This window comes from Onychostoma macrolepis, chromosome 20 (genome assembly GCF_012432095.1).
Source record: "Onychostoma macrolepis isolate SWU-2019 chromosome 20, ASM1243209v1, whole genome shotgun sequence".
Taxonomy (NCBI): Eukaryota; Metazoa; Chordata; class Actinopteri; order Cypriniformes; family Cyprinidae; genus Onychostoma; species Onychostoma macrolepis.
In genome coordinates this window covers 11,013,259-11,301,616 of record NC_081174.1, presented here as the reverse complement: position 1 = coordinate 11,301,616, position 288,358 = coordinate 11,013,259, and the positions used below count along the sequence as shown (strand labels likewise).

The following is a 288,358-nucleotide window of genomic DNA, read 5'->3' as shown; positions in this document are numbered from 1 at the left end:
TTGCCCCCGTGCCAACTCGTGAGACCTGTAGCAGGCATCAAATTTGAAATGAGCTCATTTAGTGGATAAAACTGTAAAATATCTCTGTTTAAACATTTATGTTGTCTGTGTTCTATTGTGAATAAAATATTGGTTCATGTGATTTGAAAGTCTTTTAGTTTTCATTTTATTCAAATTTAAAAAACATCCCAACATTTCCAGAATTTAGGTTGTATCCAAAGCAGATGAAGATGAATCTGGCAACATTTTATTAAATTGGTTATTGTAGATAAAAACGGCAGTCTGGAAATTAAATGTCCAGTGAGTAATGCTAAAATCTTAATGTTCTATGGTGTTTGAAAATAATGCACCACCTACACTAAACCCTAAACTTAACCGATAGTGTTAAGTTACAATTACAATGGTATTTAAAAAAAGAAAAAGAAAGATGATACTGCAGATTGAGAATCAACAATTCTGTTTCACATGATTGTGTGACATGATAAACTGCACCTCTATCTGTTCTATATATAGTATTCCATGTGCACTCTACCGGAGAGGTTAAGTAAGGTAATGTGAGTGAAAACATTTTTCCCATTCCTGCTCTTTAAAAGCATGATTGTGGAATGTTCTTAAGGGTCAGGCATGGCTAGGGATGATAATCTAGTGCATCTTAAATCCTTCCAGATGTCTGTGCAACACACATATGAAGAGATCTATCAGTTTAGTACAGTACGTACCAGCCAAACTGAAATGTGAGATGAAAGAAGTGACACACATACTCAAGCTCACGTGTACACACACACACAGTCCGTCACACACTTGCCACCTTTCACCCACACACTGCAAAAAATTGCTTATTTTAGTATTTTTGTCTTGTTTCTAGACAAAACTGTTTCTTTAAAATTCTTAAATCAAGATATTTTTACTAGATAAGCAAAATGACGTAAGATATTTAGTCTTGTTTCCGGAACTAAATTAAGTGCATTTTGCTTAAAACAAGTAAAATATAAGAGTAATTTAGTTTTTTTCCCCCTGGAAACAAAACTAATTATCTTAAGTCATTTTGCTTATCTAGGAAAAGTATTTTGATTAAAGAATTTTTAGATATTTTCACTAGAAACAAGACAAAAATACTAAGTAAGATAAGCCATTTTTTGCAGTGCATTGTCCACCAAGAGTTGAACGAAATGTTTGCTGGTTATGAATACATGACTTTGGATCAGAAATATCATAGATGATTGTGGGTGTGACACACATGTTTGTTATTTAAAAGAAGCAGCTTCTCCGGTGCCAGATCTCCTGTCACAGCGTGCATTTCCATCAATTCTCATGCAAGCCTTTATTCCCGAGATGTACACACACATATAGGATGACTCTTGCCTTACTGGACCCGAAGAATTTTCTTTCTTTCTCAGTGGTTAATGTTACATACACCATGTACTTGAGGAAGTCGTTGTGATCTGTAAGTGAACGGCAGTTTGACTCCATTATCAGCTTGGATGTAGTGTGTGTTTGTGGTTATGTGTGCATAATGCATAGAAGTCAAAGTGTCAAAATGATTTTATATGTGTGTGTGTGGGAAAACTTTCTCGTATGTGCTCTCATGCGCAGGCCTCCATTGTGTGTGGCTTCCTCTGGCTCGTCTCTCCAGCCAGCATGGAAATGGCCAAATGAGAGGTGTTTATTTGGTCAACGGTAAAGTCCAGGCATATCTAACACTCATTTATATACATACACTCACACACAAAGTCTCTTCGTCTGTGTCAATTCTAGCTGGGCCATCCCACATTTCTTGGATTGTTTTCCATCTGTTACAGATCACTTGTTAAACCTGACACAATTTAAGTAACCTGCAGTACAGTACAATGATGTTGCCACGTCAGACTCGTGCCAATCTTGCAAGATGCAAGTTTCATGACGCAGGCCAAACGTAATCTGCAGATATACAGTTTGGGGTTGGTAAGATTTTTTTGATGTTTATAAAAGAAGTCTAATGATCATCAGGGCTGCATTTATTTGACAAATACAAAAATATACACTGTAAAAAGTGATAAGTTGACAACTTAAAAACATTGAGGAAACCCGTTGCCTTAAAATTATTAAGTAAATAATAATAAAAAAAATAATTTAAGTGAATTGTCAAGTTCACTTAACTTTTTATTATTATTAATATTTACTTAATAATTTTAAGGCAACGGGTTTCCTCAATTTTTTAAGTTAAGTCAACTTATCACTTTTTACAGTGTAGGAAAATATTTCCTATAATCAATGTTGAAAAAAAAATATTCAAGTTTTTGAACATTTTTAGCATTTCTGCAGCATTTTTTTTTTTTTTTTTTGAGAAAATCTGAGAATTTCTGTGACTATTAAATTAATAGCAAGAAAAAGTTGAGTAGTAAAGATTTACTTCAAATAAATATAATAAATAAATAATAATTTAATGCATGTTCTCAACAACAGTGACTTTATTAAATTAGCCAAAATATTCAATTTTTATTTGTTTATTTATTTATTTATTTTAGAAATCTGTGGTGTTTATTGGAATTTAATACCATGTCAGTCTGCTAATTTTATTACATATCTTTCCCACATTTTACAGTCTTTCACTATTATTGTTTGTATTAAAAGGCATAATAAGACCAATTAAATTAAAAACGTAACCTTTCAACAAAGTAATTTTTGACACTAATTTAACCACTTATAAAAATACCTCCCTCCTTTTAGAAAGCTCTGACTACAGCATAAAGAATGCCATTTCTTCACATTTACTGCCGTGATCCTCATAAAACATTCCATTTTAATGACAATGACCTCTTGTGCCACATAGTTCTTTGATTATTCTTGATCACCTGCCTCAGTAAAATCTTACAACTAAAAGTCTTATAGCTAATACTTAAATGTAATTATTATACTGGTGAGTCATGCGTTTTGTTGGTGGCAGTAAAGTGGATTGATGATCTGCCAAAAGCCCATTACATTGCGACCTGCTGTGCAGAACTCATCGTATTCTGAAATGAATGGTGGAGTCTGTTTCGCTGCTATTTTGGTGTCTTTCATGTTGCCAAGTTTGAGCCTGTTAATCCGTGCAACTGAGTTTCATTGTTTGAGAGTGTGATTGATGATGCAGATTTCACTTTCTATCAAGGAGACATCGCCGAAAACCTTCATTGAATTTTTGAGGGCAAACTGGAACATGTGGCACGTTTCATAAAAAGAGTACAAGGCTCATGAAAAATTAAAAGAAGTGAATGAAAAGACAAATGGTCTGTGAAAAGAGGTGTGTGTGTGTGAGAGAGAGAGAGAGAGAGAGAGAGAGAGAGATTTTCTATTTTTTCTTGGTTATGCAAATATTAAGGGAACATTCAGTTGTATTATTTTGCAAACATTATGGGAATGTTACTTTAATTATTACTTTTAGTTTTCTCTGAACATTCTGAAACAAGTAGTAACAAGTTAGACAAACAACCAACTAACATTTATGGGGGGAAAAAAGGTTCTATGAATGTTTAAATAATGTTTTTGTGATAATATTTTGAAAACTTTATTAGACCAGATAACCTTTAATAAACTTTCTATAAATTTTACTATGGAAGAAGGGTTGTTAATAACTTTCATAGAACTTGCCAGAATGTAAGTCAAAGTTCCGAGTTACAAAAATTTGCAATAATTCGTCCAAAACCCTGATTTGTGATTTTTATTTTTATTTTTTTCAAAATAAAATAAAATAAAATAGTTTCGAGATATCGAGCTTCAAAGTGTTTGCATTCCATATACTTTTTACATAGAACCTTTTTGTTTTCTATATAAGAATTCCCAAAATGTACATAACTTAAAAATTTTTTAAAAATCAGATAATGTAAATAAGTCACAGAATAAGAATATGTGAATAACTCAATTTTGACAAAAAATTTCAGATAGAACCTTATGACGATTAAATGTAATCAAAAAACTATGATAGATTAGTAACAGGTTTGCAAAATTTTGTCTAACTTGAGCTTTGGACGTTTGAACTTATGTTCTTTCTTATTGACAAACTTTAAGTTTTCCATATATTTAAGAAAAACATTTGTTTGAATATCAGTAACTTTTCTAGCAGGGTTGAAGTGTTTAAAATGTTTCAAACTAGCTACTTTTCATGGCTGAGTTAATTTTATATTTGGTAAAAGTTTATCAACATATCAAATAGCAACATATGAAACTCATGTATTATGCAAAGAACGTGTGTTCAGCATTTCAACAGTGATTTATCTGAACCCTAATTACACAATCAGTGCTTGACAATTTTATTTGTGTTTTATGATCTTAAAATAGAGCATGCCGTACCTTGCGTAAACTCAAAATACAACACACTTTCATCAGTGCACACAAACCATCACAAATCCACTCTTTGAGACCACCGCTGGATCCTCTTATCAGATATGCTGTCTGCGCTGATAGCCTTGTACTGTATGCCTGAAAGCTGTTGTGAAAGTGTTTTGTCGCGATTGTTCAGTTGGCTAAATCAAAGTGGAAATTGATCATTAGCCCCACACTGATCTGAGGCCATCCTATCCAATCAAGTAGCTGCATCGTCGTGATCTCAACAGCAGATGGGTTTGAAGTGTGCAAGCTGATGACCTGTTACTGCTGCTGTTTATCTTGGTATGTCAGCCATAAAAAAAGTCATGAGTCATTTCCTCCCCGCAGGTAATAAACACTCCTACGCCTTACTCATCAGCATGTACACAGAATACACACACATCTTCATTTAGCAGGAAACGTTTACAGTTTCCAGTAAGAGGGGACCGACGGTTAAAAAGGGGGAAAAGACAAGTTCTGGCAAGGCGCTTGATGGGAGGGAAAATGGGAGTGAGCGAGAGCATCTTCGTATGAAAGTCATTGTGAGCGCTGATGTGCTGGAGGGCAGAGATTATCATTTGAGAGATGAGGAAAGGAATGGGCTTGGTTAAGAACTGGTAAAGCAAGCCCAGGCCTGATCTGACACCGCTACAGTATGTGAGCTACAGGACAGGCTGGAGATTTTCCATAAGCAAAGCTCCTTGTTAACTCACAATGGGTTCAGTAGGCTGGGCTGTTTATTCCGTTGCGTTCACTCCTGCGTAGGGGCGCAGGTAATTCAACAGGGATAGTTTGCACACACACACACACACAAAGATACTCTGTCATCATTTTCTCACCCTCATTCAGTTTCAAACCTGTATCAGTTTCTTTCTTCCACGGAACACTCATCAAGATGTTCTTATATGTATAAGCGAGAGAAGACATGACCGAAAGAAAAATAAACACTTTCTAATAATAGAATTGTTTATACAAGTGTAAAATGTGTTAGTCTACAGTCATGGCCAAACGTTTTGGCAGTGACATCAATTTTGTGTTTTGCAAAGTTTGCTGCTTCAGTATTTGTAGATTATTTTTCCACGTTTCTATGGTTTACTGAAAAACAATGATAAGCATATATAATGAGTCAATATTTACAGTGTTGACCCTTGTTCTTCATAACCTCTGCAGCCTCTGGGAGTTGCCTGGCCACGGATCCAAAATTTCTATGTAATGATCTTCGAGCCACTTCTCTATCATCATGCTGGAAAATGCACAGATCATCACTAAATTGCTCATGGATCGTTGGAAGAAGTCGCTCTTGCGGGACGTTTTGAAACCATTCTTTATTTATGGCAATGTTTTTGGGCAGAATTATGAGAAAGCCCACTCCCTTGGTTGAAAAGCAACCCCACACATGGATGATCTCAGGATGCTTCACTGTTGGCACAACGCAGGACTCATGGTAGCTTTCAGCTGTTCTTCTCCGAACAATCCATTTTCCAGATGTCCCAAACAATCAGAAGGGAGCTTCATCAGAGAAAATTCAATCCTTGTACTTCCTGCAGAATTTCAGTCTGTCCTTGACATTTTCTTGGAGAGAAGTGGCTTCTTTCCTGCCCTTCTTGACACCAGGCCGTTGTCCAAATGTCTTGGCCTCACTGCTCTCACACCAACCTGCTGCCGTTCCTGAGCAAGCTCTGCTCTGGTGGTGACACGATTCCATAGCTGACTCCTCAGGAGGAGACGTCCTGGTGCTTGCTGGACACTCTGGGACGTCCTGAAGACTTCTTCACTGCAGTCAAACCTCTCTCCTTGAAGTTCTGGATGATCCGGTAAATGGTTCTTTCAGGTGCAATATTCTTTGTTGCAATTTCCTTGCATGTGAGGCCATTTTGATGCAAAGTGATGATGGCTGCACATGTTTCTTTGGAGGTAACCATTGCTAACAAGATCACAATGATTGGAAGCGCTTCTTCCCTCCTAGGCTCCTTTTATAGCAATCAATCTGCTCTTGCAATCTAATTAGTATGATAGTGATTTTACCTGACTAGTACTCATTCACACTTTCACATGTGCTGCTGATATGTCAATTAATGTTAGCTGGTCATTTTGTGTCAGGATTAAAAAAAAAAGAGATTTTTTTTGTGTGTTTGTGTGTGAAAAGTTTTTTTTTTTTTTTTGGCCTATTGAGCTTTTAGCAATTATTTAAAATGCATCTGATCACTCTACACAATAATCTAGAAACAATGTGAATGAACACCACAACAGCTTAAGCAGCAAACTTTGCAAAACACAAAATGTATGTCACTGTCAAAACATTTGGCCATGACTGTAGTGCTTTAAGGGATAGTTCAGTCAAAAATGAAAATTCTCTCATCATTTACTCACCCTCAAGTTGTTCCAAACCTGCATGAGTTTCTTTCTTCTCTTGAGAATAAAAGATATATTGAAGAATAATCAAAAAGTTGACGGTAGCCATTGCTTTCCGCGTTGTGGAAGAAAATTCTATGACAGTCAATGGCTACCGTCAACTTACACACACTATTCAAAATATCTTCTTTTGTGTTCAACAGAAGAACAACTCATGAAGGTTTAGAACAACTTGAAGGTGAGTAAATTATAAAATTTTCATTTTGTGAGAACTATTCTTTTATGTTGTGCAATTTAACTTATATTCAAATCCTGGGACCTCATTTATAAAAACGTTCAGGTTTATAAAAACAGTCTTTGTCTTGGAAAAGTGCTTAGTGCTGCGTCAGGTTCTAAGCAGGCAGACACACTTCTCCTCGTGGCAGAGTCTGTGGGAATGAGGAAGTCAAACAATTCTCGTCGCTCGCCATTCTCAAGTAAAGGATTTGAACATTGACAGGTGTCTTATTATATGCTAATTATATTAATTGCTGATGACATTTACAAGGCGGAGATCTGACACCATTCACCTGCGCACAATTCAAGGTCATTTGTGATTTATAGATTTTACATCTGGAAGAGAGGCATTGCATGTTTTTTGTGCATACATTAATTTCTCTGAATCACATGTATGCACATTTGAGAAATGATCTTAGATCAAATGTAGGAAGGTTTATCATTTGACCCCTGGTATGTACACAACCAATCACATTTTCAGATTTTTTTTAATAAATTAAAACTTTTATCCAGCAAGGATGCATTACATTGAACAAAATTTATAATGCTACAAATGTTTGTTTTTTTTTTACGACTGAAAAAATGTATTACAGTTGCCACAAAAAAATATTAAGCAACACAGTTGTTTTCATGTGACAATGAAGACTGGTGTAATGGCTGCTTAAAATTCAGCCATCACAGGATTCAGTTACATTTCAATATACATTCATATATTAAATCACATTAAAATATATTAAAAGAAAAAAACAGTTACTTTGCATTGTTATAATATTTGTTTTTACAATATTTGTAATAAAATAAATGCAGCCTTGCATGGTGAGCATAAGAGACTTCTTTCAAAAACATTTAAAAATCTTACCAAACCCAAACTTTTAATTAAGCAAAATGTGAAACTTGACAGATGTGAGCATCATGCAAATTTATTGTATGAAAAAGAGACATTTTGTTCGACTGAATAAGTTATACAATTTTAGAGTGACGTGAGGGTGGTAGATAATGACTAGACTTTTCATTTACATACAACCGAATAGGTATTCTGTATCCATATAAACCTTTATGTGACAAACAGACCAAAAAGTAATTTCTTGCTGGAAATCTTTCAAATCTCATTCATGTTCATTCAAATATAGCATGTCAGGATTGCATTAGGTGGTGTGACTTACTTTTGGTGTAGAACAACATGAGGTTGTGTAAATAATTACAAAACTATCATTTCCAAAGGAATAATTCACACAAAAATGAAAATTCTGTCATTAATTACTGACCCTCATGTCGTTCCAAACCCGTAAGACCTGCGTTCATCTTCGGAACACAAATTACGATATTTTTTATGAAATCCCTGCATAGACAGCAATGGAACTATCACATTCAAAGCCATTTGAGTAGTAAAGACATTGTTAAAATAGTCCATGTGATATCAGTGGTTCAAATGTAATGTTACGAAAATACTTTTGGTGCACAAATAACACTTTATTCAACAATTTCTTCTCTTCCGTGTCAGTCTTCACGTTCACAAGAGTACCATGGCGCATGCATTCCTCTGCTTGTAAACAAGGTGCAGCGCATCCGGGTTCTACGTCAGAACGCCGGCTCCTGCGTCAGCAGCACCACATGCATGCATCGTCGTACTTTTGTGAACAGGCATCGAAGACTGACAGGGAAGAGAAGAAATAGTTCAATAAAGTTTTCTTTGCACACAAAAAGTATTCTCGTAGCTTTATAACATTGCGGTTGAACCACTGATGTCACATGGAGTATTTTAACAATGTCTTTACTACTTTTCTGGGCCTTGAACGTGTCAGTTACGTTGCTGTCTGTGCAGGGTCAGAAAGGTCTCGGATTTCATCAAAAATATCTGAATTTGTGTTTAGAAGATGAACGAAGGTCTTACGGTTTTGGAACGACATGAGGGTGAGTAATTAATGACAGAATTTTCATTTTTGTGTGAACTATCCCTTAAAGGTGAAATTCATTTTGCAGTCATATTATGTCTATTTAGGCAAGGCAGAATCAAGTTGACACTATGTAAAGTTAAGAGTGACATTTGAGTGTGGGTCATGCTGAAAGGTCCATCCATCCTGACACGCTGATGTGATTGTTTATATGTAAGTTTCTCTCATAAATAGCATTTGCAAGTTGTATCCGGCAGTACGATGTGTCACATCCTGTCTATTTGCTGCTTACACATGCCAACCTGATAAGACTTCTTTGTTTTCCCCTGCTCCCCAAAATGCTTCGGAACGGGCACATCCTGTATATGAAAAAATGCAGCTCCCGGTCGGAAAGCTGTGGAAGTATGCAGAAAAGAGAAGTGGGACAATAGGCCGGATCTACGGCAGTTCCTAAAGCCTCGATGTTCTGAAGCACTGCTGTTTATTTCACACATTACTCTAATGCAAATACCCAGGCAGGAAAACACAGTCTTTTGTGGGAGAGGAAACTGGTTCATCAGAAACATCAGTCTTCATATGCTCAACTCAACAAAATAAAAATAAGATAAAATATAAAATAAAAAGACATGGACTTTTGTGGAACAGAAAACATTTCCATAAGTTTCTGTAAAATAAATGAAAAATAAAATAAAATATTATTAGATTAAATAATTTAAAAAACACGTACTTTTGTGGGAGAGGAAACTAATTTTCAATCAGTCTAATCTCAACTCATCTCAATAAAATAAAATAAAAAAATAAGATAAAATAAAATAGAAAGACATGGACTCTTCTGGAAGAGGAAACTGGTTTTCCATCAGTCTCTGTAAAATAAAATGAATGAAAAATAAAATAAAATCTTAAAAAGTTCATTTAAATAATAAAAAGGAGACGTGTATTTTTTGTGGTAGAGGAAACTGGAACGGTCTCAACTCAAAAAAAAAAAAAAAAAAAATAGATTAAAAAAATTAAAATAAAAAACACATGAGAGGGTCTGAATCTTCCTTGTTTGCCCCATTTGTTTTTCTCGAGTTATACAATGTCAGAACTCCCAGGTCATTCACTCTCACAATCAATCCATAGATTGACGTCTCCTTATTCAAGGTCAAGGCCACGGCCACGACAACATAACCACTGCAAACATCACACAGAAGCCTCGCGTCATCTCTCATTGTTATTTTATTCTCGAACAGTGCAAACACAAGTATAAAAGATCTCAATATGAAATTTACATTCACATAGAACCATCGCAATAAATACATTGCAACCCCAAAAATAGCACAAATATTACAAATCATCAATAAAATACTCTTTTCGTTTACTCTACAATATATTTAATACGTACAATAATTTTGACCCGTATCAAATATGAAAATATCTAATTGACATGAAAATCTATTCTATGATTTTACTGTGCACACTTTATGCATTAAAGTTAATATATCAGTAATGTTCATAACAGCAGTAAGTTAGGCCACTGTAGTCAAAATAGATCATATTAAGCCATATCAAATAGAACCATTTAGCTGTTTGGCTACATTTGTTGGATCATAGAATCTGAAATATTCAGTGATACGATAAGCATTTTGGCATTTGGCATTCATATTCATTAAAGAAAAAACAAAAATCTACATATATGAAACTTGAATGAACAGCTCCTTACTTTACGTTAATAAATATGCGGAATTCCGTACATGGCAAATGAAGCTAAATGCAGCGAAAAATAGAATCAGAGAAAGCATTCCTGAATACATAGCTTAACATGAATTAAACGTTGAAAAATAAAAAGGAATAGCCCATTTGCGAGTCGGTATTGAGCCCCACGTGGTTCGATCAGTCCATATGAGAGTAAAGTTTGAAACGGAACCGAATGCACACAATGTCGCAATGTTGCGCTAGAAAATAACACAGTTTGATATGTTGGTAACCGTATGTGTTGGCACATATTCAAAGAAATACACTTTCTCCAACAGACCCTGGATAAAAAGGCAGTCACTTCAAGAGCTCGACAAGGCGCCAATGCTACAAAACTCCCAGAAAGCTTTCCCCACAGCACCACGCACGGACCAGGTAAGCGGATACGCCGTCGGATAACAAAAAAAAAAAAGATGGTTCGTTTCATCAAGGCCATTATTCTGGGCTCATGCAGTGCTACTAAAGCATGTTTCGCAACATATCTTCGACACTTTTCACCCTCGTTGTGTTTTTGCAGTAGGCATGCATTAGAGACACAAATCAGTTATCAAATAGAGCGACTTGACAGAATTACGGCATGCTGAGAGGGACATGCAGAACGGCATGCTTGAAGCCAAACTTCTTTTGCTAGGCATCATGGGAAATCTATCAAAGATACAGTAATAGCACAGAAAGAAAACCAAAACATCGTTCTGAAATCCGAAATGAGGCTCGTGAGGCTTTCCAAACCGAGAGCAGGTTTGAGACGTTCGCATGCTCTGAAACAGATGCACTAAAATCCAGATGTTTAACCTAAGATCGAGAGAGCACATGACACATCCAGTACTAAAATATCATGCGTGTTTAACCGCGTGGTAAAGATCGTTCCGCAAGCACAGTGAGAGATGCTACCGCTGATAGGAGAATCTGAAAGCGAAGTGCCACCACCAACAAAATAGATGTGGAATAAATGTATATTAAGCCATTTGATCACATAATTTGGTTGCTTTTTGTGAATAGTATTATCAGTGACAGCCTCGATTGTGCTGGCTTCTCAGTTGTATCGATATTTCACATCCTCGACGCTTATTAAATGCAATGGGATCAGTTGTCGTGTTATTACTGGAAAGGATATCCCAGAGGGCAAAGGGCAGCAGCAAGTGCATACAGATGTTTTGTCCAAGCACCAAATGCGTACACACATCACATACAGGAAAACTGTGCTGATTCAACCCACGCAAAGTTAAACATTTACCCACGTCACAGACCCGACCGACTTTCTGTAAATGATTACAAAACAGGATAGCGTTAGCATTCGCTAGTAAATCATTGCAGTCTCTGATTCACTGCGGTTGTTTAGCATTTCTGCCTCTCTCTCTCTCTCTGCAACCGCAGACGAGTGCTTGAAACCCCGAAGAGCTGGGAATAACTTTGCTATCAGGTCTGTAAACCAGTGACGTGTTCTTCATGTAAACAATTTATCTGAAGCAAATCTCAATATGAGCAACCAGCTTTTCCTTGGTCCTGGTGGGAAAAACCCAACACGTGTTCCGTCGTCTCAGAAACTGGCCTGACTCAGTCTCATACAAAATACAGCGCTGTTTTAAACGAAACGTTTGGTCCTCACCGCTCACATGTTCAAAATATTCATCGCCGTGGCATCTCTTGACATTTTCAGATGCAAGATAACACAGACGCACACACACACACACACACACACACACGGTGGGTACGTATCTCCACGGCTGGTGTGAAGCTGCCTTTTGCAGTAGATCGCATGCTCCCGTTTAGGAGACCCTGATATCCTGTTGGTCGGGGAAGACTCATTAAAACACACGCATACGTGCACACGGAAAGACATACATGCATGCGTGACGGGGGAGGGCCTTTCTCGGTTTGGCACGTTTGAATGTGCAAAGACTGTCTCGTCTCTCCTCGTTTTTCATCTTGCTTCCTACCTTGTGCTCGGTTTCCCTCCCTGCCTCTGAATTACTAATGCGTCGATTGATCACCGTAGAACCCGTCTTCTTGGCGATCACACCTCCATCTCCATGTTGACGGATACAGAGGGCAGGTACAGAATGCTGTTGTTTGGGGTGCTAACGTGCCCTACGGTGTGACTTTTCACCCCGTAGGTGCTGACAGCGGGCGCTGATCCTAGTTTGGTCCGGATGCAGGGACTCGACCCGTCCTTGGGGCTCTTGGATCGCGTGTGCTGCGTGCCTTGTGCAGTTCGGCCTTCCAGAAAGTAGGTGAGCATTTGACCTTTGCCCTTCACGCTGACCTGGCCGCGACACTGGAAGTGATAATAACTGGAGAGTAGGCGGAAGACGTCCTCGGTCACCTGGGATGAAGAGGCCAATGATGTAAGATTTGTTTGGAGTGGTGTGCTGGTTTGTTTAAACGATGGTTTGTTTGTTTTACCTGTATTTTTCCCTGAACTCCAGTGCTGTCCATTCTGCTGGCGACGTTGACTGTGTTTCCCCAGATGTCGTACTGAGGCCTGCGAGCCCCTATTACACCAGCAACTACTGGACCCATGTTGATACCTGATCAACAAAAATGATTAAGTAATCAGATTTAACGTCCCTGCATCTGCCATTTTTACAAGTAAAACAGACTCTGTTTAAAAATTAGGGTTGGTAAGATTTTTAAGTGTTTTTTTGCTCACCAAGGCTGTATTTAAAAAAAAAATACAGGTAAAACCATAATATTGTGAAATATTACAGAATTCTTCTTGGTCTGTAGGTGTCAAAAATCATTTCTAGATGCTATATGTATATATATACAGTCATGGCCAAAAATATCGGCACTTCTGTCAGAAAATGCAACTCTTCTCTCAGAAAATTGTTGCAGTTGCAAATGTTAGCAAATATTGCAAATGCTGCAAAATGTTGTTTATCATGAATGAGTTTCTTACACCTCTCTACTGGAATTTTGGACCACTCTTCTTTTGCAAACTGCTCCAGGTCATTCAGATTTGAAGGATGCCTTCTCCCAACTGCTGTTTTGAGATCTCTCCACAGGTGTTTTATGGGATTCAGATCTGGACTCATTGCTGGCCATTTCAGAAATCTCCAGCGCTTTGTTTGTAACCATTTCTGAGTGCTTTTTGAAGTGTGTTTCGGGTCATTGTCCTGCTGGAAGACCCATGACCTCTGGTGGAGACGCAGCTTTCTGACACTGGCCACTACGTTGCGCCCCCAAAATTCTTTGGTAATCATAAGATTTCATGATACCGTTGACACAGCCAAGGCATCCAATGCCAGAAGCAGCAAAGCAACCCCAAAACATCTTTGAACCTCCACCATGTTTGACTGTAGGGACTGTGTTCTTTTCTTTGAAGGCCTCATTTCTTTTTCTGTAAACAGTGCCATGATGTCCTTTACCAAAAAGCTCTACTTTTGTCTCATCTGTCCACAGTACGTTCTCCCAGAAGAATCGTGGTTTTGTCACATAAGTTTTGGCAAACTCCAGTCTTGCTTTTTTCAGTCTTGCTTGCCTTTGTGTCAGCAGTGGTGTCCTCCTGGGTCTCCTACCATAGCGTCCCTTTTCATTCAGATGGCGACGGATAGTGCAAGCTGACACTGTTGTACCCTGTGTCTGCAGATCAGCTTGAAGTTAATCGGGTTCTTTATCCACCATTCGAACAATCCTTCGTTGTAATTTTTCATTAATTTTGCTCTTCCGTCCACGTCCAGGGAGGTTAGCTACAGTGCCTTGGGCTGTAAACCTCTTGATGATATTGCACACAGTGGACACAGGAACATTAAGATCTCTGGAGATGGACTTGTAGCCTTGAGATTGTCCATGTTTTTCCACAATTTTTGTGTTGCATTTTCTGACAAAATTGCAAGGGTGCCGATATTTTTGGCCATGACTGTATATATATATATATATATATATATATATATATATACACACACAAGACACACACACAGTTTAAACCAAAATTTATTCAGACACCTTCAACATTTCTCACATTATCACTGTTTATTCACTATAGTTTAGAAAATGGTAATAAGATATGACAAGGACTCAGACTTAAACTGTGTCAGCACAAATTCATCTTGATACACTGTAAAAAGTGATGTTAACTTAACTTAAAAAAATTGAGGAAACCTGTTGCCTTAATATTTTTAAGTAAATGATAATTAAAAAAAAAATAAGTTAAGTGAATTGTCAAGTTCACTTAACTTTTTTTAAATTATTAGTTACTTAATCATTTTAAGGCAACGGGTTTCCTCAATTTTTTCAAGTTAAGTCAACTTATCACTTTTTACAGTGTAATGTCAGATAACGATAACTTTGATAGAAAGGTATGTATTGTTGAATAGCTGTCAGCTGTTAAATTTAAGTACACAATTACGTAATACCAATTTAGTTCAACCAATTACTAAGCAATGCTTAATTTTGTTCAGTCTGTGGTGTAAAAAGGTAACACTAGCAATTAAAAAACACAATCTGTCACTAAAATCAGGTAGTGTTGCCTTGAAAGAGGCCAGTAGTTGTTAAAAAAAAAGAAATAAATACTAACATAAATTGCAGAATTTCATCTTATTATTTTTTCTTACCATGTGGCCTTGGTTACATCAGCAGAAAAATGTGTTTCAGAGGTGGAGAAAGCTATTACGTTTTGTCATTAGTATATTGCAAAATTCCTTCTCATAACTGCAATTTAAAATTTTGAAAATGCGACTTGTCAAGTGGTTTAAAAATGTAATTACAGATTGCTCATTTGGGCCAGTTTTACAAGATTGCACCAGTTCTCTCACCTTCTCATTAAAAATGATTTGTAGCAGGTATGTTTTTCTGAGCAGCTCCCTGTGCTAAACCTTCACTTTCTGCCATCTGTCTGCTTAAGAAAAATAAATCTACTCAGCAACTAGAGGCCATCAGAGCTGAAGGGATGGATATTGTGTTAACAGCAGCATACCACTAATGCGTTAATAGTGAGGTGTTTAAATTCATGACATTTTGTTAAGAAGTGTGTATGTAGTGTAGCTTGTTCATGCATGTGTGTAACTGTGTGTTTGTTATATGTAATCTGTTCCTTACAAAACATGTTACACTCAGGACATCCTACTGGATGTGGGATGTCCGGCACAATGTCCACACTTACTGACGTATTTCCTCCACTTATGCAGAAGCACACACACTCATTTACACACACACGGTTTACACCTCGCTTTAACAAGGTCACTCACCAACTCGAAGCACAAAGTCATTATAAGACTGGTAGTTGATCGCATCCAGTACGTCAAACATCTCGATGGCGAAATCAGCCACTGTGCACAGGTGCTCAGAAATGGACTTCTTTACCTATTCAGAGAGAAAACAGAAGGACATTATTCATATACTACCACCTCTGCACTTGTAATAAGATAATGAACAGAGTAATTGTTGGATGATTTTATGATCAGAATACGGGAGTATTTCTGGGGAAAAAAAAAAAAGGTTCTGTTATCATTAACTAAACCATTTGAAGGTTTTGTGAAACACAAAAGATGATATTTTGAAGAATGTTCATGCTGCTCTTTTTCCCCTCCAAACAACAAAGCATACTGACCAGAAGTTTTCTGAAGTCATATGATAGCTTTGTGTCAAAACAGACTGATACAGTTACTCTCTCAAAATCTTGATGTCAATCTGGTTATCATGTGTCTGAATATGAGGAAGTTCAAATATGATTTCAGGTTCACTTGCTTTTGGTGCATGGAAAATGTAATCTTGAACATTCTGAACATTTTCTTTTGTGTTCAATGGAGGACTTCTACAGGTTTAGAGTGACACGAGGATGAATACATTATGACAGTTTTTAATTTCATATTACTAACATATTCATAATTTTCATATCACTGATCTGAGGTGTAAAGGGATAGGTCATCTAAAAATTGTCATCATTTACTCACCCTCATGTTGTTCCAAACATGCATGACCGTCTTTTTCTGTGGAACTTAAAAGACGATATTTTGAGAAATGTATTTTTTTGTCCATACAATGGAAGTCAATGGGCTCCAAAATGGTTTGTTTCCCAACAGAAGAAAGAATTGCATACAGATTCAGAACAACATGAGGGTGAGTATATGATGACAGAATTTTCATTTTCATGTAAACTATCCCTTTAATTAAGCCGTGCACTGTGTTTATGTTAGCTTTAGGGTTAGGAGAAAATATCATTAGCTTGGTATAAAAATAACTGAAGTCAATGGAAAGTCTCCACTATGACAGAAAAACAAACACACAAGTGCGTTTGCATTTGACATTAGTTTTGCTTTCAAAGCAGCGGCAGGTTTGAGTGGTGCCATGACATGATTTTCATCTTTCAAGGCCAAATGCAAATACACCCAAGCTGAGATTAGCTTGAAAACACACACACGCCCGCACACACACAAGTTCTCTCTTAATGCTCTCACTTTTCAAGACCTCACAAGCACAATTACACACACACAAGGGCTCAGACTAATTTGATTAATTTTTAAAGTTTACTTTAAAAGATATTTAAACATCCTTAAAATAAATTAATTTGAAAAACACAGTTGCATATGTACTTAAAACAAACAAAAAATATACAACTCAATTGAAGACACTACCATTCAAAAGTGTTTTTCAGCAACGGTGCATTAAATTGATAAAAAGTGACAGTAAATTCATTCTTCTAAAAAAAAAAAAAGAAAGAAAGAAAAAGAAAAAGAAAAAGCTGTTATTTTAACTTTCTATTCATCAAAGAATCCTGAAAAAGATGGATCACAGTTTCCACAACTGTTTTCAACACTGATAATACTAAAAATCAGGATATTAGAATGATTTCTGAAGGATCTTGTGACACTGAATGACTGCAGAAAATTCAGCTTTGCATCACAGGAATTAATTACATTTGAAAATATATTCAAAAAGAAAACAGTTATTTTACATTATAATAATATTCCACAATATTACAGATTTTTTACTGTATTTTTTTAAATCAAATAAATGCGGCTCTGGTAGACATAACAAAAAATCTTACAGACCCCAAACTTGAGAACAGTGCATTCTCTAAAAACTTTTTTTTTTTTGCTTCTCAAATAATATATCTTGTTTTAAAGTCATTTAGATCATTTTACTGGAAAACAAGGCAAAAATTCTGATTGGGAAAATGATTTTTGCTGTGTTTGTACACATACACACTCTGTGTACCTTGGATTCCGCAGTGGGGACGAGTCCGACCGCAGCCATGTAAGTACTGCCAATCGTTTTGATCTTCTCAATGTCTCTGTAGCATTCCTTGTCCATCAGCTACGGACAGAGAAAGAGAGAGATGATGTGATGGAGAAATAAATTAAGCCTAGAGTGGGATTAAGGTAACTCACACACTGAGCCAAAACATACATATCTCAGGCTGGGAGACAAGAAATTCTCACCGCATCAAAGTCAGCGATGATCTCGTTCAGCAGCCGGAGGCATTCCACACCCATGTTGTTTCCATCCAGCTCAATGTAGAAGTCATTAAAGTTGGGGATGGAGGCGAACAGGACGCCCACCTGAGAGTAAGACTGATAATACAGGTCCTGGAACAGTGAAAGAGCAGGAAAGGAAAGAGCCTTGAGACCCTCAGGGGACGATACCACTGATCCAGACTGAGCTGGAATATAACAGCGGTTAGAGATGTTAAGTCTATGGTAGTTAGTCACGACACGCATGAATTGTACAAGTTGATTTCGGTCAAAGCTAAACTTGCTTTCGATATTAAAAGGTAGAGTGCATTAGATTGCCCCGTCCATCTCAAATCAAAGATTCAACCACATCACAGTTGTTTATGCACATAAATAGGGGGTTTTCTTGCTCTTCTGAAATAGAAGGATTTGATTTACTATGTAGAAATATCGGCCACGTGTACGCTGCAAAGTTTTGGGAGTGACAACCACATTTAAATACAGAAATGACTCCCTTTAATTATCATTCTACAGTATATGTATGGAGTATAGGAGTCACTCCCAAAATTATGATTTTGGACATAACCGTAGCAACAATTTGGTGTCTTATGGCTGTAAACAAGAAACATGGCACCAAAAGATTAATATAACACAGACTATATACAGACTAATTTGTCAATAAAAAGCAATAATCTGTCTTTTTAAGTGTCACATAAATGCTTTCGTCTGGCTTAAATCATATACAGAGGTTAGTCATTTTACACTACCATTCAAAGGCTTGGGGTCAGTAGAATTTTTGAAAGTCGTCAAAATTTAAATTAAGTCAAAATTTTATCAAAAATACAGAAATTGTATTACAATTTAAAATAAAATGTAAAACTTATTTTAAAAATGCTAATTAAATAAAATTTTAAACTTTTCTATTTTAATATAATTGAAAAAATAAATTACTTTTGTTGTGCAACTGTATTCTTATTATCAGTGTTGAACATTGTGCATTTTGTGCATCTTATTTTTTATTTATGTTTTCTATCACTTAAAACTGCATTTAAAGGGTTATTAGAGCATTATAAATTATATTATATATAATATAATGCATTTAAATTATTCATAATGTGCGTTGTAACACATTATATCTTGTCGTAAATCATTATAACTTTTAAAGAATTAAAAATGCATAGTGTAACTATAAATTGATGTGTTAGATTGTATTAATTGTGGTTACAATAATTCATGAAATTGTAATGCATTATAAAGTGCATTACAAGGTATAATTAATGCATTAAAGTGCCCCTATTATGGATTTTAGAAAATTACCTTTCATGCAGTGTGTAACAGCTCTAAGTGAATGAAAACACCCTGCAAAGTTTTAAATCTGAAAGTGCACCTTGTATAAAGTTATTGGGCCTCATTCATGAAACATTCGTAAATATAGGAGTAAATTCTGAGTAATTTGTGCGTAAAACGGACCTTCCCGAAAATTCTCCTCCGGATTCACAAACGCTTCGTAAACTTCTGATTTGATAGTTAAACATGCATGTTAATGAATTCCAATCATTCATAAATAGGGCACTCGTCCACCGGGCCCCGTGTCAGCCAGGGACAGCCCTGCGTGTGTCCACCAAAGCGTTTTTAGCCAGCTGAAAAATGTCAGGCGCTCTTCTTAAAACAACCAGCTGGTGGCGCTTGAAAACGCTGGTGGCACAGCGTTTTTCCAGCTGAGACGCTTTGGTTGTTAAGATGTGGAATATCCATGGTACATCCAGTAATGTATTACTAGTATTTTGAAGAATATTACTGAATATAAAAATGCAGTAACCAGCAATATTAACTTCTCTATTGTTGTTCACTTGTTGTGCAATTAGGATGACTGGTAAGTGTAGTAGGGTATTTGTCCCGCCCCTTCTCCATTGATTGGACGGCTGGGTAAAAAGTGACAGTGACAAGCGCTGCGTTTACCCAAAGCTAAACAGTTTATCAACTATCAGCTACAAAAAAAAAAAAAGAGCAAACGAAAATTTACGTCAGAACAGCTTTACGAAAGATTTACACAAAAATGTATTCTGCTGGTGTTTCATGAATGAGGCCCATTGTCTCTCAAAAGAAAGAGTCGACTTTGAATCATTGATGTCAACATGAAACATCAGCATATTGCCCGCCTACTTGTTGGTCTTTTCGCTTTGGTCAGAATAAAAATGCTAATTCATTCTTTGCCACTAGGTGCCGCTTTTGGAGCAGTAAAAATAGCGGTTTCCCCGGTAACGGCTGCACACAAAGAAGCACTGCACTCACAAAGGCTGCTTTATCAGGCATGATGAAATAAAAATGAGAACAATTACCGCAGATTAGCATCACGCAAAGGAGAGGTTTGGAAAAAAGAATCATTGAGCGAATCGTTTAGGAGTCGTTGAACAAGTACGGTAAAAATAAATGCATATTATAAGACAATGAAAGTGTTTTTTGACCTTGCATGCACGTCAACCTGTCGTTGGGGACTCCCAAAACCAAAATATGAACCTTAATAGGGGCACTTTAAAGCAGCCTTGCTGATTAAAAGTATTAATTTCTTGAAAAAAAAAAAAAAACGCGAGTCAGAGAGGGGGGAAAAATTGGTCATGTAAAATGAAATTAAAATGTTTTGGTGCAAGAAAATATGACTAACACCATAAGTGGACTTGACAAAACAGTTGTACACTTTTTCCAATCTATCATTATAGTTAAAAGAAGATTCATCAAGAAAACATTCCAGTGATGTTTGCATCTTGTGTGTACTTTTCCATATGTGTCCAAGATTTTCACTTCCTGTTGCCACTGTTTACAATAATTCCATGCTCAGGACTAGAGAGGATGCTTGCTTCAGAGCTTGTGCAACAGATTTCAGGATGTCTGATTGCATCAATTCCTGTGAAGGATCTTGGACAGGAAAAGAGGCGAGCAGCATGCGTTGAGCATGCAGCAAACATAAAAAAAAAAAAGAAGAAAAAAAAACCATAACAAAACGCATAACGGGAGTTTAGGCCTAATCACACATTCATTGTGTTCATGAGGCCACACAATGAAGTCTGACAGTAAGATCACAAAGCCAGACAGAGCGGCTGAGCATTTACACTACACACAATCACAATGTTATCTCATTTGCATGATCAAAACACAGGCTATCATCAAAGCATCTGCACTGACCTCTCACCTAATTAGCAGCTGGATCGTAACAACATTGCCGTGAAGTGGTGACTTTGGGAACTACAACCTCTGACTAACCCCAACAAACCCCACTTCATTGTGCTATTTTGCTTAGAAATATGTCACATTATTGGAAGTTAACTGGTATCTCATGTTGGCTTTAAGGTTATTCTTTGTGATCTGTAAATGAAATCTGACCATGTTTCGTGGGTTGGACAGCAGGAAGTGTTGAGCTACATGTGCAGGCAGAAGGTTGAACAGAATCCTCTTATTGTCCAGCTTCACTCTCTCCATGTCATCTCTCTCCTCCTCAGCCTGTGGGCAAAACACACAAACTGACATGTTAACAATTAACTGTATACTCATACTAGCTGTATTACTGCTACAGTCACTGGCTATTTTAAAGGGTAGTAATAAAAATAATTTGGGTTAATATAGAATTGTATTCTGAAAATAAAACATCCACTGGAGGGCACTGTTACTGTTGAAATAGCTTGCTATCACATGCTGATGATATTCCACTATTTAGTGTTTTCTGTTCAAAATATACACTGCTGTTCAGAAGTTTGGGGACTTTTTATAAAAGAAATTAAACTTTTATTCAGCATGGTAAAGTCAGCACATTAAATTCACACTATGTTACAAAATCTTTCTATATCAGACAAATGATTTTCTTTTGAACTTCCTAAGAATCTTGAAAAAATTGTACCACAGTTTCCACAAAAATATTCATCAGCAGAACTGTTTTCAACATTGATAATAATAAGAAAAGTCTCTTTAACACCAAATCAACATTTTATGTAACATATTCAAATAGAAATTAATTGAATTTATATTTAAAAGTATATATATATATATATATATATATATATATATATATATATATATATATATATATATAATATTATTTTACAATAATGTTGCAACTGTGTTTTTGAATAAATAAATTCAGCCGAAATTCAGTGAGCAGAAGAGACTTCAATCAAAAACATTAAAATTCTTACCGACCCCTAACCTTTGAACAGTTTGTGTTTGTGTGTGTGTGTATGTGCTATTTTGCTGTATTTTTTTTACATTATTATTAATATTATTTCCGGTCAAAATCATTTCAGTCAAATTATTCCCCCACTTGCCATTTTTGAGTGTAACATTCAACAGACAGTCAATGTGGGCGATTCTGTGGACATGTGGCCTGAGACTAAGACCACTCATATGCAGGCACAGACTAAATCTGTGGACTGTTTTGCATGTTCATATAACTGAAATTTGGGGAACAATTCTGTCAAATGTACTTAAAAGTTTGCAAAGAACTGTGTGAAATCCATATCAAGTTTTGCACATACAGAAAATGTGCAAGCTCGTTCATACTGTATGACCTAAGTGACAAATATATGTACTAAAATATACTTGGAATACTTTTAATTTATGCTAAGTATACTACAAATACATTTACATATTTATGTACTTAAAAAATACCCTGCAATTGTACTTTTAGTATACTACACAGATATACTTAAAGTCTGCTAATTTGGAACAATTTAATTTTGTACTTAATGCACTTTAATTGTGCTGAAGTCCAACTAAAGTATATCTGATTGTGCTAAAGTGGAACTATTGCAATACATCACATGCATTTTAAATATCTTGCATTTAAAGACTGATATCATCATACAATCCTCATCAATAGTGACATTAAAACAGGCTTAATATTAAGATATGTGCATTGTGCACAAATATTACTCCAAATAAAATTTAATTATCATTTCTATGTCACTAAATCTCAAACAAGATGTCAGGAAAATGTTAACAGATTTGAACTATACTTGGTATGACATAAATGTATTTATATTACTTTTTAATAAGTGATGCATTTACACACACACACACACACACACACAAATCCTATTGTTTGCACATAGACACAGGTGCACTTACCTGGGTGGCCCAGAGGTAGTCCAGTCTGAGTTTGAGATCCAGCTGTCTGCAGTGAAGCACCAGAGCTCCAGAAAACAGCAGCATTGCCAGAACCGGGTCATAGCTGTATGTGTGAAAGAATCCACCTCTACACACACAAAAACAAAGACACCCATCAGATTATCAGATAAAACAGGGATTCAGCCTTTTAGCTGAAAACAATTATTTTAAATTTGCTCCTTAGTTATTAAATTAACATTTCAGTAATTTAATAACACATTTACATGGTCACAGTTCTCTGGTGTCAGTTAATGGAGACATTACTTGCAGGTAAACACAATTTTTCTCACAAATCCCAGTTTGGGTAACCCTGAGATAATTAAACAAATATGAACTACAAACACTCCTATAACCTTTGCGTTTAGCTCAACTCACCCTATGGCCTTCCGATAGCCGCTAGTCTCCATGACGACAGTGTGGAGGATGTTGAGAAGGAGAAGCAGGAGGATCTTGGGTAGTGATGACACACGGAGGTACAGAGCCACAGATAGCGAAGCCATCACACATGATAAAAATACGTACGGAGTGTATTTGCACACCCCGTAGCCCACACTGGTCCGGTTGACTGTGACAATTGTCACCATAGAGACATTGGAATTCCCCTCCAGTGACCACGGTACACATTCCACCTGTGTAGGTACAGCATCACGTACACATTCAACATCAGAAAGAAACTAATAGATGAACACATATTTGGAAGTTAAATAATGGAATTATATATATATATTTCATATATTTTTACCAGTGTATATTCTATAAGCAACACCCTCAGTCATACAGTTGTCACTCTCTTCTACTGTACACACACACTCACCACACACCCCTGGGTCACGGAGTACATCAGCAGCACCAGAAACCCACACACAACCGTTCTGATCTGCAGGGTCAGACAGTCAGGAGAGCACTGAGAACACAAAGATAGGAAAGAGTAATCAGAAAACCTGCAGAACAAATGCACACAAACAACTAGAGTTTGATATTTCCCGAAGAAAATTACTTCCATGATTCTAGAGCACTGTGGATGGCTGCTAGGTGGAGCTATGCTGTTCTTTATGGTTGTTAAGGTGCTATGTGGTTGCTAGGTGGTGCTACGGTGTTATGTGTGGTTGTTAGGTGGTGCTATAGTGTTCTGGATGGTTGTTAAGGTGCTATGTGGTTGCTAAGTGGTGCTACGGTGTTCTGTGTGGTTGTTAGGTGGTGCTATAGTGTTCTGAATGGTTGTTAAGGTGCTATGTGGCTGCTAGGTGTTGCAAGGTTGCTCTGGGTGGTTGTAAGGTGTTGCTATGTGGCTACTATGTGGTGCTAGAATGTTCAGAATTGGTGTTAGGTGGTGCTAGGTTGCTCTGGGAGGTTGTTAAAGTGTTGCTATGTGGCTGTTAGGTAGTGCTAGGGTGTTCTGGATGGTTGTTAGGTGGCGCTATAGTGTTCTGGGTGGTTTTTAAGGTGCTACGTGGCTGCTAGGTGGTGCTAGGTTGCTCTGGGTGGTTGTTAAGGTGTTTCTATGTGCCTACTATGTGGTGCTAGGATAATCTGGATGGTTGTTAGGTGGTGCTAGGTCACTCTGGGCGGTTGTTAAGGTGTTGCTATGTGGCCACTAGGTAGTGCTAGGGTGTTCTGGATGGTTGCTAGGGAACTCGGTGTGGTTATTAGTGTGTTGCTATATGGTTGCTTTGATGTTGCTAGGATGTTATGAATGGTTCCAAGGTGGTGCTAAGGAGCACTGGGTGGTCATTGGGATGTTTCTATGTGATTGCTACAATGTTGCTAGGGTGATCTGAACCATTGCTAGGGTATTTCTAGAGTGTTCTGGATGGCTGCTAGAGAAATCTGGGTGGTTGGTAGGGTATTGCTATGTGGTTGCTTTGATGTTGGTAGGATGCTCTGTATGTTTCCAAGGTGGTGCCATGGTGCTCTTTTTTTAAGATATTCTAGATGATTGCTAGGTGGTGCTAGAGTCTACTAGGACTAGAGGATACTAGGGTGTTGCCATGTGGTTGCTGTTGTATTCTGGGTGTTTGCTTACTGGTCCAAGTTATTATCATTATTATTTATTTATTTATTTTAGGTGTCATTCATGTCCACATATGCATTTACATTGTACTTATAATAAAAAAAAAAGAAAAATGCCTGCATGTAATTAATTTCTGTAACTACATTTATAATTACACTTAACCCACCCTTACACCTTAACCCACCCTTACACCTACCCATGCCACCAAACCTGTCCCTAACCTTACCCGTATCCCACTTCAATAGCAGCAAAAGTGTTTTTCAATAAAATATAAACACAATAAGTACATAGTAGTTAAGGCCACCTAATATAAAGTGGGAATAAATGATCTTTTTTGAAAATCTAAAAATGCAGAAAGTTTTGAATGAGGGATAAGTTTACGGGTAGGGGATAGAAAATACAGTTTGTACAGTATAAAAATCATCATTATGACTATGGAGAGTCCCCATAAAACCTGGAAACCAATGTTACCTGCACATGAGTGATGTGAAGGTACATCACACTTGCCATGTGGAAACACAAACAGAGAACCAGCAGAATCACAACCAGAAGACCTCTGCAGCAAGAGAAAGAGAGAAAGAGAGAGGATGTTATATGCATGTGTGTTATGTGATGCAGTGACCTGAGCATGTAAAATGTGTGATCAATTTAGTGTGTCTGGCAAATAAAGAAAAGGTGTGTTATGTTGATGTGTCAGGTATTGTGTGTGTGATTTACATACTGAGGAATGATGAGAAAATAGACCACTGCAAAAAATGAAGTGAGGACAAGCGAGATAACCACCGCACTGATGAAGGCATCGTCATACACTTGCTGATACTGTGTGACAGAGAGAGACAGAGACAATTTGAGAGGTTGTAGCAATTATGCAACCAGTTTTTCTACAGTACATGTGTGTAAAGGTGTTTCTTCAACTACTGTATGGGCACGTTTGGAAAATAAACTCCTAAAACAGGTTCCCTATCTGTCGGTCACTACGAGTTATGTTGTGACGACATTAGGGGATTCACCTCTGACTTTAAGAGAAAATGCCAATGAATATTGGCTAGTGGATTTTGCATACCTGAGCCACTTCCCGTGCATACGGGTATAAATAAGCAACAGGTGCACACACTCTTCAGATTTCTGCTTCGGAGCCGAGTGGAATGAGGAGTGCTGACCTCCACAAAGCCCTTTCATCCCTCTGGATGATTGTTCGAGTTGGCGGTACGGTGCAAACAGCGGTGTCCCTGTCAGCAGTGATTCCCCTGGGCATTTCAACTGAAAGAGCAAATTTCCTAAAACAGCAAATCATAGACATCAACAAACAGGTCCGTGTGTGGCTCCTGGACGGGACGCGGCGGACTTGAGTGGCCTGCCACAAGTTGTGGTGGACACCATCACTCATGCTAGAGCTCCCTCGACGAGGCAAGCCTACACTCTAAAAAATGTTGGGTTATTGTTTTAACCCAAATGCTGGGTTCAGCCTTTTGGGTCATTTTATTGGGTTATTTTGAATATTTTTTTACCCAGGTGCTGTTTTTTTTTTTTTAACCCAAACGCTGGGTTCAGCATGTTGGGCCATTTTATTGGGTTATTTTTTTCTACCTAACCGCTGGGTTGAGCTTGTCTTGTAATTTAATTTGATGTTAAAATATGTTCTCTAATTTCAGTACTGTTTGTTTTTGGGCAGGTTTTAGAGTCAGTCACACCATCTCTCAGCTACGAGTGAAACGCGAGGCCGCAGTCTAAAGTTCGCAGTTCCCCTGCGAACAGCAGCCCTTCACCGGCTCAGATTTCGGCGACACACCGGCATGAGAATTAGCACTATTTCGTTAAAAAGCAATTGCAGAGAATGGTTAAATACACTTAAATTAAAATGCTACTTCTATATGCCTTTTTTATTTTAAAATGCTTGTTAAACGAGTTTAAATGTATGTAATATTGTAAACCATGTTATATTCACCCAAATATATTCAATTTACCCATGGGTGTTCTTGCTTAATAATAAATGTTAATCTTTTGATTATTGCTGTTGCCTATAGTAATTCTGTGTGTGGAATTTTATTTTTTATTTTTTAATTTCCAGACATTTTAAACCAGCACTATAATAATTTTTAAACTGTAAATTAAATAACCCAAGCAATATTTACCCAGCGCTGGGTTGCCAAATAACCCAAGTTGGGATGTTTTTAACCCAGCATTTTTTAGAGTGTATGCACTGAAGTGGAGTCTGTTCGCAAATTGGTGTTCTTCTCGCTGAGAAGCCCTCTGAAAATGCACGATTGGATTAGGGCTTTCTTTCCTGCAGGAAAGTTTGGAGCGTAGGCTGTCACCCTCCACCTTGAAAGTGTATGTGGCTGCTATCGCAGCACATCACGATGAGTGGACGGCTGGTCCCTGGGAAAGCACGATCTCATCGTCAGGTTCCCGAGGGGTGCCAGAAGGTTGAATCCTCCTAGGGCACCCCTGGTGCTCTCCTGGGATCTCTCTATTGTCCTGGATGGACTTCAGAGGGGTCCCTTTGAGCCGCTGGATTCAGTCAAGCTGAAGTTCCTGTCTGCTAAGACAGCGTTCCTGACCGTGCTCACTTCCATCAAGAGGGTCGGGGACCTTCAAGCATTTTCGAGCAAATATTGCCTTGTGTTCGGGCCAGCCTACTTTCACGTTGTCCTGAGACCCTGGCCTGGATACGTGCCCAAGGTTCCCACCATGCCCTTTCAAGATCAGATGGTGAACCTGCAAGCACTGCCCTCGGAGAAGGCAGATCCAGCCTTGGCATTGCTGTGTCCTGTAAGAGCGCTGCACATATACGTGGACCGCACCCGGAGCTTCAGTAGCTCTGAGCAGCTCTTTGTCTGCTATGGAGGTCAGCAGAAAGAGAAGGCTGTCTCCAAGCAGAGGTTGGCTCACTGGATAGTGGATACCATCGCCTTGGTGTACCAATCCCATGGCGAGCCGTGCCCCCTGGGGGTGAGGGCTCACTCCACACGGAGTGGTGCCTCCTCATATGCGTTGGCGCACGGCACCTCTCTGGCAGACATCTGTAGAGCTGCGAGCTGGGCGACACCGAACACCTTCACGAGATTTTACAGTCTCCGCGTTGAGCCAGTTTCTTCCCATGTGTTTAGTAATAGGTAACTGGTGGGAAGAGCTGGCCGGTGTCGCGCTTGCTGCGCCATTCCCCCTCACCCGGGGATGCGAGTGCCTTTTTCCTCCTCCAGTAAGTTCCCAGGACGGCGAAGCCTGGTGGAGTTCCTCCAGCACCCCCAGATTTGGTGTTAGCTTGCCCGGGGTTCCGGTCAGCCCCTGTACTGGGCTAGGTGTCCATATGGCTTGATTCCCTGCGGGCAATCCCATATGTGTATTCTTCCATGGTAGGTTCCCCTCTCGGTAATCCCCTGTCTTCCCTTTGACAGATCATTCTGTCAGTCTCTGCTGGCAGTCGTTCCATCCCTACTCTCAGGTGGGACCTACCTCAGAAACCTATTCCATATGTAGTACTGCCCCATGATGGAGGGAACGGAGACGTTATGTCCCCATGTCACAACCTCGAACCATCGCTGGCGGCCAGGGACAAGTTATCTGCTCCTCAGCGTAAAACCTGAAGAGTGGATGCACCTGTCGCTTATTTATACCCGTATGCACGGGGAGTGGCTCAGGTATGCAAAATCCACTGGCCAATATTCATTGGCATTTTCTCTTAAAGTCAGAGGTGATTGGGGCTCCCAAGTGAATCCCTTAATGTCGTCACAACATAACGTCTCTGTTCCCTCCATCAGGGAACGAGGGTTACGTACGTAACCGAGATGTTTTTCTTGCACCATTATTATACAAATGTAATTTCCACCATATTTATTCCACAATTTACTTTGTGATGGAAATGACAACAATGGAATGGCTTAGTTATTTTTTTTTTTTTTTTTTTTTTAAATGAAAGCGGGACTCTTTTGTCTTGTTGTGGCTAATTTTACAACTAGCAATTAATTCTAAACACACAATTACGTATTTTCACAAGATTCGATAAAATTACAGCTTGATTGAAAATAAAAGCACACAAAAATATTCTGTTCTGTTCAAATGATTTTTTTTTTTTCCTTTTGTGTTTTACATCTCTTATTACTGTGCTCTTCACCAACCCTGTTGTCTCCTTATAACAAATAACACTTTAACAAACTTCATGAAGTGCAAAACTGTTGGCTGTGATGAAAATGACGCCATAACTGATAGACAGTTTGAGTAAAAAAAAAAAAAAAAACTAGAATTGTTAAATATATATTCATTCAGTGTCAGTAAGTAGTTACATGTAACTAAATTACGTAGTCTAATTTCAGAATACATGTGATTGTAATCAGTTACAGTTACTGAGAAAAATGTGTAATTAACTTACAGTTATTTATGGAAATGTTAACGATTAGAAAGGGGGTTACATCTAAACATTTTCACACCCACATACAGTTTTCATTGATTTCTTTGATAAATTGCAGTGACTGCTTTAAAGATACCAATGTTTCAGGAGTTTAGGACACAGAATAGGAGACATGCTTATTTGATAATTGTTTTAATTCCTATTGGGTTTATGCATATACTTTATTTTTTAAGATGAACGTTTTGTTTTGTTTTTCAAGATGCCAGTGTTTCCTGTCATAGTTATGCAAAGATTTGATTTCAAAAACAGCATCAGAGCCACTAAACTATTTCTTATTATGGTTTTAAATTTAACCTCAGAATGATCTCAAAGTAAAAAGAGGTCCTAAAGTCTGATTTGGTGGTGGTTGTGCTTTAAAAATAAATTATTATAATCTTAATTCAAGTGATGAAGGATTATGAAAGTAACAGTAATCAGTGTTGAATTCTGCTGTAAGGTTGCCTGGTTTACATGTTTAAAAATTATTAACAGTTGAAAACATTATAAATTTAGAAAAGTAATCAGTTACATTACTTTAATAAAATATTTGAAATAGTTCCACTACTTATTTGTAATCTGTAACCTATTACATTTCCAAAGTAACCTTCTCAACACTGTTATCATTTCACTCTCAGTTGCATTATCAGAATTTGTCAAATTTAACAATTTTTTTAAAGATGTTTATATTTTAATATTGTAAGTCTGGGACATAAGAAAAACAGTTAAATCTACAGGCATTTTAAAAAGTAGCAAAGATAAACAATGAGACATGGTAAAGTTTCTAAGAAATTGTATTAAAAAAACATTTAAATAGTTCAATTCTCATAAAAATCAATACATAAAAGTGCTCAAAGTTGAAGAAAGACCTGTGTGTTTTCATGTAAGCATATGCTTTGTTGTATCTCTTGTAAGTGTCACAAGTAACATGTATTCTTGTCATTTCAGTGCAGCCTGCATGAGATCAATGCAACACGCTGCTTTGTGCGTCAGCTTCATTAGAGTATAAAAACCAGCATCGCCCTCTTCATAAGAGCCAGATGCAATGTCATTATACTCCCAGAGAGAGCAGGGAAAGCCACTGTGCTCCTGCACGCATGAGTGTGTGTGTGTGTGTGTGTGTGTGTGTGAGAGAGAGAGAGAGAGAAAGAGAATATATGTCATGAATCTGACAGATTTTCCCAAATCATTACTGTTGCCCCCATTCTGTTAGGGTGGGCGGACGTCTTACATGAATCGAAGATGGGAGGGATTGGAGAGGACTGAATATAGGCAAAGAAATAGAGAATAGAGCAATGGAGAGAGCTAGTGAGAAAGGAGAGCACGAGAGAGATGAGGGGGAGAGAGGATGTTGAAAGTGAGAGGAGACAGGGAGTCACGAAGCACAACAGAACAATGCGGGGGATGCGGCGTGTGTCTGAGGAAATTCTTCAATCCATCTCTCTCACATTTCGCCAAGTCACTCCTGCCAATGTCCTGGATTGGTTACTGCTGTATTAGGGACACCGGGGCACGTTGTCACACGTTGGCAAATATTTCCTAGAGTAGGTTTATTTTGTTCAAGTTTCTGCATAGCCATACACCACCATTCAAAAGTTTGGGGTCAGTACGATTTCTTTTAAAGAAATCGATACTTTTAGACTGAAAGGAGTCTTAAGTGGATCTTTAGTGACATTAAAGGCATTTATACTGTTACAAAAGATTTCTAATTCAAATAAATGCTGTTCATTCAGCAAAGAATCCCAAAAAAATGTGACGGGGTCAGATGTATGTCTTTGTGGTTTAGAGTCAGAATCTAAGAAATCTAAGAAAATATTTTAAAAGGTTCAAACCCTCTCTGTGACAACTGCCCCCATGTAACAACTAGTCCAGCTCTCACCTACATGTTTACCCTTCTTGCATCTATGTGTACTCACTCTCTGCTCTCTCTCGCTGCTCCTGTACGTGAGGGTAAAGAAGTTGAGGTCTGCCGTCTCTGACTCCGTCTGTCGTGCTTCTATCAGACGGCCAATGTAACGGTTCACTCTGGTCCCGGGAGAGTTCTGCACCATGCCTGCCGAAAATGACGTCCGATTGCGCAGCTTCTCAGAAGCTGTTCGTAGCGCTCGTCTCTGGAAACCCAGGGAAAATTTCCATTGAATTACAGTATCGCAGATTCCAAATTTGAAAATTCAAGTTTAGATACAAATAACTTCCAGTTCAGCTGAAATGAAGCTTTTCAGTAATTAGTGTCATAAATTTTGGTCTTTTCTATATGCAAAGATATGAATTCAAAAGATTTAAAATAAAGTGCAGTGGTCATATGGACCTCTTTTATGGTGCTTTTTTTTACATTACAAAATGACTTTATTTTTGTACATACAGGTTTATAATGACACGAGGATGAGTAAATGATTACAAATGTTTATTCTTAGGTAAACTATCCCATTACAATTATGTAAAAAGAAAGAACAACACTCACATGTACTTTTAAACTCATCTATACACACATCAACAGTACATGGTGACAGATGGGTGTTCAACACATCTCAGCATATTTTCTCACACATGCAATGGTGATAAGATGTTTAATTATGCACTGATACAAGTCAAAACACACACACACAGAGAGTCAGACATAATGAGAACAGTAAATCTGCAGTAGTGATTGGATCTGTGTGCAATCACCCACTCATCTGAAGGAGTGGCATTAGAGAGTGCGCTGGATTAACACAGTGAATGTGATTTGTGTGGGTGTGAAAGGTGACTCGGGTGATTTTGGGATCTAAGATTAATAAATGTTGGAGGATTTAAAAAAACAGCAATCACAATATATCAGCAGCAATGGAACTTTTCACTGACTGGTTGTGAAGTGATGATGTCTTAGCTCATAAATATTAATTGCGTTATCAATATTCATGAGCCAAACCTTTGAAAATTTGGTTGTTGTGCAGATACACTTGACTGCATTAGGGCAGACCATTCTGGTATGCCAATTCGATTGAACATCAGACCAAAATTCATTTTACATCATAAACTCAGTAACCTTAAACTGTAACAGGAGTCGTTTTATGCTTAAATCTGTTTATGTTTGGACAACATAAAACCCAATGACTTTCATAGCCAGGTTTATTCATTTTTATAAATGTGCTGGTGTTGATGCAGAGATTTTGTGGGTCAGGGTATATGCTTGGTTCAGACATGTGTCTTATTTTCTTTTTTAAATAGTTAATTCTGAAATAATATCAGATGCTACAACTGTAAGGCTGGAATACATTACATGACTTTTAAAATCAAAAAGATTTTAAAACAAAAGGCATCACACACTTGTGTTGTTCTGAACACAACAGACTCACACATGACAAATGAAAACAATGTGTTTTAAATGTCTCATGTTTAATATCCTCTAAGCTAAAAAAAATCGGAGTCTGTGACTACTGCAATAATCACACACCTTGTCATCATCCTCACAGGTCATGACGTTGGAGAAAGGGATCTCAGCCTTGAACATCTTTCTGCAGTGCATGAGCTGCACCAGCAGGTAACAGACTGTCTTAAACTTCATCCTTTTCGCTGGCTTTATGTCTGATAGGATCAGCCCAGGAAAAATCTGCAGAGAGAGAGAAAAAGAGGGGGTGGGAAGAAATGTGGAATGAGGAAAGAGAAGAGATTAACTGAATGTGAGAAAATGGCTGCGGTGACTGTTGGTTGAAAAAAAAAACTGACTTAAAAAATTGATAGAAAGAAGACGCTTCTAATCCATTTGTAAAGAACTCCAGATGGACAAGGATGTTTGTAAGGCTTTTGATTGTGCATCTGTGGATCATTTTATTGCATTGCACTCATCTCTCAGATCTGGAAGATACAGTTAAGATAGAAACTCAAACCTTTAACAGAAATAAACAGCTCATGGGTGTTAAGGTTATCAGACCTGAGAGAGACTTGTGTATAAACAACCATTTAAACATTTGGGGTTGGTAAGATTTTTTCATGTTTTTTAAAAATGTCTCTTTTCATTTACAGTATTTGATGAAAAAATGCATCAAAACCCTAAATTGTTAAATATTATTAAAATTTTAAATATCTGTTTTTCTATTTTAATATATAATTTAAAATGCAATTTATTTCTGTGATATCAAAGCTGAATTTTTTCAGCATCATTACTTCAGTCTTCAGTGTCACGTGATCCTTCAGAAATCATTCTAATTCACTGATTTGCTACTCAAGGACTGTTTATAATTATTATTATCATCAATTTTGTTGTGCTGCTTAATATTTGATGAATACAAATTTCAAAGTTCACAACAAATGTTTGTCCAGTTGCATGCTGAGAATGTCTTTAAGAATGAATACTTCCCTATTACTACTACAGCAATAACTTTAGCAATAAAAATAGCAATAACAAGAAGCAAATGGTTCATGGCTGTATGTAAAATTAGTCTATTCACTATTTAAATGCCCCACTTCCTATTTCAACAGGAAATATGCCAATAGAGGAAAGACAGCTGCTCATCAACCGATTTCAGAGGTGCTTTAACAAAGCTAAATGGGCTCTGTTTTATTCTAAATAATTGTTAATTAAATGCAGTCATTCTCTCATGCAGTAAAATTACCAAATCTTTACTGCCAATGTAGTCGTGTAGGAAGAGAAATATAATACTAGCCAATTATATTACTGCCTAAAATATTCACAATCCAGTCAAATTCTGGATTAAAACAAGTTTCCCTTGTACTTTATTTACAGTTTAGTTTAATAAAAAACACCACGTTCCAAAAGTGAAATGCTTTAGTGTGGTTTCACATTGTCTATGATGATGATGATGATGATGTGTTTGTACCTTGCGTCTATGTGAGGGCACGATGAAGAACGTCTCGATGGCGTGTTTGCTAAGGAAAGCGTGTCTCTCGTGGCCAAGTCCTGGCTCCACCTCGTAATCTCCATTCAGACATTCCAGCGTTGCCTTGGTGATATGAACCTTCCTGTTGGGGGAGGGGCAAACAATCACACTCTCACCTTTCTGCTCATATGTGACCCTGGACCACAAAACCAGTCTTAAGTCGCTGGGGTATATTTGTAGCAATAGCCAAAAATACATTGTATGGGTCAAAATGATCGATTTTTCTTTTATGCCAAAAATCAGGATATTAAGTAAAGATCATGTTCCATGAAGATATTTTGTAAATTTCTTACCGTAAATATATCAAAACTTCATTTCTGATTAGTAATATGCATTACTAAGAACTTCATTTGGACAACTTTAAAGGCGATTTTCTCAATATTTTGATTTTTTTGCACCCTCAGATTCCAGATTTTCAAATAGTTGTATCTCGGCCAAATATTGTCCAATCCTAACAAACCATACATCAATGGAAAGCTTAATTCTCAATCTCAATTTCGAAAAATTTACACGTAAGACTAGTTTTGTGGTCCAGGGTGACATATAGTCCTCGCTATATGAAGGTTAGGAAGAAATGGCATAAATATCTGAATATGTTGTTAAATGTGATGACTGACTGACCCAGGCAATCCTCCTGCCTCCATCATGTTGGCCAGTGTCACATCATTGGACCAGACGTCATACTGCCACTTGCGGAGCCCCAGAACACCGCAGAGCACACGGCCCGTGTGCAAACCCACACGCATGTTTAGGTTCACCTCAGTCGCTTCCGCAACAGACCTGATTACATATATTCACAAAAAAGGTAAACTTTTCATTTTCAATATATGAGTGGTCTTTATGCTGACACCTACTGGTGTGGATGAACCATCAAAAAAGCAGAAGTTTTCAGTGACAAATTCAGTTTTAGAAATGGGTTCGCCACACATTTGACACTAATTTACTAATTTAGGTAATTAATTATGACAGATTTAGGTTTATCTCAAAATTCGGGCAACCAATAGAGCTTTTTATAAACAACTGATAACCTTTGGCTGGAACTTTTATTTCATGTGAGCGCACATAATTTCAAATATTCATCAAAAGAACAATTTATTTAAAGGGGTCGGATGCAAAATTCACTTTTACATGTTGTTTGAACTGAAATGTGTGTTGGCGGTGTTTGTAGACATCCACCCTATAATTATAAAAATCCACTCAGTGTTTTTTTTTAAATCCCTGTAAATAATATCCCCTTTCTCATATCAAGCTGTTCTCAGATGCCTCTCTGTGTGACGTCACACAGACACAGGACGCTCCCACGATTGTTGATTGACACTGTTTTACCTTAGACCCGCCCTGAGTGAGCTGTCATCAGTCCGCGATTGTTTCGACGCCGGAGTGGTTGTAGACAAGAATGTCTGAGGTGTTTTGTTGTTGGATGTAATAATGAACATAGCAGTCGTCATTTACTCCCGGCATCTGAGCTGCTAAAGACGCAGTGGATCACTTTTTTTTTTTTTTTTTTTGAAGGGAATGCGTCTACACATCATCATCAGGTCTACCTAAATGCGTTTATGTTTGCGCAAATCATTCGTGATCCAGCTTCACCTACAGAAGCAACGATTACAAGTTTTTTTTTTTTTTATGAATCTTTGCAAATTGCCTTTCCTAAAAATGTGCTAGTTAGCAAGTTTTACGATTAAATGCGGCTCGTCACCACACAGAAGAGAGGGGTGGGGTGAGCAGTGCTCAATAGCATTTAAAAAAAACATGCAATAAAACGGGCTGCTGTGTGCAGAGCTGTTTCTGAAAGGGTAAAAATGGTGTTTGTTTAACCCTTCCACTGAGAAATTTTAACCAAAGTATGTTATACACTTTTCATTAAGACCCTAAAGAATCATATCAACTTGTGTAAAATGGGCATCCGATGACCCCTTTAAGTGCTAAATAAATAAATAAATGTCCAATTAAAGCAAACTTTAAAAATTTTAATTAAAAAAAAAGTAAATTTACTAATTTACAAGAAAATGTGCAAAATTTCAGGAAATTGTTCCAATCCAGGGAACTGGAAAGGTCATTGAAATAGTGAAATTTCAGTTATAATTGAGTTATAATCTGCTGTACAATATCTCATTGTCTAAATATTACTTAAAAATAAAATTTGCTTTGCAAACTACAGTGATGTCCAAATTGTGAACAAACTGTTCTCTTTTTTAAGTTCTCTGTTTTTGATTAATTTGTTAAACCTGTTCACAAACCATTGTAAATCATTAATTAGTAGATTAACAATTAACAATTAACAAAAGATTAAACTGATTTGACCATTTTTTTTAGTTGTGATGAAACGGAAATAATGACAGATTTTTTCTTCCATACTATGACATAAATCTGAGTGAAATATATTATGAAAAAGTTACAAAAAAAAAAAAAAAGTAGGGTGGAACTTTTTTAGTCTATAAAGTTTGGATGAGGGTTATTATAACTGAAAATAAAAATAAAACCATGAAAAAACATTCTCATTACTTAAAATAAAACATTAAAGTGCCCCTATAATGGATTTTTGAAAATTACCTTACATGCAGTGTATAACACTACATAGCCCCTTAAGGGACATGGTGGTGGAAAAAATTTGGGGTGAGTGGATAAAATTCAGGGTGGGAATTCACCATTCCCTCGCAAAACTTTTGCGTTCTCTCACAAAGATATTTGCATTCCCTCGCCAAACTTTTGCATTCTCTCACAAAGATATTTGCGTTCTCTCGCAAAACCAGTTGAGTTCTGACAAACTCTTCCTGTTTACTTTACAGCTTGCAATGGTTCATACAGTTAAAAGAAGAAAAAGCTTAACGTGCAGGGCGTTCATATTCTGGGCTATTCTGCTTTATTAATAGTAGGCTAATATTATTAATAAGGTTATTAATATTAGTCTAATAATTTGATCAGCATTTATTATTATCGAATTTGGTACTTCAATGTCACGGTTTTAAAACATTAAGCCACATTAAGCATTTTAGATTGTCCCAAAACCATGCCTTGAACTAAGCACTGACTGTATTTCTTTAGACTTGAGTCCAAGTTCAAAATAAAACTCTATGAACCGCTCCATTGTGAACATACGGAGCTGTAACCACTGCAAGCTGTAAAGTACACAGGAAGAGTTTGTCTGAACTCAACTGGTTTTGCAAGAGAAATATCTTTGCGAGAGAACGCAAAAGTTTTGCGAGGGAATGCAAATATCTTTGCGAGAGAAAGCAAAAGTTTTATGAGAATGCAAAAGTTTTGCGAGAGAACGCAAAACATTTGAAAAATATTTTTTCCTCGCACCCCGAATTTCTTGTCCCTTAAGGGGCTCCGTATAACACAGCTCTAAGTGAATGAAAACATCCTGCAAAGTTTTAAATCTGAAAGTACACTGTGTATAAAGTTATTGTTCCTCAAAAGTCACGAGTTCATCAGGGGTTCAACCGAGTCACGAGTCATTTTTAAAACGAATCCCAAGCCGTTTCATGTTGACGTCAACATGAAACATTAGCATATTGCCCGCCCACTTGTTGGTCTTTTCGCATTGGTCTGAATGAAAATGCAAATTCATTCTTTGCCACTAGGTTCCGCTTTTGGAGTGTTAAAAATAGCTGTTTCCCCAGTAACGGCTGTACACAAAGCAGCACTGCACCCTCAAACACTGCTTTAAATTAAATCGACCAATCGGACCAATCACCGCAGATTAGCGTCATGCAAAGGAGGGGTTTGGAAAAGGAAATCGTTGAGTGAATCGTTTTGGAGTCGTTGAGCTAATAAGGTAAAAATAAATGCATATTTTAAGAAAATGAATATGTTTTTTGACCTTGCATGCATGTCAATCTGTTGTTGGGGACTCCCAAAACCAAAATATGAACCTTCATAACAACCTTCAGGTTACAAGCCCGACTCCCTAACCATTAGGCCACGACTACCCCGATCATTAGGCCACGAATTACCACGATCAAGGTCAAGAAACATAGCAAGGACATCGGTAAAATAATCCATGTGACATCAGGGGTTCAACCGTAATTTTATGAAGCTACAAGATTACTGTCACGGTTGTGGTGCAGGAAGGATAATGATGATGATCTTTGTTTATTAACAATAACAGTAACACCACGGAAATAGACGAGTGAACGGACCAAGACTCAAGGAGAACTCAGGACTAATAAACACACAGGAAGTAATCAGGGAGAACAGAATCAGGTGAGGAGTAATCAAGGAATAAATCAAATTAACTTAACAAGAACAGGAAAATAACCAAATAAGGAAACTCAGGAAGGAGGAAGGGGAAAAACAAACAACAAAGAGTCCAGAACCTTGACATTATCCCCCCCTCCCAATAGGCGCAACCCGTGCCGTAACATATCCACCGGAGAGGGGGGGTGGGCGCCCAGGAGGCTAGACCAGGATGGAGACACGGGAGGCCTCCAGGGCGAAGCAGGGAGCTCGGGAGACCATGCCGTACCTTCCGTGGCCTTACCCGCCTTGGCCACGGACATATGGCCCCCCCAAAAAAAATTTATTGGGGAAGTTTAAGAAGTCTGGGGGGCGCTCTGGAAGCACGGACTCTGGGGGGCGCTCTGGAAGCACGGAGCTGGACGGAACCAGCGGGGACAAAGGAGGGCTCTTGCGCTTGCGAGGAGCTGGCACTGGAAGGAAATCCTTCACATACCGCTCCAACCTCTGACCAGCCTGCCGCAAACCCCACAGCGCGTCCTCAGCTGCAGTCATCCTTCTGCGAAGGGGTCCGTTCATCCGTCACGGTTGTGGTGCGGGAAGGATGCAGGAGACTCGAGGTAGGTGAATACTTCTTTGTTTATTAACATAAACTTCTAAATAAAGCCAGACGGGTAACACCACGGAAATAGACGAGTGAATGGACCAAGACTCAGGGAGAACTCTGGACTAATAAACACACAGGAAGTAATCAGGGAGAACAGAATCAGGTGAGGAGTAATCAAGGAATAAATCAAATGAACTTAACAAGAACAGGAAAATAACCAAATAAAGAAACTCAGGAAGGACAGGGGAAAAACAAACAACAAAGAGTCCAGAACCCTGACAATTACATTTTGTGCGCAAAAAAAAACAAAAAAAAAAACACAGACACAGAATAGCATGCTGTTTATGTTCAGTGGATACTTTCCAAAATGGAGCCAGAATGACGCGGAGGTGACGAAATTTTCAATAAAGTCATTATTTTTGTTTTCTTTTGCGTACAAAAAGTATTCTCATAGCTTCGTAAAATTACGGTTACACCCCTGATGTCACATTAATTATTTTACCGATCTCCTTGCTACGTTTCTGGACCTTGATCGTGTAAGGACACTTGCTGTCTATGGGTGGGTCAGAGTGCTCACGGGATGCATCAAAAATATCTTAATTTGTGTTCTGAAGATGAATGGAGGTCTTATGGGTTTGGAAGGACATGAGGGGGAGTAATTAATGACAGAATTTTCATTTTTGGGTGAACTATCCCTTTAAGTAAACATTTCTAAAAACTATATGGACTAAATGATTGGAGATGTCCAGCAATGCCGCCAGAAAGAAATCTGTCATATATCACCAAAAAACTGAGTTTTGAAATTTTGATAAAAATTAAGGTAAAAAAAAAATAAATTAAACACATGCATGATGAATCATATACAATCAGTTCTATAGCAACCAGATCTTAAATGTATTTTAAATGATCACGTAAAATAATCATAACAAACAAAATCACAAACAAAGGTCCTAGAAAAATTCATTGGTGAAAAACTGTGGGAACCCTGAACACTATATATTCCCATCTAGAAAACTAGAGTCAGGTTTTTCGCCTCTTTTTCAAAAGCTCCTTATTCTCTCCTCATCCCTCGCTATAATGCCGGATCTGATGATTGAAGAGAGAGAGAGCTTTGGCAGGAGAAATTTCTTCTCTGTTTGCTACCAGCACAAAGCAGGAGATCTACACTAATGTGAGACAGAAAGTATGTGTGTGTGTGTGTGTGTGTGTGTGTGTGAGAGAGAGAGAGAGAGAAGAGAGATGTTTCTGTGTGAGTTCTGGTCCGTGTATGCATGTGTGTGTGTGTGCATATTCTAACACCTGTGTGAGGTGATAAGAGACTGCAGCAGTGAAAGCTGCCTTAGAATTCAGAGCAGAGAAATTAATATAGTGGTGCAGGTCTCACACACACATACACACACAAATAAAATCACTATAGCTTTCAAATACAGTCTGTCAGGTGAACGTAGCTGCTGCTGCTGCTGGCCGGCTCAGTGACTGCTGTTAAAACAAAATGAGATTTGGCCACAAACACTCACGTGATGGTGTCGATCATGTCCAGACCCATCTCCACACAGCAGTGAGCGTGGTCCGCTTTGGGCTGGGTCAGGCCAGACACACAGTAATAACAGTCTCCCAAGATCTTAATCCTCCTGCAATGGTTTTCCTGCCAATCAGACACACAAAAGCACGATGGGAGATTTTTAAGAAACACACAAAGCCAATAAATTGGATGTGTAGTTGAAAGCAAGTCTGATGATTAATGTCACTTATCCTCCAGGTTATACAGAATCTGATTTCTTACATATGTACACAGTTTATGAGTGAATGAAAGAATGATTATAGCACTGCTGAAACAAACTATTAGGATCTTTCCCTATTTTGACAGTTAATAAATGAGCAGATGAGAGTTTACTTATCAAAATGAAGAAATATTATATACACTTCTGTTTTTGTGCTTGTCACTTTATTTAGCATTAAGTCACAAAATGCCAAAATGATGTATTGATAAACAGGTTTATAGTGAATTTTCAATGTGTTCTCTGTTGAGGAAACAAAAAAAAAAAAAAAAAAAAACTGCAGCACTGCTGTTAAAATGGTCACTGACTTGCTTATGTAGCCAAACTAAACTTTCTACACTTTTAAAATAAAAATGTTTGGGCTCAGTAAGATTTTTTTATTTTTATTTTTTTTAATGAAATACCTTTATTCAGCAAGAATGCATTAAATTAATCAAAAGTGACTGTCAAGATATTTATAATGTTACAAAAGATCTAATGCAGTTCTTTTAAATGTTCTATTCATCAAAGAATCCTGAATAAAATCACAAAAAATCAGTTTCCACAAAAATATCAAGTAGCACAAATGTATTCAATATTGATAATAATAAGAAATGCTTCTTGAACACCAAATCAGCATGTTAGACTAATTTTTGAAGGATCATGTGACCAAAGGGACCAAAAGAGACACTTCGTCAGATTTAGACATTTTTTCCCTAAACTATAGAGTGTACATACACACCAGATATAACCTTTTGCAAATATATTATCAGGATTAGACTCTCCACATTGATTAAACAGAACAATAAAACGCTTTACACTAAAGAGAGCAAGACAAACAGAAAGACAGAAAAGAAGAAACTCTACAGATCGATTGCTCTATTTCATTAGAAATGCACCATCTGGCACCACAGGGCAGGAGGAGACTGTGGGAAACCCCGTCACAGCACACACACACACACACACACACATGCACGCACACACACACACACACACACACACACACACACACACACACACACACACACACACACACACCATCTGTGTCAGTCATTTCCAACTGTTGTCTGAATTTCAAGCTAATGTCAAACTCGTAAAAAGTTTTAGCTTTTGTGACTGAGAGAGCTGCATTTCACAGAAAGCTTTACTTTTCTCTGGAACAGACTGTATTTAGCCAAAGATTTACACTTGCTGATTAGGGGATACAGAAAGACAAAGTTAGCTGTGAAAGTGTTGGAAGAAAGGAAAATTACGAAGGCAAAAATTTGAAGCTAATCTGCTTTTATCTCTTTCTGATACACAAGAAACCACAGTTTTACTTATTGGAGGATTGATAATTACAATGCATGACAAAGATCCAAATAAAGCAAAAACCTCTAGTAAAAGCTGCAGTTGTAATTTGCAGTTATTCAACATCAAAGACACTCATGTAGGATCTCAGACAGCACCTTTGAAAAGTGCAAACACAATCATAGCTGTCAGGACGGCAGTTTAGCATTTACTGTCAGGGGCTGCTGAAATATTTACTAGTGTTTGCTAAGACAAGTATCTCTATTACTATTGTTAGGGATCAGAACAAACTCTTAAGCTTTTATTATACTTCTGTGAATAACCTGTCTCACACAGTTTGTTCTGTGAACATTAAAGACACCAGATGCTGTTTGTTCAGGATAAGGTGTGATAACATTTTTCTAAATGATCAAACTTATGATTTGTATGTGGCGGACAATAAAATGAATAAGAGACTGTACGTACATACGTGTGTGTGTGTGTGTGTGTGTGCAGAGTGTAGAGTGGTTGTAGAGTGGTTTCTACTAAATCATTTTCTGCTCAAGAGACATATTATTATCAATGTTGAAAACAGTTGTGCTGCTTAATATTTTTGTGGAATTCTGTGATGAACAGTGAGTTTAAAAGATCAGCATTTCACTGTGAAATAGAAATCTTTTTTAACATTATACTGTAAATGTTTTGACTGTTACTCATGAACAGTATTGTATGTAAATTCACGTTGAGTTTTTCTCAGTCAGAAGTCTTGAGTCCACTGTGATTTTTATGATGCTATAGTATAATACATCTCAAGTGCTTCCTCTCTCCCACAGTGCACAGAGGGACTCTATAAGAAGCTGTGGCCACTAATGGGGATTATAATTATAATGCTAATTAGCATACTGCAGTCAGACTGTGAGCAATCATATAAGTTACCGCATATGCCCAGTGATTTAAGATTCTCTCCACACATACGTGTCAATAGCATTACTTACTGTAGCGAGTTCATCAAACTTCCCGAAGAGTTCGTTCAGCAGTTTGACCAGCTCCTGGGCCGTGCACTGTGAAGCTAGACTGGTAAAGCCCACAATGTCTGCAAACAGGATGCTGCACAGAACGAGAGGACAACAGGTTATGGTGATTCACACGAGACCTTACACAGTTACACCTACACTGTTCTTTGTAACGGCATGTGAATGACTCAAAAACTGTTTTATCAAAAACATTTTGAATGAACATGCAGTATATAGGGTCTACTGAATCTGTTGGATTTTTTTCATGAAAACATTAAAGTCAGTCAGATTAGCCCAGGCCAGGGGTCCATGGGGTACTTAGCTCACTCAGTCGTGAGTTTGACCCAACTGAGGGGCCAAGGTTTGGCTGGTAAGTATAGTCCAATTAACCACTCAGCATTGTATCATTCGATTATCATGTTGGTAGTGTTATTATTATTAACAAAAACTAATTAAAAATGCAATGACAGAAGTAGCGACTTTTAAACTGTATTGTGATGAACATTTGAGTGAAACAGTTTCTCGAAAAAAAAAGTACAGTAGGGCGATGACTTGGTTCTACATTGTTAGTTGATTAGATGGAGGCAGATCTGAATGGGAGTTTCCCCCTCACAGAAAAGTGTGAGGTTTAAGCAGACAAATAATTTAGAGAAGTTGGTATATACTGTAAAAAAATAAAAATAAATAAAAAAAAATTAAGATTTTTCAAAGTTGTAAAATAAAATAAAGATTATTGGAGGAGTTTTTAGAAGAAAATACTATTTCAGTCTTTTAAATTTTTATGTTTATTTCAGCGTGTTATTTGTCATTTCTTTGTAATTATTTATGAAATTTACTTGCAATTTCTGAGTGAAAATAGTGTCTACACTTTTTACTACACTGGTACGCCACCAGAGAGAAGTATTGTTTCACCAGAAGATTGAATTATGGGCTCTTGATTAAAAATTACAAGGTCAAAAAGCAAAAAAGAAATACAGATTACATGAATTTAGAAAATATGGTGCATTTTAGTTTTATGCTGACTTCAATTAAAATGAAATTTTAAATGATCACAAATTATTTTTTGTTTTACTCTTAGATTACGTATTACTGAATATAAAGAATTCAAACTTTATAACGGACTTCATTAACATGAAAATGCAATGCTGTGATTTAAATAACATCTAAATATAAACTAAACTATATATACAGTATTAAAAAAAATCACTAATATCAGCTAAATTGAAAGGAATCAAAATAAACATGAAAGAAAACAAAAATCTAAATTCAAAACTACAGTAATATACTAATGACTCCAGAGTCTTTAGTTAAATGGCATTCTGATTCAGGTTATGGTCTCAATAAAACCTATATCTCGAAACTAAGCAAACATGGCAGCAAGATATGAATGAGAGTACAAACATATAGCTTTTATAGCGCTCACAGATAAAGCCCTCTCTTCGTCTCTGATCTGGAGCTGGGCCTGCATTAACCTAATCTTTTAGACAGTCAGTTAGTCATGGAAAAGTTACTTGTATGCATCATCTTTCACTCACCAATCTCTTGGCTGGAATGGGTCTTTGAAATGGCATATGTGTGTATGGGCTATTGTGTGAATTTGCCCCCCAGCACTGCCTTGTTCCATCTCTCGCTCTCCGTCTCTCCACGTGTGTGGGCAGTGTGGGTTAATTGAGCAGCTCTTGAGTTGATAGCACTAGCGCTGTGGGCGCCGTACATGCTGTGCGAGCTTTGGTTGGCAGCCAGACTCAGGAACTTAGACGACTGTGCGTGAGTGGAGAGTTGTTGACTCTTATTGACTCACTGATTCAGTATTCGCAATCACAATTTAAGTACAATGAAACTGACAATGTCTGTCTAGTCTGGAAAAAAAAAACTATGTGTAATGCTCTCATCTTTCATTCATGGAATAAGTGTGGGTTTTCGACATAAATGGCTTGATTGTTGAAACACACTCTCTCTTGTTCTTTCTGTACCTGACGTTGTCATGTCGTTGGATGTATATCTTATGGAAGATTCTTTCTGGTGGCTTCAGGAAGTCCTCCTTCATCTCCATGGCAACATTTCTGGGCAGCAGGCTCATGAGAAGGCGTTCCTGTAATGTTTCCATTACATTTTAGGATAAACAGCAAGTTTCTGAATGTCTTCAGTCATTCCCCGCCAGCATTTTTAAAAAGGTTGCCAGCCAACCACCAACATTTTTGATCGTTTTCACAAAATTTTCATGGCTCCCAGAATATTATGCTGTATTAATATCTGAACAACCAATGTCAACAGAAAATACACAAAAAAGTTTTATTCTAGCTTAAAGGATAGTTCTAGGGTGGCTGAGAGAGCTCAGCACGCTGCAAATAGAAAAAAAACACCTGCAAATTAAGACAACAACTTCATCAATTTGACAACACATGCGCTGCAAATGCTCACAACACAACCAAACAAAGAAACGCGCTGCACATAAAATTCTTTAGTTGGTTGTGTTGTGAGCATTTGCAGCACCTGCTGTCAAATTGATGAAGATGTTTTCTTGATTTGCTGGTGCTTTTTCTATTTGCATGTGTTTCCTGAAGTTGCAGTGCGTTGAGCTCTCTCGGCCACCATATATATAGTTCACCAAAAATGAAAATTATGTCATTAATTATTCACCCTCCTTTCATTCCAAACCCATAATACATTACAATAGAGTTTTCTGACCCTCCATAGACATCAACGCAACTACCATGTTCAAGGCCCAGAAAGATAGTAAGGACATTGTTAAAATAGTTCATGTGACATCAGTGATTCACCTTAATCTTATGAAGCTATGAGAATATTTTTTGTATATGCAAATAAAACAAAAATAACTTTATTCAATGATTTCTTCTCTTCCGAGACAGTCTTCGATGTCACATGGACCTTTCTGGGCCTGGGCAGTTGTGTTGCTGTCTATGCAGGGTCAGAGAGCTCTCAGATTTCATCAAACATATCTTAATTAGTCTTCAATAACTTCATTAGTCTTATGGGTTTGGAACAACATGAGGGTGAGTAATTAATGACGGAATATTCATTTTTAAGTGAACTATCCCTTTGGGGGTGTTTTTGGAAGCGAACTACTCCATCTATGCTTTGATGTTTGTTCTGAATCCCTTTCGGGCTTAGTCTGAAAAATACAAATTTTTTTTTTTAATCATGTTATTTTACATATGCATCTGTTTACATATGCGATTGCTTGTTTCTGCTTCTTCTTCATCTGTGTTTTGATCCAGAGATTCAGTACTCTTTCAGAAGATGTCTAATAGCGCCCCCTACTGTATAACCATATTCTGTCTATGGTGGGGAAAGAGTTAAATTTAACAAAAAAATAAACTAACAAATTATTCTAGTACTCGGCAAAATTACTTTACTCATTCTTTAACATGACTATTTCCACATAGTTTAAAACAATATCGTTAAAAATATGGATCACACTTTATTATAAGTTCCAATTCTCGCTATTAACAAACCACTAACTATGACTTTTGCCTTAATAAACTCCTAATTTTCTGCTTATTAATAGTTAGTAAGGTAGTTGTTGGGTTTGATTAGGGAAATAGAATATGGTCATGCAGAATATGTGCTTTATAAGTACTAATAAACAGCCAATATGTTAAGCATGCTAATAAGCAGTTAATAGTGAGAATTGGTACCTATATTAAAGAGTTACCAAACTATGAAATAACACAAATGTGATTAGGAGAATTCTGCATTGACCAAAAATGGCCAACAAATTAACTCTCTCTCATATTTTAGACATTTGCTCAACCAACTTGACCTGGAACTGTTTCTTTTCCAACAAATCAGACTATTGTTGTGTATGTAAACATGCAAATATGTAATTTATGTTACATAACAAATGTGAAAGTCTCTTTAAGTAATGTTCACCACAAACATTTCTAAGGAAAGCCATGGCCTTCCGGTTGGTCTTCAGATTGACGTCACGACTTAACAGCTCCATAAAAAACCCATTAAAATGATTGTGATGGCCATTGTATTATGGTTACTGTTAGTTTAAAACCGGCCACTTCTGTTATCTGTATGCATTTTAACTAATGAACTCGCTGATAGCTGTAAAGTGGCCAATCTCTGTGAGAGATCACAGTTCGAGCGTTGGAGTTGGTTGGCATGGCAAAGGTAAGTTTCCGTGGAAACGCATATAGTTCATTGCCAAACCATGCGTTACTAAAAGCAGGTGATAAATGCCTTCTCGATGAGCAAACCCCAGCGAGCCATGCCACCTGTGTTAGAAACCCAATGGGTTGATTTGTCACTCGCCTGCACTCAAAAGTTGAGCTGAGAGTTGGGTTGAGAGTTTGAAGCAGCATGACTATGATTGTCTAAGGATTTTGAAACTTAAAATCAACGAACATTAGTGTCTGTTTCATATACACATTACACGTTTTTCCTTGCTGACCAAATCATAGTTGTATGGAACTGGATATCTATGTGCTGCATATATAATCATTATAAAATGTTAATTAGTTTCTCAAGAAAACATTATCACTGTTGTGAAAATTTTTAGGGAAACCGCGATACACTCTTTGAAGATTCCTTGAATAATAGTTCAAAGTTCAAAATAACAGCAATTTTGTAACATTGTACATAGCTTTATTGTTACTTTTAATTAATTAAATTATCCTTGCTGAATAAAAATATTAATTTATTTAATAAAAAATATTTTATTGTACATTTTACTGGAATGTACATACAGTATCTCACAAAAGTGAGTACACCCCTCACATTTCGGCAACCATTTTAGAATATCTTCTCAAGGGACAATACTATAGAAATGAAACTTGGATATATTTTAGACTAGTCAATGTGCAGCTTGTATAGCAGTAAAGTTTTACTGTAAATTAACTCAACATACAGCCATTATTGTCAAAAAAGCTGGCAACAAAAGTGAGTGATAACAGCTATACGTCGTTTAACCATGCAAGGCCACATGTCCTATTCATCATGTTCATGTTTTTTTTTTCTGCTTGACAGGACCATACAAATTTTTGTATCTTGTATTAGAGCAGTTAAAATTTGGTGCTTTGAGTACAATTCTCTCATACTGACCACTGGATGTTCAACATGGCACCTCAAGGATTTGAGAATTAGAATTGTTGCTCTCCACAAAGATGGCCGAGGCTATAAGAAGTTCGGTAACACCCTGGGACTGAGTTACAGTACAGTGGCCAATGTCATACAGAGGTTGTCCAAGACGGGTTCCACTTGGAACAGGACTCGCAAAGGTCGATCAAAGAAGTTAGGTCCTTGTGCTGTGCGTCAGGTGCAGAAGCTGGCTTCAAAAAACAGACGTATGAGTGCTGCCAGAATTGCTTCAGAGGTCGCAGAAGTGGAAGGTCAGCTTGTCAGTGCTCAGACCATACGCCGCACACTGCAACAAGTCAGTTTGCATGGCCGTCGTCCCAGAAGGAAGAATCTTCTGAAGCTGGCTCACAAAAAAGCCTGCACACAGTTTGCTGAAGACAACCTGTCCAAGAGCATGAATTACTAGAACCATGTCCTGTGGTCTGGTGAGACTAAGATAAACTTGTAAGGCTCAAATGGTGTCCAGCATGTGTGGTGACGCCCTGGTGAGGAGTACCAAGAAAATTGTGTCTTCCCTACAGTCAAGCATGGTGGTGGTAGCAACATGGTCTGGGGCTGCATGAGTGCTGCTGGTACTGGGGAGCTGCGGTTCATTGAGGGAAACATGGATTCCAACATGTACTGAGACATTCTGAAGCAGAAGATGATGCCCTCCCTTCAGAAACTGGGCCGAACGGCAGCCCAAACACGGCCCAAACACACCGCCAAGATGACAACTGCCTTGCTGATGAAGCTGAAGGTGATGGAGTGGCCAAGTATGTCTCCAGACCTGAACCCTACTGAGCACATGTGGGGCATCCTCAAATGGAAGGTTGAGAAGCACCATGTGTCTAACATCCAGCAGCTCCGTGATGTCATTATGGTGGAGTGGAGTGGAAGAGGATGCCAGCAACAACCTGAGCAGCTCTGGTGAACTCCAAGCCCAGGAGGATTAAGGCAGTGCTAGATAACAATGGTGCCCCTACAAAATATTGACACTTTGGACACAGTTTTGACATGTTCATTTAGGGTACTCATTTTTGTTGCCAGTTATTTGGACAATAATGGCTATATGTTGAGTTATTTTTAGAGGACAGTAAATTTGTACTTATATACAAGCTGCACATTGACTACTCTAAAATATATGCAAGTTTCATTTGTGTAGTATTGTCCCTTGAAAAGATATACTTAAATTGTTGCTGAAATGTGAAGGGTGTACTCACTTTTGTGAGATACTGTATATACTGTGTGTGTATATATATATATATATATATATATATATATACACATACACATATAGTACATACGTACATACAGTATATTTGTCAGACTCTGTATCGGAAGGAACGACTGAGTCATGGATCAACGAACAGTCTTTAATATGATCCAAAAACAGGGTAAATCCACACAAGGAGTGGCTGGTGACACACGAACATGACGATTGAGACCCAACAAAGACAGACAGCACAGACTGGGACTTAAATACATGGGGAAATGAGGACAATTGACATGACACACCTGAACCAAATGACATGATCAACCATGGGAGAAACCGGGTCACGGGGAGCACATGGGGAGAAAAAAAACACACAACAGTCCAGAGGCATGATATATCACCCCCCTCCCGGAAGGTGCGTCCTCGCACCGCAGGAACAACATAGGGAGGTATGGGTGGGAACAACATAGGGAGGAGGCTCGGGAGGAGGACGTACACCCGGGAGGGGCCGGCAGACAGAGTCCATGGTGGAGACGATGGTGGGAGGAGCTAGGGAGGAGACAGGAGGAGCCAGGGTGGATCAGACAGTGGAAGGAGCCAGGGAGGTGACCGGAGGGACTTGGAGCAGTAGGAGCCAAGTGGGACCCAGGCCACAGCCATAACAGCGACCCACGGTGGACCTGACAGAGGGAGGAGCCATGGTGGAGGAAGGGCTGATGACCCCAGGGGCCGACCGACAGCGGCGGAGCAGGTGGTGGAGGAGCCCGAGACGGAGAGCCGAAGAGCCAGGGTAACGAGTAGGATCCAGGAGCTATGGTGGAGCCGCTGGGTCAACGGGCCGAGGCAGAGTCCGGGACTCAGAGGCTGGAGGTGGAGGCAAGGGGTTCTCCAGCCACGCTGACGATGGATATTGGCAGACCCGCGGTGCTCGCCCAGAACAGATGGTGGGCTGAGGGTGAGCAGAGGGGCTGCCAGACAACAATGGTGGAGTAAGCAGGAGCAGAAGGGTGGGTGTTCATTTTTGAGCCTCTGGGCTCTTGAGCCTGCAATCAGGAGCAAAAGCACTTCCTTGGCCAAACTTGGGAACGGAAGCCCTCCCTGTGTTGGACTCGGGGACACAAGCCCTCTCGGGGCTGGACTCGGGAATGGGAGCCCTCTCTGGCCCAAACTCAGGAACAGAAGCCCTCACTGGGCCTAATTTAGGAACAGGAGCCCTCTCTGGGCTGGACGTCGAGGCAGGAGCCTTCTTAGGGCTTGATGTGGGGGCAGGAGCCCTCTCTGGGCGGAACGTGGGAACAGAAGCCTTCTCAGGGATTTACGTGGGAGCAGGAGACTTATCTGGGTGAGACTCGGGAACTGAGGCCCTCCCTGGGCCATACGTGGGAACCGAAGCCCTCTCTGGGCTGGACGTGGAAACAGGAGCCCTCCTTGGGCTAGACTCGGGCTCTGAGGTCCTCCCTGGGCAAGACGCGGGAACAGCAGCCCTCTCAGGGCTGAACTCGGGAACTGAGGCCCTCCCTGGGCCAGACGTGAGAACAGGACTGACAGAGGGCTCTGACGAAGGAGGGAAGAGAGAGGGAAGGTCAGCCCATAAATCCACATTCCCAGATCCACAATAAGCTCACCCTCAGCCATGGTGCAGTGGGCGGAGCTCCTCTCCATGCTCTCGCTGTTCACGGCTTTTCCCCTCGTGGTGGGCGTTGTCCGCGGGCTGGGCTCTGGGTCCGGAGTGGAACTGGTGAGATCATCCTCAGAACAGACGGTGAATGGATTTCTTGCCAGTATCCACTCCACAAAGACGGCAAAATCTGCTCGAGGGCCATCTTTGGATGACGGCGCTCTGCATGCGGGGTTCAGGTTGCCCTCATAGAACATGCAGAGCGCGTCGTCCGGGTAGCTGGTAAGTGAAGCAATGGCCAGGAACAGTCTGGTATGGCCCTCGAGCAATCTTTCCCCCTGCTCCAGTGGGATAAGGGGTTGAAGGGATCCATAGGAAAAACGGGGGAAAGAACACTGAACAAACCATGGAAAACAAACAGAGGGGAACACACAAATACATTTCTTTTCAGGTCACACTCTGTACCAGAAGGAACGACGGAGACATGGATCTGTTTTTAATATAATCCAAACACAGGGTAAATCCACACAAGGAATGGCTGGTGACACACGAACATGACGATTGAGACCCGATAAAGACAGACAGCACATACTGGGACTTAAATACATGGGGAAATGAGGTCAATTGACACGACACACCTGAACCAAATGATATGATCAACCATGGGAGAAACTGGGTCACGGGGAGCACATGGGGAGAAAAACACACACAAACAGTCCAGAGGCATGACAATATCTATCTATCTATCTATCTGGCCAAAATTATTAAAACACCTGACAGATCTGAAAATATTAACCTTGTTTGCCTCCAAAACATGATTTAATTTCATAATGTTCATTATAACATTAAGCTCTACGCTCTTCATTATAACTCTAAGCACAACAAATATCAGATGAAGTGAGTTGTACTGTTTTTTTATCCACTTTTAACTTTAATATTTGGTATGTCCACCTTTTGCAACAATTACAGCAGCACATCTCTCTGGCTTAGTGTCAATATATTTCCTGAGAGCTGACAACACTAATGTTATCCAGTGCCTTCTGAAACTCAAGCCAAAGGCATTTCCTTTGAATGTGCAATAGATCTGTCCAGTTTATTTTCCAACTCGCCCCAAATTTGCTCAATGGGGTTGAGGTCCGGACTTTGAGGAGGCTAGTCCATCATTTTCAGTGTTCCAGCAGATTACTTCCATTGTAGGTAGTTCCAGCAATAGTTCGTTTTATGGGTATTGTAAAACAACTGAAACCTCTTAAATATGCCAAGTGTTCCAATAATTTTGGCCACCACTGTATATTATTATAGTAGTAGTTGTAGTAATAATAGTATTAGCATTGTTAGTATTATAAATAATACTTACTATTATTCAAAGCACAAAAAAAGTTATAGAGGTTGTTTCTCTAGCTTCCCCTTTTCCATTTAAAATTTCCATTTAATCAAAAAAATTTTTTTTTTTACTGAAATATTCTCCCTCCTTGTGATTTAATTAATCTTTGCAAGAAACTCTCAAACTTTTGAAATCAATACATATGCCATTCTTGCTGAATGCGCACTTTAGTGCACATAAATGACAGATCATCTGTATGTCCAAATGGAAAGATGACAGACCGGTCCATAACTCTGCAATGAGTGCACATGCATGTGTGAGAGTTTGTGTGTCAGAGAGAGAGTTGTGCCGTACAGCTTGGTGTGATGTATAGAGTGGGTGGTGTTACCTTCTATTCAGGGAGTTTGTTGGGTAGGAGGTGGATGAGTCATGTGCAAACAATTATAACCAATTTTCAGTCGCTAAGGAACAAGGGGAAAGTGTCCTCTTCGCTTTAGTTTGTATGAGTGTGTTTTGCATCTTTCCATCTTATGCCCCTCTCCACTTCATTTATAAATCATTCAGTAATTATCCACTGCAATCTACCCAGAGCTCAGCGAGGGAGATAAGTTATGCTAATGTTGCTATTTGATTCACATTCTTTATCATTGATATAATCCACAATGACAGCGAAAGATGAAGCAGTCTCACTGAGAAATAAAGTGGGATGGTGGATCTGGCTTGTTCCGGTAGGTTGCCGCTGCAAAATAATCTTTGAATAAGTGCACCACAATCTGCTGTGTGTGCAATTTTTTTCCAAAAATGTCCATCCCGCAAATACGCCAACAGATATGGCAAAGAGTTTGCTCTAAGTATTGAAAGTCCTGTTTCATTCAGGATTGGGCTTATACAGTAGAGGTGCTGCTGTGTATTTAGACGGAGGCATGGAAGTTGTTTAATATATTCAGACTTTGGCTTAACTGTTTGTTATGCTGCCCTAAAATTTATGCTGCCAGAAAAACAAATACCATTTTTTTTTACCAATTTTATTAATTAACCTTTTTTAGAAGGCTGCTTTAAATCCAAAAAAGGGGAAAGAAAAAAAAAAAAAAAAAAAACATTTGTTTGACTTTAAATTCAACATGAATTTCATTCGCAACTCATTTTACTCTAGAACAAATTTCCAAAAAATTAAATGTGAGGTGGAAATTGAATCAAATTGGTTTGCTGTAGATTGTGTAAAACAATGGTCTGCATCATTCAGAAATGAACTGAAAAAATGCTTTTAAAATTCTAATTCAATTACTGATATTAATTAAAATTTTATCTGAGATAGCAAGAACAATTTGGAATTTATCAACATTGAAAACAGTTGTGCTTCTCAACATTTTTGAGGTATAGAAAGTTCAAAAACATTTATTTTATTTTTTGTATCAATGTCTTTACTGTCACCTTTTATCAATTTAATGCATCCTTGCTGAATAAAGTATATAATAAAAACAAAAAATACTTAAAAAAAAAATTACTGACCCCAAATTTTGCACTGTACTGTAGGTCTTTAAGACCAAACAAAAGAACACTTGATTTCCAGAAAGCCATTACCTGTTTAATTGCAATTCATTGAATTCCAGTTCCTGTCATTCCAATTTAAATTCCAATTCAACTTTGAGTCAAGCTGTATTTTTCTTTTGCAAAAACATGTACTGTAAAAATTATACACAATAAAGCATACAGCAAACTAAAAAGGATCTATAATGATTTCATGTTGACTTCATGAAGTTTACATTTGCAGCTAGTATGCCGAATTAAAATGCTAAGCCATTACTCACACTCAGTAGCATCGAGAGCCTCTTCCGAGATGCTTTTGGTGGGCTGTAATGGCATTAAAGTTGCATACAGCCTGAATACCAACTAAGTCAAGCACCTGACCTTAGACCCGATCTCACAACTGTTTTGTGTGTCTTAGCATACATGCATCTGTGTGTGCGTGTGGTAGTACATGTTTGCATAGAAAGCTTGACCTTTAAGCTAGTCGGGGGGGGGCTTGTGAAAGCAATCTTGCAAGGTAAATTACCTGTCAAAACGGCAACTTTAACTTGAAACAGCTGATCATTTCATCGAAAGCATGCAGCTGTTCGTTTGCGTGTATGCCAGTGCACGTGTCGTGAAAGTCTGACCTGTTTCTCATTCTCGTCCTCTAGTTGCAGGCGCTGTTGGATGCAGTTTCTGGCCTGTAGGAAGGCCTTCCTCTGGGCGCGCTCAGTAAGGACTCGCACAAACACACCCGACAGATTCACGCCGACCAACAACACTGCATTTGCTACCAGCTACGGACACAGAGAGAGAGAAAAATAACAGGGTTTGTGTGACCATCTCTGTTTATCAGACCATGCTGAAGGATTTTGACATTTAAACAACAGTCGGCGACTGAATACGAACTTTCAGTGATTAGGAATGGCGTTCTGGTAAGTAAGTGTGTGTGCGTGTGTGTGTGTGTGTGTGTGAACGAGAATGAAAAACGGGGGCAAAGAGTGAAACTATCAAACTGAAAGAATCAGCAATTGCCTGGCTTTTGAGACACGTCACTTCAAACGGGAACCTATTAAAGGCTTTGTTTTGTTCATTCATAAAGCAACAGAAAATTAGATTACCCAGAATCCCTTCAACTGGTCTATGTATTCTTTTAACAGGCCCTTTGTAAATGAAAGTAAAGGCCATTTGCTAAATAGCGCAAAGCAGTGACATTATTGCAAATCCTTAGCAAGGTTATGAGGTTTACAAATTAGCTAACAAGGCTAATAAGCAATGTAGCCTATGGAAGCCTGTTTCTGCCAGGCAATTCTGAGAAAAAAAGAAATATGAGTTGAAATATGAGGAATATAAACTCAGAATTTAAGCTTCCTTCCTTCTTTTTTTCCCCCTCAGAATTCTGAGCTTACATTTTGCAGCTCAGGCCTTGTTTCCACTAGTGTGTTTTTGTTCTAAAACAGCGTTTTAAAATGAAAATGATCCTCGTCTACACTAACGTTTTCACTGCTTTCACACTACACAACCGAAAACGCATGTCACATGACCATTCGTGCCAGTAAAACAATGAGCATGGTGTTATTGTTTACACGGTCGTCAAGGACATGCAAAACGAATGTGGGCAGCCATGCCATCGGTTTCAAAATTCTCCGTTTTGGTCCGTTTACACGGAAATGCAACCCCAGAGTTTTCAAACTAAAACAGGGTCTGCAGCATTTTAAAAGTCTCCGTTTTCGAGGGTAAACGACAGGCATAACCGTAGCAAAAGTTATGTGTTTTAAAAATAAAATGCACTAGTGTAAACATCCTCAGTGTTGTTGTTGTTGTTTTAAAAAAAAAAAGATAATTGCAAATATTTTATCTCACAATCCTGACAATTGCGAAATTTATATCTTTAATGAAGACTTTTCTTCTCAAAATTGAGAATTCTGAGTTTATACCTCGCAATTCTCCAATTATATCTTGCCATTCTGAGTTTATTTCACAATTCAGACTTTTTTTCCTTGCAATTCTGAGAAAAGGGAATTCAGAGATATAAAACTTGCAATTTTGACTTTTTCTATAATAATTGCTGGTTTTAGAAGTCTGAATTTCAAGATATAAACACAGAATTCCAACTTTCTCACATTTTTTTTCTCAGAATTCTGAGTTTACATCTTGCAATTCAGTTTTTTGTTGTTGCTTCTGCTACAGATTAAAAAATAAAAAAGGTAATGGTGACTTTTTATCTCACAATTCAGACTTTTATTCCCAGAATTGTGTGTTTATATCTTACAGTTCTGAGACTATATCTGGCAATTATGAGTTTATATCTCACATTTCTGCATTTATATCTTGCAATTCTGAGTTTATATCTCATATTTCTGCATTTATTTCTCACAATTCTGTTTTGCAATTCTGAGTTTATATCTCAAAATTCTGTTTTGCAATTCTGAGTTTATATCTGACCATTTTGTTTATATCTTGCAATTCTGAGTTTATATCTGACCATTTTGTTTATATCTTACAATTCTGAGTTTATATCTGACAATTTTGTTTATATCTTGCAATTCTGAGTTTATATCTTACAATTCTGCATTTATATCTTGCAATTCTGAGTTTATATCTCACAATTTTGTTTATATCTTGCAATTCTGAGTTTATATCTGACCATTTTGTTTATATCTTGCAATTCTGAGTTTATATCTGACAATTCTGCATTTATATCTTGCAATTCTGAGTTTATATCTGACAATTTTGTTTATATCTTGCAATTCTGAGTTTATATCTCACAATTTTGTTTATATCTTACAATTCTGAGTTTATATCTGACAATTTTGTTTATATCTTGCAATTCTGAGTTTATATCTGACCATTTTGTTTATATCTTGCAATTCTGAGTTTATATCTGACAATTCTGAATTTATATCTTGCAATTCTGAGTTTATATCTCACAATTTTGTTTATATCTTGCAATTCTGAGTTTATATCTGACAATTCTGTTTATATCTTGCAATTCTGAGTTTATATCTCACAATTCTGTATTTATATCTGAGTTTATATCTCACAATTCTGTATTTATATCTTGCAATTCTGAGTTTATATCTCACAATTCTGTATTTATATCTTGCAATTCTGAGTTTATATCTGACAATTTTGTTTATATCTTGCAATTCTGAGTTTATATCTCACAATTCTGTATTTATATCTGAGTTTATATCTCACAATTCTGTATTTATATCTTGCAATTCTGAGTTTATATCTCACAATTCTGTATTTATATCTTGCAATTCTGAGTTTATATCTCACAATTCTGTATTTATATCTTACAATTCTGAGTTTATATCTGACAATTTTGTTTATATCTTACAATTCTGAGTTTATATCTCACAATTCTGTTTATATCTTGCAATTCTGAGTTTATATCTGACAATTCTGCATTTATATCTTGCAATTCTGAGTTTATATCTGACAATTTTGTTTATATCTTACAATTCTGAGTTTATATCTGACAATTCTGCATTTATATCTTGCAATTCTGAGTTTATATCTCACAATTTTGTTTATATCTTGCAATTCTGAGTTTATATCTGACAATTTTGTTTATATCTTGCAATTCTGAGTTTATATCTGACAATTCTGCATTTATATCTTGCAATTCTGAGTTTATATCTGACAATTTTGTTTATATCTTGCAATTCTGAGTTTATATCTGACAATTTTGTTTATATCTTGCAATTCTGAGTTTATATCTGACAATTTTGTTTATATCTTACAATTCTGAGTTTATATCTGACAATTTTGTTTATATCTTGCAATTCTGAGTTTATATCTGACAATTTTGTTTATATCTTACAATTCTGAGTTTATATCTGACAATTTTGTTTATATCTTGCAATTCTGAGTTTATATCTGACAATTCTGCATTTATATCTTGCAATTCTGAGTTTATATCTGACAATTCTGCATTTATATCTTGCAATTCTGAGTTTATATCTGACAATTCTGCATTTATATCTTGCAATTCTGAGTTTATATCTGACAATTCTGCATTTATATCTTGCAATTCTGAGTTTATATCTGACAATTCTGCATTTATATCTTGCAATTCTGAGTTTATATCTGACAATTCTGTATTTATATCTTGCAATTCTGAGTTTATATCTGACAATTTTGTTTATATCTTACAATTCTGAGTTTATATCTGACAATTCTGCATTTATATCTTGCAATTCTGAGTTTATATCTGACAATTCTGCATTTATATCTTGCAATTCTGAGTTTATATCTCACAATTCTGCATTTATATCTTGCAATTCTGAGTTTATATCTGACAATTTTGTTTATATCTTGCAATTCTGAGTTTATATCTGACAATTCTGCATTTATATCTTGCAATTCTGAGTTTATATCTGACAATTTTGTTTATATCTTACAATTCTGAGTTTATATCTGACAATTTTGTTTATATCTTGCAATTCTGAGTTTATATCTGACAATTTTGTTTATATCTTGCAATTCTGAGTTTATATCTGACAATTTTGTTTATATCTTACAATTCTGAGTTTATATCTCACAATTTTGTTTATATCTTGCAGTTCTGAGTTTATATCTCACAATTTTGTTTATATCTTGCAGTTCTGAGTTTATATCTGACAATTCTGCATTTATATCTTGCAATTCTGAGTTTATATCTGACAATTTTGTTTATATCTTGCAATTCTGAGTTTATATCTGACAATTCTGCATTTATATCTTGCAATTCTGAGTTTATATCTCACAATTCTGTTTTGCAATTCTGAGTTTATATCTCACAATTCATTTTGCAATTCTGAGTTTATATCTGACAATTTTGTTTATATCTTGCAATTCTGCATTTATATTTCACAATTCTAAGTTTATATCTCACAATACTCCTCAGATTTGAGTCAGAACTGTGAGCTAAAAAGTCACACAATTACCGTTTTTATTTATTTATTTTTTATCCAGTGGTGGAAAAAATCTTCCATAGTGGCCAGTTTGATAATTGGTTTCCGCTATCGATTGGTTATCATTGATCAAGGATTTAAAGTCATGTTATTGACTTATAGATGGCTGACCGTCCTGTATATAATGTGTGATGTGTATCAAGGTTACGCTGTGACAGTCTGAGTGAGTGGTTGTAGAAAGAAACCTCATTAACTCAGCGTGTGGACAGTGACACTTGTGTCTAGATGTGAAGTGCTCTTGAAGTTTGGAGAGCAATAATGAAATACTGTATATACTGTGTGCTGTGCGATGCTGCTGTTTTAATGTGAAGTGGCATGCTGATATTTTTAGATCAGGTGTTTTTAATGAGTTTATGTCGATCCTCTTTGCTTAAGGTTTTTGGAGCGTTTTGATTGGATTTTAGGCACTCTACCAGTCTTTTTAATGAAATCAAGGCTTAGTAGGTCACCAAATCTAGTCCCTGTTCTCACAGGTTTGGTTTTTGATGACGGAAGCTGCAATTCCTGTGTGAGCGTTTGTCACAAACATCATTTAGCATCCAGCGAGGATGTAGCGAGACATGTGAAACTGTCACGGCGTTCAGTAAATCAGAGGTGTAGAGGTTACAAACTGAACTGATATGTGTCATTTCCAGATTAAATGAAAGGTCACTCTCCATATTAATATCTTGCTCTGTTTACAGCCTCACTCTTTTCATTTGATCTTTCTTGTTCTGTTTAGATTTACGCTGTTTAATGTCTCAGAGACACCACTGATGTATGTATAACAATAACAGTAGTGAAATTGAAATTAGCCTCTTATTTTCATGTCAATTTCTTTAATTATGTTTCTCTAACCTAATCATATCTCGCTTCTGTTAGTGGAGCCTTAGCCCTCTGTGATTGGTATCTATTTCAGTAATGTTGTTTCTGTTTTGAATCAGTTTCACTTCAGCAAAAACACATAGCAAACATAATCAGCTGACAGAAGAGTGTCAAAAATTGAGGTTCTGTCATTATTTACTCTCATGTTATCCCGAACCTGTGTCACTTTATTTGTTCTGTGGAACACAGAAGAAGATACAGTATTTTGAAGAATGTAGATAATCAAATAGTTTTGGTTACCATTGACTTCCATTGTACAGACATTTTCTAAAATATATTTTATCTTCCATAGAAGAAAAAAGTCAATGTTTTGGAACGACATATGGATGAATGATGACAGGATTTTTTTTTTTTTTTTGTGAACCTTCTCTTTAAATATCAGCCTGATGCTTAAATGTGGGGTATTTTTTGAGCTATGAAAATGACCTAGATGGAAACTAAAAAGAAGCGGTTTTCCAGGTCTGTCTGAAAGGTCTGCATGAAGACGTTAAACCCCAAACAGTACATTAATGTTAAATGTAAAACAACATTTATTTTGTGGTAAAGGTAAATCTCTGTAACACTCATGTATTCTGTTCCTGACCAATTTTAGTCTGAAACATACTGAACTGTTTAAAACAGTTGTGCTGTAGTATTGAATATCAGACCTGCAGCCTTGTGTTTATGGCCAAAGCTGTCCTGACATTTAGCACAACAGCACTCTTGCGCATGTGATTCTGCTTAATTGTATCACTGTTATGCTGGCTGGAAGAAAATTAATTTAAGGGGAAAAGGAATATAGTCCCAGTTAGAGGAAAACTTTAAATGAAAACAATTTCAAGCTTTATCATTGAAGCTCTATTTATTTTGAAAATAATTTGTCATAAATCTCCAACTGGCCAAGCATGTAATTAATAAATAAATAAGTAATTCAAAGGTTATTCCACTATTGGGTATTAGAGTCATTTGTTGTGTCAGGACAGAAAATAAAATAGCAGGTCATCTCACAGTAAAATACTGACTGCTAAAGCTGATGATAAAACACATTTTTAGTTTATAGTATTATTACTCTAATTTTGAAACAGACGCTGTGCAAGCTATTGAAACATGCAAATAATTTCAGTTCTGATATTCTTAATAAAATTAATATATATATATATATATATATATATATATATATCATTTGTTGTTGTTTTTGGTTTTTTAAATCAATGTTGGAAGTAATTCAAAATGGGCATTTAAAATGCACACAATTCAGATAATTATTTAATGTTTTGTTGGCTAAACTACAATGATTAAATTGTAAACGTACACGTATTTTTGAATTAACCACTAACTGACTTTCTGTTTGATTTTTGTGGTTTATTTTTCATAAAATAAGTTCTGATAGGTTTCTGACTGACTGCTCTCTCTAGGAGCTGTCCATCCTCAGTGGTGCTGAAGTCAGACTGGGTTTTGCGCGCTCTTCACGCCACCTGTGTGCACGTGCAGTGCGTGCGCACACAGCCCTCATGCTCCACCGAGCGCGCTAATCGCTAGTGCATAGGACACGCCAAAAGCAATAAATGCGATTTTTTTTTTAGGGATGGAACGTGCAATGATACAACTTACCGGTGTCCACACGCGAGGTCCACGCGCCGTTACCGATGTCGCCGTCACAATGAAATGCGAAGCAGCCACCAAGATGCCAAACAAAACCGCCAAGAGCGTCCTGACCGGTAGCAGAGAGTAGGCAACGAACGTAACGAGCATCAGCTGCCAGACACCTTGCTCAGGTGTAGCGCTCGGTGCGTCAGGCCCCTGCGCGCCCTGCGTCCCGTGACCCAGCACCAGAGGAAACGGGCAACAGAGCAACGCGAACGTGAAGCTGAAGAGCAGCGCGAGCCGCGCGATCTGCTGCAGCTGCGTGACCTGCAGATATTTGACGTTGGTGACGATGAAGAGTGAGGTGAAGATGACGCAGTGGACCGGGTGCGAGCCCTTGGACACGGTGAAGCGCGAGCCGGCGGAGAGCAGCTCCACGAGCGCCAGCGCGGACGCGGCGAGGATGAGGATGGCCAGTGCTTTGAGCGTCGCGGTCTGCTCGAGCTTCAGGTTGTACTTCTGGAAGAGAGTCTCGAGCTCCTTGCAGTCAAACTCGCGCTCGCACGCGCCGGCCAGGCAGCGACTTTTCCTCCGCCGCGTGCAGACTCTGGGAAACGGAACTTCTTCCATAGCGGGGCCATTCATACAGCCAGAGCTCTTCTTCACAAGCAGCGCATGTCTGGCACTTGTGTTCGCGGTCCTGGCAGCAACCGTCGCGCCTCGAGACGGCTCGCGCGCACTGACCCCAGCGCGAGACTGTCTCTAATCCGCAGCACGCGCCGCCACCATCCACAGGTTGGTGACTGTTGTAACGAGCGCCTCCTCTTTTCTCTCCCTCGCTCTCTCTCCTCCCTCCTCAAGGCGGTCTCCAGGGAACAGACCACCCGCTGCGTTTGCTCGGACCCAGAAAGAGGTTAACATCGACCGCGCAGAGTCGGGACTCCCCTCTCCGCATCCCACAGCTGCATCTCGGCGCCGCGGCCGGATCACGCATGCGCAATGTCAGCGCGAGATTGAGAACCCAGGCACGTCTCCCAGTCCTCAAAAAAGATAAGACAAGACAGCAGCGCAGCTCTGACAGGGCTCGTCTTAAATGGGGAAACGGCGAGCAGTAGGGCAGCCTCCGTGTTTATGAAACGAGCGAACGATGTTTTCCTTCGACTCGCTAAAACCGAAATAACCTAGGAGAGTCTCCCCGCCGTGCGCCTATAAATAGCGCACTGATCAGTGGCCTTTTAATTAAGCACTTTAATTCCAGCTCGAGCCTTTGTTTGGAGTGCCGTTACCGATCCGGCGGCGGAGCAGGTGTTGCGGATTACAGATCGCATTCATCTTTTATTCTCGCGCATCTGCGGCTAAATTGATTACCGCCGGGTGCCTAAGTGGATTTTTACGTTGGGACAATGGGGTTGAGGAGGTGTGCCCGCTTCTCCATTCATGATGAGCTTCTTGTGTTCACTTGGCTGCTGTTAAATGGCCCGTCAAGAGAGCCTCGAGTGCCGCTCGGACCCTAAACCCAGAATAGAAGCAGACTTTGGATGCTGTTAGGGCCCCTGACAACTTTCAAAACACATAAACATAAAGTTATTGCTATTTATTTAGTTTCATTTATCTCATTGCTAGGATTGGTCACACCAAAAACAATACATTTCCCAATAAAGTTTTAAAAATTGATCTCAGTCTAAGAAAATTGTGCATTCACACCACAGCTAATAACAATACAGAAAAGTAATATCATTGGAAACACTTTCAGAGAGATTTTTTCAGTCTGATGGAAGATTAACACATTGACAGCCAATCTAAATATGTCCAAATTTAAAGTGTGGACTGTTAAAATAATTATAACGTTATCACCCGTTGGTGTGGATGTTCCATTTCTCGCTTCTCAGGAGAAACCCTACTCTGAGTTCACTGTATGAATTTGTTAAATTTGATGTGAAATCACATTTAAACTATTTCCATAGAGTTTTCTCAACGCATATTTTTGGCAAATTTGTACTTCACTTAATTCACTATATATATATATATATATATATACATGTGTGTGGGTGTGGGTGTGGGTGTGTGTACACAGTATTTATGTGTTTAAATGCACAAACATATACGGATACCGATTATGACCCAACACATAAGATGTAAACAGCTATATACATACATACATCATATATATATATATATATATATATATATATATATATATATGTGTGTGTGTGTGTGTGTGTGTGTGTGTGACCCTGGATGACAAAACCAGTCTTAAGTGTCAATTTTTCGAAATTGAGATTTATATATCATCCGAAAGCTGAATAAATAAGCTTTCCATTGATGTATGGTTTCTTAGGATCGGACAATATTTGGCCGAGATATAACTGTTTGAAAATCTGGAATCTGAGGGTGCAAAAAAATCTAAATATTGAGAAAAACGCCTTTAAAGTTGTACAAATGAAGTGCTTAGCAATGCATATTACTAATCAAAAATTAAGTTTTGATACATTTACGGTAAGAAATTTACAAAATATCTTCATGGAACATGATCTTTACTTAATATCCTAATGATTTTTGGCATAAAAGAAAAATCAATAATTTTGACCCATACAATGTATTTTTGGCTGTTGCTACAAATATACCCCAGCGACTTAAGACTGGTTTTGTGGTCCAGGGTCACATATATATATATATATATATATACATACACACACACACACACACACAGTATTTATGTGTTTAAATGCACAAACATATACTGATACCAAAAAGTTTCACAATTTCAAAATCACAGGAACGTGGTTTAATTTGTATGATCGGATTTCCAAAAGGCCAGTTAAATCATGCAAAAAGTCAGTGGTTCTGCTGTCTGTTCAGGGCCCTGAAATGTGTCCCGAAGCATCAGAATCCCCTGAAGCAGACAAATAACCCAGAATCATCTTGTTTTAGTAGCTCAGGATCAGTAGGCATCAAAAAGACATCATTCAATCAAACCGTGACACCAAAGAGGAGGTTAGATGCGTTAAAATACTGAATTGTGTGTGGGTTGTGTGGCAAGGGAGCATGCTTGTATTATTTAAGAGCGCTTGATTAAACACAACTGCAGCTTGTGCTATAGTGAGTATGATCTGTAACTTTATATCCATCTGGCTGCTCCCCAGATTTATTGTGAAGAAGCTGTTTATGCTCAGTAAATACATTTCAGATAAGCCGAGCTGGCACTCAACAGAACGGCAACTGTCATAACTATCACAATACATAACCGTTAGCACCTCTGAGGGATCCATGAATCTCATAAATGCGATAATTAAAGGCTGACATCAAATCAAGCTTTCAAGAGTCTTCCAAATGAAATACTCTTACAATTTATGACATGAGGCCTCCTTCATTGGCATCGACTTGCAGACTGACAGCGCGGTTAGAAGTTATTTTAGTCACTTCCTCAAAAACGCTTTCAGTTCATGTGTATTTTTGGAGCATCTTGCTTGTATGGCCTGCTTTTGATCGCACAGCATGCAGCAGATGCCCTTGATGGCTGCTAGAGTTGTCCCAGCACTTATCCTCATGAAAATTCTGTCAACATTATGAATTAAATCTAAACCCCTACTGTGCCTTTTCAGCTTATCAGGTATCGCTGATTTGTTCGTCTAATCTATTTTAGACTGCTTTCATTTACTGTTGCAAAAACATATTCACTATCTCTCAGTTTATTTTCACCTGACTACTTTTAAACTTGTTAATTTAATGGAATCTATATATTGATCTGTACTTGAGATTGATTTATTTTGTTCACTATATTGCACCTTTTTATTTTTTGTTTGCTAGAGGAGTTTGAGTGATTGATTTTTTGAAAGTTTTATTGATCCTCTGTCCATGTCTCACACAAATTCATCTGATGAAAAATGTTTCCAACTAAATCTGAATAGTGCAATTATGGTGAACCAACAGTGTGAACCTGCGTTTTAATTTTCAAAGTACTCTCTACCGTACAATGAAATTAACATAAAACATGCATACGATAAAATAGCAATTAATTGGGGGCAACAGGTCAGGCACATTTGGCTCTTTCTGTTTTTTATCCATTGATTTACTCATCAATCCAGGTCTGTTGACATGGGGGGATAATCGGAAACATTGTCTCAAGGGGTTCCAAAAACATGGTTTTACATAATGGGTCCAGCCTCGTAATTATTCTGGGGCCTGTGAATTCAAGCGACTGTGTCAGACACTGTCAAATCTTTTGCATGTATCTAAAACAGAACTAGGTTTCACAATGTTGTTGCATTACTGTTGCAATGTAGTGTACTCAATAAACATTTCACAGTTCAAAAGTTTTTTTATTACTTAAATTAATACTTTTATTGTTCTTTTGAACTTTCTATTCATCAAAAAATCCGGAATATTCTATTGGAATTATTTCTGAAGGATCATGTGACACTGAAGACCAGAGTAATGCCTGCTGAAAATTCAGCTTTGCCATTACAGGAATAAAATATATTTTCAAATGTATTAAAATATAAAACATTTAAAATTGTAAGAATATTTTGCGATATTACTGTTTTAACTGTATTTTTTATCAAATAAATGCAGCGTCGGCAAGCATAAAAAATATATTTTTAAATTCTTTCAAAAAAAGAAAAAAGTAAAACATTAAAATATCTTACCAACTCCAAGCTTTTGTAATTTTATAATTGTACTTTAGTAATGTTATTTCAGGCTATCAGAACAGTAATTTTTGTTGATACATGTTTAAATTGGGGGCAGTCGTGACCTAATGGTTAGAGAGTCGGGCTTGCAGGTTCGAGTTTCAGGTCCGGCAGGGATTGTAGGTGGGGTGAGTGAATGTCCAGTGCTCTCTCCACCCTTGATACCACAACTGAGCAAGGCACCGAAGCCCCAACTGCTCCCCGGGCACCGCAGCATTGGCTGCCCACTGCTCTGGGTGTGTGTGCAATTGGATGGGTGAAATGCAGAGCACAAATTCCAAGTATGGGTCACCACACTTGGCCACAAATCACCTCCTCCTAAATTAATGAAATTTTTGAATATTCAATTTCAATTAGCATTTTTTATCAAGTAATATTCTAATTTTGTAAAATTAGGATGTGCTCTTGTCAAAAGGCAAAAATCATGACTTGCTAACACTGCTCTCAATGTGGCTTGACTGAATGCAGATTGCATTTGAAAAATTAACTAAGCATTTACCTCAAAGAGACAGTCCACAAATAGAACATATGATAGATGACATTTTATATTAGACGACAATTACCCATTTTGCAGAACAGATGTTTCGGGGGGCCATGGTTTCCATGGCCATATGAAATTTTCTCTATCACATTTGTCATATTTATTGTCCCTGACTAGACAAACGACACTGCATGTTTGCGAGACCTTTGTTGGCGATGTTACACCACTTCGTCCTCTTGTACGAGCGAGTAAGACTCAGCTAATGCTCGTGTCACCGTGCCAGTCTTAGACGCAGCAGGAGCTAAAAATGGACAGATAAGCAAGGGGGTGGGGAAAGACGCAACAAAAAAAGAGAAGCTAGAGAGAGGTCCCCTGCTTCTACACCATCCTGTTTTCACAGATTAGCTTTTTATTGATCTACCTCTCACCTGCTCCCTCTCTCAATTTCTCCCGTACACGCAGACACGCTCTCTTTGAGTGCAGCTACCTACTGGTGGCAGCGGCCCTGCATTTTTAACACCTACACGCACTCACACACACATATGCTAACACATTTTTCCTTTTCATCTGTGTGTATTACTCTCTGCCAGGGCCTTTGTGAGTAGAGAGACTCTAAGAATAGCAGTCAGTCAGATGAACACCTCAGAATGTCTGCTTCCAAAGGAGTTCCGCCGCGCGTGTTTGTGTGTGTGCGCGTGTCTCGGGAGTAAGAGAGACAGCAGAGAAATGAGAACAGACAGCTTTACACGCACCAGTCTCCTTGCATTATATTTGGATAGTAACAACACACATACATGCGCACATGTACGTTCAAACAAAACAGATATGCACATGAAATGACAGCTTGCAGTTTGGAACCTCCGTTCCACCTCCTGGTTGGTGGGCAGGGGTTGCGTTTCCATAGTAACAGAAAAAGGGAGCTTCCCAGGCCCCTCCTATGTGCACAAGTGCTGTAAGTTCACCACGGATGCAAACTTATAAATATTTTCTCGCACTGGTGAGACGTTTTTTGTTAATAACCTGAAAAAGACAAATAATATGCTGTGAATTACAAAACTGCAATTACGATATGACATTTATGTGGGTATTGCGAAGTATACACAAACGCTAAAGCGAACCAGTCGCAATTTTCCAAAATGTCAAAAAGAACTTTTAAAGCACCTTAATAAAAGGGTCAGATGACCCAGAAAATTCCTGCTGGTTTCCTGTGACCAGACATGGGTCACTTCCTGTTCTGAAGCTGGGTGAAAATGTCTGATTCGGGGATGAGTCACGCAGTGCTTGCCCTTTATAGAACATACGCACACCAACTCATAAACTCACAGCTTATGAGTTACCTAGCGAAGATGTGATATTTTGTGTGTTGATAACCCTAAGCTGATTTGCTGGCCTAGGGCATTGCTAGGATGTTGGTGGTTGTTAGGGTATTTCTACGATGTTGGTTAGTATTAAGGCATCACTAGGGGTTTACAACTGTGATCTGGGTGGTTGCTATAGCAATTATAGGGTGCTGGTGGTTGTTAAGGCATTGCTAGGGGTTTGGTAGTGTGTTTTGGGTGGTTGTTAGGGCTTTTATAGGGTGCTGGTGAATGTTAAGGCATTGCTAGGGGTATGGTAGTGTGTTTTGGGTGGTTGTTAGGGCATTTATAGGGTGCTGGTGAATGTTAAGGCATTGCTAGGGGTATGGTAGTGTTTTGGGTGGTTGTTAGGGCTTTTATAGGGTGCTGGTGAATGTTAAGGCATTGCTAGGGGTATGGTAGTGTGTTTTGGGTGGTTGTTAGGACATTTATAGCGTGCTGATGGTTGTTAAGGCATTGCTAGGGGTATGGTAGTGTGTTTTGGGTGGTTGATAGGGCATTTATAGGGTGCTGGTGGTTGTTAAGGCATTGCTAGGGGTATGGTAGTGTGTTTTGGGTGGTTGATAGGGCATTTATAGCGTGCTGATGGTTGTTAAGGCATTGCTAGGGGTATGGTAGTGTGTTTTGGGTGGTTGATAGGGCATTTATAGGGTGCTGGTGGTTGTTAAGGCATTGCTAGGGGTATGGTAGTGTGTTTTGGGTGGTTGATATAGCATTTATAGGGTGCTGGTGGTTATTAAGGCATTGCTAGGGGTATGGTAGTGTGTTTTAGGTGGTTGTTAGGACATTTATTGCATGCTGATGGCTGTTAAGGCATTGCTAGGGGTTTGGTAGTATGTTTTGGGTGGTTGTTAGGGCATTGCTACAGTGTTGGTTATTATTAGGTGTTACATGCCCCACTCTAGGGTCAGGGAGGTTGTAACAAGGAAATTTAAAATGGACGTTCGAATTTGCATAATTATAACAGATGGACGAGCCCCCAATTGTTACATGCCATTACTTGGGGTTTGTAAGTGTGTTCTGGATGGTTGCTAGGGGTTGGTAGTGTGTTGGTGGTTGCTAGGGCATTGCTTGGGGTTTGATAGTATGTTTCGGTTAGTTGTTAGGGCATTTGTACGATGTTGGTTATTATTATGGCATCTCTAGGGGTTTGCAACAGTGTTCTGGGTGGTTACTATGCCATATGGTGTTGGTGGCTGTTAGGGCATTGCTTGGGGTTTGGTAGAATGTTTTAGGTGGTTGCTAGGGCATTTCTACGGTGTTGGTTGTTATAAGACCATCACTCTGGGTTTACTAGTGTGTTCTTGGTGGTTGCTATGGCATTTATAGAGTGTCAGTGATTATAAGGGCATTACTCGAGGATTAGTAGTGCATTTGGGTGGTTGCTATGGTGTTTCTAGAGTGTTGGTTGTTCTTTTAGTGTGTCTGTGATTATTAGGGCATTGTATAGGTTTTGCTTATATATTCTGGGTGGTCACTAGGCCATTGATATGTGGTTCCTAGGGTTTCTGGGTGGTTGCTAGGGCATTGCTAGGGTGTTTGGGGTGGTTGCAAGGGGCATTTCTATTGTGTTTTTGGTTATCAGGGTATTGTTACAGGTTTGCTAGTGTGTTCATGTGGTTGCTAGGCCATTGATAGGTGGTTGTTATGCAATTATTAGGGCATTACTAGGATGTTGGTGGTATTAGGGCATTGCATTTGCTAATGTTTTCTAGGGGGTCACAAGGCCATTGTTAGCTGATTCATATGGTTTCTGAATGGTTGTTAGGGCATTACTAGGGGGTTGTAGTGGGTTTTGGGTGGTTTCTAGGGTGTTGGTGGTTATTAGGGCAGGGTAGCTGACTGGACTCTCAGCCTGACTAGCCGAAAAGTGCCCAAAACCGCTCTGAAACCAGCTAACAGACAAACCCGATCAGGCTGGGAGACCATCAAACCAGCAAACCATCTTAGGCTGATGTTGTTCATTACATAGAGAAAGTAAAATCTGTGGGTGAATTAGCTTCCTCAGCTCTTATTTGCATGTGAGCACTTAGGAGCTGGTGGGTTTGTTCTCCAGGGACATATTTCACTGTGAGTGTTGATTTGTGTTATAACGTGTTTGCAGCCCCACAAGAGACATCAGCTAATCCTAGCTGAGAACATCAGAAACACGACCCATAATCTCGCACTTTAGCCACCTACAAGCCACGGCTAAGACAAACACTCCACCCACACAACAAGGACATTTATCACTCCACAACTTTTCCACAACAAGGGACGATGAATAGATTTAATCTTTGTATATTCACCATTTGCTAATTCCCTTGTTCTACACTGAGTCACTGTACACTCGCTATAATGATTTTTCTTTATTAGCATCCAGCTTGTACGCCACCTCCACTTTAGTGAATCTCACAAGGGTACTTTGAGACAAATTGCCAGACATCAAACAGCAATTAAAAGTTTTTATTAAGTTCATCATTTTGTGTTGATGGGAAATGTAGGACGTTTATTATTGCTGCGTTCCGTTCAATTCAGATGTGGGATATTTGTACTTGAGATCGCTGACTTACAAGCATAAAAAGAAACAACATGGTTATGCTAGCATTTGTTTTGCAGGTAGTTATCAGCAGGAAGGACCATGTTCGTGTTTTACACACCTGTCTCTGTAAACACTGGCTAAAAAGGTTTTTATTATCTTGAAATCTAGGAACTTTGACTCATTGATGCATTTTATTTGTTTAAAGGTTAATGATTATCAGTAACTGTGTACATCCTGGATGCCACTTTCTTTAATGTGACAATACAGAGAAACTAGATGAGAAACTTGGACCAAGTTGGAAATGCAACTATCACTATCTTGTATTTCAGCTTTATTTTAAGTATCAAAAATTATTTTAGTTTTAGTTGAAGTTAAAAATAATAACATTGAAGATTCCAACTTTGCTAGCTTAGGTTTTTCAGTTTAAAAAAGCATTATTTGTAGATAATTTTGTCAATGTTTACTCAAAAACTGAATTGCATTGGCTCAGATCAATGGGGCCTACAACAATCAATTTAAAAAAGAAATACAAAACTTTTGCTAATTGAAAGAAAACAAGTTAATACAAAGACTAAATCCAATACAGAGTGGTCTAGATAGGGTATAGAACTCGGAAGACTCTTCTAGGTTCTGATATCATACATGCACCACTCTAATTGTTATTTTTTAGTTGGCTCAACCTTTACTGAAATTTTATAGTGCATGTGCACGTGTTTTTATTAGTTGAGTCAACATTAGCGTAGCTAATTGTTGACTGGATTTGAAAATAACCATTCATTCAATGTTTTTCAAATATATTTGTGTAGACTTAATATAATATGTCCTCTCAACTAAGGCCAAGCAATAAAATTAGCTCAACTTAAATATTTTTGCCCTTCCAACATTTTGTTAATTTGATCTTTTACAGTGTAATGTTTTCAACTTTTATTCATTTTCAAACATTTAAACCCAGGCAGGGTTACCTTTACTCAACACTGATTACTGTCAGACTTTCGAAATCCCTCATCACTTGAATTAAGATTAATTAATAATGAATAATTTCATTTTAGCCACCACAAAATCAGACTTGAGCACCTCTTTTTACTTTGAGATCATTCTGAGGTTAAATACAGATTTAAAATCATAACATGAAATAGTACATATTTATACAAGAAAAATTCAGATGTAACCCCCTTTGTAATCGTAGTAGTAAACAACTAATTTAATTACAAATTTTTTTCTCAGTAACTGTTACAGATTACAGTACATTTATTTTGTAATTAAATTACTTAATGTCGTTAGCAACACTGGTAATAATATAACATAATGCGAATCCACTCCGGGTCAAAATGACTGGAACACAACATAAGGTTAAGGTTAAGAAATGTACAAAAAGACAAAAGTAAAGTTATTACCTGCAGTGTTGCTCGCAATTTCAAAAGCATTTAGTAGAGCTGCTTGTGCTGTTGATTTTGACACATTTATTAGCGTGCAGTGCTAACAGGCCTGAAGCGCTTCACTGACCTGTTCTCCATAACACTCAGCAGTAGCCAGCAGCATTGGCGGCACAGATAAAAAGGCATAGTCTGGATAACCGCCTGTACCTTTTAGTCCAGTAACTGAACTATTTTTAAACTTTCTACTAGTATCTACTGGCAGCATTTTCTGTACTCCTTTTAACATTCAAAAGGAATCTTATAGCGTTGAGTGTATATCACTTAAGGAAGACACAGTGAGTATCCATGTTTACTTTTGTACTCGTATTCAGCTGCATTCCAGGAAGTAATTTAATTCAGACAGGTGAACAAATGCTGGAAAAGCCTTCTTTCGAAAGGCAAAAATACAGAAAGAAAGAACAGAGGTGAATTGAAAATGTAATCCCCAAAGAAATGGAAATTAATTTAATTTTTAGATCCTTTAGGTTTTCAATAAACAGACAAATGAAAACCTGTCTGTGGTGGGATTTGGGATTAGAGACACCCTAATGGAGTGGTTGCTTCAAGCAGGAGGAAATCGTTGACTCCAGGTTTATCTTCAATAAGAGACCTTAGCCACACATCACTGAGATGATAATGAAAGGAGCACCTGAGATGAAGATCTGTGAAAGGGCACTTTGTCTAAACAATTTCTTTTATGGATTTAACTTCACGAATAGCTTTACCGCACTGATGCTTGAAGACAAAGCAGATGCTGCTGAAGTTATTCATTGTACTGAGCAAATGTGTTGAAACTAACTAGACTAATTAGATTAATAAACAAACCTATGAACAAAATGTGAGCGGTGCTTCTGGTGCAAAAAGTGCTACCACAGTGTAAAGAAATCACATCTCCTGATATTCTGGAGACAAGAGCTGGGCCAGTTTGTTATGAGTTTTTTAGGTGGTTGATAGGGTGTTGGTGGGGATTCGTATGGGTTTGCTAGTGTGTTCAGGTGGTTGTTAGTCTGTTAAGACATGGTTGCTATGGAATTATATGGTTGCTAGGGTGTTTCTAAGGTATTGATCATTGTTAAAGCATTACTAGGGGCTTGGTAGTGTGTTTTGTGTGGTTACTAGGGTGTTTCTAAGGTATTGATAGTTGTTAAGGCATTACTAGGGGTTTTGTAGTGTGTTTGGGATGGTTGAAGATGGAGCTCATAGAGCGTGGGAGTATTGAACATTGAGTTCTTTTTGCTGCTTTATAGGCATTGAACGGTTAAATATACACACTTGTATGTGTCAAAATGCCCATTTTTGCAAGTATCCATGTAAACACAGTAATTCAGGTCTTAAGTGAAAGCAAACAGCTGCGAAAGAGCTGTACAGTATATTGGATTCCGGCAGCTCTTAAAGTGACAGCAGTCTAATATTCCTGCTGTCTACCATTCATCAAGCAACAAAAGAGAGAAAATTGCTCACTGCTCCTGAATAAATCACTTTTGTAACTTTAATAAGAAGAAACACTGTATATATTTAATTTACACAATAACTATATCGTGATATATATCGTTACCGTGAAATAAAATTAATCGTGTAAATAAGATTTTGGTCATATCACCCCTAGTTAGGGCTTCGCTAGTGTGCTCTAGTGGTTGCACTGCCATCATCAGGCAATTGCTATGATCTGGGTGGTTGCCAAGCTATTGATAGGTGTTTGTTAGAATATTGCTAGGGCTTTGGTAATGTGTTTTGATTGGTTGCTAGGGCTTTGATGGTCATTAGGACATCACTAGGGATTTGCTAATGTATCTTGGGTTCAACTCTGCCCGATCTGTGCAGGATATCAAATCAGCATTTTGGGCATAGGAGGTTTGCGCGCTAACAAGGACACTAAAGGCCACAGCCTCTAGTGCGCCTCTTGAGATCAGGGGAGTGAGGTTTCCCTGCACAGCTGTTACAAGCTGGCCTTGTTACACTCACCCCCTACTTGCCCCGCTCCGAGCAGGATTTGAACCAGCGTGGGGAGGAGGGCACACAAACAAGGAAGCTAAAGACTTCTGCCTGCAGCGTCAGTCACTAGTGCACCTTTTGAGATCTGGGAGTGAGGTTTAACTGCACAGCCCTTACTTGCTGGCCTCCATTAAACTAGTGTCACTAGGATGTTGTTAGGCAAGGTCCCTAGATATTTGTAGGGAGCGTTTTCAATGGAAGTGGAAACAATGTTATTAGTAAGCACCACTAATAAATCCTTCTTATATTTTCTTTTCCTCTGCAGTATTTACAGTGGCATTCCCTGTGGTGCTGTGCTCCCTGCAGGGCTCTCGGAACTGATGAAGGGGTATTAGCATAATTAGCTAAATGTTAGCTGCTAGTCAGAATGATTGTCCCCCGGTTTGGCCGACCAACAGCACCAGTCTCATCCAGGCCAAAGGAAGGATGAGACAATCTAGTGGAGATGCCGGGAGAGGGGAAGAAGGGGAAAGGAGAGTTTGGCTATGGAAGAGCTATGAAGGAATTGCTGGAAAGAAAATAAAAACAGATAGATTAATCGAGCAAGCAAGGAGGACAGTGGTAAGGAGTGATAGCAGAGATAGAGAGAGAGATTAAGACAGTCAACAAGGGAGAGGCCATCTGTACTCCGAATATCTGGAATTGGTTTTGGGTCTGGAATGTCAGAATAAAGTGTGGATATGGAATGCCTCTGTTTGTACAGAGCTCGAGGGTTCGTGTAAATGTGTGTGTGTGTGTGTGTGTGTGTGTGTGTGTGTCAGCTTGGGTTTTGGTTCAAAATCCCACAGGGATGCAGTAATCCGAGCATGGCTCCGAGATTTGAGTCTCTAAGCAAAGCTTTTTTCTCTCTATTTATAAATCTCTTAATCTGCACAAAGGGCCCTGTGAGACACACACAAACCGGAGCAGACATGTGTGTGATTCTAATACAAGTTTGTGAATAGAGCAGTGTGTTAGCTCAACATACACGCACAGGACATTTGTGGTACATGCCACCTGGATTCAATAAGAAATGAGGGTCATTTGAGTCACAGGCCCTGCTCAAAAGTGGGATCAATAATTTTGTGCGTGTGCTTCCGCTTGATGCTCAGAGACAGAAGCTGATACATAAAAGTAGAATCAAGGTGACCTTTAGAGAAGCCTTGACCTTTTGACCTGACCTAAAGCATTAAAGAGAGAAGCAATCTGAAGCCATAATTTATAAAATTACAGAACTTTTTGAGATGTAGGTGAAAAACGTAATTATCTACAATTCAGTTGAAATTAATAAAGTAATATTTTGTATTTTATATGTAAAATTTTCTGTTGAAAATGAATTTTCCTCAGGATTAAACAATAAAAAAGGCAAGTGTAAGATCATTTAAAATAAGAAATGTTATAAAGAGCTGCAAATACGAGAAATTAAGCCATAATTGCAATAAAGTCGCAATTATGATAAATATCACAATTATGAGAAGTAAAGTCACAGCTGTGAAATATATAGATGTTAATTTATTAATCCACAGTTCAAAGAAATAAATATACAAATTACGAAAAATCCCAATTACAATTATGATTAAAAAAATTCACAATTCTGAAAAATAAGACTAATTGCGAGAAATAAAGTCTCAATTACAAGAAATGTATTAATGATTATGATAAATACATTTTCAGTTGTAAGACATAAAATTGCAATTATGAAAATAGTTGCAATTATGAGACGTAATCATATTGTGCAATATCAAGTCAAATTTTGCGATATAAACGCCACAGTTATGGTATTTTCATAATTATGCGAGTCGCAATTGCAAAATATATAGACATAATTATGATAAATACACCTACAATCCCAAGAAATAAAGACAAATTTATGAAAAATAAAGTTGCAAGATTACAAGATATAAAGGTGCAAATATGATATATAAATTCACAATTACTGGATATAATGTAATTACAAGAAATATATTCATAATTACAAGAAATAAGGTATAGTATATTGTATTGTAAGATATAGTCACAATTATGAAAAATAATGTTGCAATTACAAGATATATTCATTGAGATATATAAACTCACACTGTGAGATTTAAAGATTTAAAGATATAAAGGTGCAATTACGAGAAACAAATGAATGATTATGAGAAATATATTTAAAATGACGAGAAATAACGTTGCAATTGTAAGGTATAAAGCATTTGCAAGGCATACAAACTTGCAATAATGTGGCATAGCCATTATTGCAGTCTTAGCTACATGTGACATGCATTTTCTTGCAAATCAGTTCTGTAAAGAAATGCAAATTTAAATGTAATATAGGGTGACACTCTGTCCATGGCTCATTGGAAGTGTTGCCAGTGGGCTGGGTTTCTCTGTCAGTTTGCTAAGCCTGAACGAGCTGTTGCATTTTTTTCTCCCCCAGACTAAGATCAGGACACATTTTGATCATTCTAGGCTAAAAATATCCATTTTTTTTCCAACCCTTTGCGCATATTAGCTTATGCTATCAGCTCAATATGCGATTTGACTGTCTGACTGAACAGATTACTCATTTTATATAACCATGTCAGAAGTAGTGAGATCAGTCTCATTGTCTAAGTAGCAAACAAGAGGAGGTAATACGCAGGCTTTTATTTACATGCACATATAAACATATGCTATGATCATAAATGGTGCAAAAACAGTCATGTCCTACTATGTTGCAACTTGTCAGTTCTAAAATGCGAACAAATTGCTCAATCATCCAGTTTTCGCAAACGTCATCGTGCTTTTTTCTGTCTGTCAATTCTCTGCTACACAGAAAGCTGCCAAAAATCTTGACCTTGTGTTTACTAGAAGCTGCCTCTCCCCTCCAGTCAATGTGACCCTTCTTCATTTCGGCAATGTTTTATCTCAGTCCCACACTCTCTCCTGCCCACTCACCACCTGCCCTTTCCCTCCAGAGCCGTGAGAGAATTTCACATGCTCTCTTCATTTCTTCAACCATAACCTCACTTCTCTTTTATGACTGTGTAGGATTATGGTTTATACAAGGACTGGATTGTCCCTGTTTAGTTCTTCCAAAGACTTACTTCCTCACTCAAATGTAAGTATATTCTGTCTCTATTATAGGAATGAAGTGGTAATGAGAGACTCTTTGTTAGAATGCATGTGCTAACTCCCCAAAAAACATCACAGGATGAACTTAAAAGAGCAGATAATAAAGTGAAGAACTTCTGATAACCTGTACTGTAGAAACCTATTTTGACTTCCATTTCAAGTAGTATAAAAAAGTTTTTTTTTGTTTTTTTTTGGAATATTTTATTTAAATGTTTTTTGCCCTAACCACACAAACACACACACATACATACATACACACAATAAATAAATAAATAAATAAATAAATTTAGATCCTTTGGTTTCTATATCAGATTCACAGATTCACATTGTATATTAAATATAAAAAATGTACAAGGAAAGATTAACTGTCAAAGTTTAGAACCAGAAATGATCTGATTTAGACAAATTCAACAAAAATCTATTAAAAGCATCTGATCTGGTGAAGCATTACAGAATTTGTGAAAACACAAGATATGTGTTCTTATAGCTTTACATTTTTGGTGGGTTTGAGAGTTTGAGAGAGAAATGCTCAGATTGGCTTTTTTTGTGATGAATTGTCAGGTCAACCTCTATCTTAAGTGTGAATAGACAAATTTCTTGTCACGTTGTGTCTGATTAGGTTTGGTCCTAAATGTATTTTTGTCCTACTTTCTCTGGTACTTAATATTCAATACTTAATATCATTATGTAATATACAATATTGGCAATATCTTGTGCTACTTTGATTTTACTGTCTATGCTAGTAATTACTATTATTTGTACTATCCCGCTACTTCTTTATTTATTTATTTTATCGTTGACACTGAAGAAAAAAAGAACCTTAGTAAAACAATCCATCAGAATGGCACCACTGAAAAAGGGTAACTGAGAGATTTGTTCAATTTCCAGGCTGACAAATCACTGCATGTTTCACCAACCCCTAGCTGAGAATCACAGTAAAGTGTTGAGACTCCCTCCTGCTATAATACAGAAGCCACATGCACCAGACTGCCCTTGGTGAAAGCCAAAAAAAAAAAATTTCCATTTCAGTGCAAGTTAGTGCTCAGAATTCCAAATATTCCAAAAATCAATTCCATTTACTTCCTACACTGCAAATTTTCTTAAAGCATAAGTTATCTTTCTCAAAAGTACATCAGTACATTACTTTTTTATTTATGAACACATTGGCCAACTGACATCTCTACTTGGAAATTTGAGGATGTATTAATAATTTGTATCCAGGTTTGAACAACACTGCATTCTGTCAGGCTGAAATGAGGGCAAGATTTTATACTTTAAACTAAAAATGGTCTCTTTTATATTTAGTCATGTTCAGGCATGGTGAGAGCAGTAGGTGGTTCCCCCCAAGAAGATTGATGGAGTTGACACACTCCCACCCCCTCACAGGACAACTTAAAGCATGCAACACTGTAGATGCCAAGGATTGCAATGGTGAGGACTAGAAGCTTCAATAAGACAATTTCTGCACCCTTGGTTGCACTACTCGTCATGAATGTGCCCTTCCAGTATACTGGGTTGGATCCATGTAGGTCTGCAATTAAAGTATACCCAGGGTTATGAATATACTGCGGTTCTCCTTGATTATGCCACCCTCAATCCAGAACTAATTCCTCTCCGGAAGCAACTTCTAAAAATACTGCAAAGGACCAGAGCCTGAAGGGGATGCTGTCAAAGGTGATGGGCATTCGTAAGTGAAATCTCATGATCCTGTATGTCCTACTTGGCATTAAAATGATATGGCCCAGATGGCCAGCTTCTCTTTTGGTGCAACTATTACGAAATCCCCCTGTAGGACTATCAGCAACTTTTGCAAACAACTTGGTGATATAATAAATAAAAACAAAAAAGGGTTCTGACTCTGTTACCCAACATTCCCTGACAAAAGGGAAATATGAACACTGACATTTCTTTGCAAATATTTGCATATCTATTTCAGTGTCAACAAGCAGATCATGCTTTACCTCCAAGTGGCAAGGGGACACCAGTTTTCTGGATGTGTGAAAACTGTACTTGCTTACTGTCCTCTTCTCATCCACCATTGGGGAGCCCCTATCACATTCACTAAATCAGGGTACACACTTTAATGCCAACGTTTTTGGAAGGCATCTTAAGCTAATGGACACTGACTGGTCATTCCTTTCAGGTCAAGTAGAATGAATGGCTTCATTAAATAGAAACTGAAAAGAATCCACAAGGAGGGTATTCCTTGACCTTCTAACAAGCCCATTGTCTTAGACATCATCAGGGTCACTACAGTTAAAGAACCACTAGTTTAATTTTGTGGGCACCAAAAAAGAACCCCTTGGGGGTAGGGGAAGGGGTCAATATTTGGCTGGTTCCCTTCGGTCTTATGCCGGGTTCACACTGCACGATTTTCACTCGCCGACAGTTTTGTGGACATCGATGACAAATACCCAAAATTGAAGGCAAATTGGTGCTTGTTCACACAAGTGACAATCGAATAGTGTGTTATCAAAGACACGATCTGAGAAAATCACCGAAGCGTTACCGATGCCCATGAGATATTTGGCATGCTAAGGCCTGGGACACACTAGATTTTCAAATCTTAACCGATTTTAAAACTATGGGAGACCACAGACATGAAGATCAAATGTGACTAGAGAAGAAAAACATATGGAGCATTGTCAACTATTTATCCTAGCACATATTCTGTTAAACAAAATAGAAAAAAGAATATGGGTGATGTTCTTTCTCAGCACTCTACGTTCGTAACATGTTTGTGGCTGCCAAGTTTCAGCTATAAAAGCATGGGACATCCAGTAGGTGACACTTGCTCACTCTCATTGGCTATCGTGGGTATCACATCAGAGGCAACCCGATCTAGAGGCGTAAATATCAAACATGTTTGATACTTACGATTTGAGTACGGGGACGCTCCGTCTTGATCGGGAGCAGTTAAATAATCATAATAGAGACACCACACAATAGAGGATTTTTGGACAAAAAAAAAGTTGGCGACAAGTCTTGAATCTCGAATATTCGGGAGTGCAAATTGGGCTTAAAATCGGCCTTAAAATCTTCAAGTGTGTGGCCAGCTTGAAACTTTGAAAATTGTGCAGTGTGAACCTGGCATTACCCTGTTTGCAAACATATAGGGAGGTCTATCTCTGGAGAAAGTTTCATTTGCATTTTCAACAACAATCCCAATCCTCCCCGCCTTCAGTTTTACTCACGGACACTAAGTTCTTGACATTTTTTAACCAACCACTTGAGCCAAGAATGGCATGTGACTAATCATATGATTGTCTAAAGAAATTGTTTCTGGAACTGAGATGATTGCTAACAGATAGCTCCCTCCAGGTTTATTAGACCTCCTTAGTTAAGGGTAACTTCAAGAGCATCAGTCCTGATGCCTGAGGGGACAGTTGCCCAAGACAGATGTTAAAGATAGCCTCACATTTCTTTAGCTAAACCTGAACGCTAAGCTATATCTGTGAAGGGACCTCTGTAATTAACCAAAGCCTCTGGATTGGCGAAACATTGTGAGATTGCGAGAGGTTATGGCTCAGGCCTGGTAACCGGAAGCCCTATTAGAAGTGCGTCATGAGTCATCACAATTGTGCCCTTGAACAAGACACTTAACCCCAAGTTGCTCCAGAGGGACTGTCCCTGTAATATGTTGTGCTGTTTTATGGCCACAGAACGTGACAGTAATGGAAATAAATTCCACTGCTCCTGGTTGTGCTGTGATAAATAAAGATTGTATTTCTTCCTAAATGATGCCCTTGTGGCTAGATAAGCAAAATGCATGTGACACACAGCCTCACAGAGGCATTTAATTTAAATAAAAGGAACATAAAACATTAAATAGATAAAATAAAGTGTCCAGAGAGAATCCCCTAACGCTCCCTTTTTGGATCTGCAAGAACACACAACCTGGACTTTAGGAACATGTGTTGACCTCGACTACACCCTTCTCTGCACTCCCCAACTTTAAATCACTTACTATATATTCCCCATGGATACTTTATTTTAGGGTTTTATGGTTATTTTATTTAAAATAAGAAGCCTCTCTTAGGCCTGACACTGCATCTGTATTTATTTTATTTTTTTCCCTCAGCCAGCCACAGCTCTCTAAAGATCATTAAATTTCACAGCACTTCAGACCTAGAGTTCCCACACCATATTAACAATGAATTTTCATGACTGTACCATGATTTTTTAGCTGCTTGTGATGACTTGGCAAAGATTTTTTTGAAGCTGGCATGAAACCCAACTGCACATCCATATTGTGACTTACGTTTGAGTCAAACAGATTATCAGAAAATAATTTTTATGGAACTATATTTTATCCATCGGGTATTGATTGGAGTGTTAAAAGTGAGCATTACATATCATAATGGAGGCAGATATGAATGCAACTGGCTTAACTATAGCACAGCCTTGCATACGTCAGCAGAGAAGTCGGTTATATCACAAAAATAGTAAGTCATGACATTTATATAAATATCATATAGATATGCATATGGATGGATCTCAACCAGATCATTTACATTTGTGACCCAGGACCACAAAACCAGTCATAAGGGTCAATTTTTCAAAATAAATAAGCCGAGATACAACTATTTGAAAATCTGGAATCTGAGGGTGCAAAAAAATCTAAATATTGAGAAAATCGTCTTTAAAGTTGTCCAAATGAAGTTCTTAGCAATGCATATTACTAATCAAAAATTAAGTTTTGATATATTTACAGTAGGAAATTGACAAAATATTTTCATGGAACATGATCTTTATTTAATGTCCTAATGATTTTTGGCATAAAACAAAAATCAATAATTTTGACCCATGCAATGTATTTTTGGCTATTTGGCTAAAACTTCCTCTCTTATTATAACAACCAACAAATTGTCAAAATATGGAACAAAAAAGTAATTATCATGCAGAAACACAACAAGATCCGTATCACACCATATGTCTCTTCTAAGTGTCCTCCTCCTCTCCATCACTCCATCCCTATCCTCCTGCTCCCTCCTCTGCATCTCTCTATCCCTGTCCTCTGACAAGCCCAGACTGGGGAGACGCTCAGATTGGTGTGAAATCGATATTTAATGGGACCATGCGTGTATGTGTGTGTAGGATTGATGTTGTGTGTCTCAGAGGATTTTAGAGGCTAAGCGTATGTCAGGGGAGATATTTATTGTGCATGCGCGCGCGTACGTCGTTAAGCTCAGATTGGTGTGAAATTGTGGTTTAATGGACAGGAAATGGTGTGTGTTATTTTTGGAGCAGACCTCTCTCATCGCCTCAGAAACTAATGAGCCACAGTCTCTCCAGGAGACCAAATGCACACACACCAACAGAGACCGGTTACACACACCTCAAAACTACACACTCATTTATCATTTACAAACACAGACATACAGCCCCCATCTCGCACATATAAACACCAAAACAGCATTTTAGTAACAGTGTCAGTCTGTGAAGACACATTCAATTTCTTAAACGCAAATGTGCATTCAGTTGTGCATTTGTAAGTCAGATAAGTCAAGTGATTCACACGGCATCATTCCACAATCTCGTGTTAACATGCAACAATGAATCTGTATATATATATATGCAGGTAAGCAGGACACCCGAGTTGGACCAGGAGGTGTCAAACAAAATGTAGCTTTTCTGCTGCTTGGTAGTACAAGTCATGACAGTGAAAGAGAGAGAGAGAGAGAGATTTCCAGCTGGACCGTGGAATCTGGCATCGGACTAGACAGAATCAAGGTGACCCGATGCCACAGGGTGCATGCACACAAACATACACAGAGTCACTCAAACTCGTCTATTGACTTTGACAAAAAAAACAAACACTCATACATATGCCAACATATGCCAACCACTGGCTAAAAATGGCACAATTTAAACAGTAATCTCTGACAAATTTTGCAGTCAACCTTAAACACAAACTAGGGCTAATATATATATATATATATATATATATTAGGGCTGTCAATCGATAAAAAAAAAAATTCATCGCAATTAATCGCATGATTGTCATGAGTTAACTTGTGATTAATCGCAACTTAATCGCACACTTTTATTTGTTCTAAATGTACCTTACATTAGTATTTTTCAAGTTTTTAATACTCTAATCAACATGGGCATGGACAAATATGGATGCTTTATGCAAATGTATGTTTATTATTATTGAAACCATAGTCAACATAGAGCATAAAGAAGCATAAGACATGTTTCAAAGGTCATAGATGTTTTTCAAAAAACTTGTTCATGTCTATTAGACACAGGAAAAAATAAATTCCAGGTTCCCGTTACTTCTCTTTCTTTGCACTGAGCAATTTACTTACACAAACCTGTTCACATTTTTGCAGGACAGGGCAGCTCACTTCCTCTGAACATGCAAAATGCACATTTATTATTTATTATTAGATTTGTTTGCCTCTCTGTGCCATCATACTGTATTTTGATGCAGCTAGATTCTCAATAAACTGTTTTCATTGATATATTTTACTGTTTCTGTTGTCAGACAACGGAATGAATATGAAATATTATATGAAATAACTACACCGCGTAGTTCTAGGAACTAGCCAGCAGGGTAGAGAACCAGTCGCTCCCTCGGGCCGTTTTCCTGGTTGCGTTCGCCCCGGCAGCAGGAACTCTGAAGCGGCCGACAGCGATCTTTTTGCGTGGCTTTAACAAACGTCAAAAACCGGTGAGTAGAGGACGCTGTGATCAGAGCTGTTTTTGTTGATGTGTCGGGATTTCGTGATAACGGAGATGGAATGTCAACGCACAATTTACGCGATTGCAAGAGCAAAAAGTTGGGCTAAGAGAATAAATTCTTTATTACAGCTTCATCGAAGCTGAGAAAAGAGCACAACACTGCAGACAACAGGTAAATGCCGTTATCACTGTTTTCCATGTTCGTGGAGTAGGCTAAATATGTTTACATGACTTTTTAAAAATGCCGGGTAGCCGGTGTTTCCCGTGCGTTTGGCCCATCAGCGTACACTTACATCACTGATAGTTCCTGTAGAACCGTTTTAGACCCTGCTCTGAAGTAGGAGCTAATTTTTAATTCCTCCAAACGGAGTTCCTGCGGTGCGAACACGCCAAAAGTGGGTAGTTCCACAATTAGGGTACCATGAAAAGGTTCCCGCGATGCGAAAGGCCCTAGTGACTGAAACGCGACCCATTAAGACTAGGCTACATAACCAGCTCTATGGAGTGAAAACAGTATCAAAACCTCCTACAAATGCACGCGAGAGATCCACACGCACGCACACGAATCCACAAATGCACGCGCAAGAGATCCATACACACTGCAATCCACACATGCGCGCGAGAGATCCATACACACAGAGATCCACACACACACAGGATGTTTTCACTCCATACAGCTCTCCTTTCCAAGATGTTAATCTGCACAAAAATCCTGATAATCGAGCCGTCGTCTGATAAAATCAATAGCTGACAATAGCTGTGCTGTGATTTCGGCTATACTTGCATGTAAAATTAGAGAAGCATCATAATATTTGTGTTTATCTGAAAGCGCTGCTCATCTCCGCCTCTCGCTGAACAGAGCAGACGCACAGAGAGAGAGAGAGAGAGAGAGAGAGATGTGCGCGCGCTGGGACAGCAAGACTTCGCGCTTGCGCGGCAGTACCAGCAAGTCTCAGAAACTAAATAAGGTTTGGGCAAACCCTAAAGATTTGTCGCTAGGCGCTTTTTTGAAGAGGGGGAAAAAGTCGCTAAAGGGGTCTTCAAAGTCGCTAAGTTGGCAACACTGTGCATCTCCATTTCTCCAACTATGGGCTAGACCACGGGTCAAACAGAAAACGTTAATTGCGCGTTAATAAAATTAGTGCCGTTAAAATTAATTTGCGTTAACTTTGACAGCACTTATATATATTATAATAAAACAATAATAATAATATTATCATATTAAATGTCATATTGTTATATATTCATTTTTTAATTATTGTTGGCCAATTTGTGCAGCCCTGTTACAAAGAAGTAAAGCAAACCTGGAGTTTTTTTTTTGTTTTTGTTTTTCACATTTAATCTCGAAGGGATAGTTCACCCAAAAATGAAAATTCAGTCATTAATTACCCACCCTCATGTCTTTCCAACACAAATTAAGATATTTTTGAGGAAATCTGAGAGCTTTTTGACCCTGCATAGACAGCAACAGAACTACCACGTTTAAGGCCCAGAAACGTAGTAAGGGCATCATTAAAATGGTTCAATGGTTCAACCGTAATTTTATGAAGTTATAAGAATTATTTTTGTGTGCAAAGAAAACAAATAATGACTTCATGCAGCAATTTCTTCTCTTCCGTTTCAGTCTACGAAGTGTGTACACAAGAGTAAAACGACACATGCGTAGTTGCGTTGCTGTCTATGCAGGGTCAGAAAGCTCTCGGATTTCATCAAAAATATCTTAATTTTGGGTGAACTATCCCTTTAATAACCTAACACTAACAATAGAATTTAAAGGTAAACCAGTCATAAATCTTGTTCATGTACTCCTGTGTTTTTAAGTATTCCCGTTGGACACTTTATTCTATGGTTATTTTATTTAAAATAAAACTTCTGCCTCCACATCCATTGTGTCTGTCTGTGCTCATCCTGATACAGCTCATTCAAAATCATTATTGCATTAGTGTCTAGTCCTACATGTACATTCAGAGTACCCAAAACATTTGACCAATCAATTTTCATGATTTTTCCAGCCAGTTATTTTTAGCTGATTAATTATTTCAGAGCTGAACATATTGAAAACTTACTCATGATGGAAATTTCCAGAACTCTTTGAAACTATTATCTTCCTTGACTTTTCTGAGTCTGGAAATTATGATTTTTAAATTCCCAGGTAATCCACATCTGTGGAAACACTGTAGATAATCTAAGAAGTTACCCATGAATCAACTGGAACAAATCTACTAAGATCCAATGCCAGAAATACAACGTGCACAAAATGCTGCTACACAGGCCAAGCAAACACTCAAAAAGACACTATTTAAAATTTAATTTCAGCCTTTGCACTAAATATTCATAGCACACAAACCATAGAAAAACCAATCACATGAAGGCATGAACCAATCCCATGTGCTCTCAGTTAAAGTGCTCTATGCAGTGGGCATGAACGAATGGGTCATGCCTTCTTTCTCCTTAAATGGCCTCGCTCTCGTGGTGTTCCAGGGCGGGAGGCAGTGTGACACCGCAAGGACCCTCAAAGTGATATCTGTTGGTGAGAGACACATCTCAAATAAACCACACGCAGGTGTTCGATTTGTTTTGTGAAATGTACCGTTCAGTGCTCAAATGCGACAGCGAGAGACGTCACTTAGAGTCCGTGCGTATGTGGAGGCTTGTGCGCAATAGAGCAGCTATGCGTTATCCTGTTGAATGGGCTGAGTGAGGGGCATCTCTGTGACTCACGAAAAGAGATAGTTTGTGTATTTGTATGTCTTACTTAAAGCGCATAGTAGCAGGTGTGCACTCCATGTTGAATTCAGCTACAGGCACTCCTCTACCTGCCACCTGAGGAGCGAACATGGCTGCTGGGTAAACTATGGAGGAGGTGCCCACCTAGAGACAAGAAAACAATGTGACAAACACAGAATACAGCTGGAGGTGACACATTTTTTACATAAAGTAGTCAACACAAACGCATCTGTATGAGGGATTGACAATATTGTGTTGTAAATATTTTTGGCAGATATTTATGCAGCTACCTTCTTAGTCACAGACCTCGCAAACCTACATTTGAAACGGTAGAAATATAACCAGTATAATTTTTTAATAATATTGTTTTTGTTGCTGTTATGCCAGGGTTTCCTGCAATGTTGAATCACAGTGTAAAAAACATTTACTCGAATTGTAAATGTAATTTTGCAGTCTCCAGTGAGGTCTGATTCATGAACAAATTACCCATTTGAGCAGCTTCTTTAAGTGATTCATTTTTAACTCATATTACTGATTTGAAGAGCCTTTCGCTGAATTAATTCACTGAATTCCTCAGAGCAGTCAATAAATCAACATCTGACTCACTTAATAAACTGCAAGATAGCTTTCCTTTCGTTTTTTGCATTCGGGAGGCTCGTGAAAATTACTGACTGATCTCTGGTAATTGATTCAAATGGAGTTTGGTGTTAGCCTGTTGCTAAGCTAACATCTCAATACTTTAGTAAGCTAAAAATAAAAACGTAATGTGAATTTTGAATTTCATCAAAATAAGGCATTATAAGTTCTGGAACAGGCCTATTCTTGATGCCTTAAATTCCTTTCTAGGTAGGCAGCTCACGTGGTTCTGTATTAGTGTTTCATGCATTAATTTTCTATCACTCACCACTAAGCAGAGATCACATTTTTCCAGCTCCTGCTCCACAGCGCTGAGAATATCTGAATCCAGAGTCTCTCCGAACCAAACCACATGAGGCCTCAGCAATCCTTTACAGCCACTTCTGTCACACCTATAAACATTAAGTACAAAACTAACATCTTGAACATGAAATATTAAACACGTGGATATAGGCTGCCCACTGCTGGAGAAAAAGTGTTACTATTCTCAAGTTATTTCTGTACTGATTTTTACATCTTTTTTTAATTTTCCCATGAAGTCGGGTTATAATTTCGTATTACCTGGCAAGCCTCCTACCTGTCTAAATTACACAGCCTTGCAGTATGTTTACAGTAAAGCAAACCAGAGGTATGCATTCCAGCAGCATCTGATTAGATTTGTTGCAGCACAGGACATAATTCCTGATTTGTAGGCAGTAGTGGGCGATGTTCAGAAGAGTTTTTGAAAAAAATGTTCACCAAGGCTGTACTTATTTGATATAAAATGCAGTAAATACTGTAATATTGTGAAATAATATTACAATTTAAAATCACTGTTTTATTTTAATATATTTAAAAATGTAATTTATTCCTGTGATGTAAAGCTGAATTTTCAGCTGTCACTACTCCAATCTTCAGTGTCACATGATCCTTCAGAAATCAGTCTGATATGCATACAGTATAACATTGGTGCTCAATAAACATTTCTTTATCAATGTTGAAAACACTTGTGCTGCTTAACATTTTTGTGGAAACAAAAAAGAAATTCTAAAAGAACAGCATTTATTTGAAACTGACTTTTTTTTTCATAACAATGTAAACGTCTTTACTGTCACTTCTGATCAATTTAATGTGTCCTCGCAGAATAGAAGCATTTATTCCTTTTAAAACCTCAAACAGTGTAGTGTAGTTCTCAGTTCCTTGCAAACTGTTAAAATTACAGAACTACAGTATGCAGAACATTTTGCAGATTTGCACACAACTGTGTTTATTAAATATGTTGACAAATTTCGTAACGGAACAGCACCCGGTAAAATAGCTGCATTCAACAAAGTACTGCAATTTCTGACCAATCAGCACAGTCTACTGTTCTGCAGCAAAGCCCAAACTCACAAACCTGGGCAGGTGCTCCACTGGTATTCTGGCATCCTTGGCACTGGGATCAGGCTCTCTGAGAATTGAAAAAAGAAAAAGAAAAGCAAATACAGAGAGTGCAGTCTCTTGTGGTTTAAATATTTGATGAAATAATGGTGATGTGTTTGTATGAGCTTTTACCCTTTCCCCTCCAGAGCAGGACAGATTGGACTCTTGTGGTTGGCTTTGACTTCTCCACAGCTCATGCAGCGGGTTTTAAATAGACTACCTAGAGAGAAAAAAGAGAAGAGAGAGAGATCAGTTGAAGACAATAACCTCAATTTAAAGGTATGATTCTATGGAAAGATGGGACAAAGCCCCACCAACCAGATGCCCTATCATTTTCATTTCTGTTAGTCAGATGTACTATAACGGCGTCCTGGTTTGAGTAGCTGTTGTCTCACCGTGGATTTCATAGACATGTTTGGAACCAGCACGATGGTGCAGTTCATCGATGTTCTGAGTGATGATCACAACAGAGCGCCCCTGCTTGCTCAGACGGGACTCACACTCCGCTATAGCCAGGTGGGCTGGGTTTGGCATCTTACTGCTCATAACCTGCAAAATTAAATACAATTAATTACAATATGAAAAATGAAATAAATTGAGATGTTATAAGGATGCAAGCAAACATTATTTTTTGTTGAATTATTCTTAATTGTTCAACCCCAGTGTTTAAATATATAACGACATGTGATGCTGAAAGTGGCTAGTAAATTTTTCAAAATGTAATAATCTTTATGTAGTAGTTTTTAAAATGATTTTCATTTTTTTTTTTTTTCAGTTAGTGTTAAAATATTTGATTGTATTATTAATAGTATTGTATAGTGTTTTTTTTCTCTCATATTGGTACCTACAACTGAAATTTTGGTATTGTGACAACATTAATAAAGACAATTAAAAAAAATAAAAAAATACTAGCATGCATCACATAACCAGAAATAAACACTGACGTACTTTCAGATTCCTTACTGCAATTCTAAGGATGCAAAACATGCATATAGAAGAAAAAGTAGTAGTCTCATAGCATTCCGGGCATTTATATTATACTATACCAAATTTATAAATATAACAGTGAATTGATCTCTGAAAGAAACAAATGGCATTATGGTATTGGTAACCATTTAGTCAGTAATGTGTGACCCACCTCACGCCTGTAATGGTAAAATTCCCATACTAAAGAAGGATCTCGAGAGAAAGCTTCAGGGGTTGCCAAATCCTGAAAGACATACAAAGAGAAGAAAAGAGAGACTCCTGTTACTGTTCGATAATGCACATGTGGTGAGAAACTAAGAATTTGAAGAATTATGACAGAAAAGTTTTAGAGTACTATTTATAATAAAATTATCTATATATATTCTGTTTTGCAGCACTTAAAAAATAAAACATCAATGTTCTGTTGTAAAATAATTGTTACATTTTCATTTGATTAAACTTTAAAAGGTTGATTAAATTGTCCATTTTAATATTTAATATAAATATATTAAAATTATTATTATTATTATTAATGTTTGCTTGCTTACATGTGGTGTGACTACAGCGTTTATATGCTCTGCTACAGGTAGCCTGACAAATTTGGTCAGGGCTGTCAAATACAGTAGATGTTGAAAGTTTACAGTCATTATTTACAATGCAAAATGTAAACTACAGTATGTATTACAGGCCCATTTGTATATAATTCTGAATCATAAATTAAAGAAAAGTCATGCAGTATAATATACAACTGGTACCCTACTGTAACTTTAACCCTTTTCAAAGTCTCACACAGATTCAATGAGGTGTTTTGCCGAGGAAGACTCGCCTATTCATTTAGAAGTGTATTTAGGCTTTTTATGTTGTCAATTAGAGCATGATATCGCCTTGTAGTCACTGTGCTTACACTGTTATGCACTGCCAAGTACTATATCAGGGGTTTTCAAAGGACCACAGGAGAATGGAAACGGGTCTGTGAAAAATTTGAGATATATATTTTTTTTTTTTTTGAGCCGTCAAAGTTAGCATTAAGATATTAATGAAATCTATTTAATATACATTCACATGTTATTAACCACCCAACCAAATTGAAAAAAACCCGCCAAGTAACTAAAATAAGTTATCAAAATCTTTGAAAAATAAGCAGGCCTCTGCTCTCAAACGCTGGGGGCGTGTCCGCTGTCGGCGCTGAAACCACGCCCACTCGCGGGAAAGCGGCAGTCTCTCTCAACTGTCAAATACCGCTACAACCTGAATGGATGCTACTGATGCTACCTCTAATTAATTGGATTTATACAGCCATACATGTTTGAGCGTGCAAGTTCGTTATTTAATTGTAGACCCGCGGCAAGCGAGCTCAACGCGCGTCAGCGCTGCAGTGAGTTGAAACCGAAACCTTCTAGTCTTTAAGGCGTGCGCGGCACATGGTTGCTTAGCAACAGCAGCGCTTTGAAAGAAGAGAAAGCGGTACAGCTCGCGTTTCCATGCGTTTTTAGATGCGAATTGTGAACGCTCCATGTTTTTAAATTGTATGTATTCTGCCACCTATTGATGTCTCTGGGCTAAGAAATTCACCCTAGAACCGTCCCTGCCTAGAATCTGTATATCTAACATCACACACATTCAAAAAGACAAACTAACAACTTGACCTCTCAACATAGTAATTATAGTGTTAGGGGCGGGGCCACGCTCGGTGGCTCCATTGCGTCATTGAGCCACCGTTTTAGCCCCGCCCAAAAAATCCTGAACACAGATTTGGTGAAAAACTGTTTAACGATTTAACTCCACAATTCAGTACTACATAGATCAGAGTCTTTGTAATGTGTCTCAGCAATACATTTCTAACATTTGTAATGTGTTTAGAAACAATTCTCAGAATTCTCTTTACACGGACTTTAACTATTTGTTTTAGTATATTAACAATGTAAAAGCCAATTATTTAATTTTGGAAAATAATACTACATTTAATATTCTCCTTTAAATATAGCTGCCTTCATTTTATCAACAGAAGGGATCATCACAAAGAGATTGTCATATTTGAGTCCGAGCATTTTGGAAAACCTTGGTATAAGTCCTTTATTGAAACTATATTGAAAAATGTGTGATGTGTATACAATGTGTGTGGGTTACCTGTGCCTGCCATTTCCTCCAGTAGCCCCCCTGTCCTCTAAAAGTTGGTACTCCACTCTCTGCACTCACTCCGGCCCCCGTAATGATAGCAATATGCTTGGCTTTAGCAAAATCCACACGAAACTCTGCTAAATCTGCAAAATGAAACAAATCGCAAACCATTTCATTCACAGGCCATCCGCTGCCATACATACACAGTGAAGACAGTCTTAAGTGTTTTACTTGAGCTTGGTCTAGCCATCTTTGGAGCGCTCCAGTTCAGTCTGACTACCGCACAGAGGTGAGAGGTCAGCCCCCTACACGTCAACTGACGCACAATCATTGAGGGTTAAATGTCACTCTGCACAGAGAGAAATTTAGAAAAATATACATATTTTACAAAATGCAACATACTCACCAGCAGACACACACAGAATCAGAGAATGAGATTAAAGCACTTCCTCTTTCTGTACAGAGCCGTTCCTTTGCTAGAAAAGGGGGCGTGTCCAGGAACTAGTCTGACAGGTTGGGAAATTCTGGAATTATATCCTTCTATTCATAATCTCACAAAGCGTCACAAAACTTTATTAGTTTTACTTTAGTTTAACTTGAAGAAATTATAATGTACATATTACTATTGTGACTTATGAGTTATGAAATAGATTACTATTTATAATAAACATAAAAACCCTATGCTGTGCATGTTTGGACAAAAAAATACAATAAAACAATGTTGTTGTTGTTTTTTTTGCTATTTATAATATATATTATAATATTATAATAACTCCTTTGTGCAGCTTTTTTTGAAAAAAGAAAAGAAATGCTATTTGTGTGTATATATATATATATATATATATATATATATATTTAAATACATTTGAAAAGATTTACTATTTACTACATTGTTAAATTTAACATTTTAAATGAAAAGTTTAATTAACCCATTTAAATGCAATCCAGAAATACGAAAACATAAAACACCAAATTTGGGGGAAAATAAACTGTTACCTAAAATTGAGTTAAAACACTTCTAAAGTGCCTGCTTGACCTGAGCACATTTCTAAATATCTGGTATGGTGGTGTACCCCTTTATTTGACGTAGTTCCTTAATAAAACAGCACAACCATATTCTTTTTTCTTTTTTTTTAAGTTACAGTTGTCACATAAGAGGAATGAGTCTGACCCTCATGCACGAGACTCGTGGCACTATTGCAGGATCACAGGAACATGAAAAGAGGACAGAACTGAAATGGTGCAATAAAGTAAAACTTTAATAAACATATGTGGACCTTGAAGGACCTTGTAAAATGACCACAGCTGTGCAGAGACGCAAGTTCAAGTGCACAATAGTTCCCTGCTCTCAAATAAGCGTATTAACTCGTTTGTAATTTGAAAAACACTTGATATTAGGTCAAACATGGACAACAAAGCAGCAATACATGTGCAATATATTTTGATGCTTTGCCACATGACTATGAACACACAGCTATCTAACAGAATGAAAGGAAAGTAACAGCTACCTGCGTGTGTTGTGCTGACTTCTGTCACAGATTGTGTAGATTTAATCCAGCAGAGCAGAAGATGAAATATGTATTTATTACATCCACTCAGTTGCTGTCATGAGCCAATGAAAGAGGGTGCACTGCCATCGGCTTTGAGACAAAATTGCACGCACAACACGAACCATGAGACGACAAATGTTACTATTAACTTTCATATTAGATACCTCTGAGGGGCGTTTGGTGGCTCAGGAAACTCAAGCGTCCATTGAGTCACATTCAAATCTCTGAACGCATTTTGAGTTATTGATGATATTTGTGCACCATGAAGTATAAAAGATTAAATAAATTCATTTTAAGGATTGTTATCTGAGAAACAAGCAGACTAACTCACCACAGTAATTTCTATAAAATCACATTCGAAAAGCTTCATCCAGTAATCACATGCTACTGTGAATGGTGCATCCTAACTACTGATGAGAAAAGTAACGCGTATCACGCGCCAATGTGCTTCTTCAGCGTCAGCCTGGACATTAATTTGCAACTGAATAATGGCACTAATAAATTTTAATAGCCAATGAGTTGATATTAAAAGGGTGAAGATTTTAATTATGACACTTAATATGACACTTAATACTTGACCAATAAGAGAAAACATCTGAGCCACTAAACCCCGCCCATTTTTCACTTCCATTCTAATGTTTTTGAGAAGAGCACCGCTGATAGTGAAGACTGGTGCAGACAGCCAGTTATGGAAAGAGCGACCTCTAGCGTGGAGAACATAATACTGTCAGTGGCTGTATCACAATTAAAAATACAGCAGAGACACTTGAAATATGTAGAAAAAAGGCTGATTTCATTGATAGCCTGGTAAGTCATTTAAAGTGAACTTGAAATGTAGTGAATAAAATTTTGGATGTACCGTCCTTACTGTACCCATCCGTTATTCATTGCCAATATTGCTTATAATTAGCAAATTATAATCATAACAATTAGCTTTTATATATATATATATATATACACACACACACACACACACACACATATATATATATATATATTAGTGCTGTCAAATGATTAATGAGTTGTATTTAACGATAGCCTTGCTATTTTATTTTAATGTTGCATAATTTATGTACACACACCCTTTATGTTTGTGCACATATTACATTACAAATATCCACACCCTCTTTGTCTCCCAAAGTGCCAAAAATTAATCCAGAAACATCTTATGAAACATGTAATCATGCACGCATTCATCCAGTGGACATGAACAGACATGCACTGGAGCAACCAACATCATCCCTGGGGTTGATCTTTCCAGAAGCTTTACTTGCGCACTCGAAGCTGTGAATCACTTTTCTGAGGTAAAGATGAAAATATTCGTTACAAAACAATAACAACAACAACAACAACACAGATTGAATGACTTCATTAAGCGTGTGACTCCTCTGAAACATGACCAGAGTGAGACAAACTTTACACGACGGACTCCTCCCATTACAACCTCATAAACAGACAATAGTGGGAGGCACAAGCAAACGCCATACTCGCTCCACAAAGCAGCTGTACAGTCTGTCTTTTACCTTAACTGTAAAAGATGGCAGAGGAAGAAGCTGGTATTTTCGTCAACCAGGAGCAGTTCAGCTGTCCCATCTGTATGGACCTTCTGCGGGACCCCGTGACCATTCCTTGTGGACACAACTACTGTATGGTGTGCATTAAGAGCTACTGGGAGAAGAAGAACCAGAAGTCGTGCAGCTGTCCAGAGTGCAGACAGACCTTCTCCCCGAGACCTGCGCTCAACAAAAACACACTGTTTGCTGAAGTTGTTGAGAAACTGAGACAGACCGGAATGCGTTCCCCCACCATCCCTGGAGCGGAGAATAATGAAGTGATTGCAAAAGAAAAGCAGGACCTCGTCGTGTTCTGTCAGGTGTGTCTGACTTCTCTTCTGACTTTAAATGTGATGCTAAAACTTCATAAGAACTCAGCATAGCAAGAGCTTTATATAAATAAGTAATTAAAAGGTCAGTTAGTTTGTGTATGTTGACCCTCAAAACTATTTTAACACTTAATCCTCAAATGTATTCATAAAATTGCGTTATATAACAAAATATCAAACTAAACAGGATTTGTCTTTGCACAAAAATAGCACATGTACAAGTACACATGTCATACATTAAGTTTTAAATGATTAAACATATTAAAATTATTAAATTGATCAAATAAATATAGGCTAGTGTGTGTGTGTTATTATATTACAGTAAAAAAAAAAAAGTCCTTGAATATAATTTTTTTCCAGATTTATAGGCATCATCCACTTTCATTCTTTGAAAGATTGTGTGTCTTATAAGATAATAAATTTTTGAAGGTAAATGTTGTATTGTTTAGGGTTTCTTTTTTTATATAATATGATAAATTATTCATTTCTAAGTATCAGTATTATTTGGGGACGTCACACGATGGCATCGCTGCTTTTTCCCTAATAAATAATAATTATAATATAAAAATGCTGATATATCAGGCTTTTTTGCTTCATTATGATAAAAAGACAGCTTCTGATTTTTACCTTTGTCTCAAAAAATATCAAAATGAATTTTAATCAGAAATTAAAAACATGCTCACCACAGAAGAAATGTTGAAAAAATAAAATAGTACTATTGAAACTGGTATTTTATGGCTCACGAGGGCTGTGGAATAAATAGGAACAAAAAGAGATCTGCTTGTAATGATGGAGAAAAAAAACCTGATAAAGGTTTGAAAGCCAAAACATGTTGGTATGTTTAAGTGTATGATTAAATTTTCATCACATGTGCTGCTTGGATTTCTTTTTGTTGTTTCAAAAAAATAAGTTTCTTCGTGTATTCATCCTCTGGTCTGCAGCAAGAGCTTAGGCAGTCACAGAGGAGATGCCAGCAGGTCATAAAGGAGCGTGAGACAGAGCTACAGGATCTGAGTCACGCCGTACTCTCTCTCAGGGTGAGTCTATTACTGCCAGGAGGTGGAAAATCTTAATGGACAAGTGCAATAGTGTGGGTCAACTCATGATCCGTCATCAGTATGCGCAGAGAGGTTCTTGGACTCATCACTTCTCTGGTTCTGTTGTTGTGTAACAGAGCTCTGCCCAGGCAGCAGTGGAGGATACGGTGAAGATCTTCAGTGAGCTGATTCAGTCCATTGAGGCACTGTGTTTTGAGGTGACAGGGATGATAAAAGCAAAGGAGCAGATGGAATTAGACGAGGCTCATGGATTTATGGAGAAACTAGAGCAGGAGATCGCAGAGTTCAAGAGGAGAGATGCTGAATACGACACGCTTGCACACCTTGATGATAAAACTCAGTTCCTGAAGGTAGGGTCAGTGCTTCTAGACACCAAAGAACTTGTCATTTGTGATTTTGGTCTAAGAGAGTTTATTTCATTATATTCCTCAGAGCTATGAAGCACTGTGTAGTGAGCCGGAGTTGGTGATCTCTCCTGCAGTTCTAGTCAATCCGGATTTCTCTTTTGAGATGGTGTCAAGAAAACTCCCACATCTGTGTGAGGACATTAAAGACCTGTGCCAGAAGAAATTGGAGAAATTGTCAAAAAAAGGTAAGTCGTCATCTGAATATGTTTGGAATAGCATGCTAACTAAACATTTCAATGTAAAATTGCAATTATTCCAGGTTAATAATTGCATTACTTTAATAGTAATTTCACAGTAGGACTTCTCTTGTGTATAATTGGTTAATGACAGCTTTATAATGTGACAAAAATGCTGTTTCACAGTAATTTGGCAGAAAATAACCCAATATGCATTTATTTCACAGTAAATTTTTGACTTAATTCATGCAATACTGTAAATTTGTGGCATCACATTTCAATGTGATTAATGAATCACATTCTGACTTATTATTATTGGATAATATTGCCAGAGGTCTTTTTTTTTTTTTTCTTTTTTAATTTTGCAAAATTAAATCTTAAACCATTGAATTAAACTCAACAATCAATACTTCAATAAAAAAAAAAATCCTTATTTCCAAAATGGAAACCACTCACAAGTGAAGAGGTCATGTGACAATGTTTAATATATCTATATAAATATCTAAAAAATATTTGTTTTAGGTTTTCTAATGTTGCATACTATTGTTTGAAATGGTTACGAAGTGTTTCACTTACTATTTTATTATAGAACTGTCATAATTCATACAGTATTCAATAAATACATGCAAGTAACACGATTAAACATTAAAAGAAATTAAAATAAGTATATTATTTAAAATGCCTGCACTGTTTATATTTTGTTTTATTAGTGACAATCCTGAAGTTTATTCCTACCCCTGAACCTAAAATCAGAGAGCAGTTTTTGGAATGTGAGTAACACACACACACATGCAATCAAATGTGCAACAGAAATCAATACAACCGACAACAGAATTACTGTCTGTTAATCCATGTCTTGTGTCTCTGGATTTCAGATTCAGGTCCCCTGACTCTCGACCTGAACACGGCTCACAGAAACCTCAGCGTTTCCTCGGAGACTGGCGAGGTGACATGCAGCAAAATCTCTCTATCGGTTCCTGACCACCCAGAGAGGTTTGACAGCTATTTCCAGGTCCTGTGCAGGGAGAGCGTGTCCGGCCGATGTTACTTCGAGACAGAGTGGAGCGGGAAGGGTCCCGTGCACATCACCGTGTCCTATGAGGACATCAGCAGGAAAGGAAAGAGCACCCTGTGTGCATTTGGACACAACGCCCAGTCCTGGAGTCTGGTGTGCTCTGAGGATACATATGCATTCTGGCACAATGGACGGGAAACTAAGATTGCCAAAATGCAGTGGGCTCGCAGGACTGGTGTTTATGTTGACTTCTCTGCAGGAATTTTGGCGTTTTACAGCATCACAGACTCAATTAATCTCATCTACAGAATTCGGACCGCATTCACTCAACCGCTCTATCCAGGTTTCAAAATTAACACTGGGTCCAGTATGAGACTTTGTTATCCACTTTAATGGCATGTAATGGAGTTTATTCTGTTCCTGAGCAATTATTCGAAACTTAAGAAATTAAGTATGAGAGGTCAGGCTCCATTGGTTAACATTAGTTAACTAAATTAGTTCACATCAGCTAACAATAAAAAGTGCTTCTAACGCTTATATCAATCTTATTTAATGTTAATTTCATCATTTACTAATATAATACTAAAATCAAAAGTTGTATATGTTAATATTATTTAATGGACCTGAGCTAACATGGACTGACAATGAACATCTGTATTTTTATATTTGTATTTGTAAAGATCTGTATTTTAATGTAATAAATACTGTAACAAACACTTAATGTTAGTTAATAGTTCAAGTTAGTTAACTTGAACTAATGTAACTAATTGTAAAGTTTGACATAAATGACCAACACACTCTCATGGCATTTCGTAACTATTTTACATTTTGGCTAATTTGTGGCTAATTCATATCCTCTCATTTTAATGTTTTCATATGATCTACTTATGTCCCACTGATCGATTGGGTTGGGTTTAAGGTTCTGTACAAATCACATCATACAAATTCATACTAAATTGCCACCACATAAAATAGTTACGTTTTCTCTGCGAATGTTAAAATTGGCAGGTTGTGCGAACTGTAAAAAACTTTCTGTAAAAACTGTAACTGTAGCTAACTGTAAAAAACCAGTTCTCACTATTAACAAACCATTAACTATGACTAGTACGCAACTAATTTGCTGCTTATTAATAGTTAGTGAGGTAGTTGTTAAGTTTAGGTATTGGGTAGAATTAAGCATGCTTTATAAGTACTAATAAACAGCCAATATGTTATTAATAGGCATGCTAATAAGCAAGTTTATAGTGAGAATTGACCCCTATACTGAAGTGTCACCAAAAATGTTTTCTGGAACCTGGTATGCATAAAATGTTTTTCTTTTTTTTTTTTATTCACTGCCATTATCACTCTATATAATAAAAAATATATAATAAATGTTCCAAAAGGGGGTTTTCGCAGCAGTGCCATTAAAGAACCATTTTTGGTTGTCCAAACAACCTTTCAGTGAACAGATAATAATCTGAAAAATAATAATAATAATTCAGTATAAAGAACCTTTAGTTAAATGGAAAGATTCAACGGATGTCAAAGAGTTCTTCATGGAGTCATCAATGCTAATAAAGAATCTTTATTTAAAAGTGTAACCTATAGCCTCGCTGATGGTCATGGTGATAAATATCAGTTTCAGTCACAAACCGATGAATTTAACAATCATTTTCTGGAACCAGAACTCTCCACCTTATAAAATAAGCAAACCTAGATTTACAAAATGCTCTTATTTTTGTGCTTTTGTTGTTTGTGAAAAGGAAAAAAAAAAATATTTGCACTTTTAGACACCAGTAAAATACTAAGTCTCCTTGACATTTAACATTTACAATTATGAGCAAAAAACCTACAAACCCAAACACACTTTTATCAGTTTATTTGGAAAACAAAAAACATTCAACCCATTTCCATACATTACACATCAGAACTGCAACAGCTTTACATTCATCACAGATTCAGACATTATTCTTCATTCTTGAAGGTGATGTGTAATTTCTTCACAAATGGAATTGCAAAAATAATTATTTTCAAACAGATTTCCCAAGCACCCCTAATGTATTACTGGTCAAACAGACAAACAGATAGTCATTCACACAATAGTTCAACCGTGTCAGGCTGGTTGTTTTTCACATTTACTTTCACTGTGCCGTTTAATATCAGAAAATGACACACTTTTTCAGCTTTACATAAAGAGATGCGGTATAAATTGCAGTTAGCTTTTATTCAGGCAGAAAACCTGGTAATGCAACATTTTCTTCATCTACTATTTCATTCACATATGCAGACAGGAATGAAACTTCAGCTAAACACTGATGGAACTTCAATAACAGTATTAAGCACAAATCTATGCATTTAATTATTTTGACCATATGTTTTACGAAGCTGATATTTTAAGTTAAATATAGTAAATATAACCATTAACTGAGAGTCCGGCCGGTTCATTTGCATTGATAAAATATAGTCAATCCCTAATTACAAGGACAAACCCAAAGCCTCACCAGCATCTTACTGGACACGGTCATACAGTACTAAAACTGAAACATATTTCTACGCAAGGCACTGTACTGTTACTGATATGAATATACACAAATATGATGGACAGGCAGCAGAATGTGTAAGGCGACTGAAAACAGAAGCTACATTCCAAAGTAAGGTGTTGCCATTATAATAATGGTGCTTTATATCTGAATAAACAGAATTTTATATGACTAACGCACTAGTTAGGCACATCACATGTGTTTGACAAATAAAATGACTGTGAAGCACGCAATGTGTCATGTACACCCAGGTAGTCAGGTTTGTTGTTGCTTAACATCTGCAAAAGGCACAGTGTGCAAAAGCAGTCAAACAGGACATAAACGTGTTCGTGTTGAATCTGTCACAACAAAGGTCAGTTTGATGGATTCAGATAGAGTACATCTGTAAATGTGTCTTACCAGTATATTTGAATGACATAATGCCAAAATTGAAAATATTGAACATAATTCATGACCCAGGCTGCCATAAATATTCTGTAATATTTTTCATGTTTTTGAAACATCTTTTATTATGATCAATAAGGCTGCATTTATTTGATTTAAAAATGCAATAAAAAACTATTTAAAATAAATATTTTCTATTTTAATATATTCAAAAATGTCATTTATTCCAGTGAAGGCTCACATGATCCTTCAGAAATCATTCTAATATGCTGATTTGAATAATAATAACAAAAAAAAAAATCTTACTGTCAATGTTGAAAGGAATTGTGCCAGTATTTTTGTGGAAACCGTGACTATTTTTCCAGAATTCTTTGATTAATAAAAAGTTCAAAAGAACAGCATTTATTTCACACAGAAATGTTTTGCAACATTATAAATGTGTTTATAGTCATTTTGATCATTTGCGGAATAAAAGCACTGATTTCTTAAAGAATAATAAAAAAATAAAAACTTACTGACCCTAAACTTTTGAACAGAAGTATATATTTGTAGTGTGAACAACAGTAATAGTGAAAATTATATATATATTAAAAAAAAAACACATTTGATATTAATTTTATATTTCATCAAAATTTGAAGGCAACCAGCTTCAGCAGATTTTTGAGTTTGCTCAACTTATTTTTGTGGGAGATTCTCAAATTTTTGTTGTATAAACTTAAAACGACAAGTTGAGAAAACTCAAAAATCTGCTGAAGCTGGTTGCCTTAAAATTTTAAGTTGGCTCAACATCTTTTTTTTTTTTTTTTTTACACCGTGTATACATTGTCAATCAGTATAAAATAAGAATGTGTTTTTGTGAGTCATTAAAAAAAAAATACTTGTATAACATGCACAACCCCATTCTGTGGTGCAACTGGTGCTGTGTGCATTTAATTTAAGCTCCATTTCAACAAACAGCAACAGAATTCTAAACCTACAGCCAGATGAGAGCATAATTTGCATATTAATCCCTGTCCAAATGTGGAAGTGTACTTATAATGAGAGATTGTGCTCGGACATGTTGATATATTCACACCCAATTCAGGAGAACAGGGTGAGGCTGGCCGTTGAAACAGAGAAATCAAATAGTTTGACCACTTTGTGACAGAGTGAAGTTGCCTTCATTGAGAAAACAAAAAATATGTGCCATAATTTCTAGAACGTCAAGAAAAGTTTTGAAAATAACCCTTCCACTTCCCATTTTTGTTCATTTAAACTCGCATATCAGTTTGTTCTCAACCATGCAAAGTGTAACATTGTATCATTTAAATATGCACAGCCATTATCTGTAACATTTACAAAAAATATTCTCTATACATCACATATCTAAACTAAAACTAGCACAACAAAGATTGAAAAAGACAATCCATAACCATAATAACCAGATTTGTCAGGAGGTAATCCAGTACCTGAGAGCAGATCATCGCTGCCGGAGTCACACAGAGGTTAACCAAGGGGTTGCATTGCATTGTGGGAGTATAACTCCAGTATGTTACAGGAAGGTCATCAGAGTGCGGTGAGGTTTTCTGCCAGGTAATATAGGCTGTATCCATTACATATGATACAGCAGAGGTTACAAAGTGAGGACAGCAGGTGATACAGCCACAGCCGACCACTCAGCTTTTTATACTTGGGATCTGTCTCGCAGAGCTTGGCGTACGCTTCCCGATTGGACGAGAGTCCGATGTCCTGACCCAATCCACAGGCCTGCTCAATCAGGTGCATGTCTGCCATGATTTCCGAGGTCATCTGACCAAACCACTGGGCATTCACTGCCGCCACAGTCACACAGACAAAAAAAATGAAGATCTAGGGAAAAAAACAGAAAGCTGGTGGAATCAAGTCTGTCACCTTACATAAAGTACCCCAATATCATAATATTTTCCTCCTTGCGTTGTTCCAAAATGTATGGCTTTCTTTCTTCCATTTAACAAAAAAATAACTAATTTGAAGAATGTGTTGGTCACAACGGTCTGATGAATTTATCACAAACAGGTAGACTTTATTTGATTGACTGGAGTGGTGTGGATTAATTGATGTGTTTATGAGCTGTTTGGACTCTCATTCTGACGGCACCCATTCACTGCAGAGGATCCATTGGTGAGTGAGAGATGTAATGCTAAATTTCTCCCATCTTTTCTCATTAAGAAACAAACCTGCATCTTGGATGGCCTGAGGGGGAGTACATTTTCAGCATATTTTAATTTTTGGGTGAACCATTCCTTCAATATTTGTGCATTCATAAGAGAAGTGGATATGCTCGGTTCATTAATAAATCTTTCTTTTGAATGTGATTTTAGTCAAAGAATCCGTTGATCCAGTTCACACAACCAATGATTTGTTCATAATTCAGACTGATTCCGGACTTAAAAATTCAGGCACTGATTCTCAGTTCACATAAAGCTAAAGAGAAGATTGTCATGAATAGTAAAAAAAAAAAAAAAAAAAGGCATTTTTTTAGTAGTTTGGACCACTTTTATGGAGCTCTAGTGTCCTTTTTGAAGTTTGAACCGATTTTTTCACAATATCTTCTTTTTTTGTTCCACAGAAGAAAGTAAGTTCTAGAGGTTTGAAACGACATGATGGTAATTCTTAATTTTTATAGTGAACTATTCTACATCTTTTATTTTTTTTACTGGGAATATAATGTTCTTAATACCTGGAAGGCCTCTTTGTCATCCAGCATGTTGCTAGGATGGTACATTGCAAAGATGGTGAGGTTGAAGAAAGCACAGGCTGAGCCGATATGCAAGTAAAACGGGAAGAGCCGGCTCTGGATGAAGCCAAACGTGTGTCGGTTTAGATGGTTGTCCATTACAAAGCCTGAAAGATTTTTTAAAAAAAACAATGACTTTGTATATCATAAACCTTGTTTATAACAGAATATTAGTTTAATGTATAAAACTACCCTTGTGAAAAAAGTACAGACTTTTAAAAATAGTGCTTGCTGTAGAAATAATATACTTTAAAAGAATATACTAATATATTAGTGCATTATATATTAGAATATAATTTTTTTTTTCCTTCTTCTTTGAAGCAGCCTACACTACAATCATTCTATTAATGTTCTACCACCAATGAATGCAATGAAAAACAGTAACCACACCTACCTGATATGAAGGTGACCCATATCTGCATTCCCCAGAAGGTGGAGAGAAACATGAGGTGAAGGAGTTTGGCAGTGACGGGAGGCTCTCGGTCTGTAGACATTGTCACAGGCACACTATCGTCTTTCACCTCCCTCACTCACTGTCACTATGCTGTTTAAAGGTATGACACAAAATGACACAAAATGCCTTATTGTTCTTACATCACACAAGATTATGTAAGACTCAGAAGCCATAACAGTTTTAATGTCTTAAATCATGTACTTGATGTGATGCACACTACAAAACACACCCTGCGTTATAAACAAAAGAGGCAGAGGCGATCACCTTTCACCCATATGACTAACAGGGCATACCATAAATGGAACAAACCGTCTTAAATAAGATCTGCCCCCTAATATAAATCATATCAGGCACACTGACTGCAAACTATTGTGTGGGGCTAACAAACCAACAAGACAAATAGGGAATATAATTAAAAATCTGAAAGTCAAACCAGCTTAAAATAATTAAAATTATATCACAATCATGTTGTTCCAAACTAAGAATGGCAACACTAGTTAGGGTTGCCAGGGTTGCCTAATGGCCAATCATAACTAATCCAAAACCAGCCCAATGACCCTAGACCAAACTATGCAAAATATGCAACTTTCATACCTAAAATAGATATTTTACAGTCATTGTTATGCATTACACAAATTACAATGTAATAGGCTGGAAGTAATAATAAAAAGTCTTTCAAAAATAAATAAATAAATAAATTTACTACCAGTGCACCTTCTTCACAACAAATTGGTATTTGTTAGAATACAAAATGGATGAAATATTTCAAGCATTTCAGTCAAACATAATTTAAGACAATGTGTAAAACCTATAACTCACAGGAAAACGCAGACTTGGCAACCCTGACCCCTGTCACTTCCATTGTATGGAGAGAAAAAAAAAATGTACCAAGAAGTGAAATATGACTGTCAAACTAACTAACATGGTTTGTGCTTCACAGAAGAAATAAAGTCATACAAGACATGAAAGTAGGCATAAATGCTAACAAATGTTCATTTTTGTGTGAACTGTCACTTTAAGAATCGTAAGTGTGAGTGCAGGGCTGATTCACTACTAACGCCATGTCCAGAATGTGGACTGTGTCTCAAAACATACTACGCTTCCTACCTAGACTGCATCTTTGGCTCCTTCTGAGTACACACGCGCCTATAATTACGAGTGCTATCTATATAGACAGCTCACTAGTTGTTCACATACAGCCATGGTGTCCAAACCTCTAAAGCTTTGGTTTAAACACCGCGACTCTCTCCAAAAGAGGAAAATTCTTTCCTATTTGAATTGGCACCAACTTACAAGACAGACAAGCTCTCGTAGCACGTCTGTTGCGTCATGTGAAAACTACACCTGGGTTATGAAATACTGGATATCATTACTGCTACATGCTGTCTCCATGATGTCGATCTACTTACCAGACGATCACCCGTGACTATGTAAATCGTCGGTGGCCGGTTGCGCGTCACGGCCAGTAGCAACACCATAAACGTACGATAAAGGAGGAACCGGTATGCAGCCGCAGTAACTCTCGGTCCGGTGGGCGGGGTTTATACGCACTCGGCATTCAAAGCGGTCGGAGTGGTTTGATGGGCGTGGTTTGTGTTTGTTGTCGTTATTGTTGGGCGTGGTTTTGTACACTGGTGGGCGTGCTTTGTGTAGACAGGTTTTCTTGATTATGGTAATTATTGATGAATGTAAAATATGTTTCTTGTACATTTACAAACACACATACATACACACACGCGAGCACACGTTGTTTAACTATTTACAGTCGTTAATAATGGTAATTTTAGATGACCTTTCGACCTTTAGAAATCATAGAAATTAATACTTTTATTTAGCAAGGATGCTTTAAATTTATCAAAAGTGATGATAAAGACATTTATAATGTTACAAAAGATTTCCATTTCAGATAAATTATACTCTGCTGTTTTCAACATAATAATAATAATAATGTTTTTGAGCAGCAAATCAGAATATTAGAATGATTTCTTAAGAATCATGCGAATGGAGTAATGATGCTAAAAACTCCGCTTTGAAATCGAGGAATAAATTACATTTAAAAAATATTCTAATAGAAAGCAGTTATTTTAAATAGTAAAAATATTTCACAATATTTCTGCTTTTGCTGAAGAGACTTCTTTAAAACATTTTTTTTTTAAAAAGCAACTTTTGACTGGTGTACACACACATTTTATTATCATTAATAATTATATTACTACTAGTAGTAGTGGTATTACAATAATTAAAACACTTGATTATTTTTTGATGAATATTTGCATATTTTTTGTACAAAACATTTGATATGCCAGAGGTGTTTACCACAACAAAGGACCAGTTAACTGATAAAGTCCTTAATTATAGCTGTTCTGACTGTAAATATTCACAGAAAATAATCACCGCATTCACTCTCACTTTGGCTTTATAGGGCATGTTCAAACTCGTGGATTAATTAGTGCTCAACATATCATTGGTTTGTATCTAATGGGTGTGAATGAGCAAAGGACAGGCTAATTCTCTTGGGTGCTTTCTTCACTGTTATCTCACTGCTTTGATGAACAATTGTTCAGGGGATAAGTTTACAGCAATTACTATGTGCAACTGAAGGAGAACAACATCAGTGATTCCTAAAAACACCAGGAACTTCAAGCAAATATTTGTGAGTGGGTTTGTAAATGTGCAATAGATAAGAAAACTTTGTATATCTAGGTGATACACAAATCTCTCTGTTGTCTATGGAGAAGCTTTGGCAGGTTTGGGCGCACAAAACAGATATCAGAAACCCAGAGTAACAAATTTCATTTTGTGAAATAATGAAATAACATGTTTTTTTAGACCTAAAATACTAACCTATGTAAGTGATCATACTAATGGCATGTTCATGTTCCTATAAAATAAGATTTTATGCAGAAGAAACCTGTCAATTTCACAGGACCAGAAAGAAGATGTGAAGGTAGAATTCAGTCACTAGAGGGAGACATGGTCAGCGGTCCATTGAGTCTCAATAGTCTGTAAAGCAATGTTCACAAAAGCTTACTAATAGATATTCGTTAATATTTGTATGGTTTAGTTTTTACTGGATATTAATAATATTGCCAAAAAGAGATAAATGTTCTCTTAAAGCAAGGATGTCAATTAATATGACAAGGAGATGACTGCTGAACAAGGTATTATCATAATGTGCTGGCATCACGTTACAGGGAGAGACTGGGAGCCGTTAATGTTCATCTGGAGCAGATGGATGATTGTTTTCTATAGCATATGTTCCACAACCATAAATCCACTCAACCCAAACCAATACACATTAAGCACCACCATAAAAAGCAGGAAAACTTTCCAAAAGCTCCATTATTAGAGCTTCCCTGAATATGATCAAAGCCAAATTCACTGTTATTGACAGCACAGCAGTCTGTAAATGAGTTAAATTATTCATTTTAATGGGTATGTTGAGACTGCTAACAATGTGGCATCCGTACAGTTTCAGTTCACCGAAAATACAAATACAGAAATATATTGTGAACACAGTATAAAAGGGCAAAAACAAGTTTAGAAGGCCACTAATACAGTATTGTTATTGTTGTGTTCATAGACCTAAAATAACCTAATCTATGTAACCAACAATAACAGTAACTGTACTAATGACAAAAGTAAATCCATAATTAGCACAAATACTGTATATGTGCTTTCTGATAAAAAGTGGTACATTATGGGTCTAAAAGAAATACATTCACAAATTGTGCCAGGCTTAGAAGTGTATAAAAGTAGATAAAAGACTAATTTTCTCTATATATCTTTATATCTACACAGATATTTAGTAGATAAAATATCCCTTTGAATACACTTCAAAAATAAATCACTATGTTGGATATTAAGACATTTAGTGTTGAGGTAGGCAACAATCACAATGTAGGAAAATAGAGAATATCTTCTCAAATATTATTTTTTGAAATAATCATTGGTAACTTTTATTTAAAAATTTGTTTTAACTATATATAGTGCTTAACAGATCATTATACAAACTCATTTATAGTTTATTTATTCACATTTGAATGTACACAAACTGTTAAGCATTATATATTGTTTTAATGAATCTAAGCAAGTGTTAAACCTTAGGAATAATAAGGACCTTTTTTGTCTTAAACATAGATATATGACAAGGGGGTTGAAAATGTATCTGGTGCTCCTTCATGAAATAAGAGTATTTGCCCAATGTGTTAATTTACTTCAACAAAAGGGAAGTGCAGTTTTTTCAGTATTTCAGCTGTTCTACTGGTCACACCTTTAAAGTTTGGTTGGATTCAGTGTCTTGCGGTCTTGCAGATTTTGTCATAGACTTCAGGAAATGCATCTTCGCAGTTGAGTTGCTTTCTGAGTTTATGATACAATGTGCCATCGAACATTTCCCAGAATTCCTGTCGTTCCATGTATACATCAGCATACAGCATCTGGAATCTAGAAATGGATGGAAGGACTTGTGTTATACAATACCCTACAGTATTACTTTGGCCTAATCTACCAAACAATGGAAAGATGAAAAGCGCTAACTGACCCATGAACGTCTCTGACAAACTTCTCCAGCTGCCGCGTGGAGGATCTGGCCTCAAAGTGTTTGACTTTGGGCTCCCCATACGCTCCGATATCAACATACAGTTCATCTTCATCTCCTTTAGGATGCACCATTCCTGGCTGGTTGGGCAGCACGAAGGGACAAAGCCACAGAGGATACACCTACAACACACACATAACCATCAACAGTGTAGCACATCCAATCACCTTTTTTAAACAGCAATATAATAAAATAACTGTTTTCTATTTTGATAGACTTAAAAATGTCATTTATTCAAAGCTGAATTATTCCAGTCTTCATTATTACTGTTGTTAAAAACAATTGTATAACTGCTTCGTATTTTTGTAGAAACTGTGTTACATTTTGTCAGGATCTTGAATAGAAAGTTCAAAAGAAGAGCATTTATTTGAAGTAGAAATTGTTTGTAAGATTATTAATGTCTTTTCTGCCACTTTTGATCAATTTAATGCATCCTTGCTGAATAAAACTAATACTTCCTTCCAAAAAAAAAAAAAAAAAGTTTGAATGTTTGATATATTGGTAATACTGGCTCTTTTTCCATCATAGACATTGTTCTGATTTGGCTGCTCTAGAGCTGTTCAATTTGTAGTCATAAAACCTGGAAGAGCGTTAGCTTTTCAAGTCATGCGTTCCCCCAAGAATCTCTAATGGGTTTTCAGAATAGCAGCTTTCGATTTTTGAGTAAAATAAGGTCTGTGGTGAACATTACTGGAACAGACTGACACATTTTGTTCTACAGTAAAAGACATTTTGACGCCTGCTTTCACTTGAAATGAATATACAGTTCCTTATTGAACCTTTAGTATGTTTTGAAATAACAATTTAACATTTACTAGTAATTAAGAAATGCATTAATATATTTTTAAATAAAAATGTATACAAAACTGTATAGCTTTATGGTATTAGCTATCAATTTTCACCTAATGTGTGTATATTTGTGTGTGTGTGTTTGGATGTCTCACATGTATGTCCTCGTGGAAGCGTAGGATGGCAGACTTGATGTGCTTCATAGGGACCAGCATGTCCTGCACCACGTGGTGCTGCTCGTACAGTTTGCGGATGGTCTCTCCCTGAGTGAGCTTCAGTAGAGAGATCTTAGGAGGAACCATCCAGCCGAACACATACCTGAACAATGGGTTATTCCCAAACGGAATGATGTCCTGAAAACAGACAAGAAATGGTGGATGTAAAATAATATGAAATAGATAAGGAGAACAAGATATAGAAAAAGCTGACAGAAAAGAAATGACCAATCAACATGTTCAGTAATTAAGTGCTGTCAGCGAATGGAAGAACTCCATTCTTCATGTTCAGAAAAGTCATGTTTTACAGTCAAAAACACTCCTTCTGACCTTGTCCATCTTAGCTTTCGCTGCATAATTTATTCAATAATGTTAGACTAGTCCTGCCACTCAACAGACAACGCACACTTCCTGTAGCTAATGGACGGCTTTAGTGGATATAATGCATCGAAACTGTGTGCGAGTATGTTTGAGAGTGAAAGAGAAGGGTTAAGAGTGAGAGAGAAAAATGTGGCTTGATTAAGATGGAAGAGAAGGATAATAGTCTTCCCTATAACTATGCATTATGGGACAAGTGAAAAATGCTGTAGCTAATGGAACCATAGAGGAGGAATTGCATGTATAAGTGTCAACCATAGATACACTTTAAGGGTACACCACAAATCCAAAGCCAAATTGAAAGTTAAAACTTGGAACAGGCTTTCTCAATAAGAGTCTGATATTAATAATATAAGATACAATCCCAAGTGATCCAATCATAATACAACACTAATCATACAGCAAAATGTTAGCATAACTGTGGCGATCATAATCGAATATTAAACTCCTCACATTACAGTGGACTAGAATAATTAAAATGGTTGCATTATGGGATACTCGTTGAAAAATACAAAAATGGATAAAGGAATAATAAAGACAATTCTGAAAATTTTGAATAACGAATGCAAAAATGATAATATGTGACCCTGGACCACAAAACCAGTCTTAAAATTGAGATTTATACATCATCTGAAAGCTGAATAAATAAGCTTTCCATTGATGTATGGTTTGTTACGATCGACAATATTTGGCTGAGATACAACTATTCAAATATCTGGAATCTGAGGGTACAAAAAAATCTAAATATTGAGAAAAATGCCTTTAAAGTTGTCTAAATGAAGTTATTAGCAATGCATATTACTAATCAAAAATGAAATTTTTATAAATTTACGGTAAGAAATTTACAAAATATCTTCATGGAACATGATCTTTACTTAATATCCTAATGATTTTTGGCATAAAAGAAAAATTGATAATTTTGACCCATACAATGTATTTTTGGCTATTGCTACAAATATACCCCAGCGACTTAAGACTGGTTTTGTGGTCCAGGGTCACATATATGTACAGGTAGATATAGATAGAGTGCTCCCAAAAGTATTTATGCATTTGAGCTTTACTTATAATGTAATTTCATTATATAAAACAATATCAAACCAAGTGACATTTATCTGAAAGAAATAAAGCAAATATTTTCAAGCAAAACATTTCAAAACAGATGTTTAAATGATAAAACAATAAGATGCACTACCATTCAAAAGTGACCATAAACCCATTTAAAATGTTACAAAGGATTTCTGTTTCAAATAAATGCTGCTTTCTACTCATCAAAGAATAGTGAAAAAAAAGCCTGCCATCACAGCAATTAATTATATTAAATTTGAAATGTACTAAATAAAACAATTTCTCAACATTACTGTATTTTTGATCAAATAAACACAGCACAGCATTAGAGACTTCCAGACTTTCAACAGCAAAAAAAAAAAAAAAATACCCCAATATAACCCCAAATGTTGTGTAAAACAAGGAATTGTTGTGAATCAAGATAATTTGATGCTCTATATCCGTGGATAATCGGCTAGGACAACTACGTGAACTAAAAAATGACACAAAAAGACAAAATATGAAAGAAAGAAGAAGATAATTTGGTAGTTGTGTTGTTGAGTGAAATTTTCCAGAGTAATTTACTTGTAATTCCCAGAAGATGCTGCGGGTGTGTCTGTGGTAATAATGCCGGAGAGGAATGTACTCCACTGCAACACGGTTCTGCTTCAGGAAACCCTCCACATGCCGAAAGAACCACGGCTTGTAATAGAAACCTATACAGTTAGTCTAAAAGACAGAGAAAAACAGAGAGAAAATGAAACACTATGATAACACAGTGGTGTTCAATTGCAGATAAACATGCAGCAGTGCTACTGGGAAAGTTGGCTCCTCGATGGCCGAACTAGTAGCAACTGGGCCATAGAAAAAGTAAAGCAATCAGATTTGCATTACAGATATTCATTATCACCTTGTTAGGCTCTGCATGATCTGTCATGGTGCCCGTCATAATCACAGCCTCGTCCCGAGAGTACTGCAGTCCCTCCACAAACTGGTTCTCCTTATTGGCTGATTCCTCTGCAAACTTCTTGCAGATAGCATCCAGGCCACGTATAGGTTCGTAGTGAAGCTTCACCCATTTGCGAGCTGGGATTATCCGGATCTCTGCCGCAACCAGGAACCCCAAAGTACCGCAGGACCAGGGAACGGCATAGAAGAGGTCAGAGTTTTCTTTCTGTGAGCAAATTTTAAAACATTTGTTTTAACATGTCTATGTTTGTGTTTGTTTTACATCATCTGTAACAACGCCCTCACCTCAGTGCAGCGGACCAGACTACCATCAGCCAACACCAGCTCAAAAGCCACACAAATGTGCTGAAACAGGCCATAGATGTGGGATGAAGACTCAATGCCTGTTCCCATTACCAGCCCACCTGAACACAACACGAGACAGTCGTGAGAGACTGTTTCTTGTTCCTCTATCACAATACATTCATAATATAAACCGAATTAAATATTTCATATTACATTTAATGTTATACTACTGTTCAAATTTGTTTTTGAAAAGTCTCTAATGCTCACCACAGCTGCATTTATTTGATTAAAAAAAGAAAATAATAATAATAATAATATTGTGAAATATTATTACAATTTAAATGAACTGTTTTCTATTATAATGCACTTTAAATAGTGCTGTCAAGCGATTAATCGCATCCAAAATAAAGTTGTTTACATATTATATGTATGTGTACAATGTTTATTTATTTATGTATGTATATATATATATATATATATATATATATATATATATATATATATATATATATATATATATATATATATATATAAATACACACAGTCTATATTTTGAAAATATTTACATGTATATACATTTATATTATTATATTTTATTTATAAATATTTAATATATAAACATTTTTCTTAAATATATACATGCATGTGTTTGTATTTATATATACATAATAAATATACACAGTACACACTCATATATTATGTAAACAAAACTTTATTATGGTTGCGATTAATTGTCTGACAGCACTAATTTTAAAATATAATTTATTCCTATGATGGCAAAGCTGAATTTTCAGCATCATTACTCCAGTCTTCAGAAACATTTATTATTATCAATGATGAAAAAAGTTGTGCTGTGGAACGTTTAACAGAACAGCATTTATTTCAAATTCTTTTTACTATTAGTATCTGTAAATAAATAAATAAATAAATAAATACACACACTTTGACACTTTGCAACTGTACAGTATATTGAACCTGAACTATATATATATATAGATTTTACATATGGTTTATTTTTATTTCTATGCTACCAAAATGTGGGACATATTTCTGTGATTTATGTTTTTATCATTAAACACTGAATAAACCCCAAAACTGGCTAAACTTTCAAAGTGACAAAAATGTACTATGTAATGGGTGATAAATAGGCTACAGTCAACAATTTTTACAAAAATGAAAAATTTAACAAGATTCGAAGTGCACTATATATATATTTTGGCTAATTTTGATGTTTATTAGACATGTCAAATAGAATCCTTCAAATTTCATTCCATTTTCTTCTTTATAAAACACAATACTGTATGTCATGTTCATGTGACCCGCATACCTATTTTTAGCCAAATTACCATGTTCCATCACTATGTGAAAATTATTTTAAATCTATGCACTTTTGTGTGCACATACATCTTTTGTTGTGTTTTGTTTTATTTTTAGTTGGGGACTTGGCTGTGAGTAACATTTTTAATACTAATAGGGTTTTTTATGTTACCGTTACATGAATTAACTTAAGTAGTTCTCTCAACAACAACAAAAATTTGCTTCTAAAGCTTTTTTTAAAAAAAAAAAAAGTAATGAAACATCAAAGTCAATCTTATTTGTTGCCAACTGAGAGATAAAAAGGAAGGGTCAAAAGTACAAATAACTGACCTTTGATTATAGACGCATGACTCTAAATTGCTTTTAGGAATGGTATTATATAAAACGATCGCTTTCAAACAGTGCTTACAGTATCAAAGATATAGGAATCAATGCATGTGGCCAGAAATATCTCCTATCGTTCAACACTTCACAAACACAACACACCTTTCCAATGTCTTATTACTAAGTATGGTGTCTCTACAGAATTACAAATGAATTTGAAGGAGAGTCCGTGTAAAACATTTCTCCGCCGATGAGCGCTCTTTTCTGGGATCTATAAACACTTTCAGCAATAGGACCCGTATCCGCCCTAATCTAATCTGCCTCATTGAAACAGGGACTATGCTCATCCATAACCGAATTATAAGCAGCCTCTGATGCACCACACACGGCATATAATATTGATCAGGAGAGAACGTTATGCTCCATTTAAAGAAAGCGAATATCTGCAAGTGCTCAGAGACATTAAACAAATCCCTTGTGGTGCATGCAGAAAGAAAGAGAGAGATTATACAGGTTAGAGATGATTTACAGTCTTCATCCAAATGGAGAGAAGTGTTACTGTGTGCTGAATAGAAAATGTTCAAATGCATCTAGACGCCACATAAATAAGAGTTTGCTGTAATCTGAGACTTGGTAACAAACAAGCATAACTAGGCTTAATGCACAGATGCAGAAGAAAAAAATATATATGTGAACCCTTAATGTGTATGTGTTACTGAAATTATGCAGGAATCCACAGAATGTCCAAAGGTTCAGATACTTTTACAATAATTCAAATAGTAAGTTAATATTCAAATGCAAAGGAAGTTGTTTTGGACAAAACATCCAGTGAATGATGCAGGAATAATTAAATATTTGGTTATTTTTTTTTCTCTCATAAAACCTACCAACTGTGAGGTCATCGAGTTCAGGCAACACAGGCAGTGTCCAGCCAATAGAGTTGAGCAGAGCGGTCACCTGACCCATGTTAGCTAAGGGTTCCACACGCACCACCTGGAAAAAGTAAAAAAAGTTTGATTTGTTGTTTATGGCAATTGTACATTTCCTCACTTTTCATTGTATGTTTTTATCAGCTGTTTGGACCCTCATTCTGACGGCACCCATTCACTGCAGAGGAACCATTGGTGAGCAAGTGATGTAATGCTAAACTTCTCCAAATCTGTTCACATGAAGAAACAAACTCATCTACATCTTGGATGGCCTGAGTGAGTAAATGTTCAGCAAATGTTCATTTCTGGTGAACTATTCCTTTAACTTTAAATGAAGAGAAGAGATTTAAACAATTTTACTGTCAAAAAAATAATATCTGGCAACAGCCACCTGACGGTTTGTGTCCACCTCCAGGATGTCCATCATGTTAATCATGATGTTCTTGTGTGTCTTCTTGTATTTTCCCACCCTGAGAGATACAGTCAGCCATCCTGGACGACCTGTGCACATATGTTTCTTCCCTCCCTCTTTTTTCCATTCTCGCACCTGAAAAATGTAAATGGTCACATTTTATTAATACCAGATTGAATCAAGGTTTCATCAAATTTATACACTATTTTTTTTTTTTTGATTCAGCAAAACCACAATAAAATTACCGAAAACAATTTTAATTATTTTAGTTAACAATTACTACAAGGATGCACCTGTCATGGTGTGCCGAATGGTAGGGGGCGTGTCAGTAACTTTTCGCCACGCCCCTACTATCACAGGCTGCCTGCTACTTTTTTTGTACCATCAATTTTTTTTTCATCAGCATTTCTTTGAAGAGACACCGCCTACCTTTATACATCAAGCCGTTTCGTGCATTTCATGCATATTCATTAATATTACATGTATTTCTAATTTGTATACATAACGCATTATCATCAATACCAAAGACTAACGTTACATACAAAGACTATAGATATACTTGAAGGGACCTTTGGCAATACTAAAGTATATGAAATGTTAAAGTAAATGAAAGAATGTAACATAAAAGCATTCGGCTAGAAGTTTTGCAGATACCTGTCTCTGAATATCTCTGACTCGCTGGTCGTGCTGCTTGGGTGCTGAGCACATCTTGAAGATGATCCACGCGCGCAGGTAATAGTACACATCAAAGATGACGGATAAAGGGAGCAGAAAGAGGCAAACGAAGATCCATCTCTGGTGTACTATCACGTACTCCAAGCCCTTCGCCTTAATCCACACCAAAAACAAGACAACTAACCCACCCAAATATAACAACGGATCCATTCCGACAGCTTTTTAAATCACTAATCGCCTAAGTTACAATGCAGTTTAAAAGCGCATGGAGCTTGTTGCTGGCTTTTGATTTAACAAGTGCTTTTTATTTGTATTCACAGCGGACGAGCATAAATCTACATGCGTTAACACTGTCTAATAAACTGCTATTTAAAGCGATTTCTCGTGTTCCTTGCGCGCACAGTCTCCCCACTTGCACGCGTACAATTTGTCATCTATATTTTACATGGTGTTTAGGAACTTGCCCAGGTGGCCTAAGCACCGCCCCCAGCATGCGATGATTGGCCAGTAGTGCGTCAAATCAGATGACGCCAGTGGTGGCGTATCATCAGTTCAGCCAATCACAAGAAAGAAACTCCGTCACACCATTGACTCAGTGAGATGTGTTCATTATTATACAGTAGTTGAGAAATGAGGCGACTAGTGATAGCAGTACAGTTATAGGCATACATTTAAGCATAAAAGATGATTCCAATATCACAATTTAAAATATTATTCCAGTACTATAATGTAAAATTAATAGAATATTCTTACCCGGGTTTAGAAAAGGGTTTTATTTAGTGGTTTCTGAGTAAAATAAATTATTTGGTTAAATTTAATGGAAGATTGACACTTTTTGGGTCATGAAACTTGTTAAAACAATCAAACACGAACCATAATAGTCTGCTTAGGTGAAGATCTGTGTTTGCTGGAACATTTTTGTTCTATAACATTAGACACAGTCACACCATAGGTTTAAATGTGAATTTTGAAGCTACTATGTTTATGTAATTGCTAGTAAGCTGCTAAAAAGGAATACAACAACCACAGAGAGTTTACCTGCTTGACTGCTTTTACTTAGTAACAAGTTAGCAATTTCAAATCAAAAGAAAATCCACAAGTCACTGTGCTTAATTTATGTTGTAGAACAAAATGTGAAAATCACTTCAAGCAGGTTCATCACAAACATTAAAGGTATATACACAAACATATATGATTTTAAATCTTCAGCTGAACACAAAAGAAGATATTTTGAAGAACGTGTGTAACCAAACAGTTGCCAGTAGCAATTGACTTTTCATATAGTAGCATTTTTTATTTTTTTTTCAATACTATGGAAGTCAATGGCTTCCAACATTCTTCAAAATATTTTATTTTGTTTTCAACAGAAGAGAGAAACTCATACAGGTTTGGAACAATTTGAGGGTGAGTAAATGATGACAAGCACTTTTTTATCCCTTTAATTTACTAAAAAAAAATATATAATAATAATAATTAAAAAAGCTCTATGAAAATTGTGAGCAATATGCTTTCTACATTTCTGACGTCATGACTGAGCAGCATGAAGGGTTAACCGGCAAACTAATGTTTTTAACAGTTCACACTGATAAAGGCTACTACAAATGTATTTATCAACTGGATTTTCATTCAAACCTGTCCATATCTTGGGGGAAATCTATTTCAAGAGGGTTAGGGATCGCCATGCAGCTACAACAAATATGTCTGCTTCTTGTTGGGATTCATTTTCAAATTCATGCCAATAAGCATCTGGCCTACAGACGGCTCTGGGGTGGGGCATGAACTCTAATGATGCTCTTATAATGATAGAGGAGTTTGACAGCAAAGCAGCTGCGCTCATTTGACAGCATGGACTAAACCTGATGCGCGTGAACAGCAGATCACAGCTACGATCGAGTGCATGTTACATCCCAATGCACATTATGTCCTTTTTTACTGCAAGTGCCTAAATCAAGACATTGGGTAGTGTGAAGGTATTATCATGCCACAGGATATGCAATTTCCTTTAGAAGTGAACCAATGCAGACAAGTCTCCGTTTGAGGAACTTGATTCACTCTGGAGTCTCGGTATCATCTTGAAGCTGGACGATGCGCGCGGAACTTTCCAGATAGATCAATGTTATGAATTTGCATTATGCCTTCACTACATCATGGCGCTATTTTTATTGGAGTATTTTTAATAGTCACCGGTGGCTCCACCGCTTTTCTAACTTCTAATCAAAGTCGACTGCAGGCGTTCAGCATGTGCTGTGTGGTGCTCGGGGCGGTGATGCTAATATTAGGGCTCTTCTGGGCGATGAACGGCAAGAGAAACCCGGTGACTTATAATGAAGAGTACAGCCACGACTACAGTCAAGTCCTGTTCACCCCACCGCCCGGAAACCACTTCCCCGAGTCCCAGTCCGTCTTTCTTCACGGGTAAGTGGGGAATCGCATCATAAATTCACTTAGAAATGTCTGCGCTGATGATTCTGATAAGATGAAATAAAGGTAGACTACAGAAGATAAAACCACTGTCTGAGCAATTTGGAGTTGAGTCGCAGAGAAGTTTCCATTCAAAAGTGCATTAAGCTGTAGCCTATATCAGGATCAATCTAGAGTTGTTAGCAGAGGGACTCGACCCCAAACTCCCCTCAGTAACTCATAAAAAATAACGTTTTGTGTTATTTTAGTAGCCATAAATGGGCACTAACAAATACTCAAGTAACTATAAAATTGCAATTTCGAGATATATTTCATTTACAAGTATAGATGAAATTGCAGTTTTATAGCATACGTAGGCCTAACTTTTACTTTTTATATTGTACATTGTAAATCGTAAATGTATTTTTATGTACTTTAAAGTAATTATATATATAATATGTATATAATTACTTTAAATATTTCATGAGTAATTCTAAGTAATTCTACAATAGCCTATATAGCCTGTCTAAAATTGCAGTTTTATATGTATTTGTACTCTTTATTGCACTTTTTAAATTTTAAATGTATTTCTGTGTAGGCTACTTTAAAGTAGTTTTATATATATATATATATATATATATATATATATATATATATATATATATTTAATGAGTAATTCTACTATATATATAGTAGAATTACTCATGAAATTGCAATTTTGTACTTTTATATTGTACTTTTCAAATTCTATATGTATTCTATATGTAGTTTGTATAGATATAATTACAATTTCATGAGTAATTCTATTATGTAGCCTACACACACACACACACACATACACACACACATATATATATATATATATATTTATGTGTGTGTGTGTGTACTTTGACTCAAAATATCTTATCTTGATGTTGTATATTGTTCTTATTCCAACACCCATAAATCCAACCTAATCTCTCTGAACTCAAACTCCATCTCTCATTTTATCACAGGTAATATAATGCCATGTTATACATTATATTAACAATAATTTTAATAAATATAAACACTTTCAACATATTTTCAACATTAAATAAATGAGTAGACCTGATAAAAAAGAGCAGCCTTGAACATGTGTAAATGCTTCTCTAGTTAATTTACCAAAAAGTGGCCCACATAAAACAGATGCATACATTTTCAAGAAGCTTTTTTATTTGACTGGAATAGATAGGAGCAAACATGGAGATAATTTTACTTTTCCACCCATAACCCAAATCCCTCCGGATTTACGCCATCTCCTTTTCCTTTCCCCCTCTCTCTCACCATCAGATGTCATTAAAAATCACTTAGAGGAGAAGCCTAAGAACCATTGCTGCTCCTCTGCGCTGTTATCTGATCCTGAAAGGCCCTCTAGTGTTGATAAACAGCATATACCACCTTACATTCAGGTTCCGCTGCCCCAGGCCCAGCACACTTATTAAAAATGAATAATTGCATTATTGTGTTTTGAAGGACATTGCAAAGGCGAGGTGTATATGGTGAAGATTTGGACTATCCCCCGATGGAGCCCACCTGTTTTAGCCCTACCAGTCGGGGTCGGCCGCCTCACTGGGACATGGAACCTCCCCCGCCTTATGAGGTGGCCATCAAAACCACTCGGAGCTCCACGCACCTGAGACGCAGCTACTCAGACACACAGCTGCTCACTGAACCTCTGTTTGGACGCTCACGAGAGATCAGTTTCGAAGTGTGACATCTGAGCCACGTTCATCTCTTGAGACCCGAACTAAGGAGCTAAATAGCCACCCTAAAGTATTCGCAAACTAGCGTTCATGAAGCTTCAAAACAGGCATTGACAATCCACAGCTCGTCGAGTCGAGGGGGTGTTTTGTGCCTCTTGAGATAGTTCTCGTCTTGACCATGTGTTTACAGCCTTATTCAGACAGAAGTGTAGAATACTGTGCTTTTTCTCAAATAAAATGCATTATAAGCTGTTGAAAATAAGTGGTTAATATCTCATTAAACATAATGCAATGCATTTTTTAAAAAAAGAGAAGGCTTTAATCTTAGTTAGACGTACCTATTCCCACTGTTTCAAGTCATCTCAATAAATATCTCAAATTCTATATATTCTAGTACACCTGAATGTGAGAAAAGTAGCTTCTGCATATGGGAGTGTATTCAGTTCTGTAATCAAAACTAGTGAATCTGTCAAAGCTATAGTGAATCACAAAGATGTCAAAATAAATTACAATTACATTTATATAGTTTAATTCTTATATTATACAAGTCATTCACAAATATAATTAAATATAATTTAATTAATTACAATGAAATATTCACAATTCATCAATTGTTACATTGTTCCAAAATATTCAAAATCAAAAATACATTTATAGTACCTCCTTTTAACTAGCCATTGCACTTAAATGCATTTGCAGCTAACTTCCTGTCCTGCAACTGAAATTTGCATGATATTCCAACACTTTAAAAAAATATATATATATATATATCAGACAACAGGTTTGATTAATGACAAAGAAAAGTGTTTAATTTGTATATTTATCCATTTGTTAGAGTCTCAGGGTGAAACATTGTGTTTAATGCAAATAATATTTTCATGGCATATGAGCACACAATTTTGACTCAAAAACATGGTCAGGTTGCTGTAGAGATGTGGCCAGAGAAATGATTTATGCATAAAGCACATATTGTGGTGGCTGATAATGGGAGCACATCTCTGTTGAGAAAACCACACAGCATTACTGAGTTTAATGATGAACTAATGCTCTGTTAATATTGTTTGGAACACTATAAACATTACATTCACAGCCACTGCTTCCTCTGACTCATCCATTACAATGATATTCATCTTTTAACAAGGGCACTTCTGGGTATTCGCTATATTTTGTACATATTCTATGTGTTTTCTTTGAACTGCAGTGAATAATACCGAGGGCTATTTGCATCACTTCTGTTTGCATGCTAGACGTTTATTTGAGATGATGTATGTTCTTTTATTATTTCAACAACTAAAGGATAAACCAGACTCGCAATTTTCTTATTCATTTTTTGATGTGCTATGAAAGGAAAACATTATATGATTATAAATCTTTGCACTTGTATGTACCAGGTGGAAATCATCTTACCACAAATGACAGAACATCTCATCAGTGAAGAAATAACTAGTATTTATGTCAGTTTTCAATTCTACAAAATACATGATCTGTAAATGCTACAGCCTGGCTGTATGTTCAGTATGTCAGTATAAAATTTAACCATATACACACCTTACACATAACATATGACTCTTAAAGTAGTAAAGATTCAGATCAATTCCAAGAACTCAACCGAGTTTTAGAATGTAACATCTCATCCATGTACTGCAAGTTGCAACCATGATAAGCAACATGTCACGATAAGCACACAAGGGAAGCGAGGAGACGAGAGGCAAATTTCAAAATAACAGTCTTTAACTAAATCCAAAAAGCGTAACAAGGCAGGGAACACAAGACAGTGGGACTCCGGAGCCATGGCGGGGCAGGGAGCTCAGGAGGCCATGGCAGGAGGTCTTCATGGCCATGGCCTCATCTTTCGCAGCAACAGGAGAAGCAGGTGGCTTGGGAATGGCCTCTGCGGCCATGACTAGAGAAGCTGCCTGCCCCAGACGAGCCTCCATGGACAAGACAAGACACGACAAGACTTTAAAATATGGCTTCAGGGGACATGACTTGACTCTGGTCAGGGGCTGGAGCCTGCATTGGTCTCTTGGTCAGGGGCTGGAGCGAACTTTGGAGCTGAAGTGAGCCGCAGCCGGCGGGCTTGACTTTGAGCGGCAGCCTGCGAACTTGACTTTGACGCAGCAATCCCGTCGAACTACCACGCCGAATTTCAGCAGGCTAGGGTGGGATGACGAGCGGTGATTTCCATGCCGCGGGGAAAAAAGACAGCAAAACAAAACGGGTAGAAAGGGCGCCACTCACTCTTTTTGTATTGGTTTGTGTATTCTGTCACGATAAGGGAAACGAGGAGACGAGAGGTAAACTTCAAAATAACAGTCTTTAATTAAATCCAAAAAAGGGTAACACAAGGCGGGGAACACAAGAAACAGGACATCTACGTTAATACCGGACACTAGACAAGGGATAACACAAGGCTTAAGTAATAAACGTAAACAAGATAATTAAACAAACACAGCAGGAACAGAATGAACATAAATTAATTGAACAGGAACAGGAAAGTAACCAAATATGGGCATACACGAGGGAAAACTAAGTCAAGGGGAGCATGAGACAGAAAACCACAAGACAAGACAGGACACAGGTCTTACACAACACCCATAGCTATTTCCAAATATTTGCTGCACCATGGCACACCATAATCTCTCTATTGAGAAATAGTGGTTGGGAGAAATTCCCGAGTTCCTAAACTATTTCCCATAATATGTCAATCTTTATATTTTATACAGATGTATTAACGAGATGCCTCAAGGTTCGATGTCATGTGACAGTTTTATCTGATCTGCAGAGGCATGTCCCTCTCAGTGTTTGGAATTGAGGGAAGAGCCCCTGATATTATGCAGAAGAATTAATGAGACCTCACAAGTCATGCAAGTGAACTTTTCAATGACTGCTCATCAAAGGGTTAACAGTGAGCAGGACAGGTGCAAAGATTGAAAAAAAAGAAAAAAAAGTTTGTTTTACATTAACTTAATAAACTGTTAAAATGAGACTAACACCGCTGTTCTAAATATTGGCAAATGTTGTGGCAGTAGTGTGACTTTATCAGTTTTATCATAAAAAGAGCTTTTGTTGGCTTGTGTGCATTGAAGGAAGGAAGGAAGCATTTATATAGCGCTTTTATTGTGTATTGCTATACACCCAAAGCGCTTTACAATCATGTGAGGGGTCTCTCCTCAACCACCACCAGTGTGCAGCATCCACTTGGATGATGCGACGGCAGCCACAGGACAACAGCGCCAGTGCGCTCACCACACACCAGCTACAGGTGGAGAGGAGAGAGAGATAGAGATAGAGCCAATCAAGTGGATGGGGATTATTAGGAGGCCGTGATTGACAGGGGCCAGTGGAGGGAATCTGGCCAGGACACCGGGGTTACACCCCTACTCTTTACGATGAGTGTCATGGGATTTTTAATGACCACAGAGAGTCAGGACCTCGGTTTAACATCTCATCCGAAAGACGGTGCTCTTTTTTACAGTATAGTGTCCCCGTCACTATACTGGGGCGTTAGGACCCACACAGACCACAGGGTGAGCACCCCCTGCTGGTCTCACTAACACCTCTACCAACAGCTACCTAGTTTTCCCAGGAGGTCTCCCATCCAGGTACTGACCAGGCTCAGCCCTGCTTAGCTTCCATGGGCAACCGGTCTTGGGCTGCAGGGTGATATGGCTGTGGCTTGAATAAAGCTGTGTATTGTATCAGAAATCTCTCTACGAGAGACCCGAATGGCACTTCCACGCCCAGGATTTCCTTAATGACAAGTAATGGGAAGTTAGACTCATTTCCGCAACTCGGTTCTTTTGAACAGTTGAAAAAAAAAAGAGTAAAAAATAGATTCAGTGGTTCTGAGAAGCAACCCATAACATGTCATACCCACCTATAACACGTCATTGAGTGTTGCTTGACAAAATATGACAACCCCTTTTCGAGGAACAGAACTAATGCATCCATTACAATGAACTAATGCAGCTATATAATTTCATGTGTGAGTAAAATAGCCTATTAAGCACCACCGTAAATGACTAAGTTTCATATTATAGTCAAATTGTGCTAATTAAAGTAGCCTACAAACATTTTTCAAACATTATCTAAATATTTTTCTACACATTAGTAGAGTAGGCTAATGTACAAACCTAATCATATACAACCCGAATTCTGGAAATATTGGGACGTTTTTAAAATTTGAATAAAATGAAAACTAAAAGAATTTCAAATCACATGAGCCAATATTTTATTCACAATGGAACATAGTAATCGTAACAAATGTTTAAGCTGAGAAATTTTACAATTGTATGCACAAAATGAGCTAATTTTCAAATTTGATGCCTGCTAGGTCTCAAAATAGTTGGGATGGGGGCATGTTTACCATGATGTAGCATCTCCTCTTCTTTTCAAAACAGTTTGAAGATGTCTGGGCATCGAGGTTATGAGTTTCTGGAGTTTTGGTGTTGGAATTTGGTCCCATTCTTGCCTGATATAGGTTTCCAGCTGCTGAAGAGTTTGTGGTCATCTTTGATGTATTTTTCGTTTTAATGATGCCCCAAATGTTCTCTATAGGTGAAAGATCTGGACTGCAGGCAGTCCAATTCAGCACCCGGACTCTTCTACTACGAAGCCATGCTGTTGCAGTAGCTGCAGTATTGGTTTTGCATTGTCCTGCTGAAATACACGTCGTCTGGAGGGGAGCATATGTTGCTCTAAACCTTTATATACCTTTCAGCACTCATAGTGCCTTCCAAAACATGCAAGCTGCCCATACCGTATGCACTTATGCACCCCCATACCATCAGAGATGCTGGCTTTTGAACTGAATGCTGATAACATGCTGGAAGGTCTCCCTCCTCTTTAGCCCGGAGGACACGGCGTCCGTGATTTCCAACAAGAATGTCAAATTTGGACTCGTCTGACCATAAAACACTGTTCCACTTTGAAACAGTCCATTTTAAATGAGCCTTGGCCCACAGGACACGAGAGTGCTTCTGGACCATGTTCACATATGGCTTCCTTTTTGCATGATAGAGCTTTAGCAGATGGCACGGCGGATTGTGTTTACCGACAGTGGTTTCTGGAAGTATTCCTGGGCCTATTTAGTAATGTCATTGACAGAATCACGCCGATGAGTGATGCAGTGTCGTTTGAGGGCATCCAACAAAGGTCTTCGGCCTTGTCCCTTACGCACAGAGATTTCTCCAGTTTCTCTGAATCTTTTGATGATGTTATGCACTGTAGATGATGAGATTTGCAAAGCCTTTGCAATTTGACATGTTGAGGAACGTTGTTTTTAAAGTATTCCACAATCTTTTTACGCACTCTTTCACAGATTGGAGAGCCTCTGCCCATCTTTACTTCTGAGAAACTCTGCCTCTATAAGACATCCCTTTTATAGCTAATCATGTTACAGACCTGGTGTCAATTAACTTAATTAGTTGCTAGATGTTCTCCCAGCTGAATATGTTTTAAAAGTTCTTGCTTTTTCAGCCCTTTGTTGCCCCTGTCCCAACTTTTTTGAGACCTGTAGCAGGCATCAAATTTGAAATGAGCTCATTTAGTGGATAAAAGTATACAATTTCTCCATTTAAACATTTGTTATGTTCTCAATGTTCTATTGTGAATAAAATATTGGCTCGTGTGATTTGAAAGTCTTTTAGTTTTCATTTTATTCAAATTTAAAAAACGTCTCAACATTTCCGGAATTCGGGTTGTATATATATATTTTTTCTCTTATGGTTTAATAATGTTTGCCAGTACAATTTTTGTGATTAATTTGTTAATGTTTTTCCACCTGTCGGTAGAAAACAAAAGAATTGTTACTAAATGGCTATATAGAGTGGTGGAACTATGATGTCACTTTGTAGGGAAAAACCCGGAAGCGAGTTAGCATTTTAGCACTTCCGGTTCCATCGTCCCAGAGTCAATGGGTTTTTTGAATTTGTGTTTGGTTAAATCCCCTAAAATAAGGTCTGTGGTTCACACAAGCTCAAGATACTTTCACGTTTTATTCTATGACATAAAACACACCAGTTACACCCCACTCATGATTTTTTTTAAACTGTTACGTTTCTTTAAAAAGACAGTTGCTAAATGGGACTACAGGCGCTGTCGGAGACATTCAACGTCATCACGCCGAACAGTTTATCAATTTACAGTATCGATTTTCTAGAAGCAAGGATAAAATAACATTTTGTGTACACACCTAAAATGATAGCTGAAATGTACTTCATTCACTAAAATAAGTTTAATCTTACCATATCCAAAACCTCACTCACTCTGCTGTTATTTAATAGATTAAATGCACTAGAATTTTATTGAATAGTACGTGGAGACACATTTTTAATTAAAATATTCATATTAATCAAGGATTTATTGACTTTCATGTGTCCTTTAGTTATGATTATTTCATTTATTCACTATACTATTTATTACTAATGTCTCATTTCAGTTTTAGTTTGGCTCTAGTTTTGTATTATAGTTATGTTTATATGAAAAGGTGCATGAAGCGTGGATTAAAATTCATATACAGAGTAAATCCTTTTCACTGAACGTTAAAAATAAGTTTGAAACGTTGTCGGAAGCTGGTGGTGGTGACGCTGAAGGCGAGCGACCGTGGTGCTGTAGTTCGTTAAATAGCCTAAGTTTAGCTTTTAAGTTCTGGCGCTTTTATTTAGGCATCAAAATTCATAAAACTTCTATATTTTTGTGACTGAACTATGATTGAACACAGAGCTTATTTTTTGCGATAATGAAAATCCTATTGGCTTTTTGTCGAGGGAACCAGTTTCGCCTACAAAGTGACGTCATGCATGAAACTGGTTCCCCTATGACGTCACTTTGTAGGCGGATCGGCTGTTAGCATGAAACTGGTTCCCTCGACAAAAAGCCAATAGGATTTTTCCAAATAGGCTTTTGGATTATTATGAAACTTACACATTTTGTCCATCAAGATAATCTTCACAAAATAATATAACTTTGATCAGTGGTGGGCCGTCAGGGCCAGCAAAGCCTTCTCTGCTGGCCTAAACACTATCAGAATCACTGACTTAGTTTTAATTAATTTTTTTTTTTTCCATGAATGTGTTTTCAATTATTTCCAATAGTCTATTCTCTTCATTTCATAGCTTTTCTCTTGGTTGCGCTGCTTCCAGTAGTGTATGTTTATATTAGAGCTTTTATCCAATCATATTTCAGCAATCGTTTTGCCAGGGTCAAAGAAATCTGCCTAAGCCGCGTTCACACTAGCAGTTACTTTGTCGCTGCATGTCTGCCAGGGGCTAGCGATGAGGCTGCTAGTGGGCTGTTCTCACTACTGGTTGCCTTGACAGCGAATCAGGTTTATTGCCGCTAAATACAAACATTTTGGAGGCAAAAGACTAAATATAATATAAATATAAATTAAATCCGTACATACAAAAATGAATGAGAAACAGAGCCTACTTTTTTTCCATTGCATGTGTTTATCTACGGTTGAGAGGAGAATGATCACATGAGGTCAACCGTCTTCTTTCCTATTGGCTGTGGCTCCCGAATTCTCTCTTAATTTGCATAAAGTTGAAGGATTCTGAACTTTGTAGCGTCGCTGGACACGCCCCATCCGGTCGCCAACGGTCGCTCGTGTCGCCGGAAATCGCCAGCTCTCCATTGAAATGAATGGGATCATGTCGCTTTGTGTCGCTTGTAGTGTGAACGGGGCTTTACTGCATTTCTGTGTAATATTTATGGTTTCTATAGCCGTGGAATCATTATGATGGTATTAAGGTGTTCATGTAGGATGCCATTGAAGGCCTAGGTGTAAAATGCACGGCCCGCCACTGACTTGAAGCCTAAATAAAAGCGCCAGCACTTAAAAGCTAAACTATAAACGAACTACAGCACCACGGTCGCTCGCCTTCAACGTCACCACCAGCACGCTCCCGACAACTTTTTCAAACTTATTTTTAACATGTTCAGTGAAAAGGATTTACTCTATATATGAATTTTAATCCACGCTGCATTTCATATAAACTGGGATAAATACAAAACTAGAGCCAAACTAAAGCTGAAATGAGACAGTAGTAATAAATAGTATAGTGAATAAATTAAATAATCTTAACTTGAAACCACGTAGGCTATTTCTGTACATTTTGAAATAAGGTGCATTAAAAGTCAATAAATCCTTGATTAATATGAATATTTTAATTAAAAACTTATCCCCACGTACTATTCAATAAAATTCCAGTGCATTTCATCTATTAAATAACAGCAGAGTGAACGAGTTTTTGGATATGGTAAGATTAAACTTGTTTTAGTGAACAAAGTACCACATTTCAGCTATCATTTTGTTGGGCAAAATGTTATTTTATCCTTGCTTCTAGGAAATCCTCAATCTGCTTTCTAACAGCTTCATGTGGCCTAATTTTAACGTGGCTTTAAGCACTATGCATCGTTAAAGTTTCACTTTCACCATGTAAAGCCGTAAATGTGGTGTTTAAATTACATGGAATAATCGTATGAGTTTTTATGGTCCGAACCCAGAGTCTCTGTATCAGTAAGCGATAAAAAGATGTGTCGCCTTTCGGGGCAAAGTCAAAAAACATTGTCGAACAAATGCGGGAAACTATTTATTGGTTATTCTACAATTAATTGAATTACAAATTATACAACAATTGGAAAATACTGTTTTATGTCGTAGAATAAAACGAAAGTATCTTGAGCCTGTCTGAACCACGGACCTTATTTAAGGGATTTAACCAAAATCCCATTAAAAAAAACCTGGGAAGATGGAACCGGAAGTACTGAAATGCTAACTCGCTTCCGGGTTTTCGCCTACAAAGTGACATCATAGTTCCACCACTCTGTTATAAATCTCTAGCAGCCAAACGATCCGTTCTTGGACTAGTGAACCGGCTCACCTGAATCATTGAAAAGATTCACTTCAAAAGAACGATTCATTAACGGATCGGTCGTCCCTCTGAAGTGGCATCTACCTCCGCCCATAAACTCTGCCACTTCCTTTTCACGTTTAAATGCCAGAGACTCGGATGATATACTGACACCGATGGGTGTGGGAAGAATTTGACTTTCCATAAGGATTCTCTAAGGAAATGACTGGCTGAGTTGCGATTTCCGTGGTAAAGTGAAGAGCTTGCTGGAAATGATTATCCCCGTTGAGTATAATGAAACTAGCGGCGCTAGACGCCTATTCTGTACAGATAGATGTGTTGAAGACCGTTCATTAGAAGAAACGCTTACACTCATCCACTGATGTTCAACTTCATGATCAAAACAAACGCGAGTCGTACTGCGTCAACCCGACAAGGTAATGCATTTAAAAATGACGACATGAATAGCACGATTTTTGTTACATGTGAAAAATGTATATTCAGTCACAATGTTAAATCATAATATTCGACTATAATAATTGTAACGGCATTTGAATAACATTTATTTATTGTATTTAATATGGATAAGACGGTATTAGGTTGATACAGTGTTCATACGTTACATTGTAATAATGCAATTCTTACCTTGGCTTAAAGACATATTTTGCCTCATTTAAACTCTAAACTTACTTTTTTTTTTTTTGTGCAACTAATGTAGGCATTTTGTTTATGTCTGGTTTCTGAACAGTTTATTTAGACGTTACCACATGAAAAACGTGTAACTTAATGCATTCTATGAGCAATTGGATTTATATTGAAGCATGCTGCAGTATGTTCTAATATGTTTTAAGATGTTTTAATATGTAAAAACTATCCTTTTTGTCTTGGGTGCAAGTGTAACGTTAACTCATTTATGCTGCTCTATGTGTAGGATGGTCTGTGATCTCTTTCTTGGATCTGCGAGGATATGAACTGACTCAGGGGCTGGACTGTCCTTTGTGCTCTGCTCTGCGCAACACAACTTGAAGCTCATACTCAGACTATCATACACACATGCACAGTGATATGTGTGGTGTTACAAGGGCAGAAAACAACGTGCCTACTAGTGATTGCATAGCCAGAAGAAACAGCATGTCCTTCCAGCACAGGTGGCAAGTTTCATTGGGGATCTTGCTTGTGGTAGCAGGCCTGGTGCTCTTTATGACTATGTATATGTACGTTGTTCTCATTAGCATCCCTATAGTGTGTTTGGGCCTCTTTATTCTCATCCGTGCCTTCTGCGTGGTCTTTAAATCCAGTCATGTAGCTTTGCCGGGTCACTTCCTTCTACACCCGCGAACGGGCACCCGTTACACCCACCATCAAGCCATTGCGGTGCAAAGGTAAGAAGCGAATGCTGTACTATATTTGTGCATAGATATCATTATGAGGCTAATTTATGAGTGCAATTAAAGAGATCCAAGGGTTTAGCCAGAGTTGTGGCAACTCTACAAACACGACAAGTGTCATGGAGTATGTAAATGTCAAATCAAGTTTCTGGAACACTGTGAATAGATACAAAATAAACAGAGAGACTAAAAGCTGGAATAGACTATGTGACTTTTAAAATCGGAACAGATTTTAATATTTGCACACTGACATTTGGCATCTAGCACTAATCTGTGCAAAAATCATGTAGTGTATTCCAAGTTTTATACATGGACAATATCAAAAACAAAACATAATAAGGAATTTTGAGAGGTCAAGAATCCACAAGGATAAATGACATGGCACTCATTTATTTATTTTTTTTTGTTATATCTATAAATTTATTCAAAAATACATTTAAAATGTGATTCATACATATGTCTTGAACACATTTTCTATTATAATCATGTTTTTCAATCCTGAATTGCAATTAAATTTGTTATTTGGAGGCAAATTTCAAAAATGTCAGGGTGATACAATGATGAAAATTATTGATTCTTTTATTATTGATTCTATGTATATATGTATGTTTTCCAATAAATGACCGTCATGTGGTGCAACCAACACGCAGAACACCCATAAAATGACATCATAATGCACCCCCTGCTGACCCTGACCTAAATAAGTTGCATTGCTAAAAGAGTTTTTTAACATTAGTTAGGATTCATTAAATGATTGGTTTGACTTTAGTATGAGCAATAGTAATAGTTTTCTTTTGCACTCACTAGTACTAGTAACATCAGTTATAAGACATAGAATGCTGAAAAATAATACACTGTTTGGATGTTTTGTATACACTTGTATCTCTGGCTTTCAGTTTATAAAAATATACAAACTAAGAGGGTGCTCTGTCTCTTTTCGGCCCACTCTCAGTTTGAAAGCCAAAGTTAAGCAGAAGTAACAAATGTTCTGATTATAGAAGTAGGTCAGCAGCGAAAACAGTAAGAGTCTGCAGTGTTAAATGGTAGACATGGTGAGTCCATGAACTATTTCATGTCAACACCATTTGCATTTATTTTCATAGTACAAAAGCCCAATGTATTGGTTGGAATATGATAATTTTCCTCTATCCAATATGTCTGTCTATGAGATGCTGGTTTGTGAAAAAAAAAATACTTCCAAACTTCAGCTTTATTTATTTAGTCTGTTTTAATTTATATTTTATTTGGTATTTTTCTTATTCCAGTTTAATATACAAAGACAACTGTGTGTCACTATCAAAATAGCTCATTGTTTGTTAACCACTTCTGCAATTTGTTTGGTGAGTTTAGTGTTTTAGGAATTACACACTTTAGCTTTAAATTAGATGTTAGGAAGTCATTCTGTGATGCCCAGCTCAACACAACAGTGTTTTTATGTCAATTACAGTTATTAGTGTAAGAGTTTGAACTCAGTCAAAGCAGTCCAAAACATTTTTAAATGTTTCAGTGCCTGACAAAATGCAATTGTGTCATGTAATTAATGGAGAAACTGAGAAAAAATGTTAAGGCAATGTTTACAGACAAAGTGAAGACTGAACAGCTGCTGGGTGCCAAATTCTTTCAGTGTTCCATGTCTGAGGGAAAGAGAGAGAGAGAAAGAGAGAGAGAGAGAAAGAGAGAAAGGGCCCATTGACATTTAAATTCTATTAAGGTGCTGGTACTTCATAATGATCTTAGTTTATATTCAAATCTATTTATACTTTTTTTTTTTTTTTTGGAGAATCATGCTGAATCCAAAAATCAAAGGGGGCAAAGCAGTTCATTCTGACCACATGATCAGGAGTATAAATGTTAACAGAAAGCAGTCGGCATTGTACACTAGCCCAGAAAGAATGAGGAGGGAGGAAACAAGAGGAAGAGAGACGAGATTTTTTGTTTCTTGCAACATGCTGAAGCCATCAAATCAGTGCCTAGGGGTCCCCCCTTCTCCCCACCCCTGTCTTTTTGGCAACTGAAGTAAAGTCGTTTTAAGGGGATAATGTTAAACGCTCAAACTCTTTGGTTTAAAAAAAAAAGAACAACCTACCAAGCACACACTAGGTGAAATAAATGTTGTCTCTATATTTCCTTATTAGCTAAAGACCCTGATGTAGTCTGGTGCTCCTTATTTGGGAGTCACACACACATTTATTTTATTTTTTTTTCAAATATGTTCTATTACTTTTCAATTATGGCAGTATTTCATATTAAAAATAGAGACAATACCTTTAAAATCCAGATTCCCATACAGCTCTATATAAATTCTCTAATTGTTTTTAAGACATAAATACTTATTTTTATTAAGTTGTGGGTTTGGATTTAGACATTTTCAAAGACAACTTTTTGTAAAGGTTTAGATTTTTTTTTTTTCAAATGTTGATTTAAAGCGTCAGTTTTTGAATTATTATTACTACAGTCAAACCTGAACACAGATAAAGCATTTTTGTTACACAAAACATTAAAATTCTACAAAAATGAACAAATGTTTTATCAGAGCTTAATCCTTCTGGGTCTGATTAGAATATCTTCAAACTCTTATTTCAGTTTTCTGACTCGTTATGGCTATATGGTAATAGCCATACCAATTAATTTGAATGCGTATAATTGTGTGTTTGTATGTCTGAGTGTGTGTGTATGTGAGTGGATGTGTTGTAGTTGAATTATTGCTTTTATTTTACATATTTGCTGTGTTACAGTCACACCAGTTCATAGGTGTGTGTGCATGTGTGTATAAGTGTGTGTGAGTGGATGTGTTGGTTTTGCACTCATGATGTTTTAGAGTTTCACCCCATCATTGCTGTGTACTTTTTTCTGCATTGTAGCAGATTTGTAGATTGTACCTACAAAAATTTGCTGAATTTTTGTGTTTTTGTCAATTTCCCATTCATTTCCTATAGTCAGTCATTTTTGACCAAAGACCACAAGTGTGACAATTTTTTTTATGACCACTTAGCCTGCTCGAATCAAGCCCTCAATTTTTTTGTGTGTGTTCACATTCCAAATGCCATAAAAGTCACCAAGTTTCGTACCATTCCGATGAAGCTGTGATTTAAAAACATAAAATTTTTCGGTCAAAAGTGACCAAAGAGCACCAGAGGGTTAAGCGAAATCAGAGACTAAACTGGTATGACATCATTTCGAACATAACGACCAAAATAATTTCAGACCAAAACGAAGTTCGCTTGAAGTTTGTTTGGGAAGTTTAAAGCAGTTTTCCAAAGCAAACTTTTCAGAAATCTGGTAAACACCTTCAAACTACCATTGGTCTGTGGCGATTACGTAATAGGTAGATTTAGCTCTGGGGCTCCACAAAAGTCAGCTGAAGTTGTAATTCTAATTGAAAATGAGTGACACTGACACTCACACGGCTCTGGGGGATTTGTAAAGAAAAATGTCAGAGGATTTCGATATACTGTAAGCCAAAAGGAGACTGGTTTTCCTTTGCTTTAAACGAAACTTGGTTCTCACGAGACTAGTATATTCTCACCAGAGCTTACACTACACCTACGTCATCCGCTGGAACGCCACTCTCTAGTGAAAGTGTGTACAACAGTTAGCAGAAGCTAGAGATTACTGTTTATAAAGTTTTAAATATGTATATTTTTCATACACAAACAGATCGCTTTGATTCAGAAGGTCTTTATGTATCCTCCGGATCCACGTGGAGTACTTTTTATGATGGATGGAGGCACTTTTTTGGACTTCAAAATATCAACCACCATTCACATGCCACATATTCAAACTATATGTACGCATATTCACTTCTGTTCCCTTTCCCCAGGAGGCTGGATCGCATCCGGAGGGCTACAGCAGAGGAGCACAGTCCAGTCCAAGTGCCTCCCACCTCAGACATCAGTCCACAGAGTCAACCTGCAACCCCTCCACCCTGGCAAATGGAGCCACCACCGTCCTATGAGACTGTTATGAAGACCACTACAGCTGTAAACCAAGTATAACAACTGGTTTGACTGTAAACACCGACACGTTATGATTGAAAAGTTGGTTTAATTGGGGGTGCACAGATATGAAAAATCTGTCAGTCACAGTTAAGCCAGTAATTATTTTCGTTTTATGGCTGATAACTGATAAATGGCCTTATTAAACTCTATTCTACATAAATAAATACTTTAAATGCTACAACTGAATGTAGGCGTCAAAACAGCGATGGGGTTAAAGATGGATATTTTTTATTTTTTTGCAGTATGAAAGGTGAATATTTATCCATAACTTTCATTTTTAGAACAACAAAAAAAGTTGGTTTGAATGAAAAAACAAAGTAACACTTTTATGCATGAATGCACACAGCTCTGCATGCACTCTACAAGAGATGATGCACTTAAAGGGTTATATCTTTTTATATCTCTATCCCTTAAGTTATTGTATAGATACAGACTGCAAAAGTAATCCGAAATAAAAAGGGAAACAAGTTCACATACGTAATATTTAATGATAAATGGGGAAAAAGACAGAAACCGATATATTGTGCAGCTCTATTTCTCTATCTATGTCTAATCTGTTCAAAAAACTGCTAAAGTGCCTTAAAGGCACAATATGTAAGTTTTCGCTGCTAGAGGTCGCATGTTCAGAACAATAACAAAGGCGAAGCTTGATGACGGAACGATGGGAGACCTCGTTTTCACTATAAAGGGATGTATGTAATTCACGAATCATGTTCACGGATGAGGTAACGAATTTCCTGTACCTTCCACAGTTATTCAAACAGTGAATAAATTACACAGAGAAAGCGAGCAAAGAACATTTACATTGTCAGAGAACATTATGACTGATTTCAGTTTAGCGCGAGATTAAGCACTTTCAAAAAACTCCCCTTGTAATCAGTAAAGTTGTCATTGTTTGATGAATGAATCGTTTAGTTACTTCGTACGTACATCTGCACTTGTTTAAGATGAGAGAATTCGTGAGTTGAATCCAGTCAGCCTGTCAGCGCGCGCGCACACGCTACAACGAAACTGCACCGATTCAGCGACGACTCATCTGAACGCCTCTGATTGGCCATTGGATTCATAAGCTCAACAGACTCGTGTGTGATTGGGTATAGTGCGCAGCACTGTAAAACGCAGAAAAAGAGTCACGATGCAACACTGAGCAGATACCAATTTAATGCTGCAGTCAAGAATTTTCATTTCAGCCGTAGTGCATTTACTTTAACTGTGCAGCGGTATTTTATCCACGCTTGTAGACTTTACAAACGAACACAGCATATATTACGTCATTGATAGGCGACCATGACCATGGAGGAACAGGGACGAGATAATTTTTAAAACTGGAATTTCTCTAGATTTACAAACTTTTGGAATAACGTACGTACACAACTACATGAAATATATAACACTGTGCAAGTGGTTTTGGGATTTTTTTTTATTTTTTATTACAAATATCTTACATATTGTGCCTTTAAGTGACAAGAAACTTCGTAATTTTGTAATAATAAGGACTTCTCAGTCCAAACTCCAACTGAACTCAACCTCCAGTTTCCTATCTTGTTATAGTGGTGTACTGATATATGAAAATTTTGGCTGATGTGTTAATATTTTTTTAGTTTTGAAGCCGATAACTGAAGTCCAGATCTCTGCATGCTACAAATGACACCAAGTGTCATAAACAGTGGAACTGCTTTTAAAATGGGAAGAAAACAATCTTTCTTATTTCTTAATACAAGTACAACTATTTGTAGGCTAATTCTATGAAGTATCACTGATAACTGATAAAATTACTTGCATCACTATAATTTTGTTTCTCACTTTTTTACTTTTCTCACCCAAACTTAAAGCTTATATATCTTCATAAGGTCTGAGAGACCCCAAGGCCATTTCAAGAGTTCAAAAACTAGCATTGAATGTTGATGGTTTTCAAAGTTTTATGCTTAAATTTTTTTTATTTTTTTTTTATTGTATTAATCTACAGTGTTTTACTGGTTTCAAAAACAGAAGCAGTGTTACTAAAATAGATACCAGCCACAGTGATGAAATATGCATTCCTACACTGTGGTAAAAAAAAAAAAGACTGAAAAGGAGAAGTGTCAATATCTGTCTAAAGGGTTTTTCTTAAGTCAGACAAAGGGAATGCACATATTATTTTGAAGGGAAAATAAAAGATTAATTTAAAAACACTCTTATTATTTAATATTACACATACACTACCATTCCAGTTTTGGGTCTGTAAGATTTCAAAAATGGTAAAAACAGTCATAGTATTTAATAATATTACAAATTATAACTGTTTTCTGTTTAAAACAATAATTAATTCCTGCAATGCTAAAGCTGAATTTTTAGCAGCCATTATTCCAGCCTTCAGGGTCACACGATCCTTCAGAAATCGTTCTAATAGGCTGATCTGGTGCTCAAGAAACATTTGGTATTATTATCACTGTTGAAAACAGTCAAGCTGTGTGAATTTTTGTGAAAACCATCAATAAAATACATGTAAATGTCTTTACTGCTTTTATAAATTTAAAGTTCCTGCTGAATAAATGACTTTTTAAAAAAATAAAATAAAATAATAATATTAATAAATCACTCACCCAAAAATTGCATGGTAGTGTTTATTACTGCGTTTGGTGGGACTCCAAACATGAAGTCAATCTGAAAAAAACATGAAGGTTAAAATGCTAGGTTATGATTGTAAATGCCACTGAGTACCTCTTTATTAATAAGCCGTACCAAATATTGAACTGTGCCTTGATTTCTACTCACTCACTTTTTCCCCTAGTGACCAGAACATGTTTTGGGGAAAACTTTAGACATTTCCTAATGTATATTCTTTTATTTGTCTATTTTAATGGTAGGCCTACATTATATTGTAAGAAATGGGATTGAAAAAAATGTGCCTCTCTCCAGATTGCCACTTTCATTGCCCCTTTAACAGGCCTACCAGAAACTATGTCTGTTTCGTGTGTGTGTGTTTTTTATTAAGTCTATATCACACAATGCTGCAAAAGTGTGTGTTCAGTGATGTTTTGTCAACTACGCATTGTTTTGTCAGTATATTTCTATCACCTGTGCATGTAAATACCAATAAACCGTATGATACAAAAACTGTATGGTTGATTTGTATTTGCTAACCAATATTAATATCAAAGCAAAAGTTTTGTGTGTTCTTGTGCTTTATTTCTCTTTACTGTATCATTAAGATGCCAGCATTCCTGGAAATGAATGTAGTAAGATTGCTCAAGCCAATGCAACCTTTACCTGGGGGAAGGTCACCTGACTAAGGCCCATTACAGGTTCAATGATCTGGATCTTGGTTCTCCACTGGCCCTGTGTCCTGTCACTCACTCCTGCCCTTCACCTCTATGGGGACACATTCATAAAGCTCCACACACTCAACGGTACTTTTCTCTGTGAACTTAATAAACCACTGCTGGATTGTATGATTTTTTCCATGGCAGAGAACAAGCCGTACCGCTATGGGCTCATCGTTCTGGGAATGGCGTTCATGGCGTTGGGTCTGTTCATGATTTCCGTAGAGAAGCCACAGGTGTTTGCCACGTTCTGCGCTGCGGGAGTGATAATGGTGATCATTGGGTCTGTCTGGTCAGTGTGTCAGTGTTACCCCAGGGTAAGGAAAGAGGCTGTTCCTTCTGTTCACTAGTAGATCTATTTAATGTTTTATTGTCAAAGCATAATATCAGATCTTGGGTTATTAATACTCAAAGTTAGACTTTGAATTGTGTTACATTCGAGTGTTTCACTCGGCCTACAGGTGACCGTTATACTGCCAGATAAGGAAGAAATCTGTGGGGCTGAAAAACAGGACTTGAGTGCTGGAAGCTCAGATGAAAAAAGGTTAGAGTGATCTAAAAATATATAACATTTCCAGTATATAACATTTTTTGATATATTGCAAATTATATTAACTTACATAAACTTAAAGAAACTAGTGTCTATTTTGTGTGATGTAGTTCTCTAGTAAATTTATGTTGTAGAAAAAAAAACTACAAAAAAATTTGTCTTGGCAATAAGGCATTTACAAAGCTACATAAGGATGCTCTAAATAAACAGAAACACTGCGTTTTTTTAAGATTGAATGGATAATTTACTTAAATAGTAAAAATAATGCAAACGGTCGTCTCCATCACCCTCCATTCATTCATCCAGTCTAATTCAATCTCTTCCTTCTCTTTCTGTCGCTACACTGGGGTCTGTGTGTTTTCTGAGAGCCCATCAAGACTCATTACTTTCCAAGTCTAAATTCACTCCCTGTGTAACTGGGTTCAGCAGTTGGGTAATTGAATCTTACCAGACAGAGAATGTAATTACTCTGAATTTGATGAGATTATTTTTGGTTAAAATCTTTAAGAGACAAGGGTTCAACCTTACAACTCAACAGCCTCTAAGAACACTCTCTCTCTCTCTCTCTCAGCATTATCAACACTATTTGATGTAGATTACACTGATAATAGTGAGTTTTAGAAAGCAGTCACAAAATAATGAAAAAAAGAAGCAACTGGCCTCGCTATATTCAAGATTTCCTCCATCATCAAATCTTTCCACCATGACTGACATTTACACTCGTTTTTTGCCTTTGTTGCAAGGTCACTAGATTTCTGAACACTGGGGACATAATAAAAATATAATTGAAATCTCATTTGTTATTTTCTATTTATTACAAAAAACAACAACAACAAAAAAAAACAGGGACAATACATTTTAAATGTTTTTGTTTTTAATTGTTGTGGGTTAATAATTAATCATTTTTAGCATGTTTTGATTTTTGGTCTCATTTTAATACAACTGACCAAAAAAAAAAAAAATCTGTTAATAGTAACCCTTGTAAATAGCAAGAAGTTCAAAACAATATTATATTATAACAAAATTATGACTTTACAAAAACATATTACAAAAAAATAAGGCAAAATAAATATGAGAAGATCTAATAAATTAAACCTTATTTAACAAATATTTTAACATGCCCCCATATGTTACACTAACGTAACACTTTTTTTTATTTTTATTACATTTTTGTTCCTGAAATCCAACCTTCTGCTAGGATCAGTACAATTCTGTATCAGTATACATTTTTTTTGGATCAAAGGTATCCCGGTCTTACAAAAAAATTTGAACACCACCACAAACTGACAATTTGATCCAGATCAAAACCAAGATTTTATGGTTAATCCAATTTCAAGATCCCTTTTTTTTTTTTTTTTGAACAACCCATAAGATTTGATCAAATCTGATAGATGAAATCCGATCAGATTACTTTTGAACAACTGATTATTAATAGAAAATAACAAATGAGATTTCAATTATATTTTGACTCAAATAAGGAATGCCCCCACAGGGTCAAGCCATTTCAAAGGGGTTTCAGCATTTCAGGTCATGGCAAAGTCGTGGCCTAATGGTTAGAGCGTTGGACTCAAACACCAACTGCTTCCTGAGAATGGGATAAATACTTGGCCTCATGTCACATCACTTAATTTACCCTCAGGTGATGCAATTGACATTTTCTTCAGTAGAACAGCAAAGAAGAGTCAAAAAAAAAAGGAAATCAGGCAACACAAAATTATCTCCTGACAATATAGAGGTCTTAAGTGAAATGTTTAGTCTGTACAGGAAACTGAACATTATTTATTTACAACATTAAAACCAAACACTGCAAATCGAACACAATGGTAACCCATACACAGTGCTGGGTAGTAACTGTTTACATGTAACCATATTACATAATCAGATTCCAAAAAATTTAGTTTTTGTAATTAGATTATAGCTATTACATTTTAAAATGCTTATAATCAAATTACAATTACTTTTTGTATTACATGATTACATATTCACATTTTATTCTGAGCCAAAATATTTACCTGAAATCCTGTGAGACTTCATTTTTAAATAGGCTATTCTAATTTAACAAGACATTTGCATGTACACAGTTATTCTTCAAATCTATGTGATCAAGTTAGGTAAAAAATAATCTAAAAGTAATTAAAAGTAGTCCGATTATGTTACCTAAAATGAGTAATGTAATGGATCGCATTACTGACTACAATTTCCATCATGTAATATGTCAAGTAATCTACTCAGAACTGCCCATACAACCACAAATGGTATTTTTAACTTTTTTAAACTTTAAAACCATAGCTTCTGTCCAACTGTCATAAGTGACCCTGGACCACAAAACCAGTCTTAAGTCGATGGGGTATATTTGTAGCAATAGCCAAAAATACATTGTATGGGTCAAAATTATAGATTTTTCTTTTATGCCAAAAATCATTAGGATATTAAGTAAAGATCATGTTCCATGAAGATATTTTGTAAATTTCCTACCGTAAACATATCAAAACTTCATTTTTGATTAGTAATATGCATTGCTAAGAACTTCATTTGGACAACTTTAAAGGCGATTTTCTCAGTATTTTGATTTTTTTGCACCCTCAGATTCCAGATATTCAAATAGTTGTATCTCGGCCAAATATTGTCCAATCCTAACAAAGCTTATGTATTCAGCTTTCAGATGATGTATAAATCCCAATTTCAAAAAATTGACACTTATGACTGGTTTTGTGGTCCAGGGTCACATGTGCGCATTCACTTGAAACATATAAGCGTGTTGTTGTGTGCTGACATTTACATCAAGCATGCACTCGTAAACCCAGGTTGGATAGTTAGTTGGAATCAATGGTGTACTACTCCAATGAGAGAATTTTCATTTCAGGGATCATTTTTTTTTTTTCCCTTTAATGTGTAAAACCTTTTAAATTAGCATATATATAGACATTGAAATACTGTAGCATAACTCTCACATTTATTTCCGGTCACAGTCCAACGAAACCAATAAGAGCTCCCTTGGCTGGCTTCTGTGACGATGAAGTAGAAATATCGGCAGATCCAAAACACCAATCCGGTGAGCATGTTATCGTCCTCCACACATGTCGAAGTTCTCCCAGTGTTCTGGTCTGCTCCAGCACTCCACTGACGGACAGAAGATCTCCACGACCAGACCCCAACAGAGAGATGTACTATGGGAAAGTGGAGGACTCGTGTTACCACACATCTGAGCTGGAGAGTGAATAGCTACTGCTGATAATGTCCAAATCACCATCTATGTCTGACATAAAATATTTGACACCTATGTAGCTCTAATTTTATTTTTTAAATAACTAGTAAAATAACAAAATGTCTATGCATGTAATTTATGTGCCATCACTTTTTACATTAGGCTGTCAAGCGTTTGAATGTCACAAGGTCTGGCCATGACTTTGTCAAAAGCATATGATAATAGAATCGTTCAACTCTCAGGGAAATAAAGCTGGAAAAGGTTTAAGCATTAGGTGATGAAATACTTGTGCCCTTGACTCACCACACAGACCAGAGGACACTGAAAGAGGAACTGCCTGGTGTGAAGTTTTTATATTTGTTTGTGGTGCTCCTTCCTTTACATTTGAGACAGCACAATAATTATAATTTATATGTTTTTAGATTATTTAAATGTATTATCTGAAAAATTCTATTACTTTAATGTGTAAAAGCGATTACGTTCTAGATATTTTTAGTCATGTAAAAAAAGAAAATGCATGTTGTAATACTGTGAATCATCTTGGCCACAAATTATGTATGCGTACGCACTCCTTTGTTTTTGGGACTTTCCATTTATGAGGTTCCATTTGTGCCAAAAAAAGGAGTCAACTGCTTTGTGCTATACATTTGTCCGTGTCTACATTGTCTATGTGTTAAGATGAACAAAGAACATACTCATCAACATCTACTAATTTGTGTTGGCTTATGTCATCCTCCTTGCCGAGCTAGTTCTGTCATTTATGGAAGGCTGTTTCCAAAAATTATGCTGACCCAATTTATGCGAAAAAGTGTTGACTGCTTTGTACAATACGTTTGTTTATGTCTTTGCTGTTGTTTCATTTGTGTTATCTACTTGTGTCGTCCTCCGTCATAGCCTCAGCTCTGTTTTATTCTTTATACAGTAAGTCACTGCTGTCAGTCAACAATCTGTAGTGCATTTTAGAGTTATCCAGGTAAACAAATAGAATGTTTTGATACTTTTTCCACTGATGAGCTTTTACAATCTTTCTAACACTCTGACAAATTATGACAAAGCATGAAGACTAAAGGACTATACTGTAGATTTGCTCAAGTTTATGAAAACTTGTTATTGAACAAATGTAGGCTACATGTTCTGTTTGTTTACACTCTTAAAAATAAGGGTGCTTCACAATGCCATAGAAGAACCTTTTTGTCTAAATGGTTCCATAAAGAACTTTGTTTCACAAAAGGTTCTTTGTGTTCTTCAGATTATAAAAAGTTAAGATCCTTTGACTGAATAGTTATTTGTGGAACCAAAAATGGTTCTTCTGTGGCATCTCTGTGAAGAACCTTTTTAGGGGTGTACCTGGATATCTGCAAAATGGTCTGCAGAACATTAACTGAGAGCAGTAACTCATTAAGCATAAAATGCTGAACACATGACAGGGAAGACAACAGTAGACATATGCCATATCCGTTGACTTCTGCTTTTATACTGAACTATTGTTATTTTATATCCTCTAAACCTAAATATGAACCATTTTTACAAATGGGGCAGGTCACTCAAAATACATAAATACATTCCTCATGTTTATATGATCCACAGAAGAAAAAAAATCTTAGTTTTTGAACAACATAGGCTGAATAAATGATGACAGAATTTTCATGTTTGTAGCTTCTCTTCTCTTCTCTTCTTCTCTTCTTCTCTTCTCTTCTTCTTCTCTTCTTCTTCTTCTTCTCTTCTTCTTCTTCTTCTCTTCTGAACATGTATAGATTGTATTGTGTTTTGCAGGTTTAATTCGACTGCTGCTCTTTTAGCTGCTCAACAATACCACTATTTGGCCAACAGAGGACGACGTGAACCTGTTTTTGGTCAAAGTGATATACCAGCAGCATCCGCCGTGCACGCGCAACTATTTGGCTCTCGTGGACGCGCGCAGGTGACATGTGAGCTGAAGTTCAGTGTAAAAATATGGGAAGCCAAACAACCCAAAAGTGGGACGAAACAGCGCGGTATTAAAGAGTTCGCGAACATAAGAAGTTCGTGTTTTTCCTGCACGTTAACGTAATGAAGATCAGTATTAAGTCATTACATTTCTTTTGCCTAATATCTCTCATAGTGTTAGCTACTTTGAAGCACGTATAGGCTATATTTAGTAGCCACATGTTCAAAGCAGAAACTTCCATTGTCCTCTTAAAATGTTAATTAAAAAATTAAAATGTTTTATGGTTTCATTCATCAAACCATATTTGAAGTAAATTTAACATTTAAGAATATTTGTGTAACTGTAGCATATGATTAGGCTATACTGAAAAAAAGGAGTAAAATTTACATATATTTTTTGCCAGGACATTATCCATTAATTTTACCTTACGGAAATTAACGATGGTTTTACTATAGTAAAAGTGCAGTAACCAGGGGTGGATTTTGACGGATTGATTGTCATTTGTTTAACCGCAGTTGAACTACAAATATGGTTAAATGGTTCGTGTAATAAAATCATGGTTAATTTTCACGTGTTTTTAAATTAATTAATTACATTTTATTTATTTATTTAATATGGAGTGTAGAGAAAAGAATGAGAAACGTATCCATTATATAAAATCTGACTGTTAAAGTTAAATAACATTACCTTGGATGTTCCCTTGTCTTTAGAGATAAAAAATAATAATTAAAAAAAAAATACATAAAAAAAATCCCATATATGTAACCCTGGACCACAAAAAGCACGGGTATATTTGCAGCAATAGCCAACAATACATTGTATGGGTCAAAATTATATATTTTTTCTTTTATTCCAAAAATCATTAAGTAAAGATCATCCATGAAGATATTTTGTAAATCTCCAACCGTAAATATATCAGAACTTAATTTTTGATTAGTAATATTGCTAAGAACTTCATTTGGACAACTTTAAATGTGATTTTCTCAATATTTTGATTTTTTTTTTTTTTTTTTTTAAATTTGCACCATCAGATTCCAGATTTTCAAATTTGTATCTCGGCCAAATATTGTCATATTCAAACCATACCTCAATTGAAAGCTTGTTTATTCAGCTTTCAGATTATGTATAAATCTCAATAAAAAATAAATAAATTAAAAAAAAGTACCCTTATGACTGGTTTTGTGGTCCAGGGTCACATACCTATATCCTATTTAATAATAGTTCCAATTTAAAATGGTACATAACTGCAATTTTGTGCTAAATGTAGAACTTGACGACAACAACAATAATAACTAGGTACAAAATAAAAATATATGAACTAGAAGCTGGGTGTTCTCCTCCAGAGAACTATGGTATTGTAAATGTATTAAAGTCTTATTATATAGGCTATTAGGCCCTATATATAGGCTAGGCAATGTGTGAAGTTCTTCAAAGTAGCTAAAGCAATTTTTAATGTCTTAATATGAAAGATAATAAGCAAAGGAGAAATGTAATAACTTAATACTGATCTTCATTATGTTAACTTGCAGGGAAAAACACGAACTTCTTATGTTCGCGCCGCGCCGCTCGATCCATTGAGCCGCGCCTATGAACTCTTTTTTCCGCGCTGTTTCGTCCCACTTTTGGGTTGTTTGGCTTCTCATATAAAAACAGTATAAAGGCTTCCTTTTGTCTTGTTTTAAAAAATAAATGAAAACAGTTTTACTACAAATCAATTTAAATATTATTTAGTAGCTATTAATTGTTTCACCCTGTATTTCACTATATATTTACCTCTAACTAATTGACACACACATTTTACAGGTTTCATTTTGGCAAATGTTGCATGTCTGTGCAGGAATAGTAAACGCATAAAATGTGTGTGGGTGGACTGTAATCTGACTCCTCTTCTGCTGTGTTTATTAACGAGACATCGTTCGATATAAGGACAGTGAAACGTCAGCACGCCCCACCTCGCTGCTTCATTCAGTCAGAGAGATTCAAATGACATGTTAAATGACATGAGGACACACTTCTGCTCCAAATCTCTCTGCTTCATACGCCTGCCTTATCATATGACGAACAACAGTGCAAAAAAGGGAATTCTTTGCAATATCACCTAAAACTGCTTATTTTATATTGCTTGGTTTACTGTCCACAGAATGAAAAGCTTCGTGGCGGTGTGCTGTCTGAGTTTTCTGCTGGGTCTTGTGGCTGTAGTTGAGGGTGATGAAGACTACACTGAGGATGAAGAGATGATCCTGTCTTTAATTCTGCAGGATGACACCCAGCCTGAAGCAGAGAGCAGGCCATCCGCCCAGTTTTACAGGTGCACTAAGGTAAGATCGCTAACTGCTAAATCAACTAATGGTGTGGCTATTACCAGATATTAAAAATATTAACAAAAATGCTTAGTTAAGGAAAATACTTTGGGGGAAAAAATAGGTCAGGTGTATCAAATGAAATATAAAAAATATAATTGATAATGCCTATATATAGGCTATAAAAAATTAAAGATGTTTAAAAGAAAACACACTTTTCATCTGGTGTCAGAAACTTTCATGTAACTGCCAATAAACACTCGGAAGTTGTCCTGAGAAAAAACAGTATTGCTGTATTCCAAGAAAGTCTAAAATAAACGCTCTGTACGTGCGGAACTTTTGGAATGAGGAGGTTATCAAAATCAGTGTGAATCAAGTGCCCTACGTCGTGTTTTACGCACAGGACGCGTGGCGCATGCCGGGTCAGTATATCGTGGTGATGCGGAACGGAACGCACGTGAACCAGGTGGAGCGCACAGCGCGCAGACTCCGCGCAAAAGCCGCCAAACGCGGATATCTGATCGAAATACTGCAGACGTATTCAGGAGCTTTCCACGGGTTTCTGGTGAAAATGAGCAGCGATGTTCTTCACATGGTAATTTGCAAACATTATTACATAATGCTCACAATTTCATATTTTATATTTAAGAATGTTTGAGAAGTCTGATGGACTGAAAAAAAAAAGAAAAAAGATGAAAACAAGTATTGGAATTACAATAATTCTTAAACACACACATTTCCTGTCTTCTTCATTCCATTGCCTTTGATTTTGGCAGGCAGTAAAGCTTCCCCATGTGGAATACATTGAAGAGGATTCCTCCATCTTCGCCCAAAGCATCCCATGGAACCTGCAGCGCATCCTTCAAAACAAACATGAGACTGGAAAATACTCACCACCCAGTGAGCTGAAGCTTTCCCCTCTTTCCCAAACACTTTGTTACTTCCAAAAATATGTTCTGAGATCCTGAAGTAAAAGCTTTTCCTATTTTATATGGTAATAAAGTATTATTGAGCTGGAATGTTTGTGTGTATGTAGATGACGGAGCAAAGGTGGGAGTGTATCTTTTGGACACAAGCGTTCAGGTGACTCATCGCGAGATTGAGGACAGGGTGATGGTGACGGACTTCAACAGTGTGCCGGAGGAGGACGGGGTCAGAGTTCACAGACAGGTAGTTGAATGTGATAAAATGTGTTGTATGACAACTGGACAGTTTTAATAGCTAATAAGAAGCGTGTGTCCATCTGCCCACAGGCTAGTCAGTGTGACAGTCATGGCACGCACATAGCAGGTGTGGTCAGTGGACGGGACTCGGGTGTAGCTCGAGGTGCCAGTGTAAACAGCGTCCGCGTGTTGAATTGCCAAGGCAAGGGCACCATGTCAGGAGCTTTGGCAGGTAAACCAAAACATTAATAATAACCTGTATATTAATTTAGAAGAATGTTTTATAAGAAATGTCTTTTTAAAATGATTTAGAAAGTAGATGTTTGCAGAACTTGCATTAATTGACCCAACTCTGTTGCAGGTCTGGAGTATATTCAGTCGTCTCTGATGTCTCAGCCTATCAGACCTGTGATCCTACTGCTGCCATTTGTAGGGGGATTCAGTCGCACCCTCAACGCTGCCTGCAGGAAAATGGTGGAATCTGGCGCAGTGCTTATTGCTGCAGCTGGTAACTACAACGATGATGCTTGTCTGTACTCACCAGCCTCAGAGCCTGAGGTACAATGGATTGAATTCTTCAGAAAAGCAGTTGCTTGTCAATATATTCGGTTTTGACTTCATTTGGTCCTCTGCTGCAGGTGATAACAGTAGGGGCCGTTAATTTTGCTGACCAGCCCTTGAGCACTGGGACGACAGGCACCAACGTGGGCCGCTGCGTGGATGTGTTCGCACCCGGTGATGACATCATCAGCGCGTCCAGCGATTGCTCCACCTGCTTCACCACCAAGAGTGGAACGTCACAAGCAGCGGCACATGTTGCTGGTTAGCACACACATACCAAACCTATGATGTTTTATTTGATCTGATCTGTCCGTATAACAGCTGTGGTCTGTGTGTATTTTCAGGTATAGCGGCAGTGCTCCTAAATTTGAATCCGAACTCGAGTTCTGCTGAGCTTCTGCAACAGCTTCTCCGTCATTCGGTCAAACAGGTCATTAACCCAGAGTCTCTGCCACTGATCCACCGTCTCGCTACACCCAACATGGTGGTCGCCCTGCCTGACCCGACCTCCACACTCACAGGTCAGAGCTCACAAGGAAAACTTTATTTAAATGACTCAACACTGTGGCTTGCTGAGCAATGTCAGTAATAGTCTGGACTGACAATACAGTCTGATGATGACTCTAATACTGTAATCAGCAGACTAATAAATTCATAACAATGAATTATATCATTATATCATTATTAATTATACCTTATTAATATTTAATAATAATATAAATCTTTAATTCAATATAATTAGCAGATTACAATAAATTTTGTATATAATATAATATAATATAATATAATATAATATAATTAGGTCTGTCAGTTTAACATGTTAACTTAATTAATTAGTTATGAAAAAATAACGCGATTAAAATATTTTAACGCAGTTAACACACTGGCCCCGCCCCCAAACCTGTACGTCATCTTACATTTCATACAACATATTGACTGTTGACAAATATGATGCAGGGCAACAACTCCATAAATGCAGTTACGCCCTAAAAATTCAACATATTGGGGCAAAAAATGCCCCTGTGTGAGTTTTTGTCTCATATTTATATCATATGATAAGCGATATCACACGAGTGCTGTTTTTTGTCACGAAGAACACGAGTGCAAATGTGATTTTATACAATAGTTCAGTAAATAAGAAGTTAACATTGTGCAAAATTTAAACACAATATTGTGTTTTGTTCAATTTTGCCAACGAAAATATTACCTATAAAGCCACAGCAGAACTGTTGTGCATCTCTGAGCAACATAGCAGTGTTTAGTTTCTGAATGAATCTGTGCTTTGAACGAATCGTGTGAACCAATGATTCAAAGACCCATTCATAAAGAGAGCCATTTCTTGAATTCCTGAATGAATAAGTCTTTTGAACGAATCGACTCATAAACACATTTACCACCATATGCTGGTAGTTTTGGTTTCTTCTTTAGAGTATCATTTCATTAATTAAAAAAAAAAAACATTTAAGGGATAGTTCACCAAAAATAAATAAATTCTGTCATCATTTACTCACCCTCATGTTGTTTCAAACCTGAATTACTTACTTTCTTTTGCACAACATAAAAGAAGGTATTTTGAATACTGTTGGTAACTAAGCTGTTTTGGGCACTAGTGACTTTCATTGCACGAACAAAAAATACTGAGATGTTTCTCAAATTATCTTCTTTTATTTTCCATACTTTATGTTAGGCCATTAGCCTAAACATTTAACACAAAGAAAGGTTTAAATTCTCTTTTGGGGGTATTTTCAAAAATTTTGTTTGCGATTAATTAGATTAATTAATTGCAGCACCCTGTAATTAATTAGATTAAAAATTTTAATCGACTGACAGCCCTAAATATAATATAATAATATAAAAATCTTCTCTCAGAACCATTGATATATTATAGTTTTTGTTAATATTTTGTAATGAAATCTTACATTTTTTGTAAAAAAATTGAATAAAAATTGTATTTGTTTTTTTTTTTAAATGTCTATATGTGACCACAAAACCAGTCATAAGGTTCAGTTTGAGATTTTGAATAGATAATCTTTCCATTGATGTATGGTTTGTTAGGATCGGACAATATTTGACCGAGATACAACTATTTGAAAATCTGGAATCTGAGGGTGCAAAAAAATCTAAATATTGAGAAAATCGCCTTTAAAGTTGTCCAAATGAAGTTCTTAGCAATGCATATTACTAATCAAAAATTAAGTTTTGATATATTTATGATAGGAAATTAACAAAAAATCTTCACAGAACATGATCTTTACTTCATATCCTAATGATTTTTGGCATAAAAGAAAAATAGATGATTTTGACCCATACAATGATATAATAATAATAATAATAATATAATATATAATATTATATTAACCTTTAATTTATTTATTACTGTAATTAGCAGACTGTAATGAATTTGTAGATAATATAAACCTTATTAATATTTAATAATAATATCATTAGAAGACCTCAGTTTATAATATAATATAATATAAATATTATTTATATGAATTACATATATTGTTTTAGTTTAATATTTAGTACATACTAATTGTGTATTTATTAGTGATTTTTAACATGTAAAACACTGTACATACAATTGCATAATGAATTGCATTTTATTCTTCCCTGGAACAGCTTAACTTCCAAAGTGGTCTCAATTGGTTTTAGGTAGTCTGTTACTGGCCCAAGCTGGTTTCATTATTTTTGCAGGTAGATTTTAAACAGTCCTAACAATGTCCGAAACATATTGGCAAGCATTAAGGTCCGCTACATGTGTGTTTTCTTACAGGAGAGGATCTGCTCTGTAGATCCGTTTGGTCTGAGCGGTCAGCTGTTAAAGGTTTTGCCACAGCTACATCCCGCTGTCGTCACGGTGAAGAGATGCTGAGCTGCTCTAGTTTCTCACAAAACGGAGCAAGAGCTGGAGAAAGAGTGGAGGTGATTAACAAAGAATGTTTGTTTAGATTGCTCAAAAATAAAAAAAGTTATGTTAAAATAATTTTCTTCCTGACAGGAGAGAGATGGGCAGAAAGAGTGTGTTGCTGTCAATGGGAATGGAGGGCAAGGTGTGTTCGCTGTAGCGCGCTGCTGCACAGGCCACAAAGCTCAGTGCCAGATGTTAGAGAGTCCCCAGAGAGGTGCGGATGCAGAGTGTCCTCCAGACCACCAGCTGACAGGTGACAGATGGTTTCACACTGCAGCGTTTTTCATAAACTCAGGAAATTATCATTAATTGATGGAATGTTCTGGGTTCAGGGGAAGTTAAAATCTGTTGGGATTTGGTCAGTTACAAGACAATAATCTGAAAATGTCCATAAAAAAGTTATTTTATAAACAAATATCTGTTATTAATAATAAAAATATGGTTCATAATATGAATATTAATAAAATAACATTTAATAACATTTCAATACCTTTTTTTAATTCTTGTGAACTTTTTATTGAGCTTTTGTTTTGAAATAGTTCACACAGAAATTACAATTTACCCAACCCTCAGGCCATCCAAGATGGGTTTCTTCATCAGAACAATTTTGGAGAAATTTATCATTAAATCATTTGCTCACAAATGGATCCTCTGCAGTGAATGGGTGCCGTCAGAATGAGAGTCCAAACAGCTGATAAAAACATCACAATAATCCTTAAGTAATCCACACGACTCCAGTCCATCAGTTAACATTTTGTGAAGTGAAAAGCTGTGTGTTTGTAAGAGACAAATCTATCATTAGGACATTTTAACTTTAAACCGTCACTTCTGGCCAAAATACTGTATCCATAATGCATACTTCCTTCAGTGAATAAGTCCATTGGTTTTGGACTATTTTCACTACATATTGATTCCAAGACAAATTTTCATTTTAGAAAGCATTATTACTAATTTAAGTTTAAAACATGTTGATGACAGATTTATTTCTTACAAACATACAGCTTTCCACTTCACAAAACGCTAATTGATGGATTTATGTATTATTGTGATATTTTTATCAGCTGTTTGGACTCTCATTCTGACGGCACCCATTCACTGCAGAGGATCCATTGGTGAGCAAGTGATGTAATGCTACATTACTCCAATCGGAAGAAACAAACTCATCTAGATCTCAGATGGGCTGAGGGTGAGTAAATGTTCATTTTTGGATGAACTATTCCTTCACTTAATGAGTGAAGTTTCTGTTGTCGCTGTAGCTGAAAATGAATTGAGTTCTCTATGCTCAACTACATGACAACTTGTTTGTTTCATTGTATATTTATGTACACAGCTGTCATCTTTCCCTGCAGGCTGCAGTTCTTCCTCTTCATCTGGAGATGCATCGGACTCTGATCGACCTCTACATGGCGTCCGCAGGGCATGTCCTGCTAAAAGGGGTGTAACGTCATCATACGCCTCCTGCTGCCACACAACCTCTCTGGAGTGCCGGCTGAAAGAACACGACTCTACGGGTCTCAGCGAGCAGGTGACTTACCCTCAACAAGTTTCCACTGACACAATGAACAGAAAAACTAATGTACGGCTTCTAACATATTTAACAGTTGCAGTTTAAATCCTGAATCTGTTTTGCAACTGTAGAATAATCAAAATGTGATTTGGTGTATCTCAGCAACACAAGCCTGCATCTTTCTTTCAGGTGGAGGTTTCATGTGAAGACTCGTGGACACTGACAGGCTGTCAGGGTCTGTCGCGTGGCTCTGTCGTTCGTGGGGCATTTGCTATGGGAAACAACTGTGTAGTTCATACATCTGGAGGAGATAAAGGAGCTGCTGCCATTGCCACCTGCTGCAGGCACCACCCTTCTTACCAGCCGTCTGACCACTGAGGGATGTGTTCTTTTCTTTTCTCACGTCTCTAAACATGTAACCATGGACATAACTGCTATAACACACATAGTTGGAGGCGTTACACAAGTGAGCTCAGTTCTGTCATTATGCAATGTTACATGACAGAGAAGTGCATTGTAACCAGTTCTGGACATAATCATATTCAATCTAGAAACTCTACAAGGAGCACTAAAACACTTTAAAAGGCCTTTAAACAGCAAAACATTTATACATGCATCATTGCATTAATATTAGAATTCAGACTGATACCGATAATTATTTTCATGTGGCTATACAATTCCTTAAATAATAATAAAACCCCCCACTAAAATTGATAAATTGTTTTAAAATCTAAAAGTGAATTCAGGGATCACTGAAAAATGGGTATTAATTTTGAGATTTTCTAAAAATTACATTTTACAGTGGTATAGCGAGCGTTAGATGACAACTAACTATTAAAATAGAGGAAATAAGCATGTACAATGAAATATAGAATATGTGTCAATATACTTAAAATATGCAGCAATACTGCTTAATTTAAAAAAAACAACAACAATATCAGTAACGGATATTATAGATAATACCACTTTGACTGGATTTAGGACCAGCACTTTTCATTTTTATATTAACAGAATGTATTTAAAATATGTACCAATACTGTTACAAAAACAAACAAAAAAAATCTCCAATATCGGTAACCGATATTATAGATAATACCACTTTGACTTATTCAGGACCAGCACTTGTCATTTTTAAGTTTACACATATTCTGAATTGAAACAGCTCTATTTTCACTATTTCTGGCAAGAGCGTTTTCTCCTATTATGCATGTGCACTGTGTATAAGAGTGTAATTCTTTTTATAAATATATTTTTATATTGCAAACTTTATGACAACTTCATGTAATAGTCTACTTCAGACTTGGCACATACAAAATCACACAGTCTGAAAAGTTGTGCATTCCAGTTTTTCCTTTTTATATCAAATGTTTTCATTGTCAAACTCTGATGTACAAATTAAAATGTGGTTTTAACATGCATTAACAGATTCCTTTACACATCATACACACTCGCAGCAGAAATGAATCAAAGAATCACCAGTTATTAAAAACTCTTCAAGCATCTTTAACTCAGTCCTGACACCCAGCTTAAAAACGCAAGCTTCGTCACAGATCTACCGAGTGGTTGGTACAGCATCTACAGGTGTAGGAAAGGTTAAAAAAGATTGATTGGAGGGAGGAGGATCAGATTTGTGGATAGATTTAATACACCCGGTTCACTCAAGTACACCATATTTCAAAGAAGACTACAGCACTGGGTATAAACTGTAACCCCACAATATCTTACAGGCTCCTTTAGTGAAAACCTAAGCAGGCAGTTGAGCTGAAATTAGTGTGATATCTTTGCAAATGTGCATATTTCAGCAAAATAAGAAAGATGCCTTATGTTTAGGCACTGATCTGATGAATTCTCCCCTCAATTGTAACTGAACCGTGTGCCTTTAGTCCTGAAACGTTTCAAAATAATCCTCCGGTCATCCTAAAGCCTGTGTAACTAATCGTCCCAAACACTTACCACATCTGCTGCAGTGAATTAGCAATGAACCATTTACTGATTCAAATGCATGAAGGCAGTTGTGAGTACTGCAGTGTTTTGCTGACTATTAGAGGCCAAAACCAAGAGAAAGAGACAAAGTCAAAGACCATACTGAAAAAGACTGCTTAAACCAGCCTTAACAGGTTTGCCGGTTTTACCAGGCCTTCGGCCTGATCAATCTTGATTTTAAGTGCCTCGAGGTACTCTAATATCAGCAAACCAGGCTGGCCATGTTGAAAAAACAACAACAACTAAATAACATGTTGAACCAGTTTAAGATGGTCTGCTAGTTTTATCAGGTCTTCCAGCCTGACTAATCTTGAATTTAAGTACCCCAAACCACTCTACAACCAGCAAACCAGGCTGGCCATGAAAAAAAAGAAAAACGTGTTAAACCAGCTCAAGATGGTGTGCTGGTTTGACCTGGTCTTCTAGTCAGGGCAATCTTAAGTGTAAGTGCCCCAAACCACTGTAAAACCAGAAAACCAGGCTGGCCCTTTTGAAAAAAACATGTTAAACCAATTTAAAACAGTGTGCTGGTTTTATCTGGTCTCTCTGCCTAAGCAATCAGTTCCTGGAGGGCCGCAGCCCTGCAGAGTTTAGCTCCAACACACAAACCGTATAATTTTCAGTTGAGCCTGAACAACTTGATTAGTTGGATCAGGTGGGTTTAATTAGGGTTGGAGCAAAACACTGCAGGGCTGAGTTTGACACCCCTGGCCTAAACACAACTTAGCCAGGCTGAGACACCAGCATAAACCAGCAAATTCACTAAAGCTGGATTAAGATTTATTCTATAAACCAGCTTCTTTCAGCCAGTTCTTTTCCAGCAACAAAGTCTCTCACACGTACAAACATGCACAGAAGCGCGTGAAAGTTGCGAAGAGCAGGTGACTGTGAGGTAAAAAGCAGCACTAGCGTTTGTGTGAGGTGGCATTGAGGTCCTTCCGCTGTAAACATTGAAGCAATGTCGCTAAGTGTTCTAGTCTAAATACAAAATGAGCAGCAAACGGCAGCTGAATCACCCTGCAGACTCCCTGAAAGCAGGACATCACAGGCTCGGCTCAAACAAGGGACCGTGACGCACGAGACGCTGCCTGTGTCCTCATGTGGCGCTCTGAGATGAGCGCGGCCGAGCGATCCGAGTATACGTGTGCGCGTTATCGTAATGTCGAGTGGGTTCAGGCATTTGTGTAGCACGTGTCCACTGGTTTGTCTCAAGGCGAGGACGTTAGCGGCGTAAGGGAAGGAGTCGAGTAAAGGCACTTTACTCCTCTGTGAGAACTTTCCGTCCCGCCAACAACCTCCGTCTTTCCTCTTTCCCCTTCCCCTCCACCCCCTTTCCACCCCATCCTCGCCTTGTCATCCGATTTGCATTGCGTAAGGCAGACTGAACGGAAAAGATGCAGGCAAAAAAAAAAAAAAAAAAAAGACAAATTTGGCAAAATAAACCCTGAAAAGTGTCTTCACGTCTCTAGATCTTCATACCTAAGCAGCACGAGACAACATCAAAACAGACGAACAGAAAGAAATGACAAACTCTGCTGATTGTAGCACTCATTGTCTTTCAGGAAGAAGAAAAGCTCGTTGGACAGTAGCGTCTCTGTGTGTTGCATATGTGTCTCCGGACGCATCTGCTAATGCAATGTGTCTTCTGCCGTAAGGTCCGTCCTCAATGTCCACCATCATATTTCTGTCTAGCGCTCGCGTAAACAGCTTGTGTCTTTTGCTGCATGCGGTTCCTATTCAAGAAACTCGATGGACAGAGAGCAGCACGGGACGTCCGTTATTGTCTCCACGTGATGAATTTGTCACAAACTGAATTCAAATATAAAGTGCTTTAAAAAAATACCAGCAAGAAAGAGAAAGGGAAAAAAAAAAACAGTGGGATTATTTGACTCTCAGAGACTTGGCAAGTTCTTCTTTTTTTTTCGAATAAATTTGAGGCACCTCTCAAACAGATCCACAAAAAATAAAGAAAATCAGTAAAGGATTCTTAAAAATATTATTTTACATTTGAAATTACACTTATGGAACACATCTTTACATTTCTCATGAATAGTATCTACTTAATTACATTGGCAAATATACGCTGACTGCTTTTAAAACACCCCGTCTGGCACCATAGTAGTAGTTCGGCGTAAAAACGTCAAGGAAACGAACGCCTCTGTTTTTATTAAGTCCCACTGGTCTGACAGAACTCATCAAGCCAGACAAAACATCTAAATAACTTGCAAGACCTGAACTCTAATTTCATTCAGCCAGGTTTTAACCAACAGAAAAAAAAAAAAAAAAAAAAAAAAAAAGACATTCGCCTCTGTTCACGTTTCGCCTGGAGAGCGAACGCTCCGACGGGCCCTTTGGCTGCTACTGGTCGCTCCATTTCCAGTCTCTAGAAGATCAAATGCAGTTTTCTGATTGTCTGTTTAGAGCCACAACATCTCTCCGTCGGAGGGAAACTTTTTTGTGTTGTTTTGTTGCGCAAAAACAATGAGAAGTGTTATGGATCCACATCTTCTAGATCACTTCGAGAATCGCCTAACATCATGGGGGATTCAGATCCCTGAGAGAAAGAGAGGTGGAAATGGTGAAAGAGTAAACACTAGTGTATTTTATCATATGATGTAACTGATGATGGACTGCTGAATTAATGACAGACAGGGCTCTACCTGTCTGAGGGTTCTGTCTGAGTTCTCATTGGCTGGGCTGCCATCTGATCCATTACTGCTGCCGGACTGCTCCTTCTCATTCAGTAAAGCTGTGGCATAAGCTAGGGTGTCCTAAACACAAAAAGCAGCATTCACTAAACTTCATTCAGCAGTTCACATGCCCTCCTAATGGCTCAGAAAATTGGTGGCTAGCTCTAGGTAAATCTTTATTTAACTTGTACATTTTAAGTTTGACAAATACATAATCATGTATTATTCTGGTTATGTATAAATGTAAAGAATTGTGAGTGCAGTACCTGTGCTGAGATGGTGCGCTGGAAGGTTTTAGCTGTGGACGTTTCGTTCGATACATTACTCTGTGGTGTCCAGTAGTGCTCAGACATCTGAAAGAGGAGAGAAAGGGAATTCAACAATGGATGCTATTTCACAATAAAGAAGTACTGGTGTGTGTGTGTGTGTGTGTGTGTATATCTGTGGTCTCTTGCCTTCTTCTGAAGCCACTGCACTGCCCAACTCCAATGTCCTGAGAGCTCTTTAAAATAGTCCTTAGCTGGAGAACATCTAACAGAAACACATTGTTTACATTTAACATCACTTCTGCCAGAAACATGGATATTGGAAGCAGAGAATATTAGACATTATTTATTCTGATTCAAATAGTTATTTATTAAACCGTACTAAAGTTACCAATCTTTTCTACTGTCCATTAAAATGTTTTTTATACATGTGATTTCACTTCAAGTGGAATTATTGTTTAAAATGAAGAAAAATAGTAGACATTTAATATATCAGGCATGTAATTTCAGGTACTGGCTTATCATTACTCATAATTATTTTTTCATTATGCCCAATAACTGGTAAATGCCTGATATTAAAATTCAATACTATTTTCTCTAAATGAAGGACAAGTAATCTATTTAAAACTAACTGCTATAAATGCAAGTGAATTCGACATCATGATCACAATTATGAAGCATGAAAAATGTAGACTACATTTAATAGTGTTATTAAAGTAACGCTTTTAAAATGTTAAACATTAAAAAGTGTTACATTTTAAATATCCAATATCGACAGATACGAGTTAATTATTAAAGTACCCCTATTATGGATTTTTGAAAATGACCTTTCATGCAGTGTGTAACACAGCTCTAAGTGAATGAAAACATCCTGCAAAGTTTTAAATTTAAATATTGTCTCTCAAAAGAAAGAGTCGACTCTGAATAATTGAAACAAGTCGTTTTTAAAACGAATTCCAAGCCGTTTCATGTTGACGTTACATTAGCATATTGCCCGCCCACTTGTTGGTCTTTTCGCCTTGGTCTGAATGAAAATGCAAATTCATTCTTTGCCACTAGGTGCCGCTTTTGGAGCAGTAAAAATAGCTGTTTCCCTGGTAACGCTGTACACAAAGCAGCACTGCACTCTCAAACGCTCCTTTATCAGGCATTACAGGCATGATGAAATGAAAATTAGACCAATTACCGCAGATTAGCATCACGCAAAGGAGAGGTTTGGAAAAATGAATCGTTGAGCAAATCGTTTAGGAGTCGTTGAGCAAGTACGGTAAAAATAAATGCATATTATAAGACAATGAAAGTGTTTTTTGACCTTGCATGCATGTCAACCTGTTGTTGGGGACTCCCAAAACCAAAATATGAACCTTTCATTACCCATAATAGGGGCACTTTAAAAAATATTGTCTGGTAACCAAAATGGCACTATTATATCATATATCCCTAAAACACAATAATATTATATACAATTACATTCATATATGTTAATACTCATATGAGTATTCCTAAATTGATCCCAGTGCTCTACACTCACTTCTGTGCCAGCGTGACCAGGAACTTCACACACTGATAGCAGCGACTGCTGTCCACATTGTTGCTCTGATGCATCAAAGCTGTGAAAGAACGAGAATCACATATTATCACAAAATATCTGAATCTTACAAACACTCACACTGATAGAGCCAAATTATATAGTTCTTACCCAAAAGGCCCTTTTCAGATTCAAATGCATATTTGAGCCTCTGAGACTGCAGAGGGTCCTCTGTCATCTGACAGGTCAAAGGAAGAACAGCGTTACATCATTATAAACCATATAAACTATAACAATAAACTGTTTTCAAGACAGCACATGGCCATCACTCACCAGGATCTCTAGGAGCATCTGAAAGACATTCTTAAGTTCGTGAGGAGGAGCCGTTTCCAGATGGTTCTACAAGTCACATGTCACAAGTCATAAGAAAGATTGATAGATTTTATTTATTTTTATTAGAATTTAAAATGTCAGGGTACCAACCTTGAGTAAGTGTAGGACTCCCAGTGAGAAAGGTTCATTACAGAATGAGCAATATGTGATCATCTCTATGAGAAACGACAATGGGCCGGACAATTCACGCATGGCAAACATCACCTGAAAGACATGTGACTCAGTCAGTAGTGTGCAGTACAGACACAGAGACAGCAGAGAGGGAATAAGAGGCAGCATTACCTCCATGAGATACACCTGCCCTTCTGCTTTGAAGAGTAACGTGTTGATGTCTGGATGTAGAGTCAGGAGGGGTGAAGATGGAGCTACCAGTCCTGAGGAAGCGTGCTTGAACACTCCTTGAGCTGAACACACGACAACAGTGTTCACATATCACCGTTACCTCATCCCTCGCACAGAGAACCATTAATAACTAAACAAGCAAAAGACTGCACTGATAAATGGATGCTTTGTTGATAAGCTGCATTTATTTGATCAAAAAAACAGTAGAAACAGTAATGCTCTTAGAATTTAAAATAACATGCATTATGTGTCACATGATCCTTCAGAAATCATTCTAATATGCTGATTTGCTGCTCAGGGAACATTCCTGGATATTATAAATACAAAAAAAATAAATAATAATTGCTGCTTAATATTTTTGTTGAAATCATCACACATTTTTATTTCAGTATTCTTTTATGAATATAAAGTGCAGCATTTGTTTGAAATAGAAATCTTTTGTAACCTTCTAAATGTTTTACTGTCACTTTTGATCAAATTAATACATCCTTTCTGAATAAAAGTATTAATTTATTTCAACAAAAAACCCCTCAAAAAAACATCAAAAATAAATTGTATTAAAAAGTATTAGCATTTTTTCCTCATTGTTATTGTTTTGTTTGTTCTGTGAAAAAGCAAAAAATTATTTTTAGTGCACATTAGTATTTTATTTCTTTTGCAAACTACAATTTCCATTTTTTGTTTACTTCTTTGTCATTACATTTTTATGCCCTCAAAATAGTTTCCATTAATGATAATAACTTTGGTGTGTGTCCAGAAATCGTGTGTTCTTACCCTCCGTCCTCTGAGACGTGAGGTCTGTGTGCAGCACGATCAGGGCCAGAGTGTTGTGAAGATGCAGGAACTCTCGAGCCTGTGCCGAACTCCAGCGCCGGTGCTAAAACACAGAACCAGCAGAACGTCATTAACACAGACATTAAACAGTGTAGGTCAACATTAGCACCTAAAGGGACAGTTCACCCAAAAATTTTAAATTCTGTTATCATTTACGCACCCTCATGTCATTCCAAACCTGTATGACTCACTTAGGAAGATAATTTGAAGAATGTTGGACTTTCATTGTATTTTAATCCATACAATGGAAATCCAAGGAACGAAAACTATTTGGTTACCAACAGAGTGCGCGATTTGTGAAAAAACCCGGGGGGGGGGAATACTTTTGAAAACTTTTTATAAGTGTATAAAACTCTATATAGGCGGAGGTTGACCCAACTACACTGTTTTTAATACAATGGAAACTGTTTTAACGTGATCACAGTTTGATTAATTGTAATTATTTCATTTCCACGGTTATTCAAAAACGAATAAATTATATAGAGAAAGAGAAAGAACACCGTATCAACGGAGCTTTTTGAAACTCCAAATCAGTTAAACCACTGTGTCGCAAAATGATTCACTGTTTCGAAGCGTTCCAATCGGATCACGTATCGCAAATCATTTGATTTAGATCGGGACGTCGGAGCAGGTGGGCGGGATGTTTTTATCCCCACGGGAATAAAATATAATTCAGCAGAGGCAGGGGTGCATAGACCAGAGGGGGGGAAATCCCCCCCCAATCCCCCCCGGTTACCAACATCCTTCAAAATATCTTCTATTGTGTTCCACAGACAAACTCATACAGGTTTGGAAGGACATGAGGGTGAGCAAATGGTGACAAAATTTTCATTTTTGGGTGGACTATCTCTTTAAGCAAGCAGTAAACCCCAATATTCAAAAGCCGTAGAACACTGCAGTACCTGGTTGTTTTGCCGGTTGGGTCCCAGAAGGAAGACAAGCATCCGACGATAAGCAGAATGTTTTAGCAGCAGCTGACACGGCCCAAAGCCCTAAAACAAATCCTCAGTGAATAACTTACATTTGTTCCATAGGTTCCTATGTGTGGCTTCAGAAGACAGAATATCAGTTGTATGGGCCACTTTTATGGTACTTGTTTTTTTTGGAGCTTACTATATTATTTCTTAATGAACATCAGTGAGTGACATCATTGTTCTCACCCTCTGAGCAAAGTTACTGAAGAGGCTGAAGTACTGAGAGCAGTTCTTGCAGTTATCTGGGACGTCCTTATCCAATAAAGAGAGCAGCATGTCCAAAAGACAGTCCAACCCAGCGTCCTGGAAGTACAAAGCGCACTCCAGTGTCTTCTCCAGGATGGTGGCCACCACGACACGGACCTCCCGCACACTGCATTCCAACAGACAGATTCTACAGAGAGAGAAAAACATGCTTCATGAGGTTCACCCATTAACAACGTTAATTCAGTTGATTTTCAACCAGTTTTTGCATGAACATGTGGTAGGAGACGCTGGATGTTGGCGTATCTGAGCTGGTTGGGAGGTCTGTGGAAACTTTCCCTGCAGAGCCAGCTCTGTCCAGAGTGAAACGTTTTTTATGAAATTATGGCTCCATGTCTCTATTGATAAGGGAAACTATTTGTTTTGTTGGAAGTGTGTCAGAGCTGGATCATAAAACCATTGGGAACATTCCCTGGCTTCTGCTGAGGTGTTGAATGATAATCGGGGCAGCCCTAACATTCGATACGAACCAGCCAATCGTGTAGCAGGGCACTACGCCCCCTTACTCCCAATCCGGAGAACCTCTAGTCATTCTAGATCGCACTTACATGCTCTACACATAAACATCCCTGTACTGGCCCATATTTCAGGTTGACAGAAAGCAGCTGTGGCCGTACCCCACATGTGCTATTGATTTTCAGCGATACGATTATGACCACACACTTACACTCTCACCAATACAGGGGTTCATGATAGTTGGCTTTGCGGGAACAGGGCACTAGCTAAAACAAAGGTGTCATCTGGGATTTCCATGCATTTGTGTTTAGTTCTTATGGTAGAAACCAGCTGTACAACAGAACATCAGACATAAGTGAAATGTACAGTGGCCTCAAAACATACTTGGATAATTATGGATACTTAAAATAAATGCTACTTGGCTTGATATTTTGCTAATTTAAGTGTGAGATACGTTTTGGTGTCAATCCTTGTTTGTAAAATAATAATAATAATAATTATGTTTTATTTATATAGCGCCTTTCCAGAGCTCAAGGACACTTTACAATAAACATCAGAAATGTTAGGAAAACAGTAATACAGAAAGAAAAAAAGAACATCAGACATCCAGAGAGTAATATACAGCATAAGACAGAATAAATAGAAGTTAACTAAGAAAGATAACATCCTGAAAACAAGTGAGTTTTGAGCAGCGATTTGAATTCAGACAGGCTATTGGCAAGACAGAGTGATCTGGGTAGAGAGTTCCATTATTTAGGGGCAACAACACTGAACGATCTGCCCCCCATGGAAGAGAGGTGATATCGACGGATGGCGAGAAGGTGAGAATCAGAGGACCGCAATGAACGAGGTGGAGAATAGGGGAGGAGCATATTGCAAATATAGCAAGGAGCCAGACCATTCAAAGCATTAAAAGTAAGCAGGATCATCTTAAACTTGATACGATAGGCCACTGGTAGCCAAAGTAGATCAGATAGAATAGGGGTGATGTGGGCTCAACGCTTAGTACGAGTGAGAATACGAGTGGCTGAGTTTTGAATATACTGTAATCTAGCAATAGAGGTAGCATTACAAAAAAGGCATTACAGTAATCGAGACGTGATGAAACAAAAGCATGAATGAGAGTTTCTGCATCATTGGTACTAATGAAAGGACGGAGCTGGACAATTCGTCGTAAGTGAAGAAATGCTAATTTAGAGAGAGAGTTAATATGAGATTGAAATGAAAGAGAGGGGTCAAACATAACACCTAGATTTCTAACGATACTAGATGGAGCAATTAAAGTGCCAGTAATAATCGCAAGTAATGTCCGTGGGAACTTTGGTGGTAAGTGATGGGGTTCCAATAATGATGATCTCAGTTTTTTCCATATTTAATTTCAGAAAATTTGAGTTAAGCCATGTTTTAATATCCTCCACGCAAACAGAAATTTTGTCTATTTGGGTGGATAGGGAAGGCCTGCATGATGTGTAGATTTGAATGTCATCAGCATAAAAATAATAGCTAAAGCCATGACGCTGTAGTATCTGACCAAATGTTCTCATTTGTACGTCGCTTTGGATAAAAGTGTCTGCTAAATTATTAAATGTAAATGCAAATGGTAAAATATAAATAATAAACAACAAAGGCCCAAGAACAGAACCCTGGGGGATGCCTTGTTTCAGGGGGGCAGTAGGGGATCTAAAATCCCGAGCAGAGATATAAAACTGTCTGTCATATAGATATGAAGAGAGCCAGGAAAGAGCAGTACCAGATATACCCACAGCTGAAAGTCAAGAGATGAGTAAATCATGAGAGACAGTGTCAAAGGCAGAACTGAGGTCTAGTAACAGAAGTAAAGATAGAGAGCCAGTGTCGCAAGAGAGTAATAAATCATTAACTACCTTTACAAGGGCATTTTCTGTACTATGTTGTGGACGGAAGCCACACTATAAGCTCATTTACAGATGTGTGGAAAGAGCTGGTATAATTTTAAATAAGGTAAGAATGCTGCAACTGCAGCCACAGTTGCACTTTTCTTCTCCCTCTTTACAATGCACTGCTCCCATTGATAGAAATATAAAATCAAGTTTTTTTTTTTTTTCCTGTCAAAATGATGAAATTTCTTTTAAATTATGAAATATTTTAGCCTTCCATGTGAAATTAAGCCATTAAAGTCCGGGACACACCAAGCCGACTTCAAAGAACTATCAGCGACAAAAGCCAACGGTGTTGTCGCCTTGTGTTGGACCAAAAAGCCATGCTTGAACACAGCACTCAGACTACAGCCGGCTGCAAACTAACATATGTGTTCTGCACCTGCGTGAGAGGAATTAGCTGTCAATATCAGCAGCTACCAATAGTAAATATTAGTCATTTAAAAGGAGAAACCAAAACAAAGATATACGAGATAGACGCAGATATACAAAACGTAAACAAAGCAGCGCTTGCGTACCATTTTGATTATCAGTTATGATGATAACTTTCTTCCTTTTTAAGTGGCTCATGTTGCTATGAAAATATTCGCATATTGGAATGATTGGGAAAGATCACGTAACAATTGAACAGACTTCTGTCTGTGCAGCCTTCATTTACTTAGTTTTCATCAATTTTGCTTTAATTCTCATGCAATGACTCGTTTGCTAAACTGAGCAGCCAATCAGAGTTCTCACTTGCGCGATTCAACATGCTGAAGTGGGCAAACTGCCAACGACGTGAGCCCGACGAGAGCCGATGAGTGGAACACACCAAACAAATTAGCCTGACAGACGCTCACCTTCAGCCCGACATTGGCCAACCATTATTTCATGGTAACGATATATATAATGATATAGTTATTTTCTATATAGGTCTAGGTCTTTATACCTTTTTTTTTAATACCATATAAATTTCATAATTCTTGTCACCAGTGTCAATATCAAAAAAATAATACTAGTTTTAGTAAAGTAAAAAAAGTAAAAAAAACTCAAGCTCACTGAAGACAAGACAGTCAGCAATTAAATAAGAATAAGAAACTAATTACAAGCATTGGGACAAAAAATAACTACAGTAGAACAAATAAATAAGAAATGCTACATACATTGTATAATCAAATGTATAAAAAAATACATATTCTTCACTCTGTAAATTAAACATACATTTCTTCTTATTAAAGTTACAAAAGTGATTTAGTCAAGAGCAATGAGAGATTTTCTCTCTTCTGTTGTTTGATTAATATGAATGACAGACAGCAGGAATATTAGACTGCTGTCAATTTAAGAGCTACCCAGTTAATCGTGTCTACAGGTATATCGCCTGCCCCTAATAGATATAAAGCTGTATAAATATATTTGTGTTTCATGTCTGTGTACCAATAGTCTGGTTAGTTTTACTATTTATAAGCCAGTGGTGATTTTATTGCCAATGTGTGCATGGAGGATTGGATGTGATGCTCACTTGATGATCTCCCGCCCTTCAGGTGTCACCAGGTACTGGACCATCCATTGACAAGCCTCGCTACTCTTGGACAACAAAACCTCCACAGTAGCGATCCACTCCTCTGTGTCCACCCTGAGAGAGAAGACGTCAGAGTTCCCACACTGATTAAATAAACCGATAAAAGCCACAACTGGGAGACTCGTTTAATGAGATATTGACCGGAAAAAGTCATTTTTGTTATTTTAATATTTTTTTTTTTTATTACGATTTTGCTCATATTTTATGCACTTTCACAGTGGATTACAAATGCAGTTTATTTAAATGAACAATTCTAATTAATAAATTAAAATGTTTAAAAACAAAAAATTTTTCATCATTTAAAAAATATAAAGATAGAATTTTTTTCCACCACTCGATCTTGTCTTTGTAATAGTTTAACGATAATAACCTTGTGTGAACAGGCCTTGAGCTTAAGTATTGTAAACAAAAGCATCATCCCACCTGAGTTTCTTTTTGGTACGCAGGTAAGTGTGGAAGAGGAACTGGACGGCCAGCTGCAGGCTGGTTTTGGCCATGGCCTGATATGATGGATGCTTTAACTTTGTCTGGAAAAACAGTATAAAGCTGAAATTTGAGTACAGGAGATATAGAGCACTTATAAAAGAGGCTGAATGCTCAGAGCTTACCGCGTTGACAGAAGCCAGAGACAGTGTGAAGTTGAAGTAATCACTGTTGTAAACGTCTCTGTTCTTCATGAACTTCAGATTTTCATCTCTCACCATCTACAGATCCAAAAATTTGAAAAAGCAACAAAATGTCTGAAACACTATGAATAATATAATTATAGTTACAGTCTAGTATGATGTTGCCAGACCTGGAACATTTCTTTTAGTCACATTAGAATTGCAATGCATGAAAAGGCCTTAAAATCGCAACCTGATAGATCCTAGCGGGCATCTTTTCCACAAACAGACCCTTCTTCTCTCCTTTCTTGACCAAGCGTGTGAGCAGGGTGAGGCGGTCATTGTTGGCCCTGGGTGGCCGTGGGGAGGACTGGGGTGAGATCTCCGGAGATGACGGGGCTGACCTGAAGTGAAGGATTATGAACATTAGTAAGTGTATCCATATTCAAACGTTCATGCAGGAAGTAAAACGCTAACTCACAACGAGAGATCCTCTGCTTCCTGTCTCATGATGCTGACTCGACTCTTTTTGGGCTGAACGGGGGAGTTCTGGTCACTGATGCGCTGGTAGAACAGCATATAGGCGTTCCAGTAGCGCCGCCGCACATCTGGGTAGGGGTTAGCTATAGCATGTGAATACAGTGGCAAAATGTTAATATAATATATACATGAGTGATAATGAAAATGACAGTGTGACATTTAATCCACGGAAGACTAAGTTAAGATAAAAATACTGGCGTTTTTACATAGTACAAATAAAAAAAAAAGAAAGAAATAGAATTAAAATAAAATAAACATATAAATAGGCCTCAGTTTGAGTTTATGTAAAAGTCAAATTATTGTTTTACTGACTTATTTATATGGATTTAAAGATATATTACTAACTTACATTGGTCATAAACTTTGGGTCTGTACTCTCCTCCAAAACACTCATACTCCAGAGTCTCATCGTTCATGTCAAACTCTTCCACAACATTGTCATTAAACTTATACCAGCGTCCTCGTGAACTACCCCTAAAAGAAAATAAAGCGTTGAAAAATGCATATTACAGACATTGCTCAGCTCTGCTTGGTCACCCAAACATTCCTTCATTCCCTCAAAAAATGCACGTTTAAAGCACCATTATGCTGCCAAGCATCTGGGACAGTTTAAGGCTCTCATAAAAACACTCTTGCCAAAAACAGAAGCACGCCCCCCCCAGAGACCCATAAATACACATACATTCACACAGAGGGGCAAAAGACCTCCCAGAAACGTGTTTCAGATATTACGGTTGCTGAAGTATGTCCTATATATAGACTGTGCATTATGGACTCTGCAGAACTTCATAAATGTATTGTTCAACCACAAGCCCTCTGGAATGTTTTAACAGAAGCTTTATGTAACATTATAACGCATGTCATAATCTCTTACTACTTTTCATACTTTAGGGATGCATTCCTTAGTAATAAACTCAGAATTATTTCCATTTTGTTTGTGTAGAGATCAGAGATTCCAAACTTTTGTCAGCCAAACCCCTTTGACCTAAAATGTTTATTTGAAGTACCACCTAAGAAGTTAGGATTTCCAGTCCTCTGATGCAGGTTAACAGTCACATGACATGGAGAAAAATAAAATCTTTTTTAGGAAATGTTTCATTTTAATTGTTTTCATTTTAAAATTATTTTAAATCACGACAACTTGGAATAGTTTTAACATATGACAATGTTAGTGTGTTTGGTCTTGGTGAATTATATCTGCCACACGCTGCTGCTGCTGCAGAGCAAATATGGACTTGCTAATGCCAGTAGATACACAGACATGCATTGTAAACATGTAAGATCTGCTGCTGCAAGAATAAAGACACATAAATCCCATAGCAGATCTAGACAGGTGGAGCTGGGGATGTGGAGGGTTCCAGCGGGTTTTGAAGCAGCAGAGGCCAATCGACTTGTGCCATGCAGTAAATTATGTGATTAGTAGCAGACTGCATGTAAAGGATCCATGAGCCTAGAGTTTCATAACTAAACTAGATATTTAATCAACTCACAAATCCCAGTTTGGAAAATCCTGGTGTAACTTGTAAGGCCTGATAAGAAGAGGTGTGCTACCATCTTCCAAGTCATCAAACTCTCTCTATTAACTTGGGACAGCAAGTAAACACCTAGCAACCACCCAGAAAACTCCACAAAAATGTTAACAGACACTCTCTCTTGCCATCTCACCGGCGGTCTTTGATGAATGAGTAATAGTGTCCTGCATGGGCCTGTCCGCTGTGGACCACCACTCCCACCAGTTCGTAGTTCTCAGAGATGGTGACCTTCTTCCGAGGTGATCCCCCGGAACCAGCCTCGCCCCCTCTCCCGTTCTCTCCATGATCTGCACTTGAATCCTGACGGGCCATTCCTGACACCGTGTACGGCTCCATATTCAGCACCCAGGGGAACTAAAAGTGAACACAAATTATTGAAGTAGATGCAAATCAATTATATATTCCTATTAGGACTGTCAGTTTAACGTGTTAACTTAATTAGCTATTAAAAAAAGAATGCGATTAAAATATTTTAACGCAGTTAACGCACTGAACCTGCCCCCAGACCTGTACATCGTCTTACACTTCATATAGTTGACTGTTGACAAATATGATGCAGGGCAAAACTCCATAAATGCAGTTATGCCCTAAAATTCAAGATATTGGTGCAAAAATGCCCCTGTATGAGATTTTGTCTCATATTTATATCATACGATATCACACGAGCAGCGAGAGCAATATCTGTGCTGATAAGTGCTGATTTTGTCCTGAATATCACAAGTTTATATGTAATTTTAAACAACAGTTCAGTAAATAAGAAGTTGTGTTATATTTTAAACACAATATCATGCGTTTTTGCTCAAATTTGCAGAGAACATATTAACTTTAAATTTGCCGTGCGTTTGAGCAAAACAGCGGTGTTTAGTTTCTGAATGAATCCACGTTTTGAACGAATCGTGTGAACCAATGATTCAAAGGCCCATTCATACAGAGCCATTTACTTCATTCCTGAATGAATCAGCCATTTGAACTAATGAAGACATTTACCGCCACCTGCTGGCAGATTTAATTTCTTATTTAGAGTATCATTTCATAAAAAAATAATACTAATAAAAATAAAAACATTATAGGGACAGTTCATCCAAAAAAAATTTCAATTCTGTCATCATTTACTTACCCTTATGTCGCTTCAAACCTTTCTTTTGTGGAACAAAAATAAGTATTTTGGAGACTGTCGTTAGCTGTTTTGGTTACCAATGACTTTCATTGTATGAACAAAAAATACTGAGATTCTTTTATGTTCCATAGTTTATGTTAGGCCGCTGTAGCCTAAATGTTTGTGTAATAAGTTTTATGTTGAATCAAATGAAATCTTTCTTTCTAAAGCTACAATCTGTAATGTCTAATTGATACTTTCTCATTTAACACAAACATAGCTTTAAATAATCTTTTGTGGTATCTTCACAGACAAATTAATTTTGTGATAAATGAGATTAATTAATTGACACATCATGTAATTAATTGGATTAAAAATTCGAATCGACTGACAGCCCTAATTAGTATTCAAAAGTTTGAGGTTGGTAAGATTTTATTTTTTAATTTAGCAAGGATACATTAAATTGATCAAAAGTGAGATTTTTGGTTAGTGATTAGTTGCAGGCCAACACTACATAACATGTAAACTGAAGCAGAGCTGATGCTGCATATAATCTTACTCTGATCTGCTCATCGTATTTGATGGACCGGCCGCTTTCCCAATCGAAGCCGAATCGCATGAGGTGGATGACCAGCACGCTGGGCAGGGACTTTATACAGGTGCGCTTCACAGTGGTCCGCTGTAACACAGAATGTGTGAGTACAAAATACAGCTGTATTTTCCTGCAGTTCTTTATGAATGAAAACACATCAGACTGTACCTTCTCTTTACACTTCTCGCAGTAATAAGCATTGCTGCCATCCAGGACTTCTCCTCTGACAAACTGATCGAGAGAGATCTCCAGACTCTGACAGGACGTCACCCCCAAGTTCAGAGCCATGAACGTCTCCTCACGCTCATACCTACAGAGCAAACCCAAAAACAAACTCAAGTTAATGTTATAAAAAGGTCTTCTTAATAACATGGGTGTGGAATGATACATGAGTGAGTAAACAATGAGCTGATCCTTTAAGGCTTACCTGTGTGGGCAGTCTTTGCATATCTTCTGATCAGAGAAAATGCCCTGGAATGTGTTCTTGAAGATCTGCTCTCGACCGATTTTCTATAAGGGTGAAAATTAGGAGAATTGAAAACACACTTCAGACTGGGTATGAGCACTTGATTATGCAAGGGACTTCAGGTGAGCTGTACCTTTAGATGTTCATCAAGCTGATCCACCAGACTGGTGAAGAACTCATAAGCGTCCTGCTGTTCTCGCACGTATAATTCTTTATTCCACATCTTAAATATCTGCATCAAGACCAACCAAGTGATGAAAACAATGAAGTACTCGATTTTCATTCATTGAAATTAAAAATAAACATTAGCTTAAATAAAATATCAAAAATCTAATATAAAAAAGCCAATATTTCTCATTTGTTTAAATTGTGCTAAAACAGTACTAAAGTGACTAAAACTTAATAAAAACTATTTTTATATGTATATACACATACATACAATATAGTGCATTTTTTATATAAATGACTTTCATTTAAGCATCTAAACCTGATATCTTTTTCCTCAAATTCTCTGGAGTACCTAATAAACTACCCTTAAATTAGTTTATTACCTGAAATCAGGTATTTCTCTTTAGTATTTTATAGCATTTATTCCAAATTCAGTTCACTGTGTGCATATCAACAGTTCCAGACATATCATAACAGTGGATCTCACCTTCCAGAAGTTTTCAGGTATGTAGTACTGTAGTTTGCTCTCCATCAGGTGACCAAACAGAGACTGTACCTGACAGAACACACTCTCCTCTGGGTTTTCAATGTCATCTTCAATTGACAAAACAGCCTACAACACACACAAGGTTAAAATTGTAACCAAAACCTATTATAAAAGACAAACACCACAAAAACTGTATGAAATAACAAATAAAAAAATATATATATATATGAGACCTTTATATGAGAAATTATAAAAATTTGTGGTGCTAATGTTTTTCAGAAAATATAGTAAAACTAATCAAAAAATACATCTTCAAATATGAAAAAAAATGACATTTTAAAACAAACTAGGTCATACAAGCACACAAAAATCGTCCTTTAGCAATACAGCTGTTAACATTTCCTCGATCCAGTTCACTCCTATTACTTCTAGGTTAGGGCGTCACCTAGTGGTGAGAGAGTGTGCTAAACTTACTTTAGTGATAAATAAGCAAAGTTTACCTCAGGCAAACCAGGCTGCATGTAGAGCTGCTGGAAAACTGCATTCATATAGCAGGTCGCACCTCCGTTCTTCAGTCCCACAAACCCAGACACAGAGCGACTGTCTACAGGAGGAAGATACTGACAACACACACAATGACACAGGAATGAACACAAGTACATCTGTTGGAAGCTCTTATAGCAGAATTCATTTCCTCCAAGAGATATAAGTGGTGAGTGGTGAAGGGACTCACGTCGAACTCTTTGCTGAGAGATGGGTCAGACTGGTGGTGCATGGACAGCAGTTCTTTAGTGATGAGCTGCAGGTTAGTAAGAGAGCTGTCGGCCAACATGACCAGCACCTCGTACGCCGCCAGACGACTGCTGACCGTACTGCACCTGAGACACAGACATGTTTACTAAAGATAGCTGAAGCAACTTGCATATCAATGCGTTTTAACATATGCATTTACTCTTACTTCGGGTGAAAGTCGTGGATAGATGCTATAGTGCTAGATGAGCTGTCACGGTTCAGGATGATACGAGACGCTCTGAACAGGAAATCGTCCAACAGCTGCTGGATCAGAGAAGGACCTGCAGCACATTAACAAGAAGATTCGTTTACTTCACATCCGGATCTTCATATGCATATTATGCTGTCATATTTATCTGAAAAGTGGCTGACCGAGCTGCTCTTTCTCACTGCCGCAGAGGGACAGCAGGGTTTTAATGAGGCGCAGGTGTCCGGCCAGCAGGATGTTGTCGGCCTCGCTGGTCTCCAGCTCGTTGGTCCAAGTAGGCTCGAAATTATCAAGCCAGCTGATCTCGTCCTCCAGCATGGCCGCAGGACTGATCTGAAGCTGCTCCATTTCTGATGCTGAGAACATGAAACATATGAGGCTGAGCTTTTCTAAGGGAATCCAAAAATTGTTTTTAAATTGCACAGGACTAAAGCAAGTGACACTCCCATTTTTAACTTATACAGGTGCTGGTCATATAATTAGAATATCATCAAAAAGTTGATTTATTTCACTAATTCCATTCAAAAAGTGAAACTTGTATATTATATTCATTCATTACACACAGACTGATATATTTCAAATGTTTATTTCTTTTAATTTTGATGATTAGAACTGAAAACTCAGGAAAATCCCAAATTCAGTATCTCAGAAAATTAGAACATTTAAATTTGAGTTTCAATTAATGACCATCCCTACAGTATAAATTCCGGGTATCTCTTGTTCTTTGAAACCACATTAATGGAGAAGACTGCTGACTTGGCAATGATCCAGAAGACGAACATTGATGCCCTTCACAAAGAGGGTAAGTCACAGAGGGTCATTACTGAAAGGTGTGGCTGTTTACAGAGTGCTGTATCAAAGCATATTAAATGCAAAGTTGACTGGAAGGAAGAATTTGGGTAGGAAAAGGTGCACAAGCAACAGGGATGACCGCAAGCTTGAGAATACAGTCAAGCAAAGCTGATTCAAACACTTGTGAGAGCTTCACAAGGAGTGGACTGAAGCTGGAGTCAGTGCATCAAGAGTCACCACGCTCAGACGTCTTCAGGAAAAAGGCTACCAAGCCACTTCTGAACCAGAGACAACGTCAGAAGCGTCTTAACTGGGCTGTGGAGAAAAAGAACTGGACTGTTGCTCAGTGGTCCAAAGTCCTCTTTTCAGATGAAAGTAAATTTTGCATTTCATTTGGAAATCAAGGACCCAGAGTCTGGAGGAAGAGTGGAGAGGCACAGAATCCATGTTGCTTGAAGTCCAGTGTGAAGTTTCCACAGTCAGTGATGATTTGGGCTGCCATGTCATCTGCTGGTGTTGGTCCACTGTGTTTTCTGAGGTCCACAGTCAACGCAGCCATCTACCAGGAAATTTTAGAGCACTTCATGCTTCCTTCTGTTGACAAGCTTTATGGAGATGCTGATTTCATTTTCCAGCAGGACTTGGCACCTGCCCACACTGCCAAAGGTACCAAAAGCTGGTTCAATGACCATAGTGTTACTGAGCTTGATTGGCCAGCAAACTCGCCTGACCTGAACCCCATAGAAAATCTATGGGGTATTGTGAAGAGGAAGATGCGATATGCCAGACCAAACAATGCAGATGAGCTGAAGGCCACTATCAGAGCAACCTGGGCTCTCATAACACCTGAGCAGTGCCACAGACTGATCGACTCCATGCCACGCCGCATTGCTGCAGTAATTCAGGCAAAAGGAGCCCCAACTAAGTATTGAGTGCTGTACATGCTCATACTTTTCATGTTCATACTTTTCAGTTGGCCAAGATTTCTAAAAATCCTTTCTTTGTATTGGCCTTAAGTAATATTCTAATTTTCTGAGATACTGAATTTGGGATTTTCCTTAGTTGTCAGTTATAATCATCAAAATTAAAAGAAATAAACATTTGAAATATATCAGTCTGTGTGTAATGAGTGAATATAATATACAAGTTTCACTTTTTGAATGTAATTAGTGAAATAAATCAACTTTTTGATGATATTCTAATTATATGACCAGCACCTGTATAGAGAGAACAAAACCGGATGCAGAATGAGTAACAGGGCTGGAAATTTAGCCTTAAACCAAGCAATCATTCAATAGGGACTATCAAGTCTGGGACTAAGTGTTGATTAAGTAGTTGAAGGAGGAAAAAAAAAAAAGGAATATATATATTCCTTTATATATATACACACACGGAAAAAATATATAATATGAAAAATATTAAATTATATTAAATATAATACATATATGTATTTATTTTTTATGTCTGCATTTTGTAACAATAACGTGGGTAACAGGGTTTAAAACTGATAATTGCAGTCAACACTAGAAAACTGAAGGAAACTCGTTTTTTTTCTGCCATGCTCTAGAAAGAATGTTTTAAAGAATGTTATTATTTAGGGAAAACATATTTATATTAGGGAAACAACAGGACTGAAAGTAAACAAAAAAATGTGGGACAAAATGTGTTGTAATTAATTACAATTAACCTTTACTACAATGAACTACAATTATTATAATCAAAATTATGGGATAACTATGAATAATCAGAAAATAAATATTGGGAGACCAAAGCATCTTACTCATAAAAACTGACATTTATATGATATGCTTAATTTGAAAATAAGACCGAACACTCACTGGTCAGGTCATCCAGTAGTTGGCAACGCAGGTCAAAATACTCTGTGCACTGTGAAAGCAACCTAAAAACACGATCATCAGTTTAGCTCAGTAGATATTCAGAATTTCACAGCTTTTCTAAAGTCTACACAGTGTTTTAATTACTTTGTGGGCCTGTTACATTAAGAATTTGATTTAGGTCTCATTTGCCATTATACACTTATACACACAGAGAAATAAGATTTCTAAATGGTCTCCTAAGAGACAAGAAATCATGTTTAGTGTGTCGGACCTTTGGTTAACACCCCTCATGATGCTGGTAGGGGACCAGAGAGGAAGTTGGGCTGTCAGAACCACCTTCAGCAGGAAAAGGTTGGGCTTCTGGAGGTCAGGGTACGCAGAGGTGTCCGACTGACTGAGAGTGTACAGCTGATCACACGCCACGCGTCGGATCTGTGAACATAGGAGCTTAGATGTTTGGACTGAAGTCATAGTTAAGAGACAAGTTGAATTTTTGTCAGGACTACAACACGAACACTGACCTCTCCACTGGGCGACCCCAGCAGAATATCAATGATGAAATCATTCACAGAAGGCAGAGTGTAAAATGAAGCTTGAAAAAGAACAGGAAACAAAGCAATTGCGTAAGTGTTTAGATTTTTGCTGACTTTATTTCACATCCTGGTGTTTTCTTCTTACATAGCTGTTGGCAGCGTAGCTGAAGGCATGTGACGAGTAAAGAGAGCGCTTCTCGTGCAATAATAGTGTCTTTGATAGACACACACAGCTGTTTGACACATATCCCAGCCTGCAACGTGGTGGCCTCTCCCTCACTGCCCGAGCTGCAGTTACTTCCTGCAACACACACATGAGCACAAACATTTAGAGAGATGCGCAAGTGTCCAACTGGAAGACAGAATATAGTATCGTTTAGAGTCTCACCTGTGCTGCTGACCCTGCTGCGGACACCCAGAGGAAGAAGTGAGTTGGTCGTCTCTCTGATTGGCTGGCTGCTGCCAACAAGGTCCAATCGGCCTGCAGCTGCCGCCCAGGTGAGCCTCATGAAACACGCCACTGTGGATGTGAAGTCTCCCACCTCCATTGTCTGAAATGACAAACCAGTGAAGTCAGATAGGGTTGGAAATAAATCATTTAATAAACCATCGGATGCTCTCTCGCACCTGTATAGCGACACGGGCGGCCGGGATGATTTCTTCCACTCTGATGGAGGATCTGTCAGACATGGACACCTGCCTGTAGGAGGACTTCTCTGGAGTTCCACAGACAGAGAGCTGTCGGCCGCTCTGCCGCCCAGCGTTACGGAACGGTCGAGAGGACAGAGTGTCCAGACCTTCCTTGCTCAACTCCTCATCGAGCATACTAGGCATAGCCTGCCCTACCAGTAGGAACCTGCAGGGGGAGACAAAGAACAAGCCCTTTAACAAATGCTAAAGCCAAAAGTATCCACCTTATTTTGCAAAGCAGAAGTAAGATATTTTCTGTGAATGAGCGAGATTTTTGATTCATTAGGTGCTATTGGTACATAACTAGAAGAATAAAAAAAGTGCAGTAAACGGTGCAACTATTTGTGCTACAAACCAGTGTGTTAATACAGTGCCCCTAAAGGGACTTTTACAAAAATTCAAAATATACAGGCTTTTGCGTGCACACCAGAAACTTTTGCGTGTGATATCTGTGTGTAAAATTGCAGTGACGCACAAAGGAAATAGGTTATAGTCTATATAAACCAGACATTGTAACGCGTACACATGTAAAACGCTTCTCGTGAGCACGCAAAAGTTTCTCGTGCACACGTCAGTGTATTTTTTATTTTTTACAAAGGTCTCTTTAGGGGCTCTGTATATTTATGATTATGATCATATATTACACTAATATCATAACAAATACCAGTTTGCAATATCAAGCAGCATAACTGGATAACAATTTTGACATTAGCATGTTGATAAGCTAATGGACCAATACTCTAATAAATCACAAACAAAAGAGCTGACACATTTCAGAAGTAAATAAAATGGCTTAGCTAGTTAGCATGGTCCAGTTAACGCTGGCTGGTAGGTGTCGTACCCAAAGTCCCTTTCAAGGAAAGTCTGTTCCCTTGGCGGCCATATTTGCAACGCCTCTGGGCAGCTCAAACAAGACCAATGCTGCCTACTTATACTACGCCCTTAAAATATGTACTCTTTTGGTGAAGAAAAAGTACACACTTTTGAGTGTGTAGTAGAAAATTAGGTAAGCTTTGGAACATACTATCACGTCCCACAACTGCGTCTGTAATGGACCGCTCTGTCGCATAGATACACGCACCCTGTCAATGTAAACTGGCCTGTCAATCATCTTGTCACTGTTAACATCCTCCACATTTCATTTCATTTCATTTAACTTCCTACCGTATTGGAGAGAAAAGTAGCACACGTTGATCTGCCATGCCATCTTTCATGCCGAGAACTCTGCTCATATTTTATGCATAATGATTACATTGCTGTTGCAGATGAAATATAACACAGATGGCAATAAATAAATATTTTTTACCAGGTTAAAATGTTGATCATTAGTAATTCAAACCCCTTTTTGTAAACCTCTATACCTAACCGCCGGTTGCGCACATCTGCCATGTTTGTAGTTTTTTAACGCGTTTTATTCGTGTTTGTAGTTCTGGACAGAATCCTTCTCCAAAGCGCAATGGATTGTGGGCAATATTAGCCATTAGAGTGTGCATGGATCCACACTTCAAAAATCGACCTGAAATAGTAGACCATCCGGGGACTTTTGGCATACTCTTTTCAACACACTATGCTTTGGGACACGTTTATTCTAATCTCACATACTATTTAGGATGGATAGTATGAACACTGGGACACAGGTACCTGAGATCTCAAAAACTGCTTGCTGAACTCGCAATTAAATTACGTATTTTAAATCAGCAAGAAAATCTGAAATGAACTGCCCCATGAATGTTGTTTCTTATGCTCTAAAATAGCGTCTAAAAAGCTTATTTTTCAGGCTAGACCAGCCAATGCGCATATTGGCTGGTCTAGCCTCAGGTTTCTAGGGGAACAGGAGCTTCTAAGGCTGCTGCAGTGACGCAATGACTTTACCAATCAACGATTGGCTCTTTCATTTAAAAGGCGGGACTATTCCGCCATTTTGCACGTTGCGGCTTCTGCCATTCATAAGTATAGGAGTGAACCGTCTTTGTATTTCTATAGTCTTTGTCGTACCTACACTTTGCTGTCAACAAATATCTTTCTCCACTGACAGACATTCAAATTAAGCCAGGTATTCTCAATGAGGCACTTTTGTTTAAAAAAATTACACCTGTTATTTTTGGGTCAAAAATGTCCTGAATAGACTTTAATGTAACTTTGGAAAGTTTACAGCGCTCTCCTATTTATTTTGTACATAAAAACTCATCTGGTTGCCATCATCAGCTTTAGGCTTTACATAGAAGCATTTTACCCAGCTATATCGCCACCTATATGTCAGTAGAGGTACTGCACTTGAGCAGTAGAAACATGTATACGGTTTCAATTTAAATCACGACTGTTTTTTATATTCTGAAACAGAACAAATAATTTTCTTATGAACCATGGAAATGTGGAAAAAAGTCTATGGGATGTTATCAAAAACACACTGTTTTAAATTTTTTCATCCGGGTCAATAAAAGACCCAAACAGAACACAATGGTCTTTAAAGCAATATTATTATGCTGCGCATCACTTGGAGTGCTGAATCCAGGGAGAAAGAGTGAACAAAATAGAGAAACGGGGAAAGAGAAGACAGCCAGACTGATAAATGATACTGCACCTGGCCAGCTGCAAGCAGATGGAATAGACTCCTTGTCTGGTCTCGTAGTCCACCTCAGAGGGGATGGAGTCTCTCTGCATGACGTTAACCACCAGACTGAGACAGAGAGAGAGACAGAGAATGCACCGCTGAGATAATTAATGATTAAAATACACAGCCACATTACGACTGCAGAATTATCAAGCAGTGTAAAAGTGGGTAGAAAGCAGACGGCTACCTGAGACCTCCCGCTTTGAGGAAGTTCTCACAGAAAGATTTGACACTGGTCTTTGCCATTTCATCATCAGATGTGGGCATCAGCTTGGAGCTCAACACCTGTAAGGAAGACAGGGGTCAGTGTGTGCATATAGAAAAAGCCTAAAAATGAATGTTCTCTCAACAGACAGTTTTATTTTAAAATTCATTTTTTACTACTTTTGCAACCCTGTTACAAAAATGTGTGAATTAATATACTTTTTAAACATAAAAAAATAAACAGCCAAAATTTATTTGGGAAAAACTACATATATTATATACACTACCATTCAAAAATATTTATTTTAACATATCTTAAAGGGGTCATATGACGTTGCTAAAAAGAACATTATTTTGTGTATTTGGTGTAATGCAATGTGTTTATGCGGTTTAAGGTTCAAAAAACACATTATTTTCCACATACTGTACATTATTGTTGCTCCTCTATGCTCCGCCTTTCTGAAACGCATCGATTTTTACAAAGCTCATCGTTCTGAGAAGTGAGGTGTGCTCTGATTGGCCAGCTATCCAGTGCATTGTGATTGGCTGAATACCTCAAGCGTGAGACGGAAATGTTACGCCCCTTACCGTATTGTGATGCCATGTCCCGCACGAAGACACAATGGCAAAGCTGAATTTTCAGCATCATTACTCCAGTCTTTAGTGTTACATGATCCTTCAGAAATTATTCTAATATATATATTTTTTCCTTTCCTTTTTTCTTTCAGATTGTGAAATTGTTGATGGTGTGTCTGTTGCTCCCCCCTCCCTGTTGTTTGTTTGAATGGATGTTGTTTTGTTGATTTAAAGAAAATAAAAAGTTGAAAAAAAAAAAAAAAAAAATCTAATATGCTGATTTGATGCTCGAGAAACATTATGTCGTGCTGCTTAATATTTGGGAGGAACCTGGGATGTATATGCCAAAATAGGTAACAGAGTTCAGAATTAAGCCTAACTTAAGCTGTCAATCAATAGGGTCTAGAATCTAGATAGTTTGAGACCAAATATTGGTTTGTAATTTTTGATAAACTTAAAAATATTAGTTTGATATCTGTTTCCCATAGTAACTTTGGCAACACAGTTGACTCAAAATAAGAAACTCTTCATGTACCTCCAGGTTATAGAGCACTCTGAACGTAGACATGCCAGGGGCAGATGAACGAAACAGAGACTCCAGGATGGACGCTGCACTCTGCTGGTGCTGCTGTTTACTGGACAGAGATGGAGACTTAGAGGCCTGAGAACCAGACCCCAGTGTAAACAGAGTTTTCTGATGGGAGAGAGAGAGAGAGTTACTTACTATCTGCTAGAGGACACTGTGCCCTGTGTGCACCCTACTAAAAACAAAAACACTGTCACATGACTGTTACCATGCTCAAAATGCTGAGTCATTCAGCCCATGTTCAACTCTGACTCTGTTTCACCTAAACTACCAGTCACACCTACTTATTCTTCATTATTACATCAAAACTATTACATAACTCCCATAATTCAATTCATGTTATGTATTGACCATAAATATGAAACAGATCAAAAGTATTTTTTGAAGAAATTAATACCTTTAATGCATTAAAATGTTCATATGTGAGAGTAAAGACATTTATAATCTTACTATTTTTTTTTTATTTATTTCAAATAAATGCTGAACAGTAGTATATAATATATATATATATATATATATATATATATATATATATATATATATATATATATATATATATATATATATATATATATATATATATATATATATATATATATATTTTTTTTTTTTTTTTTTTTTAATACAAAACATTTAAGGCTACTTCTTTAGATCAAAAGGTTTTTAAAATCATCAGAAACAAAAATTTCACTAGCTAGAAAAAAGTTGAACTTGCTATCTAATCTTGAACTGACATATTTATACACTTTTCTCCAAGTTAAAGAGTGGCTTTCAGGTACCTGGTGACTCCAGACGCTGGACTCTTTTGGCACAAAGTTATCAAGAGCGTCCTGCACCTCTGGGTCAGTCGGGATAAGCAGTAACAACTTCCTGACACGCAAAGTTATTCTGGACAGGAACAAGGTGACCACACAGTTATTACAAGTCAAATGAAATCACAAAATACAACATATGCCTGCAAAGTGAAAGGAAAAATCAACCATTAAATGAATAAAGAAAAAACAGGTTGACTACACCATACAGGTGACTAAACAATCATGACAATTAAAATTTTGGGGTGAAATATCCTTTTAAGTAATTGCATAACTTTCATGGGTTGTGGGTTGTTTACCTGGGTTCCTCCAAATTGGCGAGCTGATAAAGCATCTCAAAGACGTTACACACCAACGCCATGACCACACCAGGAAGAGATTTCTCCTGCAATCACACACACGAGGATAATAAAGTAGGTTGATGAGGTTAATAACTTAGATTTGAGATAAACTACTGTTCAGATCAGGTCTGTAAGGTTTTTTTTTTTTTTTGATAAAAAGTTACTCTTTTGTAACATAAAAACTGCTGTACTATTTCAAAGAAATGCTGTTCTTTTGAACTTTTTATTCATCAAGAATCAAAAAAATATGTTAAGCAGCACAACAGTTTTCAAAGTGTTTCTTGAGCACCATATTAGCATATTAGAATGATTTCTGAAGGATCATATTACAATTTTATTTTATTATTATTATTTTTTAATATTACCGTTTTTCATGTATTTATAATCAAATAAATGCAGCTTTGGTGAGCATAAGAAAAAAACTTACAGACCCTAAACTTTTGAAAGGTAGTGTGCCTATTCTGTGTACAAGTGTGTAATTGCACAATTAGTGTGAGTTTTCAGTCCAGTGAGTGAATGTACCTGCTCCAAAGCATATGCAGAGTTAAAGACCCCGCTACTGCTGGAGCTGGCCGAGGCGGAGCTGTCCGCTGAACTGCCTGATGGAGTGCCTGTTCCTGAGCTCTTCACCGTCAGACTCTGCTCATCAGAGAAACCCAGCTGATTCAACAGCTTCTGGTCACGATTCATTGTCAGCTGGAATTTATAAAGAAGACTGTTAGCATGAATCCATAATAAAGATTCATATGAAGAGCTTGCTTAGTATGAACTTTCATAAAAATGCTTCAAATATTATTTATTCATTTAACCTCTTAACTGTCACCGTCCCCTCTGTGGGACGCCTACGTTTACATCACTATTTTACAATTAAATCCTAATCTAATCATGACAAACTATATATCGTTGGAAAGGTCTAAGACTCCTAAATAGGTATTTTACAACTTTTTCTGTTAAAAAATTATGTAGGAAAAGTAATAGATTAATTTATGACAAGAGTGCACCTGAAAAAAAATCTACATCATAACAGGAATTCTGACCTTTGTCACAGAAAGTCTTCTTAGTTGCCTTTTTCTCTATCACGAATTAGAAATCAGAAGAAATTATTTATCAGTAGAAAACGTAAAATCTCATAATTCATCCTTGGAAACCCATTTTAAAATCAGACATTGCATTAAATGGTACATTAAAATCATGTTACAAAATATTTTCATTCATGAATTATAAAAATTTAAGTTTGGATAGTGCACTATAATGTCTCTGTTCAAAACTGTGAGTGACAGTTAAGGGGTTAAAAAAATAAAAAAATAAATAAACATTTGAAAGTTTTGAAGTTCAGACTTCTGTAGGCAGTTATTTTTTAAAATGCCAAATTATTGGCCATTTTAGTAACAAATCTTTTAACTAAAACTTAAACCAAAACTAAAACATTTTTGTTATTGGAAATATAAAAGATAAAATAAAATATAACTATTAGATGAAAAACAAGCTAAACAAAAATTAGAAATGTTGCTCTGGCAACAAAATGAAGTATAAACTGATATAAAAATAAATGAAAATATTTTAGAAATATATATAAAAAAACTAAACCTAATAAAATTGCAAAGATAATTCAGATGGATAAGAACTATAATAGTATATTCAAATACTAAAATAACACCGATAACAATAATCAACACAAATAAACTGTGTTTATTGTTCACTCTAGGAAAGCAAACTAGGAAAACTAGTCGTAGTTTCAGTCGTTATCAATAAATAAAAATCAAAGCTTAATCTGTTAAAAGCATTTTTGTTTGATGAACAATACCTGAAATAAAATTAAATATAAATATTAGATGATAATTAAATGTAAATTAGACATCTTACATTAGCAACTAACTGAAACAAGTGTGATAAGTGTACTAAACTGTAATAAAACTACAATTGAAATAAAAACAAATTAAAACAACTATTTGGAAATAATAGTTAATTTTAAAAAAATAATAATAAAAATGACAAAAGCATATGACAGAATTACTAAAAATTAAACAAAAATAAAAATGAAAACTGAAAAATAAAAGCTTATTCAAAATATTAATAAAAACTAAAATAGTACATAACGCCAAAATAACACTGGTAACAATAACCCATACAAATAAATAATGTTTAGTGTTAGCTAGAACTAGAAATCGGTCTGAAAACAAATGCGGTCATTATAGCTGCCACATTCTCACACAGTGCTGGCCTGTGTTGTAGGAGTGTTTGGCACCTGTGCACTGCTCAGATATGACTGCGGCCCATCACAGTTAGTGTTTGACTCACCATGCTGTCATTGGCAAATATCTGCACATTGTCCACCGGACAGCTGAGCTGCTCGGCTATCTTCCATCTGATGCTGCCTATGGTCTCGTTGCTGTGGGCCTGCACACATTCACATTAACACAAACACATAAGGGCCGTTTTGATCCATCAATTAAAATCAAGCACAGCAAATTCCAGTCAGTTGAGTCACGATCACTCAACAGACTGCTGTTTATTAATATCACATTTGGTTTCTCATGCCGAACCTCCACCTGCCATTTATCAATGTTCCTCTATTCTCCAAATAGGGAGAATGTTAATCAAGTCTTCCATTTATATCAACTCTATTTACAGTCTGTCATAAGTGTGTGCATTTGAGTCATGAGCGCCAGAACTGCAAGAAGTGTGTGTGATGTTACCTCCAAGGTGAATGTGTCTTTGGTAGATTCGTAAGTGATGTGAAGTGTAACAGGATGGCCGTGGAAAGACGCTCCATGAGGTAGAATAGTTCGAGGAACAGAATACAGGTCCTGAAACAGATCCAGCGGGACGACAGTCAGTACCATGTGACCTGGAAACTCATTTTCCATTTCAAACCAGTGTGAAGATATAATCATTTAAATGCTGGCTGTCATAAAATTGTTTATGAAATCAGCTCTACAGATTCAAAGATTTTTAGATATTATAAAATGAATCCTAATATACACTACTGCTAGTGCAGGATTAAACAAACAAAAAAAGAAATTAATTCCTCTATTGAGCAAGAAATTTTTTAATTGATCAAAAGCAGCAGTAAAGACATTTATAAATGTCTGTTTTTCTTTTCTTTTTTTTACTTTCTATTCATCAAAGAATACCAAACAAAATGTATCACACAGTTTACACAAAAATATTAAATCAGCACAACTGTTTTCAGCATTGAATATAATAATAAATGTTTCTTAAGCAGCAAATCAACATATTAGAATGATTTCTGAAGAGTCATGTGACACTGAAGACTGGAGTAATGATGCTGAAAATTCAGCTTCGCACCACAGAAATAAAATCCATTTTAAAATATATTAAAATTAGTGTTGTCAAATGATTAATCACATCCAAAAAAAAAAAAGGTTTGTGTTTACATAATATGTGTTTGAGTACTGTTTATATTTATTATGTATATATAAATATTTACATGTATATATTTATATTATATATGAATATACCTAATAAATATACACAGTACACACACACGTATATTGTGAAAACAAAAACGTTTATTTTGGATGCGATTAATCGTTTGACAGCACTAATTAAAACAGTAAGTAGTTATTTTAAATTGTAGTAAAAAAGTAGTGTATATTACTTAATATTATTCAATAACAGGACATCAATAACAAAAATAAAATCTAATGTATATGTTATTATAACACATTTAATATATTAGAATTATTACCTTTATTAAGAATTATTACTAAAACATATTAGTAGTTTATTTAGAACTATTACTAAAACATAAGCATACGCTATAAAAATACATAAAATGAAAAAAAAAATAATAATTATATTAATATATGTTTCCTGCTTACTAACAACTATTGAACCAATTTCCTGAGGTAAATGTAACATTAGATGAGCTCCTGCATATTTTACAGCAATGAATCTGCCATTTCGAATCCTTTTTCCATGAATAAGCATTTCAATGAATTGGCAAATGAATTCCAGCAATAAGCTACTGAGCTTCATATTACACGATTTACTCAAATTCATAGATTAGACAAAAGTGCTACAGGCCAAAAGCACTTCCTGCGCCAAATGTCTGTCAATAACCGACCAATTAGTGTCTGTTAGACTGAACGGGTGTCAAAATGCCTGCCTCTCTTTCTGAATACGCGCAGGAATCAACACCGTATCAGATGCCTTTCGCTGTGCTCTGGTATGATTATTCCTGAATGCACTAAATTGTGCGACAGACTCTATGCCAGATTTCAGGAACTGAACAGCTGGAGAAACGAGGAGACAGTGAATGTTGCAGTCCACCAATGTTCAGACTTCATCATTCCACAGCTGCGAGTCTGACAACTATCTAACACATTAAGAGAATTAATTAGCAAAGTCTGTCGTTCAATGATGTTGCTACATTTGACTTTTACAGCTTGCTGGTTTCTTCTCCGAGACTGACTGATGCTTTCAAACAGAGATCAACTGTAAGTCATTTAAGATTAATATTAACGCAATAGTCAAAAGAGGCTGATATAAAGTTTTGCGCTCAGATACACGAAGCAGTGTGTAACCCAGTCTTTGTGTGTGTGCACTGGTTTGGGTGGTTTATGGGGACACAAATTTGTGCAATGATATGGGTATGACAGAGGTATCACATTGTGGAGGTGGTTTATGTCTGCCTATGTCCCCATAATTCAAAAAAATACTAAAAATGCACAAAGTTTTCTGCAAGGTGTAGGTTTAGGTGTAGGGTGATAGCAAATACAGTATTTACAGCATAAAAACCATTATGCCTATGGAGAGTCCCTCTAAACCACAAAAACCAACGTGTGTGTATTGGCTCTCACCTCTATTGTGATGACATAACGCTCTGCCAATAAGAGAAGTCTCTCAATGATCACTAGTTTACTGGACCTGAGGACAGAGATGGTTATGAACTTCAATACATTTTCATGTAATACATATCAATCTTGATATTAATGACCTCAAACTCTTTCTGAACAACCTTCAGATCAATTAAGACTGTTGCATAACACCAAGTCCAATGCAACTAAATGACAAAGTATTAAATGTGGGATAAATGTGAGTTGTTCAAGATAAAACAAAAAAACCCAAACAGAATAGAACAAAAAACAAAAATGAATCCAACAAAACAAAAAACAACAAATCAAAAAATAGAACAAAAAGCAAAAAATCAATACAAAAAAACAAAAAACCAACCCAAAACAAACAAACAAAAACAATAAATCGAAAAAGCAACAAAATAAAACAATTGCAGTACATACAGGTGCTGGTCATATAATTAGAATATCATCAAAAAGTTGATTTATTTCACTAATTCCATTCAAAATGTGAAACTTGTATATTATATTCATATTGTATATTATATTCATATTGTATATTATATATTATATTTCAAATGTTTATTTCTTTTAATTTTGATTATAACTGGCAACTAAGGAAAATCCCAAATTCAGTATCTCAGAAAATTAGAATATTACAAAGAAAGGATTTTTAGAAATCTTGGCCAACTGACAAGTATGAACATGAAACGTATGAGCATGTACAGCACTCAATACTTAGTTGGGGCTCCTTTTGCCTGAATTACTGCAGCAATGCGGCGTGGCATGGAGTCGATCAGTCTGTGGCACTGCTCAGGTGTTATGAGAGCCCAGGTTGCTCTGATAGTGGCCTTCAGCTCTTCTGCATTGTTGGGTCTGGCATATCGCATCTTCCTCTTCACAATACCCCATAGATTTTCTATGGGGTTAAGGTCAGGTGAGTTTGCTGGACAATTAAGAACAGGTATATCATGGTCCTTAAACCAGATACTGGTTGCTTTGGCACTGTGTGCAGGTGCCAAGTCCTGTTGGAAAATGAAATCTGCATCTCAATAAAGTTGGTCAGCAGCAGGAAGCATGAAGTGCTCTAAAACTTCCTGGTATACGGTTGCGTTGACCTTGAACCTCAGAAAACACAGTGGACCAACACCAGCAGATGACATGGCACCCCAAACCATCACTGACTGTGGAAACTTTACACTGGATCTCAAGCAACGTGGATTGTGTGCCTCTCCTCTCTTCCTCCAGACTCTGGGACCCTGATTTCCAAAGGAAATGCTAAATTTACTTTCATCAGAGAGCATAACTTTGGACCACTCAGCAGCAGTCCAGTCCTTTTTGTCTTTAGCCCAGGCGAGACGCTTCTGACGCTGTCTGTTGTTCAAGAGTGGCTTGACACTCTTTGTGAATCTCCCCCACATTTTTGAATGGGTTTTGTTTCACAATCGTCTCCAGGGTGCGGTTATCCCTATTGCTTGTACACTTTTTTCAACCACATCTTTTCCTTCCCTTCGCCTCTCTATTAATGTGCTTGGACACAGAGCTCTGTGAACAGCCAGCCTCTTTTGCAATGACCTTTTGTGTCTTGCCCTCCTTGTGCAACGTGTCAATGGTCGTCTTTTGGACAACTGTCAAGTCAGCAGTCTTCCCCATGATTGTGTAGCCTACAGAACTAGACTGAGAGACCATTTAAAGGCCTTTGCAGGTGTTTTGAGTTAATTAGCTGATTAGAGTGTGGCACCAGGTGTCTTCAATATTGAACCTTTTTTTTTAACAATATTCAAATTTTCTGAGATACTGAATTTGTGATTTTCCTTAGTTGTCAGTTATAATCATCAAAATTAAAAGAAATAAACATTTGAAATATATCAGTCTGTGTGTAATGAATGAATATAATATACAAGTTTCACTTTTTGAATGGAATTAGTGAAATAAATCAACTTTTTGATGATATTCTAATTATATGACCAGCACCTGTAGTTCTTTCTGTTCTAGCTTTGGTAAGGCTTAAGTTTAATAAATAATTTACTTAAACGTGCTTTACTTAAGACAATGAAAATGCAGCCAGCAACATCAGCTGAATCTCATCAACTGATCTGAAAGCTGCTCAACTCGCCTCAAATCTAGTCCTCATACCTGGATGGAGACTGCACTGATGTGGCGACCGTTGGCATAGCAGTAGCTGTCAGCATCTTGGTTGCCCGGGTAACAGCATGTGTGAGGGTCGGGCCGCCCAGCGCAGAGCTAGCAGCCTGTGTGTGATGTAAGAATGAATTTTATCACAATCATCATCATAAGGGGAAAAAAAAGTGTCATTTCACACTGTAACACTCACCTCCAATCTCTTATAGCAGTCAGCAATGAATTTCTTATGAAGAGATACTGAGTCCTGCAAAAAATTCACAAAGAAACAGAAAATGTTCATTAACAGCAAAATTATGGAATAGCAAGACTCAAAAAAAATGAAGGTTTGACTGTTTACCTTCTTCATTTTGGGGTTGAGGTTAATGTAGCTGTAAGTAATGATGAGCTGTATGGCTTCATTAGCAATGTCCTCGTCTGGAGATTCCATAGCGATCCTCCAGATGAAGTCCATCCCAGCCAGATCCAATCGCTCCACACACTGAGAGAGACAATCATATGTTTTTGTCTGTCAAGACAGGATTTTCCCACCAATTTCACTGAGAACAAACAGGAATCTCATACCAGTTGTGTTCCCTGCCGTTTGAGACGGTGATCACTGAGGTTCACATTCTCAAAGAAGGTCTTGAAAAGGTTAAACCCTGTAAAACATTGATGAAACACCACAGAAAACTCGCACACTCAGTACCCCTTTATGCAACTTCACACTGTGGTGCTTAACAAGGCCATTTTTTTTCTGTGGTAAATTTAGCACAGTAAGCGCAGTGGTTTCCTGCAGATGTATAGGAGACGTGCAATACCTTAAGGTGCTATAATGTGGAAATACTGTGGTTTTAAGTTGAAGAAGTGAGTGAACTGTGGTTGAACTTTTACCGTTCATAGTGATCTCATAAGGCTCGAGCTTGAGGATCTTTTCTTTAAAGAGCTGCTGTTGAACGTCACTCTCTAGATCATGCTGTCCCTTGGTGAACCATTCGAAACACATCTACAGCAGAGTTGAACACCATCAAAAATACATACTTTGTCACAATAACAAAAATTCAGCAGTTTTTGAGCACTTGCAACACCAATTTTTACACCACAGAACTGAAAACCATTAAACACTATATTTAACAAGTTGGTAAAAATAACAAAAACCACAATGGCATTTAGCCTTCAATCCAAAGCATGTGTGGTTCATGCCACTTTTATTTTTAAGGACAACGATTAAATGGCACAATTAAAATTTAAACAAACAAACTAAATAAAACAAATAACAAACAAAAAAGACAAACCAATAAAAAAAAAATAAAAAAAATTGAAGCAAAACAAAAACTAACAAAAAAACACCACACCTCTCGATCCAGCTCGCACACATCCATGCCGGACACCAAGCATTCCCAGATCTCTTTGGCTCTATTCCAGACCAGGTACAGACTGGCCTCTTGCAGGAAGAATGCAAGGAACTTCAAGTGTCCCTCCAAATACTGGGAAAATGTGAAAAACAACAACAACAAAAAAAAATTAAAAATAAAACATCAGATAAATATATATAAAAAAATAAAACACTTCTCTTTTTTCATTCTTACCAAATGTGAGGCATAACATGAGTCACTTTGGTAGTCTACAAATATATTTTTGTACTGTGCTAATTTTTGGGTCAAACAGCAATATGATTCATCTTTAAACCAGAGGAAATTACTAGACTTTATTTACACTATCTTACTTAACTAGAAACTAGAAGTCGACCGCCTTTTTTGAGTGTTGTAGATGACTAAAAGAATGCTTATTTTATTTGCTACATGTTTGTGAACTGCTAGGGGAAAAAAATAAATAAATAAATAAAATGTAATACCATAATTTATTGTTATTATTATTCTTTTCCAAATATGTACCAAAAATGTCAAGCTTCATAGTACTGTTTTTTTAATAATCAAATACTTAGATTTGCACTGTTTTACATTATTTGAAATTATGCTTCTTTCACACCTTAGTAATTGTTATCGGCAAACTCTTTTTTTGACTGAGCTGTAATATAAACAATGATTAAATTCTTCGTATCACAAAGAGATAATGGACTTGTGGCAGCGCACCTCCTGATAGGTGTACCGCCCATCAACCAGCGTGGACCCAGAAAGACCATTGGATCCAGCGACGGACACGGCCAAGCGATGACATGACACCAGAGAGCCAGTGATCAGCTTCACTATCTCAAAGTTCTTCTTCAGGTCCTGGATTATACTCTGATAGAGGACACAACATGAAGTACAGTATAATCCAAAGCCATTTAAAGCGTGAAAAATGAGGTTCCTAGTTTATGTAGCACCACTTGCATGAAAAAAATAAATAGCCCAGATGGTTTGTCTGGACACTGTCTACACCTACCTTGTCCTGTTTCTGGTAGGTCTGTTTGATAAAAGACCGTGTAATCTCGTGAAGCTGCCGCAAGGCTGGAACCACCCACACCGTCTGAGGGTTAGTCTGCTGAGACGACTACAATACAAGCACAAACACACAGATATAAACACACAGTGACATCAACCATAACACACATGGTGCATTCATGGAATACGGTAATCTCCATCTGGGTCAATGACGTATAAATATGTCCACAACTTTAATATGGTTTATTAACGTTTATACCATTTTCAAGAAAAAGTTTAAATTTAATGACTGTAAAAATGTCATATGGTACAACCAAAGTAACAAAATAATAAACTTAAAAACAAAAAAATTGTTCCCAAATTAAAATATTTACTAAATTATAAATGTAAGTTTTTGAGGGGGGGGGGTCGCACCACGTGACATTTTACAACCTGAACTAACCTTGTCTTGTCATAAAATGGTCAAATTATCATACATTTTGAGAGACTTCTTGACCTTGAGTCATGAGGGTCTGGGGTTCACTCTATGATATAATTTTGTCTTGAAATATTTTGTCTTGAAATTATTTATTTATTTATTTTTGAATGAACAGGAAGAAGAAATTAGCATCACGTCATTGACCCATCGAACAACCCAGGCATTGGTTAGAGTCTCGGATTTCCAAAAGTTTCAAATAGTCCAACAAAAGATTGAAGCCAATAGTCAAAACATCATTAGTTTTTCCAATAGATATTTGGATGTGAAGATCAAACCCTCAGAAGTGCCCTTTGTAAATCACATATATCTTTACAGTCCGTCCCAGTGAATCAAATGGCAATCATCAGTTTGAAAATCAAATTCTGTTCATGTGAGATTCAGGCTGAGTTATGATTGGTCAGTGTTATAAACTAAAGGGGTGGGTCTTCTCTTACTTTAGCCAATGAGCTCGGTTTCTTCTTGCCCCAGGTGCCAGTAAGAAAAGAGACCTGTGTCTCGCTGGGAGACTTTGAATCCTCCTGTATTTGCATCTAAAGACATAAACTTTCAGTATTCATTGAGCGCCACTAAGAGTTTATGCGGCAGACGCTGCACCGAAATCACATCAGAGGCTGAAGCGCAAAGATTGAGCAAAGTGAATGCCTGTGTGTATGTACAGTATCTCACATAAGTGAGTACACCCCTCACATTTTTGTAAATATTTTATTATATCTTTTCATGTGACAACACTGAAGAAATGACACTTTGCTACAAATGTGAAGTAGTGAGTGTACAGCTTGTATAACAGTGTAAATTTGCTGTCCCCTCAAAATAACTCAACACACAGCCATTGATGTCTAAACCGCTGGCCACAAAAGTGAGTACTCCCCTAAGTGAAAATGTCCAAATTGGGCCCACTTTCACGAAGTGCCCCTCAAGCTATGTTTCACATACATGTATGAAATTCGGTAGACACAAGTAACACACCAATACTTAAAAAAAAGGTCTCTTGGTACGAAGTCCGAAACCCAACAAGAAGTTTGAATTTTGTGCTGTTTTTGCCATTTTCAGGCATTGTATTTAAATGAACTCCAAATTGGGCCATTTTCTCTCCCCGGTGTCATGTGACTCGTTAGTGTTACAAGGTCTCAGGTGTGTTAAATTTGGTGTTATCGCTCTCACTCTCTCATACTGGTCACTGGAAGTTCAACATGGCACCTCTTGGAAAAGAACTCTTTGAGGATCTGAAAAAAAGAATTGTTGCTCTACATAAAGCGTAGGCTATAAGAAGATTGCCAATACCCTGAAACTGAGCTGCAGCACGGTGGTCAAGACCATACAGCGGTTTAACAGGACAGGTTCCACTCAGAACAGGCCTCGCCATGGTCGACCAAAGAAGTTGAGTGCACGTGCTCAGCATCATATCCAGAGGTTGTGTTTGGGAAATAGACGTATGAGTGCTGCCAGCATTGCTGCAGAGGTTGAAGGGGTGGGGGGTCAGCCTGTCAGTACTCAGACCATACGCCGCACACTGCATCAAATTGGTTTGCATGGCTGTCGTCCCAGAAGGAAGCCTCTTCTAAAGATGATGCACAAGAAAGCCCGCAAACAGTTTGCTGAAGACAAGCAGACTAAGGACATGGATTACTGGAACCATGTCCTGCGGTCTGATGAGACCAAGATAAACTTATTTGGTTCAGATGGTGTCAAGCGTATGTAGCGGCAGCCAGGTGAGGATTACAAAGACAAGTGTGTCTTGCCTACAGTCAAGCATGGTGGTGGGAGTGTCATGGTCTGGGGCTGCATGAGTGCTGCTGGCACTGGGGAGCTACAGTTCATTGAGGGAACTCCATGCCCAAGAGGCAGTGCTGGAAAATAATGGTGGCCACACAAAATATTGACACATTGGGTCCAATTTGGACATTTTCACTTAGGGGTGTACTCACTTTTGTGGCCAGCGGTTTAGACATTAATGGCTGTGTGTTTAGTTATTTTGAGGGGACAGCAAATTTACACTGTTATACAACCTGTACACTCACTACTTTACATTGCAGCAAAGTGTCATTTCTCCAGTGTTGTCACATGAAAAGATATAATAAAATATTTACAAAAATGTAAGGGATGTACTCATTTCTGTGAGATACTGTATGTGTGTGTGAGAGAGAGATGAGGCAAGCTGAAACTAAACTGCCAAAAATATACATCTAGCGCCAGAGACAGAACAACACCTTTATACTCCCAGATCAGCTCTTAAAATAGCCCGCTGCACAGATTCTAGCCTGATAAAGAAGCCAGGAAGCTCGAAAATGTGTGTCATTGCATTGCTGTGGGAGTATGTGTGTATATTTTGTGTTTATGGTCCATAATCTTCTGAATATGGATCTTCAGGAAGGAGCATAAAGCAGAAGGAGTAGTACAGGAAATCTGTGTAAGAGTGAGGGACCCTCACTCCAATTCAGACCACCAGAAGCAAGCCAGACAGTGACTTTCCATAATGACAGAACAACAAATAATAGTAACTTCATAAAAAATTAATCATATTCATGTTGGTCATTTATCTAAATCCGTTCATACACTACAGGTGAAGTGAGCAATAGTTTTTGGAGTTTGTTGTTTATGGGAATTGTGATATCAGCTCACTTTCTTGATGTCCTCAATGCATTTGATTATGTAGTTCCTCTTGATGGTTTCTTTGACGGCGTATGCGTCGCTGAGGATGGTGAGGTGTTCTTCCAGGGCCTGCTGCACTAGAGTGGTAGGAAGGGTGGGGAGATGCGCCAACTCCCACAACACTTCCAACACCTGAAACACAAGCCACAAAAAACACACAGATACTGTGTTTTTACATCAAAATATTTCATAAGTCGTATCAATTTTTTTGTCATGCTCCAAATCCCCTTTTCACAAACTAGCATTTCAAATATAATTTATTCTAACAAGTGTAAAAGTCTTAATTGTCAATTTTATGCATTGTTACCGAATAAAAGTATTTATTTCTTTAGAATAAATTCATATTGAACCAAATCAAATTAAAAGTATTGTAGGTGGTAGCATATTAAATGGTAAATAGCACATTAAAATCTGCTGTCAAATATATAAAATAACTTGAATTAAAGCTGCAAGCAGCGTTTGCAATATGCATTTAAAGTGGTAAATATAGGAGGAATATGTCAAAATCATTTATATGTGCCAAACTTCCTGCTGCCAGCTGGTGGCACTATGACTATGACTGAAAATTAGCCTAAAGATGTGTTCAGGCCAGGACTCTTATCGAATGTGCGAAGTTTGGGGCAGATCGGACAATGTATGGCTGAGTTAAAACAACTTCCTTTTCCACGGCGAAACATCAAACTTTGTCAGGCTGCCACGGACATGCCCTTTTAATGAAAACTCAAGATCTTCACAATTTAACATTGCAAAGGCCTTTAGAGTAGACTGACCAAATATAACATTGATGCCATTAAATCTCTGGGAGGAGTTTGTTAGCACGTAAAACATGTCACTTCCTGTTGCCAGCAAGAGGCGCTATGAATATAATCTGAATATGGGCATGGAAATGTGTTCAGGTCAGGAGTCTTATCAAACATGTGAAGTTTGGGGCAGATTGGACCTGGTATGTCTGAATTATAACAACTTCCTATTTCATGGCGAAACATTGAAGTTTGTAAGGATGCTACGGACACGACCTTCAACGAAAACTCAAGATCTTCGCAATTTAATGTCAAATTTGGTGTTGATATGTTTAAATCTCTAGGAGGAGTTCATTTAAATACAATGCCTGAAAATGGTAAAAACAGCACAAAATTTGCAGAGAAAATTCAAAATAACAGACTTCCTGTTGGGTTTCGGACTTCGTACCAATATACGTTTTTTTAGGTATTGGTGTTACTTGTGTCTACCGAATTTCATACATGTATGTGAAACATAGCTTGAGGGGCACTTTGTTGAAATTTTATAGGTGGCGCTATTGAGCCATTTTGCCACACCCATTTCAAATGTAAATTGTTGCCAGTTCTAGCGTCTGTGCAAAGTTTCATGAGTTTACGAGCATGTTTATTCCCTAAAAAATGCATTTTGGAGAAGAAGAAACAGCAATTCCAATAGTCCTCACACCATAGGTGCTAGGGCCCTAATAAAGTTGCCTAAAATAAACTTGAATAAATAAACCAGACCACCTTCAAGTGGCACACAAAAGTAAAGGAATATATTAAGATTGTATAATATAATTCTAATATGCAATATTAAATATAAAAATGTATTTACTTAATATTGTAATATATTACAATTTTATTATATAATTAAATCACTGTTCTAATATTAACTAATATAATAATGAGGTGGTTTGGGTTTCAAAAAATTGTGTGAATCGAATATGTAAATATTATATGAAGTATTTTCATATTCTGTTTATGCATTTATACCCGGAGCAGTGTTTGTTTAAAGATTTAAAGATTCCTCATGCATTTTATGATTTAATGCAAATTAATCTTTAAATAAATAAATCTTAAAGATCTCTTAAGGTTAAATAGTTAATTGCAATCATTTGTCCCCCAATTATTCAATGACCAATATCTGACAATCATCCATTTCAGAAACAAAAAAAATCATTACAGTGCAAACTTTCACCAGCTTCAACAGTTCTACATCAATCACTGGCTGTCACATTTCAGCATTGTAGCTTATTAGCAGCTAGACCGGTTCAAAGCCTAACTTTCAGTTCAGTTTTAGTTGAGAGACAGAAATACACATACAGTTTCATATATACATATGAACGGCACATACCTTTCCTGTGGTTGCCTCAGAGCGAGCCTCCCTGCCGATCCGTCCAATCAGACTCAGAAGCTTCTGTCTCACGCGATCACTCTCCACCTCCCAGCTCTGAAAACACACAAGGCACAGTCAGAAACAGCTCATAAAGATGAAAGAGTCAAAAGGATGATAGACAAGACCTTCTGTATGAGGACAAAGAGGTGGCTGAGCTGATCAAAGTTGAACTTGACGGCAGCAGCGGCGATGATGGTGTGGATGTTCTCTATCACAGTGGAGGACTGACCAGCCTGCACATAAAATATGATGCATGTCAATGCATGTCACATGCGAAACCAAACTATATAAACTGATTTAAATGGAATTTTACTACACACACACACGATACAATAATTTCTGGATATGAAGTCCACGGTACGATATTTATTGGGATATTTTAAAGTTAAATTCTTCTATCTAATGCACTTTGAGAGTTCAAAATGAAGAGCTCCAAAATGAAGAGCTCAAAAACATTAACTAAGAAAACTTAAGTCAGTCAATTGACTTGTACCTGAACTTCAAAAGTGTTAGCTCACCCAAAAATGAAAATTCTGTCATTACTCACCCTCATGCCCAACTCAATTCGAGCAGCTGAGTCCTTAGCCATCTTCAAGAAACGGCTAAAGACACGTCTTCCATCTTTATTTGACCCTCTAACTCCAGCACTCTCTATTCGTTTTCTAACTACTTGTTTTCTTTTAAAAAAAGGCCTCTAACACTAGACTTCTCTTAATAGCATATTATTGCTCTTTTGTTGGTTTTGATTGTTTGTATTATCATCATTTGTCAGTCGCTTTGGATAAAAGCGTCTGCTAAATGACTAAATGTAAATGTTCCAAACCCATAAGACCTTCGTTCATCTTCAGAACACAAATTAAGATATTTTTGATGAAATCTGAGAGCTCTCTGACCCTCCATAGACAGCAACACAACTGCAATGTTCCCAGGTCCAGAAACGTAGCAAGGACCATGTGACATCAGGGGTTCAACCGTAATTTTACGAAGCTATGAGAATACTTTTTGTGCGCAAAAACGACAATAAAAACAATTTATTCAACGATTCTTCTCCCCAAGTTACCGTCTTCTGCCATTTTGGAGAGTACCCCAGAATGTAATCAGCGTTGTTTACAAGCGCGTGCATGCTGAGCGTAAATAACGCTGATTAAGTTCAGGGATTTTAAGTTATGTGATTACGTTATTTCAATGACAGTAATAGCCATATATTGAAAAACAATTGCACTGTAAAAAAAAAAAAGTAAATTAATAATTCACACATTATTTTTACTTTACACTACAGTACAGAAATTACAATACTTCTTTCCTAATTTCTACACTTGAAAGAGATATTTTGAATTTGGACTGCATTTAAACCGCTAGCTGTTAGCAATTCATAATGCACTGTTAAGCTTTTATTTTGATGGAAAACTCCAGTTTCAGTGAAAACAGGCTTACAAAAACGCATCTCACTTCAAATCTAGTGAAATGCTGTAATCCATCTGGCGTGAAAAAGCATAAACTCAACAAGTTCGCTGTATTCATACACTGTGAATGGAGCAATTCTGAGGTGCAGAAAACACCGGATCATGAGCTGATCAACTGAAAGCGCTTTGAAACACGCAGCGAAAACAGACTTGATGAAGGAATTAAGCCATATTGTGCTTTTCAGTTTTAGTTCGTTTGACAGATACTGTGCCAAAGCATAATGGCCCAAAACACAACTTTAAAGACCTTTTATGTTAGAATAAGGAGTTTAAATATATTTGAAAAACTACACTTTTTGCCTGGAAGACCGATTGTTTCATATCGTCATGTGACCACGATGATATCGAGACCATATCATGCGATACCACGATATTGACAATACCATTACATCTCTAATATATACAGTATATTCTAATCTAATCTACAACATAATATAATATAAGGCAGGCTAACCATATTTTGCCTTGTCTTCTTGTGATATTTAAAAATATTTATTGCTGCTTTGAACTCGAAATCCCAGTACTTTTGTAGGATGCAGTCCTTGTCTTGTGAATTAATCTTAAGATTGTACACCGTTTCATTTCCATTCTGAAAATCAATGGGCATGTGGATGGACAGCAATTGAAATGCTGTCTATTCATTTAGCTCTTATTCAAATGTCTCAAGACATTTGAGAGCCTTCTGTGCAGTATATTTCTCAAAAACAACGTCAGAAATTCATGCAGCTTTGAATTTGATTTGAATAATATCTTTAAAAGACAAAACTCACCTGTATCTTCCATATTTTGGAGAGTTCATCCAATGAAAGCTTACTGCCCAACAGCTCAATGATTCCCTTTATTCTGTCACAGTACTGGGCCTGGTCAATGTTTCCTACAGCGCACACACACACACACACACACACACAGAGAGAGAGACAGATAAATATTTATTATTATTATTATCATTTTATTTTTTAATAAAAACAGGTTACACTTTATTTTGAGGTGTCCCTGTTACAGTCTAATTATACATTTAAATACGGAGTAATATTAATTAACTACATGTATGGTTAGGGTTAGGATTAGGGTTACTTGCATGTAATTATGCATACTTTATTGTTATTACAATAGTAAGAACATGTAACAAGGACACCTTAAAATTAAGTGCTACCTAAAAACATTATTCTCATACATCACTGAATGCAATAAAAAAAATAATCCTAAAATGTGACTCTGGACCACAAAACCAGTCTTAAATCGCTGGGGCATATTTGTAGCAATAGCCAAAAATACACTGTATGGGTCAAAATTATAGATTTTTCTTTTATGCCAAAAATCATTTGTATATTAAGTAAAGATCATATTCCATGAAGATATTTGGTAAATTTACTACTGTAAATATATCAAAACGTCATTTTTTATTAGTAATATGCATTGCTAAGAATTAATTTGGACAAATTTAAAGGCGATTTTCTCAATATTTTGATTTTTTTGCACCCTCAGATTCCAGATTTTCAAATAGTTGCATCTCAGACAAATATTGTCCTATCATGACAAACCATACATCAATGGAAAGCTTATTTATTCAGCTTTTGTATAAATCCCAATTTCAAAAAATTTACACTTAAGACTGGTTTTGTGGTCCAGGGTCACAAATAAGAGACTAGCTCCATTATAAACCCACTGATGTAAAAACATCAAAGTTTTCCATCTCTTGTCATCACATTTACTAAAATTTTAAAATCACAAACATGTAAAAAATAATCCATATTTTTCCCTTTATCACCCTCAACTTTAGAATTGGTACTTTTATAAACCAAAAGTTTTTTTTTTTTTTTTTAATCTGTAAAATCTCAGCAACCCAATACTAAGGCACCCTCCAAAAATCCTTATGAACATTAAATACATCAAGTAACATCATACGTTTATTATACAGTTCACACAAAACAACAACAAAGGCCATTTAGAAAAATACGAGCGAGAGCACAAGTGAAAGACGAAGTTAGCAAAAAAGGCAAAGTGAAAAATGAAAGAAAAACAAAAAGAAAGCAAAAGAAAGAGTGCAAAGTGAAAGTTAAACCAAACGAAGGCATTAAACTGAAAGAGAGGAGCAAAGGAGAAAGTGAAGGGGGGAAAAGAGAAAGTGTCAAGAGAAATGCAAACAGAACAAAGAGAGAAAAGACAATGAGGCGGTGTCGAATAAAGACACTTGAATAAAGAGATGACACAAATGAGTGGGTGAGGTGAAAAGGCTTCAGGCACAAAGCAACAGTTTGAGATTCTGGCTTCGGAACACTTTAACACTTAGATGATTCGCTCAGTGTGAAAGTGTGTGTTCTCATATACACAAGACACATTTATGTACTGCCTTTGGTTTCCAATCCAAAAATATTAACAGATTTGTCGTAGTTTTTGTCATTCAAAACTGGTTTTCGTTTGTGAAAAAATGTTGACAAAAATTGTGATTCTAAACATGCATTGTTGTTTTGTCAACTGCTGCTTTAAATGCTCAAGTGCACTGTTTTGAATGCTAAATTATGTCTAGGGCTGGGTGATAAATTATCATCATGATAAAATTTTTCATATCAGTCGATTATTTCTTTCAAGTTTAAAAGGCAGATGTTTGCTCCTGAGTGAAATTTGAAGAAACCAATAATTTTCGAAACGATCGGTCTGTGCGAGAAACTGAACAGTATTTATATCATTTTTTACCTCTGATACACCGCAATGTCCGACTGTCACAACATCCGGCGCGTGACGCGTCAACGGCTCTGAATATATATATACTAGGGATGCACCGAATCCAGGATTCGGATTCGGCCGAATATTGGACTTTTTGACGGGGTTCGGTTTCTGCCGAACCTTAAAAAAAAAATCCACCGAACCCTTAGCTTGCATTAAGCGCGCTACACTGGTCAACGTCACGCCGCCGTTGAGAACAGGAAGGTGTTTAAGGTGGACCGTTCGAATGCAGTATATGTGAGAAAGTGAAAATGGAACTCGTGAGCAGAAAAAGTGTTGTTTGGCAGTACTTTCAGTTGAAAGAAGGCGATTCAAGTCGAGCTACATGTTCAATTTGCAATGCCGATTTGTCTCGTGGTGGCAAGGACCCCAAACAATACACAACATCGCCGCTGTTAAAACATTTGCGTATTAAACATCCGAAAGAATACGAGTTGTGCATTAAAATAAAATAAAATGAAAAATACACTGCTGTGGACGTTGTTTACTTCATTAATGTGTTTACTGTGTTAATGGTCTGAGGATGGGAGTAGGATTCGGTATTCGGTTTCGGCAGAATCTTAACCAGTGGATTCGGTATTTGGCAGAACCCCAAAAATCTGGATTCGGTGCATCCCTAATATATACGTAGAGCAGGTTGACGCGTCACGCACCGGATGTTGTGACAGTCGGACATTGCGGTGTATCAGAGGTAAAAAATGATATAAATACTGTTCAGTTTCTCGCACAGACCGATCGTTTCGTGTCTTAGGACATCAATGTATCGTCACGAGCTGCAAGGTTTAATTTGGATTTGTGTGTGCATGTTTTTTTCTCTCTCAAAGATTGTGTGCCCATTGATGGGCATTATATGACTGACAGACTGCAACAGTTTGAGTTAAAAACCTTTGTTTGTGTTCTACTGAAGAAACAAAGTCACCTACATCTTGGATGCCCTGGGGGCAAGCAGATAAACATCAAATTTTCATTATTGGGTGAACTATCCCTTTAATTTATGTTCATTATCAAAAAACAGCAACTCTGTTTTGTGTATTATTTCCCATGTATGGCCTGTTGGTAAACCTACATGAAAGCAGATGACTAACAGGTCCAATATGAGTTTGATATGAAACCGAATGCTCATATGTTAAACTGCATCAGGGACTCTCTTACCTTCCAAAGCTATTGACAGCACTGAGTTTTCTACCAGCCAGTCCAGGAGTCGGTCTGTGTCAATGGCGTTCTTCACAGTCTTGGAAACTGTGCTTTCCTCAATGAGTTTCGTGACCTATCAGAGCACAAAGCCATCAACATGAGGGAAGAACTCAGGCGTGAACTTTAAGCTCCAGAGCACTAATATGTGGAAAAGAATTTGAACCTCTTTGAGGGAGTTCATCTTGGCACTGAAGTGGGGCGTCTTGAGCATTCGAAGAAGGATGTCCAGCCGAAGGTCATCCACGACGTTCACCAGCTCCCGCTGGAAACGCATGCAGAGGAGCTTAATAGCCGACAAGAGCTCTGGAATACTCACCAAACGCTTTAGAGAGAAAGAGACGTACATAAAAACAGAGACAAACAACAAGGGTGAGTTAAAGTCTCTCAAACATTACAGAAGACATTTTAATCATTTAAAACATGGTACTTAATCCAGATGAAAAATGCAAAACCAATGCAAATAAACAACGCTAATTATTGTAAATAATTTTCATTCTGAGGATTATGTAATTTTTTGTTTCTCTCTGAAACTGAATGTACTTTCCTTTATGAGGGTACCGTTTGTAATATGATTGAAAAAAAGTGATTTCAAACAGGGTTGCTACTTTATATTAAAATATAAAAAATTAAAATATTTCCATTAAATTTATTTCAACATTTAAACTAAATATAAATTTCAGCTCTAAAGTTATGAAACTCCAACACTACCTCCACAAAGTGAATGAAGAAATGCATACAGGTGCCTTACCTTGTCTTTCAGGTCTTTCTCCTCCAGGTTCTGCACGTATGTAATCATCTTATGGATGACTGGGTCCAGCATGGGCTACAAAATACAACAAAACCAACCACTTCAAGCTGAAGGTCACATTTAAGAATTCCCTTGAAATTTCTCTGGTAACCACTGTTCAAAAACATGTATTCAAATGTATTCTTTATGATTCAATACCATATATCAAAGCTATGTCTTTTACACAAGTTAAATTTGATTATATAAACAAGATATCCAAGGTTCAACTATATGTTAACAGGAAAGTATTGAATAATGTACTGTCAGCTGATCATTAGACCAAAATAAACCCAGACAGAGTGATCAAGAGCCCATAGTTAAGAGGATGTTAACACGCTACTTTCCAAATAGACAAATAAGACATGAAATGTTCATTTGATGATTTATAAATTGAAAATAATGTAATCTATCGGTCCGTCTATCTATCTCTCATACCAGATTAGACATATTTCAGAGAGTGTATTTTTTATTATTTTTTTTAAATTATGTATTTTTGAACACCTAGCTTATTAGTTTATCTAGACAAAAATAAATATAAAATGATTCAGATAAACTTAATAAACCTAATTAGCTGACTTGACCACAGAGCTTCAAACCAATCAGAATCAAGTATTCCAGGGTAACAAAACGTGAACAGATGAACCGCAGAAACACTCACCTGCACCAGGCTGGAGTTGAGGTATTCTGCACACACACCGAGCGGCTGAACCAGAGCTGATACACACTGAGGGAACACACATACACACATTTACATTCTACTATGCATCTTACCTCAAAAACAAATTGGTATAAAATGGCTAATTTTTAAATACATAATTTTTTTTGACACAGACACAAAGAGTAAACAAACACTTAAAGCTGCAGTCCGTAACGTTTTTTGAGTTAAAAATGATCCAAAATCAATATTTGAGCAAGTATCCATAACCAACCAGTGTTCAAAATTATCACCTTACTTTAGCCCGATTCACAACGGTAAGCTTATAATAACGTTTTCTAATTTGAGTGGTACTGGTAGGTTTTCGCGAGAAATTCGAGCATGCGGCTGCGTCATTACGCCATGTCTGTAAACATAAAGATTGAGTCTCGGCTACTAGGCTATCGCATGTGAGGATGCTGCAGGTGGTGGATTGTTAGCCTTTTCTCACAGCAGCTGGAAAAATTACATTTATCATTTTTATGGCGGATTGTAATCCAGAAAGGATTATGTGTTAATGAAACGCATGTAACTGAAATTAAATTATTCCAGTTTTAAATGTGTTTCTGATTACAGATAGCCTGGGATTACACAAGATTTGTATTTTAAAGAGAACCAGTTCGATTTCGAAGAATAATTTGCTTTTTGGGTTAAAATAATTCCTTAATATGAAATTCGAATGGTATGACAATTAAGAGATTAGACTAGGGATGCAACGATACCATTTTTTCAGAACCGACCCGATCCGATACTGAAGTTTTTTTTTTTTTTAAATCGATGTTGAATTTCTATTTTGTGTGTTAAACACAATCTACTACATATAGATAACTTCATTTTAATGAAAAATATATAATGAAAAAATATATAATCATAATCAATGATAAAAATACTATTATAAACTAGGTTAGCGGATAATTCAGCAGCAAAAGATACTCTAGAAAAATCATGGGTGCATAATTTTATAAAACCTAGTGAAACATTTTTATTTACAAATAAAAGTGAATAAGTGTAGGTCTAAATCTTGTAAAATGGTACACATTGCTCTTTGTATTGTTGTAAAATACATTCATGAAAAAACAAGCAAATACACATTTATATATAAATATATACTATAAAATTAAAAGACATTTCTTTTAAATCTATAGCACAGTAATGAATGCAGCAACATATGATAGATAGGACAAAACAAGAAAGACTATTAATAATCTTTCATTGCGCAAAAGAAATATAATACGAATGGCTCCAATACAGAGCGGCACAAAGCGCTTATGTACATCCCGAGCGCAGAATGATGCGCTTGAAGCAGCACGGAGTCACAGCGCGCAGGCTGCGCATCCCTCCGATTCCACACAGAAAAGTTCAAAGTACAAAGGGAAAAGATATTGATGCGTAGTGTATTAAATTGGTCAGTTGGTCAGAACAAACATGGCAGACGTGTTACTTGCTTGCACTGATGACAATATCCGGTGAAAATTCTTATTTGGGTAACATATTCCAAGACGTAGGCTAGAATCTGTGATTCCTGAGTACAGTATCCACACCGGTGCAGTGACTGACTGCCACACATTCACCTCAAAACATTAGATTCTAGGGATGTGCCCGAAGCCAAATACTTTATTTGGAAAGGCACGGATAATGGGTTCAAAAACGAATAACGAATAATTCTGCCCGAGTATTCGGCCGAGGCTGGCACACTCTGGTGTTTACTATGGTAACAGGTGAGCCAGGGCATCAGCACGATATTTTACACAAACCTCTAAAGTTGCGCAATAATGAGTGTGTGAAGTGAATGAATGTAAACTTTATGAATGAAAAGAGCGCGAATCAAACATTGCTTGCATTGCTGTTGCCTCTCCGTGCATCTCTCAGAAATCAGAGCTTGGCAAGAGTAATATCAACTAAAATATCATACACGTTCTATTATTTGTGTATATTTAAAAGGCAATGATTTAAACCTTATAGGCTACGATATGATACACAAATGAATGGAATAAGCGCAGCGCGATCACCAATCAAACAGCCGCGTTGCCGTCTCTGCGCGTCTCTCAAAAACCAAACCAGCTCACGGTCAAGAGTAGGCTAATCACCTTAGATACAGATACATTTTCTACTAGGCCTACTATAGGCCATTTTCTACTATGGGGTGTCGAATAAAGACACTTGAATAAAGAGATGACACAAATGCAGCTCTCTGTCAAGAGTAGGCTAATCAGCTTAGACACAGATACATATTCTACTAGGCCTACTATAACCGAATAAGGTATTAGACTTAAGTGAAATACTTTTTTAAACTGCGCAGGAACCGGTGAGCCAAAGGAAATCATGTTGTTTTATATAAACTTCTAAAATTACAACGCAGTAACAAGTTTGTGAAGTAAATGAGTGTGAAGTCTATGAATGAAATAAGCGCAAATAAAATAGCTGTTGCACTTGCCTTTTTCCATGCATTTCCTGGAAATTACTTAAATCAATTTCCATATTTCTAAACTGCATAGGAACCCTTACTGTTTTAATTAGAAGATATTTAAATATTTATTTATCTGATCACGAAAGATCCCCAGCTTGAGCTTGAACTCGAACTCGCGTTCCCCGAAGCACAACCGCACCTCATCTCCAAACACTGCCTATACAAGGGTATCGGTTCCGACTGTTAGAAGATATTTAAATAAATGTTACAATCATAAAAAAACTAAATATTTTAGTTAAACACAGCACATTTGTTCAGTGATAACTACAAAAAAAAAAAAAAAGAAAGGCTGTAAAACCATAGACATACAGTCTTATCAAGTATAACTGTATGAAGTTCCGGTTCAAGCTCCGCCTACTTCCGGTTTTATCCAAATACGAATAATTTTGTGATTGTTACAGATACAAATACAAATACTGGCTTTGCTGCACACCCCTATTAGATTCATCCGCGATTGTGCCGTGCCAGAGCACAACCCACGCAATTAAAATTATTCCGCATGTAACTGCAATTGCAGGTTTTAAACAGAGATGGCGACAAAGAGGCAAAACTTACGGACTGCAGCTTTAAAGGAACAGTTTGACAAGAAATGAAAATTCTATCATCCTTACTCACCATCATGTTGTTTCAAACCTGTATGACTAACTGTCGGGAGTGGATCAACTGCCATTGTATGGAAAAGAGCCATGAGAAGATTCTTTAAAATTTCACCATACAGGTTCGAAAAGACATGAGGGTGTCCAGATTTTTCATTTTTAGGCAAACTTTTCCTTTAATGGTGCCACAGAGGCACTTGATTAAATAGTGAACTACAAAATCAGGGATTTTTATACAACATTTACACAACATCTCTCCGCTGGCATACATCTCTTTAGAGATTTATGCCAGCACTGATGAATCACTCCTCTGTTCAGCATCAAATGACTTCTCATCCATTGGAGAGAATGAATGAATTAATCCAGTCAGTAGAAGAGAGGAGACAGCATCCATCTCTTGTTTTCTCGCTTTAATTGACTCTTAACCTCACTACAAATTAAATGGTTACTGTAGCAGGGCATTCCTTTATGTTTGAGATTAAAACATAGCTGGCGATGAACCAGCAGAGTTTCCTTTACGTGGCCACAGCAGGTCGTACATGTCCCTGAAAAGAATTCCTCCCCTTACGCTTGCCTCCAACTTCCTGTTCCTGTGTTAAGGCCATTTATATGCAAATCCTAAATCAAAGCATCTTTTCCCTGTCGCCAGCTCTATCTCTCAGCCCTGGCACCCAAATCATGCTAATGCCCACCTTCAAAAGACAAGCGGGCGGAACCAAAAACAAGGCGGCTTCACAGCTCCAAGACAAGGGGGAGCATTTACACGCTCGTACTAAAGAGGGAACGGACACCTCGTTTGCTAAAAATAATGAAGCCGTCAAACATTTTGAGAATCTGTCTGTCTGTCTGTTTTTTAAACCTGGTGTCTATCAGGTGAGATTAGACATTTCTGAGTTTTTTGTTTTTTTTTGGTCTTCTCAAACAAACAAACATCAACAACACTGATGGTAGAAAACTTTAAACCAAAACAAAAGATCTAAGCCAAACAAACATAAAAACAAAACAAAACACAAACAAAAAACAAAACAAAAATCACCAAAACAAAAGAATCTAAGCAAAACAAACAAACAAAACAAAAATTACCAAAACACAAAAATTTAAGCAAAACAAACAAAAAACTAAACCAAAACCACAAAAAGCCAAAACATGACATAACAGACAAATGTTTGACAAAAACAAACAAAAACAAAATGTTTTTAATTAGCACAACTAATTTATGTAAATTAAAAAATTTTTTTTTTAACTATTTTAACTAGATGAAAGAAATATCTAGATAAACTTGTTTATCTAATTAACTGACTCACTGACTCGCAATCAACTTGTGTTGGTTCTTTGACAACTAATTGATCATCCCATCTGTCTCTATCTTCTATCTATCTATCCATCCGTTTGACCCTATAAAACATTAGTTGGTGTTTGAGAGCTGTGGTTGAATTTTTTGCCATTATCCAACCAATTCAATTTTTTAACATTTTTCAGACAACCACATTACATCAAAGCGCTTGATGAGAAATAGCATTTAAAAGCAATTCTGTTAGTGCATATCTTAATAACTGGCCTGAATGCTCTTTTTTTCTAGCCGTATGAATGTGGTATCTCATGTTCTCTCTCATCCCCCTGCTCTCGTCTCTTTCTCACTGTCTGCTGTGAGTAGGATGCTCTCTGTGATGGTGATAAACATTCTGAGCTCTTTAGCACACATGCTATAATAGAATCTGCCCTCGTTCAACTCGCTCTCTCTCTCAGCATCTCACATATACTGCCTCTCTTCATCCAGACACCACTACTTCACTCTCTTACTCTGATGGATTATCCATGAATTATCCATTCATTTCTCTACAATTCCATTATTATGCTTACAGGTCTCTCAACCCAAAGATATCCTGTTCTGCTCGTATCTAAGATAACTAAACTTGTAGCCTGTACCGAATGTGCAACCAACCAACATCTCTTTTACATTTAAGGTGTGGTAAAAGTGTTTTTTTTTTTGCATTTTAATTTTTTTTTTTTAAATTTGAAACTTTTTTTTTTCTCTCTCTCAAAGTTTACTTTTTAGTCCACGCCATTAGTTTGTTAAGAAATCATTTGAGGAAATAACAGAACATTGGCAGAGTTTAGATTTGCATCTACAATAAACAAGCCGCATGTGTGTTTACACGGAAATCACAATTACGGGTAACAACGTTTTAGCTCAGTAATTTCTGCCGCTTGATTCTAAACTGAATATAATTCTGTTGCATTCATTGTAAATTTGGTCACTTCACAAGGGATGCAGCAAAATTTGGGCTGACACAGATAAGCCAATAATTATAATTATTATAATAATAATATCAACAGTAACTGTCCCATATTTATTGGCCTTGGGCATATGCCATAAATAAAAATAACAATTCTACTCTACATCAGTAACATTTAAATACGTCTAGAGTGCACATTCTTACCCCAATCTCTATCTCTTCCTGGTTGAGCTTGCACTGAATTGCTGTGAAGCCTCCCATCTCTCCAAACTGCAGATATAAGCCAGAGACATAATCAGAGTCATCGAACACCACATAGATTTGTCTAATGTGAGGTAATACAATACAATATAACATAATATAACTCCTTCTATTAGTGTGTGTTACTTAAGTTCTTACCCGATTCACTAAGTCCACCAGCCAGCCGTGAGGTTCCTGGTCCAATCAGAACACAGAACATAAATTTCATGCAAAACATTTATGCAAGTTGTTTCTTTGAAAATTATATAATTTCATCTTAAGAGAATATGCTATACTTTGTGGTGAAAAAACATAAATGAGTCCTTATTTCCATATTTGGAAACACACAGCGCCTCCATGATATGGCGGCGGCGGCAGCAATACTACAGCGAGAGTAAAAGTTATGCCTTCTTCCTTTACATAAACATTTGGGCAGTGTTATGCAAATATTCCAACAAAGTGACGTAGATATGTGGGGCTGTGTTTGAATAAAGCATATTAGGAAGGTGTGGCTGATTCTTAACTTTTAGAAAGAATATCTCTTTGGGTTTGGGACTTTAATCTGTGACTTTACGCATCTTATCTATGCACGAACAGCTTGTAACACCCGAAAGAAAAAGGAAAACATGAAATTGCATCATGTGACCACTTTAACATGTTTCTTATATAACAGACATTGCTGCTGGCATCAAAAAGTACAATTTCTTCATCATAAACTTCCTTTCATTCACTATCCTCCCATCAAACATGGACACAAGTGCAAAGGCACTTCTGGGGGGTAGGGGGTATTTTGCTGACAACAAGAGTACTGGAATCTACAAAACCAGTTTTTCTGTCCTTTAGCGAGGACTGCCAAGTCAACTGTCAATCCAAAAGCACACGTACGCACCCACACATGTACATTTGCAGTACCTTCTGGTAGCTGGAGCTGGGAGAAACAGCGAACATGCTGTCCTCTCCAAACACTTCTGCCCAGTTCCTCTGAACGGCCTTCATACGATTCTTAAAGTGATACTCGTTATCAGGGTTAAAAGCCTGTCAATAAAACAGTACAGGGAAACAAGTTTAGCCAAACACGGCCTGACATAGGTCCATATTCACAATATATTTGCAATGAATTTGTTGGTGATATAAAATTGCGCAGCTCTCAAAAGATTGATAGCTCAACCACACTGTTCCAAACCTGTATAGTTTCTTCCTTACTATGGAAGTCAATGGCTACCGGCAACTGTTTGTTCCCCAACATTCTTCAAAATATCGTATTTTGTGTTAACAGTATTCAGAAAAATGAAACTCATACAACTTGAGGGTGAGTAAATGACGACAGAATTTGTAAAATTTGTATATACAAATAGAGGTAAATATTGTATAGTATACATAAAACATTGATGTATTATGTATGTATGTATATATGCATATATTATTTTATGAAATAAAAAATAAATAACTACTTGCTTCATATAAACTGAAAAAAATATTTGAAAATCATTAAATATATTTATTCAGTGAAAATTTTGTGACAAACATATTTACTAAAATATTTATCTATAACTATTTTATATACTTTTTTACAACATCTATACTTTTTTAACTTTCTGTTTACTTGGTGCATTTTACTTCTCACATTAAAGTTTATGACTTTACTTGGCCACAATAACTGTTTGGTTAAAATGTTAATTTGCTAAAAACGTTAATTTCTGGTGAAAATGTAAATATTAATATTATACAGATAGAAGGGCAAACACATAAGGAATATTGCCAACAATACACAAGTTTTTTGTTGTACCATCCAGTCTACATTTTGTAGTAGCTAACCACAATTACTAGTATAATAGCAAAAGGGCATGTGTACCATAGTGAGAACTCCCATGAGGCCGATGGGTATCGGATCCTGTTTGACTCTCTCTGCGACCAGATCCACCAGCAGCATCAGCATGTTGTAGATGCCCTCATGAATCTCTGTTCCCCACTTGTGCACGGCACTGGACGTCAGCAACTACAACACCATTTAACACCCAAGTTATTAATTTTACCACATCTCGCCATATCTAACAATTTATTACAAACACCTGAAAGCGTGTAGAGCTGATGCGTTTACATGCCTGCTTATCCAAACACACACACACACACAAACCTTTTTGAAGGCTTCAGGCATGCAACGGTCAATGAACCTCTTACAGTTCTCATCTGCATCAGCCAGGCCTACAGAGAGGAATAGAAATTTCAGATATGACGTTTCCTTCTAGTGTACACAAACACTAAAACATGTATATAAAAACCCATCAGAACTCACCCAGTCTGGCCAGGCAGGTGGAGGCGATGAGGCACTTGCCGAGTGATTCCTCTCTCTTGTACGGGATGGACCAGTGATCAGTGAACACTCTGCTCTCCAGCTCATACAGATTAGTGGTGGGAAACTCCATACTGTTCCCAGAACAGTTCCCGTTCTCATCATTACTCCTCTATAAGAGACAGAAAAAGACAGATGTGTCACAACATGAACATTTGCAATTACTCTTTGTTTTTCATATAGTACAGTCTTTTAAAGCTTTTCCATCAGTTTGAGGCCAGGGTCTCTTAAATTCAGCAAATTCGTGCACAATTAATTATTTATGATCAAAAATATAGTAAAAAAAAAAATAGTAATATCGTGAAATATTATTTCACTGTATACTGTTTGAATATATTTTAAAATGTCTTCAGTATCACACAATCCTTCAGAAATCATTCTAATATGCTGATTAGATGCTTATGAAGCATTTCTAATTATTATCAATGTTGAACACTTAAGCCGTTCAATATTTTGTGGAAACCATTATTTATTTTTTTCAGGATTTTTTGATGAATATAAAGAACAGCATTTATTTAAAATAGAAATCTTTTGAAAAAGTATAATGTGTTATGTGTGTATATATATATGCACATATAAACACAATACACACACACTTTACTTAACTGCCATGCATAATGGTTGAAAACCAATATCTAAAGAACAGGATGAATGTAGGTCAATAACTCCAAAATAAAGGCCTACAACTTTATTACTGCCACCACAACAATTAAAGAAAAAATTCAAAAATAAACACAACATTGTTGAAATTTAATACCTACTAGAAAGCGAATTTCTTTTATACAGTACCTACTTGAAAATCCATTCAAAAATATTAGAGGAGAGCTATCAGACAAACATCTGATAAATTAGCCTGACTAATATATGTCAGACTTTTTAATCTTTATTTCAAAACTGACAGATGTCCTTAAATGTCTAGTGTGACTTCCACAACATATCTCATTTTAAAACGAATTTAATGTATTACCTACGTCATCTGTTTCACATTCATAATTAATGCTGCAATCTGGAGTGTGGTTACTCAATAAACTAGCGCTGAGGCTAGCAGCACAGATTTGTTATTGTTGGGTGGAGTGCAAAATCAGATAAACTTGGCAGCTGATTTCTGAGGCTATTTATGTTTAGCTTTGCTGCAATTATATAGCAACTTTAAAGACCAGATATTTCAATGGTTATTTTGTGATTATCATTGCGCATTCTGCAGCAGATTACTGCGTTACTGAGGACTCTGCAAACAGGAAACACTTCTGCCAGGGGAATATTAGTATACAAGACATATGTTTGCCCTTGAGTGAGTGCAATAAGTGAATGTGCAATCACGTCTGGAAAGACTGAGCGCAACAACACGTGAAAGTCACCTTCACTCTTTCTGTTCCACAGGGGAACGTCAGATGTCTATGCCACTCCCAAAGTCCGGAAATCAGTGATTTTCAAAGTCAGAGAGGGAAAATTGAGATCCGTTTTAAAACAGGGATTGGTAGCGAATACCTCCTTGCGGGCAGGGTCTGAGTTCAAGGGTTAAATTAAGCTTCTTTTGACCTGACTGAACTTCAGCTGTTACTATTTACTTATTAAAGAGCCATTATGAAGCAGGTTTAACACTAAGCTGAGCTCAAACTGAGAGGAGCAACTGTGACAGAGATGTTTCATTGATTCTGAGGAGCTTCAGGCTTTGACTAGACTTCATTGTGTGCTATGAATGATGACAAAGCACATTCATGCAGGAACTTAAACCATCTGACCAAGCACAATGGCGTATCTGGGTCATAAAGTCAACTTTAAATGCCACTCTTGCTTTCCAGAGGCAGATGTTGTAGATCAATCTCATATTTCAAGAACAGCCTCTTCAAAACTAAACTGTTCAACAAGAAATGTCTCAATCATCACAAATCTGGATGAGAATCTGTGATTCTCTGCATTTATGTTTGGTCAGTATGGATTGTCTAATGTACATTCCAGTCAAGTAATCACACTCTTTCTCATCTGTAGCAAATCTACACCAACCACAGGCCCAGTGGTGTGCCAATAATATACTAATCTAATCTAATCTAATCTAATATGGTTTCCATTTACACAGACGTATCTCTAAATCAGACTATGCTGACCATCTAGCATGTAAAATCATACAAACAAGGTAGAGATGACTGTAAAAAGGTACTACATGTAGTATAAATGTGCCACATTTAACTTAAAGACTTAAACTTAATGTCTTCATCAAATATAAAGAAGACCCATTAGCAAAAATGGGGTCACGACATGAGAAATAAGATTTGCTTTGATCTATTGGCATATAAGAGGTCTTTGTACCATTAAAACATCTTGCAAGTTTCATGGCTTAAAACGTTCTCCTCATTATACACAAAGCATTTATTTAATTAGGTTCCAAAAACAACTCGTTTTGGAGTCAAGGGGCAAGATGACGTCACCTGGGCATAGTCATTTCCATAAACACTGCCTCCAGAGCAAAACATCGACGAATAGTCTTCTTCTCACCATAGGCCCCGCCCATTGGCATCAGCCGCTAATGGCTTGACACTTGATCACACTGAATGCGAGTGTCGTGTCGTGTCAAAATCTAATATGAATTACAATCACTGCCACTATTTTGTTTACACTGGATACAGCATATAGATGCGCGTTCGCTTTCTGACACAGTCCATGCACTTAACTCAAATGGAGTGAAAGAAGGTTTGCTTTGACGCGTTTGGTTTAAACAGTTCGTTCACGTCTTCATACAGACATCAGAAGGATCCCAGCATAACGAACAAGTGGATAGTTTATTTTTAATGGCATCCCAGATCACGTCAGAGGACTGTTCGGAGCATTTTATTTTGTAAATGAGGCGCATCGTCATGGAGAGTTCACAAAAAAAAAAACATTTGTCAAAAGATGAAGTGGTACCAGATCTGACTGCAGCTGCATCACAAACCGTAAGTAAATGATTCATGATTTGACCAGAAATGACAGTTTTTTCCATGTTGTCAAAATGCTCACATGCAATAGCGAGGGGGTTGATACTGTTTCCTATGCAATGACGTTAGCCAATCATAAAAGTGGCCAATAACTGAGAAGCCTTAAAGGACACACCCCTTAAAAACAGGTCATTTTAGAGAGAGATTCAGAATGAGGGTTGAAAATAATAATACATATTAATTTCTTTGTGCAAAAAAACATTTTTAACATTTTAAGTAAACTTCAAGAAACATATTAAAATAATTATAAAAAAAAAAAACAACAACATGTCATGACCCCTTTAAACTTTCAGGCAAAAAAGGAACAATGCCTTATATATATATATATATATATAAAACTTGTACACACGTTTTTTTTCTACAGTAAAAATGTCCTATCTCGCATCCTATCAGTGAAAAGTGACACAGAAGAACGCTTGTTTGCAGTGGAAATGAGGCATAAATAAATCATAATGACAGATGTCATTAAGGTTGTTAAGGTTTGAGTTTACAGCTGATTTGTTATGAGAGTTATCTACATAATCTCATTACAGTCTCTGCAACAGAAACATTAAACTGCTCTAGAGAAGCGATTGATTCGTGAAAGATCTGTGTGTTTCTGTTGACGGAGTCTGACAGCTTCTGTGTTCAGGAGAAACGAGACGCGCTGAGCAGGGTGAGAGGAGAGGCAGCGCTGGGGAAGCAGGAGAGAGGCAACAGGAACAAATTACTTATTCTGTTCTCTGGTGGAGGAAACCACCACCTGCTCTGTGAGGACTTCGGAAAAGAGAGAGAGAGAGAGAGACAGAAATAGAGACCACGGAAGTCGAGCCGGGGCTTATTTTAACATTCTGATCACATAAATGTGTTTACTAAAAATATAAAGACCACTGTATCTGGAAAATCTCTTCTTATCTGAATATTTCAAGTCTGTTGTAAGAAATAAAATATGCAAATTACAACCCACATATGATTCATTTGCATATATTTACAGTACATGTTATGACGTATTTTGTGATCTATATTTGTTAATGTTAATTAAAATGATGACAGGAAAAGGTCGCTACTGACATTTGACGTGTTGCACACATCTTATGATGTACACTTTTGCCTACTAAAATTGAAAACCTCAGGAAACTGTGTGAAAATATAACCCATGTAAATGGCAGGGAAGTGGTGTTGGTTGAAGTTTAACCAACTAAGACATCCCCATATCAAGATTATACCACAGTGACATTTAAAAGGTTTTCATTTTTTAAGTGTTCATTTGGGGTCACTAAGATGTTTTTTAAAGAAATTAATGTGTATTCATCAAGAAAAAATAGATCACAAGGGAAGATCACAAAAGATTTATAATATTCTTGAACTTTCTATTCATCAAAGGATCCTGAAAAAAAAAAATGTATCATGGTTTCCATAAAATATTAAGCAGCATAACTGTTTTTAACTTTGATAATAATAATAAATGTTTCTTGAGCACAAAATCATATGAAGGATCGTATATATTTGAAGGATAATTTCTGAAGGATCATGTGACACTGAAGACTGGAGTAATGGCTGCTGAAAATTCAGCTTTGCCATCACAGAAATAAATTACATTTGAAAATAAATTAAAACCAAAAACAGTTATTTTATATAATATGATATAATATAATTAAACGTTTTACATAATATAATACAAAATGTGTTAAGACCAGTAACAATCTGAACTACCAAAAAACAAAACAATAAAAAGGCCAAAAAAAAATAAATAATAATAATAATATATATATGGGTAGTTGACGTATCAATGTGTCCTATGGTGTGACGGAAAAATGTAAAAAAAAACAAAAAAAAAAACACCTCTAACATTAAACCTCTCTCATGCTATTTGTAACTCTAAGAATGAAGATAAGTTTTTTTTGTCTTTTTTTCCCTACATTTTTGCTAATGTCACACCATAGGACACAGTCCAATTTTTTTTTGTCAACTACCCATATTATATATATATATATATATATATATATATATATATATATATATATATATATATATATATATATATATATATCTATATATCAGGGCCTGAATTTCGTTTTTAAACTGAAATTCCCCTTACATGGGTCACATGGGGGATTTATAGATTCGGGGGTCTAAATTGACATCGGGCAAAATTAATCGTCTTCATTTATTTATGTCTACAAATTTTAATGTATGGTTTTAAAACAGCTTAAGTTTTGATGCTCTCCTCCAAATTGACATTAGGAACTGTATTAAAACTATTTATGAATGCCTTTCAGAATCAGTGTATTTCATATATTCCAGTTCAATTACTTTTTTTATTTTTTTTTTATTTTTTACATTTTTATTTTATTTTATACAAAACACATCATGATCTCCTTCAAACTGACATTAAGAACTCAACTAATATATGTCACTTAATGTTTCATTATTTTGAGTTGCTTTCAGTTTTATGCCTTCTGAATGAAGGAATGTCTCAGCTTTCTAAGATGGGCTAATTATTTTTTCTAATGTTTAATCAAAATTGTGATCAAAAATTAGCCATCCCATTACAGGGTGATATTTGACTCCTTAAAGTGATTTACAGAATTTTATTTTTATGGCATTTTTCTAACTTTATTAAAAGTATGTCATCTTTTTGTTAAATTTTTAAAAATACATATTTATAAGCTTTTAAAATTTCTAATTAGAATAAGAATAATAAGATATCAATCAAATTAATCAGTATTAACAAAATTAATTTGTACAGAGGTGGAGCAGAACAACACAAAAGTGGCTTGTAGGTGTATTTTCAGGCGTTTAATGAGCCTCAGAGTTGGTATGAGTGCAATTAAATTTATAAATTCATGTTTAAATATACAATTTGAATAGGTTATAGAAATATTAAATTATTTGAATAACTGAAAGATACGTCAAAATTTAAACAAACTGCCAGCAGGTGGCGACAAGTCACTGGTTTGATCACTGAATCATTCATTAAATTGATTCGTTCGAACGGCTGATTCATTCAGGAATCAAGGAAGTGACTGTCTTTATGAATGGGTAATTGAATCATTGACTCACTAGATACGTTTAAAACGCCTGTTCATTCATAAAGGAGACGCCGCTGTGTTTGAATGGAGATGCGCAGCAACTCAGCTGTGGCTATGATTCAAACTATTTTCATCGAGGAAATAGAGCAAAATCAGGCAACAGTGTTATAGTCAGACAATGTAAGTCACTTAATATTAACTTCTTGTTTACTGAACTGTTGTATTAAATCAATATCACATTTACAAACTCCTTACTAATCATTAAATCTGTCACTCTCCTTAGTTCATCTCGATCTCACAAAGTTCCATTATAATCAACGAAGCTTTCTACACTGCATAATGAATCTCTTATTTACATTGTGTCTACTTTCTTCGTTTATGAAAGGATTCATGAGATATGTCTGTGACATTACTCAACTCTGCAAATCTAAAATAAATATTTTTTCATAGTCGCACGCAGTAGTTTTCAGTCGCATTTGCGCGGCTCAGAATATGAGAGCGCCACACAGCCTTGTGTGAATAAGATCAGAGCGACGCAGGCCGCGGAGAGCACGCCGATGCTGCAGGACTCCGGTGCAGCGCTGTTTGTGGAATTAAATTCTAAATTATAGACGGACTGTTTGAACCGGTGATTTCTTTTTTCGCTGCTGTGGATGTATTTCATAATTTGATCTGAGATTAAGCAAATATTGTGCGGAATTTCTCGCATTATAAAAGTTACATTTATGGAATGGTTTAAATTATGCGCAATCCCCGCAATCCCGCGCCGAAATTCAAGCCCTGTATATATATATATATATATATATATATATATATATTAAGCTCTGCATACTTGTGTACTGTTCTTAAAGGTCAAGAATCACATCCAGTCAAGCATAAGGGTGCCTGTGATTATGGAAATAAACATTGCAAGTATGTAACTGGACTCTTGTTATGTCCTAGTCTGCATTTCAATGCAGGATTAAGTTTACTGGCATCGATGGAGATAATAATAATTTTGCTGTGCAAACATTCTGTGCCCATTTAGAAGCCTTCTGGGGCATTTTTCCCATTTGCAATATGAATGTTTCGAACAAACACAGTGAATCTAGGGCTGGCGTGTTGTTCATGTGCGATGATCTAAAGAGACGAGAGAGAGTTTGTGTTGTCAGGAGGCCTCTGGCCTTTGGGGCGATGTAAGGTCACATGGCACATTCCAAACCTGTTGCCATGGTACGATCGGGGTGAGGTGTGTGTGCAGGGCCCACTGCCTGATAAACACACAGCCTCAGAGGGTTCCATCCTCCTCTATGTGTGAACTAATTGCTCATCTGTATGGCATCGGTGTTAAGGTGTTTGTTGCCTAATACCTAGAATGCTGTTCTCTATTCCTAATGCACCTCTGCACCTCTGCATGTGATCCTTCAAGTTGTGATTTGAGCGAGTTGTTTGTTGTGCATTGCGCAGTACTGGGCGGAGCAGCGCGGCTGGGTAACTAGAGACCCCTGTGTGTGTGTGTACCAGTACCCTCCAGACCAGGCCTGCGGGCTCTATTTATAGTCCTGATACATGGCGCTTGCAACCTGTGACATGCAAGACCAGGGGTAAACAAAGCAGCCAGGCATGTCTGAATCTTTCCAAAAAAAAAAAAATAGTACTTCATAATTGCATCACAAACATAGGGCTCTAAGAAATCAGTTTTATTTTTTCTCAAATTCTGTTTTATATTCCGTCTAATTATGTGCTTTTTGTTTGAATTTTTTTCAGGATTCTGTTTCAATGCTAGAAATCAATTTTAATAATCTAATCTAATAAACTAATGAAAACGTGTTACATTTAATAATTTATTATTTTAACAATAATAGTGCCCAAAGAAATGTATTTTATTGTTTTCAAAGATTCCGTGTTACCATTTTTCTGGATTCTGTTTAATGATTTAATGCAAATTTATTATGAAAAATGTTGGTAATCAAATGAATTCATAAAACCTTAACATTTTATTCTTTTTAAAAATGTAATCAAATGAAAATTGAAGAATTCATCTCTCATTTTTTCAAACAAAGAACATGCATCACGGTACTCTCGTGAATGCGCAGCAGAAAGACGAAATTGCTATTTAAGAATGAAGTCGCTATTTTTGTTTTCTTTGCGCACAAAACGTATTCCCGTAGCTTAAAAGAATTACGGTTGAACCACTGATGTCACATGGACTATTTTAACAATGTCCTCACTACCTTTCTGGGCCTTGAAAGTGTCAGTTGCGTTGCTGTCTATGGAGGGTCAGAGAGCTTTCGGATTTGTTCAAAAATATATCTTAATTTGTGTTTAGAAGATGAACGAAGGTCTTATGGGTTTGGAACGACATGAGGGTGAGTAATTAATGACAGAATTTTCATTTTTGGGTGAACTATCCCTTTAAATGAAAACACTGATGAATAATTGTGTGATGTTCCCAAATTAAACATTTATTTTGTCGGGTTGTTGTGAAAACATGAGTTTCTGTGTGTATCTAACAATAGTTTTTATCCAATGAAATTACACAATGCTTGTAAAATGACTCTCAGAGCAGCTCTGGAGATGAAACTAATGTGTTCATATACTCATATAGTGAGACAGCAGACACTAAAAACATGCTTGAGTATGAAACTCAGAAAAACCGGGCTGCTCTTTTACACACAGACACACAGATCAGGCAGACATCATATTTATACAGCTTTATATTAACTGACACTAGTCCATATCATGACATAAGTGCTGCCCTACTTTTGATTTTTATTAATCCAAAACTTGCCAAATTTTCTGAAACTCCACATTACACAAAAAAAAATTGACCACTCATTATATATAATTGACACATGACCATCAGGACTCACACAGGCCTAATCACTAGTCAGTATATAGTTTCCTAATAGTGTCACCTCCCTTCCAAAGCACATCTGCCAAAAGCATTACACAACAACCATTCAGCATTGTAAAACCCGCATGGCATCTAAAAACTCTTTTTAGGCAGAAGAGGCAAACCTAAGACGTGAAGGGTGGATGACTGGAGAGGATCTAGGTTAAATGTCATCTGGATTTCCTTTGCTACAATGGCATTTCTACATTAAGAAATTACAAACATGGCTTGAACTGAATGGCTAGGCCCTGTATAACATTTCCACCCAATCACTAAAGCCATATTTCTCCCTATTATGCATGAAAGATGACTACAGGTTATGCTTGGTTTTATTTAGTCGTTGTAACCAAAGTTTTTCAGATCATTTTTTACCAAATTTATATTTTAAAGTCACCATCAAAATTGACATTTCTTCTTATTTTAAGGAATATTTCAGTGTTTATTATAAATAATACATCCATGCACATCAGTAGGCTACTTTTTAAATTCATGCACCCTTATAATCTTTAATAAAAACATTAACATCTCCTTCTTGCAACAACATTTCCTCTCTGATGATGTGCTCACCGATCGCAGGAATTAACAAATGACAAATATTCAATGATTCAGTCAATTACCAATGGAAAAATAAGTTCCGCCCTAAATTTTTTTCTAGTTTGAGAAGCTGCATAACTCAGATATAGGCCTACATCACAATAAGGAAGAAAAGTTAATATATTCAGATGAGACAATACCATTTATATCGATATACTTTGATATTGTGTGAATGCATCTGAAATGTTATATCTAATAGTATATTTAAAAATATTCTTTCCCCACCTTAATAGCTACAACAAACTGCTTTTCAGCACTGATAAAAACAATGTTTGAAGTAACATTGATACATAGCCTATTTAAAGGGCTTTTTTCATACAGGCTGAAGTCAGGTCTGACTGCACTGACCCACATGGTCATTTAAAATCACAGCACTTAGTTTTCAGCTCTGATTGCGGTTGACCAACAGGTCAAAGAATCCATGAGGGAAACAGCGAAAGAAGCACTGCAACAGTTGGGCAATATATCAGACTCAGTGGCCTCATATCAAACAAGCTTTACACATAACTAATAGTGTTTATCTCTGGGTTTCTGCAGGTTTTACAAAGGTAAATTTAAGAGTTTTTAAGATTTAAGAAATGTGACTCTGGACCACAAAACCAGTCTTAAGTCGCTGGGGTATATTTGTAGCAATGGCCAAAAATACATTGTATGGGTCAAAATGATCAATTTTTTTTTATGCCAAAAATCATTAGGATATTAAGTAAAGATCATGTTCCATGAAGATATTTTGTAAATTTCTTTCCGTAAATGTATCAAAACTTTATTTTTGATTAGTAATATGCATTGCTAAGAACTTCATTTGGACAACTTTAAAGGCGATTTTCTCAATATTTGGATTTTTTTTGCACCCTCAGATTCCAGATATTCAAATAGTTGTATTTCAGCCAAATAATTGTCCCATCCTAACAAACCTTACATCAATGGAAAGCTTATTTATTCAGATTTCAGATGATGTATAAATCTCAATTTCGAAAAATTGACACTTAAGACTGGTTTTGTGGTCCAGGGTCACAAATGCTATATTAGCAATCCTTTAAAGTTTGAAAATGCAACTTCCACTATGTCTCTATAACTTGTTATTAGAAGAAAAAATAAAAGCTTATGGCTTTTTGCCAGCCGCTAGTCTACGAAAATAACTTTTACTGTACCTTCTGATCACACTGCGAAAAAAAAAAAAAAAAAGCAAAGTTTTTTCTCAGCATTTTGTTTCATTTTTCAGATTCCTAAATCAAAACACATTTACTTGGGAAGCAACATTGCACAAAATAAAAGTATTGTTTTATGAGAAACTGAGGCGGACAAGAGTTTATGACTAAAACAAGAACAAACTTATGCCCAAAGGGCTCAGAAAAATCTAATTAATTCATTGGAAAACAAGTTTTCATACCGCATTGACAATATTTTAAACATAAACGTTGTTACATTTTACATTAAGACTTCAAGACATTTTAATTTTGAGGATATTTAGATAATCGTATTTGGGGGAAAAAATACTGAGGAAAATATTCATTTTATGAAGCGCATGCAACATTTAACGCCATAATTTTATGATTTTCTGCTTCAATTCAAGACCTTTTAGTTCTTAATTTGTGGAATAGTGAATTAAGATCTCGTTAAGACCCGCAGAAAGCTTGTATCATAATCCAGAGAAATAATCATTTGAGGCCTGTGGGAATGCAGACTCCAAGCACACAAAAGTGAATTCATATTCACATGCTAATAAACAGCAGCCTCTCACAGTCTGTTAATTTAACCCAGTAATACTGGTCAATATTGGCTTCACTGCAGAGATTATGATGACAAGCTGGAGTCTAATGACACTTGATGGTTCAACAACCTGACATATAAATCATCAGCCACACGTTTCCTGCTATTGCTTAACAGTTAGTAAGACAGACATTAGTTTAATAATTGATCAAGAGGAAAAACACTCCATTGGTTGAATGCTTCCCTATCAACGCGCTAATATAAACAAAGTCAACTCTAACAAGTCACGCATTTAAATGCAATCTACGACACCCATCCCCCAAGATCCTTCAACTTCTGCTGGCTCGTGAATGAATGCCTCTGCTGAACTCATTCGTAACCTGCTAATGCATTCACAAAGAATGCAACGTTCAGAGAAAATATCTTGACATCCTTGTCAGGTGTTGCATGCACATGCACAACAGGTAATGCATGCTATTCAGAGGCGGTAAAGGCGTGCGCCCGCCTTTCCCTCCGGTTTTTGACAGCCCCGGTGGTTCCGCCTCAAGCAGCCGTGCGAATGATCCCAAATGCATGCATTTCATAATCATACCTCACTTTCCACGACGTCGTGATACGCTGGCGGAGGATCAAACCCTCCGGTGCCCGTGCGCCCGCTGTTCTCGCCGTCTCCGCTGAGGCCAGAGCCCGGGGAAGGGCCGCTTTCCATCGGCTCGTAGCCGTATCCGAGTCCCGGGCTTTCGTTGGTGAGCAGCGCGACAGCCTCGTTGATGTCGTTTTTGGCCAGGCGCAGGGCTTTCCGGATGGCTACCGGGTCTGGGAAGCCCATACATAACAGCGTGGTCATATGCTGCTCCTCCTCTGTCTCCATCATGGAAGTGTGTCGATGATCGGGGCTTCAGTAAGGGGGCACATAGCACAGGCATCCGGCTGTGCACGCCGCCATGTTTACAGTCGGTGGTGCTGCTGGTATCCTGTCACGATGGATTCCCGTCACAGGCAGAGGGCAGCGGGCTGAGAGCGGGCCACGCCAGGCCTGTGAAGCGGGCGGATCGCTAGGTGGTGTAGACGGGAATACTTTTCAAAATAAAGGTCATATATATATATACGCATTCATACTACCACTACTATTACACATAAATAACACCAGAAGAAAAATGCATGTATATAAAAATAATAACATTTAAAAAGAAAACAATACGGAGAGATACAAGTAAATTAATAATACAAAAAAAGTAAACACATATATGTATATTATAACATATGTATTTATATTTATTTATATGTATACTAATTTTCACACACACATATGAATGATCAGGGATATATTATATCCCTGATCATAAGTGCGAAAATTGTAAAATATGACTCAATATGTACTATATAATAAATAGTACAGTTAATACAATAGTATAATACAATAGTATAATATAATGTATTTTTTAAGCAGATTATTTATTGATCAGTTATTTATTAGTTTATTTTATCAGCTTATTGTGCACAACATGAATGGGTTTGAATTCAATTAAATTTAATTTTAAATGAATTATCTCGACTCTCTCTCTATGTATGTATATATATATATATATATATATATATATATATGAATCCACACAAAAATACATGAAATAATCATTATTTTGAAATGCACTCGGCCGGAAATACACATTAATGAAGGTCATTGTTCTTTGCTTCACTCTTTTTAAATTGGCAGAGTTGTCACGCAGCCCCACCCTTATCTGTATATGAAACATGTGTTTTTTGACCTGTACTTTATTAATTATAACCCTTAATGATACACCTTTAGATTTCACATCTCGTAGTTAGGAACCGTATCTGACATGCATATCAAAAAGAATATTACATACAAAAGAAAGAGTCTCAAACCTGAGTGCTTTATCATTTTCAACATATTCTCGTAACGCTTCATAAAAAATGTCTTATATCAGTTTCGTTTATATCACCAGATTTAAAAAACGATTCGGTTTTATTTCACTGCATAAGAAAAAAAGACAGAAACGAGGAGTCACGTGAAACTGGTTCTGGTCATGTGATCATGTGATCTGAAAATGGCAGCTACGGGGGACGAGGCCGCGGCGATGGAGAGCATCAGTAAAGCACCGGTTCCCCCGACCGACCTCAACCTCACCCCCACCCCCACACCTACACCTACCCCCGAACCCGAACCCGAACCCGAGCCCAGGAGAGAAGTGGCCGCAAACGATGCGACGGAAAACCAAAAAGCCAAAAGACCCAGTAATAACAGTAAGCTGCTTTTGTAAACACACCAGCCAGTGTGCAAGTCACTGCAACTTCATCTGATTCTCTTAGCTTTCCAGTGCTGCTGTTGGTCATGTTGTGTTTGTCGCTTAATTTTGTGTTTTGAGGTATTCGACTTGTTCTGTTTCCAAAGAGAATGCTGTGTTTTGTGTACATTTGTAACTAGACTGTGTCTGTCTCAAAAATCCATGAAGCTTTCTACCTAGTTTGCACTTTTGGATATCAAATACATTTAGTGCTTAAAAATGAAGCCTAGGTAGGCAGCTCACTAGTTTTCAGTACACTAAAAGTGTTTGCTGTCTGTAACAGATGACGGAGGAGTGGAGACAGCAGAGGAGGCCACTGAACCCGCTGAACCTGATATCAATGAGCTCTGCAGAGACATGTTTGACAAAATGGCAGTTTTCTTACAGGGAGAGCTCACCGGTAATGATAATAAAAGAACAACAATACATACATTTCTCTCTCTTTCAGCTTATATATAGACGTACAGAATTGTGTGTGTAACTTTTGTTCTGTTTACTCAGCAACCTGCGAGGACTACAAACTCCTGGAGAACATGAACAAACTCACCAGTCTGAAGTACATGGAGATGAAGGACATATCCATCAACATCAGCCGCAATCTACAAGATCTCAATCAGAAATGTGAGAAACGGGGCAGCAATATATAAAATCAACCAATGTATGTTTTGTTAATATAACATTACAGTTGTTTTCAATTGCTAACCAGCATTGTTCAATACTGAAGCCACATTTTCAAGACTGTTTCAAGAGAAACCATGTTTTTATTTTTAGTACATTTTGTAATTGTCGATGGGTTTTTGTTTTTGGTATATAAAGAAATAGCATGGAAATGCTGCTATTCTGTGTGCTGTAATACAGTAGGTAAAATGAAAAGATGTTATTCTTATCCTATGATTAAATACTTATGTGACAAATCATTCAAACTTCAAAGCTAAAAATTCATTATTTATGTAGTGCTCCCTGTTGTTAGTATTTTTTTTAGATCAGTGTGTTATGAATGAAATGTTTTGTTTTTTTTTGTTGTTTTTTTTTAATGGGAATTATTCCCAGTGTTATGATGAAACAAGCTTATTTTGAGACCTATATGAAGTGTTTTGTTGGTCTGAGTAAGTTTTGAAGGGGAGATAAACCATTTGGCCAAGATTCGTGTTGGTAATGCAGACCGTATGAACAGTTTTGAAAATGTGGTTTCAGTATTGAACAATGCTTGTTAGCAATCGAACAAAACTGTAAGCTTTTTGCATCAAGATTGTCTTATGTTAGTGTTTTATTAACATCGCAAGTGTTTATTCTGTGATTTGCTAATAAGTGAGTATTCAAGCCATATATTGACCATCTTAAATGATGTTCTCATTTTTGGCTTTAGATGCCAGTTTGCAGCCTTATCTGGATCAGATTAACCAGATCGAGGAGCAGGTTACGGCTCTGGAACAGGCTGCTTATAAACTAGACACATATTCAAAGAAACTGGGTGAGTACAAAAACCAAGAACTCTGTGGAAAATACTGAGAGCTTTTTTTTACCGTTTTATTTTGCTTTTATATAGTTCATAGTAAATTAATTAAAAATTATGAAGGACACCATTAGGTTTGTCTGAACTGTGAATTATTTTGATTGCACCTACCCTAAACATATTGTACAGAAAACAAAATGTGAGTTGATTGTCGTGACAATAGGGTGCTGCTGTGATGTATATTTGTTGGCCAACTAGTGCTCTCAAACGATTAATCGCATCCAAAATAAACGTTTTTGTTTACATAATATATCTATGTGTACTGTGTATATTTATGTATATATAAATACACACACACACACAGTATATATTTTGAAAATATTTACATGTATGTACATTTATATATTTATATTCTTATATAAAAATATATTTAATATATAAACATAACATATTTTTCTTAAATGTATACATGCATGTGTTTGTATTTATATATACATATTAAATATACACAGTAAACACGCATATATTGTGTAAACAAAAACTTTTATTTTGGACGCGATTAATCAGCCTTTTTCACAAGAATTGGAAATTACGTCAGCGCAGCGTAAAGTTAGTTCTGTTACAGGTCTGCGCCTATTATATCAATGTGCCCTTTTCTCAAATAATGCTTCTTACCTTTTCTGTTTTGTCTGTTTTCCAAGTTGTTGTTATATAATCTATAAAGAAATATCATTTTATTTGTTTGTAACTTATATGGCCACTCAGACCGCTGACTCGTGAGATAATGCGCTTAACATAGCGCTGGATGGATCTATTCTCCATCTCCAGCAAAGTCCCTTTTTTAAATAGATTTGATCTCCGGAACATTTGAGCGTATTATCTCAATTTACTTTAATTTATCATGATGTGGTGTTTCGTCATTTTCCCTCGAATTACCACATCATGATAAATTACTTCAAAATGACAACATGTCCAGATGCACATTTTTCCAAGAATACATTAAGCAATTCTCAGTCCGGTTGAAGCATATTAAACTCAACACAACAACGTAATCCCGATAGAATAGGAACAAAGCAACTGAGTGATCTCTTGTTTAATATGTATTTTCCAGGGCACATTATACAACGTACATTTACTCCATCACATTAATGCAAAGGAGAGCAAGTAGAAAATTCAACAATACTTTAATAATAATAATAATAATAATAGCGAAAAAAATCACGTGGAGAGTCATAATGCACAGCCCGCACCAAATGGACAGAATGGCAAAGCTAACTGAACTGCCACCATTTAGAATTAAACAAACTTGTATTTGTGATGACCCGAGCTGACCAACAGTTCATTGTGAAATGTTTGCACTTTGTAGAGGACAGTACCAGCAGTTCAAGCATTTTAATAGGATCTAATTTGTAAAAAAAGACTCTGATTCTCGAAATCATTCTTGTTCAGTACGGCCGCTGTTTTATGTTTCAAACTTTTACCCTGCAAGCGCCAATCCAGAAGCCAGAAACGCGGAAGTGTGAAAAAGGCTAATTGTTTGACAGCACTAAGGCCAACCCAAAGTTAGCATCATCCTGATTCCTTTGACAGTAGGATATTTCCATTGGCGTTTGGATTAATGCAGAAAATAAGCTCTGTGACCAACAAAAGTTTATGATTCTTGCACATTTTGTTCATCATGATACCAACTTTTACCAATTTTAAAGCCTAAATACAATTAACAGAAGTAAAGAGCTAAACATAAGCTATTGGAACAGCTTGCAAGAGCATGACTATAAACTTAGTAAGACTATAAAAGTGGACTAGTATGTTAAGTTTACCTCATGTGACGACTTTAATGCTAGCAGATGCCCTTTTCAAGACAAACTGTTCCTATGTTTAGCTTCTGTTAACTGTATTTAGACTTCAGAATTGGATTTACTGTAGTAGCACTAACTGCACCACTTTGTGTCAGAAATGTGGGTATTCGTGTCGTATTTTATTATATTAATAATGTAGACATGTTGAAATGTATTGAAGGAGGAGTAATGGAATATAATTGCTGTAGCGTTTATGCATTTATACTGAATGTATTTAGACTACTGTTTTTCATACAAATATCTACAATCCATTTACATTTTTTACCATGGTATCGAGGTGCTATAATTGTGGTTTTAACTGTGATGATCGTGATCTAAATATGTGCTACTATTGCGACCAATGGTTAAATAAAAAAAACCACATCAAACAATAAGAATAATTCAATTTCACTATATAAAAATGAGATTGCTACAATTTGATTTTTGTAACTCAAGCTACTATCAAATGTGTATTTCTAAGAGACAAAAAAGTCATGTTATTAATATTATCAGGCAACACAAACCTGTTTCTTGATTTGAAACAATATTACTCATTAGAACATGCAGAATTAAGAAATTCTTTTTTTCTATTAAGATACTTATTTTGTTAAGGAAAAATGACTGGAAAAGTGTAAAGAATTCAAAAATGAAGTGTTTATGTTCTGACCATAAAGAATAGTTTAAAACCACAATTTTACGGTCTGGTTACTTACTGGTAACTTTTACATTGGAGCAAAAATCTGCCTTCAAACTTTATGAAAGAAATAAAAAATTTAACATTTATTGTGATAACTATCAATATCAACTGATATGAAAGAGAAATTGTCATGATCATTTTTTGGCCATTTCACCCAAATACCAAATGCTTTTTTCAAGACGAGCTGTAAAAAAAACAAATAATAAAAACCCCCACAAGTGGTTATTACTGGTTTATTTTACGTTGTAGACTAAAACACCACAGACCTTATTTCATGCATTTAACTAAACACCCGGTCGACTTCAGGATGACGAAAAATGCTATATTTCTGGGTTTTGCCCAAGAAAAACAATTCCTGCTGCACTCTATGAAGAGCCACCTCTGCCCTGTCTGGAAGAGAGAATCATGATGCAACATAACTAGTTCATTTATCACAATCGATACAGCTCTGCTCTGTTGGCGCCTACTTCAGATGACCCACGCACACAGCATTTCTATTTTTGGTGTGCTGTGCAGCTACTTTTATTACCATTTTACTTTTGCAGTTCATCTGAAATCAAATCATTTATCATGTATTGATTAAAAAGTACTGTATTTGTTATAATTGTAAATAAATTGACCATCATTCAAAGCCAGCTTATTAATTTATACTTTATATTGTTTCTTTATATGTAGATCTGTTGACAGTTACAGCAATATTCACATTATGTGTAAGATGTATATGAAATGCAGAGACTGGACCTCTTGAAAAATGACCGAAGAGTTGATTAAATGGACATTAGATGGCGCTATAAGACCAAATAAATGCTCAGGTTTCTCTGTTGTTATAGTAGTGAGCTCATCATACTCAGATGTGTAACTGAACCACTCTCAGTATTTTGTATTTCACTTGTGTAACTGTTTGTGTGTTTGTTCACAGAGGCCAAGTTTAAGAAACTGGAGAAGCGGTGAAAATGACTAGGAACTCCTTCAAAGTAGTCATTCTCAAAATATACCTGGAAGTCTCTCAGAGATTTTTGTTTGTTTTATGCACTAAACAATCTTCAGACCGATATCACATACACTATGGCAGTGTCATAGTCTCTGAGTATGGATTGTGTGGCAGTACATAATACTGAATGCTCATTTATTGATCAGACGCTACACAGTCTAGACTGCAAAGGGCAAGAGTGTAGAGTTTGACATGCTTTCTGACCAACTCCTGGTTTCAAAATACACGTTTAATACTCAAAAACGCATGAATACAGATAAACCTGTACAGTGTATTTAAAATAGCTTGTTACAGTATATGTTGTTAAAAATGATTTACACATTATTTCTGTTAAATAGTGATCAAAATCTTAACTAACCTAACTAAAATGTCAATTTGTGAATTTTTGGAATAAAAAAAAAGTGTGAAGTGAATATTATTACATATTTTAATATGGTGCAGTTAACAAACATACCTCCCATTTTCTACCTTAAATGATTTTTTTATGCTTCTGCTTTTGTGCAGTTATGATTATTAGCAGCTGCTGTTAGATGATAGTCATGCAAACGAACAAATGCAGTTCTTTTTATGTTTCTTTTATAATATTTATGAATTTGTGCTATTCAAACCTCTCTCTTCACATCCACCAGAGAGCATACAAAGCCCACACATAGTCTGACTCAAACTTTAACCTGAATTTGACTATAAGCCACAGTGATAGATCCAGAGCCATGTATGGTGAGGCACTCATCACAGAGATAGTGGCCAATGTATCATATGTTCAGGCTCCAATGTCAGGATACTAAAATAATCAACATGGGGCCGTTTCATTTACTTTATAGACAGTGTAACAGTCCATAACTATTACTGTATTGACCCACATTCATTTAATAACTTTACTGTTCTATATTGTCTTATTTAATATGAAACATTTAACAGTACACAATATGATATCAGGCCAAAACGATCAAACCAAATTTGTCTCTGTCTCACTTTGATTTTGGCCACACACACTTGCTGTTTATAATGTCACAATGTTATTCTCTCTACCCAGAAAGTTATTCTCACTCCCTTGATATATTTACTCTTTGAACTTAAACAAACTTGACACATAAACAGAACATTGAGCCATTATAATGACTGTCTCTACTCGCTGATAGCAGGTTTTCTTTATCTTTTAAAGACGTGATAAGCTGTCCTTCACTTTACAGTTATACAACTAAAAGAAGAACTTTCTGATTTATTATGCACTTGTTTGGTGCTGGTCCTATTGTTCCCTTGACCATGTCTTTCCTTTTTCCACAAACCTCAGATATTGTTAAATCTCTAAAAAAGAACTGTTGGTTTGTATGACTGAAAGCTTTATGTAAATTATTTGTTTTAGTTGCATCGTGGCTCTGCACGGATGGATAAATAATGTTTTTCTTTTTCTTTTCACAGCAGGTAATTACCTTTTTTCTCTCGTAATTCTGACTTTTTTTCACCTCTGAATTCTGAGTTTACATCTCGCCTTTTTCCTTTTTTTTTTTTTTGTTTCTGCCATTTTCCTCTCCCAATTGCAAGTTTATCTCACAGTTCAGACTTAATTCTCAGATTTACACGTTTATATCACAATTGTGAATTAGCGTGTCACAATTTTGACATTTTTCTCAGAATTGCAAGTTTATATCTCACAATTCTGACTTCTAAAAAATATACCTTAATTGCACGTTTGCAGTTGTATTTTAATTGGTTTCAAAATCTTAACTAACCTAAATAAAATGTCAATTTGTAATAATAATAAAAAAGTTTATATCTCACAATTCTGACTTTTTCTCAGAATTCAGAGTTTGACATGTTATGACTTTTCTTATATATCTTAATTCTGACTACTACTTTTTTTTCTGAGAATTGCAAGTTTGCAGTTCTGACTTTTTTTATCTGAATTGTGAGGTATCAACTCAGAATTCTGAGATAATTATTTAATTGTAATTCAATCAAAAAATAATGAAGTTTGCCTCTGTCAGTTCTGATTACTATCAGTGATTCATAAGTCTGAAGTTACTCATCTAGTCCTCAGAGATCAGTTTACTGGAAATGTGCATGTAGGTGTCAGAGGGATCTGTGGAAATCTCTGTGCAAGTAATTGCCTCGCATATGTTTAATGCTGTTCGTATGTTGTGTTTACAGTAATTAGAACCTGGAATGCTGCTTATAACACTCACTTAAAATGAAAGGAAAGTAACTGAACACAATGACTCATTAATCAACACTTCCCCCGGTCCATGGGGCTTGTACAGCCGGATTTATGCTGTTAGTGGGCTTCAGTGATGAGAGATGCTCATTGGTTAGTTCCCCCACCCTCGGGGACTGTTTCTCCAGTGCTTATGTAAAACAAGCTTAGTTTCAAACACAGAGCATGTCTTTTACAAACATCTGGCATATATCTATGATTACAGTCATATTTTGTCCATCCCGAGTTGCTGTGTTTGCTGGCTGAACTGGGTGCTACACCCTCCTAAATAGTTTTAACATTGCGGGGCAAATCCCGGGCAGAGCAGCAGAGGTCATGGATACAGCTATTTGTATGCATGTGGATATAGTGCTTAATCACATTTTTTGACAAGACTAATTATGAGCCCCTGTTCTAGTGGGTAATTAGTGTTGAGTGGCGCTAATGTTCTAGTTGCCTCCCGGGCTTTTAAGTCTGCTAACCTGTGCTAACCTACGCACTTTGAATTACTGCCAACACTGGGTTTTTGGCATTATCCAGGACCAGCACAATGAATAATAGGCCAACATTTTTTTTTTTTTAAAGGTATGTTTTATACATATGGGTTAGTATATGATATATATGACAGGCAGGACCTTTTAGTGATGCAGCTCCAAAAAATATGCATTTGTACCGTTAAAGATATATAGTATCTCACAGAAGTGAGTACACCCCTTCACATTTTTGTAAATATTTTATTATATCTTTTCATGTCACAACACTGAAGAAATTACACTTTGCTACAATGTAAAGTAGTGAGCGCACAGCTTGTATAGCAGTGTAAATTTGCTGTCCCCTCAAAATAACTCAACACACAGCCATTAATGTCTAAACCGCTGACCACAAAAGTGAGTACACCCCTAAGTGAAAATGTCCAAATTGGACCCAAAGTGTCAATATTTTGTGTGGCCACCATTATTTTCCAGCACTGCCTCGTGGGCATGGAGTTCACCAGAGCTTCACGGGTTGCCACTGGAGTCCTCTTCCACTCCTCCATGACGACATCACGGAGCTGGTGGATGTTAGAGACCTTGCGCTCCTCCACCTTCCGTTTGAGGATGCCCCACAGATGCTCAATAGGGTTTAGGTCTGGAGACATGCTTGGCCAGTCCATCACCTTTACCCTCAGCTTCTTTAGCAAGTGTTTGGGGTCGTTATCATGTTGGAATACTGCCCTGCAGCCCAGTCTCCGAAGGGAGGGGATCATGCTCTGCTTCAGTATGTCACAGTACATGTTGGTTCCCTCAATGAACCGTAGCTCCCCAGTGCCCCCACTCATGCAGCCCCAGACCATGACACTCCCACCACCATGCTTGACTGTAGGCAAGACACACTTGTCTTTGTACTCCTCACCTGGTTGCCACCACACACGCTTGACACCATCTGAACCAAATAAACTTATCTTGGTCTCATCAGACCACAGGATATGGTTCCAGTCATCCATGTCCTTAGTCTGCTTGTTTTCAGCAAACTGTTTGCAGGCTTTCTTGTGCATCATCTTTAGAAGAGGCTTCCTTCTGGGACGGCGTATGGTCTGAGCACTGACAAGCTGACCCCCCACCCCTTCAACCTCTGCAGCAATGCTGGCAGCACTCATACATCTATTTCCCAAACACAACCTCTGGATATGATGCTGAGCACGCGCACTCAACTTCTTTGGTTGACCATGGTGAGGCCTGTTCTGAGTGGAACCTGTCCTGTTAAACCGCTGTATGGTCTTGGCCACCGTGCTGCAACTCAGTTTCAGGGTCTTGGCAGTCTTCTTATAGCCTACGCCATCTAATGTAGAGCAACAATTCTTTTTTTCAGATCCTCAGAGAGTTCTTTTTCATGAGGTGCCATGTTGAACTTCCAGTGACCAGTATGAGAGAGTGAGAGCGATAACACCAAATTTAACACACCTGCTCCCCATTCACACCTGAGACCTTGTAACATTAACGAGTCACATGACACCGGAGAGAGAAAATGGCTAATTGGGCCCAATTTGGACATTTTCACTTAGGGGTGTACTCACTTTTGTGGCCAGCGGTTTAGACATTAATGGCTGTATGTTGAGTTATTTTGAGGGGACAGCAAATTTACACTGGTGTACAAGCTGTACACTCACTACTTCACATTGTAGCAAAGTATCATTTCTTCAGTGTTGTCACATGAAAAGATATAATAAAATATTTACAAAAATGTGAGGGGTGTACTCACTTCTGTGAGATACTGTATATCACACAAGCAGTGCTGATAGATTAGACCAACAGCGCATTCGCGAATGTGATATTGCTTTAACAAAACAGTACATTAAACAAGTTAATATTGAGTAACTTCCATTTTAGGCAAACAACTGCTCTGTCAATGAAAATAGTTACAAGCAGAATCAACACAAAGTGGTTGCATTTCTGAATGAATCAGTTAAGTGAATGAATCAATGACACTCAGTCACTTGTTTCGTTCCTCAATAAACCAGTGTTGTTGAACGAATTGGTTGAGTTCATGATTCAGTGATTCACTAATAAAGACAGTGTCTATACGTGAATACGATAGGCGAAAAATTGCATTTTAAAGAGTATGTCCGAATTAACAGTATTCATAGAATAGTAACTAAAACGTACCCAGATGAATTGCTGCTATTTCCAGCAAGATTCTGAAGTGCACATCCATCGGACACTATACTATCCCATAAGGCCACAGGAGAGGATTCGCGATAACTGACACTGGTAGGTCACATGACAATGATGACATGAAGTATGTCCGGATTAAGTACATACTACACACATTCATACTATATAGAACATACTTTTTAAATGGTCACAAAGTAATTAATTATTCAAAATAGTACCAACTTAGAGAGTATGTGATTTTGAGCATAGTGTTCTGAATGAATAAGTTGAAATAAAGTTGTTAGTGTTCAAGATTCAATGATTCACTCATAAAGACACTGGCTAAATTTGGAAAAGATACAGACAAGAAATACAGAAATAGTAGTAGAGTAGTACGCGGTTCCAAATTCAGTCATTTGATTGTTCCTGAAAGAAATCAGTGAGTTGATGATATTCAATTAATCGCTCCTAAGGACAGTCACTTGCTGCCACCTACTGGCATAACAACCCGCAAAAATATTTAATCTGTTATTGATTGGATTGAGGCAGATCTCAGGAATGAAAACTTGCAGTTAATGGTAAAAAGATGTGGAAGATCAAGTTATGACATTTTAATGAAGAATTATGATGTCAAAAAAAAAGTTGCAAAATGAAACATGCATGGATGATCCATTCACAATAAGATTAATGACATCGTCCATCAATTCGGGGGACGATTTCAATTCAATTTTTTTATTTTAACAAAAATATAAACCACTATTACACAGCTTAATATGTCTAAAACAAACACAGTGATGCAAACAATGAAAAGTCAGACTTGGTTGCTGTTGGACTGTTACATCAGCCAATGAACTCGACCAATGAAGTTTGAGGACCGGAATGAACTGTTGTATAAATGAAGTTCAATGCCAAATCCTAATGTGCTTTCTACTCTCTGTAAGAAATATACACTTCATATTGAATATACCTTCAATGTCATAACACAAAAAAAAAGGTGAAAAGAGGATTATTTCACTCAAAACATGTGCCAAGGCCAACACAAATGCTGTCTAAACTATCTTAAGTGTATTTCAGTGAAAGAAAATGGCAATATGTCTAAAAGCAGAGGATATCTGTGTTGTAAATGGCTGATTGCCCGATTCCGCCACAGAAAACACATTAGCGCACCACAAATGTGACATGCATGAACTCCTTCAACCTCAACAGATTTTTCACTGATGGGTTCAGAAGAAACACAGAGCTCGTAAAGTCGTGTGGTGTTCACGAATCATTCAGAATCAGTATTCATGAGACACTTTATAGAAGATGTGGCAAAAAATAAAGCATAAACATTCCTGACATTAGGCAGTCATTTTTATTTTTCCTCTTTGAAAAAATTTAAAGTAAAAATAATGTGTTTGTCTTATGTTTAATAACACACAAAATAATGTTTGTCTCATTTTTGTTCCAAAAACTGACCACGGTTGTGAAAACGGGGGAAGTTTATTATATGAAAAACAACCAAACCGTGACTACTCAATGGCTTCTGCCTACCTAAAAGCAACCAAATATTTTTGTTGTTGTGTACTAACACACACATTTGGTTCCCTGTGCCGGCGTATGACTCACCATCCGACAGTTGTGTTTAATTTAGGACATGAGTGTGATGCTAACAATATGCTAGCCTTCCTTTCATCAAACGATTCTTTAGTCATGGGCCATAGCCTTGAACTCCCTTGTGAAAAAGAACTGTACTTAATTGTATTGTATGTGCACATCTTAAAAGAATATATATATATATATATATATATATATATATATATATATATATATAAACTACTTGTAGATAATATAATATGAATTAAATAAAACACCACTTAAGTCTACTTACAGAGAGAACACTTTCATGACTTTCGAGTTTTTAAAACACGTAGGTTCCCTTTTAATACGTGAACTTTAAAAAAAAAAAAAAAAAAAATGTAAAGTACTTGCTAATTTTAATTCTAGTGTGTTTTTTTGATATTACATTTAAGTTAATATATTTTAAATGTACTAAGTTGCAACTTCATCATTACAAATGTGTACTTAGAAATATACATAAATACATAAAAATGTCAACAGAAATTCAAATTAAAGTATATTTTAGTTTACTACAAACTTTAACCTGATTTCAAAGACAACAGACGTATTTATGAAATTACATGTAAAAATGTACTTTAGGCCTACTTAAGTGGGTCAACTAATTGCATTTATTAGGCTATAAATTTAAACATGTTCATTTAATTGTAAATAACGTGTAATTAGTTTACACTTCAAGAAACTGGATGTATTTTTTTAGACTTGACATACCAGCTTCTAAAATCATTCTTGTGGTGCACTTACTTAGCTATAATAAGGTGAATGTTTTTTTTTGTTTTTTGTTTTTGTTTTACAAAATTCCGCGAAAAGAGCAGATTTCTTTACAGCAGCAACAAATGCACATGCAGAGCTATTTACTGCAATTATGACAGGGAATTCCACTAATTTAAATTGCTTAGTATATTCTTTTAAAGTATAGTTTATTATTTCCATAAACAGTACTCTTTTCAAAAGTATGCTAAAGTGCACTTCTTTTTTACAAGAGCTTCCAAAGCAAGTTGAGCAATCTCTGAAATTAAGAACAGGACACAAACTCAAAGAAAACCCCTCAAAACACCTGGGAAAAGAAATGCAGTTCTGAGTAAAAGAAGTACATTAAAATTGGCTACACTAGAAACTAGAGCACATAGCCTTTAACAAAGTACAGAAATTAAGATCCGAGATAGACTTTTTGTTTGATGAGAAGAAGTGATAAAGAGCTCCTTGGAATTGTGTGGTCGGTGTTTGAATTTGTGGTGAAAGAAATTCCTGGTTTTCCTCTGGGAATGCTGAACCCTACGAGACCACAGGAGACCGCTTGTGCTGAAGTAAATAAACATACATAAATCTAAGTCCTTCCCCTGGGAGCCCATGAGGAATTGTGTTTTTGCGAGCGAGTCAGTGAGCGAGAGAAAGCATGAAATGTGTTTGTGTGTAAGAGTTGAGTGATTGGATGGATCTCTTTCATATCGTTATCTGAATCGCAGTAAGTGAGAATTTGATAGATAGACTGGAATGTTTTGGATTGGTAGCTTGAACCACTCACAAACATCCTCAGGTGTTGATATCTGCTTCAGAGTCATGGTTATTCAGGATACTTTCTTTAGACAAACTCCTCCAAACTGAGGATCATATTAAAGTTTCTTGGGTGCTTTGACAGAATAACAGCAGTCAATTATCAATCTATTAGTCTTTATGAAGTTTTTCAAATGATCAGAAGCCTATGTTTTTTTTTCACCCATTTTGTCATCTCCCAGGCAAAAATTGTAATTTGATCACTTAGAGACATAATATAATTTTTGTCTTTTGCATAAATACTTCAAAATGAGTTGCAGGCCAAATTTTCAGTTCTGTAATAATGCATATTAATGTAGTTTGTACTAAGTGCATGTCGTTTCTTTGCATTACTCAATAAAACATACAATTGTATTTAAAACTCATATAGGCCTATTCACGACACAAGACGGAGCACTGAAATGCCATTGTAGCTCCTTGCAGTTAATACCGCTTTTAATTTCGAAGGCCTCAGAGTATCCTTCCCCTAGTGCTGACCCACAGCTGGATCCCTTCGGCAGGAGAGAGTGGATTATAGGAGAGGATATTGGGATACTTTAGACCAGAACCCAAATGCTCTTCACACTAATAAGAAGCAGACTGCAGTTCTGGTCACTACCCCTGACTTCCCTTGTCACACACAAGCACGCAAACAACACTACCCTCGTCACATTTGACGTACAGTGTTGGGGCTACGGTCTCCACGCTCTGCTGCAGTAAACCCCATCAGCAAGGGCTCATAATGCATCCCTCCCACCAGGCCAGAGTAATCAAAAACAGCTGCTGTGATTAACTGGGATCCCCCTAACAGCGAAAAACCATTATTTATGCTTTTGCCTTATTAGCTTTTCCTTTTTTTTTTTTTTTTTTTAATCTCTTATCTTATTCAATCTCCCTGTCCATCTGTGCATGATATGAATTACTCAAGGTTTCCTGTCACTCATATAACTGATAAATGAATAAGCATGCAGGGTAACAAAACATGCAGACAGGCCCGTTCCTGGATGATAGTGACTGAAGGAGACAAATGGATCACACACATACAGCACATGCAATCATACACACACAGGGCAATGGTTACATTGCTTTTGGTTGGCCTAGGTACTTTGGAAAGCTCAAACTAGTGTCAGGTCTGATAGTGTGTAGCACATGCTCTTACTCATACTTGATACTATGCAGAACAAATTGTTTGCAGATTGGAGATATTTCAACATTAACAATCAGGGGCGCTGTGAAAACTTTTTGAATTTGAAGATTAAGGTAAATTGTACTTAATTTGCCTTTCGGGAAACATGCAAGTATCTTCTGTTGCTTCCGAAGGGCAGTACTAAATGGAAAGAAAATTATATTTCTACAAAATAAGAAAAATTTGGACATCTTTATCCTGTTCAAAAGTTTTCACCCCCTGGCTCTTAATGCATCGTGTTTCCTGCAGGGACTCTTGTGTTTGAGTCCCACATTTGTCCTCAGTGTGAAAAGATGGATCTCAAAATCATACAGTCACTGCTGGAAAGGGTTCAAATATGCAAAAGATGCTGGAAAACTGAAGAATCTGCAGGACATGGAAGATTTTTCTGAAGAACAGTGCTCAGTTTATCTGTTCAGAACTAACAAGGGACTCACGAACAACCATCACAAAACAAAAAACAGTCGTAGATCATACAGGTAACCACACACAGTATTAAGAACCAAGGATTCCCAAACTTTTGAAGGGGGTTATTTTAATAATATCAGCTACTTTTTGTGAACTATATGTAAACGTATTTTATGTAAAGTATCTTACTCAGGACAGTACTAAATAAAAAAATAACATGTATTTTGTATGATCTCTCTTATTTTGTTAAAATTATTCACATTTTCAGAGACTCTGCAAGGGGTTCCCAAATTTTTGCATGCCACTGTATGTATATGTATGCATACACACACAGAGAGAGAGAGAGAGAGTCATGCTTCAAGAATCACCACCACTCTGGAACGAACCAACAGAGTCAAGTAGAATGATACAAAATTATGTTAGCAAAAGCAAATTGGATAATCGATGCATTGCTGATAATGGCCAATAATACAGATGCTACATACAATAATACAGCCTCCACTGAGCAGCTGGTTGGCCTGCTTCTGTTGTTCATTCCATTGATCTTCAGAGATTCAGAGCTCATTGTGTTTTATGTGGTTTTGTGGTGCTAACAAACACAGAGCTGCCTGTAAATCTCCTGATACAATGAACACCACTGCAAACATGTCTCACAGGGAAGATACGAGCTGCCCTCTCAGGGCACATTTCATTCCTTCTCTCCATTCACAGCTCTTTACATGAGGTGTAAATCAGATCCTCAGAGACGAAGCCATGGCTGTTCAATGACCCATTAAAGGCAGCTGCTCTGTTCCCACATTAACAAACCGCCCAGGTTGTTTACTTATGCATATGAGCCCAAATGAGTGGAGAATACTTGGAAACGCCCTGAGCGTCTGTCTGATATGACCATCATGCAGGTACTTTATCTTTGCAGTGAAGACATCTGGTAGTCATTTCTCTAACCAGGCAATGGATGGTTTACACAGAACCTGTTGCTGCAAACCTTGGCAAGTCAAGCAAACTTTAACGTTGATATAACACAGAGCAAGGGGTGTAATCATATATGATATACGTAATAATATACGACAACATGATCCTCTACAATAAACTTTAGGTCACAGTTGGTGAGATACTGCACACTGAAATTTCCCAGAATTCTCATCATGAGTTACTACAGAGCGACTCACAATTGAGCATCCAAATATTTCGACTTAATCTTGATTTCAATGTCCAGATTTACCACAGCCAACACTGATTTTAATCTTGATGACATTGATATGTCAAAACACAGAGTTGCTGTTGTCATGGGAAGTAAGGAGGCAAAAAAAAAATGCAATCTGGTGCAGGCTATTTTTTTTATTAAATGAATATATATGAATATATATATATATATATATACACACATATACACACACACACACACATATATATATATATATATACATATACGGGTGCATCTCAATAAATTAGAATGTCGTGGAAAAGTTCATTTATTTCAGTAATTTAACTCAAATTGAAACTCATGTATTAAATAAATTCAATGCACACAGACTGAAGTAGTATAAGTCTTTGGTTCTTTTAATTGTGATGATTTAGGCTCACATTTAACAAAAACCCGCCAATTCACTATCTCAACAAATTAGAATACTTCATAAGACCAATAAAAAAAAAAACATTTTTAGTGAATTGTTGGCCTTCTGGAAAGTATGTTCATTTACTGTATATGTACTCAATACTTGGTAGGGGCTGCTTTTGCTTTAATTACTGCCTCATTTTCGGCGTGGCATGGAGGTGATCAGTTTGTGGCACTGCTGAGGTGGTATGGAAGCCCAGCTTTCTTTGACAGTGGCCTTCAGCTCATCTGCATTGTTGGGTCTGGTGTCTCTCATCTTCCTCTTGACAATACCCCATAGATTCTCTATGGGGTTCAGGTCAGGTGAGTTTGCTGGCCAGTCAAGAACACCAACACCATGGTCATTGAACCAGCTTTTGGTACCTTTGGCAGTGTGGGCAGGTGCCAAGTCCTGCTGGAAAATGAAATCAGCATCTCCATAAAGCTTGTCAGCAGATGGAAGCATGAAGTGCTCTAAAATTTCCTGGTAGATGGCTGCGTTGACTGTGGACTTAAGAAAACACAGTGAACCAACACCAGCAGATGACATGGCAGCCCAAATCATCACTGACTGTGGAAACTTCACACTGGACTTCAAGCAACATGGATTCTGTGCCTCTCCACTCTTCCTCCAGACTCTGGGTCCTTGATTTCCAAATGAAATGCAAAATTGACTTTCATCTGAAAAGAGGACTTTGGACCACTGAGCAACAGTCCAGTTCTTTTTCTCCACAGCCCAGGTAAGATGCTTCTGACATTGTCTCTGGTTCAGAAGTGGCTTGGTAGCCTTTTTCCTGAAGACGTCTGAGCGTGGTGACTCCTGATGCACTGACTCCAGCTTCAGTTCATTCCTTGTGAAGCTGTCACAAGTATTTGAATCAGCTTTGCTTGACTGTATTCTCAAGCTTGCGGTCATCCCTGTTGCTTGTGCACCTTTTCCTACCCAAAGTATTCCTTCCAGTCAACTTTGCATTTAATATGCTTTGATACAGCACTCTGTAAACAGCCACACCTTTCAGTAATGGCCCTCTGTGACTTACCCTCTTTGTGGAGGGCGTCAATGTTCGTCTTCTGGATCATTGCCAAATCAGCAGTCTTCTCCATTATTGTGGTTTCAAAGAACAAGAGATACCCAGAATTTATACTGTAGGGATGGTCATTTATTGAAACTCAAATGTAAATATTCTAATATTTTGAGATACTGATTTTTGACTTTCATGAGCTGTAAGCTCTAATCATCAAAATTAAAACAAAAAAAACTTTTGAAATGTTTTACTTTACATGCAATGAATCTAAAATATATGAAAGTTTCACTTTTTGAAATAACTTACAAGAAAAAATGAACTTTTTCACGACATTCTAATTTATTGAGATGCACCTGTATATACATGTACATATACTGTATATATATATATACACACACACACACACACACACATATATATATACATATATACTTTAAAAATGTTCAAATACATGGTTTAAATTAACATTTAAGATTTAATGTAATGCATTTTTCAATTTATGAAAGTATTTCTACAGAAAAATACATAAGTATAGATAATAAGACATAATATTCAGACCATTTCCCCCCCTTTTTAAGACATTTTTATATTTTATATTAAATATTTAAATTTAATTTTTTTAAATTTAATGTATTTATTTTTCAAATTGTGATACCATTTATATAGATGAATACATAATTTGACAGTATTTACAATCATGACAGTATTTACACTGTTCGTTTCCCTTTTGTGGCAACAACGGCCTTGATTAATTTTGTCTCTAATTTGCTCACAATTATAAAAACATAATTTAAAAATTAACGAATGAATGAATGAATGAATGAATAAATATTTTCAAGTTATTTTTTCAATTTGTAAAACCATTCTCTACAGATAAATTCATAATTAAGAAGATATTTTGACAATCTTCAGACTACTTTTTCCTCCGTTTGTTACGACAAGGGCCTAGATGTAAATTCTGTCTCTAATGTGCTCACATTCATAAAAACATTTTTATAATTTAAATAAATAAATATATAACATTTCAAACTAAAAAATTATTCAAATGAAAATATTGAAATAATTATAGCTACATAATTATTATAATAATGTTCATACATCCCCCACCTTTCGATAAGGGCCAAGATGAATTCTGTCTTAAATGTGTTCATGTGTTAAAAAAAAAAAAAAAAAAAGCATATACTATATGTAACTATAGGCATGTAGCTGAGATTGAGCAGAAAGCGAGAGGTGCTCGGGAGGTTTGATGAGTATCTGGTTTCGGCCTCAGTGCCAGCACACGGCTCAGTTCCATTGTGTCTGGCTGAATGAAGGTCTCCCAGGAAAACTCAGTATTAGAAGGGGCCGCTCACCAGAGCTATGGATTGGATGACTTTATCGTACATGTTGTTGATTTGTGTGCCTCTGTCAAGACCAGGTTTTATTTCCTGATTTAGGTAATGTGGAACAGTGAGGAGCAAAGTGGCACACATAAACACACACACACACGCACACACAAACAACTTGCCCTATAGAGTATTAATCATGCCGTGCCCCATATAACGTGTGCTTTGCATGATTGCAGAGACGTCTATGATAAAAATGGTGCAACAAAGTTTAATGAAGTACATGCAGCGCCAGAAGCCTGCGTCCCAGACTTCACAACATCATGTATGCTGAACAAGGATGTTTCAACAGCATGTACGTATGTAAAAATGTACGTATACGCAGCCTTAGAAATTCTATTTTCAATCCTTGAAAGATGTTCAGAAAGATCAACATGGTTTTAGGCAGAGTAGGGTGCATATAATGGAGGTGATCTAACCTGATGTTCAGCCAGATGTAAATGGAGACGTGTTAATATTAGAGTGAAGGACGGCAAATCTGTATCATGGACTTTAAGAATAAATAAAGTCAGTTTCGCAGTGAGTCATGGGAGGAATGCTGGAAATACAGCAAACACAAATAATCTCCTGCACATACACATACTGATATAAACACAAATATAAATGACTTTCAAACAAAATCAAACTAACATGATTTGACTTACCATGGTATGCAGGACTTTCCTTAGTAGTGGAACAGTTCAGCTAAAAAATTTAATTCAGAACAGAGAAATCTTTAATGTACAGGATTTCCATACCAGCAACTTTATTGAAATATTTACTTTTCCAGCATTTACTTAATCAAAACTACAGTAAAAACAGTAATAATGTTAAATGTTCCTATAAATTAAACTGCTTTGTATCCGAATATATTTTAAAATTATATTATATAAATATATTCTAAAATGTATTTGAGTAATGGTAAAGCTGATTTAGTGCTTAAGAAACATTTTTTATTATGATCACAGTTTAAAACTGGTGTGCTGCTTAATACTTTTTTTCTTTGATGAATGGAAAATGAAAAAAAATTGTATGGCTGACATTATAAATGTCTTCATTGGCTATGTTTCCATCCCCCTATTTTTATGCGCAATTTGGAATATTGATTAAAAAAAACACTGGATGGAAGCACCAAGATGCGCATAAATTCTAAAAATGCGCACAATTGACTAGGATAAACTTTTTATCCGATTAGAAAAAATGTGCATAAACTATGATGGAAACACATTTACCACATAAATCCATCATGCGCATCAAAAAAGTCATGTGACTTTGCACAATGGGACGAGATAACTTGAATAACCAGCTGACTGATCTCGTTGCACAGCATCTGACATGTTGTTATGGTCATTCTGAAATGCCTGAGCAAAGTCAGTCAAAGTATTTCTGTATATTTGTCTTACACAACTGCATTTCCAAACAGTAGACATCCACCTCCAAAAGCAATGATCACATTTACTGTGTTTTGTCTGCTCGTTCTGATGCGCAAATAATTGATCATATATGAAAATAAAATATTTAGTGCCAGTTTATCAGGAAGTGGCGATTTTTTTTCTCTTTGACATGTTGGATGGAAAAGGTGCTTTATTCACAAATTTTTAATGTGATATGCCAGTTTTGCGCATAAGTTAAAGGGGTCATATGATGCAATTTCAAGTTTTCCTTTCTCTTTGGAGTGTTACAAGCTGTTTGTGCATAGATAAGATCCCTAAAGCTGCAAAGACTAAAGTCTCAAACCCAAAGAGATATTCTTTATAAAAGTTAAGACTCGTCCACGGCCTCCTAAAACGACTCATTTAAACACTCCCCCACATGTCTATGTCACTGTGTGGCAAGATTTGCATAACACTGCCCAAATGTATACGCAAAGACAGAGGGCGTGATTTTTATTCTCGCTGTAGTATTGTTGCTGCCGCCGGCACCATGTCCTGGAGACGCTGTGAAAGCGAAACTACTTTGTTTGGGCTTCCAAAAGAGGACACAACTCGAAATCAGTTGTTAAGTTGTTTTTACAACACAGTTCAACCCAAATATTAGTGTGTGTGCAGTGCATTTTACAGAGGACTATTTCCTGAACCTGGGAGAGTAGCCTACAATGCCAGCTGTGCACAAAGGCTGTTTCTATAAAGTGGGGCAATTCCAACTTTGCAAGGACAGTCTGGCGCTTCTGACTCACAGCCTGTAAGTATGTGTTTATTTTTTTTTGTGATCAACTTTTTATTTTCTTTAAATCAACAAAACAACATCCATTCAAACAAACAACAGGGAGGGGGAGCAACAGACAGCATGTAAGCATGTTTTAAAGAATTTTCCACTGACGATTCAAACGCGAGTTTTGAGCAGTGTAGAGTAGCGCTTGTTTGTCGTTTCTCCGATCACAAATGCAGACATGGTAATGTTTACGCGGCGTGATGCAACGTGACGCGTAAAAAGACAGTTTAAGTCATTATAACCAGTAATTATGTCCCCACTGGATGCAACAAATGCCTCGATTATAATGGGTTTTATTGTTTTTGTCCCGACCTTGCTTCTCAGAACGATGAGCTTTGTAAAAATTGACGCATTTCAGAAAGGCAGAGCATAGAGGAGCAACAATAATGTACAGTATGTGGAAAATAATGTTTTTTTTTTTAACCTTAAACCACATAAACACATTGCATTATACCAAATACACAAAATAATGTTCTTTTTAGCAACATCCTATGACCCCTTTAAATTCAAATTTTTTGATAGAAGCATAGCTCCTGTAAGATTAATAATTTCTACAAACACACAAACAGATGCACTTAAAAGGTAAAAAAAAGAAACAAACAAAACAAAACAAAACAAAAAAACTCCTGAGAAAAGGACTTTCAAAGTCACAAAATGTCCATATATGAGACCCAACGATGGTCTTTTGGAATATGAGATTATTCAGTGCCTGTTGATAATTTCTCTCAAGCATCCCTTGAGGATTCAAACTGAGTAGTTAAGAAAGTTCTTGGATGAGACCTCCCATTGCAGCATTCCCAGGCTATTCAGGTCTTCTGTGCTGCTTCCAAAAATCCCAAAGGATGGCATTCTGTTGCGCTGTGCTTAGGCTTTACTCTTCCAAGAAAATGGGCTTCTGACCATAACCTTCTTGACCTAAATAGCAGTTTTCTATGTAAAGGAGAACAAGGCCTAAACTGTAACATATCTACATTATTCTGTACATCTCCTACCCACAGTATCGGCTCCACAAACAATCATTAAACTGCAATGTGTGCTGGATTACAACTGTCCATCATTGTCATTGTAATCATAGGGCTTGAAGAGAAAGAAGATGAGGCATGTTGGGGTAAAAAAAACAACAAAAAAAAAAAACAGCGCCCTTTTATACAGCGCTGTTGTACCAAGCACAAGCAATTAACTTACTTTGTAGGAGTTCAGTATTTAGTCATCTTTACACAGCCGAGTTAAGGCTGCTCTTTGCCTGCTCAAAATTAAGTGTAAACCAAAATGCTGTATAAAAATAAATTATGGCTGGTGTAAACCATCATACAGTTGTATTTGTTATGTAAATGCATTCATGCCACCTCCGAGTAGCATTAAACAGACTGTGACTCTAAATACCACTTCAGAAGTGCTTCTGTGCCACCTCTGCAGTGTAAATTTGACATATGATGAATGCTTTGTGTTGAGAGTGTTTCCCGTCAAAAATTAAATTATCTGCAACCGTTTAGATTCGTTCAGACTGAGGAGCATCTGGCCTACGGAGGAAGAGCTATGAGAAATAAATAAGACGGATGTCATCAGGACGTATTCTGAGAATTACGACATTATTATTATTATATTAACGTTGAGTAATAAACTGTGGTGTAAGTTTATTGGCTCCCACAGAAATACACTCTCTGTGAGCCAGAGGGGAAGCCGGTTTACTCCCCTCATACCCAGAGTCACAGAGCATTACACAGCCATCAAAAGCCTGCAGTAACTAGCTTTTCTGATCAAATATTTATTTTACAAGGCCAGAGGCCACAAACCAACAGTGAAATGTGCCTAAACACAATTCCTTGATAGCAAGAAGTTTTATAGGGTGGAGATGTGAGGAAAACACTCACTTAAGATCATTAGTGTTTCACAACAAATAATTATAATTGCATTGTAATAGAGCACTTATATATGTATTCTTAGATTGTAATACCATGTACTTTGAGAAAAAGACAAGAGATCATGGTATTACTTCATGAGGAAAACATTTAAGAACATTCAGTCTTCTATTTATGCACTCCAATCATACACTTATTCATTTAGCATAAATGTCCAACTTTTACTACACCTTCAAGGCAGAAATGTGAGATATTTTATTCAGTTCCATTTTCAGACATTCTTGGCTCCCCTTAAATAAATGTCAGGCTTTTAAGCATTTGAAATGCTAGTTTTAAACCAAAAATGTGCAGCTTAGAGGACAAACCCAGTTGTACTGAATTGATTAGCACATTTACACATGATTATAAGAGGTTAATTTAATGGGGTCATGAATTGCCTTTTTTTAAAATTCTTATTATTTTGTACTGTTCTCTGAGGTCCACAACTATTGAACTGCTAAGTTTCTGCTACTGAAGTACTTGTGGTTACCATTGTGCAGAAGAGTAGACCACAAGAAGGTAAACACTATTGACTCTATGAGCAATGACTTCCCTAAAGCCAAAGGCAAGTAATATCTCACTTGCTCATTATATTTACATGCTAAGTAAGTTACATTTAGCATGTGTTGTGCTAGCTGTTGATTTTATCTGAAAAAGATAAGATTAATTGGTTCCAGACCCACAAATCCATTAGTTGGAGCAAAAATATGTTTTATGCTACAAATTATTAAGTTCTTCTAACTCAATGAAACATAATTTCATTAGAAGTTGTCATAACTTAAAAATATTGATGCAAACTGTTGCATTATTATTACTTAAATAATTTAAATAAAGTAATAATGCATTCTAACTCATACTATAAGTATAGTATAAATGCCTTCTAAATGGCACATATGTATAATTTGTCTCCTCCGCGTCTCCTCCGAGTCAGCGTAGTGCCATTTTGGAGAGTGTCCGCTGGACGCAAACTGCATACGTATCCGTGTGGCACAGCTGATACAGAACAGCATACGCAGTTTGCGTCCAGCGGATACTCTCCAAAATGGCGCTACGCTAACGCGGAGGAGACAAATTGTTGAATAAAGTCGTTATTTTTGTTTTCTTTGTGTACAAATAGTATTCTCGTAGATTCATAACATTACGGTTGAACCACTGATGTCAAAATAGTCCATCTGCCATGTCTTTCATACTTTTCTGGACCTTGACAGTGTTATTTACTTGCAAGTCAATGGGACAGTCACAAACCTCCCGGTTTTCATCCAAAATATCTTAAATTGTGTTCCAAAGACGAACGAAGCTTTTATGGGTTTGGAACGACATGGGGGTAAGTGATTAATGACAAAATTTTCATTTTGGGGTGGAGTAACCCTTTCATTTGTTATATTTATAACTGTGTTGTACCTCCACACTCCAGTCTCTGTACAGGAAATTCTGTAGCGTGTGCCACAAGTCCATATTTTCTCCATGATTTTTCAGTTTCACTATCAGGCACCAGGGGTTTGACCTCATCATACCCCTCACATCTTCTCCCCTCCTGCCTGAAGAGTAGCCATGGAGAGGTCAAGTTACACAGAGCCCGCAGGAAAAGATGAAGCTTTAGTTTTCTCATGTATTACCACTTAAATCAAAATTTCATACATGTGGTTCCCATTACTCATGAACTGTTGGCTGTGCTCGCTTGAGAGATTCTGTTTCTTCTCCTTAACCTTCTCGACTGCGCACTTTGTCATATGTGGGAACAGAATTTCATGGAAACTGCAATTGTCATGAAATGGTTGCAGGAAAACTACATTTTTGTGGATTCACAGGCTGCATTGGTGCTCAGTAAGTTTATTGATGTTATTGAGTTTTCCATCAAGCATCAAAGCAGGAAAACACCTGAGGAAATACACACACACACAAACATCCCAAAACATGGCACAGAGAGGTCCAGCTGACCTAGTATTGCCTCCACAGCTGCGCTTTCACACACAAACACAGCAGTCCAGCGCTGTTTCATCTTCATTTAGCATGATTCAGCAGGGCTGGTCCAGAATGGAGATGGTTTGAGAGAAAGGGAAGAGAACAATGCAGTCAAATAATAGCATTGACGAACTAATTTAGAATTTTTCCCCCTATACAATTAAAGTAATCCTAACAAAATGATTATTATTGTTAATAATAATGGAATTGTTTTGAATGGAACTATAAAAACCTACTCAAAAGCTAATCAATTTGCTACATTAAAAAGCATAATATTCTGAAATATTAATACTGTCACGGTGTGGTGCAAGAGAAGCACGACGATGAAGGGTACTGAGAAACAGTCTTTTAATAATCCACATAGATAATCCAATAGGAGAGGATAGACACCACAAGCATACATAGACGAGATCGGACAAAGAAACACAGAACTGAATGCAACTTATAAGGGGAACATAATTAAGGATAATGAGGAGACACACCTGAACATAATGATACCATAAATGAGACAGAAACTAGGTCACACATGGGGAATGAAAACACAAACAAAAGTCCATAACTGTGACAGTTCAGGGGTGTGACATTACTCACCCCTCCCGGAAGGTGCGTCCTCGCACCGTGGAACAACAGGGGGATAATGGCGGAGGCTCAGGAGGAGAACGGACAACCGGGAGGGGGCCGGCAGACAGAGACCAGGGAGGCGACGAAGGAGGGAGGAGCCAGGGAGAAGACAGGAGGGACCCGGAGCAGGAGGAGCCCGGCAGGACCCAGGCCACAGCCATGAAGACGGCCCAGGGTGGAGCCGACGGAGGGAGGAGCCATGGAGGAGGAATGGCCGCCGACTCCAAGGGGCCGACTGACGGCGGCAGAGCAGGTGGAGGATGAGCCCGAGCCGGAGCTGGAGAGCAGATGAGCCCGGGCGAAGCCGAGGATCCGGAGGGCCAAGGTGGAGCCGAGGGCTCTGGCGACCGAGGCGAAGACGGAGATCCGGAGGTACGTGGCGGAGCCGGAGCAACTGAGGACCCAGGTGGAGCTGGAGGGAGGGAGGAGCCCAACGGAGCCGGTGGGGCGGAGCAACGAGGCACAGCCGGAGGAGTGGAGTCCTGAGGCGATGGCGGGATGACGACCGACCAAGGCGGAGCCGGAGGGACGAGGGAGCCCGGTGGAGCTGGAGGATCGACGGGCGACGGTGGAGATGAGGGAGCTAGGAGCTGAGGTGGAGCCGCTGGGTCGGAAGGCCGAGGTGGAGTCCAGGACTCAGAGGCTGGAAGCGGAGACGAGGGATCCCCCAGCCACGACGCCGTTGGAGACAGGCAGACCCGCGGCGATCCCACCGCACAGATGGTGGGCTGAGGGTGAGCAGAGGGACTGGGGCTTGGGGTGATGGTGGGCTGGGCTCTGGGTCAAGAGTGGGGCTGGTGTCGTCGTCCGCGATGTCCACAGTCAGTGGAGATTTGCAGGACACCAGCACCCACTCTATGAAGGCAGCGAGGCTCTCTCGAGGACCATCCTCGGACAGCTGCGCTCGTGTGGAGGAGTTCAGTCCAGTTTGGTAAAACGAGCAGAGGCAGCTGTCCGGGTAGTGTGTCAGATTGGCCAGAAAAACAAAGTCTTCGGTGTGGTCGAGAGTTGATAAACCCCAAACCTTGCTTACTCGAGGTATGTGGTTCCAAAAACGCATCCGGGAGTAAGTTCATTCAACTCAGAGTATGTTCCTGGTTAAGACTCAAGACATTCTCAACAGAGCGGCGAATCGACGAGTCACTATGGAAACAGACGCTAAGAATAAGCGCGCCATACTGCTTTCTTCTTCTTCTGTTCAAAGGTCATGTTGGCCTTATGCTTAGTGCATATCGCCACCTAATTGATGGTTTTGCAATCATTTGTATTTTTTTTCCGTTTAATCTTCAATCCTTGAGAATAAGAATTATATTGTTTGTTTGATGCTAATTATATATTAAGTCATATCAGATATGTATTTTTATTATAGGAATACATTATAGAAAATGCCGATCCATGTGTGAGATGATAATATAAAATGTAATATATATATATATATATATATATATATATATATATATATATATATATATATACATATAGGCTAATATAATAAATTAAACATTACCTTGTCATAATAGTGTTTTATAATTTTTACAGATAACTGTTATATATGCCAATAAAATATAATAACCATATTAGAGCAATATATAGGCAAACCTTATTTATTACTTATAATAGCGCTTTATCACTAAAATAGCATATATATATATATATATATATATATATATATATATATATATATATATATAGTAGGCTATATACATAACTGTATTGTTATTGTATTTGTTTCAATGTTCCAGGGTTAGTTCACTTCAGCGCTATCAGAGCATGACAGATAGCGCTGAAGTGAACTAACCCTGGAACATAACCAGGTTATCTTCAGAGAGCAAGTTGCTATGGTTACTTACATACCCTGAAAGTAACCGCTGATTTTGGAACAGAAAGCTGAGGTTATCCGCTCACTTATCCTCAAACATACCTGGGTATGTCACATAACCTGCTTTCTGGAATACACCCCAGGGGTGTGACAAATACAATTTAAATATCTTTCTTTTTTAATATATTCAGTCTCAGTGTCACATAATCCTTCAAAAATCATTCTATTATCCCGATTTGCTGCTCAAAAAAACATTTCTTATTATTATCAGTGTTGAAAACAGTTGTGCTGCTTAATATTTAAAAGTTCAAAAGGAGCAGCATTTATTTGAAATAGAAATCTTTTGGAACAATGTAAAAGCCTTCTCTCACTTTTGATCAATTGAATGCATTTTTGCTTAACAAAAGTACACATTTCTTTATAAAAAAAAAAAATGTTGATACAGGTAAATTAACAGATTTGAGATTCTCCTTTGGTCTCCCTTTCTTTTCTTGCATTTAAAATGCAGATTGTTCTGCTTGTTCTGTTTAGCTAATTAAAATGAGCTAATGCAACATTTGTTTTGCTGCATTGATTTTGTATTGTGCAGCCAAGATAAATTTGTGAAATGAAGTTTACTTGATCCATTTACTTTAGTATTTTATGAACTATTTTATAGCTTTTTATTAACCAAAACTGGATGTAAAAATCCAGATCAACACAGAATGTTGAAAATTGATTTGAACTTATATGTTCAAATCAAAGCTCTCAATAAAAAAGCCAAAAATCTCATGTGTAATAGGATTACAGCCATAAACCACAACCACCTACATTGTATTTGTCTTCCCAATATTAGAGTCTGTTTCGTTTGAATTATATATGACTCTATGTCCAGGCTTCCTGACATTTACTAATTTCTGTGTAAGCTAAACAAACCCCACATTCACTGGAAGAAGTTCACTGGAAAATTGCTAATCTAGATGACAATAAACGTACTCGGTTACTGTCGTAACCTCGGTTCCCTGAGATACGGAACGAGTACTGCGTCTTGATAAAGACGCATATGGGAAAAAGCCTTTTTTCTCCTGAACTGAAACCTTATTCAATCACGCAGTGAAACTGCACGACTATTGGTTTGTGCAGTGTATAAAAGACAAAACCAATGGGTCGGCAGCGGAGCTGCACGAGCCTATGGCGACGAAGCCTGCCAGAATGGGCGGAGCCATCTGGCCATATAAGCGGCCGTTTCGCCATAGGATCCTCAGGTTACTTCGACTGAAGCGACGACTGAGTCGTGCAGCTACGTTCTGTATCTCAGGGAACCGAGGTTACGATAGTAACCGAGTACGTTCCCTGTCGATACTCCACTTTATCAAGACGCATATGGGAACTCAATTCAATCACGCCGTGCTATGGTAGAGGAACGACTACATAATATACCTGCTTAAGCACTCAATGCACATAGTGAAGCATAATAGTAAACTCCAAGGCTAAAACGGGCTAAACTCATAGAGGTTACACCCGGCCTGGGTGATCGTTCCAGATGACTCTTACATATTCGGTACTCCCAGGACCGAAGCATGCAAGCAACCAACCAGAGAGCTTGAGCGTGTGCGGGTAAGGACTCTCTGTTAGTATTGTTCCCATACGCAAGTATGCCCATTTAAGCAGAGAGGTTATGAAACCTAGCAATGTGGATGGCAAAGCCCAGCAGGCCGTCGCACAAATCTCTGTAATAGACACACCGCTAGACCACGTCCACAACGAGGCGATCTCTCTTGTGGAGCGGGCTCATACTTCGATGGGGCATTGTGGGCCCAAGGAAGAGTACGCTAGCGTAACAGCATCCACTATCCATCTGGAGAGCCTTTGCTTTGTAACTGGAAGCCCTCTGGCGCAGTTACCGAAGCTAACAAAGAGTTGTTCCGACCTCCTAAAAGGGCGGATTGCTCAAAGTAGATTCTCAAGGCTCTGACTGGGCAGAGCAAGGATAACTCCCGGTTCTCATCAGAGGGAAAGCACTTGGGCACATAACCCTGCCTTGGTTTCAGTGTCGTTAGGCCCGAATTCCAGGCAGGCAGGGCTAGTGGAGAGCACCTGCAGGTCTCCTACTCGCTTGACCGACGCTAGTGCTAAGAGCAGAGCAGTCTTTAGCGACAGTGACCGAAGGGTAGTGGACTGTAGCGGCTCAAAGGGAGGGCCCTTCAGGGCTCTCAAAACCATGGGCAAGTCCCATGTAGGGACTGTGAGGGGCCGAGGCGGATTCAGCCTCTTGGCACCCCTGAAGAAGCGGACAACAGAAGTGTTCCTTCCCAATGATTGACCTGCTATAGGGGCGTGTGAGGCCGCTTTAGCTGCTACGTAAACCTTGAGTGTGGACAGGGAACGTCCCTTATCCAGCAATTCTTGCAGGAAGGACAGAACCACCGATAAGTCAGAGGTAGACGGGTTTTCACCACGGTCTAGGCACCACGTGGAGGACACGGACCATTTAAGGGCATAGAGGAGTATCGTAGACTGTGCTCTAGCCTCAGAAATGGTATTCAGCACGCTCTCTGAGAAGCTCGCGGGCTCCCATCTAGCGACCAAAATGTGCAGGGCCCAGAGATCGGCCGAGCGTGCCAAATTGTCCCGTTCGCTTGAGACAGGAGGTCCCGTCTCAGAGGAATGGGTCACGGGGCTGCTATGAGCAGCTGAGTCTCTGACAACCAAGGTTGATTTTTCCACAGGGGGGCCACCAAGAGGACCCTGTGTCCCCAATCCTTGATTCGCCTGATAACCTGCAGAATCAGGGCGATCGGGGGGAACGCATAAAGGAGGAGGTTGGGCCGTTCAAGGGCCAACGCATCCTCGACCTTCGAATAATAAGTCAGGCAGTGAGAGTTGTCTCCCGAGGCGTAGAGGTCTACCTCGGCCTCGCCAAAAGATCTCCCAATTTCTCTGAACCATCTGCGGATGGAGCGTCCACTCCTCTGAGGGGACATTGCTCCGAGATAACCTGTCCGCTCCCTGGTTCCATTTGCCCGGTATGTGCACTGCTCTCAGCGAGCGTAGATGGGGTTGAGATCTTTCCAGAAGGCGTTCTGCCAATAGACAAAAGCGCTTCGAGGAAAAGCCTCCCTGGTGATTTATGTAGGACACCACAGACATGCTGTCCAAGCAGATTAGCACGTGGTGTCCCCTCAGGTCTGGCAGGCTCGACATACTGCTGACATTTCCAAGCAGTTGATGTAAAGCCTTTTCTCTGCTTTCGACCAATGGCCGAAAGTCAGTCTGCCCTCGTACAGCGCCCCCCCAACCTGTGTTGGAGGCATCTGTCGTGACAACCTTTCTTCTGCAAACCATTCCCATGGCCACGTCCCTTCCCTTCCAGTGAGGGTCTTCCTAGGGGGATAGGGCTGTTATACAGGCCTGGCTCACCCTGATACGCAGACGTCCGTGACGCAACGCGTGTGATGGAACTTGTGGTTTCAGCCAGCGCTGGAGAGGTCGCATGCGAAGCAGACCAAACTGTAGTGCTGACGATGCTGCGGCCATGAGGCCTAGCATCTTCTGAAACGCCTTGAGAGGGCGGGTGGCACCGGTCTCGAAGGAGGTCGTGAGTTCTCGCATGGCCAGAGCATGATCTGGTGCGACTACGGCTCTCATTTGAGTCAAGTCAAGAACTGTACCCAGGAACGATATTCGCTGGCTGGAAAACAGTGTGCTCTTGGTGAATTTGACCCTGAGTCCCAGGCGCTCTAGATGGCTGAGGACGAGGGTTCTGTGCGATAATAGCTCCACCTGACTGGGCCAGAATGAGCCAGTCGTTGAGGTAGTTGAGAATGCGGATTCCCGTCTATCTTAGAGGGGAAGAGCTGCGTCCATGCACTTCGTAAAAAGTGTGGGGGGCCAGAAACAGTCCAAGGGAAGGACCGTGTAGTGATAAGCCACTGTCTCAAAGGCGAATCTCAATAATCGCATGTGATGGGGGGCTATCTGGATGTGAAAGTATGTGTCTTTCAGGTCCAGAGAAAAGAAACAGTTCCCTTGGCAATTTGCGAGAGGATTGGCCACTCCATGTAATGAGGGGCACTAATCCTCACGTGTTAACACACGTGCTGGCAGATCAAAGTGAGCACGCGGGAAATGGTGGTGTGTAGATCACTCAAGCCTGATCGCTCAGCCTTGCGAGCTCGCCGTTCCTGTCTCCGAGGTGACTGGGAGAAGAGAGCGGGAGAGGCGGGGCCTGCTACATAGAGGACCACGAGCGAATCAGGACAGAGTCCGGCTGAAAGCAGGCTGCCTGTGTGAGTGCAGCTTCAGCAACACACACACAGAGCTTTCCACTCCGATCCGCCAAAGAGGATAGAGCCGCTCAAAGAATGAGGAGCTCTGATTCTCACGTGTGAACACCGGCGGATCAGAGGGCTGCGGGAGCTCCGTGGCTCTGATGTTTCATTCTCCGAGCTTTGCTGAGAGAGGAGAAACGGGAGAGTGGAGCTGCCTTCATAGAAGGCGGTCAGCGAGCGGGGAAAAGCGAAACTCATACTCTTACGAGCATTCCATCTCGGTGAGCGCGCAGTCTCTGTGTGGGCGTGACCCAGACAGGCGGCGCGCTCACTGCTCTTCTGCATCGTGCAGGTTTCCCTGCACGAGCCAGGGCCACACTCGCAGTGGCGGCATTTGCAAAAACGCCGAGAAATTTGCTCTTTTTAGAGCACTCACCGGATAGCGGCAGCGAACAGGACCGGAACTGCTGCGGTGCTGGAGCGCGAGGAAGGCGGCGGCTCAGCCGAGCAGATTTGAGGTCGCTGGGTCCAGCTACGTGGCATGTCAACGGCGAGTAGGCTTCTGGGATCAGTGGAGACGAAGTCGTCGTCGCTGAAGGAGAAGAAATCTGAGGATCCTATGGCGAAACGGCCGCTTATATGGCCAGATGGCTCCGCCCATTCTGGCGGGCTTCGTCGCCATAGGCTCGTGCAGCTCCGCTGCCAACCCATTGGTTTGTCTTTTATACACTGCACAAATGCTTCCTTCTGACTGGAATGCCAAATCCATTTTAAGATTAAATGAGTTGGATCTGCTCTAAAACATAGTGAGATGCCAGAAAGAACAACGGAATAGCTTGTCCAAAAATGAAAATTTACTCAACCTCAGGCCATCAAAGATGTAAATGACTTTTTTCTTCATTGGAACAGATTTGGAGAAATTTAGCATTACATCACTTGCTTACATGGATCCTCTGCAGTGAATGGGTGAGAATGAGAGTCCAAATGGATGATAAAAATATCACAATAACATGAGTAAATAATTCAGAATTACGCTTCCCCCAGTGAAAAAGTTCCTCCCCTGTTGTCCACATTAAAATCCACAGACATATTTGTTTAGAAGTGTTTTTGACTGATCTGTGCATATTTCTATCCTGATTCAGTCGAGATGACTTTTTCACTGGAGAAAGCAATATCATGGATAGAGGACTCGTATATGAAAAATATAAAGTTAAAAATGTCTTGATGTATTTGTTTATAACAAACACGCAGCTTTTCGCTTCACGAGACGTTAATTTACCGATTGGAGTAATGTGGATTACTCATGAATTATTGTGACGTTTTTATCAGCTGTTTGGACTCTCATTCTGACGGCACCCATTCACTGCAGAGGATCCATTGGTGAGCAAGTGATATAATGCTACATTTTTTCAAAATCTGTTTTGTGGATGAAACAAACTCATCTACATCTCAGCTGGCCTGAGGGTCAGTAGTACATTTTCAACACATTTTTGGGTGAACTATTCCTTCGAGGCTTCACATGCATGAACGTTTTTCCAAAATATGCATCTTAATTATTCTGCCTCATAAGATACCTTGATTTAGCTTAATTAAAAGGCAGGATTGCATGTAGATCCTTAATGAAGAAAGCAACATCCAAGATTGAGGCCATTGAGGAAAGAGGATTGCTAATTATAAATTGTGCTAAATATGTTCTATGCTTATTAATAGAGTTTTGTGAAGTTATCTTAGCAACACGCTAACATCAGACCATTATTCAACTGTATGTTGATTCCAAAAAGAAAACAAGAATCGTTAAGTGGAAGCGTAATCAAAATGAGAGTGATTACTGAGGATTCCCATCTTTACGAATATTTGATGTTAATGCAGAGCATATTACAACAGACTGTGTCTTTTGAGGTTTTCCGCTTGACTGTTCTTTGATTAAATTCTCCGCAGCTGCTTGTTAGTGAATGTTGTTTTAAGACAATGTTATTTTACTGCTGGATCAAACAGTTTGTGATTCTAGTGCTAGATGAAAGAATAAATCCATCTCTTTACACAGTGGAACAACAGAACATGCTGTCCTGGATCTGTGTTTGTGTTAGTGTCTGTGCACACTGCCAATCTGATAATAGTGTAGCTTTCTTCTTTTTTTTTAATCCCTCAGGTACCGCTATAGGAAGTGAAGAGAAAGATGGAGTTAGATGCTCCAGAAAAACCAAACAAAATATACATTTCATCTATAGCTTAAAGGCATCTAGGGAGAACAGATAATAGAAAAACTAATAGACTGAGACAAAGCAAACAGAGAAGAGTGAGAGATGAGACTGGAAGGAGTTTGTGAAAACTGAAGTAAAGGATGGTATAGGTGTACAGCAGGAAAAAAAAGGGCATTATGGGTCCCTACTGCTATGGGCTCTTGTTTTAATATGAAAATTAAGCTAGATAGGGGTCTGGTCTAGTACAGCAACCCAAGTTTGAATCTGCCTTACAGGGATAGTTCACCCAAAAATGAAAAAAATAAAATTAAAATAAATCATCCCAAACCTGTATGAATGTCTTTATTCTGCTGAACACAAAAGAAGATATTTTGAACTAAACAATTGATGGTCCCCACTGACTTTTTTTTTCTTTCCCATACTGTCAATAGTGACCATCAACCCATATTCTTTAAAATACTTTCTTTAATGCTCAACAGAAGAAGGAAACTCGTAGTTCTCAAGTTTTGGAACAACGTGAATGTAAGTAAACGATCCCTTCAAGTCATTTTCCAACCCCACCAATCCTACAATATTACAAAACAAAAGTTTTCTGTCATCACATTTCTATCACAGCAGGCTCTGTCAAATGTCATTACAATACTGTAAAATGACTGCAATAAAAAGGCATCCAAAAAAAAAAAAAAGACATTCATTCAGTTTTTACATTGACTGTTCTTACTGATCCAAAAAATAGATATTTAAATTAATTATTGAAGAAATTGATCCCATTGCTCATCATTTATCTTTTTTTTATTATTTATTTAAGCTGAATTATAGCTTTACATATCATGAATGGCCTGTAAAATCAAATTTAAATTTCAACAATGTTTAATTATGTTAATTTGGACATGTTCAGCATGTTGCATGTTTTTTTTAAAGAAAACATTTGATGCAGTGTAATTTAATAAATTGCTCTTTTCAGCAGATTGTATTTGTCCATTAAAGCATAAAGTTAGCTTAAAGGAATGGCAGCCATAAAAAAAACTATTTTTTCTTTTTTAGGTGGTGAAGTGAGAAGTAAATGAGGATTTCCTTTTACAGTGAATGACATAAGCGGTAAACCACCTGTTACTGTTCATATTACTTGATAAACTCAACCCTGAGAAGAATCTGGAAAGATATACTTGAAAGTTGCACCACACTGAACACATTTTAGGGATGAATTTAAAGAATTATTAGTAATTATATAATAATAATAATAATAATAATTAGTAGAAGTAGAAGTAGAAGACTATTGTAATAAACATAAACATAAAAACTATATATTCTAAGAAAGCCTGTTAAAATAGGGCCCAATGTGCTGTGTTAAAAATAATTTTCCATATTGATTTTTCACAGATGTTTTACTTGTATGAAAATGTTTGCATGTCCTGGCAGAAAATGACCAGAACCGGTGTTTTTCTACAGATTTTTTTCTTAGTCTGGCATCAATCCTACTAGAACTGTTGTGGGCCTCCCTTGAGCTGTGGGTCTTAAGAATCAATCCCACCTTTCACCCCATTAGCAATGACCCTGAAAAACAGCAAAAAAGCTGCATCAGATGAACCGTCCAGTTCAAGGATGAACCTTTTATAGATATGTAAGACTACAGGGAGATACAACGCCAACCTGAAAGCCTGACTTCGGTTCCTCTGCTTCGACCCAGTGTGGATCACTGTGCCAAAATTCCCCTCAGCAAACCCATAGAGACAATTGACCACAATCAAGAGTTGTCCACTCACGCCTCAGGGATGCTGGGACATAGAACAGCAGCTCAATACAATTGCATGTTGTGTAAGCATTACAAAATACCACGCAAGAGTCAACGTTGACACACTGTAGGCCGCAGAGATTTCTGTATTGTCAAAGCCACAATTGCCAAACATTTAAGACTTTGTAAACCTGCCAATAATTGTTGTGGATGACAATTTTTAAAGCTCTTGTTTGCTTGACGGGCTCATACATAAGAACAATAGCGTGATTTTTAGAAAGAAAAACATTGAGAAAAAGACCTCTTCTGCCTGCGAGCTAAATTTAAAGATTTTCTAGCTCATCAATCATCTCTATTGTATTTTCAAAGGCACAAAGCCATACCACATTTCTACTACCAGAGCTGAAACTGCAAAATGCACATGCATGTTTGACTAGGAAAAACTTTTGTCAGATTTTTCGTGTTGTAACATTGAACAGCCATTCTTCTCCATGTCTATTCATAGAATTAACAGAGTAACCACATTACTCACATTACTCCTCTGCTGCAATCTGTCATATAAGTAACAACCTCACGTTCTTCATCAGTTGTCACACTTTAATTCAAATTCATAATGATTTTTTTTATTTCAAAAAATTTGCATGGTTTACATTCATACAACACTCAGAAAACCAGCATGAACATTTTAGAATAAACACAAAATGTGCCTTATATGGCAGAAGTTCAGAGAACCTCCTGAAGCTGTTCACTGGTCAACTGGAAAATTGTCAAGTTCACTAAAATACATCAAACAGTGTGTGATTCCTTTTAATGACGTTTGACATATTTGCCTGAACATTGTTTGTCTGCTAATGAGAACTAATTAGCTAGATTGTTCTGCATTGCTCTTTTATCGGCACTGTTTCAGTCATGGGTCACTTTGTATAGAACTGATGAAGTCATTTGAACCAGCTTTTTGCAATGAAGTCATCACAAACAGATTCAATGCATGAATTTTATTTGTAGGCCTAATGTATTTAAATAACTTTTGAAAGTTGAAACAAAAATAACTTGTGATGCACTGAAAAAAAAATGATACTTTGGACCAACCTAAAAAAATTACTGTAATTTGTTACAGCTAAATTTATTAGTTTTCCTCAAACTAAACTGTTGATTTGGTTGAAACTTAAAACATTTAATTTGATATCAAAATAGTTATTCTGACCAAGAAAATGTTAAAATATTTTTTATAATAGAGACCAGGAATCTTTTTTTTTTTTACTTTGGTACAACTTAAATTTTTATTTTGTATAAACCTACATTTTCTATAACATCCAAGTATCATTTTTTACTTTGTACTAAATTAAATAAAATTTCTGATTCAGTACAAACTGTATTTTTAATAATACCTTTTAATAATACCTATCTTTAGTCACGACTCACAAGACAAAACTTTACTTAATGTAGGTCAATATAATAAATATTTTGGCTTTGTTACAGCTTAACTTATACATTACATGTAGGCATTTAGCAGACACTTTTATTCAAAGCGACTTACAAATGAGGACAACAGAAGCAATTAAAACCAACAAAAGAGCAATAATATGTAAGTGCTGTGATAAGTCTCAGTTATAAGTCACAAAAAAAAAAAACATTTCATATGGAATACCTTTAAAACAACTTTACGACCTTCTAGGATATTCTAAGTTTTGGTTACCTGAACTTTCAATGGATGGACAGAAATCTCTCAGGTTTCATTAAAATACCTTAATTTGTGTCTCAAAGATGAACCAAAGTCTTACAGGTTTGGAACAACACAAGGGTGAGTAAATGATAGAGTTTTCATTTTTGGGTGAACCTAACTTTTGAAGTCTCTGTGTCCATCTGTAGAAACAAACAAACAGAAAAAAAGTTTATTTTTCTGCCAAGCAGGGCTGGTTTTTCTTGTAATTGCAGAGTGAAGTCAAGTCACTGTTATTTATATAGCGCTTTTTACAATGCAGATTGTGTCAAGGCAGCTTTACAGTATTAAAAAATGGAAATAGTTTGTCGAAATAGTGTGCCGTTCTCCTCTGGCCAGACGGGATCAGCAGTTTAATTTTAGGTTGCAACAACGTCAGATTGTGCAGAGGATCTGGTCCCTGTGGTCTTGTCCCGATGGCTATCTAGGAGACAGCGTCTTCACTGGGAATCTGTCTCTGGGGCTCATCTAGGTGTCTTGATCTCCGCTGATGTTCAGGGCTGTAGAGGTCATCTCCAGGTGCTGATCCACCATCTGATCTGGATACAGTCTGGATCCGAGTGACTGCAGTGACCATCTGATCTGGATACGGACTGGATTTGGTGGCTACAATGACCTCGGAATAAGAAAGAAACAGACTAATATTAGCATAGATGCCATTCTTCTTACGATGTAACAAGTACATCGGGTGTTATGGGAAGCGTTCCCGGTTCTGGTTGACCTAATTAATGCAGCCTAATAATCCTGTGCAGCCTAATAAACGGATTTGAATATTAGAAGCGTATTAATGTGTTATGTGTACACCAGGTTAAAGATATGGGTCTTCAATCTAGATTTAAACTGACAGAGTGTGTCTGCCTCCCGAATAGTGTTAGGTAGATTGTTCCAGAGTTTGGGCGTTAAATATGAAAAGGATCTGCCGCCCACAGTTGTTTTTGATATTCTAGGTATTATCAAATGGCCAGAGTTTTGAGAACGCAGCGGATGTGGAGGACTGCGATAAGAGCTCACTCAAATACTGAGGTGCTAAATATTTCAGGTCTTTATAAGTAATTAGCAAGGTTTTAAAATCTATACGATGTTTAGGAGGGAGCCAGTGCAGTGTTGACAGAACCGGGCTAATGTGGTCATACTTCCTGGTTCTAGTAAGAACTCTAGCTGCTGCATTTTGAACCAGCTTGAGTTTGTTTATTAATCACGCAGAGCAACCACCCAATAAAGCATTGCAATAATCTAACCTTGAGGTCATGAATGCATGAATTAACGTTTCTGCATTTGACATTGGTCATAGGTCGTAATTTAGATATATTTTTGAGATGGAAAAATGCATCAGAGCTTATCACGTTCTCTGCTGTGAGAGATTTTGAGAAAAATAATTAGAATTAATAGTAGTATACACATTAATGTCTGAGATCATTAACTTAAGTGACAACAGCATAATTTTCATTAAATCATCTCATACACTTTGAACAATGTATGTATTGCTTTGGAATTGTCCGGATATTGGCTGGTATGGGTCTGTAATATTATGTACTGTAAAAAAAAAAAAAAGTTGAGCCAACTTAAAATTTTAAGTTGGCTCAACTTTTTTTTTTTTACAGTGTGGTACAGATGGAAAAATCTCTTAGACTTAATTAAGTACAGCAGATATCAACTGGCCTCAAGGGAAAAAAGCAGCACTTACAGTTGTTGTCACAACAGCACAAACTGTTGTGAAAAGTCAAGATCTTTCCTAAAAAAAAAAAGTTGAGCCAACTTAAAATTTTAAGTTGGCTCAACTTTTTTTTTTTTTTTTTACAGTGTGGTACAGATGGAAAAATCTCTTAGACTTAATTAAGTACAGCAGATATCAACTGGCCTCAAGGGGAAAAAAAGCAGCACTTACAGTTGTTGTCACAACAGCACAAACTGTTGTGAAAAGTCAAGATCTTTCCTAAAAAAAAAAAGACAGCCATTACCATCTCGATTAAAGGAAAATAAAAGCATAGACAAGTAAACAGTAATACACATGATGAACTAATGTTATTCGAGCGAGCAACAGGACCAGTAAATACAAAACAAAGATACAAATGTGCTTACCAGTAATGATAAATACTATTGAATAAACTAACCAAATGTTTAAAAAAAAGAAATATCTTTACGTTATGAATTAAAAATAACTTACACGTGTTTTTCTTTAATTGTTTGATTAACGACAGGGACAGCAGAAGCTGCTTTAACTTTAAAACTGAATGCATGGATCCAATATATTGATTCACATCTAATTTTCTCCCAAAAGTTTACAGTAAGACATAACGAACTCGTGAAGATGGACATTTTCGACACATTTTGTGTATATTTGGCGATTCAAACGGGCGGGTCTCGTGCATGCGCTGCGGATGAGTGAGCACAGAGAGCCGTTTTCAAATGAAAGATTTCAGTTTCTTGTCTATATCGCTTTTAAAATAATCAAGCTATTTATTTGTCATTGATCCATGCTTTTTTTAATCACTCGAACTTGTCAATAACTTTGCAATCTGCCCAATGAAAGATGCTCGGATGTATGCACATGCTGCCACATGTACGTGTTACAAAACACACTGGTTAAAAAGTTAACTTAGACGAAATCATCATATACATATCAACTGTAGTAACAATAAAATCAAAGTTATTTGTATAATTATTCAACGATATTGTGGAAGTGTGTGTCAGCCGTCACGTGGTTTTCACAGAGCGTAAAATTTTTGATTTGATGTGAAGCAAATACTTAAATTACACCAACAAAACTTACTTTTACTTCCAATTAGCCTAACTAAATAATATACTTTAGAGACAGAAAAGTAAATATTTTAAGTCGGATCAAGTATAAAATGTTTTTAGAGTAACGGCATGTGTCACGATTCATTGGGAGGAATGAGAGAGAGAGAGAGAGAGAGAGACATGGACAGAGGTGGACAGTAACAGTAAATTTACTTGAGTATTGTACTTAAGTACACTTTTGAGTATCTGTACTTTACTCGAGTATTATTTTTCTGGAAACTTGCGACTTTAACTTCACTACATTTGAAAGACAAATATCGTACTTTTACTCAACTACATTTATATCAAGGTCCCCAAGTAGAAAGTCATTATATGTAGCAGTTTTACAACGAGTGCATTTTCAGATTCACTGAACCCTTTTTTCTGCGAAAATCCGCCTGCGATCTGCCAGGACCTTCCTGTGTTGCCAAGTGTTACAGTATTTCTAAGCCTGCAGTTTTTGCCTAGTTTTGAATGGACATTTGATGATATTTTCTACGAAATCTGGCAACCTCGGGATCTTCCCCACTAAACTAATGTAAACGTCCGCGCTACTGCACTCTAAAAAGGCATGTGTTAACTCGTTAAAGCCCTTTGGAAAATTAACCATGTTTTTACTATAGTAACCATATGGTATTTGCTGTAAAATCACAGTATCCACAAATTTACTATTATCTCACTATAGTATATAAACTATATATATAAACTTAGGCCTACTGGTAAATTGCTGCTAAAAACTGGTCAGGGAAGTATATAAATCTGAACATTATTTTATTGTCAAAACACTGCACAAATACATATATTTTTGCAAACAAATGATCAAAAAGTAGGCTAAATGAAAACACATGTTGTGAAGTTCACTGATTTCTGAGCATTTTATGAACACTCTTTGGTGCAACCTGCACACCCATGGCTATACTGAGAGAGTATGATCCAGTTTTCTGAAGAGATTAAAGGTTTGTTTTCTTTTCAATGTTTGCTTTGTTTGCCTAAAATGCAAACAATTTATCAGAATCAGAATCAGAATCAGAATTAGCTTTATTCGCCAGGTGTGCGCAAACACACGAGGAATTTGTTGTGGTTTTAAGGTGCTCCTGGTACATACATACATACATACATACATACATAAATACACATCTGACATGAGAACAGAAAAAAACATTTAAATAGTAAGACTTAACAATGGATGATAATCATAATAATAATAATAATAATAATAATAATAATAATAATAATAATAATAATAATAATAATAATAATAATAATAATAATAATAATAATAATAATAATAATAATAATAATAATAATAATAATAATAATAATAATAATAATAATAATAATAATAATAATAATAATAATAATAATAATAATAATAATAATAATAATAATAATAATAATAATAATAATAATAATAATAATAATAATAATAATAATAATAATAATAATAATAATAATAATAATAATAATAATAATAATAATAATAATAATAATAATAATAATAATAATAATAATAATAATAATAATAATAATAATAATAATAATAATAATAATAATAATAATAATAATAATAATAATAATAATAATAATAATAATAATAATAATAATAATAATAATAATAATAATAATAATAATAATAATAATAATAATAATAATAATAATAATAATAATAATAATAATAATAATAATAATAATAATAATAATAATAATAATAATAATAATAATAATAATAATAATAATAATAATAATAATAATAATAATAATAATAATAATAATAATAATAATAATAATAATAATAATAATAATAATAATAATAATAATAATAATAATAATAATAATAATAATAATAATAATAATAATAATAATAATAATAATAATAATAATAATAATAATAATAATAATAATAATAATAATAATAATAATAATAATAATAATAATAATAATAATAATAATAATAATAATAATAATAATAATAATAATAATAATAATAATAATAATAATAATAATAATAATAATAATAATAATAATAATAATAATAATAATAATAATAATAATAATAATAATAATAATAATAATAATAATAATAATAATAATAATAATAATAATAATAATAATAATAATAATAATAATAATAATAATAATAATAATAATAATAATAATAATAATAATAATAATAATAATAATAATAATAATAATAATAATAATAATAATAATAATAATAATAATAATAATAATAATAATAATAATAATAATAATAATAATAATAATAATAATAATAATAATAATAATAATAATAATAATAATAATAATAATAATAATAATAATAATAATAATAATAATAATAATAATAATAATAATAATAATAATAATAATAATAATAATAATAATAATAATAATAATAATAATAATAATAATAATAATAATAATAATAATAATAATAATAATAATAATAATAATAATAATAATAATAATAATAATAATAATAATAATAATAATAATAATAATAATAATAATAATAATAATAATAATAATAATAATAATAATAATAATAATAATAATAATAATAATAATAATAATAATAATAATAATAATAATAATAATAATAATAATAATAATAATAATAATAATAATAATAATAATAATAATAATAATAATAATAATAATAATAATAATAATAATAATAATAATAATAATAATAATAATAATAATAATAATAATCTTGTCTGTAAGCAGACTCGTCGCCGTCCTGGATGAGGCCGATGACTGTGGTGTCGTCTGCAAACTTCAGAAGCTTGACAGAGGGGTCCTTTGAAGTGCAGTCATTGGTGTAGAGGGAGAAGAGCAGTGGGAGAGAACGCAGCCCTGAGGAGCTCCAGTGCTGATGGTGCGGGTGCTGGATGTGTGTTTTCCCAGCCTCACTAGCTGCTGCCTGTCTGTCAGGAAGCTGGTAATCCACTGACAGATGGAGGTGGGCACAGAGAGCTGAGTCAGCTTGTTCTGAAGGGTGTCTGGGATGATGGTGTTGAAAGCGGAGCTGAAGTCCACAAACAAGATCCTTGCATAAGTCCCTGGTTTGTCCAGATGTTTTTCTTTAATTGTTTGATTAACGACAGGGACAGCAGAAGCTGCTTTAACTTTAAAACTGAATGCATGGATCCAATATATTGATTCACATCTAATTTTCTCCCAAAAGTTTACAGTAAGACATAACGAACTCGTGAAGATGGACATTTTCGACACATTTTGTGTATATTTGGCGATTCAAACGGGCGGGTCTCGTGCATGCGCTGCGGATGAGTGAGCACAGAGAGCCGTTTTCAAATGAAAGATTTCAGTTTCTTGTCTATATCGCTTTTAAAATAATCAAGCTATTTATTTGTCATTGATCCATGCTTTTTTTAATCACTCGAACTTGTCAATAACTTTGCAATCTGCCCAATGAAAGATGCTCGGATGTATGCACATGCTGCCACATGTACGTGTTACAAAACACACTGGTTAAAAAGTTAACTTAGACGAAATCATCATATACATATCAACTGTAGTAACAATAAAATCAAAGTTATTTGTATAATTATTCAACGATATTGTGGAAGTGTGTGTCAGCCGTCACGTGGTTTTCACAGAGCGTAAAATTTTTGATTTGATGTGAAGCAAATACTTAAATTACACCAACAAAACTTACTTTTACTTCCAATTAGCCTAACTAAATAATATACTTTAGAGACAGAAAAGTAAATATTTTAAATCGGATCAAGTATAAAATGTTTTTTAGAGTAACGGCATGTGTCACGATTCATTGGGAGGAATGAGAGAGAGAGAGAGAGAGAGAGAGAGAGAGAGAGAGAGAGAGACATGGACAGAGGTGGACAGTAACGAAGTAAATTTACTTGAGTATTGTACTTAAGTACACTTTTTGAGTATCTGTACTTTACTCGAGTATTATTTTTTCTGGAAACTTGCGACTTTAACTTCACTACATTTGAAAGACAAATATCGTACTTTTTACTCAACTACATTTATATCAAGGTCCCCAAGTAGAAAGTCATTATATGTAGCAGTTTTTACAACGAGTGCATTTTCAGATTCACTGAACCCTTTTTTTCTGCGAAAATCCGGCCTGCGATCTGCCAGGACCTTCCTGTGTTGCCAAGTGTTACAGTATTTCTAAGCCTGCAGTTTTTTGCCTAGTTTTGAATGGACATTTGATGATATTTTCTACGAAATCTGGCAACCTCGGGATCTTCCCCACTAAACTAATGTAAACGTCCGCGCTACTGCACTCTAAAAAGGCATGTGTTAACTCGTTAAAGCCCTTTGGAAAATTAACCATGTTTTTACTATAGTAACCATATGGTATTTGCTGTAAAATCACAGTATCCACAAATTTACTATTATCTCACTATAGTATATAAACTATATATATAAACTTAGGCCTACTGGTAAATTGCTGCTAAAAACTGGTCAGGGAAGTATATAAATCTGAACATTATTTTATTGTCAAAACACTGCACAAATACATATATTTTTTGCAAACAAATGATCAAAAAGTAGGCTAAATGAAAACACATGTTGTGAAGTTCACTGATTTCTGAGCATTTTATGAACACTCTTTGGTGCAACCTGCACACCCATGGCTATACTGAGAGAGTATGATCCAGTTTTCTGAAGAGATTAAAGGTTTGTTTTCTTTTCAATGTTTGCTTTGTTTGCCTAAAATGAACCATATCATAGACTTCAATATCTCTTTGAAAAAGAACTTTGTAACTTTTAAACAAGTATTAAAATGAGTTCAATGTAGCTGTAGGAGTGTTAAATAAAAATAAAGATGATTATCTTCATTCAGTTGTTCCATTTCAATATGTTTTGTAACATAAAAGCTCTTAATTCCAAAGATAATACAAGCTAATCAGTGTATTCAGTAGGTTGCATTAGTGGCATATGGTATTGTAAATATACAACAATGCGACAATAAAACAATGCATTTACTTTTTACTTTTGATACTTAAGTACTTCTAAAAACATGTACTTCCGTACTTTCACTTAAGTAAAAATCTGTCTTTACAACTTTCACTTGTAGTGGAGTAGTATTTGACCAATAGTACCTGTACTTTCACTCAAGTAAGGAAGTTGTGTACTTTGTCCGCCTCTGGACATGGAGGAACATTGAACAGTCTTTAATACTGGAATCACAGGGGAAAATCCAACACAGTAAACACACAACATCCAACAAGTGGACCTGACAAACACAAACTGAAAGGACTGGGGCTTTTAAGGACAAGGAAATCAGGGGAAAACAAGACACACCTGGATCAAATTAACTAATAACCTAAACGAGGACAGGAACAGGAACAAAACAAATATGGGCACGAGAGGAGGGGAAACACAAGACATAGGAAGACAGGATTGACAGCATGTGCACTTTTTTCAGTGTGGGATAAAGATCATTAAATGTTAAAATATTCTTCTTTTTTTTTTCTTTTTTAAATGTATAAATTTGTTAAACAGAAGATTTGTAAACTCAAGCTACTTTATTTTCACTATAAAACAAAATATTACTTACTGAAGTGATTTCTATCAAATGTGTTCGTAATAACCCCTGTATGTTTCATAAAAGCAGTTTGGGATATTACAAAGATGCTGAATTAAATCATTGTGGATGTTAAAATCATAAACAAACCATTCATTTGCCACTATCCCTCATTTCAAATAAATAAACAATACAATTAAACTAATAAAAAAGTAACATTATAAAAATAACAGAAATAAATTAACTTTTATTTGCTATATATTTAAATGTCATCTGACTGTTGCATCAAAATTAACTTGTGATGCATAATAATTAAATGATAAAAATGCAAACAATTTATAGCTACTTAATTGTAATAAATATAATAACTTGATATTATTTACAGGTTACAGGTTTATTATTGTTATCTAAAACTCAAACTGAAACTAAACAAACAATCTACAACAAATGACAAAAGCAGAAATTATGTTAAAAAAACTCATTCAAAACATTGAAAAAAACGTAACAGTGATACTAAAATATACATTGGTGAATTCATTTCTACGAACTGTATTCAAAACAGCTCTAGTTTGTTGCATTGAAGCAGGTTACAAAATTATAAAATCCTGAATTATGTAACTTTGGATGTTCAAATATATTTACAAATCTCATAAGACTTTTAAGACTAAACAAAGACTTTTATGTGGCATGTTTATTCGTGGACACTTTACGTAGTAACTTTACATGTGTTATATACAACATATTGTCAGTGACACATAAATATTATATGACTATTCAATGTTATTAGTAAACAGGTCAATATACAGTATAGCACAGTTTTGGTGGAAAAGGGGAATCGAACCCTTACTACATCAGTAATATGACCTGATGTCAGTAAAGGGTCACTTTCACACAGCCCAGACAAGCCTAAATCGATATAGTCCCTTGTGAAGGCTCCACTCACTGTTAGTATCCATCTTGGTTCAGAGACAGAAGGCTGCTGGATGCTGTTGGCTGAGGATGTTTGGTGTGATATCTACTCAAACACACACTGGGAAAGCGTCTTTGATGTACGGCGTCTCTTTTGTCTTCACACCGTGTTTAAAGAGGTCCCCAAGACTCCAAAATGCCCCAGGACAAACCCATACAGACAAATACACTCCATGGGCTACAAAATGAAGCATCAAGGGAACTTTTTCCCCCATGCATGTCTGCACTACAGGACAAAGACTGCCAAAGGAAACCACAGAAAGCCAAATATTATTTGTTACCTGCAGTTTATTATTGATAATAAAAGAAAGAGACTGGCTAAAGCTCAAAGATGAGGTCATTCTCTTTGGAATATGTAGATCATTAGCCCATATTCAGACATAATGAAACGCAAACTCATTCTGCATGGAACAGGTAAATAAAATTAAACGGGCAGAAAATAGTGGGGAAAATATGGTCATCCATTCTTAAAACAGCATCAAAGTTACTCGCTGCATCTGAAAACACATTTACAGCCACCTCATATCAATCAAAAGCCAACAGTCAGTTTATATAAGTCAATTACTCACAACATCAAACCCATTGTTACACAACCTATTACGCAATGCAGCGCTCTCAGCCAAAGACACTTAATACAGGGGTCCAGCTTTATAGTTATGGTCCTCAGGGCATCTATAAAAAGCCTATCTGATTTAGTATTGATGTGTCATGGACTATATGCAGAGGTTGTGAGACAGAAACTGTGAGATGGATTTAATAATCAACTACTGATCAAAAACATGTGCTTTGACAAAGTTTGATGTGAGGCCATCAGTTCTTGAATTTCAATTGAGGTAACAAAAAGGATGCAGAATTGCCCTGATATGGACATATAGATAGATAGATGGATGGACGGACGGACGGACGGACAGAGGAACGGACAGACGGAAAGACAGACAGACAGACGGACAGACAGACAGACGGATAGATGGACAGACAGACAGACGGATAGATAAGGCAGACATAAAGACAGACAGAGAAATAAAAAGACAGACATTCTGAATGACAGAGAGATAGATAGATGGACAGACAGATAAAATGACACACAGACAGAAAAAAAGACAGACAGACAGAACAACGGACAGAAAGACAGGCAGATAAAACAACAGACAGAGAACAACAGACAAAAAGACAGATTGAATGACAGCCAGGCAGACAGACAGAGAGAAAGAGACAGAAAGACAGACAGACAGACAGACAGACAGACAGACAGACAGACAGACAGAAAGAAAGACAGACAGACAGATAAAAGACAGATATAAAGAATGACAGACAGATAGATAAAACGACACAGACAGACAAACAGAAAGAATGACAGACAGACAGACAGACAGATAAAAGAGAGAAAGAACGAATGACAGATAAAACAACACAGACAGACAGATGGAAAGACAGACAGACAGACAGATAGATAAAATGTTTATTTCAAGTTGCATATGCATGTCATGTAAATAACTTTTACTTGTCCATTCTCCAATCTCAAGTGCATAAATATATCCCTTCAAAATGCCACTGGATATGAATATCCAGCTGCCCGAAAGTCTTCACCCCCCACCACTAAATCCAAACGCCAGCATATTGGCATGACAGAGTCAAACAGCAGGGCCTCTGAACTCCAGCGCTATTACTCATACTGTTACCCAAGCCCAGAATATTTCAACACCTCACAGGCATTAAACACACGTGCACAATGACATGTACTTCCAGTACCAGTGTAACGAAAGGCTTTACTTTCTTTTCTTTAATTCTACAACAAAGTGTCACTTTAAAGTAATGCCTTTAGTCCTAGCCTAGTAAAATGCCTTGACAAGTACAAGGTCTGGGGAAGAGCTTTTGAATCTGGTCTCATGAAGAAAGCACCCTTGAAAGCAATTCTTTAAAATAAATAAATATGAAATATTAATAATTGATAGTACCAAAAGTAACAGATAATAATAATAATAATAATAATAATAATAATAATACATACAGTACACATATAAATAAATAAATAAATGTTACATTTATTTATACAGCACTTTATACAATACTGTCTGTTTCAAAGCAGCTTCACAGTAAAACAGAAAAATAACAGTGTCAAATGCTGAGAAATTCAATAATTAAATGACTTCATTTTCAGCTGTAAAACAGCTCTACAGAAAATAATTGTCATCATTCAGTTAGATTTAGTTCAAAGCTGATTCAGTTCAGTTCAAAAACTGTCAATGTTGCAAAGGTGATCAATTATGAAACTAAACTAAACCAAATAATAAATACTCAAATTACAAGAAAATAAATAAGTAAATAAACAAACAAACAAACACATAAATAAATAAATAAATAAATGTATCCCAAAATAAGCCAAGAATAACAGTAAAAAAGTACAAATATTAAATATAAGTTAAAATGCCACAATCTTTCAAACTCTCAGCCCATTCTGAAGAATAACAAGACTGATACCTGCACATCCTGCTGGTGTACAGTTACCTTAATTACCTGTGAGTGCCCTGTAACACACACACACACACACACACATACACACACACACACACACACACACTCTTCCTCTCTAAGAGAGCCGGAGAGCACTGCAGAAGGATGTGGAAGACAGACTGGAATAATATTTGACATAATTAGCAGGGGAGGATAAACAAAGCTGCACCTGGTCTCTCTGCACAGCAGCCTTTCGCTGCATGCTGGCACTGGAACTCTGGGATACGCTCATGCTTGGCTTTCAACCGGGCAGTGAGGCTAAAGGAACCGAGCCATGGTACACATGTAAGAGTTTGCAAGAAGTTAGTGGTGAGGTTTTGGTAAGATTAAGAAATCTGTGAGATGACTAAGCCAAATGCATCCATTTTGGAGGCCAAGCTTTGGCAGAACAGGCATGAAATTGAATTTAGAATCACGTGCTGAAGCTAGCATTCTTTGAATTCAATTTCTAATACAATAAAGAAAACAAATAAAAGTCTTGGCTTGTTTTGGAAAACGTTTGACATTTATCTTTTAAATGTCCAAATATGGTGATTCAGCTATAGGGAAATAATAAGCCATTATGTTTAATAAGATTCAGGTGGTTGGGGTGTAATTGTGAGAGTGATGGTAGGCGAGCGCAGACATGTCATTAAACTGTCTGTCTGCACAGTCTGTAGGCATGTTGGCATGAGCAGAATACAAGGTCTCATGTGGAGAGGGGTGAAATCAGAGTAAACACTTGGCATACTGCATCTATTGTGTATGTGTTGAAACATGTTCAACTGGGATTTAATGGTTACTCAATAACTGGGTGAATGGAGATATGTTGTTTTGATGTTTGTGGTTACCACTTTTCATTGTTCTTACCCCTCTTAAGTTGTGACAATAAGCCACATATACTGTATGCGCAATGGTGCAATGGTATTTTTTCTAGAGCTGTTAAGTTTACAGTTTAAAAGTTTGAGCATTTTAAAATATTTTTTACAACTTTTATGCTTACCAAGGCTGCATTTATTTGATAAAAAATACAGTAACACAAACAATCTTGTGAAATATTATTACAATTTAAAATAACTGTTTTGTATTTGAAAATATTTTTAAAATGTCACTTATTCCTGTGATGCAAAGTTGAATATTCAGCATCATTACTACAGTTTTCAGTCTCTTTTCAAGATTCTAGTCTAAAATACTATTTGATTATGAAATTCAAGTCAAAATGACCTAAAAAAGTCAACTTAAAGTGATAGTTTACCCAAAATGAAAATTATGTAATTAATACTCACCTTCATGTTGTTCCAAACCCATAAGACTTTTGTTCATCTTCAGAACACAAATTAAGATATTTTTGATATAATCTGAAAGCTTTCTGACCCTGCAAAGACAGCAATGCAACTGACACTTTCAAGGCCCAGAAAGGTAGTATTGGCTCGTAATCAAAGGGGAACCACTTTTGGTGCTACATAGCACCATATCTTTGTCAAATGGTGCAATGTAGAACCATAAGAGGTGACATATTGCATTGTATTTAATGAGTAATTAATGACAGAATTTTCATTTTCGGGTGAACTATCCCTTTTTGTCCAAGGCCCGTTTCCAGGAGAAAGGTCACAAGATCAAGCTCCTTTCCCTTAATATTTATGTTCTCCAGCCAGTCTCAAACTAAAGAAAACAGATGAGGGCATCGTTATGCTATTAAAAGGTTTCCTGAGTAACATGCGATCTAAACTACCTGTGGGCTCACAGAGGGATTCGGGTTTAATGTGAGGCCTCCTGCTCCTGATGGATAACCCGATTCATTCTACCTATAGTGTCATACCACTCATAAATACAACAACAATAAACTGAACCAGATGCACGCTATTATTTCCAGTCATAAACCCCCAAAACTGAGCGCGGCCTGAGCTAAGACCGCTTGCCCTGTAGTCTTTGAGCAGGCTGTTTGTAATTGGACCCATATCTCACTGATCATTTATGTGTAGGGTGAGTGGCATTTGTAGCCACGCACATGTTTCTAGTTGTGTTTTCCGACAATGAATCTGTAAGGGAACAATGAATACATCCGATTCAGGAATGAAGCATGACCTCGGCAGGGCTTGGGAGTTTTAATACGACATGCCTCTTGCAGGACACCAATAAGTTTGGTGCCACTGACATGATAATGGAGAGGCTGTTCCTGAAGACCTTTGTAACCAAGTGAGGCTGCTTTTGTTATGAGAATGTGAAACATCAGGGACATATTTGTGGACTGTTTGTTCAGTGATGTTCATGCCCCTATACTTTTGTCCAATATTTCCCTTGGAGCCGTCCCAGAGCTGGCTAAAAACCCTGAGCAGGCCCCATGCAGAGTGAAATTGAACAAAGGAAAAATCAGTTCATGTTCAGCTCATACTTTTCAAGAAGGAGGAAACAGTATGTTATCTGATGAACCTCAGGCATAATCTTACTCTACTGTTTTGATTTTCAAGTATCTTGAAAATCAATGTCTTAAAGGGATAGTTGACCCTAGACTTTAACCACCTACATTTGTTTCAAATCTGTATAACTTACTTTGAAAGACTTATTTTAAAAGATGTTGGTAAACAAAAATCTTGATTTAAAAAAAATACTTTAGGCATCTCTCAAAATAATTTATTTTATGTTCCACATAAGGAAAAAATAAATAAATGAAGGTAAAGGAATAACATAAAGTTTTGGAATAACATGAGTAGATCATGACAAAAGTTTCATTTTTGGGTGAACTGTCCTTTTAAACAATATTTGTTGAGACCGAGTGCCCACAAATATTGAATTAATTATTTTAAAAACAACTGAAATGATTAATAATACCATAAATTACATAGGCACAGCAATATGCAAGAGATCCCATATTTATATTTTGAATTTGATTTCATTTTATATATTCGATATTAGTTTTTAAAATTATTTTAGTATAAGTTTTAGTAATTTTATCTGTCTTTATAAATTTTATTTATTTCTATTTTGCGTAAATTTTCTTTTCAAGTTTTAGCTTGAGTAATTTTATTACATAAACTTATTTTCAGTTAGTTACTAAGACAACAATTCAAATTTTTACATTCAAATTAAAAATTTTCATCTAAAATTTATATTTTATTTTATTTCAGCTTTATTTAAATAAATGAATAATTTATTATTGTTATTATTATTATTATTAGTGTTGTTGTTGTTTTAAGGATGTGGGGTAATTTGCATCTTGGCATTTGTCTAATTTGACTAGGTTTACTAAGCTAGCTTTTACTAAGTACAGATAAAATTACACCAAAACAATATAGAGTATGATAGGACGCATGAACTTTGATGTTTGATGTTGATATTTTGATATATTGATATTTTGACATTACAAAGTATATGGTTATTATTCTGCATTTAAAGTTAGTATTTATGTTGCACAGTTATATTAATGTAGTTAGTAGCAACTAGGTATAAGTTATATGCATTTTACTACTTGCATTTATTATTGATATTAAGATGCAGTTACATTTACAGTTTTTCTGTGAAAGACCCTATATCAAAACAGACATGCAGGCAATTTTTTGAACCACTACTGCACATCACATTTGAAGAGCCTGTATACAAATACGCAGATTTACAATCGCAGGTTTTTGAAACAGCTCTTAATGTTTACTGAAACGCAGGACAATGCCTTCATTGCATAAACTGTGGTATTGCTGTGTTGTTTTGCTTGACGTACCACATACTCAAACATGACAAAGCGAAAAGTGGATCCCTGAAGTTTACATCTCATCTTCAATTCACCACAATGTTGACATTGAACTTGAAAAAAGTTGAATCCCTGTAGGCAGAATTCTCTGAAATGCTAACAAATCCTCAAGAAAAACATCAGGGTACTACAACTAAATTACATCCAATTAAAGTTTTACGAGCAGGGGTTTGAATGCTTGCAGATCGTGAGCAAAGGTCATACAAAGTCTGGATGAATTTGGGGTGAAAAAAACAAAAACCTCTCCACAAATATGTAAGCAAACACTTTGAGAGAAAAACCACAGAAATAAGTTACATGACTTACTGACAGGGGCAAAACATTTCAACACACGCACATTTCTCAATCTGGGGCATCAAATGTCACATGAAGTCCTCTCAGGCCGCTTTGATGCATGAGATGAGACCTGAAACCTTTGGCTCGGTAATCAAAGGGATGATCTACAGTATCTAGCGACTAAATGCCAACTCAAGCCATGTGTAACTGATATTTGATTGAGGTGGACTGCTGAGGGATGCTCACCGAGTGTTATAATCAGCTAAAATTATCACACGTATCGCAATGTCCAAATCTTTAAAATTACAATAACTTAATATAACTCAAAATAGCAACACAACTAACATAAGCAAGCCAACATTCCTGTTTACTCTGGTATCTATCTATCTATCTATCTATCTAATTTTTGTATGTATGTATGCAAATATATCAGTGGTGTGTGGTGGTGTTCTGTAATGAGGAGGCAAAGTCCTCAGTTTTTTTTTTTTTTTTCTTTTAAATCAAATGTAAATTCATGTCCCAGTCACATATTCTTGGTTAAATGAACATTACATACCCTATCAGAAAAAAATTAAATAAAAATAAATTCTATTTTATATTTTTACATTTACAATAATCAATATTCCATTTATTAAAGTCAAGTATGCATTTTACATGTATTCCAAAATAATAACTCAAGGCAGTAACAATTTAAACAATATATTTAATTTTTTAACTTATGTTCAGCTATTCTTTTTAATAGTTAACTTGTAACTATTTTTGAATTTTTCGGATCGTCAGTAATCAAAGCTTGGTAAATATTGATCACAGACACAGAGATTTACTTAAAATTTCACCAAGCTGATTACTCATTAAAATCTCCCACATTTTCATGCCATTTTAAGCCTTATTTTGACATAATGTGGCTATATGTGAGCCTGGATGACAAAACCAGTCTTAAGTGTAGATTTTTAGAAATTGAGATTTATACATCATCTGAAAGCTGAATAAATAATCTTTCCATTGATGTATGGTTTGTTACGATCTGACAATATTTGGCTGAGATACAACTATTCAAAAATCTGGAATCTGAGGGTGCAAAAAAATCTAAATATTGAGAAAAACGCCTTTAAAGTTGTCCAAATGAAGTTCTTAGCAATGCATATTACTAATCAAAAATTAAGTTTACATTTATGGTAAGAAATTTACAAAATATCTTCATGGAACATGATCTTTACTTAATATCCTAATGATTTTTGGCATAAAAGAAAAATTGATAATTTTGACCAATACAATGTATTTTTGGCTATTGCTACAAATATACCCCAGCGACTTAAGACTGGTTTTGTAGTCCAGGGTCACTTATCTAAGTGTGTGAATTGTTTACTTTTTTAAATTAGTCTTGCATTTAACGCCATTATACTGTTATACATTAAGGGCTGCGTTCAGCCCCGACAAAACGGTGCAAAATATTTATTAAACAGAAGCGGAGGTGCGTTGAACACCCTGTTCTGATGACGCAAGAGTTGCAACTATGGCAGCTGAGAAGGCCATTCTTTGTGTTCTTTTTGAAGAATTTTCGGAGCCTGATGAAATCGGTATAATTATGTGTTTAATACTGCAAAATACGCTCCATGTTACAGTCACTGCCCTTGCCGTCCAGAATAAAAGAGAACTTGAAGGGATTTGTGGAAACTTTGGATCCTAATTATTGTGATCCAACATTTGCCTCGCATTTCAGGATGAAAAGACAAACATTTCAGGTAAAGGATAATCCACTTCTTACCTCTGAGACTGTGTTATGATTTATATGACCTTATTATTTTTATTGTGAGTATAGGATTATCATTATTGCTGATCACTGTTGTTGTGCTATGATATTGTAATATTTACGAAAGTTTATGAAAGTGTCATTCCACAATACAATTGCAAAATATATAAATTTTGCCGCAGTTTCAAATAGAAATAACCACTGAGTGGCACTAAAACACAGGTTCAATATGTGAACCCTGGCACGTTTTTATTACGTAGATATTGGTATTGCTGTTTTTTTATTACGTTGCTTCAGATATGTATTGTGGCGGTTCAGAATTCAAATATCCAGGGACTGTCGCTAAAGTTTAATGATCTATCGTGTTGGAAATATGCCCTACACCAAATCCAGCCCTATACCTACCCAATAGTGTTAACAAATGCAAAACTGATATAAAAACATACCAGCTGATGCAACTGTGCCATTGGAAGTTCCTTTTACGCAGATTTGAACTGCTTTGTCGAACCGTAGTTACACGGGATTTGAACCGGTGTTTCTCGTCTCCTAAGTCCGTCTCCGTACGCCGTGAGCTACCGAACAAACTTATCATACGAAAACCCATAGATATGAAGCTGGATGTGTGCGACGCTAACGTTCAAAAGCATCAGTTTTCAAATCTCCCAGCATATTAATATTGTTTTGAAGTCATAGCATGATATTCTTCAAGTAATTGTGCGAAAATTACTCTTTATTAATCGCAACTCTGTAAATTTGTGTGAAAATGTTCATTTATTATGGAAACTGTAGTGATATGTACTTATTGGTACGTATTTCATGTCACGCTAAAAAGTGCACCCAGGTACGTAAATGCCATGAGACCAGGTAGGCTTTTTTTATTTCAGTTATTTTGCCTTTAATGTAAATAAACATGTGCAAACAATATACTTGCTCTTGTGAATTTATTTTGATGTTAATTACATGTACTTACAAATTCATCATCATCATGTTGATATGGGTAAAATTTAATTTTAAGGAGTACATAATACAGAGTAATTACCTAGTTAAGTACTTAGTAGTAGCTGTTGTACTTGCATGAAACAATATGTACTTACCATGTAACTAAGTTATGGAATAGCCTGTAATCACAGTTTGTAATTATGTAGATGTAATAGGCAGCTACTGTTACACATATGTAACAGACCAAATCTGTTACACAGCTACTTATGTAACCAAAAGATTGTTACATATGTTGCAAACTTTATACAACGTAATTTTAAATGTAAGTACAAAGACATAAGCTACTTAAAATAAAGTGTATCAAGATTGTACTTAAGTGTACTTCATGTGTATCTATACTGTACACCTTATCTAGCTGCTCCTTAGTTTGATTTAACCCACCAGTACACAGCTTAAATACATGTAATACATTTCTAATTACATTACAATTACAAAATATTACACAGGCATAAGCTACTTAAAATGAAGTGTATCAAGACAGATGTCACAAGTTTTGAGGGAGCGTGCAATTGGCATGCTGACTGCAGGAATGTCCACCAGAGCTGTTGCCCGTGAATTGAATGTTTATTTCTCTACCATAAGCCGTCTCCAAAGGCGTTTCAGAGAATTTGGCAGTACATCCAACCGGCCTCACAACCGCAGACCACGTGTAACCACACCAGCCTATGACCTCCACATCCAGCATCTTCACCTCCAAGATCGTCTGAGACCAGCCACCCGGACAGCTGCTGCAACAATTGGTTTGCATAACCAAAGAATTTCTGCACAAACTGTTAGAAACTGTCTCAGGAAAGCTCATCTGCATGCTCGTCGTCCTCATCTGGGTCTCGACCTGAATGCAGTTCGTCATTGTAACCGACTTGAGTGGGCAAATGCTCACATTCGATGGCGTCTGGCACTTTGGAGAGGTGTTCTCTTCACGGATGAATCCCAGTTTTCACTTTACAGGGCAGATGGCAGACAGTGTGTATGGCGTCGTGTGGGTGAGCGGTTTGCTGACGTCAACGTTGTGGATCGAGAGGCCCATGGTGGCGGTGGGGTTATGGTATGGGCATGTGTATGTTATGGACAACGAACACAGGTGCATTTTATTGATGGCATTTTGAATGCACAGAGATACCGTGACGAGATCCTGAGGCCCATTGTTGTGCCATTCATCCACGACCATCACCTCATGTTGCAGCATGATAATGCACGGCCCCATCTTGCAAGGATCTGTACACAATTCCTTGAAGCTGAAAACATCCCAGTTCTTGCATGGCCAGCATACTCACAGGACATGTCACCCATTGAGCATGTTTGGGATGCTCTGGATCGGCGTATACGACAGCGTGTTCCAGTTCCTGACAATATCCAGCAACTTCGCACAGCCATTGAAGAGGAGTGGACCAACATTCCACAGGCCACAATCAACAACCTGATCAACTCTAAGCGAAGGAGATGTGTGGCACTGCGTGAGGCAAATGGTGGTCACACCAGATACTGACTGTTTTTTGGACCCCCCCCAATACAGCAAAACTGCACATTTTAGAGTGGCCTTTTATTGTGGCCAGCCTAAGGCACACCTGTGCAATAATCATGCTGTCTAATCAGCATCTTGATATGCCACACCTGTGAGGTGGATGGAGTATCTCAGCAAAGGAGAAGTGCTCACTAACACAGATTTAGACAGATTTGTGAACAATATTTGAGAGAAATAGGCCTTTTGTGTACATAGAAAAAGTCTTAGATCTTTGAGTTCAGCTCATGAAAAATGGGGGCAAAAACAAAAGTGTTGCGTTTATAATTTTGTTCAGTGTACATGTTGCTGCTGATTGGGCTGACATTTTTGACACACCCACCAAACAAGAGAAAACGTATATGCACACCGTTTCCAGGAAACATGTAGTTCAACCTGGAAACCGTAGCAAAACTTTGGGCATTGGTGTGAGCTTGAATGTGCCCCAGACTGCACACAAACACAAGAGGCGGTATTTATCACATGAACCAATCACAGCCGACATATCCATATCCAATTATATCGCGATGGAGGCATTGCCTCCTCTCATGTGACTTTCCCCCATTCATTCTCAATTACCCCTCACCAAACTCACAGCATGATTTAGGGTAGTTAAAACTCAAAGGGCTCAGGGGAGGCGAGAGAGACGCAGACTCCTGCTGTAACTTTACCTGCTGGTGTCGCTGTTGGACAATGTTTCTTCAGAAAAACGAGTGATTTATACACCTTTTAATGTCATATTTTTTAATACTGCTGCTGCTTTTGTTTTTTTGCACTTTTTGCAAAATTTTTCTCATCCAATATTTTGAGGAGGCACTGCCTCGCTTGCCCCTGATATATATGATTATTGTAATAATGGTCTGACCGACCAAATAAAAAGTAACGCTTTCCTTCAACTTAGGAAAAAGAAAATGTAATAAATGTAAAAGAAAAAAAAAGAAAGAAAAAAAAGTAGTATCTAGTATTTTGGGAAAAAAATACTAACACAACTAAGAGTCAGGAAGGTTTACAAGGTCTCTGAGGTTACGGTGTGTTCATAACATGCCGGTATTACTGTAGTTATGAGATGACAAGCCAGATATGTCAGAAAATTCCAATTTTGCAAGTTGTAAGCACAAAGTTTTATGAGGCTGTGAGCATTGTTTACTTAATCCTGTAATTATGGTAATTCCACATGACATAAATGCACCATGAGTTCCTCATTTATGGCTTTCTCATCATATGACAACAAAATGGCTTCCTGCATGTGATACATTAAATAGAGAAATGTTAATAATAATCAAATATAATTAACATTTAAAGGCTAAATTAATTATATTCTGCAATAAATATACACTGATTGACAGTTTGGAATAATATTTTTTTATTACTCTGGTAAATTTAAAACACAACTCCTACTCTTTTTTCCCCGTTGAATTACATTTTTTTAAGAAATTTTAAATAACGTAAAAGATTCCAGGGCAAAAAAACAAAACAAGCATCATGTCATTGAACAATTTCCTATCAGTAATTTCCTGTTTTATAAAAGACTTCTTACGCACTGAGCATCTATCACTCATATCAGTCATGTTACTGTAAGATTACTCACATATTGTGATTTTGAAGATTAGGACATTTGTGACCCTGGATCACAAAACCAGTCTTAAGTCGCTGGGGTATATTTGAAGCAATAGCCAAAAATACATTGTATGGGTCAAAATTATTGATTTTTCATTTATGCCAAAACTCATTAGGATATTAAGTAAAGATCATGTTCCATGAAGATATTTTGTAAATTTTTTACTGTAAATATATAAAAACTGAATATTTGTTTAGTAATATGCATTGCTAAGAACTTCATTTGGACAATTTTAAAGGTGATTTTCTCAATATTTAGATTTTTTTGCACCATCAGATTCCAGATTTTCAAATAGTTGTATCTCGGCCAAATATTGTCCGATCCTAACAAACCAATGGAAAATCAATGGAAAGCCTAGTTATTCAGCTTTCATATGATGTATAAATCTCAATTTCGAAAAATTAACCCTTATTTTTTGTTTTGTGGTTTTGTGGTCCAGGGTCACATTTATGATACGTGTGATAATTTCAGCTGATTATTATGATTATTACACACGGTTAGCATCCCTCAGCAGTTCACCGCAATCAAATATTCTGCAACAGTCAAAAGTTTGGAATAGTTTAAGATTTTGTTTTTGGAAAAAGTCTGTTATGCTTTGGGACCAGCATCATGTCATTGACCAATTTTCGTTTCAGCAATTTCCTGTTTTATGAAGGATTTCTTATGCACTAAACATCTAACTTCAGTTGAAAGTGTAGACATATGTTGCACAAGTTGCTTTAAACATTTGCAATCTTGAGATCCACTTGAGACTACAAGAGGATATTGGCTTCAGTCTTTAAGAGCACAGAGAAAGCCAAGGTCTCTTTTAAGAGGTCTCATGCTGTATTCAGTTGCTTATTAAATATGATTGAAAACTAATAACCCTGTATTTCATGCTTAAATACAGTTAAGGGCAATAAAAATAGTAGTTAATCAATACTTAATGTCAAAATTTGAATTAAAAGGTCAGGTCTTTCTTATATAATGACAGTCAGCTCAGAGCGAGGTATTGCGCTCACACTACGTCATTGGGATTGATCTGTTTGTGTTGGTCCAGGCTGCTGTTTTGACTGTCCTTCCTGGTTGTGGAAGAACCAGCTGAAAACACTAAACAGACGTCATTGGCTGATCGTCTCGGGACTTTCTGGAGTTCAGAAACAAGAGGAATGAGAAAAATACAGATAATTTCAAGACATGGAAAATATCTGCTTGGGTTTAAAGATGAACTCGGCATATTTAGGCCACAGTTTAGATAAGATTAAGCAAATGAATGGGCCACACAAGATGTGCAACACTTACTGGTGTTTCAAATCTATGTAATATTTATTTAATACTCAAGCAATATAAATAAAAGAGCATGTTATGTCTGTAATTGGACTTAGTCCTATTGTTAAAGGAATACTTCACCCAAAAATGAAAATTCTGTCATTATTTTCTCACCTTCATGTCATTTCAAACCTGTGATTTCAGTGGAATATAAAGTAAGATATTTTGAAAAACATTTTTGTCCATAGAGTGGAAGCAAATATGTTGTTTTGGACGACACTGACTTTCACTGCCTATGGACAAAAACACTACTAAGAGTTGTTTTTTTTAGTAAAGAAATGCTTTCATTCTGTAGAATTACAGTAAAACGTACACATATACAGAAATATGCACTCATAAAGATGCCATACAGGGCCCATAAAGCTGCTGGGTCTGATTTCCACTCAACTCTGGTGCCTTTAGGAAGTTGTTAAACAGAGATACACAAAGAGGGCATGGTCCAAGTCAGCACTGATGTAATACAAGGTAGCGACTGATGTCATTTTAAAAGAAATCTGTATAAATTTCTTTGAATAAGTTTTGCTTAATAAGAAAGTGTCTGAGTATAGAGAACTTCAGGGAAGGAAACTCCTCAGAAACTGACCTAACATCATGATTTGGTGGCCCAAAACTGTAAAAGTCACTCATTTGTTCATCAAATATCTGCTATAATGTCAAATCGGTTTACACACCTGCATTTTATAGCACAGAATAAGGTGTGTCTCTGTGTACAAATGTCAACTTTAATTTTAACAGCAACATTACTAGGTTAGATCACATTTTGTCTCAGAGCATAAGAAAAGAGCAACTTGTGTCTCACATTAGTATACGCATAGTGTGTGTGTAAAGTAAAGATTCAGTGTAAATATTTTTGTTGTTTAATGCCATTCAAAAGTTCGGGGTCTATTTTTATTATTTATACTGTACTTTTATCTATACATTAAACTGATCAAAAGGAACAGTAAAGACTTACATTTACATTGTTGCAAAACACAGCTGTGTTTGGACACAGAAACCATTAAACAAACATCTTAGTGAGGCATACGTGACGTTTGACATGTGATTGACATGTGTTTTCAAGTTCAAGCGAGGAAGTCACAACTACAAACTGAACTTTCTCCAGATTAATTCATTGTTTATAATAGCACATCTTGACAGTGTGGGAGTTTTGTTGTGGAAAACAAACAATGAAATTATGTAATTTTATAGTAAACACTACTGTATCAGATCAGGATGTGCCAAAGAAAACAAAAGATAGAGATCTTTGACCCCACTAGACCCAAGGTTAAGTTTAGTCATGACAAAATCCGGTACATCCTGCTGTTAAACTCTTGAAAAACAAGCAATCTGAGGTCACAAATCACTTTTATTACACACACACAGTAAGACTGTATTTCACATAGAATTGCATAATGTCTGCAAATCCCTGTGAAAAAAGAAGTGTGCTTAATTGTACTGAATGCAATTTAATTATATATATATATATATATATATATATAGAGAGAGAGAGAGAGAGAGAGAGCAATTTATATTTTTTTATATATTTTATATTTATATATTCAGAACTACATATTTACATTTACATTTATATATTCAAAAATATAACTATACATTTAGATTTACTTCTATATATTCATAGAATATATAGAATATAGAATATATTCATAGACAGGCCTAAGGCCCAGCAGAAAGACCACCTCGCTGTAATGAATAATGCATTTCTGGAGACAGTGGCTACTGTGACCAGAGCAGTTGGAGTCCAGGGAAGACTGGAGGACAACCAGGAGAGACTGGTGGCAGCAGGATAGACTGCACCGGGAGAGGCGGGCTAGTAACCCTATCCTCGAGTTTTCAAGAGGAAGACACCCAAAGCTTACTACGAAGAAGAAACAAAGAAAACAACCCGAAGGCCCTCCGAGAGGCGGGATGAAAGAAGGGCCAACAAGGACGGACCACATGGTAACGGACGCAAGGATATCGGCAAAAGAGAAGATCCCAAGGAAGTGTGGGTGCGGCTGGGAAAAAACAACAACTCTGAGGGGACTTCACATCCACATGGGAAAGAAGAAGTGTGGTGGTGGTAGCCTAATGCAACCTTGCACTGCCCTGTTATGGGCAGGTTAGACAAATGGGATCCAAGGCCGGGTTGACAACCACAGTGCCAACGGGCCCAATGTTGCAGAGGCAGAGCAGGAGAAAAGGAAGGAGGAGGAAGAAAGGGATGTTGATGAACCCCAAGAAGTGAACTCGGTAGCACCCCTAAGAACGGAGTCGAGCCAAAGGGCCAGGAGCCCGAAGAACCCACTTCGAAGGAGCAAGATCAAGTGGCCAAAGGCCAACGAGGCTGAGGAGTGGAGAAAGTTAGACAAACATCTGAGCGGACTGCTGCAAAAACTTTGCGCGGGTCAGTGGTAGCCAAGCTAAACCTGTTTGGGGAAATCCTGTATGAAGAATGCAGCAACAGGTATGGCGAGGTGACCATTAGAGAAGCTGTAATAAGATCAAAAGGCAGGAGGGAGAAAGAGATCGATGACCTGGTGGCAAGCAGAAGGCAGCTCCGCAAGTGTTGGAGGAAGGCAGAGGAGTCTGAGAAGGAGGGATTGAAAGCTCTCTGGGATGAGATCAGAAGACGCCTTGCTAACCTCCGGAGGGCAGAACGCATCAGAAGACGAAGGAAAAGGAAGGAGAAGGAAAGATCAAGTTTTTTCAGCAATCCATTCCGGTATGCACGCGGGCTCCATGAGGAGAAGACAAGTGGAATCCTGGATGTCTCCAAAGAAGAACTGCAGGAGTACATCCGCACTCAGTACAGTGACCCACTAAGGAACAAACTCCTAGACTCGCCAGGGTATGTGCCTAGACCCTCAGAACCATCAACCCTGTTTGATGCATCACCACCAAAGTTCAGTGAGGTCAGGCAGGTGATCCAGCGGGCAAGATCTGCTTCAGCACCAGGCCCGAACGGAATACCGTACAAGCTGTATAAGAGCTGCCCAGGAGTGCTGAAACTGCTATGGACCCTGATGAGAATCACCTGGACTAAGCAGACCATACCATCTGAGTGGCAGAGGGCAGGGGCAGTCTCTATTCCCAAACAAAAGAACTCCAAGACCTTCGAGCAGTTCAGGAGCATAGCTCTACTGAATGTGGAGGGGAAAATCTTCTTCTCCGTGATGGCAAGAAGAATGACCACCTACCTCACGGAGAACAACTACATCAATACCAGCTGTCAGAAAGCCGGGATTCCAGGTTTCCCTGGCTGTGTAGAGCATGCTTCCATGATTTGGGAACAGATTCAGACCACTAAGAGGAGAAGAAAGATCTGCATGTCATATGGTTAGACCTAGCCAATGCCTATGGGTCAGTGCCACACCTGCTCATAGCTTACGCTTTGGAATTCTTCTACATCCCAGACAACATCAGAACCATGATCATGAACTACTTCCAGGATATGCACATGTGCTTTGCACTGAAGAAAGTCACTACTGGCTGGCAACAACTGGAAGTAGGGATTGCAATGGGATGCTCCATTTCTCCCATTCTCTTTGTGGCAGCGTTTGAGGTCATCCTGATCGGGGCAAGGCAGGTGGTGGGTGGGGTCCGGCTGCCAAATCAGAGGCTCCCGCCCCTAAGGAGCTATATGGATGACATCACCTGCCTGCTACAAACCGCCCCATGTACATCCAGGCTGCTTAAGAGGCTGGATGAACTGATCACCTGGGCCAGGATGAAGTTCAAGCCACAGAAGTCAAGGAGCCTCTCATTGAGAAAGGGGGAGTGAAATGACAGAGTCACCTTCGCCATCAGCGGGGAAGACATCCCCCGCATCGTGTATCAGCCCATCCGAAGCCTGGGAAGACTTTATACATCTGGTCTCTCAGACAAGGATAAGGGGAAAATCAGACTTCGGCAGCTGTCAGAAGGCTTGTCCAAGATCGACGCAAGCCAGCTTCCTGGAAAGTACAAGCTGTGGTGTTATCACTTCACCTTGTACCCAAGGGTGATGTGGCCTCTGAAGCTGTGCGAAGTCACCTCGTCAGCAGTAAGCCGGATGGAGGCAAAAGCCAATTCCTTCATCCGTAAATGGCCTGGCCTACCATGCTGCTTCTCAGCTGCTGGTCTGTATGGATGGAACTCACTCCAGCTACCCCTGAAATCCATCACCTTGGGCTACAGGCAGGAGAAGGCAAGGCTGGTGATGGAACTAAGGGACTCCTCCGACAGGGCAGTGGCTGATGCAAATGCCAGAGTTGAGACTGGAAGGAAATGGAGGGCTAAAGAGGAGGTGCAGAAGGTGATGGGAAGACTGCAACATCAACAAATTGTGGGCATGGTCCAGACAGGGTGGGCAGGCCTTGGATGGAGTGAGCCACCCATCCTATGGTCCAAGGCAAGTAGAAAGGAGAGGAAGGACCTAGTTGTTGCAGAGGTCACCAGAATTGATCAGGAGGAACTCAGAGTAAGGTCTGTGGCACAGGGCCAGCAGGGGCGGTGGACAACTTGGGAGGGTGTCGCGAACCGAGCAATCAGCTGGGCAGAGTTCTGGAAACTGCCACAGGCTCGACTTAGTTTCCTCATTAGGGCAACATACGACACCCTCCCGAGCCCTAGAAACCTCCACCAATGGCTTGGAACAGAGCAATCTTGTGACCTCTGCGGGACCATCAATGCTTCACTCCAGCATGTTCTGTCGGGCTGTAAAACAGCGCTGACACAGGGTCGGCTCGGATGGCGGCATGACCAAGTGCTCAGGAAGCTGGCAGAGGTGCTGGAGAAAAGTCGGCAGGAGGCAAACAACCAGAGTCCATTAGAGAACCGATGCAGGATCCACTTCCTCAGGCAGGGGGAACCTACAATGCATACTAGCAAGAAACCACCCGCCAAGCTATTAACACCAGGGGCGGGGTGGAAGATGGAAGTAGATCTGGGAAGGCAGCTCCAGTTCCCACAGGTGGTGCTGTGGTCTGCAGCAGTGAAGTCAGTGATACTGATTGAGCTGACAGTGCCATGGGAGGAGGGACTGGAAGCTGCCTACGAGAGAAAGAGTGCGAAGTATGCAGACCTGGTCATGGAGTGCAAAGAATGTGGATGGAGTGTGAGGTTGTACCCAGTGGAGGTGGGAGCCAGAGGCTTTGTGGGCAGATCAACATCATGCCTGCTCAAGGACCTGGGACTACGGGGAGCCACACTGAGCAGATCCACCAAAGAGCTCTCTGAGGAAGTAGAGAAAGCAAGCCACTGGCTCTGGCTGAAACGACGAGACAAGGTTTGGGGAGTAACACCTAAGTAGGTTTTGCTGCAGGGGGTGTCAGGGAGACGTCCCTTTTCACTGCCCCGCCACCAGGAGACGTTCTGGGTTAAGGGGCGAAACCACGTGGTATGCGGTCAGGCTTAGGCCTGCCTCAGGGAGGTATGCGATCAGGCTTAGGCCTGCCTCAGGGAAGAGGACGCCCCTGCCATGCACAATCCACCACGGGCACCGTAGGAGGTGCAACAGGCCTAAGACCCAGCGGAAAGACCACCTCGCTGTAATGAATAATGATTTATATTTATATGTTAATATTTTTATCGTTAAATTCTGATATATAAATATATATTCTAAATTTACTTCTACATA

The 288,358-nt window shown here is 37.1% G+C and overlaps 11 protein-coding genes across 17 annotated transcripts; 6 read left to right on the top strand and 5 right to left on the bottom strand.

Annotated features, from left to right (window-relative positions):
• Positions 1 to 11,992: 11,992 nt before the first annotated feature.
• Positions 11,993 to 62,759, bottom strand: adcy1a (adenylate cyclase 1a). Of its 2 annotated transcripts, XM_058757047.1 has the most exons (20): positions 61,393 to 62,747; positions 54,622 to 54,771; positions 45,193 to 45,311; positions 43,202 to 43,313; positions 40,698 to 40,825; positions 35,013 to 35,171; positions 34,332 to 34,473; positions 32,948 to 33,103; positions 31,431 to 31,625; positions 25,852 to 25,949; positions 25,602 to 25,686; positions 23,934 to 24,023; positions 23,495 to 23,748; positions 23,081 to 23,207; positions 21,344 to 21,460; positions 17,954 to 18,100; positions 17,730 to 17,828; positions 15,761 to 15,875; positions 12,978 to 13,102; positions 11,993 to 12,897 (listed from the first exon to the last, which is right to left on the bottom strand). In XM_058757047.1, exons 1-20 carry the CDS (start codon positions 62,008 to 62,010, stop codon positions 12,589 to 12,591), a joined length of 3,345 nt encoding a protein of 1,114 aa, XP_058613030.1. In that variant the 5' UTR covers positions 62,011 to 62,747; the 3' UTR covers positions 11,993 to 12,588. The 2 variants fall into 2 exon arrangements, 1 of the variants encoding a protein (XP_058613030.1); XR_009267734.1 differs by lacking the exons at positions 11,993 to 12,897; positions 12,978 to 13,102; positions 15,761 to 15,875; positions 17,730 to 17,828 and having other exon boundaries at positions 17,962 to 18,100; positions 21,344 to 21,480; positions 61,393 to 62,759.
• Positions 62,760 to 83,020: 20,261 nt separating this feature from the next.
• Positions 83,021 to 94,629, bottom strand: sirt5 (sirtuin 5). 3 transcript variants are annotated; one of them, XM_058757059.1, is made up of 12 exons: positions 94,507 to 94,629; positions 94,200 to 94,282; positions 92,942 to 93,073; positions 91,665 to 91,782; positions 91,443 to 91,576; positions 89,488 to 89,559; positions 88,745 to 88,898; positions 88,482 to 88,569; positions 88,324 to 88,377; positions 87,217 to 87,340; positions 86,341 to 86,456; positions 83,021 to 86,109 (listed from the first exon to the last, which is right to left on the bottom strand). In XM_058757059.1, exons 4-12 carry the CDS (start codon positions 91,762 to 91,764, stop codon positions 86,037 to 86,039), a joined length of 915 nt encoding a protein of 304 aa, XP_058613042.1. In that variant the 5' UTR covers positions 91,765 to 91,782; positions 92,942 to 93,073; positions 94,200 to 94,282; positions 94,507 to 94,629; the 3' UTR covers positions 83,021 to 86,036. The 3 variants fall into 3 exon arrangements, with proteins under 3 accessions (XP_058613042.1, XP_058613043.1, XP_058613041.1); XM_058757060.1 differs by lacking the exons at positions 94,200 to 94,282; positions 94,507 to 94,629 and adding an exon at positions 93,315 to 93,564; XM_058757058.1 differs by lacking the exons at positions 94,200 to 94,282; positions 94,507 to 94,629 and having other exon boundaries at positions 92,942 to 93,268.
• On the top strand, positions 94,315 to 99,055 carry ftr85 (finTRIM family, member 85). Its single transcript, XM_058757051.1, has 6 exons — positions 94,315 to 94,856; positions 95,807 to 95,902; positions 96,040 to 96,273; positions 96,356 to 96,515; positions 97,217 to 97,276; positions 97,382 to 99,055. Exons 1-6 carry the CDS (start codon positions 94,521 to 94,523, stop codon positions 97,912 to 97,914), a joined length of 1,419 nt encoding a protein of 472 aa, XP_058613034.1. The 5' UTR covers positions 94,315 to 94,520; the 3' UTR covers positions 97,915 to 99,055.
• A 312-nt stretch (positions 99,056 to 99,367) lies between these two features.
• Positions 99,368 to 105,181, bottom strand: si:ch211-121a2.4 (transmembrane protein 205). 3 transcript variants are annotated; one of them, XM_058757066.1, is made up of 4 exons: positions 105,046 to 105,181; positions 103,577 to 103,726; positions 103,126 to 103,289; positions 99,368 to 102,275 (listed from the first exon to the last, which is right to left on the bottom strand). In XM_058757066.1, the coding sequence occupies exons 2-4, from the start codon at positions 103,674 to 103,676 to the stop codon at positions 101,973 to 101,975; spliced, it is 567 nt and encodes a 188-aa protein (XP_058613049.1). In that variant the 5' UTR covers positions 103,677 to 103,726; positions 105,046 to 105,181; the 3' UTR covers positions 99,368 to 101,972. The 3 variants fall into 3 exon arrangements, with proteins under 3 accessions (XP_058613049.1, XP_058613050.1, XP_058613051.1); XM_058757067.1 differs by lacking the exon at positions 105,046 to 105,181 and adding an exon at positions 104,930 to 105,029; XM_058757068.1 differs by lacking the exon at positions 105,046 to 105,181 and adding an exon at positions 104,456 to 104,472.
• A 1,865-nt stretch (positions 105,182 to 107,046) lies between these two features.
• Positions 107,047 to 116,024, bottom strand: dhcr24 (24-dehydrocholesterol reductase). Its single transcript, XM_058754843.1, has 9 exons — positions 115,553 to 116,024; positions 114,878 to 115,033; positions 114,445 to 114,550; positions 111,917 to 112,035; positions 111,573 to 111,836; positions 111,248 to 111,391; positions 109,181 to 109,378; positions 108,180 to 108,358; positions 107,047 to 108,082 (listed from the first exon to the last, which is right to left on the bottom strand). The coding sequence occupies exons 1-9, from the start codon at positions 115,781 to 115,783 to the stop codon at positions 107,929 to 107,931; spliced, it is 1,551 nt and encodes a 516-aa protein (XP_058610826.1). The 5' UTR covers positions 115,784 to 116,024; the 3' UTR covers positions 107,047 to 107,928.
• A 1,379-nt stretch (positions 116,025 to 117,403) lies between these two features.
• Positions 117,404 to 121,011, top strand: si:dkeyp-51f12.2 (uncharacterized protein LOC100151460 homolog). Its single transcript, XM_058756451.1, has 2 exons — positions 117,404 to 117,988; positions 119,468 to 121,011. Exons 1-2 carry the CDS (start codon positions 117,705 to 117,707, stop codon positions 119,706 to 119,708), a joined length of 525 nt encoding a protein of 174 aa, XP_058612434.1. The 5' UTR covers positions 117,404 to 117,704; the 3' UTR covers positions 119,709 to 121,011.
• Positions 121,012 to 121,530: 519 nt separating this feature from the next.
• si:dkeyp-51f12.3 (uncharacterized protein LOC107988041 homolog) lies at positions 121,531 to 137,056 on the top strand. Its single transcript, XM_058754949.1, has 3 exons — positions 121,531 to 121,757; positions 129,584 to 129,937; positions 133,764 to 137,056. Exons 1-3 carry the CDS (start codon positions 121,531 to 121,533, stop codon positions 133,936 to 133,938), a joined length of 756 nt encoding a protein of 251 aa, XP_058610932.1. The 3' UTR covers positions 133,939 to 137,056.
• A 211-nt stretch (positions 137,057 to 137,267) lies between these two features.
• Positions 137,268 to 142,643, top strand: bsnd (barttin CLCNK type accessory subunit beta). The gene is made up of 3 exons (XM_058756244.1): positions 137,268 to 137,560; positions 137,705 to 137,787; positions 140,763 to 142,643. Exons 1-3 carry the CDS (start codon positions 137,372 to 137,374, stop codon positions 141,013 to 141,015), a joined length of 525 nt encoding a protein of 174 aa, XP_058612227.1. The 5' UTR covers positions 137,268 to 137,371; the 3' UTR covers positions 141,016 to 142,643.
• A 2,260-nt stretch (positions 142,644 to 144,903) lies between these two features.
• On the top strand, positions 144,904 to 152,785 carry pcsk9 (proprotein convertase subtilisin/kexin type 9). The gene is made up of 12 exons (XM_058755004.1): positions 144,904 to 145,243; positions 145,629 to 145,820; positions 146,002 to 146,125; positions 146,262 to 146,395; positions 146,479 to 146,620; positions 146,750 to 146,946; positions 147,027 to 147,210; positions 147,294 to 147,470; positions 149,726 to 149,874; positions 149,951 to 150,113; positions 151,210 to 151,385; positions 151,557 to 152,785. Exons 1-12 carry the CDS (start codon positions 145,067 to 145,069, stop codon positions 151,743 to 151,745), a joined length of 2,004 nt encoding a protein of 667 aa, XP_058610987.1. The 5' UTR covers positions 144,904 to 145,066; the 3' UTR covers positions 151,746 to 152,785.
• A 137-nt stretch (positions 152,786 to 152,922) lies between these two features.
• On the bottom strand, positions 152,923 to 221,650 carry usp24 (ubiquitin specific peptidase 24). 2 transcript variants are annotated; one of them, XM_058755002.1, is made up of 67 exons: positions 221,153 to 221,650; positions 209,342 to 209,510; positions 209,183 to 209,250; positions 208,901 to 209,044; positions 207,961 to 208,083; positions 207,208 to 207,243; positions 207,013 to 207,078; positions 201,473 to 201,538; positions 200,776 to 200,850; positions 200,191 to 200,349; positions 199,986 to 200,100; positions 196,880 to 196,983; positions 194,772 to 194,879; positions 194,605 to 194,700; positions 192,463 to 192,624; positions 190,278 to 190,373; positions 189,367 to 189,474; positions 189,075 to 189,224; positions 188,337 to 188,468; positions 187,876 to 187,987; positions 187,567 to 187,643; positions 187,343 to 187,483; positions 187,196 to 187,249; positions 186,997 to 187,112; positions 184,867 to 184,933; positions 182,737 to 182,847; positions 182,339 to 182,437; positions 180,563 to 180,736; positions 179,999 to 180,084; positions 179,667 to 179,775; positions 178,837 to 178,995; positions 177,709 to 177,806; positions 177,492 to 177,587; positions 174,848 to 175,076; positions 174,609 to 174,771; positions 174,366 to 174,521; positions 174,209 to 174,279; positions 173,959 to 174,119; positions 173,688 to 173,749; positions 171,222 to 171,413; positions 171,016 to 171,130; positions 170,791 to 170,935; positions 170,558 to 170,677; positions 170,058 to 170,183; positions 169,536 to 169,634; positions 169,364 to 169,446; positions 169,105 to 169,246; positions 168,904 to 169,023; positions 167,382 to 167,602; positions 166,066 to 166,190; positions 165,658 to 165,799; positions 165,430 to 165,580; positions 165,180 to 165,275; positions 164,995 to 165,098; positions 164,512 to 164,625; positions 160,564 to 160,771; positions 160,306 to 160,395; positions 159,344 to 159,446; positions 158,510 to 158,631; positions 158,318 to 158,431; positions 158,168 to 158,233; positions 158,006 to 158,072; positions 157,838 to 157,916; positions 156,496 to 156,571; positions 156,307 to 156,393; positions 156,011 to 156,121; positions 152,923 to 155,904 (listed from the first exon to the last, which is right to left on the bottom strand). In XM_058755002.1, exons 1-67 carry the CDS (start codon positions 221,432 to 221,434, stop codon positions 155,842 to 155,844), a joined length of 7,881 nt encoding a protein of 2,626 aa, XP_058610985.1. In that variant the 5' UTR covers positions 221,435 to 221,650; the 3' UTR covers positions 152,923 to 155,841. The 2 variants fall into 2 exon arrangements, with proteins under 2 accessions (XP_058610985.1, XP_058610986.1); XM_058755003.1 differs by lacking the exon at positions 190,278 to 190,373 and having other exon boundaries at positions 221,153 to 221,649.
• A 633-nt stretch (positions 221,651 to 222,283) lies between these two features.
• On the top strand, positions 222,284 to 228,258 carry bloc1s2 (biogenesis of lysosomal organelles complex-1, subunit 2). Its single transcript, XM_058755005.1, has 5 exons — positions 222,284 to 222,825; positions 223,150 to 223,266; positions 223,368 to 223,487; positions 224,233 to 224,337; positions 227,774 to 228,258. The coding sequence occupies exons 1-5, from the start codon at positions 222,630 to 222,632 to the stop codon at positions 227,803 to 227,805; spliced, it is 570 nt and encodes a 189-aa protein (XP_058610988.1). The 5' UTR covers positions 222,284 to 222,629; the 3' UTR covers positions 227,806 to 228,258.
• The last annotated feature ends 60,100 nt before the right edge of the window (positions 228,259 to 288,358 follow it).

Excerpts from the sequence above, each read along its gene's own strand:
- adcy1a (XM_058757047.1), bottom strand. The coding sequence starts at position 62,010 with ATGAATGGCCCCGCTATGGAAGAAGTTCCGTTTCCCAGAGTCTGCACG. Across the intron at positions 31,626-32,947 it reads CCTGTGAGGATGATGACAAG|AGACGAGCGCTACGAACAGC; the intron begins GTGTGTGATTAT and ends CTGGGTTTCCAG. Across the intron at positions 13,103-15,760 it reads TGACTTTGTGCTTCGAGTTG|GTATCAACATGGGTCCAGTA; the intron begins GTGAGTGACCTT and ends TTTGTTGATCAG.
- sirt5 (XM_058757059.1), bottom strand. The coding sequence starts at position 91,764 with ATGATTGTGCGTCAGTTGACGTGTAGGGGGCTGACCTCTCACCTCTGT. Across the intron at positions 86,457-87,216 it reads AATGTGATCTCTGCTTAGTG|GTGGGCACCTCCTCCATAGT; the intron begins GTGAGTGATAGA and ends TCTTGTCTCTAG. Across the intron at positions 86,110-86,340 it reads CCTGCTACTATGCGCTTTAA|ATATCACTTTGAGGGTCCTT; the intron begins GTAAGACATACA and ends TCTCACCAACAG.
- ftr85 (XM_058757051.1), top strand. The coding sequence starts at position 94,521 with ATGGCAGAGGAAGAAGCTGGTATTTTCGTCAACCAGGAGCAGTTCAGC. Across the intron at positions 94,857-95,806 it reads ACCTCGTCGTGTTCTGTCAG|CAAGAGCTTAGGCAGTCACA; the intron begins GTGTGTCTGACT and ends TCTGGTCTGCAG. Across the intron at positions 95,903-96,039 it reads ACGCCGTACTCTCTCTCAGG|AGCTCTGCCCAGGCAGCAGT; the intron begins GTGAGTCTATTA and ends GTTGTGTAACAG.
- si:ch211-121a2.4 (XM_058757066.1), bottom strand. The coding sequence starts at position 103,676 with ATGTCTACAGACCGAGAGCCTCCCGTCACTGCCAAACTCCTTCACCTC. Across the intron at positions 103,290-103,576 it reads ATGGGTCACCTTCATATCAG|GCTTTGTAATGGACAACCAT; the intron begins GTAGGTGTGGTT and ends AAAATCTTTCAG. Across the intron at positions 102,276-103,125 it reads ATGACAAAGAGGCCTTCCAG|ATCTTCATTTTTTTTGTCTG; the intron begins GTATTAAGAACA and ends TTTTTTCCCTAG.
- dhcr24 (XM_058754843.1), bottom strand. The coding sequence starts at position 115,783 with ATGGATCCGTTGTTATATTTGGGTGGGTTAGTTGTCTTGTTTTTGGTG. Across the intron at positions 115,034-115,552 it reads TCAGAGATATTCAGAGACAG|GTGCGAGAATGGAAAAAAGA; the intron begins GTATCTGCAAAA and ends TACATTTTTCAG. Across the intron at positions 111,837-111,916 it reads GTCTGGTCCGCTGCACTGAG|AAAGAAAACTCTGACCTCTT; the intron begins GTGAGGGCGTTG and ends ATTTGCTCACAG.
- si:dkeyp-51f12.2 (XM_058756451.1), top strand. The coding sequence starts at position 117,705 with ATGCCTTCACTACATCATGGCGCTATTTTTATTGGAGTATTTTTAATA. Across the intron at positions 117,989-119,467 it reads CAGTCCGTCTTTCTTCACGG|GACATTGCAAAGGCGAGGTG; the intron begins GTAAGTGGGGAA and ends TGTGTTTTGAAG.
- si:dkeyp-51f12.3 (XM_058754949.1), top strand. The coding sequence starts at position 121,531 with ATGGCCATGGCCTCATCTTTCGCAGCAACAGGAGAAGCAGGTGGCTTG. Across the intron at positions 121,758-129,583 it reads GAGCGAACTTTGGAGCTGAA|CTCATACTCAGACTATCATA; the intron begins GTGAGCCGCAGC and ends CACAACTTGAAG. Across the intron at positions 129,938-133,763 it reads CAAGCCATTGCGGTGCAAAG|GAGGCTGGATCGCATCCGGA; the intron begins GTAAGAAGCGAA and ends CCCTTTCCCCAG.
- bsnd (XM_058756244.1), top strand. The coding sequence starts at position 137,372 with ATGATTTTTTCCATGGCAGAGAACAAGCCGTACCGCTATGGGCTCATC. Across the intron at positions 137,561-137,704 it reads TGTGTCAGTGTTACCCCAGG|GTGACCGTTATACTGCCAGA; the intron begins GTAAGGAAAGAG and ends CTCGGCCTACAG. Across the intron at positions 137,788-140,762 it reads GGAAGCTCAGATGAAAAAAG|TCCAACGAAACCAATAAGAG; the intron begins GTTAGAGTGATC and ends TTCCGGTCACAG.
- pcsk9 (XM_058755004.1), top strand. The coding sequence starts at position 145,067 with ATGAAAAGCTTCGTGGCGGTGTGCTGTCTGAGTTTTCTGCTGGGTCTT. Across the intron at positions 145,244-145,628 it reads AGTTTTACAGGTGCACTAAG|GACGCGTGGCGCATGCCGGG; the intron begins GTAAGATCGCTA and ends TTTTACGCACAG. Across the intron at positions 151,386-151,556 it reads CTACGGGTCTCAGCGAGCAG|GTGGAGGTTTCATGTGAAGA; the intron begins GTGACTTACCCT and ends TCTTTCTTTCAG.
- usp24 (XM_058755002.1), bottom strand. The coding sequence starts at position 221,434 with ATGATGGAGACAGAGGAGGAGCAGCATATGACCACGCTGTTATGTATG. Across the intron at positions 182,848-184,866 it reads GTTATGTCATCACAATAGAG|GACCTGTATTCTGTTCCTCG; the intron begins GTGAGAGCCAAT and ends GATCTGTTTCAG. Across the intron at positions 156,572-157,837 it reads CTGGTCACGCTGGCACAGAA|ATGTTCTCCAGCTAAGGACT; the intron begins GTGAGTGTAGAG and ends TGTTTCTGTTAG.
- bloc1s2 (XM_058755005.1), top strand. The coding sequence starts at position 222,630 with ATGGCAGCTACGGGGGACGAGGCCGCGGCGATGGAGAGCATCAGTAAA. Across the intron at positions 223,267-223,367 it reads CTTACAGGGAGAGCTCACCG|CAACCTGCGAGGACTACAAA; the intron begins GTAATGATAATA and ends CTGTTTACTCAG. Across the intron at positions 224,338-227,773 it reads CACATATTCAAAGAAACTGG|AGGCCAAGTTTAAGAAACTG; the intron begins GTGAGTACAAAA and ends GTTTGTTCACAG.